Below are 249,229 nucleotides of genomic sequence, written 5' to 3' on the forward strand. Positions count from 1 at the left end.
CCTTTGTGGCGCTTCAGCAGCATACATTGGAACAATTAAAAATTACTCCTTCCTCAAACACACATTCAAGCAAAATATGAAGAGACAAAAATAATGCCAGCGCTGGGCACTCCACGCATGATAATTGTAATATATGCGGGTCTAAATAATAGATTTTGCTTGAAGCAGGGCAGTGAATACCAGATGTGTCTTAATCCATGGAAGAATCTAACTGAGCCAGCTGCTATTACTGTATTGCCAAATGACCAGACATTCTGTTTTTCCTAGTTTCCCTGCTCCAGCAGGTTTCCTCTCCCTTATATCAATAGATTGGATTCTGCAAGCAAACCAGTAAATCATCAGGTGGGGAATACTTTAATCTGTTAAATGTTAATGTTTTCCCACTTCCTTCCTATTTTAAAGTCTGCCAAAAGCATTACTTAATGCAAACAGTAAAAAATGAATTACAAGCATGACCCAGTATTTGTCTGCATAATTAGTGGATTAGATATCTTTGAGACACATGCTCCTCTAGCGCATGCAGTCTGGTGAAGAAGTCTCTCAAAATGTAACAGGAAGAGTCTTTGCATAAATAAGAAGGTATGTACAGTTACAGTCTCACAAGCAGACACATGGCCCATTCTTGGAAGGGTTTGCAAGCAATCTAAGCAGAATATATAAAGAGTAGGGGGTGGCACATAAATCTAAGCTGGCTTCAGTTGTTTTTCTGATAAAACTGTCCTTCTCATCAGTGGTCACATTCTAGTTTGGTGGCATTAGGGGCCGAATGTAACAGGTCCAAGTGCTATAGACAGTTAATACCCTTACTAGTTAAATCACATGCAGGAAGGCAGAACTAGGACCCTGGGCCTCCAGTTCCAGAAACACAGGCCCCTCAACTGGATGAGATAATATAGGACTCAATTTGATGGCAATGATCGAAGCAGCTCTCTTATCCTCCCTGTGGGCTCTCTCTCTCCCCCATGGATACACAGTGACTGTATTACATAAACTAAGGAGGGCCCATTTGCTGGTATCAGATCCAATCTCACCCCTAGTATTCAGGCCACCACATCATGTCTTTTAAACAAAGTGATGGATAGGGCTGATTTTTTAAAATCAATCTGCTCATCCTTCTCCCCACATTTGTACTAACACTGAGAGGGGAATCACTACTGGAAACCTCCCTGTTTCTTCCCTCAAGGGAAAAAGAGGAAGGGGGCTGGAGACTTCATGGAGTGGAGGAAGTGCCAATTCCTCTTTATCTCCACAGATGTTTTAGCAGTAGCTCTACACTCTCTCTGTGGGACAAAAGCAGGGAGGAGGAAGAAGAGGAAGGAGATATGGGATCGTATCTATTCACTGCTGCCCGTGTGAATCACTGGTGGCACTAGCATGATGATGAGACTAAGTCATGAGAATGGTGGCTCTGCTTCCCTGCAGCTCACTTGTTGAATACTTGCAGCACTCCCAGAGAGGTGGAACAACCACCCCTAATGAGGAACACTATCCTGAGCAGTGTTTGGGTCACAAATACCAGGGGAAACATTTACAAAGTGGAAAAAAACTACCAAGCAAGCTTTTAAAAATATGCAACAAAGCTGTAATCAGCTGGTGAGTGTGTGTTACAGGTCCCCTCTGTGCTGAAACACAAACATTTGTGGCCCAAAACATATTGACAATGTCCCTTTAAATAAGGACAAAGCCATAGGCCAATAGTTTTGGCACAAGATGGCTGATGTGCTATCTTGCTAGAAGAGGTCACACCAGCAGCGTATGTACATGGCTTTCTGAGCACTTCAGTGCAGGATGAAAGATAAAGGGAAAGATTACCGGGTCAGATCCTCAACTGGTGTAAATCAACATAGCCCCACTGATATAGTTGGTTTACGCAAACTGAAGATCTGGCCTATATCCAACCAGGAACTGTTTCATCACAGAGCCAAGGTCAAAACTAACCCTTTTTTTAAAAAAAAAGTCACTTGACAGAGATCTTCACTTTTTAAAAACTGGTCATGTAATTACAAAAATATCATTGAATCTCTATCACGTCTACTTATGGCACCATGGGTCCCAGTGCATTTCAAGGACATTGCTACCGCAGTACAAATCATAACCTAGAGAGGATATTAAGGTTCATGTTCATTTGTTGAATCACGTATCTAACTGTCTGTTCCAATTAAGTGCTGAAACAAACAACAAGGCATTTTTATTAGATGTTCTCCATCATGATATTCTAACCAGTATGCATTTAATAATATGGTGAAAAAATAGAATCCTGGGAGAGGCAAATAGCTATTGCGAAAGTAAAAATCAATACCTGCCTGCTTGTGATTATCCTTTGTTACCTCTAACTGAAAGGTGAGAAAGCATACAAAGAGACGTGTATGAATGACCACCACACTTCTGCTAGTGCTAAAAGCCCCAGTCACCTCGCAGGCGAGCTTCCTACTGACAATTTCTGCACTGCAATTGTGTTGTCAGGATCAAAAGCTGACCCTTGGGAAGCTGCCAACTTGGGAAGTGTACACTATACAGAACTTAATATAAAAATAAACAGTGGAGTTACTGAGAGAGGAAGGATGGGCCACTGGTTAGGCCACTGAACTGGGACTTAGAAGACCCCACCTTTAATTCCCTACTGTGACACAGACTCGCTCTCTCTGTGCCTGTGAGAGAGTCACTTAAGGTACGTCTACACTGTAGTCGGAGGTGAGACTGGAGCATTGGTAGGCATAGGCACAGATAGATTAAAGGCAGCATAGGTAACAGCCAAAATAGCAATGATGATATAGTGGCATGGGGACCCAGGGTACATATTCATGTTGCTAACATGCTCCGAAGTGCTTGTGACCCCATCTTTACTGCTATTGTTAGCCACGCTGGTGCAGGTAAGACTAGCATTGCTATGCCAACCTGTGCTGTAATCACCCCTGTGAGTACAAGGTAGCCATCCCCTTAATTTCTCTGGGCCTGTCTGTAACATGGAGATAATCGCACTTCCCTCTCACTTTGAGAATCAAAACACTCAAGATGGTGAGGCACATCCTATGGTTATGGGGGCCATGTATGTACTCAAGATAGGACGTACAAATTGTATTATCCGTGTTTCATTCATTAATAAGCCTCTACTGTAAAAGAGTAAATGAAGCTGCTGCTGCATTGCCAGTACTAGAGTCTACCTGAAGAGCTATTTTTCCTACCGAGCAAAACATACCCACCCACTTAGACAAATACCATCAGACACAAAATTGTTGCATATGTAGAGACTAAGCATGACTCATGGCAAGTCATAAAAATATGTTGACTACATTAAAACAGTAACTATTCCATGTCATCACAAACCACGAGCCCACAGACCAGCACAAATAATGCACGCATATGTCAAATTTCCCCAAGGAATAATGGTAAAGGCAATGGGACTATTTACTGAATACGGAACAGTAAGCTCAATCACAAACCCAGCAGTAGAGTCATGCAGAGGAATAATGGGGTGTGAGGAGCCCACTTACTTCCCTTCACAGGCCACTTGCATCACTAGACCTTGCAACGGGAAGCTGCTATTGCTGAGAGGCTACTCCCTGTCCTTTGCAGGTGGTCAGGCAGGGGCAGGAAGTGGGCCAAGGCTTGGCTCTAAGCTCCTAATGCACCCGTCCCCATAGCTGAGCCAGCACAGAGCAGAAAGTCGTGCCTGGCAAAGGACTAGCCCAGCCTAACTACGCCCTGGAGCAAGTGGAGTGGGGGGGAGGGAGGGAGGGCGCAGAGACCAAATAGCAACTGTCAGATTGACAATTCAGGCCTGGCTGTGTTCCTGGGGTGGTGCAGCTACACACAGCTCCTTTCTCAGGCTGGATTCTAAGGTGACAGTGTGAGTAAGAGTGGGCAAAATAGGTGAAAAATGGTGAAATTGGGGGGCAAGGCAGAAAGAAAAGTGACAGTTAACTTGTTCTGCCAGTAACACATAATGAGATGCATTCTGAAAAAAGTTTAGCTACAGCACTAAACCTAAAAAAAAAAAAAAAATTAAAATGTTATGACAATTTCACCTTCACATAAAAGCTATGAAAGGGAAAAGAACAAAATGTAAAAGGATATTTTCTTTAAAAAATTGCTTTACATATTTCAATTTGTGTATTTTCCTTAGGGTCTGCATATTTCAGTCACACAGTTATCCAATTAAAATTAAAACTCTGTGCATTATCCTTTAGGCAAGGATAGCTGCCAGCTGCTAAGTTTTATAAAGTCTTTAATCTTGTCCATAAATATTTAACAAGAACTGGTTAGTACACAAGCTGAAGTAAAGTAGGAAATCAAAGGCAGGAGCTCAGCAATAACCTCTATTATCTGAACGAAGACATAATACCAGAACAAGAATAGGACTTTTTATATTAAAATTATTATTAAAATATATGCAGGGCACTTGTCTGATTATTTTTTTATACCTTATGAGGAGGAGAAAATGGAAAAGTGTTCAGAGAACTAAAAAGATTTCAGAACTGAGAGAATAGTCCATCTTCTCCAAATTCAGCCAATAGTTTTTATTACAGCAAAGAACAATTATTTGCATTTATCTTTCCTATCTGCCTTCCATCTGAGAATCTGAGAGAGCTTTACAAAGGTTAATTAAATGCCTTGTAGACAGAGCTCATAGAAAAGGGCAATATGCTGCCGGAGATTCCAGGCACACAGAGATTGCATACCCAATAGAACACTCCTTTGGAAGTGGAGTTTACTCACCTGCTATTGGTGGCTAGTGCTTAAGGAATGGGGAAAAACTACAACTTCTGCCTCCTATTTGCCCTTCACCTGTTGGAGCATGGTGCACCCTGCAAAAAAGGACAGACAGCCTGCATGCACCTGAATATACAGATGCTGCTTGGTGACAGAATCTGGCCCTAAGCCTGCTAGTATTCCTTTGATACTTCATCACTGTAGTATGGCAGATGCATGAACAGAAGCACTGGAGGACAACACCAACATTTTCAAATTTAAGTGGCTAATGTTAGGCAGACTTAACTTCCTAATAAGTGGCTTGATTTCCATCAGGGCTGAGAACCAGTGGCTATCACTGAATTAAGTTAAATCAAAACAAACAAAAAGACTTCATAAAACATGTGCAAAATATAGCTGACACAAACCCAGGTGCTGAAACAATTGAGAATCCTGTTGGTCTAGTCCAGATCCTCCAGGACATGTTTAAATGTGACTTATGGACCATTGTCAGCGTAGCAGCCACACAAAATGTTGACTAATGAACCATTCTTTGCAAAGAGTGTGTGGAGATTTAAGCTATGAACATCTGTATGAGGTTGCAGTTTCCTTCTGACCAGTACATTGCTGTTGTTATACAACCATCCTATACTTATTTTCTACACAAGCGCATTGGGATCAATGTTGGATTAAGGCACTCTGGAATAAAGCAGTCTTGGCCCCGGCCTGTAGACATACCATGACATGAGGATGCTCCCAAAGAAGCAAGAGGGTGGGGATGAGGGGGGTAGCAGAAGCACAGGGACCCTGCAGTACTTTTATCAGCACCTGGGATATGGACCTACATGAGTAGGACAGTGGACATGGCCTGTTGTACTCTTCTCCAGCCACATACAGTCTTCTGCTGGGATGTTGGGGACCCCAGAGCAGTGAGTCTTGGTGTTAATATCTCATGAAGATACATGGATCAGTTCACACTGTTTCAGCTGTCTGCAGTTTCAGGTAGACACTAATGCATCAATATGTTTGGTTCATATTTTTAAGGTTTTCTTTCCTAACAGGAGGGCAAGAAACTTAATCATAGAATATCAGGGTTGGAAAGGACCTCAGGAGGTCATCTAGTCCAACCCCCTGCTCAAAGCAGGACCAGTTCCCAGAAAAAGTTTTGCCCCAAATGGCCCCCTGAAGGATTGAATTTACAATCCTGGGTTAAGCAGGGCAATGCCCAAACCACTAAGCTATCCCTTCCCCCATTATGATATCAAGAGCTGGGGCTCTAGCATCTGTGCTGTAATTCAACCCTAATTTAGATTAAAATGCCAAATATGACCCAAGATGAGAAAGTCTTCCTGCCTGGATTTAAGAGTCATCAGAATCCACAAGTCCAAAGTTCACCCTGCTTTAAAAATATGCTACTTTAAGTCAATCTGTGCATGGCTGTCAATAGGTTAGACTGTATGATCTCACAGGGGGAAAAATGAAGACACTGAGGTTTCTCCCTGTGCCTGAGTGCCTGTGATAGACCACATTGATAATGCCACACTCTGGGCAGACTGCAAGAAATAGGACAGACAGACAGACAGACAGACAGACAGACAATCTCCAAAAAACTGGAGGTCTATTCTATAATTAGATTCACCAAACCAGTTACAGAAGAGCTTCTGCTGTTCCACAGTGGTTGGTTAACCAGAAACCATACAGTGTCCTGTTAGGCATTCCAGCCATTGGCTCCCACCCAGGCAACCCAGTCTAATCTATTGAGAGGTTACTGATAACCCATTTCACTCTAAGCCCAAAGGATCAGACACACATCCCCAGGTCAATATGAATCTCAGATTTTACCCAAATATGCTGTCAGCCAATCCTTAGTAAACTAAAGATTTACTAATAAAGGAAAAGAAGAGTTATAAATGGCTAATAGATCATATACATACAAATGATTGCAAAGTCCTTCTATCAGGCTTGTAGCAGTGATAGAATAGACTGCTGGCTTGTAAACTCTCTCTAGTAACTTCCAGATTAGAAGGTCCTCAGTCCATAGTTCAAGATGGTCCTTTTTGATGTAAATCTACAGTCCAGGGAATTAAAGCAGGAAAGAGGCAACATGGAGATGTCTCTTTACACCTTCTGCCATGTGCATGGAAATTTACTGTCCCAAATAAAGCCCGTAGCCAATGTGTATGGAAATTTACTGGGCCAGGATGGTGTCCAGAGTCACATGAACCTATCACATGCCCCTATATTTTTGCTGAATCACAGGGGGTGGCCATTGGCTCCTTGCTATCTGAGGCATCTGGAAGGATGAGTTTCTTCATTGACCCCCCAACACATACCTGTCTAGCCCTAATGTAAATTCTCTCTGAGGGGTGTCACCCAGGAATACAACACATGTTTAAGATATAGGTACATAGCCAATATTCATAACTCCAGATACAGAGACAATACAGGCATATAAATAAGATAATCATACACAGCAGATCATAACTTTTCTGTCAACAGCTTACATGACACACTTTGTACAAGATTTGTTGCAATTGTCTAACCGTGGTATCAGCAACGATACAAATGATCATTTTCAATCAGACAGCATCACACCCCTCATTTGCACATAAGACTCTCCACTTTCTGATCAGTCCTGTCATATGAAAAACTTTTGGTACATTTCATTAACATGTCTGCAGAAAAGCAAATTTGAGAGACAGCACAACGAGCAGGTCACACATCAATAAACAGACGTACATTAGAAAGGGTCCCTTTTAATCCTTTCAGCCTTGACAGTGCCTCTTTAAACCTCATAGCACTCCAAAGGACAGAATATTGAACAATGTATTTATGTGTGGGCACAAGGAACAAACAGGGCAATTAGCAGGTGACCTAACAGCTCTTTTCCATCTCTATGATTCCTCAGATATAGGAACCTAGATCAGCTGAGCCCAACTCCCACAGGCTAGAGTGCTGATTCTAAAGTGGCTAAGTGTTTTCCACCAAGGAAGCCAATAAATTCAGTGTAAATAAAAATCATTTTAATTTTCAGAATGAGCATATCACTTAGAAAATTACATTCTGACACAGATGTTCATCCTGCAATTACCTTGATGTAAACAGCTAGATATGGAACTGCTCAGTAACCTAAAACTTTGTATGCCACATGTTGGTTATACAGCACACACTGCCTACATGAAGTCCACTGTGCTTCAGGGGCTTGATTCTGCTCCCATTCAAGTCAATAGAAACAGTCCAATTAACTTTAATGGACAGGAAGAAGCCCCTAGAGCTGGAGTCAGGCAGGAAGAGCACTGGAGTTGCAATCAGAAGTTATGAGTTGTGGTCAAAATTTTCCTATGTCATTAGTGATGGGGGTGGGGAGAAAAGGAAGAGGAAGAGGCTCAAGCTTTAGTGCTCAACCTGAGACACCTGGAAGGGAAGGGTTCTGATTTTCAAAAGGAAGGATGCTCAGTGTTTTCTGAAAAATCAGGCCTCTTTAAAAATGTCTCAAGTTGAGCATCCAAGACCTGAGGCACCCAAAAAATCCCTAGTCACTTAAAGTTATAACCAGTATTCCCAGTTCTGCAATTGATTTGTTAGATGATCTTTGGTAAACCACTTAGAACCTGAAGTGCAGGGAGGGGGGAAGTCAGCCCATTAACCTCCCTGTACCTCAGTTTCTCCATATTTAAAATGACAATGAGACAAGTGCATTTTTGAGAAGCACTCTGGATTTATTCATGACAAGTACTAACCATTTAAAAACTACTAAGTGAGACTCAAGAAGCAGAGCTAAAGATGCATTGCATCCAGTCTGTGGCTAAAGTGTTATTATTTGGAGTGAGAATCTAGACTGAAAAACTGTTAGTCCTTTAAAGGATTATGAATAATTGAACAAGGTGTTCACTGTTTTGGTCTATGAAAGAAGGACATGCTAAATATCTTCATGGAGGAACTCTTCCTCATAAGAAAATATTAAAACAGGAATTAATTTCTGATGTGTATTAATTATAGATGAGGGAAACGTAATGCAAAGGCAAGTTAGTCAAGAGAAGTACTAGGAGAGCTTGAGAAAACCTGTGCTTAGCCAGAAACTGCTGAGCTTCAGTTCATCTGCAAATTTGACACCATCAGCTCAGGATTGAACAAAGACTGTGAATGGCTTGCCAATTACAAAACCAGTTTCTCCTCTCTTGGTTTTCACACCTCAACTGCTAGAACAGGGCCTCATCCTCCCTGATTGAACTGACCTCGTTATCTCTAGCTTGCTTGCTAGCACACATATATATACCTGCCCCTGGATATTTCCATTACATGCATCTGAGGAAGTGGGTATTCACCCACGAAAGCTCATGCTCCAAAACGTCTGTTAGTCTATAAGGTGCCACAGGATTCTTTGCTGCTTTTACAGATCCAGACTAACAAGGCTACCCTCTGATACTAAACTCACTTTTGTTAACCAATAAGTTTCCAGGCTCACAAGCCTTTAGGACCAAGCTAGGATAGCAAAACGCGATGAGCATGAAAATTCTGGTGATGTAAGAACCAGTCCAGGACAAACTAGAGGGACCCTGATCAGATAGATCAAAAATAGGGAATGCCACATGGAAGTTAACTGTCATGAGATGATGACTGGTGTGGTGAGTAGGAGGCAGTCCCACATTTTACAGCATGCAAGTGATATTTTTTTACTTTACAGGGACTTTGCTTGTCCCTACAAGGATGATTCCAGACCAACTGATGGACTAAACATCCTCACACAAGTGATTGGTCCTTGCACCAGAACTAACTTTAGTAGCCAGAGCTGAGTCTGTTGTGGGAGAAGCTAAACTGGAATTGTGTCAGTTTAAACCAGCTGAAGATGTGGCTCATAACTGAGGGAACATTAGACCATATCCATGTAATAGATTCACTAAAATTGCAAGGTTAAAGTGGCACACAGGATGGTAAATTGAGTCCATGTAGAATGCATTGTGCTTCTCAACTCATTCAAACAAAATCATGCCTCCTTTACAGATCTATGATACTTTTAGCCAACTACGCAGTGCACACAGGGCATCACACAAGATGCCTATCGTGATCAACAGAGGCAGGACCTCCTGCTAAACTATGCTGCAGTTATTCCCTTATTCAATTCTATATGAGAAAAGATTGTTATTAAGCTAGGAGGACAAACACCACCACTCAACTGCTGTTATGCTATTACTTTAACTGATTACTTCAGCAAGTGGGGAGAAGTAGCCTTTATTTCCCAAGTTACTTCTACAACAGTAATCAAGTTCTTGTTAACAATTTTCAGTCATGAAGGAAATCTGAGAAAACTAATTTCTGACAAAGGACATCCATTTTACAGCCACAGAATCTGAAGAATTTTTGAAGGAGACACATATTAAGTTCTGAAATTCTTCCATTAATTATCCTCCTGCCAATGGGGAAATGGAGCATTTTAATCGAGTTTTGAAAAACTGTTTGCAAACTGCTGACTGAGAAGGAAAGCCCTGCAAATCATTTGTTATAGATTTCTTACAGGACTACAGAGAAACCTGACATGCAGCAAAAGCAGGGACCTGCCACAGAACAGCTCAATGGGCAGGGCATCCCGATCAAGTTAAATGATTATTTTCTCCATATCCCTAATCCTGGAGCCACATGCATTCCTTGATTCTTTAGCCACAGAATTCACAACAGAATGCACCCTATGCCACAGAATTGTCCTCCATGATTTAAGCTTTCCTTTATGAAAAGCATACCGATCAGATCCAGATCCTTCAGTTGGCCTGTTCCACACCTCTTGGTAAAGCAGACGGGTAGAAAGTCTCTTTAAACAGTGAGTTGGGGATTCCTCTGACACAGGATGAAGTTATATGTTGATAAATGCAAAGTAATGCACACTGGAAAACAATCCCTGCTATACATATAAAACGATGGGGTCCACATTAGCTGTTACCACTCAAGAATGAGATCTTGGAGTTACTGTTGATAGTTACATAAGAACATAAAAATGGCCCTACTGGGTCAGACCAAATGTCAGTCTCGCTCAGTATCCTGTCTTCCAACAGTGTCCAGTGCCAGGTGTCCTGAAGGGAATGAACAGAACATATAATCATTGAGCAGTCCATCCCATCGCTAATTCCCAGCTTCTCTGAAAACATCCACTCAATGTGCAGCGGCAGTCAAAAAAGCAAAGAGAACGTTGGGAATCATTAAGAAAGGGATAGATAAGACAGCAAATATATTGCCTCTTTATCAATCCATGGTACAGTCACATCTTGAATATTGCATGCAGATGTGGTCACCCATCTCAAAAATGATATTGGAATTGGAAAAGGTTCAGAAAAAGGCAATAAAAATGATTAGGGGCATGGAACAGCTTCTGTATGAGGAGAGATTAATAAAACTCAGACTTTTCAGCTTGGAAAAGAAAACTAAGGGAGGATATGTTTGAGGTCTATAAAATCATGACTGATGAGGAGAAAGTAAAAAGGAAGTATTATTTATTCCTTCTCAAAACACAAGAACCAAGGGGTCACCAAATGAAATTAATAGGCAGCAGGTTTAAAACAAACAAAAGGAAGTATTTCTTCACACAACAAAATCAACCTGTGGAACTACTTGCCAGAGGATGTTGTGAAGGCCAAGACTATAAAAGGGGTCAAAAAAGAACTAGATACATTCATGGAGGATAGGTCCATCAATGGCTATTATCCAGGACAGGCAGGGATGGTATGCCTAGCTAGGGCCGGCTCTAGGGTTTTTGCTGCCCCAAGAGGCAAAAAAAAAAAAAAAAAGCCACGATCAGCTGCAGCTCCACCATGCTGCTTTCTTCTTCGGCGGAAAGTCCTTCCCTCCAAGAGAGACCAAGGGACCCGCTGCCGAATTGCCAAAGATCCCAATGTGCCACCCCTTCCCTTGGTCGCCCCAAGCACCTGCTTGCTGAGCTGGTGCCTGGAGCCAGCCCTATCCCTAGCGTCTTTTTACCAGAAGCTAAGAATGGGCGACAGAGGATGGATCACTTGATGATTACCTGTTTTGTTCATTCCCTCTGGGGCACCTGGCATTGGCCACTGTTGGAAGACGGGATACTGGATTAGATGGACCGCAGCTCTGGCCCAGTATAGCTGTTCTTATGGGGAAAATGCCTAGTTATCACAGAACTCGTGTAGTGTGCACATGCTCTTGCCTAAGTGACCAAAATGATACAGCATGATTCAGCTCAATACAGCATACATGACAAAACTCAACCAAGAGAGCCTGCCTCAATACAGAAATAAAAGCCTTTCCAATTGCACGCCCCTAGTTGTTGCCTACCACCCCACGCTGGAACCTATATGGGGTATCCCCAAACAATTACAACCCATACTCAGTTTTGAACACCATTCTGAAAGAAATCTTTCCTGAACCCTCATTTCTGGCCTTCAGACAACCCCCCGACCTCTCCAAGCTCACCATCAGAAGCAAGGTTCCCACAGCCCAGCATATACCAGCTCAGGCACCAGACCCTGCCACACAGATGCAAAAGCTGCAGACATTTCTCTGCTGCTACAATGATCAACATCCCCCACAACACCTTTCGAGATTCATGGACCCTACACTTGCCTATCACAACATGAAGTGTGCCTTATCCAGTACACTAAATGCCCCAGCAACAATCGTGGGTGAAACCAGACAAACACTATGCTTGCAAATGAACTCACAGGAAAATGGTAAGATTAAAACACCCTCTTACTCATGGGTGAACACTTTCCACAAAGCAATTGCCCCATACCTGGTCTATCAGTCCTTATCCTCCAAGGAAACCTGCACAACACTTTCAAAAGACGAGCCTGGGAGCTTAAAATCATTACTGTGCTAGACACCCAAAAATCCTGGACTGAACAGAGACACTGAGGCTAAGTACACATTGGCACTTAGGTTGGTGTAATTTATGTTGCTCACGGGGGTGGCTTATACACATCTCTGAGCAACATAAATTACACCAACCTAAGCGTCAGTGTGGACAGTGCTCTGTCAGCAGGAAAGCTTCTCCCACCAACATAGCTACCGCCGCTCGCAGGGGCTGAAGTAACTAAGTTGATGGAAGAGCTCTCTCCTGTCCTCTTAGAGTGTTTGCACTGTAAGCTGCAGTAGATCGCCACTGTATGCTCTGTAGTGTAGCCTTAGCCAAAGTGTATGGCTTATCACAAGAACCGCTAATCCACTAATTTCCTCTTTGTCCTATGACTGCAGCGGAGTTAACAGGCCACTCTACCTACAATGGGTGCTTACAATATGCTACACAATCTGTTCCACCTTGCATTTTGCTGTGAGTTCCTTCCCAGCGATCTGGGGGGGGCGGGGCTCTAACAGCTTGTCTCTCTCACCAACAGAAGTTGGTGCAATAAAAGATATTACCTCCCCCACCTTGCCTCTCTAATATCCTGGATCAACACAGCTATAAACACACTGCATAAAACGCCACCCATAGATACTAGTAGGCAGTACACTGATACCTGCTGTAATGCAAAGTATCCAGAATTACCAAAACAGGGGTGGCTTTGTGTGTTTATAGAACTGAATTTCTAAAAATGGAAAGCATTAAATTTAGTGGGACTCTTTATATTGTGGAACAAGACACTCTCTACACATACCAGTTATTAGATCAAGAAAACATGGACTGCTATACCCCTTGTTCCTGCACATTCAGCCCAGAAGATTTATGCTCCTAGTTCTCTTGACCAACAGGATTGTGATGTATGTTATTCTGTTGCAAAATGCCTTTGGGCCCAATCATTGTTCCTTAAGATAAGACAGACATCTGCATGGGCGAGAGTATGTTGCATGCAGCAGTGCTCGAACAATTAGTGTAGTGGAGGTGCTGAGAGCCTCTAACCCAAACTGCGAACCCTGTATATAATGTAATCCACTTCAAGTTAGAGGGTGCGGCAGCACTCCCAGAACCCTTAATTCTAGCACCTATGGTTACAGGAGTAGAAACTAGATGTATAGAAGACTGAGGTGCTTTCCTGCACATTGTAGTTACGTGTTTTAAAGTTAGGTGCTGTTAATTTGTGGATACGCTTTTGTGTTGGACACTTCAGAGTTATCAACAGTTACTATTTCTACTATAGTAGAAATATATAATATATATAGTAGAGTATATATAATCAAGTGAGGCATCTTGGAGGTTAGCTAGACGGCTCTAGACAATATATACTAATGGACAATCCTTGGTACTGGTTGGAAGTAGCTGGAATAAGTGATTGTTTGAGCTGTATAAAGGCATTGCTCTGTCCAAATTAAATACCTTAATTAGGAACCTTATCTCCTTATTACTCCACAAACAGCTTGTATCTAACACTTACACAATTTTTGTTTAAATCTTTCAGTGCTGACTGCAGCTTCCTACAGTCCAGAGCCTGAACTCTGCCTTCCAAGACACAGGAGGGCCTTTGGTTTCTGTAGTAACACTCCACATCCTTACTCACACACAGTTGCTCCACACAAAGCACATGCTTGTGTTTGGTCAGCTGCTGCTTGACAGAAATATTTCCCCCTCTCCCCTTCAGTACCTCACTGTGTTCTTTGTACCATAGCCCCTCCATAACTAATATCTCCTTAACCAAATCAGCTGTTTGGAGTGTCTTGAGCAGCTTGCATTTCCCTGGGTGCATGCAGGAAGTCAAATCATCACCTCCATTTTAGTAGCTCTGGGTGCTTCTGTTTCCACTCACACTCTTCAGCTTTTCTGTGTAAAGTAAGCTCTGTGGAGCAGGAATTCTCTCTCCAGGGATGCAACTACAAAACAACTGGTAACTACAAAACAAGGAGATACATTAAAAAAAATAAACAGACAAACCCCATATTCTCCTCTAAGTCATGAAACTGCAGGACGTTCTGGTGTCTCTATTTGGTTTTTTTAGATGTGTGCCTGTAGCAAGCAAAGACTCACCAGCAAGGCGCCTCCTGCTGGTTATCCTGGGAATTAACTCGATTCCAGCCCAGAGTGCCTTCTGCAAGCTGGTAGCCCATCCGCCACTGGCCCCTGTGTCCCTCTTGGACCCCTGGTGCCTTTTACTCAGAGTTCTGCCCCCAGCAGTACCCCCACTCTCTGGGTCTCCCCTTCCAGAGGAACCCCAATCCATCTGTCCCCACCTTGTCTCAGTGGCCACTGCCAGTCATCATCTAGCCCCCGCTCACTGGGGCAAACTGCAGTCTGTAAAAGCCACTCATCAACTGCCTCTGCCTAACCCTGGGCTGCACCTCTGCAACCCCAGTACCTGCTTTTGCCTTTGGCAAGGCCTCAGCCTGGGGATTTGCCAGGCTGGAGCTCCCCAGCTCCTTTTGCCTTTCCCCAGCCCTGCTCTACTCCTGGTACCCTGAGCTCCCAGGCAGCCATATCTTTCTCTCTCCACAGCTAAAGAGAGACTCTTCTAGCTCCTGGTCCCAGCCCTCTTATAAGGGCCAGTTGGGCCCTGATTGAGCTGGCCACAGCTGTGGCTGCTTCCCCAATCAACCTACCTTGGCTGCTTTTAACTGCTGTTCTCCAGGAGTGGGGCAACCACCCCACTACAGCATCTTAGTCTGGGGTTCTCTGCTTGGTGTCCCCATCCGGTACCCTCTTTTTGAACCTATGATTTTTACTTCAATCCCTGTTTTTCTCATTTGTTGTACCCTGTGTTCATTTGGTCCCTGGGTCCAGTGGTCCCTCCCACTAGACTGGGGGGAGGGGCCTTTAGAAGTGGGCGGGCTTGTGTCTGCCCAGCCCCTGGGTTTTCCAATAAGACTACAGCATCTTACAGATAAAAGAATGTATTCAAACACAAGGACTATTGCTGAGGTTAACAAAGTAGCGAGGGAGAAACACAATCTAATAAGATTTGAGGGGTTTTCCCAATAAATTAAATGTCATGCCCAGCCTTCTCTGTAGATTGTCTCCCAGTCAGAACTATTAAATGCTGCTATGGTGCCAAGTTAATTGGCCAATAATGAGAGCCCGGGGTTGGATATAGTGTGGTCTCATCAGCATTCAGCAGCACTGTACCATGCTGCAGCATGAAGGACAGAGAAACACCAAAATAAGAAAAAGAGGGGAGAGAAAAGCAGAGGAGGACTAAGACAAATATCATTTTGTTACTTGCACCGTAGGCTTTCATGCTAATGAATACTCCTTTCCAGCCCTCACCAAAGTGAAGAAATCATGTGTGTTCTGAAAACATCTGATTTTGTGTGTCTGTGTGTGGGGAATTTACACAGAGTTATTGCACAGAGATACACAGAAGGACAAATAAACTCCCTCCCAGACCAACTTCATGTTAGATCCAGAGTAGCAATTTCCATCCTCTTCCCTACTAAACTCCCTACTAAACCCTAAAGCCAATGGCATTACCCAGATGAGTAAGGGGTAAAGAATCAGGTCCTCTGAAGTCATTACTACACTCTGTGATTAGAGTCTAAGCTGAAGCGAGCTAGAATAGATCCACTGAAGTCAATAGACACATTCAGCGTGGCCTACCTCTGGTCCCACTGAAATCAAAGATTAAATTCCTCATTAACTTCAATAAGAGCAGAATTAGACCAATGCTGGGCACTCTGGAAAATCCCACCTTATGAAAGTTAAGCACCAGATTGTGTCTTGTCCCTGCATGAATGCTTTTGGGAGGAAATGTTACAAGGAGCCTGATCCTTGCGACTCCCAACATGCCATCCACAATTGCAATCCTTGCACTCCCAAGCACAAGAAGTGCTCCTGGCTCTAATTTGCCAGGCTAGCATCCCCCTCCTACCATTAGACAGACACAAAAAGGAAAGCATGCTGCACTTCCCTAGAAGTGGTCTTCCCCTGGGCATCTGGAAGCTTCATGAGACATGTGCATCCTTAAAACACAATCCCTTCTTGCACTTCCATTGTGGTACTGCAGCTCTGCATCACCCCCCAAGAAGGAGTCATTGAGGCTTGAGATCCTAGTACAGCATGGCTTCTTGCTGCAAATATTTACGTGTGCAAATCCAGAGTAACTTCATTGTCTTCAGTGGAATGACTCTCCATTTATAATGCTGTAAATGAGAGCCAGATTGGGTCTCTAGACAATCTTGGTGTTTTTACACAGATGGGATAGTGTTCGGTTACTGAGGCCCTCTCTACATTAGAGAAATTTGTAATTACACTGACGTAATTAGACCAGTATAGTTAAGTGTAGTGGTGTGGTAGCCAAAAAGCTTGTCTCTCTCAGCAACAGAAGTTGATTCAATAGAAGATACAAACAAACAAAGGAAATGCAACCTAGATGGAGCTACTATAAGGTGGGTACAAAACTGGTTGGAGAACCATTCCAAGAGAAGGGGAGGGATAGCTCAGTGGTTTGAGCATTGGCCTGCTAAACCCAGGGTTATGAGTTCAGTCCTTCAGGGGGCCACTTAGGGATCTCAGCCAAAAATTGGTTCTGCTAGTGAAGGCAGGGGGCTGGACTCAATGACCTGTCAAAGTCCCTTCCAGTTCTAGGAGATTGGTATAGCTCCTATTATTATTAGAGTAGTTATCAGTGGTTCACAATCATGCTGGAAGAGTATAACATATGGGGTCCCGCAGGGATCAGATCTGGTTCTGTCCAATATCTTCATCAATGATTTAGATAATGGCATAGAGAGTACACTTATAAAGTTTGCAGTCAATACCAACCTGGAAGGGGTTGCAAGTGCTTTGGAGGATAGGATTATATTCAAAATGATCTGGATAAACTGGAGAAATTATCTGAAGTAAATAGGATTAAATTCAGTAAGGACAAATGCAAAGTACTCCATTTAGGAAGGAACAATCAGTTGCACACATACAAAATGAGAAATGACTGCCTAAGAAGTAGTACTGCGGAAAGGGATCTGGGGGTCAGAATGGACCACAAGCTAAATATGAGTCATCAGTGTAACATTGTTGCAAGAAAAGCAAACATCATTCTGGGGTGTATCACAGGAGTGTTGTAAGAAAGACATGAGAAGTAATTCTTCCATTCTACTCCGTACTGATTAGGCCTCAGCTGGAGTATTGTGTCCAGTTTTGGGTGCCACATTTCAGGAAAGATGTGGACAAATTGGAGAAAGTCCAGAGAAGAGCAACAATAATGATGAAAGGACTAGAAAACATGATCTATGAGGGAAGATTGGAAAAATTGGGTTTGTTTAGTCTGGAGAAGACTGAGAGGGGACATGATAACAGTTATCAAGTACATACAAGGTTGTTACAAGGAGAAGGGAGAAAAATTGTCCTTCTTAACCTCTGAGGTTAGGACTAGAAGCAATGGGCTTAAATTGCAGAAAGGGAGGTTTAAGTTGGACATTAGGAAAAACTTCCTAACCTTCAGGGTGGTTAAGCACTGGAATAAATTGCCTAGGGAGGTTGTGGAATCTCCATCATTGAAGATTTTTAAGAGCAGGTTAGACAAACCCATGTCAGGAATTATCTAGATAATACTTAGTCCTGCCATGCATGCAAGCATCTGGACTAGATGACCTCTTGAGGTCCCTTCCAGTCTTATTATTCTAAGATACTCTCTCACCCAACTTGTCTCCTCATGTAGTTAAACCAGTTTACTAAGGTAGATGCATGGGACTCATGTAAAGCTAATGCAACAGACTTTGGTAAGTTACCATAGTAAACCACACTGGTGTAAACCCTATTTCATATTGGTGCAGTTGCAGGGTTTAGTGGCTTGCCCCAATGTAGCTACATCAATACACCAGTGCAAATGTACCTAATGATAAAACACAGTCATTAAAAACCATTTAGCACTCTGGATAGAGAAGTAATCACCAGCTTCCAGCCTGGATACAATGCATGTTTCACTGAGCAAATGCTTTAGCTGCTGTTAATGCAGCATGTAATAATAGGTATTTAGTATGCTTGTTATTAAAATAGTTTCCAAGTGTTACAAACCTATAATCATGCTTAACACTTAGGCTACTTTTTGGTTCCCTACCTTCTCACCCTGTTTTCTTGAATCACTGCTTTCATTTTACCAGCTGGAATCCAAACACTGTGAGAGCTACCACTCCTAGTCAGCTCTCACCCAGCCTCCAGGATGTAAATTACTCTCAGCTATATTGTATGAGTGCTATAGCCAATCACACTGCAGGGCAACACCAGCAAACTACCAGTCCTAGACTTCCCCCCAGAAATGTGTGTCTTATACTGCCCAGCACCCTCCTGGACAACAGGGCCACCCAGAGGATTCAGGGGGCCTGGGGCAAAGCAATTTCAGGGGGTGTCATAAACCTAGTCCCAGATTTGGACCTTAGCATCCAAAATATGGGGGTTAGTATGAAAACCTCCAAGCTTAGTTACCAGCTTGGACCTGGTAAAGCTGCCACCACCCAAAAAATTAGAGTGTTATGGGGCACTCTGGTCCCCCCAAAAACTTTCCCTGGGGACCCCAAGACCCAAATTCCTTGAGTCTCACAACAAAGGGGAATAAACCATTTCCCTTCCCTTCTCCCTTCCAGGTATTCCCTCCCTGGGTTCCTGGAGAGATACACAGAAGCAAACTCCGTGAATCTAAACAGAGGGATTTCACCCTCCCCGTTTCCAGCCTTGGAAAACAGAAGTACCGAGAGCTAATCTCTCTTCCCCCCTCACCCAGAGGGAATGCAAAGTCAGGCTAGTAAATCTAACACACACAGATTTCCCCCTGACTTCTTCCTCCCACCAATTCCCTGGTGAGCACAGACTCAATTCCCTGGAGTTCCCCACTAAAGAAAAACTCCAACAGGTCTTAAAAAGAAAGCTTTAGGTAAAAAGAAAGAAAAATACATAAAAATGGTCTCTCTGTATTAAGGTGACAAATACAGGGTCAATTGCTTAAAAGAAATATGAATAAACAGCCTTATTCAAAAAGAATATAATTTAAAGCACTCCAGCAACTACACCATGTAAATACAAAAGAAAAAAACAATAACCCCTATTGTTTTATGATCTCTGTACTCACAACTTGGAAACAGAAGATTAAAAAGCAGGAAACAGAAATCCTCTCATAGCCGAGAGAGAGACAGGCAGAAGATCAGAACAAAGAACTCGCACACAAACTTCCCTCCACCCAGATTTGAAAAAGTCTTGTTTCCTGATTGGTCCTCTGGTCAGGTGTTTCAGGTTACTTCTTTCCAGGTGAAAGAGACATTAACCCTTAGCTATCTGTTTATGACACGCCCCCCAAATTGCAGAAAGTGGGGAAGCTCACTCGCGGCGATTTTCTCCTAGAACTTTAAAATAAACAGATTAATACAACACATGCACCTTTACATATACCACTAAGTATATAACTAACAGACTTCTACATTTTACTTTACATACATTTTACTTGGACAATAACGATCAGCAAATTATGAGTTTTCTAAAGATATTCACAAGGCATACTTTGTACAAAAATTATCATAGTCTTGTAAAAAGGGTGAACACAGGAATACAGATTGTCACAGTGGTTCATGCATTCAGGTATATTTATACTGTAAAATGAATCAATGCTAGACATAAAGAGAAGAACAATAGCCACAATGCTAAGGTGGAAGACTGGAAGCTAAGAGATGTAGGTTCTATTTCTGGCTCCCAGTCATACCATTCATCATCCTTAAAAGGAAACCTACATAACACTTTCAAAAGATGGCCCTGGGTGCTTAAATTAATTACTGTGCTAGATATAAAAAATCATGGACTGACAGAGACACTGGACTGGTGATTTATTACAACAGTCTGTAACCCACTAACCTCCATCCATTTTTGTCCTAAAACTGTAGGGGTGTTAATGGGCCACTCCACCTTGAATGGTCCCTTAGAATATGGACTAACTACCAATGCTAACCAGTGTATTACAGTGTATTTAACTGACATTCAGAGACCCTTTCCCAGACCTGAAGAAGAGCTCTCTGTAGCTCAGAAGATCTCTCTCACCAACAGATGTGAGATATTACCTCACCCACCATGTCTCTTTAATATCCAGAACAAACATGACTACAACAACATTGCATGCAGACCATGAACAAGACACCACTGAGATAAGTAGACTAAGCTTCTTAAGCATCTCATAAGATGAGCCACGTGCAGGGTTGAGGGACAGGACAAGGAGATCCTAACCTAGCTCTTTCTTTTATACTCTCAAGAGGTGAGGAGATCCTGCTCCAGAGGGAGGGAAGGATGAGCTACTGGGACTGTGTCGGCGGCACTGCTATGGGTACCCGCATGGCCCCACAGTATGCCAACATTTTTATGGCTGACTTAGAATAACACTTCCTCAGCTCTCGTCCCCTAACGCCCCTACTCTACTTGAACTACATTGATGACATCTTCATCATCTGGACCCATGGAAAAGAAGCCCTTCAGGCATTCCACCAGGATTTCAACAATTTCCATCCCACCATCAACCTCAGCCTGAACCAGTCCACACAAGATCCACTTCCAGGACACTACAGTGCTAATAAGCAATGGTAACATAAACACCACCCTATACTGGAAACCTACTGACCACTATACTTACCAACGTGCCTCCAGCTTTCATCCAGATCACATCACACGATCCATTGTCTACAGCCACACTCTGAGATACAACCGCATTTGCTCCAGTGCCTCAGACAGACAAACTCCTACAAGATCTCTATCAAGCATTCTTAAAACTACAATACCCACCAGCTGAAGTGAAGAAACAGATTGACAGAGCCAGAAGAGTACCCAGAAGTCACCTACTAAAGGACAGGCCCAACAAAGAAAGTAACAGAATGCCATTAGCCATCACCCACAGAGCCCAACTAAAACCTCTCCAGTGCACCATCAAGGATCTACAGCCTATTCTGAAGGATGATCCCTCACTCTCACAGACCTTGGGAGACAGGGCAGTCCTCTCTTACAGACATCCCCCCAACCTGAAGCAAATACTCACCAACAACCACACACCACACAACAAAAACACTAACCCAGGAACCTATCCTTGCAACAAAGCCCATTGCCAACTCTGTCCACGTATCTGTTCAAGGGACACCATCTTAGGACCTAATCACATCAGTCACACCATCAGGGGCTCGTTCACTTGCACATCTACCTATGTGATATGTGCCAGCAATGCCCCTCTGCCATGTACATTGGCCAAACCAGACAGTCTCTACACAAAAGAATAAATGGACACAAATCAGACATCAAGAATTATCACATTCAAAAACCAGTCAGAGAACACTTCAGCCTCCCTGGATACTCAATTACAGACCTAAAAGTCACAACTCTTCAACAACAACAACAAAATTAAAAACAGACTCTAATGAGAAACTGCTGAACTGGAATTAATTTGCAAACTGGACACCATTAAATTAGGCTTGAGTAAAGACTGGGAGTGGATGGGTCATTACATAACTAAAAATATTTCCCCATGCTAATTTTTCCCTCTACTGTTACTCCCACCTTGTCAACTGTTTGAAATGGGCCATCCTGATTATCACTACATTTTTTTTCTCCTGCTTATATCCCACTTTAAATTATTTATCTTGTTAGAGTTGGTATGGCAACCCCCATCTTTTCATGTTTTCTGTGTGTGTGTATATATGTCTTCCTACTCCATGCATCTGATAAAGTGGGGTTTAGCCCATGAAAGCTTGTGCCCAAATAAATTTGTTAGTCTAAGGTGCCACAAGTACTCCTTGTTCTTTTTGCTGATACAGATTAACATGGCTACCACACTGAAAACTTGTTTCCATGGGATATTATCTCTGAAGAGCTACTTCTTTTGAATCAGGGTATTTTTACCTCACTCAAGATAGAACCTTCATTTGAGTGCTGCTGAAAGAGTCATTGTCATTAGTAAACTCTTTGGATTAGGGATTGTCTTTTCATTATAGGTGTTCAATTTTTATCACCAATGTATAGAGAGGATGTAGAGAAACTGTAAAGGAGCCTGGGTATGTTTAGTTTGGAAAAGAGGAGATTAAGGGGGGATATGACAATGGTCTTTAGATACTTGAAAGGCTGCCACAAAAAAGATGGAGCAAAGTTGTTCTTTTTTGCCATAGAGGGCCGGAAAAGAAGCAATGGGTTCTAACTACAGCAGTGGTTCTCAACCTATTTAACACAGTAAGCCTCATACTCAGTTCTCTATGTGTTATGTGGGCCACACCCACACAATATATATACTAGCTGTATGGCCCTGAGGATGTCAGATGGGCCACAGCCATGTGCTGATTGAGCCACAAGTGGCCCGTGGACCACAGGTTGAGAATCACTGAACTACTGCACAGCAGATTTGGATTAAATCTCAGGAAAAACTTCCTAACTGTAAGAACAGCAGAACAAGGGAACAGACTGCCTCAGGACGTTGTGGAAGCTTCTTCACTGAAGGTTTTTAAAACAAGGCTCGACAGCCATCTGTCTTGGATGGTTTAGGCACAACAAATCCTGCATCTTGGCAAGGAAGTAGACTAGAGCCATGGTTCTCAATCTTTCCAGATTACTGTGCCCCTGAATCCCAAGCCCTGCCACTCAGGGCTGAAATGTGTAATTTAGCTTTGCAGGGGCCCCCCGTGGCATGGGGCCCCAGGTAACTGCTCTGCTTGCCAGCCCCTAATGCCAGCCCTACACTTGCAACCCCTCTAAACCCATCCCACAATCCCCAGGTTGAGAAACACTGATCTAGATGAGGTGACGTGCCCCTAGAAGATCTCTGAGTACCACGGGGATACGTGTACCCCTGGTTGAGAACCAGTGGACTAGATGACCCTTGCAGCCCTGTGTAACCCTATGATTCTACGATACTAGGTGTAGAGTGCTTGATTAGGGCCTCTAGTTACTACCATGATATCAGTAATAGTAATAACCACCAACAATGGATATGTATTCCAGCACTGGGACAAATTCCACTCAGAGTTAAAAGTCTCCCCCTAAATGGTTTCCACAAAAGGTAAAATGACTGATTCATCTTTTCATTCACAAATATGTTACTGGATACATCTGTTTTTCCCTACTAAGACAGTATGAGTGGCAGAAGGCAAATATTCCTCTTGGAAGTTAAATAATAAAAAGAAAACAATGCAATGGCTAGAAAAGTATAGGTAGAATGAGCAAAACACTGCCCTTCATCTTACAGAGCTGTGTTACAATTCCAATCTTGTCTAGTTTTACCTGTCTAGAAAACCATTATTATTTCAAGAATAAAAAAGGCATAGGAGTTTCGGGCTGCAATGTGCAATCTCATATTATGTCAAAAAACAGATACATGAACTGACGATGAACACAAGGTAAGAAAATATCACTTGCCATAATTCTAGTTCCTATACATATTACTAGTTAGCAACAAGGTTTCTCATGTTTGACCACCACACTTTAAAGTTACCTGTAAAGACAAAAAGTTAGAGCAGGTTCACACTGGGAAATAATCTAGGCATTGTCATTTTTACTAGACAGAGCACTGAAATTACCATAAATATCTTTTTCTGCACTTCTAAATTGATATTTGAAACACTACTTGAATGTGTAAGGAACTAGGTGGCCAGGAGTCCAAGGTTCTATTCCCAACTTTGCCACTTGTTCACTGTATGATCTTGGCAAGTCACTTAAAATCTCTATATCATCAACAAACTAAGGATGATAATATTTACAATCTCACAGGAGTGTATTATGACTAAAGTAACTACTTTTTGCATAATGTTTACACGTCCCCAGATGAAAACTGCTAAGTGTTATTATTTAGATTTTTGTTGCGATGAAGTCCTACAGGCAAAAAAAAGCAAGCCATGTTCTACAAACCCAAACAGCGTGGCATTATTTTTAACCCTTACTTTAAGAAGAGCTCTCTCGGGGCTATGAGGGTTATGAGACAAGATTATGGATAGCCTCTGTTTTTGGATGCCAAACTTGAGACTCCTTAAAGGGCCTGTTTTTTTGGAGGGAGGGTCTTCAGCAAAGCCAGGCACTTTTCAGATGTTATAAATCGGGCACACACAAACACTAGTCACTTTTGAAAATTCTGGCCAGTGCTTCACAAAAATGGGCCAGATCTTCTGCTGACATCATTCTGTCTATTGAATCAGGCTAGGCCAGCAGAGAATTTAGCTCAAAGCTTCATCATGTGTTTCCCTAACAAAATTCTCTTATGAAATCTCACATTGAATAACTAAAATATCACTAATGTATTATTTGTAGGACTATGGCATAGTGAGCGCATAGGCACATATGCACTGCTTTTCAGCCCTGCTGAGAAACAACGGAGACATTCCTGTTCCTTCCACACATTTGTGTGGAGCTACAGTCTGTGGTTGGGCTCAGGCTGTCCCTGCCATATCTATAGGGTCCAAACATTTTTCAGTTCTTAACATTACTTCTTCCTATAGATACAATCACATCCAACATGGGATCAACAGACTATGTATCTGAAAAACAATGTGCCATTATTCATATTTAAAGGGGAATACACACAATATATAAATATGAAGCTAAGGAGCGCTGTTTTTGTTTACAATCTGCTCGCTAAAGATGGTTTCTATGACAGCAGGAACTCTAAGGCTTCTTTTTTCAAGAAGGGCTAGTGAATTTAAGGAGATTTACTTACCCTATTAAAAATATTTGTTCTTTGACGATATGCTAAGAGTGATAAAACATCAGCCATTTGTATGGTGTAATGTGAAGCAATCCTTACCTGCAGATACGTTGAAGGAGATTTTTACTTTCCTATTGCTGTTTCGTGTGTGAAACAAAAGTATTGAAGAAGTAAAAAGGGCATCTGGTTATTGTTTTATAAACAGCTGGAAGGAGGGAATCCCAAGTTAATTAACAATATTATGCTAGGAGAGAGCGAGAGAGTGGCAAAATTTGTCAAAGTTTGCCATCAGCTCTTTAGAAGTACATAGCATTAGGTTCACAGGAATTACATTACTTTTAGGATAAACAGCTGTTCAACTGATCAAACGTAGAAGCATTTAGAAAGAACCATTGAAAGTAGAAGCATTTATTACGTCTGACAATGGGGTGTCTCCTACTCATAACTTTCTATATTTCTGCACATTCATAATGACATTGGAGCTGGGAGAAAGGTTTTTTTGGGGGGGCGGGAGTAAGGGGGAAAACCATTTTGAGTTCATCACATGAAATCCAAACATTGCAGGTACAAGTTCAAAGAACAGAAAGATTGTGATGTCTAAGTTGCACGGAGAGCTGAGCAGGAACTGGATTTTCCATTTTGCAGGAAATGCCAAAACAACAAAAATTCAAAATTCCCCATAAAAACTAAATTCTGAAAAAAATTCCTTTCAGGTCAGTCTAAATGTTTTGTTTTGATAAATCAAGTATTTCATTCCAATTTTGACCTTTAACTTCTTAAAATGTTTGTATGTAAAGAAATTAAATTTCAAAAAATCTTTTCAAGACAAAAAAATTTAAACTAATAATTCCAAATCTGTCAAAACAGGATATTTTGGAGGTCTCTAAACACATTTGTCAAAATGGATACATTTTCAAAACATTTTTATTGCAACAAAAATAGCATTTTTAACAAAAACCGTTTAGATGAAAAATGTCCAACCAGTTCTAGCTAAATGAGACATGCTGATGCAGTGTCGCATGATGATGTTGGCCTCTTGGTTTCATTATGCCACTGTGCCATCACAGAAGATACACTATTTCAGGATCACAGTTACAAAAGCATGTTGCCCTGTCCTCGCTACCATGTTTCAACATAGATGAACCCAACAGTGGAAAACCACTGTGCATTGATGCCACTATATTGTTAGCGCAACATTGTTTAAATGTTTAGGAGCCCAGAGGCTGATCCTGAAGTCAACGATAAAACTTCTATTGACTTCCATGGTGCAGGTTCGAGCCCCTCTCTCTTTGTGAACTGTTTTAAAATAAAATACCTCCCAAACTGTACACAGGTTCCTAGTCCATTTGTTCTGGGCCTCAGCTCACATGCCCAGGTGTAACTCAAGAGGACCTACTAAGGTGCGATGGAGGGAGCCCTAATCTGACATGCCACAGGAGCTCTGCAGCTGGGGAAGATGTCCAGATGGCAGAATTCCTACGATCCACCTGAGCAGGAGTTTTGATTCATTGAACATAAGCACCCCCCAAAGGCTCTTCCCAGTTTTCTCTGGAACCTCAGTCTGCCTCCAAATACACATTGGGAAATAAAGATTACATTGTATAACTTCCTCACTGTTTTCAGGAGGATTCAGTCAAACAAGAATGGCTAGGTTCTGGAGGCCTCAAACAAGGATGTCAATGTGAAAGTGATTCTAGTTCATGAAGTATACACTCTCTATTTGCAATTCTCTGGAAGGCAGTAGATCTTACAACCTTAGAGCCTGAGCCGGCAAACACTTATGCAAGTGAATAACTTCATACAAATGATAGTCCCATTTTATCCAATGTCACATACGTTGAAGTCAGTGCAACTGCTCACATCCATGAAGTTACTTACCTATAACAGTATTTGCTGGAGTGGGGCCTTAATTGGCCCACTTACATTTTAGAGTAGACAGTACTAGTTAGAGTCTATTTCTGAGCACTGCCAATGCTAGACAGAGCACTTAAAGCTTGGCTCATGCTTTTACTTCTTGAGCTGCCATTCTGCTGAAGCGTGGCTTTCATTTTGTCAAACACAACATAACTGATGATAAAGGATCTTGCATCATTCCAGTCTATGGGAATTTTTCCATTGACTTGACAGGGAGCAGGATTAAGCTCTTAGATATCATCGTAGAATAGTCGGAGTGAAAAGGTGGTTTTGTTTAGTTGTGCAGCAAGATCTCTCTTTGTTCTGTTTTTACTTAACAGGAGATTTCTACGACATAAACGGCAACTAAGCCCCTAATTCCTATTGATTTGCAATAAGAATTAGGCACCTAGCTGCCATCTGTGCCTTTAACAAGTCTCCCTCTAAATGGAAAAATGACTGATTTCTGACAGGGGGTTGAAGAAGAAAAAGAAATTGCATGAAAAGGTAGCAAGTGCTAATGATTTCCTATCTCTCCTCTTCCCAAAGAAGTTCTCCACAAATCAGAAGAAATTGAATGATATTTTAATATCATTGCAGGCTAAGTTTGACCTTTAAATATTAGTTTTTAAATATTAATGAAATTCCAGGAGGAAAGCAGACTGACAGGTGTATTACAAGTCAGACAAAATAGCATAGTAAAATTCTATGCTGCTTTGAAATTCCCATTAGTGGTAATGAGATATGCATATATAACTCCACACACTGATCTTGACAACGTACTCTGAAAAATCCAAACAGAATAAATGAACAGGAAATTGTGTTAAAAGTAATTATTCTTATTTCATAACTTTTGGGGGGTATATTTAAAGAAGCAAAAATCAGACAGCTACCTTTATGTAAGTAGATTTGGAATTATTATTTTTTTAAATTGACTCCTTTATCAAATTCATTTCCTGAAATATTTTTACCTAGAAAGCCCTCTTCCATTCCACTAATTTAGGCAAATCTTAATCTTCACATAATTCTTCTAAGCAGCTCACTACACTATTCCCTATTCATCAAAGATAACCTTCCAAGTTTATCCTGTGTACTAGCATGGTTTGACTTTGGCGCTATTGAAGTTGTCTGGGAATGGCAAAACACACACACACACACACACACACCAAAAAGCACCACCACGTACAAACAGTATAAATACTATATCATAAAGTTCAGTATTGTAAGTAAGAATCAAATTGTCCAAGTGGTCTTAACCTGCTCTTCATCTCTTCATTCAGGATCTTGTAGATACAATTTTGGACATCTGTGTATTCCAAAAAAAGGCAGAATTAGACAAATTAGGTAGAGAGATACCTAACTGGTCAGTTTGTATCCAAATAATCTAAATATTGAAGATTACAAAACATAGGCATTTAAAATTGGGCAAAGAAAACACTGAGCATGCAAATATACAGGCTGTTTTGAAAATGTGACCCAGAGAGTCTGGCTTAAACCCAGAGAAGACAAGAAATTCAACATCAAGAAGAGCTTAACTCTGTTCCCTTAGAGATATGCATTATTATGGAGCATATGTTGTTTAATGAAAAGATAATACAATGACTTGCAAATATTTTATTTACAAATCCAGCATAGTTAATTATCTGGCAGGATGTAAACATTCATATTAGGAGCCATGAAGGTGAAATGCCTTCAACCACCTGAAAAAAGAAATATCCTGCCTTAACATAGACTTCTTGTGGCGTTCTGTTTTTTAATCTAGAAATGCTTTTCATCTATAGGGCCAGATTCATTTTGAGCAGTACTTTACGCTGTCAGCAGTTAAATCAGTGGCACTACTGGTGGAACAAAGAACTAATCAATGTTAATAACAGTATCAGAATCTGACACAAGGCCAGATGGTGAACCCCTTACTCCCACTGATGAGCAGTTACTTGAACTAGCGGTCCCATTGAATTCAACAGGACTCCTTTTGCAAGTAAATGCTCACCAGGGTGCGTAACGGTTTCATGATCTGTCCCATAGTGACCATAGAATCATAGAATATTAGGGTTGGAAGAAACCTCAGGAGGTCATCTAGTCCAATCCCCTGCTCAAAGCAGGACCAACATCAACTAAATCATCCCAGCCAGGGCTTTGTCAAGCCGGGCCTTAAAAACCTCTAAGGATAGAGATTCCATTACCTCCCTAGGTAACCCATACCATTGCTTCACCACCTTCCTAGGGAAACAGTGTTTCCTAATATCCAATCTAGACCTCCCCCACTGCAACATGAGACCATTGCTTCTTGTTCTGTCATCTGCCACCACTGAGAACAGTCGAGCTCCATCTTCTGTGGTACCCCCCTTCAGGTAGTTGAAGGCTGCTATCAAATCCTCCCTCACTCTTCTCTTCTGCAGAAGAAACAATCCCAGTTCCCTCAGCCTATCCTCATAAATCATGAGCCCCAGCCCTCTAATAATTTTTGTTGCCCTCTGCTGGACTCTCTCTAATTTGTCCACATCCCTTTTTAGTGGGGTGACCAAAACTGGACACAATACTCCAGGCATGGCCTCACTAGTGTCGAATAGAGGGGAATAATCATTTCCCTTGATCTTCTGGCAATGCTCCTACTAATATAGCCCAATATGGCACTGGTCTTCTTGACAACAAGGGCACACTGCTGACTCATATCCAGCTTCTCGTCCGCTGTAATCCCCAGGTCCTTTTCTGCAGAACTGCATGGGATTCTTCCTTCCTAAGTGTAGGACTGGACACTTGTCCTTATTGAAAATCATCAGATTTCTTTTGGCCCAATCCTCCAATTTGTCTAGGTCATTCTGGACTCTATCCCTACCCTTCAGCTTAATGTCATTCCCGAACTTGTGGAGGGTGCAATTAATCCCATCATCCAGATCATTAATAAAGATGTTCAACAAAACCGGCCCCAGGACCGACGTAGGGGGCACTCCACTTGATACCAGCTGCCAGCTAGACATCGAGCTGTTGATCGCTACCAGTTGAGCCCAACAATCTAGCCAGCTTTTATCCATTTTATAGGCCATTCATCCAATCCATACTTTTTTAACTTGCTGGCAAGAGTATTGTGGGAGACCATATCAAAAGCTAAAGTCAAGATATATCACAGCCACCTCTTTCCCCATATCCACAGAGTCAATTATCTCATCATAGAAGGCAATCAGGTTAGTTAGGCATGATTTGCCTTGGTGAATCCATGTTGACTATTCCTGATCACCTTCCTCTCCTCCAAGTGCTTCAAAATGGATTCCTTGAGTACCTGCTCCATGATTTTGCCAGGGGCTGAAATGATTGGTCTGTAGTTCCCCAGGTTCTCTTTCTTCCCTTTTTAAAATATGGGCATAGGGTGACCAGACAGCAAATGTGAAAAATTGGGACAGGAGGTGAGGGTTAATAGGAGCCTATGTAAGAAAAAGACCCATAAATCAGGACTGTCCCTATAAAATCGGGACATCTGGTCACCCTATATAGGCACTATATCCACCTTTTTCCAAATGTCCGGGACCTCCCGCAATCACCACAAGTTTTCAAAGATAATGACCAATGGCTCTGATATCACATCAGCCAATTCCCTCAGCACCCTCGGGTGCATTAGATCTAGACCCATGGACTTGTGCACATCCAGCTTTTCTAAACCTGTTCTTTCACCACTGAGGGCTGCTCACCTCTTCCCCATACAGTGTTGCCCAGTGCAGCAGTCTGGAAGAAGACCTTGTCTGTGAAACCCGAGGCAAAAAAAGCATTGACTACTTCAGTTTTTTCCACATCATCTTTCACTATGTTGCCTCCCCCATTCATTAAGGGTCCCACACTTTCCCTGACCACCTTCTTGTTGCTAACATACCTGTAGAAACCCTTCTTGTATCCCTCACATGCCTTGCTAGCTGCAACTCCAATTGTACCTTGACCTTCCTGATTACACCCCTGAATGCTGTAGTGATATTTTTATTCTCCTCCATAGTCATCTGTCCAAATCTGTCCAAGATTTGACCAACAAGAGTCCATCCAAGAGCAGCCAATATAAGAGCACTGCATAGGCTATCAACTCTCAGGATAGCTGAAAATGTTACTCTTCTAATACTCCCATTTCCATGTATTGTGGGAAGTAAGTGATCTTGTGCAGGGTTAAAAGAAAACATTACTTGTCACTTCATCCATGGCCCCACCCCAGAGCCCTCACCCCCAGCTTGAGCCCTCAGCCCCCACACATACACCCCAACCCCCTACCCCTGCCTGGATCCCTATCCTGTATCCTGAACCCTTCATTTCTGGCCCCAACCAGAATCACACTCCCAGCCCAGAGCCCATACCCTCCCGCACTCTGTCCCTTGCCTGGACCCCTCTCCCACACCCCAAACCCTTCATCCCTGGCCCACTCCAGAGCTCACACCCCAAGCCAGAGCCGTCACCCGCTTCCCACAACCCAACCCCACCCCAGCCCAGTGAAAGTGAGTGAAAGTGCGGGAGAGTGAGCGATGGAGGGAGCAGGGCCAGGGCCTTGGAAAAGGGGCAGGACAGGGGTGTTCGGTTTTGTGCGATTAGAAAGTTGGCAACCCTATGGCCAACAGAACATTGAGCTTTTGCTTCACAGAAGAGAAGAAGAACCAGGTTTCTTCTGCTCTTTCTCCTAGGACTGAGAACTAAAGGGTAAAATGATCTTTTGGAGCACAAAGTTTCTGCATGCTCGCAGACCAATGTAAGTCCTCAAAATAAGAGTGAAACAAGACTCATTTAGTTCATAGGCCTTTAGCTGCTCCTCTGCAGAGTGCTGAATTTGACCTTCACTATTACCCTTTCTGCACCCACAAATATGAGACGTTGGCATAATACCATTGCAAATTTATCTATATTATCTTATTTATATTGATAACACAGGTCTAAATCCTGAAATTTGAGGTGAAAAAGACACCTTAAAGCAGAGGACCTAGTACAAGGCCTATGGCCAATTACTCCTACTTAAGCCCTAAAAATAGGGACGTATGTGGGATGTAGTGCAACATAGACCTTCTGGTGGCCTCTCTGCACAGAGGTGAATTTCACCTTTGTGCATTAACTTTCTATGGCGTTTGTTATACAGAAGTTCAGACTATCATAATAGCCATTTCCAGCCTTAAAATCTAGGAATCCACAATTCCTCATGAAATCAGTATCATAGCATCTCTCAGGATTTGCTCATACCAGTTATGGAGAGCAATATGCTGTATACATACAAATTTTGTTAGTACTTAACCTATCCTCAATGCCTTTCTCTAGCTGTGCACCTGCGTCACTGTTTTATTTTCCTTGAATCACATTAACCCTGGCTTGGGATTTTATTTTTAATTTTCACCATCTGAAAGGGTTAAGGCTCTTTTATACTTCTTGCCTCCTGCTGTGAAATGACATTTATTGCTGTGTGAGTTTTGTCATACTGGGGATGTATGTACTTTAGACTTCACATAAAAGGCTTGGCTACACTTGAGAGTTACAGCGCTGGTGCTGGCTTTACAGCGCTGTAACTTATTCCCCGTCCACACTGGCAAGGTACATACAGCGCTGGCTGCACTCCACCTCGGCTTGGGGAATAACGACTATAGCGCTGCTCTTGCAGCACTGGGGTGCCAGTGTAAACAGTGATTAACCTTATTACTCTGTAACTGACCTCTGGAATGTTCCCATAATACTTTTAAGTAAAGATTACACTCTGTTTTGTTGTGATGCCTCTCTTTGTTTTGTTTTGAACTCAGGGCTCCCGGAGTTGCTTATCTAAAAAACAAACACAGCTACTGTTTGCTCGAGCAGAGGCAGGCAGGCAGATCAATGTTCACAGCTAGCGTTTGCTTGAGGAGAGAGGAAGCCCAGAAGGGAAGCGGGGGGTCCGTTTTGGAGCAGCTGCTTATCTGGTCTGAAGGCTATTTGCATTTAGTGAATGAGAGAGGGGTGGGGGAAGGGGTAAAAACTTTTAAAATGATTGAAGGTTGGTGCTGTGTATCTTCAGATCCTTAGAACTTGCAAGGCAGGGAGCTGACAAAAATCCATTCTCTCTGTCTCCACCAGGCTCCCTGTCACACTCCACCTCACCCCCCTCTTTTGAAAAGCACGTTGCAGCCACTTGAATGCTGGGATAGCTGCCCATAATGCACCACTCCCAACACCACTGCAAATGTGGCCACACTGCAGCGCTGGTAGCTGTCAGTGTGGCCACACTGCAGCGCTTTCCCTACACAGCTGTATGAAGACAGCTTTAACTCCCAGCACTGTATAGCTGCAAGTGTAGCAAAACCCAAAGTTCTGAATCATTCTTAAAAAATACTTTTGTCAGTGCATTTGTTCTGTCTGGGACTACTCCTCTTCTTCCTCCTCCTTCCTTTTTATTTTTCATTCATTAGGGACACAAAGAGGGAAGAAATGCATTATGAAAGAGTAACACATCGTTTACTCAAAGCGTGGACATTTCTAAACAGTGCAATCTTCAGACAAAAAAAAACACTTTCCAGTCTGTTTGGTCTTGACTTCTCATTAACAAAGTTTTGTTTCACCTTGTATATTCCAGAAAAGGAATCCAGGCCTCATTGCAAAGAATGCTGGGAAGGAAGGCAGTTTTGATGAGCTCCCTTTTGTCTAGTATGGAGAGAGACCTAGAGGGAATAGGACTTGCTATGAGTTAGATTTGGAGAGTGTAGAGCTGCTGTAGCTTCTCTGCAGAAGGAGCTGAGTGGCAGCCTGAGAAGGAGCTGAAGTGACATGAGCAGAGTAGTAGGAGGACTTTGAAGAGGAATAAATGAAGGGAGCTTGTGCAGAGTAGCAGAATGGGCCTGAGAGACCTGACTACATGCTTCCTTCCAAAGGGCCAAGGCTGAAGCTTTTTGGTAGAGGAAGGGAGAGCAGATTGAACTTTCCCTTCACCTCCCCACTGTACCGAGAAAGGACTTGGACATAGAACCCAGAGACTCCTGTGAACCAGGGACACTAGCAGGAAGATTTTATGTGGACTTGAATTCAATGTTTTTGATTTAGCAGAAGGCTAATGACTGAGACAGCAAGAAAAATTAAGTAAATGGCTCCCCCAATACCCCAAAACTTGACAGAAAGATGGCTGGCAACAAGGGAAGGCACAGGGCTGCTAAAAGCAACATAGAAGAATGTCAGACCAGCTTGGGGCTGAATTTCAGCATACTATTTCCACCAGAAAAGACAGCAGAGCTGCTCCACAGATGGAGTACCTCCTCAAAATCATTAATTTCCTGAGCCCCATTACCAAACATGGGGCTTCTGTTCCTTTTCACCTAACTACACCTGGCCATGACCCACTAATAGGGCATGAGGTGAGAATTTCTCAAGGTTTAACTCATAAGTTTTGGAAAGCAGAGCTGAGGCTATTGCTGTTGTCTCATGCTTTGCTCTCACCTTAGTTGCTCGGAATTCCCATGAATGTCAGGGAGAATTCTGTGTGAGAAGTGAATGCTAACTATGCTGTAGACTCCAGTGTTATCTCAATTAAGTAAAGTAGCTCTTATTCATTTCCAGGTCCATTGGCTTTTACTCTGGGACAAACTTACCAACCCTGGAGTTTCTCCATGTTCCTTCTAGTATCTCTGTTTAGATGCATTTGTTATAAATATAGTGGTGTGAGATGCTACTGGAAAAAAAAATCAGAAAGGTTTACTTGAGTAGCTATACATATCTTGTCCAAATCTGTTTCTCCTACTCTGTTTTTTCTATGCACAGACTCTCACTACCTTTTCAGGTACCTTTGTATTTCTTCAGTCCCCATAGAGACTCCTGTAGCAGAACTTCATAACATTTACTCTGGGCTATTAATGATTCTACCCAAGTCAGGGACATTCAGTGAATTTCCATCCATTATAGTTGGAGGGAATAATGTTTGAGTGGAAGATATTTGACCATCTAAATAGACAGGCAAAGGGTGGGAGAAAAACAGTATTATCATCTCCATCTTACAGAGCACTGGAGAGCAGACTTTAAGTGACTTACTTAACTCACACAGGACCTCTCTGGCAGATCTGGGAATTTAATTCATATTCCCTGAATCCAGCCCAATGTCTGAACCCCAAGGCCAGCTTATCCCCTTAGGAAAAAATAGTGGTAGATAATTTCCAGGATCTATCTTGGGCTTTGCACTGCCCCACATCACTGGTGTTATTATTGTTAACACTTTAGTGCAGTAGTGCCTGCAGTTGCAAAAGGCTGAACCCCATTGCACTAGGCACTATACAGATAAATAGGAAATAAGAGTCTTAAACATCTGAGTGCTTTCCACATAAGATAGATTGGCAATAGTGGGGTCTGGTCGCACTTCTCAGGTTACCAACAGGTACCTCCTGCTGTGGGCACTGCAAAACACATAGAGCACCTCCAGCTGCATACACAGGAGTCTCACCAATACTCAATTGAGCAAAATAATCTGACTGCATTTGACAGGAACAGAGCTCTGGGCTCCCACTCCATGGTCTTTTCAGTAACCCAGGAGGGGTTGTTGAGCAAAGCAGTACTGACCACTTAACAGCTCACCTTGAGGCTTGTTTGCTGAACATATCATCTGCAGCTGGTATACCAGAGTCTGCTGTCTCCTTATAGGATCAGCATGCGACCTCGTTGAGGGCAAAATCCCTGAAGCTTACTTCAGATCTTTCTTTTAGAACTGCCGTCTACTCTCTCCTCCCTCAGCCCCTCTCTGACACTTGCTGCTTTTAAACCCTTACTCCACCCGACAGTATGATATGATAGTATGATAGTATGAGAAGGGATTCAGTCGGAGGGAGTGGTAACAGAATAAGGGGAGATTTGCATGTGGGGAGGCTGAAAGTGCATATGTAGAAATGGAAGGTTTGCTGACGTCACTTTGAAATTCTTCATTGACATTAATAAAATTCACCATGTCTGTAGTGAACACCTGAAGGGCAAAAAGTGGTTTCTAGCCACCTTTGTGTTCCCCTGAGCCCAGTCTCCAGGATAAGATAGACAGACTGAGCTCTTTTATGCTAGCAGCCAACAGCCCAAAGTGCCCATTCTACCAGTCAGGAAGCAGCTGGATGCACTGGAATCCCATGCACATCCCCTACACCTGGAACCTGGAAGGAGATGATGTAAGAACTGCTAATGCAGCCCTATCCCATAGAGGATTCCTCTATACAAGAGGAATCCCCCACTGCCTCAATCCACTGCATTTTGGCTTCTTTGCACCACTGACCTGGAACTAAGGAACTCTGTAGCATAGCCGAGATCTGGCCCTTCATTAATTTTATTTTTAATTCTAGCTTACTTTCATGCCCAATCCTGCAAAGCCTTACTCAGGTGAATTGTCCCATCAAGTTCAGTGGGGCTACTCACATGAGCAAAGTTGTCTGATAGGAGTGAAGGGTGTAGAATCAAGCTTTTAGTTTGTATTTCCATTTACAGTATTCGACTTTAACTCTTATCTGTTAAGAAACAGTGCCATCTCCTGGCTTTCACTAACAGTGGTCTTCCACCAAAAATCAATGTGACTCTAATTAAAGAATATGGCCGATCGTAAAGTCAAGCTTACTTTGAACTTTTACGGGAAAATGTCACTAATAATAAAGGACAGACGACTGAAAGTTGCAAAGGTTGATTTATTACAACTGCACTATAGAGGTTGTCAAAGTGTGCAGTAATTATAGCAATCACAGCTTGGTACACTTTGTAAAGGCTTGAACTGTAAAAGCTCTGAGCCTGATCGCACAAGCTGCTGAGCCCCACTTGTGAAGGCTGAGCTCCTTCAACATCCACTGAGTTTCAATAAAAAGTACAAATATCAAGTGTACAATTCAGGAATTAATTTCTAACAGCATGGTCCTGATTCTAAGGTATGCTAAGACCCCCTTCCACTGCACTGGCAGTGTAAAAGAGCTTTCAAGTGAGTATAAATGTAATTTATGCACACTTTAAGGTCCTTTTATGCTACCAGAGTGGTGTAAAGGAGCCATAGCGTAAATAGTGTAAATCTAGCCCCATAAATCTTATTATTCTCTGATACCAACATAATGTATTACTATTATTTGTGTATTAGCATTTAATGTTCCTGGGGAGTTAATTATTGTGAGGGGACTCAGAGCTTCTATACTGACTCTTTTTTACCTGTCAGTAAATCAAAATAAATTGATATTTTTAGTAGTATTATTAGTAGTAGTACCTATGGGTCCCAACTGAAATTGGGATTCCACTGTGCTAGGTCCTGTACCAACACACAGTAAGGGCTGGTCTACACTGGGGGTGGGAGGGAATCAATCTAAGTTACCCAACTTCAGCTACATGAATAATGTAGCCGAAGTTGACATACTTAGATCTACTTACCGCAGTGTCTTCATTGCGGTGTGTCCACAGGAGATGCTCTCCCATCAATTTCCCTTGCGCTTCTCGTTGAGGTGGAGTACCAGAGTCAATGCTAGAGTGATTGGTGGTCAATTTATCATGTCTATACTAGATATGATAAATCAAACCCTGCTGGATTGATCGCTGCCCATTGATCCGGCCGGTAGTGTAGACAAGCCCTAAGTGTCAGTCCCTGCCCCAAGAGCTTACAGTCTAAAGAGAGACAATGGGAGAAAGGAAATGTTATGATTCCCATTTTACAGAGGTGAAACCAAGACTCAGTGAGATTGAGTGATCGCCCAAGCTCACAGGAAGTCTGTGGCAAAGCAAGGAATTGAACTTTGATCTTGTGAATCCCAGTTTAATGCCTTCAAGTGCAAGACCCTCCTTTCTCTCTACACAATAAAGAAATAAACACTCAAGTGTATGTGTAATACTGAAAATAAGGAGTCTCTATTCTCCAGGAATACTATAATTCAAAAGATCTGCCACCATTCTATAAGAGGAAGAATGATAATCAAACCTATTATTAAATTTAATTAATACTTTATTTGATGGTAACATTTTGACTTCCTCCTTCCTGTATGGATCTATTCTCTTAGGTTGTTAGTGTTTGGATCAAGGGAAAAGATGTTAATTTTAAGATGTTAAAGGAAAACATTTTCTCTTTTGTTCAGCCCAACAGAGCGAAGTTTGGTAAGAAGCATCAGAAATAAGCTGTGTAACGTATCTGAAAGTCTTTCTCTGCAACTGGCAGTGAAACTGATAAGTGCTTGGAATAACATTGCATTCCTGTACTCAGTCTTCCATTACACCAAGACAGAGATAATCTTTGACCTCCACTTGGTGAAGCTAACATGGCTTCAAACATCAAAGAGCCTGATTTTTTACTTATTTTCCTAAACTGTATTGTACAATTGTACTGAAATTAGTATAGTTAAACCCAGTAGGAAAAATTTGCCTTTAAACAAGAATTTCCAGTAAGGGGCAAGTTTAGTGATTCAGTAAAATCTGCGTTAATTATAAATGGAGGAACAAATGTGATGAGTACCATGTTTACAAAAAAACCAAGCAACCTCAATCTTATTTTGTGTGAATTTCCCTTCCCCTCTCTTTTGACTAACATCTCTTATCCCTGTGTCACATCATCTTGTACCTAACCTATAATCCTGAGGCATCTTTGCAAAATGCCATGGACTTGACTATACCCAACTGTATATACGTTTACCTGATGTTCATGTTCAACTGCTATGCACTCAAATCTTTTTTTAGCAGATCCAACCCTACTGTTCAAGTTTAGAAAATCTGGCCTTCAAAACAGAAGTTGAAAATTTTAGCCTATACTATACTTCACTTACTTGCTGCGTCAGGTGTCTGAGCTTTTGTGAGTTTAAATCTGACTTTTCATGTTAATTAAATGCAGCTGTTGTAGATGAAGAGCTAAAAATGATAAACCAGAATAAGTGGCACCTCTCCGCAGAAAGGAGAAAGAAATACTTTTATTAGGATTCTTTAAATTGATAAGGGCAATGTAGTGTAGGAAATACCCCAGAGAAAATTATGATTTTAAGGATTATGAACCTGTCAGTCTGTAAATTATGAGCTAGCTGCTGCATCTGCAGTTTTGATTAATATATTCATCACTCACTTGACCCTACTGAAAGCCCACACAACATTTTGAAAAATCTACACTGAGTTTCTTTTAAAAAAGGAAAATATTGGAACTCAGATGCTCTGAAGTAATGAAAGAATCTCATGCTTTAAGAGACTATTCCAGTGCAAGGTACAGACTATACAAATAAAAAGTGATATTGCGCTGCGATGTGAGCAGAAGCAAAAAAAGCATAGAGCGGCCATTATTCACCATTCATTTCTGTGGAGAGGTTAAAATTAGGGCTGTTGATTAATCGCAATTAACTCACACAATTAATTCAAAAAAATTAATCATGATAAAAAATAATCACGATTAGTCACAGTTTTAATCGCACTGTTAAACAATGGAATACTTGGATATTTTTGGATGTTTTTCTACATTTTCAAATATTGATTTTAGTTACAACACAGAATACAAAGTGTTCACTGCTCACTTTACATTGTTATTTTTTTATTACAAATATTTGCACTTTAAAAATGATAAACAAAAGAAACAGTATTTTTCAATTCATCTCATACAAGTGCTGTAGTGCAATCTCTATCATGAAAGTACAACTTACACATGTAGATTTTTTTTTTTGTTTCACAACTGCTCTCAAAAACAAAACAATGTAAAACTTTAGCGCCTACAAGTCCACTCAGTCCTTCATATCCTCTGGAATGGTGGTTGAAGCATGAAGGGACATATGAATCTTTAGCGCATCTGGCATGTAAATATCTTGCAATGCTGGCTACAAGAGTGCCATGCAAATGTCTGTTCTCACTTTCAGGTGACACTGTAAACAAGAAGTGGACAGAATTATCTCCTGCAAGTGAAAACAAACTTGTTCAGCCAATCGCTCAGACAAATAAGTAGGACTGAATGGACTTGTAGGCTCTAAAGTTTTACATTTTTTGTTTTTGAAGGCAGTTTTTTTGTACATAATTCAACATTTGTAAGTTCAACTTTCATGATAAACAGATTGCACTATAGTACTTATGTTAGGTGAACTGAAAAATACTATTTATTTTGTTTTTTACAGTGTAAATATTTTTAATAAAAATAAATATAAAGAGAGCACTGTACACTTTGTATTCTGTGTCACAACTGAAATCAATATATTTGAAAATGTAGAAAACATCCAATAATATTTAAATACATGGCATTCTGTTATTGCTTAACAGCATGATTAATCGTGATTCATATTTTTAATTATGCAATTTTTTTAATAGCTTGATAGTCCTAGTTAAAATGTGATCAAAATCCTGCATCTTGACAGCTAAAATAGACGACCCTTGCGGTGACTTCTAACCCTATGTTTCTATGATTCTACGAAAACAAGACAATTGCAAACAACTCACCATGATAAACCTGTTCTCTATTTTCAGTTATTCATCCATCAAATGCAGAAATGCACTAGACTAGTACTTCAGAATTATGCCATTATGGAAGCAAATTTGTTATGCAATGTTGCAAAAACCAGGATCTCAGTGATTCTATTCTATATGGGTTTTTATACCAAGCTCATCACACATAGTAGCTAAGCACCTCCCAGTACTGCATTAAGTAATGTGACTAAACATCTGTCATGTGTTATTTAGTGTCTCATCATCTAGGGGAAGAAACATGTGCAGTGGAGTGTTTTACTGCAGTAAGGTTTTAGGTATTTTTGTTTGTTTTTAACATACAAGTTGCTATCTATGTACCTGTATTAGAGAAGGCAAGGTCAAAGAAATGTGTCTTGCAGTTGGTTGGAACACAATGTGGTGAAGTTTGTGACAGTTCTTAGTTCCTGGGGGAGTTCATTCCATAGTCTCAAACCAGCCCCTGAGGAAGTTTTGTCTCCCACACAGACAACCTTTATGCTTGTAGAGAGTGCCGTTGTGCCAGAGAAGCAGAGTTGTCAACCACAGTTTTCATCCCAGAGCTTTTGGAGGGCTTTTATATCTCCTGGGCCCAGGCCATGGAGTGCCTTTAAGATACGGACCAAAACCTTAAATTTGATTACGGCTTCTGATTTTTGGTTTTAACTGATAAACACTTATAAAACAGTATTGATTAAAATAAATCAATCAATTGGTGTTTATCCAATAAACACCAGAAATAGTTACTAAGTGCTTGTCTACACAGAGCAGTAATGCAGACTTGGGGGTGTGATTTCTAAGTCGCACTAACATGTCGTGCATCGTGTAAACTCTGCCAGTGCCACTAAAGATTTTCTAGTGCACTTTAACGTAGTGCTGTTTGAAACAGTACTGAGTTAAAGCGCACTAGGAAACGTTACAAAGAGATTACTCATTACAATATAAAGTACTGTACTGAGTAATGTATATAATATAATATTACTTATTATGTATATACAAAGAGGAAGCTCTGAAAAAACCCAATTTTTGACATCTACATAAAACTCAAAAATTGCAGTAAATAACCCCCCAAAATTGAAATTAAATAAGCACTGAAAATCAGAAGTCCTAAATTTGATCTGAAATTCTATGAAACGTCGGTATAGAGAGTGGAGAACAAGTAGAAAGTGCTCACAGCAGCCTGTGTTGTTGAGGAGACATGCTGCAGCGTTCAGTACTACTTGGAATTTCCTAAGAACTTGAGGCTTCTTGCCCAGGTATAACACATTGCTGTAATCCAGCCAAGGGGTGATGAACATGTGAATAACTGAGGCCAGGTCATCATCTTCCATGATGGGATGGAGACTCCTAGCCAACCAACCATGACAGAATCCATTACTCACAGATGTTGCTAGGTGAGAGCTTAGCTTCAGTGAGGAATCCAAGACTACTCCTAAACTATGGCCTGAATTGACCAATTGTGGATGTGTAACTTCAACCAAAGGAGAAGCACGTGGCTGCAAACTCCTCAAAATATTGTCCTCTGCTCACCAGCATCACCTCTGTCTTGCTCAGGTTAAGCTTCAACCAGCCATTATTCCTCCATAAAGTGACCTCATTCAAATTCTGGGACACCTGGGTGGTAGTGGTGTGACTATATGTGGTGAAGGACAGACAGAGCTGTGTGTCATCTGCCCATTGCTGGTACTTGAGTCCATATCATATGATCAGTTTGCCTAGTGGTTGCACATAGCTGTTGAAAAGGATCATAGACAAAATTAGTGTTTGTGGGGCTCCACAAATGAAGGATGTGATGGTTGAGGAGCACTTTACCCATCGCTATTCATTGGCTGCGTCCCGCCAGGAAGGACTCAAACCAATGTAATGCATTAGCCATGACTCCTGCCACCTCTCCCGTATCTCATGGTCAACACCGAGTGCTATAGAGAGGTCTGGGGAATGAGAATGGATGTCTGCCCTCTAACCATTGACAATGGAGATCACCCACCAATACCACTAAAGAGTTTTTAGTTCCATGTTCTGGCCTTTATTCAGATTGTGCCAGGTCTAGAATGTTGGCTTCAATTAGATGAGCTTGTAGTTGTAGCAGTGATGGATGTGATAATTAAAACTTTAAAAAGGAAGAACTTTCCCACAGCCAATAAACCTGATCCTGCAAGATGCTGAACACCTCCTCGGAGGGGCTGAGCACTCTCAGCTCCCTGGGCACTGGACACTTGCAGGCCCCCAGATGTATGGAAAAAAGAAATGGGTTGAGCTGTACAGTATAGATGTGGAATTGAACTTATTTGGAACCACCCTGAAGTTCAGATGGGTGTGGATTTGGGTTTCCAGTCCGACCACACAGATAGACCTGAGTTGTGACGTTTGGAACCTGATGTAAAATTTCCCCAAGTTCTACAGGAATTCAGTTTGAATCCATCTATATTTAAAAAACCTCCTAAGGGCTCAGAAGTTAGCAGTCTCCCCAGGAGTCAGCACTGAGCCAATACCCAGACTGATGTAAGAGGTACTATGCCACTTAAGGTGTCATCATTTGCCAGCAAGATTGTTAAAGATCTTGTGGCACTTTTTGCAAGTGTAGGTGAGTTAACCCTCATGCCCTAATCAAACTCGAATACATACCTAAAATTCCTTTTGTAGATTCAATAGGATAAGTTATTCTATACTTCCTAAACTGTTGCTGCACAGTAGTAAATAGATGTTGCATTTTACTCCAGTGATAGCTGCACGTTAGTAGTATTCCATGGAAAAAAATCCAGGGCAAAAGCTTGGCTCCATTGAAATCAATGGCAATTCTCCCAATGACTTCAAAGTAGCCAGGATTCCATCTGTTTATGCAACAATAAAGTTGGAAAGCTAAGCATTTGGAAGTCGGGATATGCAGGTGTACATGCATCCAGCTAGAGCCCTGTGTGGGACTAATGTAGAGCCCTGCAGTGGGACCAGGATCCTGTGGGTCCCACAGGACACACTGCCATAACGGGGCAGGTGCGAGTGGGCATTGCAGGGTGGGACAGGATTCTACATCCAGTCAATCTGACCTCTGCCCAATATGAATATGACTTTAAATACAATCTCCATTTTTATTGCTTTATATTCCTTGTCAGATAATGCACTATGCCATGTCCTGAGGTAGTGTAAATAGCTCCATTGACTTAAATCATTGTGCTACACTGATTTGCACCAGCTGAGTGCTACGTAATATACGACCAGATCCATTGGGCTGCACCAGTTTATACTAGTGGAGGATATGGCAACTCTGTATACAGTTCATCTTTTTAAAAGTGTGATATTTCTGAACTAAGTATGCAAATTGGTGATTTATATTAGCAAGTAACTTTGCATGTGTACCTCTTAGTTGCACACACAAATTGGAAGTTATTTTGTTTATGCAAAAGTATACATTCATTAAACAAAGTGGGTATCTGTCTATCTGATGTTCAACTTTAAACCTGCTGATTGTCCAAGACTGAATTATGTCCATCCTACAAATAGGACTGTTTAAGAGGAAAAATTACACCTTTCTGAGAAAACAAAAAACAAAAACAAAAACACATTGTTCTTGAGGGTTTGGTATTTTTAGAGTGGCAGCAGACAATAAAAGCTCTAATTTTCCATTTCAATGTTTTTAGATTTATGGCCAAGATTTTCATAAGTGACTAGTGATTTTGAGTGCCTCAGGTTTTGGATGTCAAACTTGAAACTACAAGGCCTGATTTTCAAAGGGTAGGTGCTGTGCTGAGCACTTTCTGAAAATCAGACTCCTTTAAGGTGTCTCACTTAAGCACCAAAACTTAAACCAAAATCACTATTCACTTTTGGAAAAACTTGGTCTTACATATTTGGAGTCAGATTCCTTTGCTCCAGTGCTTAATTTGTAATGAAAGTGATGCCGGGGCTCAGGCAATTTTTTTACTTTCATAACTAATGCGGCAAACCCAGAGGTGCCACAGCTATGAACTGCCAAGTCTACAGGTGCCAGGGCTCACCCTGGCACAAGTTAAGCACTGCCTTTCTCACCTTGAACAATACCTTATGCCAGGAGTAAGCCAGTTGAAATCAGTGAGATTACTCCTGCACTGTGGTACTCGTCAATGTAAGGAACATACTAGTGAACATGAATTAGGGTATCAGAATCTGGCCTTAATATTGATTTTACTCTGAGAGAGAAAATTATGAGATCAGATGCAGATGGTATCAAAAACATTGAGTTGTCCTCCGAGGATAAAAAGTTTCTTAACATGGAAACTTCCTTAGACATATATGAAACTTTTCCAGTTCAAAACATAAATTCCCTGCAAACTTTCCTGTAAGACTTTAGTGCAGAAGATTTGAGACATTTTGATGAGAACTCAATACACTCCTACCTCGATATAATGCCACCCGATATAACACAAATTCAGATATAATGTGGTAACGCAGTGCTCTGGGGGGGTAAGGCTGCACACTCCGGTAGATCAAAGCAAGTTCAATATAACATGGTTTCACCTATAACTCAGTAAGATTTTTTGGCTCCCAAGGACAGCGTTATATCAAGGTAGAGGTGCAGCTTTTGAAAACCTATGGTTAGTAACGATTGCTTGATATGAGATAAGCAATTGGGAATGAATCTGTGGGCTAGAAATGAGATATATATACCTGAAGGAATATCTATACCATCTAACAAATGCCCAACATCAGAGATAAAATATTGATATATGAACTAGGGGTTAAACCACACTCTGGACCTGTCACCAAGCAATTTTCAATACTGTTTGCTGAGTCTTCTGTTTCATGATTTTTAAAACTGCTGTTTGAAGGACAATTGAAAACAACTGAAAAAAAAAAGCAGAAAGAAAGTATCCAAAGATGGACTGGACAGCTGCAACTTTAAATCCTCTAATCAATGTCTTTAAAGCAAGCTATTGTAAAGAGCCAAACAAATTTAATGTCTACACATCATGATGTTTGGAATGTATGCAAACAACACACACATAAGCAACTACCTAGGGCATAGCAGAGGTCGTCTTTGACTAAAGGTCAAATAAGGATTCCATCTTGCAAACTTAATCAAGTTAACAATCCTTATTCATGCAAGTCATTATACTGAATACAGTCTCTAAAGTGTAGTCTGGTTAGTTGAAAGTCCATATGCAGGATTAAATTAGCTGCAATCCTTCCACATTCACGTAAAATGCAGAATCTCTCAGCAGACTATCAGGAGTAAAACCAAATTATATGTAGAGGCTTGCAACAAATGCTTATCTGTCTAACCTAGATAAAATGAAACCTGCATGAAGGATCTGCATTTCAAATAAGCAGCTCCTTAAGTGACCACTTTAATGTATCCCCAAGGTTTCCAGACTAAGATATGCATTTTGCAAACACTTACACAAATGAGTCACCTTACTTATGCAAGTAGTTCCAAACCTTCCAAAATTCAGTAGTTTTCATTTCTGGGAGTTTTGTTCTGCAAAGTTCCAATTGGATACTTTCCTCCAAATTTTTTTCATTGTTCTGCCTCATCTCAGATATATTACCACACAAATGAAGGATGGCACCACCTTTTCAATTCAAGAGATCACCGCTTATGGGAAATATCTTTCCCCAGTCATTTTTCCCATCTCTTCAGATAATTCCCATAAGCAAAATTATTTTGTACTATTGCTCGTCTTACCACTCTTTCCCTGGGTACATCTCCCTTTTCTTTCCTACTCTTTTTTATATCCCTTTCCCGCTGAAAATTCTCCAAAATATTTCTGGAGCAAGACATTTGCAGTCAAGCAAAAGAATTGGCCAGTCCATTTGTTTATCCTTAGTTAGGGATGGAAACTTGTCAAGAATTAATGACTGGATCTAACAATAGGAAATTTTAAGGTGGCAACCTTAATCTTTATATTAACCTTGTGAATATGCCAAATCAAATCCTTGTGTAGTTCCTGTCATTTGGGAGGTTAGACTAGCATTTTTAATTCTCATCCCGCTGAGCCACAGGAGCTCTTCAAAACAAAAACTGAAAAGAGCAAAAATTGAGTTTTGTTCTGCCTCCCACATCAGTAATTTTTATGAGACATTATATGTAATAATTGTTCTGAAATTAACATAGTAATAGCTCTGTATAGTGTGATTAATCCACATTATATCAAGATATTATAGGTTGAAAATTATGTTGTGTGTAGTAATTAAGGCTTTTAAGACCACGCAGCAGTTATTGGTTTATGATGGCAAAGCCACCTCCTGTATAATTCTTGTACTATTTGTGCCACCTACTGGTCAAGAGTGCTTGGAGTAATCTTAATTCCATATTGATAGAATCAATTTTTTGGAAGAGGATGGGGAGCTGAGAAGAAAGAGAACATAAGGAAAGGTCACATTGCCCATCACTTAGACTAAGGAGCAGCTGGGAAATCCAGCTGGCCAGTTGGAAAGTGCTGCCTGATAAAGATCCAGGAGCTCATGCACTGAAACTGATAGGCTCTAAAACTTGGCTGGCTGAGCAAGAACTGGTTGGCTCGTGAAGATTCAGGAGATTTGTGAGTTCTGGGAGCCTATCACTAGGGATGGACAGTACACCAGATGGTCAGTAAAGATCCAGGGCTCTAGCAGAAGATCGTATTGAAGGCACATCTATGCCCATTCTCACAATGGTCAGAGTCTAGAAGACCGGATTTCTGAAAGTTTCATGAATTTTAGCACCGTTAGTGGAAAATACCTGAGTCCTTTCTACACTACCACTTTCACAGACACTCTCATGGGCGGAGCTACACCTACCGGGAAGCTTGGGTCTAAAAAATCCTTGTGTAGCCACAATCTATGTTTATTTGTTGGCAAGAATCTGAGCCAGTGTAGCAGCAGCAGTTTTCCCAATCTCACTTCTGCCACTGTTGCTGGTCTGACTGGCCTCTCCTATGGATACAATGAAGCAGTGATATGCTGCCAGTAAGATTTCCCCAAAAATATTTTTCCCTTGCAGACCTGTGTCAAACCCCATGTAATAAGGGTGCATGGGGAAGAGAAGACTGAGTGGGGATATGATAACACAGTGTTTCTCAAACTGGGGTCACCACTTGTTCAGGGAAAGTCCCTGGTGGGCCGGGCCAGTTTGTTTACCTGCCCCGTCCGCAGGTCTGGTCGATCGCGGCTCCCACTGGCCACAGTTCGCTGCTCTGGGCCAATGGGGGCTGCTGCGAGTGGCGCAGACCGAGGGACATACTGGCCACCACTTCCAGCAGCTCCCACTGGCCTGCAGTGGTGAACCGCGGCCCGTGGGAGCTGCGATCAGCCGGACCTGCGGACGGGGCAGGTAAACAAACCGGCCTGGCCTGCCAAGGGCTTTCCCTACACGAGTGGTGACCCCAGTTTGAGAAACACTGTGATAACAGTTTTCAAGTACATAAAAGGTTGTTACGAGGAGGGAGAAAAATTGTTCTTCTTAACCTCTGAGGATAGGACAAGAAGCAATGGACTTAAATTGCAGCAAGGGTGGTTTAGGCTGGACATTAGGAAAAACTTCCGGTCAGAGTGATTAAGCATTGAAATAAATTGCCTAGGGAGGTTGTGGAATCTCCATCATTGAGGATTTCTAAGAGCAGGTTGGACAAACACCTGTCAGGGATGGTCTAGATAACACTTAGTCCAGCCTTGAGTGCAGGAGACTGGACTAGATGACCTCTTGAGGTCCCTTCCAGTTCTATGATTCCATGTGATCACAGAGGTGAATGATGAGGGACTGGAGAATATATTCATGTATTTCCCCTACTTGAATTAAACACTTTCAACCAAGGAGGCAATGCCACTTTGCAAACAAGCTTACAGTAAATGCACTTTGTGAGAGAGGTTTATATTTCATTCCTGAAAACATAATGCACCATGTTGTTCATTCTCTGTAGTCTGAAATATAGCAAGTGGGGAGGAGCACAGTTTGGATGTCTGTGCTGTTGATCACTGTGCATGGATGACAGGGATGTGTAGATATGTTTGTGGTATAGGACACTGTGTGTGGACAATGCTGTGTGTAGGTGTCTCTGTGGTGTGGTCGTTGTGCATGGATCATCGGGTGTGTGTATGGGAGGGTCCTGTAGTGTAGGTTAGAGGTGCCAATTTTGGTTGGACATATTCCTGGAGATTTCATCACAATATAATCTTTAATTAAAGATTAATCTTTAATTCTTGGAGACTCCTGGACAATCCTGGAGGGCTGGCAACCCCTGTGTGGGTCACTGTGTGAAGATAGGGTTGCCAACTCTCCAAGATTGTCCTGGAGTCTCCAGGAATTAATCTCTAATTAAAGATTACGTCATGTGATTAAATCTCCAGGAATACATCCAACCAAAACTGGCAACCCTATGCGGGGATGATGGTGTATGTGGTGTGGGTGGCTGTGCGTGATGAGGTGTGTGTAGGTGTGTCACTGTGCATATATGATGCGGTGTGTGTAGCAGTGTCTGTGTGAGGATTGCTGTGTGCGGAGGAGGATGTGTGGAGGAGTTTCTGTGGTGTGGGTCACTATGCATGGAGATGGGGGGGTGTAGGTGTGTCTGGTGTGGATCGCTGTGTGTGGAGGAGGGTGTGTGGAGGTGTTTCTGTGGTGTGGGTCACTGTGCGTGGAGGAGGGTGTGTGGAGGTGTTTCTGTGGTGTGGGTCACTGTGTGTGGAGGTGGGGGGTGTAGGTTGGTGTGAGTCACTGTGTGTGGAGGTGGGGGGTGTAGGTTGGTGTGGATCGGTGTGTGTGGAGGTGTATCTGTGGTGTGGGTCGCTGTGCGTGGAGGGTGTGTGGAAGAGTGTCTCTGGTGTGGGTCGCTGTGCGTGGAGGGTGTGTGCGGAGGTGTTTCTGTGGTGTGGGTCGCTGTGCGTGGAGGAAGGTGTGTGTGGAGGTGTGTCTGTGGTGTGGGTCACTGTGCGTGGAGGGTGTGTGTGGAGGTGTGTCTGTGGTGTGGGTCGCTGTGCGTGGAGGAAGGTGTGTGTGGAGGTGTGTCTGTGGTGTGGGTCGCTGTGCGTGGAGTAGGGTGCGTGGAAGTGTGTCTCTGGTGTGGGTCGCTGTGCGTGGAGGGTGTGTGTGGAGGTGTGTCTGTGGTGTGGGTCGCTGTGTGTGGAGGAGGGTGTGTGGAAGTGTGTCTCTGGTGTGGGTCGCTGTGCGTGGAGGAGGGTGTGTGGAGGTGTATCTGTGGTGTGGGTCGCTGTGCGTGGAGGAGGGTGTGTGGAAGTGTGTCTGTGGTGTGGGTCGCTGTGCGTGGAGGAGGGTGTGTGGAAGTGTGTCTGTGGTGTGGGTCGCTGTGCGTGGAGGAGGGTGTGTGGAAGTGTGTCTCTGGTGTGGGTCGCTGTGCGTGGAGGAGGGTGTGTGGAGGTGTGTCTGTGGTGTGGGTCGCTGTGCGTGGAGGAGGGTGTGTGGAAGTGTGTCTGTGGTGTGGGTCGCTGTGCGTGGAAGTGTGTCTGTGGTGTGGGTCGCTGTGCGTGGAGGAGGGTGTGTGGAAGTGTGTCTCTGGTGTGGGTCGCTGTGCGTGGAGGAGGGTGTGTGGAAGTGTGTCTGTGGTGTGGGTCGCTGTGCGTGGAGGAGGGTGTGTGGAGGTGTGTCTGTGGTGTGGGTCGCTGTGCGTGGAGGAGGGTGTGTGGAAGTGTGTCTGTGGTGTGGGTCGCTGTGCGTGGAAGTGTGTCTCTGGTGTGGGTCGCTGTGCGTGGAGGAGGGTGTGTGGAAGTGTGTCTCTGGTGTGGGTCGCTGTGCGTGGAGGAGGGTGTGAGTGTAGGTGTGTCTGTGGTGTGGGTCGCTGTGTGTGACTGTAGGTGTGTCTGTAGTGTGGGTCGCTGTGCGTGGAGGGTGTGAGTGTAGGTGTGTCTGTAGTGTGGGTCGCTGTGGGAGGCTGGGCCGCGCGCACACCCGTGATCGGGGGTGCGTGTTGCTGTGTGAGTACACGTATAGCCGTACACACCCCTGCCCCAGAATCTGTACTGAACACTGTATCTTACAGTCACCGGGTCCTTACGGGCGTGGATCCCACACACGAGGGCAGGGTCTCGGGGAGGAACCGCCCTTCAGCCTGGCAGCAGCTCTCGAGGGAGGCGGAGGGGCCCATCCTCCCCCGTCCCCTCACTGTGAGCTCACGCAGCCCCACCCGAGCTCAGGGCGCGGAGCGGGTCAGGGCTCCGCCTGGCAACCCCTAGGGAAGGGCGGCACGCGCCAGCCGCGGAGCCTCTCCGCCGCGCACGCGCAGTTCCCCGGCTAGCGTGGGCCTCCTGGCCTCTAGAGGCTGCTGCCGGCCGCGCGAGCAGGGGAAGGGGTTCCGGGGCGCCCCGGCGGCTCTGTTCCCGGCCGATGCCCACGTGCGGCGGCGCTACCGGAATCAGCGATCGGCGCGGGATGGCGGCGGTCGGGAACCTGCCCATGCTGCTGCTCCGCAAGAAGATCGACAGGCGCAACCTCAAGCTGCGGCAGCGCAACCAGGCGCTACAGAGGGCCAGGCCGCCAGGTACCGAGCCGGGGGGCGGGTGCGGATCCGAGCCGCCAGGTACCGAGGCCGGGGGCGGGCGCGGATCCGAGCCGCCAGGTACCGGGCCGGGCGCGGATCCGGGCCGCCAGGTACCGAGCTGGGGGGCGGGCGCGGATCCGAGCCGCCAGGTACCGGGCCGGGGGGCGGGCGCGGATCCGAGCCGCCAGGTACCGAGCCGGGGGGCGGGCGCGGATCCGAGCCGCCAGGTACCGAGGCCGGGGGCGGGCGCGGATCCGAGCCGCCAGGTACCGGGCCGGGCGCGGATCCGGGCCGCCAGGTACCGAGCTGGGGGCGGGCGCGGATCCGAGCCGCCAGGTACCGAGCCGGGGAGGGGGCGCGGATCCGGGCCGCCAGGTACCGGGGCGGGAGCGGATCTGGGCCGCCAGGTACCGAGCCGGGTGATGGTGCCGAGCTGAGCCGGACCTACTCCCGGAGAGAGCTGGGGGTGGCAGGAACTGCCCCTACCCGTCCCACTCGGGGTGTGTGTGTGTGGGAGGGTGTCTCTGGAGGCCTGGCCCAGCCTCCCACGCAAAGTATCCGGGGTACGTAGACGAACTTGCAGCGGCTGAGCCAGGAGCGCCGGGCCCAGGGCAGAGCTCAGACGGGCAGGCGGTCCCTGGGCTCTGCCCCACTTCTGTGTCTGGAGCTTGCTGGGGGCCGGGCGCTTGGGTGCCCACGGGAATTCGTGGGAGACCGGAGCGCGCGTGTGGGCGTTGCTGATCGCAGGGGGGGGGGCGATATTCTTGCTGTAGAACCGGCCTCAGCTCATTATTTGGTGGTTGTGGTAAATGGTAACACGGATCCAGGAACTGTTGCGTCCCTGACCTCACCTTTTCAAACGTGGTCCCTCCTGGTTAGCACTAGTGATTATGAATGCCCCGCAGAAACACCCCCGGCCTGCTTTTCAGAGTGCAGAGCAGGTCCCCTTGAAGTCATTTGGAGTTGTGGCACTCTGCTCCTCTGGAAATGAGGCCCTCGTGCTCTTATGCTGGACAGTCAAGAACAGAAGCTCTCTCCATCAGTGGCCACGTTTGAAAATAGAGGTGGTATTGCAGATCTAATTGTCCCTGGACTAGGAGCTGAAACAGCTACACTAGGTTCTAAACCAGAGAGAACTTTGAACTCTGTCTTCCATGAGTTTAATAAAGCACAGGCCCAACTAGTAATCATACGATCCTGGAATTGTGAGCGGTCAGAGCTTCTGGAATTCTGCAGCTCCTCGTGTATTCTCAGGCATCAAACTACTGACTGTTGTTAATACTGTGCGTATTACCACCACTGCAGAGTTCCAGATGCTATGATATTAGCTAGTGACTAATACCATTTCTCTAATCAAAATACTGGAATTGTTCAAACTGTAAATGTTTGGGATTTTTTCTAATTGCCTTCCTCTTTTCTGTTTTGGATTTGCCATTTCTGCTTCTTCTAGTGGAGACAAGATCTGTGGATACTTCCGACCAAGTTACGAACAATGTCATTTCTGAAGAATCAGTGGAGGAGCTTAAAGTGAAGAATGTAAAGCAACATCAACTAATAGCTAACAGTGAAGTAGCTGAAGAAGCAAAAAATTCTGACTCAAAGAAGAAGAAAAAGAAGAAAAGGCAGATGATTAACACAGAAGAGGGTATGTCATCTTCAGTCTTACTTAAAATGTTATCCTCTGAGTCCCCCCCGTAAGCTGGCAGTAGTGTCTTTCAATGGGCATACAAAACTCTACTAGTGTAACCAACTTCTGCCAGCATTGATCTTGCAGCTACTCCTAGGGCTGTCCTGAGAATTTATGGAAAGTTTAGTGTGATGATTCCTAGGGGTTATATCCAGATACGACCAATTTTATGTAAACCATATGCTAGAAGACTTCTAGGTGCCCCATCTCTCTGTTGCAAGAGGAGTGTTACCCAAAGGTTTGTGATGAATCTCGGAATACTTTACTGTTTTAAGAGTTTTGAAGGGACAGGTATCTAATAAACTGTATATGGTCATGTGCCTTAGAATTCATTGCAATACAAATAAAATACTAACACATGTAGTTGTAAATGTTAATTAGTCATCACAGCTCCCTCTGTGAAGTAAGATATTAAGCATTTACATTTGAAATGTATGGAAAGTAAGGAAAAGAGGTTAAGTAGTGTGACAAAGTGGTTAACTTTGTCTGACCTGGGATCAGAACACAGGGATATTTTAGTGTCCTAAGCTTAGTCTATACTGCCTCTCCTACCACTGAACTGTCCCTTACTGTGAACAGAGGTCATACTGGTGAGGCAGTAGGCTGTCGCTTCAATACTACAGTTAGCTGGAAGAAAGCTTGCATAGGGACGGTGAGGATAGCACTGAACCTGTCCTGAAAACTGTTCTGATGTCTTCTAAAGCTTTGTCTACTCTGTGAGTTAAGGGTGCGATTCCCCTGCTCATGTATACATACATGCAGTAGCTCCATGAGAGCTAGAGCAAGCGTAAATAGCAGTGTAGCCAGGGTAGCATAGGTACAGGAGACGTGGCTGGGTTGTGCCAAGTACATACCCACTGGTTTCAGGCAGGTTTGTATTCAGCACAGCTAAGTTACTGCGAATACACAACTGTTTATACTTTTGCTAGCTCTTATTGAGCTACCATGAGCATGTGTACGTGAGCAGGGGAATCACAGCCCTACCTCATAGTGTTAGACATAAGCTTTTAAAAAGGTCATGATTTTCACAGACCCCACATCAGCTTGAATAACTCATGATCTTTGCTACTGATTTTTTCCCCTGCATTTACAACCTAAGTGATCTGTTTCCTATTTTCAAGGCTACAAGTGTTAACTATTTGCAAGTGCAAAGTGCTATGAGGTTCTCAGATGAATAGAACTGCAAAGTAATACTACTCTGAGAAACTGAATTTCAGAAATGTGTTCCTGACAGCAAATGCTACTATAACAGAATATTTTCTCCAGGTTAGTTGGTGAAGCCCCACCACATGACACATTAAAAAAAATCAAGCTGGATAAAGCGTTTGAAAATATACTTAGGAATTGCACTGAAAGGCCTAATAATTTTCTCTCTCATCCTCTAAAACTCATGCAACAGAATTTGATGAATGATACCTATGGATACACTAGAAAGCTTAAAGCATGCAGCTGCGCCGCTATAAATTCTGTAGGGTAGCCACCCTAATCTGGCAGGAGAGAGCTCTCCTGTCAGCTTTTAATTAATCCACCCCCAACGAGCAGCTGTCCCTGTGTCAGCAGGAGCAGCCCACCCGCCGACATAGCGCTGTCCACAATGGCATTTAGGTCAGCGTAATTGAGGTCACTCAGTGGCTTATTCCCACCCCTGAGCGACACCGACATAAGTGGTAGTGTAGGCACAGCCTCAAATGTTTTTGCATATCGTGTATGTAGTATTTATAAGTAACAACTTCAAACACATCAAATTATTTTTAAATGAAAAACAAGTTGACTGTCATTTATTCTAGCTGCACAATCATTTAAGGGAAATAATCAAAGTAATCATTGAGCTTAAAATGTAAGTGTATATTAATAGCTAGTGATTTACATATTGTAACAGACCTGTTTTTCTCTAAATGAGAGAACTATACTGTAATGCATATTAAACAGTTGTCAGTCTACTTGTTGAACAGGGATTCTGCGTTTTCATCTGTTCTTAAATAGAGAAAACATTTTACGTTAAATACTCCATCATACAGATGTTAAAATATTTCAGTATTTCCTGTTAAGACGTGGAACTTTGCCCTGTAGTTGATTTCCATTGTTAACTGTGTACCTCATGTCTTTCTGTTCAGGAGCACCTCTTCCCAACATTTTATAGCACATTTACTGTATATAACGAGTGTACAGTGAATGTAAACTAATATTTATGTCCTATAGATATTGGTAAGCTAATGCACTTGCCTGCTTTGCAAAGGAAAGGAAGTAACTTTAAATGTTGTTTTAAATTTTTTTATCCCTTCTTGGTTGGGAGCACACCCTCTGAATATGAACTGATGCAGTGTTGCCTGCGCTAGCCTGTGGGATGACTTCCTGAAACAGTTTTTTTTTTCTTCCTGTGGGTAGATAAAAAGCATGAACTAAAATGAAATTCTTGCTATATTGAAATGTGCATGAGCGATTTACGTACTGGGGGAATAAATATCCCATTATCTCTTTTTTTTTTTTATTATAATAATGGTTGCAAAGAAAATATCTAAGTGAGACTTGTTTGATATGTTCATTCGCTCTAAAAATACATTCATTTCAGGTACAGAAACTAAAAAAGCAAAGACTGAAGAACAAGCGTTTGCAGACATGGAGGATGCAAGAGATAGTAAGGATCCTGAAGTGGAAGAAAATAGTAAGGATCCTGAAGAGAGAGAAGTAATGGATGAAGATACCGAAGAGCCCAGTTTACCTCTTGGTGTAACGGGTAACTTGTGTCAGAGTTTCCATATCTCTGTTTTTCTTTTTGCCTAGAGCCAGAAAGCAAGTTCTGAAACTCTCTTTAGAGTAAATAATTTTTTTCAAACTTAGGTACTTAAAGTTAGGTGTCTGACTCTAAACAGCCAAATAGTTTTTGCAGTAGGTTTTTCTTGTTAACATTTGGCAAATATCCAATACTTCTAAGTTGAATGTTAATTTTCATTTGGGAGGGCCTGCTCTTTAAGAGGTTTTTATGTCACTTACATGTTTGATTTGTCTTAGTTCCCCTAGGTTTCCTTTTCTTATTGACTTAATGATGAAGTACTAACCTGCATAAGATAAAACTGCTTGTAGTAATCAGATACAGTAACTTGAAACTTAACTTGTTAATTGCGAGATCAATTTAGCCAAGTAGCCAATGAGGGTGGGCAGGTTTGAAGAAACAAGGTTGAGATGATTGATGAACTTTTCTCTTCAGGTGCTTTTGAAGACACCTCATTTGCTTCACTGTCTGATCTAGTCAGTGAGAAAACGCTGAAAGGAATAACTGATATGGGCTTTACATGCATGACAGAAATTCAACATAAAAGTATTAAACCCCTTCTGGGAGGCAGGTAAGAAATACATTTTATTTTTTTTTTAAATAAAGGAGCATGTATAATTAAAATTCCACCTCAGTTTTGTCTCCATGTGAAATGCAAACACCTTAAAAGTATTGGGATTGCAATTCCGCCCTTGTACACAGACTGGCTTAGTGACATCTCTGCTATAGCATTAATGAAACTATTGAATACTTTTGAAATTTAGTATATACTAGTCCCTAATACTTATGGGTTATGTTCTCATTTATTTGTCTATTTAGTCACTTTAATAATTGATGCCCTGCATGACCATTACAGGTTCAGGGTCCCATCCCTGCCCCGCCCAAGGTTTTACCAATAATTAATATTGAATGTGTTATTTATATGGTATTTCCATCTTGTGCATGTGTTTATATATGTTTTATTTCATTATGTGTTTATATTTTATATAAAAATAAAGATTTTTAAAAGTATTGGGATACAACCTATTTGGATTGTATGAGTTTTGTAATATTTTGTAGAAAGTCATGGTTTTTTTAGTGCTCATGTGTTCTGAGTACTTATATATGGCCCTGCATTACCGAAGTGCAAGTATCTTCCACATATTTCCCCAATACTTTCACATAATTCCAAAGCAGAATTAATTTTTCATTTCATTGCTTTCTCCCAGCCTTCTGGAGAAAGTTTGTTTGGTTGATGGACACTCACACAAAGTAAACAAATAAGCCTATGTTGTGCTTGTATGGTTTGTGTGAAGAAATTGAGGGGAAAGCTCAGTAGACCTTAGATTTACGTTTAGTTTTGAAAGCGGGGAGGTATGTGATCTTTGCTCTCTCTTGTGAGTGATTTCCATAGTGTAAGTCCTACCCCTGTTAAAGTTCCATCTCTTGTTCCCATCGAACATAACTAGTGAAATGTCAGTCACAGGGTGAGGGGAGAGAGTCTCTGAGCCAATTCCATAGCAAGTTCTGACTGCTCTGGAGACCAAAGTTCTCTGCCTTGATTGGATGGTTCCAGTCACAGTTGACCAGGGCTGTTTTTGAATGGCTAAATACTTAACATTATCAAACCTTTGAGCTGTTAATTTTTTCTCTACAAAAGTAACTAAAAATTTAAATGCTGCTGACAATATGAAAAACTAAATATTTTCTTCCTAATTATGACACCTACAGAGATATTCTAGCAGCTGCAAAAACGGGCAGTGGCAAAACACTTGCATTCCTCATTCCTGCCATAGAGCTTATCTACAAGTTAAGATTCATGCCTAGGAATGGTAAGGCTCTTTCTATGCTTCTCAATTAAGTTAAAGTTATTCTTGGGGAGAGAGGGAAGGATACCTTGGTTTCATTTTTGCTGAAATGAGCAACTTCTTTTTTAGGAACAGGTGTTCTGATTCTTTCCCCTACTCGAGAGCTTGCCATGCAGACTTACGGAGTTCTGAAAGAACTGATGACTCATCATGTTCACACTTATGGCCTGATAATGGGAGGCAGTAACCGATCAGCTGAGGCACAGAAACTTGCAAAAGGGGTCAACATTATAGTGGCAACACCAGGGAGACTTCTGGATCACATGCAGGTAGGTAAAATATCAGGTAGCCATATGTATTTACAAAACAAAACAAAAAATCCCACCCATACATAGTTTCTCTGGCTGACTTGGTGTTCATTAAAATCTTGTAGAACACCCCTGAGTTTATGTTCAAGAATCTGCAGTGTCTGGTAATCGATGAAGCCGATCGCATCCTGGAGGTTGGGTTTGAGGAAGAAATGAAACAGATCATAAAACTTCTGCCAAGTAAGCAAAATTCTGTGTCATTCCTAGAAATCATGTTACCTTCTGAGCAGCATGTTGGTCAAGGAAGGAGAGAACTAGGAGAAAAGGTTTCGGGTACAGTAGTTTTAGTATTAGTCTTGGAACGATTGTCCTGCACTTTCTAATGCTTGTTCTGACTCTTTCTCTCTCTCTGTATCACACACACCCCCTTCTTAATTCAGTATACAGTAACCAGCAGAAACTTGTTTGTTATATTTTACCATCTATAGATAGATCAACTCACCACTAGAGTGCCCCCTCATGGCTGGATGTGGGCTAGCAGGCTCTCCTCCTAAAGCACCCCCTGCTGACAGTCTTTTTTGCCTGCAGTGCTGCTGCTAGCAACTCAACCTTCTGGCCAGGTCATATTTAGTCCCACCCCATCAGGGATGATAAAGTCCAGCAAAAAGAAATGTCAAATCCGTCCATCCAGTCTGCCACCCTCAATTCTGGGTCCAGCGGTCCATACATCTTTTTCTCAGGGCTCCCATTAGTCCATATCTCATTTTCAGAGGCTTTACGCTGCCTTACCAGTGGCTGGTAGGGAAACCCAGCCCCTCTCTCTAAACTGGGTTTAAATCTATGGACCCTAGGACAGGCAGTCAAGATTCACTCCACCATACTCCTTGCTGCCTCCTCCCTGGACTTCTTCTTGCTGAGCCCTACTGTGGACTTTCTCCTCACCTTACAAAATGCTTCCTTTTTCCTACAAGTCTTGTCACTCCCTACTATCAGGCCTGAGACAGCAACATTTCTCCCTGCAGCCCACTTCTGCTCCATACGTCTTCTCTTTATAGAACCTCGCTGGTTTCATCATTCATTGTGGTTGACCCATCCCCCATTTGTAACCAGCTGGGTTAAATGGTCTCAGAACCACATTAACCCTTTCATCACCTGTATGGGGTAGGCACTCCATCAGACCATCATTTATCTGAAGGACAGGCTTTTCATGGGTACTTTAAAGAAATAATATAGCCCATAGAACAAGGTTTCTCAAACTGGGGTTGCCGCTTTCGTAGGGAAAGCCCTTGGCGGGCCTGGCCTGTTTACCTGCCCCATCTGCAGGTCCCACTGATCGCAGCTCCCACTGGCCGTGGATTGCTGATCCAGGCCAATGGGAGCTGCTGGAAGCAGCAGTCACTACATCCCCTCAGCCCGCGCCGCTTCCAGCAGCTCCCATTGGCCCAGAGCAGTGATCTGTGGCCAGTGGGAGCTGTGGTCGGCTGGACCTGTGGGCGGGACAGATAAACAAAGCGGCCCAACCTGCCAGGGGTTTTCCCTACACAAGCGGTGACCCTAGTTTGAGAAACCCTGCCATAGAAGTTAACGTTAAGAGATGTATTTCATTTTTATCTAGGACATCTTTCTGCCAATGCAGGCTCGTTCCCTACAGTACAGTGTTTTCTGACACAGTTTAAATGTCGTATGCTAAAAGGTTTCCATCCCTTCACTTGGGAATCTCCTACACATATTCAGAGACTACTTCAGAAAGTTTATCCTGATCCTTACCTGATTTTTTTCCCCCTATTTCTAAATTTCATCCTATTACTCCTTGTATTGCTCTTTTATAGCATGCAGTCTTTCTCAGAACCCCTGAAGAACTCTTTCATCTTAGAAACAGGAAAACATGAAACAAGGGCATTTTTTGTAAATATGCAGGCTGATGTATTTAAGAGTAGTAGCAACTTAATATGCAGTATGTAAAACCAAACAACAAAAGATGAGTAGAGTAGCCACTCATACTGATAGCTAGAGAGACTAAAATTATAGGGAATCAATTCTCTTATTGTTCTTTGCATCATAAGTAAAAAGGATTGTGCTTGATTTCCTCCCTGACCCCCATACATTTAGACAGGAGTGAAACATTGCAGGATCAGTGCCTACGTTTGTATCAGGCAATGGGATCCAGGCAGGCCCCCCTTTGCACCTGTGCACTGTCCCAGTGAAGTCAGCAAGGCTCAGCGTAGGGGTTGTCCCACACAGCAAAAGTAATGTGTGTACACATGTAATGTATGGTGCTATGGTATCACCTCTGTACCATGAAATTAAATTAAAAGGCAAAACTGTGTAAAACTGATAAAATAAATACTTTTTTGTATAACATATTGGTTACTTTGCTGCAATGAATTTCAGAAGTTTTTTTGAGGATACAAAAAAGCATTTGATATTTATATGAATGAAAAAATATGCAGTTATACTAGCCAGAATAAAATCTGATTTGGTAGGATTGCTATTTTCTGTGTGAACAGCAGTGCATATGAATATGAACATCCCCTAAAGGGAAAGGACTGCTTAGGGTTTATAGGTATTGAATATTTTTTAAAACAAGCATTGCTTTGGAGGGCATGAGTACATAGTGTAAATTACATTGATAGTGGCTGTAGTAGAGACAGACATGATCTAGTAAAACCTACATTTGCGCACCCACTGAGGAAAACAGGCAAAACGCACACCAGGAGCCCTGCAACTGCATCTTGTGTCTGCTATTTGCATAATCCTCTGCAAAAGTGAGATTATTTTCTGTGAATTATTTCAGAGCGCAGACAGACCATGCTTTTTTCTGCTACACAAACTCGAAAGGTTGAAGACCTCGCTAAGATATCTCTGAAAAAGGAGCCACTGTATGTTGGAGTTGATGATAACAAGGAAACAGCGACAGTAGATGGTCTTGAACAGGTAAAGTTAAGCAGAAATACTAGTAAAAATAGATGTAATATGTGGACAAACTGCTTCTAAGCATCGATTGTTATGTGCATTCTATAAATGTAAAGTATAGTCTTAAAGTTAAGGTGGCCTTTGGTCATCCTGGTTGGACAACTGCTAGTAGATTGATTTAAATCTCTCTGGCATTAGCCACCTATAAGGAATTATTTGCATTTAGTAGATGTTGCAAGATAAGCAATACCAACAGCTTTGGTATTAGAGCTCCAATTCACAATCTCTTCAATACTGTGAGGTGAGGAAGGCTGCTGCAGAATTACAGGTTATTACATCATCTTTCCATAGATGTCAAAGACTTGATCAGTAGCAGAATTTCTTTTTAAATAATGTGCTTTGAAAAAAGTTCTGAATTTTAAGGACCCAGGAGTTAGATATTGTAAGGTGTGTTATTTACAGTGGTTAAAAAAAATTTGGAACATCTTTGTTGTTGTATAAATAACATAACTTCTACTCATCAATAATTCCCTAATATACGTCTCTTCGTTAGACAATTTATTAAGTGTACTATATGGATGTCAGTTCCCAAGAAGGTGAGACTGGGAAAAAGAGAACATAGGTGTCTAAAGTTTTGTTTAATATTGCTGTAGAACCAAAGACTTAAACTATATGTTTTAAAGCTCCATTTGTTTGCACTGACTTAATTGAGTTATTTGAAACAAAAGCATATTTCATACCTGTTTTAAATAACTGGCTTTGAATGATTTCCAGGGATATGTAGTGTGTCCGTCCGAAAAAAGGTTCCTTCTGCTCTTCACATTCCTCAAGAAAAATCGGAAGAAAAAGGTGATGGTGTTTTTCTCGTCATGTATGTCTGTGAAATACCACTATGAACTACTCAACTATATCGACTTGCCAGTCATGGCCATTCATGTAAGTATTTTCTTAAGTTAACCCTTTCAAACCAGCTTTCTCTTAAAGCTGGTCTTTTAAATATGTATCTGAAGAACAAGTTTTCCATCAGTGAGACGGAGTTGTGTTTTGAAAGAGCATTTTCCATCAGACATCTAGTTTAGAGATTCCAAGTTTGATCACTGAAAACGATTTCATCATGCTTCCATGTTGTGGAGGTAGTGGAGCTTTTCATTGTCTACGTGGGAATTAACGTTACTATTATTTTTAGTTTAGCATCCTTGCTTAATAGTCTCCCCTTTACTAAGCAAGCCACCTGGGTAGGTATTTATATTTGGTAGAATTTTCAAAAAGGAAACAATAATTCTTTTTTGCCACATGCTTCAGGGATCTCTTCAGTTGGTAATTTTAAATTTTGACTTCCAAGTGGGGATGCATTGGATACGTGTTTTTATTTTGTTATATTATCACAACTGCGGCCCTAAATAGTTGGGAATATGGACTAATTGTATACTTGATTTAAGGTGATAAATACCTTATGAAACAAACATAATTGAGTTGTTAACTCACCTCAGTGTGTTTTGTTTGTTTTGGAGTTTTTTGGGTCCTGCTATGGTCTTTGTACTGCATTCTGAATGGAAGTGCTAAATCGGGGGTGAGGAGGGAGGAATCTTACGTTCTTCTATTTCTCTCTAGTCTTGCAAGTGTTATTGTTTTACTCTCTGATCCTTCAAACAATTAGGCATATCCTTAACTTTAAGCTCTTGAATTAGTCCCATTGCACTGTATGTTCGGAGGATTGAGCTTTATTATTATCATTGCTTTAGAATGTACAGTGTAACCTCCTCCAAAGTAGCATTTATGTTGCTGTGTGCTGTACATCAGCCTGCTTTGTTTACGCACTATGAAAATGGTTCTGCTTTTAAAAGCCATGGATGTGTGGGTATGTATGAGTTGGTTAGATGGAAAGATGCTTTAACACACTGTTTTAAATCTTCTTAGTAACCCCACAGTGTCTGAGATATATTTCTTGTGTACACGTAAAGCTACAATTCTGAAGGCTGATTTGCAGAATTTTTTCATTGTTAACTATTTCAATCCTGAATATGTTTTCTCCTAGGGCAAGCAGAAACAAACTAAACGGACCACCACATTTTTCCAGTTCTGTAATGCAGATTCTGGAATACTGTTGTGCACTGATGTAGCTGCCAGAGGACTAGATATTCCTGAAGTTGATTGGATTGTCCAGTATGACCCTCCAGATGACCCAAAGGTATCTTGTCTCCTGCAAATGCTTCTGATGTGTCTCTAACATTCCACACTTTTGGAGAAAGCATGGACTTAATTATCCCTCTACAGAAAACTGTTAGGCTCAGGCAGGGTTTGCATCAAACAACTGACTTTCTATTGTTCCTGGAAAATGCTTGATGTTTACAGTTCATGTACTGAATGCACCACTTATTTGAAGCGTTCAGCATGCTTTTAAAATGATTGCCTGTTGGAAAAAATGATGTGCACTTAGACTTAACATTTAGTTAATTTTAAAAATGAGTCAAAAGAAGCATAAGGTTGCATGCTTGCCCTTAAGACCCCCTGACAATTTTTGTGATTTTTTTTTTTAAAGTCCCTATTTTCCAGTTAGTTTTTCTTCCTGTTACTATGTGAAAGACCCATACGAACAATTGCACAAAGTAATCAAACTGAAAAAAAAAAGCAGAAACATTAGTTACAGTAATCATAGATATTGGTTATAACAACAATAAGTAAAATATTTTCAAATGGATTTTTTTAATTGAGTGTCTCTTCATCAAACCTAGTGCTTCAGGTTTGCAGCACTTGGTCTTTTTATCAGTAGATTTCAATGTGGTGAGCAGAATTTACATCATTATGGATGAGAGACTCCATAGCTGCAGTTTTATTGAGTTGGTTTTTCTGTTAGGCTGTTCACATTTGCAAGAGTCAAAAGCAGATCTCATTGACCCAGGACCTTGAATCAGGACATGGAAATATTTATTTTGCATGGTGTTAAATGTTGAGTTTGACCATCATCTTCACTGATATTAGCATATTCTGGAGATAGTAATAGTGTTAAAGAAATTACTTGGCATAAGAATTTTTATTTCAAATTATTACTTTTTTTAACTATTCTTTTTCCCAAAAGGAATACATTCATCGTGTTGGTAGAACTGCCAGAGGTATAAATGGGAGAGGACATGCTCTACTCATTTTACGACCAGAAGAATTGGGTTTCCTTCGTTACCTAAAGCAAGCCAGGGTAAAGTCATGTGTAGCATTTTACTATGCTGCTGGAATTTTTTGATGTAGAAACTGTAATGATTAATCAAGTGTTTCAGTATTTTAACCGAAACCCATTTTATTGCTTAGAAAATGTTTAACTGAATAATTTAATAGAAATGCAAGGTGGCCACTGCAATAGAAACTAAATAATCATTTAAGTTCCAGGGTAGCTGGAATCACTTGACAATGCAGCTTAACGATGTGCTGTGAAAGAGAAAAAATGTTTCTGTGAGACCTCTACCAAAACCACTAGGTGCATGGTGCTCCAACAAAAACAAGGAAGACACAACCCTAGTAATATATTCTTAAAAGTCTCTATTTTAAGAAATGGCAGGAAAAAAATCACAAGTTTCAGTCAGTAGTATATCAAAAGGCAGCACAGCTGCTAAACTTACCAATTCCTCATTTGTTTTCTCAGCCCTGAGTCACTGCCACATTTCATTACCATAAAGGAGAAATGTCCTTTCAATGAGAAGAACATTAGTGTAAATATTGCCGCTCATGATGTGCTCTGATTAAAAACCCGGTATTTCTGTAGGAGCAGGAAAGAGGCGGAAATGCCTTCAAAATACCTATCTCAAGCCTGAATTCATATAGAAAAAGTGGTTCACTTTTTCCATCATTTTCAAATTCAGAACCTGACTCTGGAAAACCCACCATTCTCACCCTGGTGATAGAATGCTTTGCAGCAAAAAGCCCTGCAAAAATACTTACTGGAACTTTTAAAGAACATTATTTGAATAATGAAAAGAAGTCAACTATCTGCGTATTCTTAACTTGCCTTCCTTTAGGACTTGTTTACATTAGAACATTTTGCTATGTTATTTATACCAATATAGTTAAAGTAGCAAAACCACATCGTGTGGACCACAATTAAATGGATATAAAAGTGCTTATACTGGTATAAGAGATTATACTAGTGTAACTGTGTCCACACTAGGGCATATTACCAGTATTAAAGTTATAATTGCTTACCTAGCAGTCATAGTTATACCAGTATCACCTTTTCTAGTGTAGATGGGGCCTTAGTTATCATTTTCTTTAGGTGAATGCTGTAAGTTTTACTTGCACCTTCTTATATAGGCTATATAATACTGCGTAAAAGTTATCTAAACACCTTTTTTTTATTTTATTTTTTTTTTGGTAGGTACCATTAAGTGAATTTGAATTTTCCTGGTCCAAAATTTCAGACATCCAGTCTCAGGTATAAAGTTATTTCATATTAGTTCTCTGAATGTTTACATGAAAATGATTATAGCTGTAGACTAGCCTGCTCTTACAAAGCAATTGAAGGTTTAAAGAAATTGTGGAAATCTGCTTACATGATTTGAAAGATTCCTCTAGATATTTGCTCTTAAATGCTAAACCCTCATGTCATTACAGCTATCCATGACTTTATTATGATACCATGTTATAATTGCAGATACATTGTTTCACTTGAAGTATCAAATTCTGCCCTCATAACATACAGGTAACTTGTCATTGACTTCAATGAGAATGAACATATGCCTGTTTAGAAACAGGACTTTCTTCTTCGAGTGATTGCTCATGTGTATTCCACTATAGGTGTGCGTGCTCGCCGTGTGCACTGGTGCCGGAATTTTTCCCTTAGCAATATCCATAGTGGGAGAGCACCACTGCCACCCCTGGAGTGGCACTGATATACCACGCCATAAAGGGGGCTTTAATCTACCATAGTAATTTTAAGTATATCTTTGACTTTATCTACAAATATAAACCTCTATTCATAAAGTGTGTGTACCTAACACAATAAATATAGGGGTTTTTCCCCTTACTGAATAAGGTTGTGTGTTCCATTTACTTTACAGTAATGTAATACTTCATAAAAGGATTACTCTGTACCTCTGCGAACAGGAAAATTTAGAAATGACATTTGTAAAATTCTATAATGCACAGTAGTAACCTGTTTAACTGGCCTGATTTACATGCTGTCATAATCCAGTGGAAGATAAATCTGTTTAATGTTCAGCTATAATGTGATGAGCATGGAATAGGAATCTAAGTAGACTAGAATAGGCATTTTTTTGTAAATTTGGAAAGAATTCCATGTTGTACGTACATACATTAAGTAATAAAAATGACTACTTCGAATTTAATTTTAGAAAAACATTTTAAAATTTGAAGTGAGCTGTTTTTTAGTTAATGCATAAATTTTGTTTTTATGCAATTTTTCTATAAATATGATTTTCAATTGGCTTGAAATCCTGACTCAGCAAGGTCATGGTTTAACCTAGAGCATCAGAACTGATGAGCTCACCGTTCAGTTTCTGTTCTGCTTAAGCTGAGTTGAATTTCAGAAAGATGCTCTGTTTATTTTTTCAGAAGGTTGTCACTTTTGATTCTAAATGCAGAAACTAGTGAAGCAGTGTATTTGGGTATTGGTGGTGTGTCAGTCTATTATTTTTGTGGAATTTTGCAGTCTTTTCTGAATATTTGTGGTTAGTTGGTATATGCAGAACAATAAGTCTTGTCAATTCTAAATAGTAAAACCCTTCAATTTAAGGAGAAAATTCAGATATGCATCAAGGGAGAAGCTAACATTGCCTGCTTTAGTGGTAGAATCTCACAGCATATGCAGATTTTCATAGACTGATACAATTTTGACATTAGAATATCTACCAGCCACCTTTGTCCATTAATTCCAAGCTCCCTTGTTTGTACCACTTAAATATAGCTATAAAGTTAAGCTAAAGAGAATGCATTCAGACAGTGTAACTCATTATTTTTGCAATACTTTTTAAGATTACTTTGAGGCTATGTAATGTAATTCAATTCCCCTTCCCCCCTCCCCGCCCAATTTATAAAGACACATTGATAAATTTGTATTTTGCTGTAATAGTTCAATTTTTCTGAAGTGAATATTATGGTTAATGTACTAATTGCAAATTACAAGCAAAATGAGTTATTTGCTGTATAATTTATAAACTGGTTACAGCTGTAATTGGATACAACTGTCTTGCCTTTCTTTTTCCAGCTTGAAAAATTGATTGAAAAGAACTATTTCCTTCACAAGTCAGCCCAGGAAGCATACAAAGCATACATTAGAGCTTATGACTCCCATTCTCTGAAACAGATCTATAACATCAATAACTTGGATTTACCCAAAGTTTCCCTTTCATTTGGTTTCAAAGTCCCTCCGTTTGTTGATCTCAGTATCCTTTTATTGCAACATGTCAAAAGTAATTTATCTGCTTAACATTTCTAATGTGTACGTCGCTGGAGTATCTAAGTGCAAATGATAGTTTTACTATTAATTATCTAAGCAGGTCCTAACCCTAAAAGAATAGTTTTATAGAAGTTAACCAGCTATTTGCCAGTTTTAATATTTGTTCATGACTATGTATGTATGTATGGCAGGGCAAGAATAACAGCATTTTAATTTTTGCATATATAGTGGATCTGGGAATATTACATGTATATTCTTGAGAGTAATTTCCTCTTTTACTAATGTGGGGTTTGCACAATGAGATATATCCGTGTAATGGTTGTGGCATATTGTCCTGGGGAAAGACAAGTATAGGGACTGCTCAAATTGTTTCAGAACTACTGGTGGTAAAGGCTGACCCATTAGTGCAGTCCATAGTGTGAGAAGGAACAGAGTTAAACAATTTGAAAGAAGGAAAAATAAAAGACAACCATAGGAATGACAAACACTAGGTGAGTTTTTAGTTTGACAGGTTTTCTCCACCCTAGCATCCACTAAGCTTTTGCTCTGTAAAATGCCAGGCACACTATTATTCTTTTTCCCTGAAAACGTCCCACCATACTGAAAAATGTGACAGTTAAGTTGGTTTAATGTTTATTGTCTGTATTCCTTAACCAAAAATTCCCAGATGTGAACAGCAGCCAAGGTAGAAGATTGCAAAAAAGAGGCGGAGGTGGAGGATTTGGTTACCAGAAATCCAAGAATGTCCACAAATCCAAAATCTTCAAACACATTAACAAGAAAAAGTCAGACAGCCGGCAGTTTTCTCGTTGAAGCTGTCCACTGAAATGGCTTTTGTCATTAAAATAGACTCTCTGTGAAAATAATCTTAGAGATATTTCCTTTGCAAATTGCTCAGGTTTAAGCTGTGCTCTGTTTAAATTTTTAAAATTTTACATTTGGTTTCTGGGTATATCTTATAAAATTTCAAAAGCATTTAAGTAAGAAAAAAGAGACTGAGAAAACTAAGTGATTTTGGAAACTTTAGTCACAAAGGAGAGGATAGCTGTATGTAACCTTTTTTACTATAAATAAGTTAAACACATTGTTCCTGAAAATAGAAAACATTTTCAGTGTTTTTTTCTATAAGATATTCTCCCTTTTTTCCTCACTTCACCCTCTAAGCACCCATCAAAAAAAGCAATTCTGAATACAGTATGGTTGTGCATAGCAAGAGTCCTTCAGAGTATTCAGAAATTAAAGGGGATGGCAGGTCACTGAGACTATTTTTACAGCACAAAATAAACCATCCTTGTTTACTTGGGTCACTGGACTTCTTTATAAAGCTACAAAACTCATTGCTTTTTCTAGTAAATAAGATGAATATGAAAATTCTTGACAAACAGATTTCTGTGAGCATAATGTGTTTTTAAACCATGAAGGAAAACACTTTGGTCTGTGTCTCAAAAAGTACAAAGGCAAGACTACAAAAGCAAACTTAATAGTATATATTGTGTGACATTCTTGAACTGCTTTTTGATAATTGTGTTAATATGCTAATTTATCTTCCAGAGGAGCAATCTGCTTGCTTCAGCATCTTCTCTCAAATTTAGATTTAAATTTAACCATCTCTCATTTCTAAAATATATTCTGTTAAAACAAGAATATGCAAATAAAATGATACACCTTTATTTAATCTGTAGTATTCTTTATGAAGAGGGTACAACAAGAACTGTTGCAACTGTATTCTGTAACAGTGTATTACTTTTTAGTAGCCATTCCTTGGATCAGTGGTGAGTAAAGCCAAAGATACAGAATTGAGTGAATGCAACACAGTGTATGTAAGATTTAGAAAGGTGAAGTAGGGTGTAAATATAGGGAGATCTTGGAATGAGAAGTGGAAAAGAGAAAATACAGGGGAAGATATAGAATACACATTAGTGGGAAGGATGAAGTAGGGAAGGGTAAACCATTAAGATTGTAAGAGAGTGAGGGCAGAAAATTGATTTAATCTGTAGTATTCTTTATGAAGAGGGTACAACAAGAACTGTTGCAACTATATTCTGTAACAGTGTATTACTTTTTAGTAGCCATTCCTTGGATCAGTGGTGAGTAAAGCCAAAGATACAGAATTGAGTGAATGCAACACAGTGTATGTAAGATTTAGAAAGGTGAAGTAGGGTGTAAATATAGGGAGATCTTGGAATGAGAAGTGGAAAAGAGAAAATACAGGGGAAGATATAGAATACACATTATTGGGAAGGATGAAGTAGGGAAGGGTAACCCATTAAGATTATAAGAGAGTGAGGGCAGAAAATTGATTGACAGTATTACAATTAAATACTTTGCACAGTGGACAATAGACAACTGACTTAGTCCTTTAAATTGCAGAGAGTATGGCAGGGCACGTATTTTCACTGTGATCGATAGATTTAATCATTGGGCTAATCACCAGCTATTTTTCATGTTTCTCCCCAATACCACTGCCCTGGTAGATAACTAGTATTCTCGTAAGGCCACTGTGAGGTAGAGAAATAGTATTATCCCTCTTTCAAAGATGCTAAGTGACTTGCCCATGCTGCTCGGGTAAGTCAGTAAAAAAGAAAAAAATCAGACTCACAGAATCCTGATTCCATATCCCTGCAACATCTCTCTCTCTGGGTAGCAGCTCAAATTTCATTTTACCCTCCCCACAACTCCCAAAATGAGGTAGGAATTTCCCTGACACTCAGACATTCAGTTTTTCAATCTTAATACTGATGTGAACAGATTGTGAATGTGTTCGTTTGCATATAGTTAATTCACTAAAACCGCCAATACGTTTTTAAATCAGCAAGTCAGACGTAAAAGTGAAAGACTTTTTGTGTAGAACGGCTTGACTCCTTTGTTTTGTGGGGGGAACATTAGTGTTGAGAGGCGGAGCATGACCGTTCTATTGTCACTGTTAGCCTATACATAAACGCATACCTGGAGCACTATGAAGAAACATTTCCTTAATCTAGCACTTTTAAGGCTAAACTCAGCTGCAATTTTTAAAAAATAAATCTTGGTCAGTTAAGAAGTTTGGATTTTTGATACATCAAGTTGTTTGGATTTAACAACTTAAAGCTTCACTGGTTTCAATGAGGAGTAGAAGCTGTTCTTTAAATTAAAACTGCATTGATCCTATCTCTCTCTATACCTAGCACAATGGGGCACTGATCCTTGACTCCAGGTTATATCCTTATACAAATAATTGTTAAAAAGTCTCTAACGTGTTTTAGAAATACCTATGAAGTATACAACACCATAGTATGTAAGGGTTTGTATGTGAAAGTTACACCAGTTTAACTTTAGGTCTCTTTGAAACTGGTGCAAATGGCTGTGTGGACACGTATTTCAGTTTGGCTTAAATTGGCTGGGAATAGGTTTAAGCAAAACCACAAAAAGCTATTCTTAAACCAAAGTAAATATTCACTCAGTGGTCTACAGTGGTTTAACGAAGGCCATGTCTACACTACAAAATTGTCAACCTAACGTACGTCGGCATACAGCTGTCCCAGTAATTACATCGCTTGTGTGTGTTTACGCATTGCTCCTTGGGTTGCTGGTGCGTGTCCTTACCAGGAGCGCTTGTATCGCTTGTACTGTCAGTGTGGGGCATTGTGGGATAGTTCATGAAAGCCAGTAACAGTCAACATAAGCAACGCAGTGTCTACAGTGACACTGTCAATCTAATTACATCAACCTGACTCATGGAGGTGTAGTTAAGTCAGTGTAGCAGGGCAGTTATACTGACAGGAGAGAAATGTAAGTGTAGACACGTCCATAGGTCGAAGTAAGTTGCCTTGTATTGACCTAACTGTAGTGTAGACCAGACCTAAATTGATTTAAAACAGATCTAAGTTAAACTGGTGCAACTTATGTGTGTAGACAAGGTCTCTGTATTTCACAAGTAAGCAGCTTTACCTAAATAGCATGGCCTCCATCACCACAGTACCTGAGGACTTCCTATGTGCTTATGCTCACAACAGTCCTGTGGTGACATATCTCCAGTTTTGCAAATGGGAGCTGAACCCAGAACTCCTGTGTGTTAGGTACAAGACTCTTTCCTTCTAATATTTTCAGAACTGAATGCTGTCAGTGAGCAATATTTCACTCTTCCTTCATACGAAGAAAGTTGTCTTATTCAAATCTAGTTTTTAATAAAGGGAAGCAGTCTCTGAGAGTATTATCCTAAATTTTTCTTTCATTAGCTTAAAACTATTATTCCTAGTTTCATCTCCTCCTGCTTCCCTAAATAATTCCTCTCCCTCTTTGTTGAAGTCAATGGGAGTTTTGCCACAGACTTCAGTGGGACCAGGATTTCACCCTTAGTTCATAATCTTCTCAACTGTTGCATTCTCCAGGCCCATAATCAGAAAACAATAGCAAGTGATCTCTCCATATTGTCTTTCATATTTAATGAAATAAAACTTCCTTTAAAAAATTGTTACTGAATTTTCATTCTGCCATACCTAAGAGCTTCAGGAACCGGAATACACTGCTGTAGAGTTTGGGATCAGCTTGCGCTGGAAGACAACAGGCCCTTTTAGAGGACATCTTTGCCAGCAGCTTGGAATGCTCACTTTCCCTATAGAGGGACCATAGTTGGTTTTACTTAAAAATCCTATATGTATTGTACCCATGCTGTATCTATGGGAATACTTACATATTCTACTATTTCATGTTGCAGTTTCCTGACTAATCAGAAGAGTAAGTCCAGAGGTGACTATATATATGTATTGAAAGACAAGGACCACAGCTCATTGGATTGTGTAGATGCATAGATATCATTCTCCCCAGTTAATGCATCGTTAATGAAAAATACATCTTATAATGGAATATCTGCTCATTCAGATCAGGTGTCTGTTTCTACAAGGATGTTACTATAAGTTTCAAAGATCAAACTGATTGGAAATCTACAGTTTCCTTTACAGCTTCCCCTGTTATCAATCTTGTGAGCAGTTAATAGACCTCAGCCATCAGACTCTCAAGGCTTGTCTCATAAGAATGACTGATAGGTTGTAAACTAATATTGTATTCCTTGAAAAATTGCCTCCTCTCTCTTCAAGAACCTTGACAAAGAAATTGGACTTTTTAAGCTAGTTAAAGGGGTGATCAAAACTGGAAGAAATTTTTTTGACATTTTCTAGAACAAGTCCATAGAGGAATTTTCCAGTGCCTAGATACTACTCATAATTGTGAAAAAATTTGTCATGATACAATCACCTCTCTCATGAATGCTGTAATATAGTGCAGTCCTAGACAGGCATAAAAAATCCCTCACTTTCAAATCTTTCAGGGCGAAATGTCATAAGTAGACAGTGAAGATTTACTAACACAAAATAGCAAGGTTTTGTGGGAGCTGGATGCAGACTAGGACAGGTTTTTATCTATACTTGCTTTACTGTAAATAGAAAAACACTTCTTAAAAACCTCTTTCTTGCATAATTTGATGGCTTAATTTCATAATGAACAGTGACATTCTGATGATTGAATTCAAACTGGTACATTAAGGCCCTGATGCTGCAGTACCTCACGCAGTGTGCAAAAGGTGGATGTTCATCCGGCTATAAGCTAAGTGTTAAGCATAGCTCTACACATCAGAGTAAGCGTCAGGCAGCTTTGTTCTTCATGAAGGATGTTCTGGAGCCAATATGAACCATGTTGAAGGTTTATCTAGGCAGATTTTCAAAATAAAAGATCACATAATAGTCATATTCTTGTTAGTACTCCCTTAAGAAGCCACAAATTGATTGAATAGCTTGGAGGTGATTTTTTTCAGTCACTGCTTCAGCTGGTCCTCCCACATCAGGATTTGAGGCACTTTGACTAGGTCAACCAAGAGTTCTCTCTATCATTTCTTGTTTACCTATTCTTTGGACTTGCAGAGGCCTCTGTGTTCCAACCCTCTCACTCCAAACTCTCGAACCAGCATTAAAGTCACTCTAAAATATTTGTTCTTTCCAAAGCTACAAGTGGTTCAAATTTTACTAGCGGTTTCAGTTGAATCCATCTCACAGGTGTGGATGATGTTAAGAGAAATGTCTACATTTCTTTCCTACCTGAAACAGCTCCTTTAGAATCTCTCCAACCTTACTGTGGAATTGTGAAAAGATGAGGTAGGTTGGCCTTCTAATTAAGACACTAGGCAAAGATGTAAATGATCTAGGCTCAATCCCCTGTTTTGCCAGGGGTTTTTTGGGGGCAGGGAGGGGAAGCAATTTAGTCCATCTGCCTGTCTCACTTTACCATCTCTAAAATTGGGGATGAGATTATCTTTATATATATGTAAATTATTTATAGTAGAGACTATCGTACTATGTGTGTTCAGTGACTAGAGCATATCTTAATTAAGAACATAAGAATGGCCACACTGGGTCAGACCAATGGTCTATCTAGCCCAGTATCCTGTCTTCTACCAGTGGCCAATGTCAGATGCTTCAGAGGGAATAAACAGAACAGGACATTTATTGACTGATCCATGTCTTGTCATCCAGGCTCAGTTTCAGGCAGAGGTTTAGGGACACACAGCATAGGGTTGCATCCCTGATCATCTTGGCTAGTAGACCTGGATGGAGCTATGCGCCCTGAACTTACCTAGTTCTTTTTACAGCCTTCTCTCTTATCCCATGATGGCTTAGCGTGCTTAAGGACCTTTGGTGAGGGACCTTGTCAAAGGCTTTCTGAAAGTCCAAGTAGGCTATTTTGACTGGATCTCCCTTGTCCACATGCTGGCTAACATCCTCAAAGAATTCTCGGTGGTGAGGCATGATTTGTCTTTACAAATGCCCCAATATATTGTGTTTCTGTTTGATAATTCTGTTCTTTACTGTAATTTCAGACAATTTGCCTGGTACTGAAGTTATATTGACTGACCTGGAATTTCCAGGATCACCTCAGAAGCATTTTTTAAAAATCAGTGTCACATTAGCTAATGTCCAGTCATCTGGTACAGAGGCTGATTTAAGTGACAGGTTACATACTAGTTAGTAGTTCTATTGTTTCATATTTGAGTTCCTTCAGAACTCTTGGGGGAATACCAGCTGCCCCTGGTGACATTACTGTTCGATTTATCAATTTGTTCCCAAACCACCTCTTTTGACACCTCGATCTGGGACAGTTCCTCAGATTTGTCTCCTAAAAAGAATGGCTCAAGTGTGGGAATTTCCTTCACATCCTCTGCAGTGAAGACCAATGCAAAGAATTCATTTAGCTTTGGTTAGTTGGGCTCTCTCAGTGCTAGCATGACACTAATCATCACTGAAGGTAATCATTCAATTAGTACAAAATGGTGAAATCACAAATCTATCCCACTCATCCTGTAGAAAAACACCATCCCACTCAAGGATTACAGTGGCTCTATTAAACAAAACATTGAGTATTCCATAGTACTACTCCCTAACCCCAAACATTGCAGTATCACTACTAAGCTACAGTAGTAGATCATTAAAATAAAATTCTATAGTGTCTTTTGTCTGGAATCACCTTAAGAGTGCAGAGAAGCTCCCAGGCCCTGAAAAATCTTGCACTGTGGGCCCCTAATGTCCTCCGCAAACTTTCTTCCTTCTTGTAGCTGCCATTTTAAATATGCTTTGCTAAGGTGCTCTCCATGCCCCCCACGAATGAGTGCTGTTTCCTCTAGGAATGCCAAACAGTGATGCAAAAGGGTCATCATTAGAGTATCTACGTGCATGTTATATTGGCATTTAAACTGGATGTTCATTCCCAGGATATTGACAAACTCAGGGGCACAGTAATGGCTACTGAACCTTTGTCCTTTAGGTCATTATTTCAAGATTATTAGACTAAAGCATGTGATTCATTGATGCTTTCTGTAACAAAGCTTGCAGTGATCATAAGTCCTTACATCATAGAGGTCGTTTAGCAGTCCACTGCAGCTGGGATTGTGGTGGTATTTGAAGATAAAATACAGCCTGGTAAAATACTTTGGAGCTTTTGCAATGCTCCCCAACTCCACTCTCCCCCTATAGATCCTAGGACCCATGGAGCACCCTCCATAAGGAGAAAGGGGAAAAATACTGCCATGGAGACAGCAAAGCCATTCTGCACAGCTAGAATCCTGACCATGGACTGTCTCCTCTGCACATGGAGCTATGATCGGGTCCTGCATTATTATTAGTATAATAGCACTGACAGTGTAATAACAAGAGAGCACAGGCTGATTAGTGCTTGGCCTAGAACCCCTGCATGAAGGGCATGTGTGGTTCCAAAAACTGTAGTTGGCCGATTACAGACACAGGAACTAACTGAAGTTTAGATCTTAAAGAGATAAGTCATTGATTCAGACTGATAAAGAGATTTGTGCCCTGCTTTTACAAGTTATCTGTAAAGCACATAATGCAGAACATATACTTCTCTCAGGCTGAAAACTAATATCGATGGGATGTGTAGATAACTAATTTCCGTATAGGACTAAAAGGATTTGATTTTTTTCTTACAATGTGAGCTTGCAATCACTGTGTATACAATAAATGTTTCCACACACAAATGAGCAGCTATGCCTCTAACTACCTACTTTCACATGCAGATTCCGGGTTTGTGAATAGGATCAGTTCATACAAAGCAAGCATCTATGTGCCCATACTTTCACCTACCCTCACCCCGCATCAAAATCAAGGCTCTTAGTGATAATGGAATTCATACATGTAGATCAAGGGCAATACATGAGCCCCACTGTGAAATGGTCTTAGTGAGGTTTTCACTAAAAAAAGATGCTACTTCCAGCAACATTGGAACTCAGCAATGAACATTAAGGAGAGTCTCCCCATAGGTATAGAGTGAGTTAGTGGCAAAGTCTTCTAGTGGTGGAAAAACACTTTTATGTTTAGCTGTAAAGCTTTGTTGAGGTGCCAAACCTGTCTGGGTTAGATCCACAAAAGTACGTAGGCATCTGAGTCCCAGGTCTGGCTCCAATTCAATACATAAGACTCCTGCCAAACATGGTAGGTGCCTAAACTCACTTGATTGCTTACTTTTTTCAAAGTAGAAGTTCTCTAGATGTCTATGATTCACCCACTGGGCAAGCACATTGCAGCCTCCCTCTAGGCATCCAGACACTTTTCTGCCTAAACCCTAGAGTGAGCCATAAACTGGGGGAAGACAGGCATGCAGATGCTGAGTTGTATGCAGAGGCACATCCAGCAGGCATGCTCAGAGGGCAGCTGCTGGATCTGGTCCCATTCAAAATAAGGAGGAAAAGATACTGCTACTACCACTCACTTTATAACTTTTAGGCCAGCAGATAAAGCACATGCCTGGGATGTGGGAGACCTAGGTTCAATTCCCCATCCCACCCCACCGCCAGAGGGGGAGAAGAGAGATCTCTGTTCAAATCCTATCTCTTAGGAAAGAGCTATGGGACATTGTGACATGGAGCTCCCTCAGTCTGTCCAGTTAAAGGTGTTCCACTGTGGACACATAATGAAAGAGTGACTGGATCCAGGGACTCATTTCCAGGTGGGTGCCCTAACCACTGAGCTATAGAGAGTATGTCTACACACCAACGTGAGTCCAGGCTTGGGCCTGGGCTCAAGCCTAATCCTCCCTGTGTCCACACACCAATTATTTTAATTAGGGCTTGAACTTGGAGGGTCCAAGCCAATGTTAAGCTGGGACCTAGGGTCGGAGCCCTATTCCTTTCCATAGGGGCTATTTAGTTTTAACTGTGTTTCACTGACATGGATTGTTAGCATAGCCTACTCCAGCACAGAACGGAGTCCTCGGATGCCTCAGAGAATAGAGAGGCAATGAAGGAACTAGTTTAGGGAAATATAAAATGAGGACAGCTGCATCCCTGACAAAGTCAACTGTCTAAGAAGAAGTCCATGTAGGAGTGAAAAGGACTTAAGGTAGCAGGTTGCAGTGCAGAGCATATTGTAAAGAGCCTGAAGACAGAAAATGTTAATTATTTTTTAAGGATGCGACCATGCTCCATTCAAGTCAATTGAAAAACTGCCATCGATTTGAATGGCACACGATGAAGCTGTTAGTTGAGGGCACAGGCCTTGTGATGAGTTTTCTATACAGCATCTGCTATGTGGGATTTATTTGGGTGGTATTTGGTATAGGTTACAGACTGGAAAAATGTTTCGGAGCCTGGGCAATACTCCCCCCACTCCACCCCAAGTCCACTCTCATGCATCCCAAAGCCCAACAGAGCACCCTCTGCAGAGACCGGAAAAGGGGGGAAAATGGTGTCAAGGAAACAACAAAGCCTCTTTCTGCACAGCTAGAATATAGAGCATGGATGGTCTCCTCTGCACATAGATCTAGGAGCTATAATTGGGTCTTTTATTATTAGTAGTAAAATAGCATTGATAGAGTAATGACAAGCAAACACAATCTAAACAGTGCTTGACCTAAGATCCCTGCATCATATGACGTCTGAGTCCAGGATTTTTATTTGGCCTACTACTGAGATGGGAGCTAGTCAAAGTTATAAGCTTTCTCCAAAAGTTCAAGCTGGTTGGATGCTTGTTAAGGTCCATACCGTCTATAAATTATCCTTCTAACAGCATGGCACTGACCTCTCATGAGTGCCCACTGGACAAGTGTGTTTGCCTGCACTCTCTTAGTCTGCAGCAACCCTGGTTGGTGGTTTCTTGAGCAGTTTTGAATGACTCAGCCCTCCGGCCAAGTCGCACACATAGTTGGTAAGACAACTCCCACCTTTTCATGGTGTGTGTGTGTGTGTGTGTGTGTGTGTGTGTGTGTGTGTGTGTGTGTGTGTGTGTGTGTGTGTGTGTGTGTGTGTGTGTGTACACATACCTCCTAAATATATGTTCCATTCTATGCATCCCTCAATATATGTTCCATTCTATGCATCCGAAGAAGTGAGCTGTAGCCCATGAGAGCTTATGCTCAAATAAATGTGTTAGTCTCAAAGGTGCCACAAGTACTCCTGTTCTTTTTGCGGATACAGACTAACACGGCTGCTACTCTGAAACACAGTCTGTATGTGAAACAAAACAGACCCCTTCCAGGGTATACAGGCCAGTGGGGGCCTATCCCAGTACACATCTGTTGGTATCTATGTAGCCCTCCCTGGGCTCAGTCTTTAAATAGTCCTGGCCCTGGTATGGGACTGTGTCCCCAGGGCTTCCTCCCTGCAGACTCTTCACCCTTTCTGGGACTTTCTAGCTCCAGCTGTTCTTCTGTCTTCAGTCCCAGCAGCCAGCCAGGAGCTCCCTTTTGCTCCCTCCATCCCTGCCAGCAACTGATCTGTCCGTAGTCCTACTGCTCTTTCAGCCAGCTGTTAACACAGTCCTCACTCCTCCAGCTCCAGGCAGCCACTGAGTGACTCAACCCCTGCAGCTCCTTTTACGTGAGACTGCTGGGCCCTGATTGGCTGCTCCCTGTACAGTCTCTCTAGGCCACTTCGAGAACTTAGCTCCATTGCTCCTTTCTGGGATGGGGTGTAGTAGGAGCCTGAAGCCTCCTCCATGACGCCTCTGGGTCTGGTACACCCAGTCACAATCCTATTTCTGATTTGTTTGTGATTTCTATATTTATAAAAGTTTTACAAAAACAGATTCCCATCTCTTATCCTTTCTTCCCTGAGCTCATGAACCACTGTGTCCATAGAAGGAAAGATAATGCCACTTTGCATTCATGGATCATTCCCCTCACCTACTCCCAGGTCCTTTGCAATAACAAATTATAAAACAAGTAATGAAACAGTTGTTGATATCAGTTATCAAGAAAGAATGCCAAATATGCCTTTTGGAGGAGACAGGAAATTGAGTTAGAAGTTGCAGCCTTGACATAGAGTGTGGCTGCTGTAGTCATTAAAATAGCAATGAAATAATCAAAGCATTTATACCCTGCTTCAAGAAGGCAGCATTTGGCAATACCATAACTGCAAACTGAACTAAAATATGGTCTATTGCAGGGGTCGGCAACCTTTCAGAAGTGGTGTGCCGAGTCTTTATTTATTCACTCTGATTTAAGGTTTCGCGTGCTGGTAATACATTTTAACGTTTTTAGAAGGTTTCTTTCTATAAGTCTATAATATATAACTAAACCATTGTTGTATGTAAAGTAATTAAAGCTTTTAAAATGTTTAAGATGCTTCATTTAAAATTAAATTAAAATGCCGAGCCCCCCGGAATGGTGGCCAGGACCCGGGCAGTGTGAGTGCCACCGAAAATCAGCTCGCGTGCTGCCTTTGGTACACGTGCCATAGGTTGCCTATTCCTGGTCTATTGTTTATTTCCATTGTTCTACAGAAGAAACAAGACATTTATTTGTATATTTTTCCCCTTTCACTTAGCATTTCAGTTGCTTTCTCATTATTTATAATATGTGAATATCTGGAAATCTCTTCACTCTTTTTTTTTAAACCATCTCCTCCTTCTCAAATTACAGCCCGGTTCTTGAGACGCTATAATGGGTTGCCATAGCAATCTTATAAAGCACTAGGACTTTGCGTTCGTGGAATGAGAGAGCAGCCAAATGATTATCAAGGAGAAATACTCTGCTCAGACATTATGCAGTTACTGAAAAGGAAGTATTAACACAGAGCGAGGCTACCTCCTCCCAATGAAAAAAAACAAAAGCGGTGCATAGGGGGCTAGGAATCTCAAGGAGGTAGATCTCAAAGAGTTAGCAACTACTCTCAACTGAAGACGAGGCCGACCTATTCCTTCAGGTGTGATGAGTTTGAGAGACTGTGGAAGAATCTGGTGGGTGTGTCATCTGACCCCTGTAGGGGAAGGTGGATTGTGTAAGATTAGCTTCTCCACACTCCTAATAAGCCATGCTGGTATGTTGATAAAAGACAGTCTGGGGTCCAAAAAGGGAGATGAGGTTAATAAATCCCTTGTTTACAGTTATAACATTAAATAATGGTCTGGGGTTCCATATCAAGTTATTGTTGGGTTATTCCAACTGTAACAATCATTAACTGGTTTAAACCTTTTTATCAAACATAAGAAAAGAAAGAACAGTTAAAAAATGGAACCTAAAGAATCAAGTATGGCTTTTATTTTAATAATTTCCCTTAGCGGCTGTAGCTATACAGAGTCTCTTATAAGTGGAAAACCTGTGTTTGACAGTCATTTGAGATGGGATTTACAGATGGCAATAACTGTTCTCTTTGCAGGGAGAGAGAAAGTTAGATTTGGGAACCACTGATCTAATCTTTTCCACTACTTGTGCAGGGAAAGCTCCTGGCAGGCCGGGCCTGTTTGTGTACCTGCTGTGTCTGCAGGTTCGGCCGATCGCAGCTCCCAGTGGCTGCAGTTCACTGCTCTGGGCCAATGGGAGCTGCTGGAAGGGCGCCGGCCAAGCTGCTGCTTCCTGCAGCCCCCATTGACCTGGAGCAGCAAACCGTGGCCACTAGGAGCTGTGATCGGCCGAACCTGTGGACCCGGCAGGTACACAAACAGGCCAGGCCCGCCAGGGGCTTTCCCTGCACCAGTGGAACAGGGTTGGGAACCACTGGATTAGATGGTCTTAAGCTGCTGGAGAATTCAGATCTTGTTTCCTTTAAGACACATACCCAAAAAGGAGAAAGGAAGGATTGCGAAAGACAGAGCATGTGGCTTCTGTCTCTGATATTCCCTGTTGGTTGCAACCAAATTAAGGTATGTGGTTTTATCAGCCACTGTAAGACCTGGAAAACTTTTACTGGCACTAGATTATGTCAGACGTTGCTTTCGGTTTGCCTTTCTGGTCTGCATGGCAAAAGGTAGAATTGTCTTAACTTGTTAAGCCAAGCTCTCATTAGATAAAAGGCAAAAAAGAGAAAGATAGGAAAAAGAACAAAATTAGATAGGAAAGGAAAATGAAGAGGGAGACTCAGAGTTTGGATGAAGTTCAGGATTTAGTCAACACCAGTGCAAGTGATGACAGTTAGCTCTCTTTCTTTAGCTAGGTGTGTTTTTCTGTACCTAAAAGTCACCACATGGTGACTTGCCTGCCTGGTGCGAAATTCTCGAGAGATCCGCAACATCTAGATAGACTTATGTGTAGCGGTGGGGAGATTCTGGTGGTCATGGTACATGTAGGTGCCAATGACATAGGGAAGGACAGGAGAGATGTCCTGGAGGCCAAATTTAGGCTGCTAGCTAAGAAATTCAAGTCCAGGACCTCCACGGTAGCATTCTCTGAAAGGCTTCCAGTTCCACACGCAGGGTCAGTTAGACAGGCAGAACTGTAGAGTCTCACTGTGTGAATGAGACGATAGTGCAGAGAGGAGGACTTTAGATTTATTAGAAACCAGGGAAACTTTAGAGAAACAGGGAGCCTATACAGGAAGGATGGGTTCCAAAATGGAACCAGATTGCTGGCAATTAAAATTAGAAAGGTTGTAGAGCAGTTTTTAAACTAAGGTCTGGGGGAAAGCCGACAGGTACCGAGGTGCACATGGTTTGGACAGAGACATCCCTTAGGGGATGATCTATTAATGGAGATTCTCTATGTCCTAGTAAGGAGGAGAGGATGAAAGATGATAAAACTTGGGTAGGATCTGATGAGAAGCAGTCAAATGAAAGGTTTCAAAGTAGCAGCCATGTTAGTCTGTATCCGCAAAAAGAACAGGAGTACTTGTGGCACCTTAGAGACTAACAAATTTATTTCAGCATAAGCTTTCATGGGCTACAGCTATAAATTTGTTAGTCTAAGGTGCCACAAGTACTCTTAGTCAAATGAAAGACAGTCCTATTCAATTACATCATGAAATGGCAGACAGTTAAAAGGGAACAAGTTTTTAAAGTGCTAATATACAAATGCTAGAAGTCTAAATAATAGGATGGGTGAACTAGAGTGCCTCGTATTAAATGAGAATATTGATAAAATAGGCATCACAGGAACTTGGTGGATGGAGGATAATTAATGGGACACAGTAATACCAGGGTACAAAATATTTCGCAAGGACAGAACAAGTCATGCTGGTGGGGGAGTGGCATTATATGTGAAGAAGCGTAGAATCAAATGATGTAAAAATCTTAAATGAACCAAACTGTACCATAAAATCTCTATGCATAGTAATTCCATGCTCTAATAATAAGAATATAGCATTAGGGATATATTACCGACCACCTGACCCGGATGGTGATAGCAACTATGAAATGCTCAGGGAGATTAGAGAGGCTATTAAAATAAAAAATAATTATGGGGGATTCCAACTAGCCCCCTGTTGACTCGATACATGTCACCTCAGGATGGGATGCAGTGATAAAGTTTCTTGACAACTTAAGTGACTGCTTCTTGGAGCAGCTAGTCCTGGAACCCACAAGAGGAAAGACAATTCTTGATTTAGTTCTAAGTGGAGCATAGGATTTGGTCCAAAAGGTGAATATAGCTGGACTGCTTGGTAGTGGTGACCATAATATAATTAAATTTAATGTCCCTGGGGCAGGGAAAACACCACAGCAGCCCAACACTGTAGCATTTAATTTCAGAAAAGGGGGACTACACAAAAACGAGAAAGTTAAACAGAAATTAAAAAGGTACAGTGCCAAAAGTGAAATCCCTGCAAGCTGAATGGAAACTTTTTAAAGACACCATAGAGGCTCAACTTAAATGTATACCCCAAGTTAAAAAACATTGTAAGAGAACCAAAGAAGTGTCATCACTAAGCAACAAAGCAAAAGAAGCAGTGAGAGACAAAAAAGCATCCTTTAAAAAGTGGAAGTTAAATCCTAGTGAGGAAAAAAAAAAAAAGAGCATGAACCATGGCAAATGAAGTGTAAAAATGTAATTGGGAAGGCCAAAAAAGAATTTGAAGAAGAACTAGTCAAAGACTCAAAAAGTAATAGCAGAAAAATGTGTAAGTACATCAGAAGCAGGAAGCCTGCTAAACAACCAGTGGGGCCACTGGACTATCAAGATGCTAAAGGAGCATTCAAGGACAATAAGGCCGTTGTGGAGAAACTAAATTAATTCTTTGCATCGGTCTTCATGGCTGATGTGAGGGAGATTCCCAAACCTGAGATGTTCTTTTTAGGTGATAATTCTGAGGAACTGTCCCAGATTGAGGCATCATTAGAAGAGGTTTTGGAACAAATTGATAAACTAAACAGTAATAAGTCACCAGGACCAGATGGTATTCACCCAAGAGTTCTGAAGAAACTCAAATATGAAATTGAAGAACTACTAACTGTAGTTTGTAACCTATCATTTAAATCAGCTTCTGTACCAAATGTGACACCAATTTTTAAAAAGGGCTCCAGAGGTGATCCCAGCAATTACAGGTCAGTAAGCCTGACTTCAGTACTGGGCAAACCAGTTGAAACTATAGTAAGAACAAAATTGTCAGACACATAGATGAACATAATTTGTTGGGGAAGAGGAGTCAATATGGTTTTTGTAAAGGGAAATCATGTCTCACCAACCTACTAAAATTCTTTGAGGGGGGTCAAAAAGCATGTGGACAAGTGTGATCCTGTGGATATAGCTACTTAGATTTTCAGAAAGTCTTTGACAAGGTCCCTCACCAAAGGCTCTTACGCAAAGTAATTTGCCAAGGGATAAGAGGGAAGGTCCTCTCATGGATTGGTAAGTGGTTAAAAGATAGGAAACAAAGGGTAGGAATAAACAGTCAGTTTTCAGAATGGAGAGAGGTAAATACTGGTGCAAGTGGCAGGCACACACACCTACAACAGAATGGACATGAGCAAGCAGTCAAAGATGATGATTTTTTGTTTTTTTCATGAAGAAATGCGATTCTCAATTTGGTTTGCATTGAATAACTTCTCATTGCGATCATGGTTTCCAATAAAATGGGGGTTTACTAAGTTTCCAAATTATTATAAAGGAAGGTAAAGAAGAAGTCTTGCAGGATGAATTCAAAAAAATTCACAGGTTAGAAAGTGTGCTGGCAAACTATTCAAGCTGCTATTTGATACTGTCAGACAGTTATCACATCATCCATTTTAAAAAGACAAGCTTGTCTCCAAAACTACTGTCAATGTCACTCTTAATATATATAAAAGGCTTTTCAAAGGAGATTTATAATAGACCTAAATTTTCAGAAGTGCCTAGTGATTTTGCATGCTTCAATTTTTGGATGCTTATCTTCAGAGACCTGAAAGAAGCCTGATTTTTCAGAGGGTGACTGCTCGGCACTTGTGAAATCTAGAGTGCTTTAAGTTGGACATTAAAAAAACAGAGGCACCCAAATCATTAGTCACTTTTGGAAGTTCAGGCCTACAGAAATTTTGGACTGGAAAAGTTCCAGTTAAAATGATGCAAGGCAAAGAAAGCTTGCATTCTGAAACAACATGCAGAGTTGGTAAAGTTATAAAACAAAGAAACGGAAGAGCTAGGAAAATCGCTTATGACGACAACTCATTGAGGAAAGACTGCACAGACACAACATACGTAGCAGCTTCAATGCTGCAACAGAGTTTGAGTCCTCTAAATACAGTTGTCAAGACAAGCAAAGGATAGAAATAAATTCTGAAGTAATTGTAAGATGTGTGACGGGTTGGACCCCGCTTCTAGGATGCCACCTGATGTATTGGGATTTCACTGAGCCCACTTGCTTCACTAGTCTGGTCTCCCTTTCCCTCTGTGTTGCTGAATCAGGCTCTCTGGCCTCTTGCTGCGCACACACACACACGCCAGGAGCACCAGCTGTAGAGTCGCACCAAGTCTGCAAACAGCTCTGAATGGGAAATTGCCCAGCACACAAGTGCAGCTTCCCTCTGGAAAGTACACCCAAGATAATACTGTCTTGTGCTGTATAGAATGTTCTGAAGAGTGCAAGCTCATAAAAATTCGCCCTATTCCTCAATGCGAAGAGAGAGATGCACAGCTTCTTCCCTGCCTCCCCAATATGGATTGCACAAACTGGTTATGTTATGAACAAGAAATAAGTTTATTAATGACAAAGGACAGATTTTAAGTGATAAGGAATAGCAAACAGAACAAAACAGATTACTAAGCAAATAAAACAAAACACACAAACTAAGCTTGATTCACTAAAAAAACAGGAAATCAAACTGTTATTGGAATAAAACAGCAAAAATCAAGAAGGTAAGCATTGGGGCCTGTGGACTAACAGCTAGTCTACATCGTAATTCATACCGTGTTGGGTAAGCTATTTACAACATGGTTCCCCTGCCCTAAGGCAGATAAAGCACAGTTGTGCCTTGCAGTGTATATTACACCAGATTATACTCTAATCCCTGAACTATGCAACAGTTTTGGATTCTTACAGGTTACAGTAGAGTTCTCGAATACCATTAAAACAGTGCAGTCTTGTCAGCACTGCAACTCTAACCCATGTGATAAGAAAACAAACATTTTCATAGCATTTACCATATTGTAATGATGTTCATTTCATAATGTAACTAGATCGCACAACATTGCAAGAATTACAACGTGAAGATACAAAGTAGTTCTCCTACAGCACTGAAGTATGGGTTTTGATTGTAATGCCTGCTTAAGAGATACTGGATGAATTTTTAAATACCTTTTGTTTAATTAAAGGATTCAGATTGTAGATGCAGAAAGGAGGGAAAACAAGTTACATAACAGTAACAGAAAAAGGTTTTGTTTCATGAAATAAAAGATAAGGATCATTAATTTTTGAATCAACATGGAAAGCAATGCCTCTCCAAGGTGAAAACAACAATAAGATCCCCAATGTTTAACTAAGGCACATACACATTCACACAATAATATTAGTTCTTATATAGTCCTTTTCATTCCTATTTATTCTTTTCTAGCTAGGTATTTGTACAGCTCTGGTCACTGTCATATGAGGACCTCACCATTATTAATGTATTTCATCCTCACAACAACTCTGAGATAAGGAAGTATTGTCCCCATTTTAAAGATGGGGAACTGAGGCACAGGTCAGCTTAGGGCCCTGATCCTCTAAGACCGTGACCGGCAACTGTGGACTGTCAGGGTAATCCACTGGCAGGCCACGAAACAGTTTGTTTACATTGGCTGCCGCTTCCTGCAGCTCCCATTGACCATGAACAGCAAACCGCAGTCACTGGGAGCTGCGGGCGGGTGTATCTGCAGACAGTCAATATAAACAACCTGTCTCATGGCCCGCCAGCAGGTCACAGGTTGCCCACCACTGCTCTAAGGTATTTAGTTGCCTAATTCCCACTGGAGGATCCGGGCCTAAGTGATTTGTCCAAGGTCATGCAGAAGGTCTGTGGTAAAGCTAAAGAATGAACCCGAGTCTCCTGAGTCCAGTTCTAGACACTAAACCAGTGTTTCTCAGCTGGTAGGTTGTGACCCCACCTCGGGCAACAACTATTTTATGTGTTTAAAGCAAAGAAAAATCTTTCTCCCACTCCCTGTTAGGTGAACCTTATCCGTCAAGGTCAGGTATTCTCGGACACTCTCTTGAAACACACATACAAATAAATTGCATAGGCTTACCATGGGTAGGATTATGATTCCTATGGATAGAATTATGATTCTCAAAACACAATAAGGAAGGCAAAATTTATTATCCTAATTTTGTCACTGGGGAAACTAAGGCATGGAGAACTGAAGTGAGTTACCCAAAATCACAGAGCATGTAGTGACACAAAGGGTAAGGCTGTTGCTTGGCAACCCTATGGGCCTGGGTAGACATGCGGACTCACCCTTGTGGCACCTCCTGCTGGTGACTCCTGGGAATTAGCTCATTCCAGCTCCAGAGTGCCCTCTGCAGGCCAATAAGCCAACTGTCCTCTGGCCCCCATGTGCCTCCCTGGACCCAGTGGCCTTTTACATGGGGTGCTGCCCCCTGGCAGTAACCCCTTTCTCTCAGCATCTCCCCTCCCCAGGAAACCCCCACCCACTATTCCAATCTCACCTCAGTATAAGGCTACTGCCAGTCATTGTCTAGCTCCTGCACCCTGGGGCAGACTGCAGTATCAGCCTACTCATCACTGGCAAGGAGGGTTTGGACCTGCTGCCTTGGCCTACCCTTGGGCTGCCCTCTGCAACCCACAGTAGCTATTAGCCCAATGCTAGGCCGCAGCCTGGGGCTTTCCAGGCTGGAGCTCCCCAGCTCCTCTGCCTTTCCCCAGCTCTGCTCCACTCAGGTACTTTGCCTCTAGCTCCCTGCAGCCAGACCCAGCTCCCTCTGCAAACAAAGAAAGACTGTTTGCTCCTGGTTTCCCTGGCCTTCTTATAAGGCCCTGTTGCTCAGTTTGGGGCATAGCCCCAGCTGCAGCCACTTCCCCCAATCAGCCCAGCCTAAATGCTGCTTTTTCCAGCCACAGCCCCCTCCCAGGGCTGTTTTTAACCCTCCAGGGCAGGAGTAGGGGTCCACCCCGCTACAGCCTGGATTTGACACACATTGTACCTGATTTAGATAAGCTCATAGAGGATAGGTCCATCAGTGGCTATTAGCCAAGATGGTCAGGAACACAACCCTATCCTCTGGGTGTCCCTAAGGCTATGACTGACAGATACTGGGACTGGACAACAGGGGATGGATTACTTAAGGATTGTCCTGTTCTGTTAATTCTCTTTGAAGCTTCTGGCACTGGCCACTGTTGGAAGACACGACACTGGGCTAGATGGACCATTGGTCTGACCCAGGATGGCTGTTCTTATGTCAGTGGCACTACCAAAAACAGAACCTGGATCTCCTGACTCCCAGTCAAGTGCCCTAACCACTGGGGCCGCTCTATCTTCTTGACTAAAAGGACAGCAGTAATCACAGATGTGATAAATTGGTGGGATGTTGGTCAGAGACTCTGACAGACAGCACAAATTCAGACTCTACTTTTGTATAACTAAGGGGTACATCTGAAATTGTAGAGAAGGCTGTTGGTGACATGGGGTACATAAAGTTCAGCCCCAACGGGATCAGCTAATCATAAAATATGGCCTCAGCTGCACTTTACTCAGCCTCAAGAACAAAGACAGAGCAGATGACAGGAAGGTTTTATTGCTAGAGTCTTTTATTTTTATTTTTATTATTATGGGGGGAGGCAAAGTGACAGATTCTTTTAACATTAACTCCAGGTTAATGAAGTTTTCTGCCAGGAAATATTGACGTCAGTAATCAATCCTGATTTATGCTGGCTGAAGGTCTGACCCACTGTCTTCAGTTTTGGTCACCTCATCTCAAAAGGATATAGAAGAAATACAAAAGATCCCAAGAAGGGTACTGAAAAAGATTACAGGCATAGAAAGATTTCACTGTGAAAAAGATTAAAAAGACTAGAACTATTTAGTTTAGTTGGGGGATGAATAAGAGGTAACAAGGTAAAGGAATATAAAACAACAAATTGTACAAAGAAGGTAAACTGGCGGATCCTATACACCCTCCTACAGAATACAAGTACAAGAGGAAGCTCAGTGTGATTAGGAGGCGATATGTTATAATTTGATAAAGTGTATAATTAACCTCTAGAACTCACCATCACTATTAATGAGTCAAAGAGCTCAGCGTGATTTTTTGAAGTTGTTATTTATATGACTAGCAAAAATATCACATGCTTACACTAGCTGGGTTAAACATTTCTAAGAGCTATTAACCCTCTTGTTCAAGACCTTAGTCAATTCCTCAATGCTCTGGCTTGGAAAGAAATTTCACCCACAGCATGGTATTACGTAATTGCTGAGAGTGAGGGTTTTACACCTTCCTCTGAAGATTTTGATGCTGGGCACTGTGGTAAAGAGGATACTGCACTAGATGGACTGGATGGCAATCACTGTTCTCTGTTCGGGAGCTTTAAGAAACAAACCAAGGAGATTTAAGTTCCATAATAAACTTAATTTAAGAAACAAAATATCATTTCCCTCCTGTCATAGCATTCCCTCTCAGATCTGAACCTTAGAGTTCAGAAAATGAGATACTAGCACCTGAATCCTCTAAGCTTAATTACCAGCTTAGATCTGATAGCACTGCCACCACCCAAAAATATAGTGTTTTGGGGCACTCTGACCTCCCCAACCTTCCCTGGGGACCCCAAGAACCCAGATCCCTTGGGTTCCTAAAACAAGGAGAAATAAACCATTCCCCCACCTTTCCCCCTCCCAGAATTTCCCTCCCTGGGCTATCCTGAGAGATACTGATCCAACCTCTTAAATCATCATACAGAGAAGCATCTCCCTTCCCTTCCACAAAGAGGCAAACAGATTCAAGAAAAACAGAGAGAGATTCTATCTCTCCCCCCTCCTGTCTCCCCCACCTGTCCTGGTGAGTTATCCCAATCCCCTGGAATAAAACAAGGGAAACAAGAAAAAACAATCAATCAGGTTCTCTAAAAAGAAATCTTTTAATAAAAGAAAGGAAAAAGTAAAGAATTATCTCTGTAACTTCAAGATGTAAATATTACAGGGTCCTATAGCTTACAGACACCAGAAAGAGACTTTCCCCCCAGTACCAATACAAATCAAAATATTCCCAGCAACTACACATATAAATGTTAACCAGCCAGATCCACAATTGCAAATAGAGTAAAACAATCAAAAAGCCTAAACCGCCTGAGTTTACTTACTATTCGAAAAGAAACTTAGAGAGCCTGTAGTAATGTCTGGTCTCTCTCAGACCCTCTGAGAGAAGAACACACAAGGGACAAAGAACACACCCAAAAGCTTCCCTACACCCAAATTTAAAAGTATGTTGTCTTCTGATTGGTCTTCTGGTCAGGTGTCCAGTTCCCTGCTTGTAACCCTTTACAGGTAGAAGAGACATTAACCCTTAACAATCTGTTTATGACACCTCCTTTTGTCTGTCACATTCAGTTGCTGTAGCTTTAGGATTGTAGATTCAGAGCAGGGACTGCTTCTTCCTATGCCCTAGCACAATGGGACCCAACACTGACTGAGGCCTTTAGATACTACCGCAATACAAGTGATGAACAAATGAAAATATTAGTCCTGATTCTGAGGGGGAGTTAAGGAGGTGGTGTGGTGCAAGCAATTGGAGAAGGCTTCCTGGAACACTGCAGTCTCCATCTCTTATAATGTTCCCATTAGAGGCCATCATAATTTAGAACAGCCTTCAGGCTTCTGTGATTCATGCAGGGGAAGTGGCTCCATAAACAGACAGCCCCAAATTGCAGAATACATAGGTGTCTCATATCCGTGTTACATGAAGAGCTCACTCCCTGCAGTCCAGGAACAAGGGCAATGTTCTCTGACTGATACATTAACTTAAATAAACTCTTTGGATAAACTTCCAGTTAGAATTCATTGTGGATGATTCTTATACCAAGCGTGATTCACAAATACTCGCTCTCATCTCACATGAGCTGCCCCCTATCTAAGTGTAATCAATACTGTGACACAAGCTGGAAGGACTGATGTATCCCACAAACTTTAAATTTATGCTTTTTTAAAAAAAATGGGATGGATATTTCTTTTGAATGAGTTTTTTGAGTAATGTAATAACTAGTTGTTCTCTTCTTTTGCTGAATAAGGAAAGTCACCTAAGAAAAGCACAATGGCTTCATTTTCTGGAAGCAGAAAAGGATTTTTTGCTTTCAATTAATTATTCTGATTCAACAACCATGGAGGGAAACTGATTCCCAGGAATTTCAGTTATTTACTTTAAACCATGTTCTATTTCTTCTACTGATTCTTCTACTGCCTCAATAATAGTTGATTGATTAGATGCAAGTCATATGGAGAAGGTATAAATTGCTTGATTTGCAACGTTAAGAACTCACACTTCTCTCAAAATGGAGCCAGTTCCCTTCAAGTTTATTGCTCAGAATAGTACTAGTGAAGATGGTAACTGTTCTGGGCATCAGCATTCTTCCAACAACCCTTTCAGATGTTTCAAGAGTTAGTGCTGAAATTAGGGAGAAAAGTGGAAGGTATGTATTTCACCTTTTCTCTACCATCTTTTCTCTGTTTGTTTTCCCCTATCTGACAAGGGTGAAGAGCATTGGTCAACTTTCCCACTTCTATTCCACTTTAACTTTTAGCACTGATTATACCCATTGGCTTTGGATTTGGTGGGTCTAATTATCACTATGAAAGAGGCAGCGAGGAACTGTTGTGGTTGGGGACTCTCGTTATGAAGGAGGAGTGGATCGGCTATTTAGGAGTAGAGATGGGTAGGATTATGCTGTCCATCACCGAGGAGGAAGTACAATAGCTAATCAATATGGTATAATGGAAAATAGATCTCCTCAAACAAACTTGACATTGTTTATTGGTGAGATCACAAGTTAGGCTGATAAAGGTAACTAACTGAGTTGCCATAATATACATAAAATTTTGTAAGGCATTTTGTGACTGATATAGCCATTTCCTGCAATATCTTTGAAAAACTATGATTTCAGGGTGGTCAGTTGAGACTTAAAACCTGAGAGGGTTTGGGGGAAGGGAGCACACCTCACCTTTGCCTAAGAGGGTGTGATGTGAGCACAAGGACTGACCTGAAATGTTCTCATTAAACTGTATTCTTGTATGATCACTGGAATTGTTTACCAGGTGAACAAATATATGATATTTGAATTAATAAGTAATAACAGCAGATGTTCTGACTAGGAGTGGGGTGCCAAGAGGTCCTTGCGGTATTTGTCATATACCCCTGCTTTGTTCTTCTATGAAAGGGGGAGCAATGTGACAGATTGAAAAATTTCCTGTAATATCCTTGAAAAGCTTTAATGAATTGAGTTGAAGTATCTTTGGGGTCCATTATACTAAATGCAACATTTATGTATTATTGTGGGCTGCTATTGTATGTAACGTCTCTAGGGAGAAGATGTGACATAAGGCCTGGATGACCAAAGGACTACATTGAACAATGTGCCAGAAAAGCATGGACTATTGGGACAATATGTGTGAAATGGATTTCATGGGAAATACCTAGGGAGAGGTTAATGCAAATTCCACCTCTGATTATGCAACAACCCAGCCTTTTGCAACTATACTCTGAGAAGTGGGTCTTTGTCTGCTGATAACTCGTTACACGAGGCCAAGATCAAAGGCCCAAGTAAAGGTAAAATTGAACTATTTATGGTAGTTCTGGTTCTAAATCTGAGACAGTCATGAACTTGTAACCATGGGGAAAACTCAGTTGAGGGTTTTGAAGGACTGACATCTACCAAAGCCAGGGGTTGCAGTTGAGGTGACCCCTGGTAAGCTTTTTAGCATGTGTGTAGGGTCTTATTTTTTTAATAGTTTTTTTTATAATGCTTTCACCTTAAGAATAAATGCACTTGCTTATAAAGAGTTGTGTCATAACTAAAAACTTCATGCCATCATGCTGTCCATGGCCTTCGAAGAGAAAGAAAAGTGCAGATGCTGGCCTGGTTAGGCAGTCTGGCTTGCTGGGAATATTATAGTGTTGGCAGGGAATCTGTGCAGCCTGGAGAAGCTGGTCAGGAGGGAAAGAGATGCGAGTTTCTACCTAAGAAAGGAGACGCACTATACAAAATCATTGTGGCCCATGCTAAATGGATGAGACTGTTTAACTGATAGACTGCCAAAAGTAATTGTAAATGGGGAATCATCCTCCCATGGGAATGTTTCTAGAGGGTCTCACAGGGAGCTGCTCTTGCCCCAATGTTATTCTATAGCTTTGTCAACGATCTGGAGAAAAATCATTGATGGTAAAATTTGCACAAAAATTGCAGAAGTGGTAGATAATGATGATGACCAGTCAGACAGACGCTAACCTGGATATCTTGCTAAGGTGAGCTCATCTGAACAACATGCCTTTTAATTCAGCCATATGCAAGGTCATACATTTAGGAACAAAGAATTGGGTCACACTTACAAGATGGGAAATAGTATCCTGGAATGTAGTGACACTGAAAAGGACTTAGGGGTAATTACAGACAGATAATCAATTGAACAGGAGCTCCCTTTGCAATTCTATAGTTGAGGGCTAATATGAACCTTGGTTACATAAGCAGGGGAATATCAGGTAGGAGCAGGCAGCTGGTGTTACCTCTGTATACCGCCTTAATGAGATCATTACTGGAATATTGTGTGCAATTTGGTGTCCACATTTCAAAAAGAATGTTGAAATACTGGAAAGGGTTCAGAAAAGAGTTACAAGAATGGTTCACGGTCTGGAAAATGCATTACATTGAAAGACTAAAGAAGTTTATCCAAACGAAAGCTAAGAGCTGACTCGATCACAATCTACAAGTATCTCCGGGGGAAGAGATTTCTTTTTCTGTGATTCATTTTCATAAAGAAACAGACAATGGGAAAACCACAAAAAGGTAAATGACTTACATGTCCTTTGTTTCCAAATACATGTGCTTTAAAGGAGCTCCAGCAGAATTATGCAATTTTACAACCTGTCAAAACTTCAGGACCACAGAGTACTACTACATAGACAATGTTAGGATGGGGGTAACAGTAATAAAAGAGAAGACATATCTAGGTAGGAAGAAGAGGAAAAAAGAGAAGGGGTTCAGAGAAATGGAGGTCTGGCAGTTTTTCAGCCATCTCAACTTTTTTTATCCAAATGTATCTCAAAAATGAGTCCAAATTTCTTCAAGTTAATTGAATTGCTCTCTAAAGTTAAAAGAGATTATTTCCCAGACTTCTCCCTCAGTCAGGGCCAAGTACCACTGCGCTACGCTAGGCATAAGCCTACTCTTCCATTTTTGTAAAATCATGTGTTGATAGTGGATGGCTATTTAATCTACAGAAGACGACGTAACAAGATGTCATGTTTGGAAGCTGGAATTAGAGAAATTCAGTCTAGAAATAAGGTGCAAATTTTTAAACAGTCAGAGAAATTAACCATTGGAACAACTTACCTAGAGATGTGGTGGATTCTCTGTTACTTGAAGTCTTTGCATCCAGTCTTGATTTCTTTCTAAAACATCTGCAATAGCTCAAACAGGAGTTACGGGCCTGCTGCAAAAATTAATGGGTGAGGTTCTGGGGCTTGCAAATAAAAGTCAAACTAGATGATTATAACAATCCCTTCTAGCCTTAAGATCTATTAATCTGTTTAGGAGGAGTGAATGCCCTGGCTGTGATATAGGAGGAGCGGGAAGGGAGAAGGGAAGGATCAGGATGCTCTGGCTCTGACAGAGAAGGCAGTGCGTTAGTTATTTGCTAGGAACAAAGGGGTGTCCTGACTGTTAGACAGGAGGGAGGGGTAGAAGTGCTAGTACAGAGGAGGAAGCAGTGCATTGCCCACAGAGGAGGTAATGGACTGTGCTATCTGTACCCTTGCCCAACGGGGGAGCTCCCTCTGCCAAGTCCTGGTGCTCTGGGCTGGGAGGGGAGGCTGTAGCACTTCCGCCAGCCCCAAGGAGGGGATCAGCGGGAAGGGATGGCTGCAGTCCAGATGCAGGGTCTCTCTACGGGGAGTGGGGCCGCAGGGGTACACAGGAATGTACAGTACCTCCCCCTGTGCTCTCTAGACTAGGCCCTGCCCTGGCACGGGGACTTGAGTGGGGGGGGGCGCAGGAGGGCAGACGCTTCCTATGCTGGCTACAGCCCCGCAAACCTGCATGCAGCTGGCTCTGCCCTCTGCAAGCTATGCCTGAGGGTCACCCTGAGCTCTTAATTCTTCTCTGCCTCCGGACATGTGCCCTACTGGAGAGGGGTCCTTTCCCTGAGCCCCCTCCTTAGGACCTATCTGGTTGCACCTTGGTGGAGATGGGTGTTCCAACTGTTACAGAGTGTGAATTGGTTGAGGGTGGGATCTGTGACTGTAAGAGAGGAGGGGACAGGTGGGATGGTTGGAGGAGGGGTGGGTACCCTGGCTGTTACAGAGGAAGAGATAAGAGGATAGGGTGCTCTGGCTGTCACAGGAGAGAGGTAGTTTGGTTGGTTGTGATAGGGTGCTCTGGCTGCTACACAGGGGTGGGGGTGCTCTGGCTGTTATAGGAGAGGGGTCGCTGGGTTGGTTGTGGTAGGGTGCTCTGGCTGCAACAGAGGGGTTGGGGTACTCTGGCTTTTATAGGAAAGGGGTGAGTGGGTTGGTTGTGGTAGGGTGCTATGGCTGTTACAGGAGAGGGGTGGGGGCTACTCTGGCTGTTAGAGGAGACAGGTGAGTGGTGTGGTTGGTTGTAGTAGGGTGCTCTGACTGTTACTGAGGGATGGGTGGGTTGTTGTGGTAGGGTGTTCTGGCTGTTACCGAGGGGTGGGTGGGTTGGTTAGTTGTGGTAGGGTGCTCTGGCTGTTACAGGAGAGGGGTGAGGGCTACTCTGGCTGTTAGAGGAGACAGGTGGGTGGTGTGGTTGGTTGTAGTAGGGTGCTCTGACTGTTACTGAGGGATGGGTGGGTTGGTTGTGGTAGGGTGTTCTGGCTGTTACCGAGGGGTGGGTGGGTTGGTTGGTTGTGGTAGGGTGCTCCGGCTGTTACCGAGGGGTGGGTGGGTTGGTTGGTTGTGGTAGGGTGCTCTGGCTGTTAGAGGAAAGGGATGAGTGGGTTGGTTGGTTGTGGTAGGGCGCTCTGGCTGTTACAGGAGAGGGGTGGGTTGGTTGGTTGTGGTAGGGCGCTCTGGCTGTTACAGAAGAGGGGTGGGTGGGTTGGTTGTGGTAGGGTGCTCTGGCTGTTACAGGAGAGGGGTGGGTGGGTTGGTTGTGGTAGGGTGCTCTGGCTGTTACAGGAGAGGGGTGGGGGCTAGTCTGGCTGTTAGAGGAGACAGGTGGGTGGTGTGGTTGGTTGTAGTAGGGTGCTCTGACTGTTACTGAGGGATGGGTGGGTTGGTTGTGGTAGGGTGCTCTGGCTGTTAGAGGAAAGGGATGAGTGGGTTGGTTGGTTGCGGTAGGGCGCTCTGACTGTTAGAGGAAAGTGATGAGTGGGTGGGTTGGTTGTGGTAGGGTGCTCTGGCAAGGTGGGTGGGTGGGTTGGTTGGTTGTAGTAGGGTGCTCTGGCAAGGTGGGTGGGTGGGTTGGTTGGTTGTGGTAGGGTGCTCTGGCTGTTACCGAGGGGTGGGTGGGTTGGTTGGTTGGTTGTGGTAGGGTGCTCTGGCAGGGTGGGTGGGTGAGTTGGTTGTGGTAGGGTGCTCTGGCAGGGTGGGTGGGTTGGTTGTAGTAGGGTGCTCTGGCTGTTAGAGGAAAGAGATGAGTGGGTTGGTTGGTTGTGGCAGGGTGCTCTGGCTGTTACCGAGGGGTGGGTGGCTGGGTTGGTTGTGGTAGGGTGCTCTGGCAGGGTGGGTAGGGTGCTCTGGCTGTTACCGAGGGGTGGGTGGCTGGGTTGGTTGTGGTAGGGTGCTCTGGCTGTTACAGATGGGCCGGGGGATCATAGCTGAGAGCCCTGGGTTTGGCGCTCGTTGTGTCTGGAGAGCACCTGCACGGGGAGAGGGGGCAGGACAAGGGGCGGCAAAGGCTTTTCTCAGTCCCGCCGCCGCCCGATTGGTGCCCGCAGAAGCGCCGCCTGCTCCGCCCAGCGCCCGAAGTGCCCCCGCAGGCGGACCCCCGAGAGCCTCTCTTTCCCTTCGCCCTTTGGTGCAGCGGGAGCCTGGGCCACGGGACTGGGGGCGAGCGGGGAGCCGGTGTCATCGCTACAGCGGCACAGCGCCCCCCTCCCTGCCGGGCAGGCAGGCAGGCGGGAGCACATGGCAACGGCAGGGAGCAGCCGCTGACGGGAGGCAGCCCTAGCGTGGCTCTTGCCAAGACTCACTTCGCTTCCCGGCGCCCGGACTGCACGCGGCGAACCCGGGCTGCGCGCTCGGCCGCGGGGAGCGAGGGGCAGGAGGCTCCGGAGATCCCGGGAGCGCGTCTCTCCGGCGGAGCGGGCGGCTTGCACCCTGCGCCGGGAAGAACCGACCTGGGCGCGCAAACGGAGCGCGCAACCCGCCTAGCCCAGCGCTGCTCCCCGCCCGCTCCTGGGGATGGCCCAGAGCCCAGCTCCATGGGCATCCCGAATCCCCGGCCAGCCAGCCCTGGCCATCAATGCGTCCTCCGCCCCGGAGCTGGGGGGCGGCGGCTGGAGGAGCCGGGAGCCCTTCTCCATCTTCAGCATCCTCATCCTCACCCTGCTGGTCCTCCTGACCATCGCCACCTTCCTCTGGAACCTGCTGGTGCTGGTGACCATCCTGCGGGTCAAGACCTTCCACCGGGTGCCTCACAACCTGGTGGCCTCCACCGCCGTGTCCGACGTGCTGGTGGCGGCGCTGGTCATGCCCCTGAGCCTGGTGAAGGAGCTGTCGGCCGGGCGGCGCTGGCGGCTGGGCCGGGCGCTGTGCCACGTGTGGATCTCCTTCGACGTGCTGTGCTGCACCGCCAGCATCTGGAACGTGACGGCCATCGCCCTGGACCGCTACTGGTCCATCACCCGCCACCTGGAGTACACCCTGCGCGCCCGCCGCCGCGTCTCCAACGCCATGATCGGCCTCACCTGGGCGCTCTCCGCCGTCATCTCCCTGGCGCCCCTCTCCGGCTGGGGCGAGACCTACAGCCCGGCGCAGCAGCGCTGCCAGGTCAGCCAGGAGCCCTCCTACACCGTCTTCTCCACCTGCGGCGCCTTCTACCTGCCGCTCTGCGTCGTGCTCTTCGTCTACTGGAAGATCTACAAGGCGGCCCGGTTCCGGATCGGCGGGCGCCGGAGCAACGCGGTCCTGCCGCTGCCGGAGCTGGGCCCGGTAAAGAGCCGCGGCGGGCGGGCACCGCGGCGCTGGGCTGCGCGGGGGGCAGGCGGGCACAGCTGGTTTGCACGGGGCGGGTTGGGGGGGGGCAGTCAGGCACAGCACGGTTTGCACGGGGAGGTGTGCGAGGAGCGGTGCAGGGAGGCACAGTTGGGCTGGCAGTCTGCAATGACTATCTAATTCTAAACTAAAGTCATCTATCTGTCTAAACATAAAGTCCTCTCCCATTCCCCTTGTGCTTCCTGATTTAACACCCTTTAACTGAATTCTGCCTTCATGCCCAAGTACAGAGAAAATAATATAGTCATGCACATGTTTCTCTTAGACTTAGAGTGTATATAAATATAAAGCGAAGATGGTAGCCTTTTAAACCCACTGTCAATAGACCATTTACCATTGTTATGGGATAAAAGTTATTCACATTTTCCTCATTTTCTTTCAGTGTGTGTGTGTGTGTGTGTGTGTGTGTGTGTGTGTGTGTGTGTGTGTGTGTGTGTGTGTGTGTGTGGAGAGAGATTAGATAATAATTGCAATATCATGGTCTATTTAAAAAGTCCTAAATATGAATCCAGTGTTCCTGCATTTCTCTTTCAGGAAAATTGTTCAGATAAAGATAGAAATAGAGCTGTACAGTATGTACTGTTAGGGGATGTGTTTAATCTGTGCACACTCTGTTGTATGCCTCTCACTGTCTACATACATAATTTGTTCACTCCTTTCATTTTATTTTATACTTAAAATTTATGGAATCAAGCGGAACACAAAAGAGGAAAATGGGAATATAATACTTATTCCACAATACTAGTAAGTGATCCATTTATCATGTCATGATTGCCAGCTGTTTAAAAAGTTCATATTCTCTCCTTTAAGTTATCTCAAATGTTGATCCTGGTTCTGAAAACACCTACTTGGGTGAGTAGTCTCATTGATTTCAATACTACTCATGTAAATAAGAATTATTCTCCTGAGGCAGAATTTGCAGGATTAGGAGACTTGAGGTCCATTAAATCAGGAGCCTTTAAGAGGCCAGTTCTGTCCCCTTACTCACAGTAATACCATACTGCACCAATAAGCCCAAATAATTTCAGTGGGGCTGCCTGTGCAGTGAAGTACTACTCAACATGACGGAGAGAAAGAGTAGTGGACTGGGTTCTAAATTAATTCATCTATGTTCATGTGTACTTTCCTCTCTTTCTACAACCACTTAGTCTCCTGATACACACCTGTCCTCCTCCCTACTCTGAACTACAGAATAATTCCTGATGGTTTGTTTTCCCCTTTCCTGACCAAGTGTTTTAAAGTTGGTCTAACCAAATGCAGACTGATTGAACGTTACAAAATAAGTATGGCGAGGTGCTCAGCACCGTCTCCTCCACTGGGCCTGGCCCTGTCAAACCTCACTCATATACAAGCAGTAGAGCCAGTGGGAAAACTTAAACAAAACTTTTTTCCATTTAAAAATGCCATTTTGTCAAAACCAAAATGTTTTGATGGAAATTTCCTTTGAAGATTTATTGGGTCCCAGTGGGGAGAGAGCAGCCTACCCAGAACAGCCAGTATGCTGGTGGTTAGGGCACTCAGCTGGGATGTGGGAGACCCACGTTCCAGTCCTGGTTCTGATTCAGAGCCACCCTATCCCAGGTGAGTACTCTAGTCACAGGGCTACTGGCTATTCTGGGGTGGGTGGGTTGATAGTTCTCTTGTGAAAATTTTTGAAAGGTCTCGTTTTCATTCAGCATCAAAACAAAATTCAAAACCTTGAATGTTTGGTGGAATGGAATTGTTTTCTGGCCTGTCCTAGAAATAGTTGGATTGACTTTAACTTCAGATTGAAGTCAGTGGTACGTATCATGTTACAGTGGACACCTGTGAAGGTTTGCATTCACCCTAGTGATTACTGACAGCATCAGCAGCTTGTAAGAGGCACTTGGTACCTCACAGGACTGGGACCGTATGTCTTTAAATAAAGAGATGCATATGGTTTAAATTGGCTTACAGACGAAACAATCATTCCAGGGCTATTGCCTGCACTAAGTCACAAAATGTGTTGGAAAAGCTGAGTGCCTCAAGCCTTTGGAAATGCATTCCTTCCCTCCCACCCTTTTGCACCAGATTTCCTGCCAAGTTTACTTCTCTAATTACAAATATGATAAATACGTTGCTTGTGATTTATCTACAAACTTCCCAAAGACAAAAACCAACCTGAATACGTACAATGCATTTGCTCTCCCACAGACACTCATGCAGTAGAAAACTTTATGGGCTATTATTTTGGAAAACTAATTCAATTGAGACAATACTACTAAGATTCTGCAACTCTCATCTTTTTCAGTAATTTAAACAAAATTAATTCCTGGGTTTTTGTTTATTTTTAAATATATCTTGAATCCATGATAGTGATAGTATAGTAGATAGTGAGGACTTTACACTATGGCTGAAAAATATTAAGCTTCATTTGCAGGTTTAAAAAGCACCATCCTAATCCTCAGGGAGATCTTTACCACCTGGTGGAAGAGCTAAACGCCTGAGGCAATGCTCTGAGCACTTATTGCTTTAGAGACCTGGTAGGCAAAGAAGACTGCTCAGAAATTAACCTGTGGAGAAGGAAGAAAAATCATGTGTGGGTTTGTTTTTTTTTTGCATAGTTTATTCCTGATGTACGAGATCGTGATGCACTCATAAAAAGCTTGGTCCTGGTCATACTGAAGTCAATGGGAATTTTTTCATTGGCTTCAATGGGAGCAGGATCAAGTCCAAAATACCACTGGAAAAATACCAGATTGTGGAGAGTTTAGGAAAAAACAAAGGGGAAGTAGATCTGAGCCTTCTTCCCAAAACATCAGTGTCATTCCACAGGAAGAGCTGAAATGCCTAGATTTGTTTTTTTAAGTTTGCATAAAATTGGGATATAGTAGAGAATTTGTCAAAGTGGAACACAAAAAAATAGAGATCAGCATTTCTGGAATAAGGGGCATGTCTCTTTCCCCCTTAAGTCAGGTGATCCAGCTATTCCTTCTTGCTCCTTCCACATCCAGGTCCGATTGATGGTAGTTCTGTGGTTGAAGCCCATCTTGACTCTGTCTCCCATTTCTTCTGTCCTCTAACTCTCTTGTTTTCTGTCTTTTCTCCATTTCTCTTTTCACTTCTATCCCTCATTTCACTTTCTTCTTCCCCTTCCCAGTCTCCTCTTACCCCACCCTTCGACATCCAGCTTCACTCCTTAACTCTTTCTGTACACCCCTGGCTACTCTGTCCCTCAGCATTTCTCGCATTCAGTGCTGTAATGCAGCAGTTCTAATGACTAACACTAGAAATGCTATTAGCAATAGACGTCAAAGGCTGGTAGTGCTTCTCAAACTGAAGATGAGTAGTAATAGGGATGCTTGTGGGGAGAGCGTGCCATGCTGTGCCAGGAGGATTACATATTGTGACACTGGATTAGAACTGCCTGCCACGGTTGCAACGCACACCTTGAAACCCTGGTTGGCATTTTTCTAGCAACTGAGATTAAGGAGGAACAGATTTGAAGCCACAGGAGTTAAATGCCATCAAAATTGCCTGAAGAAACTGATGCTCCAGATGGAAGAATTATTATAATTATAACTTCCTTCTGTATAGTGCCTTTCAGCCACCAGAACCAGGTGTTTTACAAACTGTCAGTGTGCATATAATTATATATAGCATAAGGATAATTGTCTCCAGGCTGAGACTGGCATACCTAGGGCCAATTCCTACGCTTAGTTACAACAGTGTAAATCCAGAATAACTGAACTGATCTGAGTGTAGTTAATCCAGTGTAGTTGTGAGCAGAATTTTGGCGAAAATCTGAACCAAGGAGTTTTAAAAAACACTATTAAATCGTTTTGTGGTTTTTTAAGAGGAAGGAAAACAAAATGTCTGAGACCGTTCTGTTACATAATGAAGAATATGCAAAAATTCAGGGTTTTCTTTTTCTTTTTTTAAACACAAACACTTATTTCTTATTTCCCACTGAAACCAATGGGAGTTTTATCTGTGCAAGGACTGCAGAATCAGATCCTGAAATTAGACTGGTCTGAAGAAGTGGGCTGTAGCCCACAAAAGCTTATGCTCAAATAAATTTGTTAGTGTCTAAGGTGCCACAAGTACTCCTGTTCTTTTTACGGATACAGACTAACACGGCTGCTACTCTGAAACCTTTTGGATATAATTTCTTTTATAACAATCAAAGACTTGATTCTCTAACCTTTACTGATACGACTGGTTCTTTACTTACATGATTAATCTCATGGTTCTTGTCACACAGAGCCACAGTCTGTGACACGCTTTTTCACAGTGAGCAATACCTTATCTTTGGGAAGAGGCCTGTTGAAATAAATGAGATTACTCTCAGAGACAGATACTATTAAGAGTGCCATTAACATCAGTGGGACTCCTTGTGAAGAAAGGTATTGCTCAGGGTGAGCAAGAATGGCAGAATCTGGCCCATAAGGATTAGTTACTTGCATGAGAAAGTGTTGCAGGATCAGGCCCCAGGTTAAGCATGAAGAGCTAGACACAAGGGCCTAGATCTTCAAAGGCATTTAGGAGTCTAACTTTACTGATTTTAATGGGAGGTGGGTGACTATCTTTCAGGATCTCGGCTAGCTGCTAACACTATTTTTTATAATGTACATACAAAGCTTTCATCTTTGTACACTGCTCCAAAGCTCAAAAGGTTAATGAGTGTCTTTCCATTGACATCAATGGGCTTTGGATCAGGCCTTGCATCCAGAGCTCTCGACTCTACTCAGTTATGCAGGAAATTCTGCTTTGTTCAGCCTCCCTGTATGACATAATCAGGCAGGGCAGTGTGGGTTTTCCTCTTGGAGCTGCTCTGGGTCCTATGCCCCTCTCTTCTCTTCCCTTCTCTGAGCTTGAATAATCCTTTTACAATCATTTTGGGCTCTACTAGTTCTACTTTTTGCCAGTGTCCCCAGCAATTTAAATCTGGGAGAGGATTCCTCTAGTGTAAGGTAGCTCTGAAGCTGCTCTGAACTACTCTGGGAACTGGGATGGCACAGAATCCGCTCCAAAATTGAAGATGGGGTTGCAAACGGGATGTAGGATTTGATCTACTTTCCATTGACATCACTTCAGTGGGAGTTGGATCAGACCTGTAAGAAGGACTATAACAATTGTTAGGGCTGAAAGGAGCTAAAACGTTGTTTGGACCTGCACCCCCACCCAGACATTGCAGAAACTGTGGGAGATATAACTTCTCCCTGATCTGTTTGCAGAGGCGATGCTCCATGTCTGGATCTTCTCCTTTTAGCCATCTGTGCCACCCACGATCTCCTTATACTGCAATAATCACCTTGTGGCCAGTTACTTTGGTTTTAAAGCCTCTGTGCTCATGAAGTAGCAGAGGAGCCTCAACATAGTCAAGGCTCAAGGCCAACATTTTGTTATAACAAGTGTAAGAATGGAGTTGCTTAGGAAAACGCCCCAGGCCAGCTAGAAATCAGCTGGAAGGTATCAAGTATGTAGGGTGATAAGAGTTAGAATGATGGAAATCATTCTGGAAAGTTATCGTCCACTTTTCATGCAATTCTGTTAGGCCCCAGTTGAGAAAACCACAGGCTTAACTTCCATGTTCAAGCACTTTGCTGAATCAGGGCCTTAATTTCCTTTTTGAGAGAACGTTAAATATTCGTAGAAGGCCTATAAGTGCAAATTGCATGTGAGAAATCTCTGATTCTTAAAAAAACCCTTTTGGTGATTTGATGACATTATGGAGCAATATATTCCTCTCTCTGCTCACCTCAGGCACGTTTGAAGATGAATCTGTTGAAAAGCTGTTGAGCTAAACTGGGGCAAATCACATTTAAATACCTCCAGTCTGCTGGAGTTCATGCAAGAGTACAGAACATTCCTCAGAAATATGGACCTTTCAGACACATCGCGGCCACTGAATAAGACACAATGCTATTGTTTGTAGAAGCAGTAGATTGCAATTTGTACTTTTATTATTTAATATTCCTATTGGAAGAACAGTGCTCAGAGACCCCAAAGCAGCATTGGGTCCCAAAAAATTCATTGGTGAACCACAAACAGTAGTCATGGGAAGTATAAATTATTTAAATCCAAAGAAATATTAGAATAATTAAGCCTAAATCAACGGGAGAATTTCTGTTGATTTCAATATGATCTGGATCAGGCTCCAGATGCATACTGCATTAGCAGCAAACCATCTGAAGTATGTTGTGCTGTAGGCAAAATTTAAACAGTGGGTGAAATCCTCCTTTCTCCCACCAATGAATCTTGAGGAAGGGGGGGAAATAATCAGTTTTGGATGTGTTTCACCAGCCGTGTGCTTCTCAGAGAAAGAGATGATTCATGCGAAGTGTTACGAGTGCATTTATTCCCCGATAGACAAACATTTAAAACTTTGATTTGTGGAATGAAATTGATTGCTGCAGACTATTTTAAAAAGTGCCCCAATCTGTGTCTGTGTATTTAACTGGATGGATGTTCTAGCAATGCTTTATGTCTGCTGCATTACTCCAGCAGGTTATGCCACCCTCCTCCCCAGTCGTACAACAGTGAACTGGCTTCTGCCTCTGGCATACACACAAGGGCCTGATTCTTCTTTGCCCTACTCTTGTGTAATGAAGTATGCCTGTGCAAAGTGGGTGTAAAAGGCCACCTGTCATGCAGTGGCTGGCCCCTTTAAGAGAAATTGGGCATCGCCCCAGCTGATGCTGTGAGGCCAGGGATCAGGTGATAGCTTGAAAATTGCCTGAGGCTAGATCCACAAAGGTGACTGTAGGCATTGCAGTGTCTTTTGCTTAGGCAACGCAAAATCCATAGCCCTGAGTTAGGTGCCTAAGAAAGGGATTCACAGAAACCAGCAAATTGAGAGGGGTAAACCTTGGGCTGCCCCTCCAAGGTAATAAGGATCCCAACTCTACTCAGGATTCATCACTATGAGCCCTCTCTTGGATTTAGACACCTAAACTAGGTCGGTCATTTCTTAGAGAGGGCAAGGGTCTAACCTACCCAATTCTATCCAACAGCAGTTAGGCCAGTCTCCTAAAACGTGGGAGACCTATCTGCAAATCCCTATTCTCACTGATCTGGAGTGAGGCCTTGAACCCAGACCTCCCATAGCCCAGGTGAGTGCCCTCACTGTCAGGGTATTGGGTATTCTGTGGTTGGTGTCTCTCCATCTCTGCTGTTGCAGTGTGTATAAATAACTTTTTCATTGGGCTAGAGAGAGAGAACCTGAGCAACTATCACAGTTGTTAGGACACCCTGGGATGTGGTAGCATGAGGTTCAAATCCCTGCTCGAAGCAATGTAAATGACCACACAAGGTAGCGGAGTACCAGTGCCAGAGTTTCTGCATGCCTCATTCTATACACAGCTTCTACACTCCATGTACAAAGCTTCCAGAAACCTTAACTGTAGTATGGGAAAGAAAATGCCATGATAGACAGCTGACCTCTGGCTCTACTTCACAAGGAAAGTTTAAGTATAGTAAACAAGCAATAGATTCCCTCATCCAGCTCTTCCTAACAAGCATACGGAAGTAGTAATTGTCCAATGTCTGTACTAATTTGCATTCACATAATGTGTTTTGAGCCCTTTTTGCAGACCGTGATTAAAGATATGCAGAGCTAGCCCTCCTGCAGACAAATTATGTGACCCCTGGTATAGGAGTGCCATCCTATTTACATTTTTGGAACAAATGAGATGCATTTCATTTTCCTCTATTCCTTCCCCAGCAGCCCTAATCACCTGGTTCTTACATTCTGCAGTCATGTCTCACATCTCTGGGTGAAGGTAGGAATATCTATCTTGATGAGTGATAGTTTAGCATTTGCCAACATTTCAGTCTCTTGGCTGCTACTGTCCTCATATTAAACAGAGGGTCAATTGCTATTGTAAAGTTTACACATACAGGAGGAATACATATGTAGAACACACAGCTAATTTCTGAATGAGGGGCCATCTCCTGAGAGATGCCAAGTCCTCGCAACTCCTATTAAATTTTCACTTTTATGGGAATTTTAAGGGCATAGGCCTTAAATTGTGTGTGTTTTATTGTGCTGTCCTCAATCGTATTGCCTAGCAGAGCTGAAAACGTACGGACGCTTTAATTGTGACAGAAAAGTCACAGAAGTGTATTTCCTATGGGTAAAAGCTGGGCCCATGCTGCATCATAGTAAGGCACATATTAATTCTCATTGTCATACAAACCAATCTGCATTCCCTCTGCAAGTGAAACCATTCCTCACCCTTCCAAACAGCTCTTGGTGTTTGTCTCTTTTTTTTTCCCATTTGCTCTAGAACCGCTGAAGTTTCTACACACCTTGTGAAACTACTGAGGGGTAGAGGGCATGGATTGTGGGAATCTTGAATTGGTGTCTCCCACTAAACAAAATTGATATCGTTTGTGAGGTTGGGAGTAGAGCTGGTTGGAAAATAGTTCTTTTCCCCCTTTGTGAAGTCAACTTTGAAAATCAAAATTTTGAAATTATTTCAGAATTGTGGTGGTTCATGGGAGTTGTCGTTGGGGTGCATTATGCTCCCATTATCCTTTATGGGCTGGGCTCTTTGGCCAGACTACTTGTCCCATGATGCACCATTTCCTCCCCTCTTGGTGTGGGGAGAGGGTGCATGATAGGAGTCCCTGGACGTGATGCACAATGGGAAATGTAGTCCCACCTGAGAGCCCATGGAGGAGAATTGAAGCATAAGGCACTTGAACAACAATTCAGATGAGGCACCACAATGACTTTTTGAATAAAAATATTTCAGTTTTGTGTTGAAAATCAGAACCCCTCCAGTTTTTAGGCGTTTGGGTTTTTGATGAAATATTGAAATTTTCCACAGAAAGCAGACATTTTTCTTGTAAAAATCAAAAACCCAAATTTCCAGCAAAAACGAAGTTTGATGGGAAAATTTTCCACTTGCTGTAATGGGGAATATTGTCTTCTCCCCTTTCCCACCTGTGCCCAACCTACCATTGGGTGGTCTGGCAAGAGTGCAGTTTAAGAGGCTCATGGCCTCTGAAAGTCCCGCCCTTTGCTTGACAGATAACCAAGAGAAGATGGCTCCCTCCCAGATCTGAGGGACACAATAATCATTGGCAGTGTTATCTTCCACTCTGCCTCTGAGCAGCTGGGCTGATTTGAGTGGCCCTAGTTGTAGAAGCCATAGATTCCCCCTCACCAGTGGGTTACAATAACACTTGTGCAACTACCTCAAAAGTATTGATTGGCCCATCAGACCTGCACAGCAGCTTCATAGCATGAAATCCAGTAGGGATCCATTCCACAGATACTCCAAGGACAGGCTTTTCTCTTTGTTACACTGAGAGAGTCCCATTTTGTGACAGTACTTCCAAGTATCTACTGTATCTTTGTAACCCATGGTTACAGCACTCTCCCTCATATCAATACACCGATGAAAAGAAACAGAAAAAAACACCAGCTTCCAGAATTCCTGGGCCATTTTATTTATTTATTATTAAACTGTTTCAATCTTCTTTTCTTATAACAAACCAAACAAATTCTAGGTGCCAACCTATCCACAGAACAAGTGCCAAAGTAAAAGAGAGGAAAGACCAGTATACCTGTGCTCCTCTGTAGCACTTACCTTTCCAACATGATTAGAAGCCCAGTAGTTTTAGCACCTCATGGCATTTTCTTTTAGCATGCAAGGCCTGGTGCCTGGGCCATTTGTTGTAAGCGCACAGATGTTATGCTGTCATTTAAGAAATAATAATAATTTGACTCAAACAAACTGTTTTGGTAAGAATCCATGTTTGCTTTTGTTTTGAGGTGAAAGAAGCTTCCCATGAACCACAGATGGTGTTTACAGCTCGCCACGCGACTATCACTTTCCAGACAGATGGAGAAACATGGAGGGAACAGAAAGAGAAAAAAGCAGCTTTGATGGTTGGCATTTTAATTGGAGTTTTTGTACTTTGCTGGATACCTTTCTTTATCACGGAATTAATAAGCCCCCTCTGTTCCTGCAACATTCCACCGGTCTGGAAAAGCATCTTTCTCTGGCTTGGCTACTCCAATTCTTTCTTTAATCCTCTGATTTATACAGCATTTAACAAAAATTACAACAATGCCTTCAAAAACCTTTTTGTAAGGCAGAGATAAAAGAGGGATGGTTACATTGCCATGTAATACACTGACTTAGTGGAGGAAATATGTGCCTGTGAAATGTCTGATTGTAAGGAGCAGCCGCTATCTAAAGGGATTTTGCAGCAGTGAAGAACTACACTGAACACCTGTGTGTTGGGACATAAACCTACTTACCCTGTACAGTCTCCCACTGAAATGCATGTACACTGAGCTGTACTGAGGAAAGACGATGATAGAAGACTGAAAGGGTGAATGTTTCCTTTCTCTAGGATTTGAATCGATTTGTGCTAAATTCTGGAAGAAGTTAATTAAAAACATCTAGCATCACACTAATCCCATCTAACCAGACAACCCTATCCAGCCAACTATTGCTGCCAGGTAGTAGAATCTTCTTAATGGGCACAGGCATCAATGCAAACTCTGCCAGTGAAGCAATAGCTCTTATTGATTGGTGCACAGTCCTGATCCTAGTTTAATTTTAGGAGTGTCTTGGGGAGAAAAAAAGACATGCGCTTTGATATATTTTTTGGTAATATTTGAATAAAATAAATTGGACTAAGTTATGCAGCCCTACTAGAGCAAGAACGCAGCCCGAGATGAACCAAGGCCACAGCACTCAGGCTAGCATTGGTCTACTCCTATAAATTATAATTAAAGATGAACCCTGAGTTAACTGAAACTGAAGGTCAATTATGTCCCCTTAGGTTACAGGAGTTTTAGGGCCAGATCCCCAATTGGTGTAAATCTGCACCATTTCAATAAAGTCAATTTATACCAGCTGAGAAGTTGGCCCTGAGGTTTTATTCATGCAGCTCTCTTAAGCTCTGCAGGGCTGCCACTCCCAGTTTTCTGCACCCATGAGGAGCTCCAGGTTTGGGATGTCCCCTGGTACCTTTGTACAATTGGGGTTTACATGTATTATTTTTTTATAGCACTAGCAAGGTACATTCACTCCTGTAAACAGGCTTGGCAGAAACACGTGCGCCACTTATCTATTTTTCTGTGTCGCTGCAGTGCACCTCACAGTCTGTTCTCTGGCCATCATCAAGTTAATGAGCATATCTATCAGGGAGCTGATTGCATGGATTCTGCCGTCACACTGCATAAAGCCACAGTATTCTAGCATCAGTTTTCTAAAGGATTAGATTCCACATTTGGTTTTATTAGGAGGGATTCACCAGAGCAGCATTATTAAATGCCTGTAGAGGAGGTTCTGACAACGAAAAAATGATGCCGAATTTGTAATCAGCCACGACTTGTTTTACTTTGCCTTTAACAAAACTCATTGTAGAGTACCTGAAAAGGTTTCATAGCACTGAGGGGAAGCCAAGATGACCTCTCCCTTCTCACTGAAGACAACTTTCATAGAATTAAAACTGGAATGGGGTGCTCTGTTTTTCAGAGAATGTACAGAACTAGCGATTTGTCCTCTCTTTTATACACCACTCTTTGGGAAGGTCAGAGGAAATATTGCCCAAGCTCACAGCTCAACACTGGGTGAGTTCAGCCAGAGTGGTTATAGGGGTATTGTAGTCATCTCGCCCCCATGCAGACCATGGGCAGCTAGGATACCACCATACTCCACCCTAGTGCAGCACAGAACTTCAGAGGGACTTATATATGCCCCTCTTGAATGTGACAGAAGCACACACTCCTCATTGGAAGACTGGTGTTTCATGAAGTTCTGGGATAGCGGCTCTGGCTTGCAACACCAAACTCAGAGCGTACTAGGCAGGTCCAGGGAGAGACATCAGGATGCTAACTAGAATCCAAGTATAAACAAACCTCCAGCAGAATGCTTTCCTTATTCTCTGTAGTACTTTTAAAATCTCTTTACTGCCATAACCACTTAGGAGTTAACTCTGAGCATTAGAAGAGAAAGGAAGACACGTCTCTTGTGGCCTTTCTGCTCTAGCTGATATTTAGATCTAAAGTAAATGGGAAGAGAAGCAGAAGAATTATGCACAAGGACCACAGATGGGAGTTGAAGAGCATAAGTCCACCACCATTCTTCTCTTTCCTCTTGTGATGCCTTGGGGAGTTATGGGCTGCTGGCCCATCAATTTAAACACGAGGGGTTAATAGAACATTTTCAGGCCACGTTGCAGCTCCAAGTCTGCTGACTTCCAAGGCACACTGGAAAGTTTCTCTTTTTTACAGATTTTCTCCCCAAAGAGTGTGGAGATTTTTGGTAAGAAATTGAGATTCCGCTTTCTGCCAAGAGTGGGGGAAAAGGAGAGCTGAGGCTAGATCCTCAGCTGGTGTAAATCAATGTTGCATCACTGAAATCAGTGGAGCTGTGCCCATGTACACCAGCTGAGGCCCCCAGAGCCATGTAACTGATGTATTTTTTTAATTGTACATGCACTGAGAGTTTTCTGATCAACACATTTTATAAATAAAAAAAACAAAACAATGAAACTCTCTCTTTGTGATCATTTGCACTCTGACAGCGCCGACTAAAGGGAATTACTGGATTCTCTAATTAAAAGTCAAATATTTACACAAGGCATGTTGTTTAAAGAAAGATCTGAACAAGCGATAGCTCGCAGGAGTATTTCCTTCCCTCCTTCACTTAAAGGCAGGACAATCTTTAGGCTCCATTATCTACTAACAAGTAACTTTTCCTCATGAGCTGTAGTTGGAAGAAAGGATTGGAGACAGTTTTCAAGTGTTAGAGCAAAGGGCCAGGAGCCAGTCATGTAGGTTCTATTCCTTGCTCTGAAAGCAACTTTCTTATGACCTGAGATAGCCACCTTTTATGTGCCTCAGTTTACTGTCTTATTAAACTAATATTATATCACGAGTATTAGGAGGCTTGAAAGGGCTGTACTGCACTATACAAATCCAGAGTTGTTTTTATATAATAGTAGTGGCCTGGGGACTTCATCTTGCTGGGTGCTGTACATATACATAAGAGACAGCCCCTGCTCAGATCTTGCAATCTACATCGATAAGACTGGCAAAGGGTGGGAGAAAGGGATTATTAATCCCATTTTACAGATGGCAGTTGAGGCACAGAGGGACAAAGGGCCAGATTTTAAAAGGTATCTAGGCACTCAAGGGTGAAGATAGGTGCCTATCTCCATCTTTAGATGCTAAAATACCTTTAAAAATCTAGCCGTAAGTAACTTGCCCAGACTCACACAGGAAGTCTGTGGTGGTGCAGGGACTTGATGCTTCTGCTCTCACTGGCACCAGATTTACATTGGTGTATAACTCAGTGTAGTTCCTTTTGCTTTGGACTGTTGCAAGTGAGATCAGAATCATGTACTATAGACAGAGGAATTGTCTTAGTGCTGTGCTGCCATTTAAAAAAAGCTCTTATAAAAAAAAGTCTGGTACTTGCTTTATGTGCCTGTGTTTAGGAGGATACCACCACATGTCTGGACTTAGAGAACAGACATTTAAGACTTTTTAATTCATTTATTAAATCAGCCATCCAAAAGAATCTGAGCTGAGAGCAAAGAGGATGTGCTATACGGGGCTTATGTTAATGTATATGTTATATATGATGTAGCCCTGCTTCTCACCATCAGTTTTATAGATTTTTAAAGCCCTCATCTTCAGTTGACTTCCTGCAGAATACAGGCTACAGAGTTTCACCCAGTAATTCAAGCACTGAGCCCATAACATGATAGAACTAGAGTATCATTAGGGAGCCCTCAGCCAGGTCCACACTACAGTTAAATCAATTTAAACAGTGTTAAACCGATTTAACTCTGTACCCGTCCACACTACAAGGCACTTTAAATCGATTTTAAGGGCTCTTAAAATCAATTTCTGTACTCCTCCCCAACGAGAGGAGTAACCCTAAAATCGATATTACTATATCGATTTAGGGTTAGTGTGGACGGAAATCGAAGTTATTGGTCTCATTCCTTTAATGTAGCTACCCAGAGTGCACCGCTCTGGAAATCGATGTTAGCCTAGGACCATGGACGCACACCACCGAATTAATGTGCCATAGTGTGGACACATAAAATCGATTTTATAATATTGGTTTTATAAAACCGATTTTAGTAATTTTGATTTTATGCTGTAGTGTAGACGTAGCCCTCTAGTCTTGATTTAAAAATTCCAACTGGTGGCTAATTTACTCCATCTCTTGATCTGTTCCAGTTATTAGTTACTCACATTTGCATCTTTATTCAATTGAAAGAAAATGGAAGTAAAGCATGCAGTTGTTTCCCCTCTTGTCTACTTCAAGCATTGCATAGAATTCACGTCTTAAAAATTACTACTGTGCTGTTACCCTTAGCTCCAGGATGGATTAAAGAATGTTTAGCAGCACAGTTCACAGCATGTATATCTAAAGAGGTTAAAACAGCTACTCTAAAGCAGTGGCTCCCAAACTTTACCAACCCATGAACCCCTTTTACTAAAATGTTAAGTCTCAAAACCCCCTCCTAAAAATGAATATTTCCAGGGATTTTCTCCTTTACCTGAATATAAATTACAAAAGCAGCAATCTTGGAAATATAAAATTTGGTTTTATGACATGTTTATTACACACGTTATAATTATTTATCATTACAGTATTTTTAGTACATTATGAAAACAGCAACACTCTTCCAAGATTTCACTTTCGTAGCTCGTATCACTTTGAATAAGCCTGTTATAAGACAAATCAGGCAAACTTATTCTACAGCAACGCATATATTAGTGGGCCAAACTAATGAGGTTTACTGAATTGTGAATTAACCCCCTAGAGGAATCTACTAGTGTACAATAGATTTGCTAGGAGTTTTACTTCACAATCCAGAAACAGGTTTTTATTTTTTAAAACTGTTGAATTCATCTTCAGCATGAATGATGGGGCAAAAAGAGTTAAGAAATTGGCTCCACAATTTCCAGCAGCTAATTTAAGATCTCTCTCTTTCTCACACACACACACGCTTATACTTTTGAGAATGGAATTTTTAATTGACTTTTGCTGATGATGATGCCCAAAGTTTAGATAGGAAATATTTTACAAAGTAGAAATTGATTCTCATTCAGTGTGTTCATTACAATTCTCAAATATAGAGAAATTGGCATACTGGTCCAAGGTCCATTTAGCCCAGCATCCTGCCTTTAACAATGCCCAGAGAAAGGTCTAGGAGCTCAGCAGATGCGAGAATCTACCTCCACATCGGGGCAGATTTTACTCATCCTGGTTAACCACTTGGAAGATCTAATTCAGACTTGCATTTTGCAGAACTGCGGCTTGTAGCTTGCAACAGTCTTATCTAATCTGATTTTGAGTTTTGAAGTAATGGGTCCATTTCCCTTGGGAGTCTGCTTGACTGTTCAATTGATCTTTCGGTTCAGATCTTTTCTTTAAGATCTAATCAAACTCTGCCTTCCTTAGCTTCAAACCATTTGTCCTTTTCCTAGTTTCCAGAGACTAAAAATATTTCATCCCTTTATTTATTTTGTAACCTCTGAGGTATTTATAGACTGATCACATCTCCCCAGATCTTCTCTTTTAAAGCCTACAATATAATTTACCTCCCTTACTCTCACCACTCCTATCAGTTTGGTTGTCCTTTGTACGTTGTCTGACTTTCCAATTATCTTCCTCAACCCTGGTTCCCAGAAACACCACAGAACTGCTGCTGTTTAGTCCACCATCTTGCCCTGACACTCCAAAGAGGATTTCTCTTACATGAGTAAAGGACACACACTATGGTATATCAATAATAAAAACAGTAACTTGAGATTAGATTGCGACAAAAATGTCTTTAATTCACCTAGACAAACGGGAATGTACATCTGATACCTTACCACTGCAATTCCACCACTGGACAGTAGGTGGAGTATGTAAACCTGCACCTGGCCTCCCCACTCCGCTGGTGAAATTTAGTCACAAGTGTATGCACTTACTGAATTGGTTATTCCCTCCTGATGTAATAATTATGGGCCTGATCCTGCAGCTACTGAAGGCAGAGTTTTTTGTCTGTGTGCCCATTCCAGAAAGATGAGGATCAGCTCTCAATTTCTAGTGAATCAGGGGGAGCAAGGGGCACTTAGCCCTTTGCAGGATATCAACTATGACCATGCTCATCCTGGCATGCACTGAAACAGTTAAATCTTCTCATTGCATGTTTGCATTTTCTATTCGGTGTGTGCCTCTGCAATTACAGATTGGTGTCATGGGAATTTAGGCTAGGGTAACAAAATTTCAAGTACTCCCCAAATCATTGCACACACAACACTGAAGAGTTCTATATGGCAGCACTTCATTAGCTTACGCAGGTCCCAGTATCCAGCCTAGTGCTTTGATTTACTTTTCCTTATTCCACTGATGGAATAGTAATACATCATTGTGTAAAGTGCTTTTAACATTTTAATTTCTAGCACAGGCAAGGTCTAAATTGAAATTCATTGTTTCAAAGGAAACAGTCAACATTTATTTATGACTCTTCCTTGTTTGAAGAACCCACTTAGACTATTTCTTTACTGACATTGCCCTTCAGTTTGGCAAATGAGCTGTTGCTTTCAAGGAAGGTGAAAATAATGTGGCTGTTTAAAAACATTCTTTTCAATTATATAACACTGCATAATACCAAAGCATCTTCAGTCACAATCCTAGCTCTAAGGTGAAAGAATTTGCAGGATCAAGGCCTTAGGTTACATGTTTGCATCCTCGTTATGGCAGCAGAGCATTTAGAAGTGTGTTCCTCAGAGCCAGCAAGTGAGCACACAGTGGTGGCCTGACCCTTATTAGTCTGTCCTATGCTGAGTGCAAAAAGAAACCAAGGCTGTCAACCAAAAGTGTTTTCAAGTGCTCTGTTCTGGTCCCTTTATGGATCCATCATAGCTCCCTGTATCAGAGAAAGCTTTGGATTTCCCTAACAAATGCTCTACTTTGCCCATTGGCTATGGAAGCAAAGAATAGTTGGAACCACCACCTCCCTTCCCTACCCTCCAACATCAGGGCCTGAGAGCAGGGCTAGCGTATGGCAGCTCTAGCATCTCTATTTTAGAGAAAGCTGCTCAAAATAGGGGTTATTCCAAAGGGTCTGTTTCTGCTCTCTTGAAGGGCTCTTTTTGCAAAGGGACTGTTCAGTTCAACAAAAAACACTTTACTCAAAGGTCTACAGGCTGGGAACTTGATGCTTTGTTCAACTGGATCGCATAGAAAGTATGTGTGTGTTGGGGTGAGGGAGATGGGAACTTCCACTTACAAAACAAGAAGAATGGAGCATGGCTTCATTCCATAATACTCAGGGTAATCCAGTTAACCTTATCGTGACCACTTTACTACACCTTTACATTGCTAGATCAGAGTCTTTTCCAATATGCTTATATGTTCTCCAAAAAGAGGTTCTTACCAGAATAATGGGTTCTATTTTTTACTTTTTTATTTTTTAAAAAAAGCTCATGATTTTGGAAGTTAACAGATTTTACATATCTGTGTGTCTGAAAACTGGTTTTGTTGCTGAGCTTTCTGATTGATCAGATTTTTAATGTTAATCTGTTAAGATTCTTATGTCATTAAGAATAATGTAGAAGACACTGATTTACTGTGTATACATTTTCAAGATGGACTGATAAACCCATCCAGGAGCCTGTTGATGGGCCAATATATGGTATTGAACATAGTATCCTATGGTTTGAAAGAGCTTAAAACAATTTACCAGACAGAATTTCCATGACCTTGCTACACATAAGTTTCCACTTCTCACCCCACATTACACAGATTTCTCACTTTAAATGCAGTGCAGTGGCCTTTGATTCCAAGGTCAAATCCTGCTACTGACTTCATTGGGAGTTGGATCAGGCCTTCTATGGTGATGCCTTTATAAATATTCCTTCCAGTGACACAGATTCACAATTCTGCATCCCACACTGATGATCATGAAAGGTAATCTACCCTGATATAGGCCTTTCTTACATATACTGCGGAGTTTTATTGTTTTTATGAATTCCATAGAGAGGAAAAAAACTCAACACAAAGGTGGCAGCTCAGGTGGTTAATGTGCAGAAGAGGCACACTGGAATAATATCAGTATGCGAGATATTAAGAATAAACATTTATACAAGTCAGTGAATGCCATTATGCATTCTTAATCAAAAATCTATTAAGGCTTCTAAAGAAGAGACTCAAATATAACAGCTGCAGATCACTGGGTTCCAAACATTTTTATTTCACATTCACCTGCCATAGACAGTAATTTGTTGGCACTGTTGTCCATGTTACTGAACACAATGAAGAACCTGGGTTTTTTAGCAAAAGAGGATGTGTTGTACATTAGCAAGTCTAATCCAAACAACTTGCTGTTGTGTACAAGCTGTCCAAACTATAAAATACTGTATACAGATGTTCTATAAAAATTCACAAGGAGGTTCAACAAGTTTTTGAAGTTTTCAGGGCCAAATCCTTCTGATGTAAATTAGAGCTTCACTGACTGCAAAGGAGCTACACCAGTTTACACCAGCAGAAGATCTGGGGCTTAATCTTTCCAAATTGCAGCTGACAGAGAATGTGTGTTGACAGATGGATTTTTCAACCCAGCCAGTGATACTTGAAGATCTTAGTGATTACGATCTAATTTGTCTGGAATTAACTAGTTAATAGCAATCCCCCTCTACATAAATACTGAAGTTTCAAAGAAAGTGGTATACAACAGCTACACTTGCTGTAATAAAAATATAGAAGTCTATAATCTTACACTAGAGAATTATGCAAGTTAAGATTCCATTTGCTTGAGTCTTAACCACCAGGCTTCACATTTCTTATTGTCTGAAATCTTATCTATGGCTACAATGTAAAACTGAAGTAAAATCTGTCTTCTTAGCAGGTGAAAAAAGGTGAAAACAAATTCTCTGTTTCACTTTTGGCTAAATTTATCAAATCACTGCTTATTTACTACACTCTCGTCATGGTGTCTGGATTTATTTTTTCAAGTATGTTACAAAATTACAATACATATATATATTGTCCTGAAGTTAGAACTAGTGCAGTATTAAATCCAAAGTACAAAATAATCCTATCTTCCTCATTGTGAAAAACAAATAAATAAAAATTAGACAACATTCCTAATTTACTGTACTGCATTAACTCTTTACTGTGTAATGGAGGTGATCAGGAACAAACAGCCACTGGACAAAGTAATGCAGAACGGAATACAGATTGAAAAAAAAAGACATAGCAATATACATATATCTAGGCATTGCAGTTATCAATGTTACCACAGAAAGTATTCAATTTATGGACCGAACAATCAATTATAAAATTCACTGGCTAGAGGAGTTCCTCAGGAAGAACTGGCTTTCAGCTTAGATAGCAGCATTTCATTCTTACGGCATTCCTGTTGATAAAAGTAAATAGATTTTTAAATGTTAACTATAATAGTTATGATACCTATATTCACATCATCAAGACAAAGCCTTCTGCTGTCAGAGCTGACAAGGAGGAATGTAAAAGGAATCTCCATTTGTCTCTTTGGGGCAACTTTATGGCTCTTTCGTGCTCCTTTAGTGACACAAAAAGGTGATAACATGGGTCAGGATGGAGCCCAATGTATGGTTATGACATGACTAAGTGACAGTGACATCATCTAACTAGTGATTTAAGCCTTCTTACTTTAGTGACAAAAATGATTTTACTAGTTTTTGTGCCTGCCTGCTCTTCAATCCATGGCAACGCAGAGTGAGCTGGAGTTTTTTTGACTCATGAAATCAATGGAATTGTTAACTTGGTTCCAATGGCAGGACCATTATTACAGGCGCAGATGCACAAGGCAGAAAGAATCTAGCTTTATGGTCAGTCCCAAATTGAGTTTATGTTGCTGGTAGTTAGAAATTCATCTTTTTTCCTTATAAACTGAACTAAATTTGAAATGAAGGTCATTGATACCTGATCTGGAATCCTGCAATGCCATTTTGCACAGTCTATTTTCAGAGAACCACTACAGCAAGGTCAAGAATTAGGAACTTGTTTTCTGTTCCCAATAAGGTTACTATCATCTTCCAGGAGATAAAACAAGAGACATGCCATGGTGTGGAAATTCCCTCAGAAGACAACTGGTAAGGAGGGATTTTTTCACTCTCCATGGAAGCTTACTTGCTAGAGAGGATGGGAACTCCTACCATAGTCATAAAGTGGCTAAGCAGCTTGTCAGTCTCCCAGAGATATATGATACAAGGCAGGGGAAATAACCCAGCAAAGTACAATAGATTAGAGAAAGCAGCCTTTTCTAACATGCAAACTCCAAAGATCTTTTGCATAGCAGTGCTATTTTAGCATTCGCTCTCAAAGAGACAATAATTAACAGAATCACTGGGAAGGCTAAATCAATGAAATATTAACAGTACTTTTGCAATGTTTAAGATGACAAGACTGTGCATTTCCTCTATTATTTTACTAATGAAAAAATATAAACAGTGCAGACAGTATCACACAATTTAAGAACCTCTACAAAAACCTACTACTCTTCCCTTCTTCTTCAAAAGACAGATTCTCATGCCACAAAAGGCTATATGTTAACAATATTCCTATTCTATTAATTTAACAACTGCCATAGAAAAAGATACTACTTTTATCCATCTATTATTGTATCATTCTGTGTAGATTGTAAATTTTTTGGGTGCTTATCCTGGATGATATGCTGGAAAGACTTGTCAGATACACGGGAATGGATGCTGGGCGGTATGGCAGGAAACACAGACCAAACTTGTGCCCTTCATACAAAGATAGCTCCTTGCATACATCTTCATCACCTCCATGCTGCACTAATTATAGTCCCTTTCATGGGTTTCCAAAAAAGATTCCATTAGACAACTGCAATCTATTCGAAAGCTTTGATAAACAGCCCATAATTAAAATGTTTTGTACAGTTACCTGAACGGTTAAAGAATTGCTTAGTATTTGAAATACATTCCAACCCATCCTCTGTATTATAGATAATCAAGTATGAAAGAAATCCCCAAGTCCAAGAACATTTAGAAGGTCAGGATGCCCTATCTTTGTCAACTATGAAACACTGAACTTATCTGGTACAGATGATCATGGCATGTCCCTCTGCCAAAACGTTATGTAAACTGAGAAATCATAAATTATGACATGCAAGAGAAAGCAAATTTACATGCTGAATTGCCTCACCTTCAGTTTCCATACATTACAATTTTTACGTTAATTCCGTTATAGAGAAAATCACATTCACTGGTTACAGTAGCTTCCATGCAAGGATCTCAAAGTACAACAGCTCAGTGGACTAGCTAAATAGTATATCCATTTTACAAAAGGGTTAAGTGCTGGAGCAAACCGATACCGTAGTCCACTGTCCGCGCTACATGGAAGACTCACTAATCTACTTCCTCAAACTTGCCATACTGCCCAGCATCCATTCCCGTGTATCTGACAAGTCTTTCCAGCATATCATCCAGGATAAGCACCCAAAAAATTTACAATCAACGCATAGAACAATCTACACATAGAATGATACAATAATAGATGGATAAAAGAAGTATCTTTTTCTATGGAGGAAGACAAGATAAATAATGAAGCAATCATCATTATTTTAACAGGTATTGTTACGGTATGTTAAAAAACAAAACCTTTAACTGAGCCACTATGGACATGCACGTCTAAAAAAAAGGAGACCATTAAAACTTAACTCTTCTTGATGGGATTTTCAAAAAAAGTGAGTTGTCCTAATTCTGCTCCCATTGAAGTCAATGGCAAAGACACCATTGACTTCAAGGGGAGCAGATTAGGCCAACGAGTGCTTTTGAAAATCTCACCACCTCCAACTACCCAGGAAGGTTGCCTTTAACTTACAAACAAATCAGGCCTGTTCTAAGAACTAATTAAAATATTTTAAAATTGGAAACCAATTTGCATCCCTGTACCAGGGTTCTTCTCAATGAGATTTTAACGAGCTGAATAATAAAACTTTTTAAAAAAAATCACAATTTATAGGCCAATGAAAGATCTTTAGCTCCACCTCTACTGCAGGAGTTCCAGTAATAAAGACCAGTTCTCTACAATAATATGAAGTGAATTGGAAAGATGACTGTGGCTTTCCTGAGAGCTTAACCTCTCCTTTGATTTGACTCAAGAGATAGATAACCCAAAGGAGGCTTGTGAAAGTTATTGACGTGAAAGTACTTCTTGGCAAGCCAACACATCTAGACATTTGTCTGTTAACAACTGGAATATTTGTGATCCATCTCAAAGTGACCGTCTTTGAGCAGGATGGCTTTTAAGATTATTCTTAAACCTACTAGTTGTTTTACTGGCTCAAATTCTCTCTACCCAATACAAACAAAAAATGCTCTTACCTCTTTAAATTCTTTCACCGTTTTAAAGTAAAGCCTCTGTTTCTCTAGCAGTTCCAGGTATTCATCATTTAACTGGTCTCTTCGCATTTTGTTTTCTTGTTTCTTCTTTTCTATCTGTTTTTAATGTGCACAAAGAATGAAAGACCATGTACTGTACAAGGACCAGAAACATTAAATACATTTCCAGGTAGACATTAGAGAAAGATGCTTCACAAAAGACACATAATGGACTCTGCTGATTCCTTCAATGCAACAAATATTTAGGCCTAGATCTTGCAAAGACTTACTCTGAGTCAATGGAATTACTTACAGTGGACATGTTGAGCATGCATGTGTGTCTTTGTGAAATCAGGACCTTATTTACCGACTAGCATTCAAATATGGCGCAAAATTTATTGAAATTAAAATTACAGGTGATAAGAACACCCAAAATATTTTTACAACAAAAATCAGAGGAGTAGCTGTGTTAGTTTGGGTCTGTTAGAGGATGGAGACAGCCACCTTGGATGCCAAATCAAACCTTCGCTACTGCATCAAAAACTTTTGTTGTAAAAGCAGCAAAGAATCCCGTGGCACCTTATAGACTAACAGACGTATTGGAGCCTGAGCTTTCGTGGGCCACGAAAGCTCAGGCTCCAATACATCTGTTAGTCTATAAAGGTGCCACGCGATTCTTTGCTGCTTTTACAACAAAAGTCATTGATGCAGTAGCGAAGGCTTGATTCGGCATCCAAGGTGGCTGTTTCCATCCTCTATTAACTTTGGAAAAATCACACAGTTGAATTTTTCTACTAAATTTGCCAGATTACTCTCAATTTAAGGGTCAGGAACAAGAAGTATTCTGACATTTTTAAGGCAAGTATTTTATTACTTGATGCTTTTTGTCTCCAGCCAAACCCACACTTAAAAATATAACATTCTTCATGTTCCAGATATACCCTGTATATATTATTTCTATCTTGTCTGTTCCTGTGGGAGACACTGGGGCTGATTCTCGACTGCCTTATGTAGTCATATCCTCCTGTTCAGAGAGGGTGTGCAGTGCTGTCATTCTGATTTGGTAGCAGTTTGCACAGAGGTAAGGAATCACACAAGATTCCAGGCAGTGGACAACTGGGCCTATCTATAAATGGAGAATCCCCATTTAGAGAGAGAGGAATCACAGAGGCACTTTCTGCTGCTATAAAACGTCGATGTGAGCTGTTTGGGAAGCACCTGCAATTTGTGCTACTGTTATTCCAAACAAAGAACCACGATGCTCCCTGAAGAGAGACGCTATCAAACACACGGGTAGTTCATATTGAAAAGCTGCACTCTGAGTTTCTAGCACCTAAGGCAGAGTGAAGAGGATCAGTGCTAGTGGCCTGGCACTTGGTATACATAAACAAGAGCAGACAGGCTCTGTTGGGAGTGCTACTGAGGAAGACAAAACGCTCCTCCTGCCTTTAGCACAATGGAGCAGTCTGCTGCTTGTCTTCTGAAGTACATCTCTTAGCAAAGAGAAGGGCAAAGAATATTCAGACAAGTGAAAAACCCTGCTCCACTGACTATGTCTATCCCTCTCCTGCTCAAATCCCTTATAACCTTCCTCAATCTTGCCAGCAAGGACTTGCACTCCCCTCATCAAACCTTAAACACTTAATGTAAAATTATTTTAAAATTGTATTTATTTCATTTATTAATGAAAACAATGAGAAACGAATACAATATGGACAAAGTTAAACCTCCATCATCCCGCCTTTGCCTAATACCTCTCCTTGTGGCTGGTCATCTCAAATCTAAACTTGACTCTTCAGGGAGGGACTGTACCTGTAGGGTCTCATGATAACCCTAAGGCATTATATACAAATGCTCATTAACAAATATGTACTAATGCATGGTCTGTATAGCATGCATATTTTTGGTGATCAAAGAAATAGATGAGATTTTCATTTACATTAAGGCCCCTTTAAAACTGCACTTGGCAATGTAAAGACTCCTTAAAATAGGAATAAGATTATATTTATACCCATTTTTGCACCTGCATCTGACACTAAAGTGGCTTTGCTGTCAGCAAGAATCATGCCCAACACATTTAAGTTAAGAACCTTTTATTTCAAGGTAGAGGTGGAGAAAATCTAAGTTCAGTCTCTTGGGAAAGACTAACTGTGGATGAAGTGGTGAAAAAGTTCAGGGGCAGGAAAATCTGCTGAAACTGGTTTGAGAGAGAGAATGAACACACCCTTCCATATGAAGAGAGAGAGAGAGAGAGAGAGAGAGAGAGAGTGTGTGAACACCCTTCCATATGCAGCTAATCTGCCTGTTCAAAGGAGTAAGGTAAGAAGCTTCTTCTAGGTGAGAGATCAATATAAAAACCAAGAGGCGAAGAATATGAGTATTTTATACTAGTGTTTTGCTATCTCATAACCGCTTTAGTTTGAATTAATTCTTGTTCAAAGAGATGTTTGTTAGTTATCGACCTACAGGCTTGCTAATTCTCGGAACACCTACACAGTTATTTTATACTAGAGGAGGCCATTCAGCATGACAATCTAATGGAGTCATAAGCCAAAGACCCAATGCTGCTCTTGAGCACACACTAACATCCTAAAGCAAAAAACACTGTTCTAAAGGTATAATCCCCTTTGCAGAGGATGGATGAGATGCACCTGTTGCTGCTAATTCTTTCATGCTTTTTAAAATATGCAGAATAAGTACCACTCAGCAAAAATGGTTTCTAGATTGCTAGCCCTACATGAATCCAGTTACAAACAGACACTCTCACTGCATCTGGTGCCTCAGAGCGGCTCACATCCCGCAGAAGTGCACCTTCTGCCAGCAATTGAAGGTTAGATCCCGAATGAACCAGGAGTTAAAGCTGAAACTCCTCCTCATAGAGGGTGCTTTTAAACCAGCATCCGACTCTGGTCCTGAATCCTCTCCCTGGTGGAGATCCTCCCTACAAGTTGAAGGCTCCAGGGATGGAGAGCGGTGAGCCGACTCCCCTCACAAAGCCTCCAAAAAGAGAGCTGCAAGCCCTCAAACTGACCTCTTGACGAGCCAGAGGAGATCCCTGGCGCAACTGGTCACCTCGGCACCAGCAGCTCCAAAATACTGTATTAAGACAACAAGTTCCACCTCAGGGTCTAAAGACCTGAAGGGCACAGGCTCTGAAGCAGCAGCACTGCTGCCAAAGATGAGAGCAGTGGTACTGGTACTGACGGAGAAGTCCTCAGCACCAACCACCTCAAAGCAACTCTCTTCAGACCACGTGTCCCATAAAAGATGGTCGGTACTGACAAAACAGCACTGACAACCTCTGATGGTACCGATCACAATGATGGTACCACAGGAATTTTGCTTTTCTAGAGATCTTATGATTGCGAAGACAGCAGTTTCTGCTATTCAATACCAGGACTCTTAAGACTGACGCATCACTTCACACTCTAAAGGATTCCAGATCCACGCTATGCTCTCTAGGAATCTACACACCGGGGCAGAAAAGAAAATTTAGTTCACAACCATCTTAAAGATCCCAACCATGCCAGTTCCTCCCACAACAGTGATACTACGAGCCACAATGAAAGACTTAAGATGCAAAAGCAGAAACAGGCAGCTTCCCAATTTTCAATGGCTTCAATGGCAACCCTACCTCTGTCTTCAGTGAAGCAGGACTGAGACCTCACAGCCTTCTCTCACATAGCAGTTGCAGATGCTGTATTGTCAACAACCAATGATAGTCATCTTTTTTTCTGGATAAGTAAATGGCTGAACTTTTGTTTTCTTAAGTGGAATCAAACAGGAGAGCAGTGAGGGCTTGCCTGGTCTTAGAGGCAAGGGGTCAATTCATAATAGATGAAGGAAGGAGTACAAGAGATATCAGTAAGGCTCCTCTTCCCTCACTCCCCCACAAAATCCCTTTGATTTTCTCAGCTGTCACCAATTAAACAATTTGTAGAGTAGCAGAGGGGGAGGAGGAAGAACAACTTTGAACAACTGTTGACATTTTTAGAGTTTGCTGGGGTTGTTGCTGCAGCACTTAAGTGTCATTAAAGAGGCTGTCAGCCTTCCAGAACAAACAGGCATAAATTATAGCCATCTTCATGAGTAAAAAATATGCTGCTCTAAAATATTTCCATGATCTTAATAAGTGCCTCAATATCAAACAATCTCAATGGGCTTGCTAATGAAAAAATTGACCAAAGCAAATAATCAACTTCATTACCCTTTATGTCAGGCAGAATTTGTCCATTCTATTCAAAAACCACTGCCCAAACAATTAGACACAATTCACTGCAAATTTTCAAGTACTGAAACATCTCTCTCCTCCAGGAGAGTGGCTAATAATACATTCTCCATTTTTACAGAAGAGCTTCATGCTAAACTGAATTCCACTGTATCCATGTTCTCTATACATAGGTTTCATCATATTAATAACTGGAAGTCCTTGTGTGGCTATTTATCCCAATAATAAAGAAACAGCATGGAGAGTCGGTAACTCTCAATGTGTGACTTCTGGTCTAGTGTCTTCCCTGATACTCTGTCATGCTTGAGATTTCAAATGAAAGAAAGAATATAATTAAAGAAATCCTAATGTCACACATGATTCTTAGTTCTTAAGAATAGGGAATCTCAGTGGGTTCATCCACTAGGACCGGTTGACATGGTGTCATTAACTAAGCTAAGACTCACAAGTGTTAAAATATTATTCGGGGAAAATCAATAATACTTTTTTAGGTGAAAGGAATAAAGCAAAGAAAGTAAAATAAAAAAAACAGACATCCAATTTGCAATATTTACATTATATTTACAAAGGAACAAGCAACTTCAAAAAGGTACTCAGGACCATCCTCCGGTGCACAAGACTGCCTATGATCTCTTCAGTTTCAGCTTTGCTACTGCTGCCACTGAAGAACAACCTTAAAGGGACTGGAGAAATGTGCATGATAGCACTCCACTGAGCACCAGAGCCCACTGTCATGGACACCAAACGCCAAACTCCCAACTTCAGTGGTGCTGAATCAGGCTATGAGTCCCGATGACTGATCTATATTGTAATACCAGAATCTAACTCAAATGCTGCAACCTGTCTGGAGTGAGAGACGTGCTGGTATAAAGACACAGTTCTGGTCTATTCACTAAAATTTTAGTTACAGGCTCTTATTAGGGAATAGTACAAAATAGAAATGATGAGACTTGTCAAGTGTTTAATTAGTTTACATCTCATCACACCAATTTTTTTTAACCATCTAGACTTGTCTGAAATAATTCCAAGCTTCTGCCAAAGAAAACAAGAAGGAACAGTCTAACCTTCATTCGATTCTGTTTAATTCCTTCTACAATCTGTTCCATCTGCCGCAGAAACTGCTCACGAGCACCAGAAGAGGCCATTGCTCTGGAAGAAAAATGGATACTGATTGAGGGGGGAGGGAGTTGGACCAAAAAAGGATTTCCTCTACAATTTTTATCTATCCTGAATGTAGAACTTTCAAAATAGACCTATGCAATATGACTATTTGGGCTTAAAACTACAGCTTTTCTTTCTGCAGAGTGTAAAGAGATAAAAAGCAGATTCAGACAATCCAAGATAAAAGACAGAGGGACAGATGATCAGCTGGTGTAAACTGTCATAAGTCCACTGGGATATATCACCAACTCTATTAGGTCACCCAGTTCATCTCCCTGCCTTGTGCAGGATTGTTCCCTTTGCTAGTGTTTTGTGCAGTGGTAAGAGCTATTGATGGACCAAAAGCATGGTTTCAAAATAAGTGTTTAAAAAGAGCAGCTTATGTGAAAAGCAGGAATGGATTAGAGGACTGGCATGTCAATAAGAACTTTAAGCAGAGTTTTGTTTTAGTGGTTATAATTTACATTTTTGATTCAATAATTATGTTGGTGTAAAGTACAAACACTGCTATACTATTCCATGCCTAACTATAAAACTGTGGTAATTTTAAAGATAAAGTGGTTATCTAAGTATAAACTGCTCAAGTGAACCATTGTAGCAGGGTGCTGGTGCAAAGGCACCTAATTAGCCCCTGCTCAGCCAGCCCCAATCAGGGGAAAGAGATTGGGGCTGGGGAGAAGCCTGGTGCCTGGTCTTTAGAATTGGCTGCACCTGCGGACCTAAGGATTCAAGGGCTATAAAGGCTGGCTGACAGCGAGAAGAAGGGGGAAATGGTCAGGGGAAGGTCAGTCTCCAGGCTGAGGGCAGACTCTGGTTAGGAGAAGAGATTATCAGGCCTGCAAGCTCTGTATGTAGCATAACACTGGTGGTGGGAGAACACTGTGTAAATAAAGCCACAGGTGCTGCATAACTAGAAGCCTCTCTGAGCTTAACTGGGGCAACCAGTGGGCCCCAGGAAGAGGGGCGGGCAGAGGACTTGTCACAACCATCAATATATTTAGTTTGTTTATTACAATTAACAAGTTAAAAATGTTTCTGTTATAGTTGGGGTGGTTGCTTGTCATGGCATGAAAATTGTCAGAGTCGATAAACGACTGTACCAGGATAACAAAAGCAAAGGGCACAAATTCATAGGAAAAATTAAAAAGTTATGATGAGCAAAATATGTCATGCACTAAAATATCAAGCTATTTAATAACAGAAATAATAGTTCAAAACTATAACACCCTAGTTTCTTTCCCATTTTTCACTATACTGGACAACGACAGAAGTACATTTGCAAAAATTCACATTGGAGTATTGCTCAACAGGCTGTAAAGGCCAAGGGTGAAACCCTAGCCACACTGAAGTCAATGGCCAAGATTTCACTCCTAGACTTCTGTGATCCAACCATCACCCTTTATTAAAAAAAAAAAAAAAAGGTTTATCATAGCAACTCTAGGCTACAACATATGCTTAATTTATAGTTAAGAAACGTGTGGCGTCTGTAGTTATTTTCATATAACACAAGCTTAACTTGACAAAATATGTCAAACAAGGTTTTTAAAAATGCCGGTAAGTTAGAAATATAAAAAAAAAATGTTATCTGAGCAGTTTTAGCATAATACAACACAATACAATACCAAGAGCAAAGTATTAACATGTACATTCCACATGTGTTCTTAAGTAATTATATTATTTCATTTGTGCCAAGCTATAGCATGTGGCTATCAAAAATTACAAAACATGTACTGGATCTTACTCAGAACTGGCCATTACATTTCAGAAAGTATAAAGTTTAAATAAGAATCAAAGTTTTCCAAGCATTTTTGAACAAATTTCCACCCCAATTTTTCCAGCCAACTATAGATGTATGAGTAGATACCAAGAGCTAATGACTTAAGTTACTTACTGCTGGAAATTATCATGAATTGAGTTCAGCAGGTTAACCTGGTGAAGACAAAAACACAGTTGAAAATATGCATCCTCCTCTCCAACACCAACATAGATTTTCAGTTACTTTAAAATGTGATTCAGCTCAGAAGAAAGTCAACTGCATAAAAATGCCATCTTGTTTTTGCAGAGCATTGCATGAGGCTGTCTGCATGTACTGAGAGAGTTACAATCAGTTTACCTTAGCAACAAAAACAGTTTTACTGCTTTTCACTCCTGTTAACTAGTGCAGGGTGAAGGGCCTGATATATTTAGAAAAATCTGCACTGGTGAAGAAGCTGCACCAATGTAAAGCAGAGCTTACATCATAAATGCCGCACGCTTATGTTACAGCTTAACTATATGGATATAACGACACTAGTGAAAAATTCTGCTATATAGGCAGATTTCCCAAACCAAACCACTTGAGGGTTGTACAAATGTCAGTGAGGGCTGAATGTATAACACGATTAAGGTGAACAGGTGTAGTAAGGGGCACCATGTGGCCTGCAGAACTTCCATTATTTTCAGTAATATGATACATGAAAGGACTCTGCTTGACTCATGGACGCCAAACCGTGTTTGCAGGCCTTGAAGTGGAACAAACATCTTTAGTAGTAAACTAGGCACATTCGACAGGTAAACTATTAAATATGGGATTCCACAATGCAGTTTTCAGAGCAGATCCACACATTTCCAAAGGGCCTGAATGAAAAAAACTGAATTCGAAAGATCTGTTAAAAATTCATTTCTTTGTGGAAAAAACTTCACTTGGACATGCAAACCAGGCAACTGGTTGGCACAAATGACACTATAGACACATTAACTTTCAATCAGAGTTAGGCACTTGTAATTTGTGCCTTTGAAAACTTCCTCCATAATTACTTGATTTATTAATACACATTTAAAGGCTCTTTGCAAGCTTGTACCTAACAGCATACGGAAAGACTCTTTTATACAAAAGGAAAATTGAGACTTGCTTGGGAATCTTAGTATTCTCTCCAACACATTTAGAGAAAAAGAAAAAAAATCAGAGAAATTGTTGATGGGATGCTTTATCATAGCTTTGAATAGTTCATTCATATTAGTCTCCAGTGGAGAAGTAGTGAGGTTTTCCAAGGTACAATTTTGCCTTTTGACGACGAATGTTTGAAAATGTGCAATCTATACTGCAAGAATCCAATACTGCAAATACTATACTTAGTGTTTACTAATGTGCGTATTCCCAGTGGGAATACGATAAGCACACTGCATGTTACAGTTTGCTGAATCAAGTCCCAACCCTAACAGAGTTAAATCAATGATTTCAAAAGAGTATTATAAGCATGCAGAAATCCACTTCTTACTACTTAGAGGTTAAGATTACTACTAGAGGTCCGAAAATTTTTGACAAAATTTTTGTTTTGACCCACGGACGTTTTCTGACAAACAACAAAAACACCAAAACACAAAAACAACAACTTTCTGCAGGAATATGCCAGTTTCAACTAAACTTTTGTTGGGAAAGGTTTCTCAGGTCCAAGACAGAATTTCTGGTCAAAACCAGACCAAGAGACCACCCTAAAATAGCAAATAGCCTGGTGGTTAGGGCAATCACCTGGTATGTGGGAGATGCCCGTTCAAATCTCCCACATGAATGCCTTAATAACCAGGCTTTTAAGAAAGATTCTGTGCGTCTCATCTTTTTGTTCAAAAACTTCAAAATATCTAATTTTTCTCCCAGTGTAGAACAGGAGAAAAAAGCCACTTCCCACCCAATTCTACTTCATTTTCATTGTGTACATTTTCTCCCCATTTTCTCCCTGTCTGATACGATAACTAAAATAGTATATTCTATCCAACTTTGGGAAAAAAGCTAAAAAGTCAACCTTTGCTTATTTCTGTCAATACTGATGAACAGGACATCCTTAAGGATGGGTGATGCTGTTCCATACCTTACATTAATGTATCCTGCAAAATATCTAACAAGTGAAAAAGCACTATTTTGTGACCATGTCAGAGCTATAGGGTTACATTTCATATCTACAATGTGACAATTTGAAAGTGGGTTCCCAACAGTCACATCATTTTAAAAGCAGAAAAGAATCCTGTGGCACCTTATAGACTAACAGACGTTCTGGAGCATGAGCTTTCGTGGGTGAATACCCACTTCCTCAGATGCATGTCATCTGAGGAAGTGGGTATTCACCCACGAAAGCTCATGCTCCAAAACGTCTGTTAGTCTATAAGGTGCCACAGGATTCTTTGCTGCTTTTACAGATCCAGACTAACACGGCTACTCCTCTGATACTTGAGATCATTTTAAAAAGTAATGCTTTGCAAATTTTGTAAAAATCAAGTGTATGAGCATAGATACCTTTGATGTCACAATTCCACCCCTAGCAATGAGTTATTCATGACTATTTTGAAAATCACTCTATACACAGAATACTTGTTTTATTTTTTGTAATAAGAAATACCTCCCAAAGAATCTTAAGAAAACCAAGACCCAAAAGGGTAAAGGAACATTTGGTTTATATCAGGGGTGGCCAACCTATGGCTCCAGAGCCGCATGCGGCTCTTTGGAAATCAATATGTGGCTCCTTGCATAGGTGCCGACTCTGGGGCTAGAGCTACAGGTGCAAACTTTTCAATGTGTCAGGGTGCTCACTGCTCAACCCCGGCTCTGTCCTAGGCCCCTTCCCCCAGGCCTGCTGTGCCATCGCTCTTCCCCCTTTCCCCGCCAGAGCCTCCTGCACTGTGAAACAGCTGATTGTGGTAGCAGGAGGCATGGGGAGGAGGCGCTGATCGGTGGGAAGCGCTGGGGGCGGGAGGGAGAGCGCGGATGGCAGGGCTGCTCTTTGGCAATGTACATTGGTAAATTCTGGATCCTTCTCAGGCTCAGGTTGGCCATCCATGAGTTTATATGATATTAGTACAAAATATTTGTTCACTGAAGCCTTTTTTCTACAGTTAAATCAATAAGAAAACTGAAACCATATCGTACATTCTTGACATCAAAAACCACTCAGACATCTCTTGAGATTAGCATAATCCACTGGAAACCTTTGATATATGTTATGGCTGCCTTTTTAAATTGCATTCATAAGTATACAGTTAGGTAAAAGTAAAACTCTTCTCACAGTTTGTACTTAAGTATTGCGTTACCTTTGGGCAAAACTACTCCAGGTTTCTTTTCAATATATTTACAAAAGAAAAGAGACTATTAGCCTTGATAGACATTATTTAACAATCAAGCACTTCTGGTCTAAAATCTGTCACCTCTGTCTTTAATAAGTTCATTTCTATTTCAGAAGCAATCAGTGAAAAGAGATTAGTTTGTACGCCTGTACCCTCAGTAAATGTTATAAAAATCTGCAGTAAAGGCTAATCCACAGAAGACATTAAAGCAATATCATGAGTTCCATAGTTGCTACTTAATGTGCCATGCAAAATAAAGAATATGTGATCTGCAAATTGTCTGTTCATTTACAATAGTGCACAACACAATAATCATTCTGGCAAATAAAATGGATATAATGCAAACAGATAAAGCAAGGCATCTGGTAATATCTTTCTAGAATTTATTAGATAAATATTTATAGCCCAGCATTACTGGTGTAATATTATTTCCCTCTCTCCCCCGACCCCCTTTACACAGATTAAATCTCTCACAGTTAACACTAGTCTCATAATTCTCATATCATGGGATCTATCTTCAGATGTTTTGCCAATAAAGTCCACATGTAATATATAAACACAGATTTAATTGTAAACCTGAATATATTACAGCTGACTCAATTCTTTGTCTAGTAAAATTCAGCATCAGATCTCACCAGGAGATAATTTTTAAAAGCTTTTGAGGAAGACAAAACATTAATGACAATTTTATCAGACCAAGAGGTAAGCTACATCTATGCTGCAGTGATAATTTTGTCTTGCTGATCTTATATAAATGACGTTGAATACATTTGAGAAGAACAGAAAAATATTTAATGATAAATGGACTGTAGATATCTTCCATAAAATGACATTCCTAGATCATGTCCTAATTATTAATACAGGTAAGTTAGAAAACAGCAGGATGTCCTATTCTGATTATCATTGGCCTAATTAAAAAAAGAAAACAAAACAAAAAACCCAAACAAACAAACAAACAAACATTCTCAGCTGTATTGCTTGATTCAGCAAGTATTTAGGCATACTTCCTTATGTGCTCTGCTGAACTGGAACTTCACAGAAGTTATTCCAATGTCAGAATCTAAGTTACAATAGTTGCATTACAACAGAACACTCTTCATAGTGCCATGGGCAGGGCATAGCTGCAGTACTGTAGCTATCTCTTAAACAAAGGTAAATGTGTAGAGAGTCTTAATGCATTGTAGCACCATCAGAAGGTTGTTTTGGTGGCTTTCCCCACACTGACTGAAACAAAGAACTTCAGTAAATCTGTGTAAAGCCCAGGGTATGGCTACACTCAAAACTTCAAAGCGCTGCCGCGGCAGCACTTTGAAGTGTGATCAGTGTAGTCGCAGCACCAGCGCTGGGAGAGAGCTCTCCCAGCGCTGCACGTACTCCACATCCTCATGGGGTTTAGCTTGCAGCACTGGGAGCCGCGCTCCCAGCGCTGCGGCACTGTTTACACTGGCGCTTTACAGCACTGTATCTTGCAGCGCTCAGGGGGGTGTTTTTTCACAACCCTGAGTGAGAAAGTTGCAGCGCTGTAAAGCACCAGTGTAGCCATGGACCCAGGTCTTGCAAGATTGCCAGTGTTGGTAGTGTTGATAAGGCTTGTTGATAAGGAAGTGTTGATAAGGCTTGATGAATTTTGCATATAGCAAAATCCTGGCCTTACTGAAGTCAGTGAGTTTTGCTATTGACTTCAACAGAATGATGATTTCACTTCTGAACTTTGGATGCTTATCAGAAACCAAAACTTCCAGACCTTTAGACACTTATCCATTACTAACTGATAACTCATTCTTTCCTACTGAGTAACTTTCCAGGGCTGTCATGGGCAGGTCTTAGGTCACTGTACACTAACTAAAAGGAACTGTGAAAGGACAAAATAGGTCTTGCATTTTGGAACATGTTACGTGCATAATATACACACACATATATCTGAGTTCTTGACTTTTTATTCAGATGATTTTCATGGCAAAAGCCTGCCAGAATCAACTGTTTCCTCAAAGGGAAACTGAATTCCCTGATTCTCTCACCTGATTCAAATACTCATATCTAGTATATTTGTCAGAATCTACTATTCAGGAAAAAGATGATGGATTTTTAGATTGCAGCTGTCTATGCCACCGCTACTCTTAGAGGGCAGAAACTGTGCTCACTTAATAGTACTGTATAGGTACCATCTAGTACTCAAAGCAATTAATGGCTGCCTTTGTAAAGGTGTTTAAACAATGTTCTGTTCTTGTTTCATTAAAATACAATGAGAAGCATGCAGTCAGACTCTATTTTTACCAGCTAATGCAATTCTTATTGTGCTATCATGTATTTTACTGAAGAAAGAAATGTATATTTTCATCTGACCCATAACATCATTAGAACTGCTTACAAAAACCCATGTGAACTGTTAAAACAATCTTTACTGATTAAGATGTTGTTCTATTTACTGATGTTGGATTCATCACACCAAAGCATCTTCTAATTACTTAAAAGTAACCAGTAAAGCATTACTGATATTTTACAAACTCTGAAATGCCAGTAAATCCTTTATTATGAAAAAACAGTCATGTGGAGTCAAAATCTTTATCAGAAATGTATTTGCTGCTCCTGCTTATTCCTCCAGTCCTCACTGAAGTCTAGTCTATCCATAACATCACAGAAGGGTAAAATTCATTGTTGGCGTAAGTCCACTGACTTCAATTGTGTGCTACCCTAGAGAGGAATTTGGCTTTAACTTCTGGATGGTGGAAGGAGGTGAAATAGGCAGGAGCAGAAGAAGAACTCTTCAAAGAAGATCCTGTTTTCATGGTAAGTAAGGGCTTGGTCTTGCCCCCTTGAAGTCAATGAAGGTTCTGTCACTGAATTCAAGGGGAACAGAAACAGACCCTAAGAACCTGACTTTGCTGCCACTTATGTCAATTTACTTTGGTAACTGAAGTCACTGGCTGTAGCACTGGTCCCTAAACTAATGCAGATCCTGGATAGCTAACCCTCAGGTTAATCCAATTTTGTGAGGCCAAAATGCAAGTGGTGTGTGTCAGAATACTAATTTTATTGGCCTTTTGAGCCTAAATTGAAAAATTCAGATATCTGTTTCTGGTGTTGGCCCTTCTGTTAAAAACAATACACACATATGCACACAAAATACATAAGCAGAAATTTTCCTAACAGAATTAAACCAAACAAAGATTTCCACAAACATTCTGTAAACAGAGTTTTAGACCCAAGTCAATTTCTTCTCAGTTCTGACCTTTTGCGATAATTACCGGTACCTTGCATAGATAAGGCCTAGTCCAGTGTCTATTACACAGAAACTCAGCAGTATCCTATTTTCCTATCATGGGCTAAACATTTAAAAACACGTTCTTACTTCTTTTTCCAAATATATCTTCTTATCATCCAATGTATTATAGAGAGTAAAGAACTGCTTGGTTTCTTTGTGAGTTGCTGACACTAAAAGCAAAAGAAAAACAGAGCAATGAAAGAGCATATGAGGCACTGCCCCCTCCAATATGTTTAGGGGGATTTATTATTGTTTACATAACCTAGTATTAACACAAATGTTTTCATGAAATTTTTAAATCCTCAGTGCAACGGTCTTTCTGCATTTCAGTATTCCCCTACAGTGCTAACAACCCAAATACTGTTGTATCATGGGATTTCATGAAAATCAGAGTGCAGAACTGAACAGCCTTTTTTATAATATTCTCAAAAAAGGGTTGGGAGGAGTTGGAATTAATGCCAGTGCTGAAGGGGTACAGCATTCAGCCTGATTAGCTGTTTTAAGAAGACAAAGAACTTGTCTACATAGGGAAGTTAATGTGCAGTAAGTTAGGATGTGAATTTAAGACACACTATCTATTCCACACTAATTCCCTGTATGCATTCTTACTGTGCATGAAGAGAACCCTCTGACCATTTAGTGAACTTCACAGCTTAATTCCCCAAAGATTCCATCCACAATGATCATGCTCCAGCCCAGATTTGAACATATTGTGTACTATAGAATGACATGCATTCTGACAATTCAGGTTTTGGGGGTCTCAAATTGTGCACCCAAAATTAGTGGATACTTCTGACTCTAATATCTCTGTGCCTCAGCACCCATCCGTAAAACAGGGATAATACCTTCTCATTTCACAGGGTTGTTGTGAAAATAAATTCAGGAATATTTGTCAAGCTCTCAGACACCACAAAGATGAGCACCTTTGAAAATCCCATAAGGAAATTAATAGTCTCTGTCTATAGAGCAGGATTTGAATAGTGTGCAGCAAATAGGTCCTGGGGCCACACACTGAACAATGAAGCAAAAACAAAATATTGAATAGCTGCTAACTAAATGAGCATTGTCCATTCTGTGCACTGAATGAGGCTGGGTTGCTGTGCAAACAAAACAAAACAAACAAACAAGAGTATGTGATCACGTAATTAAAGACTATTACACTGCATATGCACAAGCGAACCAATTAAAATTGCACAGGCAACCTTAATTGCGGCATTTCCTAATTTTTGGGTTCTTGACAAAGAAACTTTAATGTTCTTTTAAAATAGTTTGTATGTGTGTAACATATACTCTGTGTATACGTCTGACTATGCACTGTTCACAGCTGTACATACAACACACACACACACGAAGTACATATAGTATATACATACCAACAGATGCATAATATGCATTCCTCCTTTCCTGACATCATGATTATAGGAATAAATTTAGAAGCATATACACAGAATGGTCAATTTGCATACCTAATTTTATTATCTGGGGGCACACGTACTTCTAAAAATTTGGGCCATAATATCTGAATTAAAGATTGGTAGGGAAGAAATTGAGAGACAAGGTTCACACTCTTCTTCTGCCCAGATATTGCGGCACATTTGTAAAACCTGACAATCTTCTGTTTTAACTCCTCTAACCTGCAGCAATAAATGGGACATGAAGTGTTTAAGAGAGCCAGCCTTAACTACAGATTTCTTGACATTGTTTGTCAGAACCACATACTCATAAAGAAAACACACACAGGTCATACAAAAATGGTAAACCAATGTTAACTGTGATTAATGAAACATGAATTAGATGTAGACACTTTCCCTGTAAACGGTGGATTAAGGGCTTTCTAATCATTGATGCAAGAGTCTGAACCTACTGCAAACAAAAGAACAATTACTCCAGAGATCATGTGCATCAAGTTTCAGTCTCAAGGGAATTTTTATAGCCAGTTTTTAAAACCTTGAAAAAGGAGGGGTATACAATGTGAATGTCCAATGACCCTTAAATAGAACAGAATTAGCAGGTGCTGTTGTCATGCACCATAAGCCTATAATGTGATTATGCTCCTTTCACTGGTTAGCCTTCAGGAGTACATTTCTGTTTGATATACGTACCCTGACCATAAAGTTCGATAAATCTCTTCTGATACTGAGTTAACTCTGCTCTGCTGGGTACCTCATCAATCTTGCGTTGTAAAATAGCTATCTCTCTATTTCTTCGGGCCTGAGTGAAAGGTAGGGAGAAAAAAATGGATCGTTTTATCATTTTAAATGGACAAAAGATAGCAAGATTCAGAAATAACCTGCTAAATAAGCTAATAAAAAATACCTGCACAAAGGAGAGTTAATATATCCGGTAAGTTTTGTTAAGCCTCAAAATTTATTTCATAACACCAATTATAAAAGGTACTTGCTTACACTTACAAATGTTGAAGAAATATACAGAAATACATTTAAGTGCTTAGCTAAGAAAACTTCAAAAATTCTGCTCTAGTAAGTTTGAAACTAACTAACTAACTAACTAACTAACTAACTAACTAACTAACTAACTAACTAACTAACTAACTAACTAACTAACTAACTAACTAACTAACTAACTAACTAACTAACTTACTTACTTTGTACTCACCAGTAATAGTCTGATCTTTTGAAGCTTATCTTTTTCAGTTTTGTATTGCTGGTCTATAATCTTATTAGGTTCCTAAAATTTGAGAAACCAAAGATAATCTCTGATTAACAGGCAAACCAACAGAATTTAAGCATTGTCTTAAAAAAGAGAGGCTTTTGGTCAGCAATTATAAAAAACACAGATTGAATTCTTTATTTTGTTCACCTTTAAGGATATCCAAAATATTGCCAACATTTTTATATTATTTTAAGGAGAGTGGGTCAATGAAGTTGAATGAAAAAATTTAAGTTCTGAATGTCATTTACACTACATCAATAACTGCATATTTTACTAGCTTTTAGGCCTGAGAGAGAGAGAGAGAGAGATTTGAGATTGCTAAGTAGCCTTTTCACTGAGAACACCACCTCCAAAGAGACAATTGCTAAGTACAGTAACATGCAATTAAAACATAAAAGTTGTAAATCAGATTATATTCTCAGTTACTACAAGTGTAAAACTGGAGTAAGTCCATTGACATCAATACATTTGTGATCAAGGACTTCTATGAGACTACTCATCTGTGTTAAGTGAAGCACATGCATTGTTCTATACAGGATGGGGGCTCCAAGTTATCACCATCTTCCTTTGATTCTCCCATTGTGTTCTGTTCATCTTTCGGCTTTGTAGGCCAGGGACTATCTAGGGCCTGTACGGTACCAAGTGCACAAGTAGGCACTTAAGCAGTGATCACCACCATCACCACAATAAATAGTGACCATGACACCAATAATCGTAACAATGATAGCTACATCAATCAATCATATCTAGGTGCAATTCACCCGCTGGCACAGGGCCTGTACAAGATTCCCCCATGCCATGTTAGCCCTATAAATCCATGCATAAGATCCTCTTTATTCTCCCTCCCTCGTCTCACTCCACCCTAGTGCTCTCACAGCACCAGTTGCTGCAAACCCCACACAAGGGTTTGTTCAGGCTTTGGGTGGGGTAGATGGGAAGTTTTTTGTTCTTAAACTGTTTCAAATCCTAAAATGACTAGTTATAAAGCATTTCTTTTCTGTTAATTTTTAATATCTTCTGCAATATTGAGGTACAGCACACGCACCAGCCATTTAAGATCATTCTGTTCTCATCTCCTTAAACCATTTACTTTAATTTCATTGAATAAGCGACATTACACAGATAAATTTGGTGAAGGCTGGTATTTGTTCTGCATTTCCCTGCTTTTGTGGATTTCCAAATCAGATCTTTCATGTGGAACTTTAACCTAGAAGTCTAAAGTCTCATTTCCTCTCCATGCATGTTGTGTTCTGGAGGTGGAGGATAAAGTTATGCGAGCTGCCACCCACTCGATTCTGGAAGAAGCATATAAAGGCCACTCTAGTCATCTCAAGGTATACAAAATAACTAAACCCGAGCCTCCATTTTTCTCCACTATAACTCCCTGCCCTCCTATTAGTAAAGATTAGGGTGACCAGATGTCCCAATTTTTTAGGACAGTCCCGATTTTTGGGTCTTTTTCTTGTATAGGCTCCTATTACCCCACACCCCATCCCGATTTTTCACATTTGCTGTCTGGTCACCCTAGCAAAGATGCATGGTAGCAAAGTTTCACGGTGACTGTTGCTGGTTAAACTAATAAGTGTTTCACTATAATGTCATGCTCCACTGTTTGTTGTGTACACCTGTTTATTATTTTTTTTTTACTTAGATTTGCTCCTTGTGGTGGGACTATCTTTTTTCATTATATGTGTACAGCAGCTAGTTTGATTGGGGACACTAGGTACCTCAATATCTATCTACTTTCTTTCAATGTTTGCTAGTTAGCAGATCAAGAGTTCAGGCTATTCCTGAACCCTAGTAACCTGCATGATAGTCAATTTGTTATGCATGGTTGGTGGCTGTATGTCTCAAATTCCAATTGGTGGTAGATTTTTTTTAATACAACACAGGTGTAAAAAGGAAGAAAATTACCCAATGAATATTTTTAAATACTAATGAAAAGTTAGCCTTTTGACATTTGCTGTTTACCTTTTCTTCCCCATTTTCCTCTGCTTCGGCTTTCAAACTCTCAATGTTTTGCTGTAGGCGGGCCATCTCTTCCTTTAAAAGCAACAAAAATATTATAGTTACCTTCAAGAGAAAAAAGCCCAAATCTGTATTTTAATAACTTCTGCATTAGATAGTACTCCATGATGTACATGTACTGGGAACATTACATAGCACTCTGCGCTAAGGGGAAAAGGAGGCAAATGTTCTTCATTATGTTAAACTGCATGCCTTGTTTTTCAAGTAGAAATAGCCATATTTCTTTCTTGTGGAATATATAGTTGCTTAAGATGCATCCTAAGTAACACATAATATGGAAAGCAGGACTGGAGAAATGTAGGAATGTTAAAATACCAGCATTCTGACACTGGTCTGCCATATGTAGACACAACCAGCACAACTGCACCCAAGACAAGTTAAAGGCTGCAAAATTATTTCCATTATAACCTTCTGTTTTCATAACTTTTCAAATGATTCATCTTTGGGGCTAAAATGTTCCATGCTTAGTCTCTGCTGAGGGATGACATTTCTTCTTTTTCGTTATGTTTAAACAAAATCTCTTTAGCTGTTGTTGAAATAGGAACTAGAGAAGGAAAACAATTCTCTCTCTGATCTTTATCGTGCATCACCATAGCAGCAAACCGAGCAGAAAACACATTAATTATGCACTGAAATTGAAACATACTTTGAAAGTAGGAAGGCTTGATCTTGGGCTTCTCTCTTCTAGTGGGTTTTCCAAAGCCAGTGGCCCTTGACCAAGAGGTAGGTCCTGGGCACTGTTAGCTGTGCTGTCCAAGAGGAGACCAAGCTGTCTCAGTGAATAAGATAGATGGGTATCTAGTGTAGCTAGGCCCAACACTGAATAGGCTTTTCAGTAGTGTTATTTGTAGCATGGTTCATGGAGTAAGACGACACGTAACTGTGCATCAACGTACTGATGACACTATTACCTACATTTAGAAATGATCCTTCTAAGGGGCCTCTTCCGTACTATGCAAGCTGAATGACATGTAACACAAGACAGAACCTTGAGGGATGCCACAGTTCAGATACAAATGAATAGGTGGTTGATTTTGTGTCCTTGCAAAGGGTGTCTAAAGACCAATGGCGAGCACTTCTGGCTAATCCAGAACTGGACCTGCAGGGTTGTCTAGCCTAGTTTCAGAGATACATTAGGTGACAGATCTAGGTGATTCTCCACAATTCTGTATGGACTGGGTTGGCATTATTCAAAATGGATCTGACATTACCAGTAAATACCAACAAACAAACCTAGTACAGGGCAGGTGGAGGTGGACAATTCCATTTACCAATTTTGATCAATCTTCATGTAGCAAGATAGAGAAGCAGAGAGACACACTTACTCTACAATGAGCTCTGAACTCTTGCTCTTGACTTTTGAGATTTTCGTTCATAGCCACCAGTGCTCGTAGGTTCTGCAATATGCTAAATTAGAAAGCACAGCAAACTACATTAATTCTTTCAGTTTCTCAATTTACACACAAGGAAAAGTAAGTTATTAGAACAAAGTTATTTTAAACAAGTTTTCCTACTACTGAGCTAAAAACTAAAAAACACAAAACAAACAAACATCATTATGGTGCCATGGAAAATAATTAAGATTTGGTACTGCACAGATCATGATGCTTCCTTCCAGTTCTCTGTTACCTATAAAAAATTCTGGGAGGGTCTCCCATCTGATACATAGTGTAGTTTTTTCAAGACATGGGCTTTAAGTAGGGGGGAAATGGATAGAGGGCTTTATCCTCTTGTCAAATCGGCCTTGGGCCCCTCTGGTTGCAGTACATATCTAAACTTCTCCAATAAAGGAAGAGTTTCATTTTTAATTGCTGATTATGGTCATGTTGGGTGAAATTTTAAAGGCTCAAATAGGAGTTTCTTACTTCTACTAACTTTCTATTGGAGCTGGAGTCTTAACTTCTATTTATGCCTTGGAAAAGAAAATCTTCTCCCCCCTCTTGTGGCACTCTAAATTCCTTTATATCATTAATACATATGAAGTTACGAATCATGTGGTATGGTTGTCATTAAAATATGCTGTAAGTTGGGGAATCAGCCAGATATCAGCTCCCTAGCGGCAACAGCAAGGAAAGTAACCAAAGTACAACCCATCAACAGCTACTGTCCAGCAAGGGAGTTACAATTCAATGACTCAGCTGCATGAGGCGAGGCCACACCAGGGGAATTGCTCAACTTTGCCTGGAGATTCAGCAATGCCCACCAGATATGCTTGGACTTGTGTTCCCCAAGCACATGGGACAGAGTATAAAACAGAACACAGGGACCCCATGCTTAGCCTTTCTCCTACCCCCACCTATGCTGCAAGCAACCAAGACATTCAGAGGAAGACTGAAGCAGAGGAGGCTGGCCTAGGTTTAAAGGGACAAACTTGTATATTAAGGACCGCAATATCCAGTGGTGTGAAAAAACTGCTTAATTTAGATGCTCAGTCTAAGGGGGTTGAGAGTTGAGACTGTGCGCTTATCTTTTATTTTCTTTTGGTAACTAACTCTGACTTTTTATAATCACTTAAATCTATCTTTTTGTAGTCAATAAATCTGTTTAACTATTCACCTTTACCAGTGAGTTTGCCTGAGGTGTGTGGAAAATCTGCTCAGGTTTGCAAAAGCTAATGTATATCCACTTTCCATTGATGGAAGTGGTGAACCGATGACTAAATTTGCACTGCTCATCTTGAGCAGTGCAAAATGGTATATTCCTGAGGTACAGTGCTGGGTGGATTTGGCTCTGACGCCTTTCTCTGTGGGATTCACGAGAGCCTCTGGGAGCATTCATGCAATCCAGCTGGGTGTGGGCCTCCACATGCGGTTGTGCTGAGTGCTAACAGCACCTGAAGTGGTTTGCTGCTGGTCACTAGCATGGCACTGTGAGAGATGGCCCAGGCTGGAGAGAGATAAGGGGAACAGCGGTCCCACAGTACAGGCTGCACCCCGAGGGTCCCGTCACACTGCTGTCCGCTAAGCTAAAAACAGACTCCCTCACAGCTATATGTTAATTATACATTTAGGCTGAATAAGAAATAAGCACTGAATGCTACATTGCCAAAGCCAGCAGTTTCCAATGATCATAAGTCACATAAATGAAGAAAATATACCTTGAATCTGCTTGGGATTCCACCGTTTCTAAGGCTGCCAGCTCCTTGTCCAATTTATCACTGTAACTCTTAACCTAAGGGATGCAATTAATAAAACATGTAAATACATTTGCACACTAGAATGATTCATGTTTCTCTGCCTTCCCACACAATGAAGCCAAGGAGATGAGCTTTCTCCAAATAAAAGCTTTAGAGAATTCTCTAGAATCTTTGGCTTTATTTCTTAGCCATCATTAACAAGTAAGATTTCTTTCCAAGGTTAGCAGAATTCCCTTACCAGGTACGAGTACAGTAAATTCATCATGTTTGCAGACCACTGCACTTGCCCTCCCAAATCAATATGTAGAATCTCTGTTCCACAGCAAGATGGACAAATGAATTCTACATTGCACAAGACTATACCAAATGCTCCTGTCTCTCTTAATTCAGGAACCTATCTATATATGAGCAGAACTGTCATATTTCATTTTTTTCAGGTCTGTATGAGTCAGTCATAAAAACCTTGCCTTGGAACAAAATGTGAAAGGTCAACAGATCATGTTTAAAAAAAAACTTATCTAAAATTAAAATCAGATTGGGGTTATAGAAAAGAAATATTCTAACTGACTAATTCAAGACTTCTGTGCTCTTTCTTCTTCCAATGAACTTTTGTAGCCCACCATCTAAGCATAAAACTGTGACTCAGACTATATATCTACACAGGGGAACCAGAATCTGCCTTACCTACCTATATGGGCTGCTTGGACCTCCAGTGCAGGGACATAGGCCTAAGCAGAGCTAATAATGTGCTTACTCCCTCCTTACAGTGTGTGGACAGGGAGGAGCAGAGGAATGGGGGGGTGTCTTTGCTACACTTCCTGTTCTTATTGGTCCAAGAAGTTGAACCAATGTGGGAGAGTTGTACTTCGCTGCTAGCAGAGGCCAGCAGTAAACTACTATCCCCAGGTAGCAAAGAGAAAGGAGGGGGATGTATGACCACTGGTACAAACTACACTGATCAGCTTAAAGCTCAGAAAGTAGGCAAGGCTTTAGCTCAACCAAGCTGAGCACAGGCTGAAGCACAACAGCTTGGTCTGGACTAGAGCACTGGAAGGTATTAATTAGAATGGACTAATTAACAACAATGTACACGTGCCAGCTTTAATATCTAACCTAGAGAAGGCCTTAGAGAGGTCTCTCTGACTCTCAGCACCTCCCAGGGCTACTTGTGAGTGGTGCAGTTTATTTGCTACCCCTTGTGCGTGTGAAGAGTTGTACTTCAAGACAACAATCTAGTTGTAAATATGCTACATTCTTGTACAGTGATGAGAAAGACAAAGGGACTGGATGTTAAATATTAAAGATTTTCTGCTGTTAATATGAATTTTACATGCATGGTTTATGGACATATTCCCCCCTATTGTGTAATTTTACAGTACAGTTCTATTTCTCCTGGGAACAGAAACTGAAGAGGAAAAAGATTATGCGTATGTTATCTTTATCACTATATGTTTTAGCAACATAGATAGGCTTACAAACTATAAAGAAAGATCATTTTGTCTCTGCTAAGGTGGTGAAAGCCTCAAGATCAAGGAAACCTATAACGACGATGTACTAGGGATGGATTCTCCATGGCACTGGCAGGGATTCATGCACGAAATGTGGTGCAGTTTCAAAGAACAGCTTGAGTAGAGACGAACCTTAAAAGTGAACCACAAAGCTTTTGTTAAAAGTAAACAACTCCTAAGATTCCAAGATGCAGTTTTATGGACAGACAGTGAAATTATCTTCTGCTGCAGCAAGTGTTCAGGCTTTCTCTGAGAATATAACTGCTCAGATTCAGATGCTAATGTCTGAAAGTGACAAATACCTCTTATTGAGTTCTGTCCATTTCCATTCATTGAGGTTCTATAGGTGCTGGGAGGTGTTGATCACTACTGGCACTCTAAGGGAGGGTGAATATTCCAGAGTCCCTCAAACCTGAGAATGAGGATATTAGTAGTATTCCAGTAGTGCCTAAAGACCCAGCATACCACCAATGATTGTAGCAAGAGCTGAATTCTAGGAAGTCTTGAAAATATGCAAACCGTTAAACAAAAGGACACAAGTGCACTTAGAGATTCTGTACTCCACAAGTGGCAAAAAGGAAGGAACACAAACTTACATATCAAATCACACAAGTGACATACCTAGTTCAATAACCTGTTTCTGGTTACATATTCAAAACCCTTAGCTAAAACTGTAATCTCTTCTACTGAAATGAACCCCATTAGCTTTGATACTACAGTCACAGGTGGTATAGAAAACCTCATTACTCTGACATCATGACCTTCAATTAGGTCACTACAATGCTCCAAGACTTCAACATAAAACTAAGTTTCCTAACATTTTAAACGTAACCATACTTTAAAGTCAGAATTAACTACATGTAGAAAGGTTCTGGAAAGACATTAAAAAAAAACTTTACAGTTAACATCTAATCACATTTTTACTGTGTTTCCATGGCATCACAGACTATTTCTCTTTGTTCCCTACATTTAATATGGTGTTGCAATTACATTTCTGTTCATTTCCTTGGTAACCTGATGTTGATATGTATGAATTTATATACAAAATGAATAGGCTCCCTATAGTACAGCAAACATATACCAGATTATGAAACCAAAACTACAGAGCCAAATGCCAACTGTTAAATAGTGACCATTTCTAAAGCAGCACTGCATGTCAATCTTAAAAATCAGATAGCTCATCCCGTACTTTGCTGCTTTTGTTCTTCTGATTTAATGACCTTCTACAGAGATTTATTCACAACAGTTCTCTTTCCTCTCCCTATTAGCGAATCTAACTTTCACAGAAGATGTCAAATGGGTATGTATACCCTGCACACGATGCCTGGGCTCTAACTCAGCTTTGAGCCTGAGCCCCACTTTATGTCCACACAGAAATCACCCAGACTCGGGTCAGTAATACTCAGGACCAGGTTTTAGGACCCTGCTACTAAGGTGGGTCAAAGCCCAAGTCCTACTGAGATTCAGGACCAAACACTATTACTTTGCAAAGTGGATGTAGCACAAGCTGCATACCCAAATCAGAAGGTCTGCGTAGTGCAGCATGAACATATCAGCATGGCTGAGACACCTTGGTCCACCAACTGTAAACCTAAGTGTACAATTCAGTATGCTCAAGCACGGGCTTGGATTCAGAGTCCCACAGACCTGGGGCTTAGTGTGGAGTGCAGACATACTCACTGACTGTCATGGAGGGAGGAGTCCCTACAGATGAGATTAGGAGTACTTATATATGCATAGCATCTTCTGTCCCGAAAGGGCACAATATTTCATATAGTATCTATATCTCTTTCTATTTATATGAAAAAGCACTGAAAAGCAGTAATCCCAAGGGTGAAGGGTGAAAGCCAATTAGCCTACATATGATGGGGAGGACGGTCAGTGCCACGGGGCCAGCCATTTATCATACAGAACATACTATGGAATCTTTAATGAACAGACAAGACCTCTGTTTTAGGGATCCTATCCAAAACACCTATGCCCAGTAAACTGCATGCTATTCACAGAGCTGTCGAGAGGATGATGACACCACCATTTTGCGGCAGGTTTTAGAATTTGTTTTTGTTCCACATGGGAATGAAACCAAAGCCTTTTGAACGTAGGCTGTCAAGAGATGAAAGCCTCAGGTTACCAGAGCCCCTGAATCAAGAAATCCACCCCAATGGAAACTTCATCAAAACGTTCTGGATTCAACATAACAGTATATTTTGACAAAATGAAATTTCATTGAAAAATGTTCTGACCAGCTCTAGTATTTAGACTAAACAGCACTGGATTAAGTGCCTAGCTGAGCCAGCATGGTCCTGTATTAGCAGTTCTATCAAATCTAAGTATTCCAAATCCAGTGCACTGGTTGCAAAACCACCCCGCAAAAATACCAGTTTTCCTCTCCACCAATATGCTTCAAAGCAGCTGGGGAAGAATCATCTCTATGATAACAGTTAATTACTTTACCCATTTAATTATTAGTTTTACTACTGAGTTACCCATTGGAGATGGGGATGTGGCTACCCATTTATTTGGAATGCATGTCAAATTAGATATCAAACAGCTATCAGATGGAAATAATCTTTAGTCTTGACCAAACTGGGCTAAAATTCAAAATGATGACCAAGAGATGGAAGAATCTGTATATTCTATTACTAATCCAGAGAGGCAACCAGCCCAGCAAAATTAATTTTTAAAAAAATAACGTATTTATTTTTGATGGAACTGAGAGATTACAATCTCACCTGAATTTATGACCATCCACTGTTTTATCTCCCCAAAATCATGGAGAGAACCAATAGACTGGCATCAGCAAATTAGCTACACCCACAGTTTCAATAGAATGAGATGAGTTAGTTTCATCAGCCACAACTCCAGTAGTTTCTGTACATTCTGCCTATATCCTGGTCCCACTTCACACTCCACCAGAAGTACTCTCCTCAGTGTCCCAAATATGATCAGGAAAAAAAAAATCCCCTTTATACTATTAGGACTCTCATTTGATTTTCAAAATATTTCTCAGTGGGAGCAGAGTTAGGCCAATGCTGGAAGCTTTTCAAAATCCCACCTTTCATGTATATTTTGTCTATGGAGCAATAAAAAAGTAGGGATCTAGCTGGCCAACACCAGTTTCAAAGAAATACAACTTGTGTCTAATATTACATGTTAACTTCATAAAACAAAGGATGAGAAAAGTAGTGTTATAGTTTGATATTACCACTACTATCACAAATGCACACATTCTAAATTTTTTCTTTTCATCCTTCTATATGCATGAGATGTTCCCTGAAGAGGGAAACAGAAGAAATGTTACATTTTACAGAAGACGAAGAAAAAGATTACCTCAGTTAATGTCTTCTTTGCTTCACTACAGCCTGCTTGCAGGTCAGCACATTTAGCTTGCAACTATTATCAAAGAAAAAGAAGAGTTTGATTCCACATTCACATTAATTACACCTGTAATGGACAATGGCAATATTTGAGTTACTGAATTATTTGTTACATTGGAGGTTCACAATGGTTGTCTTCTACACAATAGGAAAGCTGTCAGAATCACAGTCTTTCCCTGTTAGATTCTTCGTGTACATTCTATTACATGAATTTTGGCTGAAAAATTCCAACAAACATGTCAGACGTTTACTGATGAACTCTCCAGAGGCATTAGCCTTAGAACAAACAATTGTCAATGGACTGGTGACTTGCGAGATGGAATCTTTGTGCTGTGGAACTCCAAAGAGATTTTAACCATAATCTAGACCAGTTACCTTATATTTCACAGCTAGACTGCAACGAGGGCCATGTTAACAAGATACCTCTACTCTTCCAGACAATCTGGTACATTTGGGAGACACTGTGCTGTACATTATTGTTCTGATCATTGTCACGGATTTTTTTCAAGTAACAGTCAGAAGTAAAGAAAATTTTAGCAGCAGCAGGGTATTTTCTTAATATGCATCAACCTATTATGTCATTGTTAACAGTAAACATATGGCAAAAAGTCTAAGATGACAGCAGCAAGGAAAACTGACTACTTCACCTTGTCACACAGAATTTACAGGCTCCTCTGATAACATATGAAACAGAGACATAGTACTTTACAGGTAAATAATAATAAGGCCCTTGACTTTAGACCCAGTTTTTTAGAGGAATTCAGATGCCTAAGTCCCACTGATTTCAATGGGAGTTAAGTGCTCAAATACCTTTAAAAAACAAAAAAAAAACTGTTACATAAAATTTCTGTTTACACATAACACTACAAATAATGACAGCAGAAATGGAATTGGGGTCAGAAGACGGGAGGACAAATGATGCAAAAATTACAAGTTGAGTTAATGGAGTGTGTAGATCCACAACTATGTGATCTATTTGTTGCAAGACTTCATATAGAATTTATAATAGAATCATAGATTATTAGGATTGGAAGGGACCTCAGGAGATCATCTAGTCCAACCCCCTGCTCAAAGCAGGACCAATCCCAAAATCCCTAAATGGCCCACTCAAGGATTGAATTCACAACCCTGGGTTTAGCAGACCAATGCTCAAACCACAGAGCTATTCCTCCCCGCACATTAGTGAAGTCTTTCATGGTGTTCCTGAGGATTTAGAATTAAGAGTTCCAAAAACTCCAAAAATTAGAATTTAACCTTTAATCATGTTTGCCAGTTCTCACTAAGGATTAACATATAAAACAAAATTTACATATTTTTTAAACTAAGCAGTTTTTGATCTATGAACCAGGCTTACTGCAGTATTGGGATTTAAGACTTCAAAAACTTGAAACCTAAAAACCATCTCTCAAAAACACTGCAACCAATTAACTTTAAACCCTCTTCCCACTCAAACCTCCCAAAGAAAAAACAAAATTCTCCTCTGGCCATAGGTAACAAAAAAAATTAAGAAAAGAGTTTTACTGTAAAGTTGAAGAAGGGACTATATTTGGGCTTATAAAGGAAACTCTCTTACAAACTAGAGAGTCAATAGTATTACTCGATACTATGCAAAAGCGTAACATTAGAGATAAAGTTCTGCAAAGTGGCATTACTTGTTTCACAAGCACATTTTCATATTTTTTAAAATGGTTTTTCCTCTTCCCTGTTGTTGTTTGTGTAGGACTTTCACACAACCAGGGGAACGGTTCAGAAACAAAAGTAAAGGGAGAAAAAGTCAACACATTTAATATACACCAGATGAAGGAACTATTTTTGTACTACTGGTCCAATGCTCACAAGCATTTAGTACTGTGGAAGAAATGGACCATCTGTTCCAGCAGGATTCTTCTGAATACTGTACTCATGCTTACTGGCACAGGAACAAGTGACAGACACACATTTAACACAAACATTTAATTAACAAAAAAAAAAATTTTTTTTTTTAAAGGGCAGGAGGAGGGAGAAGAAAAATATAGGGCCAGACTCTCCTGCTTTCCAGTCCATGTGCCACTGGCACAGCACAGTGGCTGAAAAGCTACCAAATCTATCCAGCTGAGAATTCCCTTAGCATAGGCTGTGCACAGCTGGCACAGATCCAGCACCTGTGGCAGCTTCCCCTTTGCTCAGCTATACCTAGAAGAGAGAGGGCAGAGAAGCAGCAGGGCTAGAGCATAGTGTGCTCCAGCAGTCACACAGCGTCTTGGGCCAGTGTCAGCAGAAGTAGGTTAGAGAAGTCCCAAGACCACTTCAACTTATGCTGGAGCACGACTCATCCTTTCCCCTCGCCTCCACAAAAATCAGCTTGAGATGATCCTCTCCCCTAATCCACAGGTTAGGGCAAGGGGCCTGGTGTTCTGATCTCTCTCTGCCTTTGAAACTGCAGCTCTCCTTATCTCACTCTTCATTTTGCATGCATGTGGGTCAGTGGAAGCAAGTGTACCACAAGCTGATATGTTCATGTATGTTCAACACACTGTGGCACAATCAAATAGCTTTAGCACATGACTGGCAGCAAGGATCCATTGAATTCTAACACTGGAGGACACATTCCCTCCATGCCTGAGTACAAAAACGCCTGTCTGCCTCACATCCTTCTGCCTTACCCTGGGTCTCCAGAATGAGGTCATTTATTTACTTGATCCGTAAGGATTGGTTGTTTGTAAGGCACACTGAAGAATATGCATTACATACATACGGTTGATAGCAGTCATGATTTTTGGTGTATTACTTAAAGCTCTATCTGGGATCAAGAGACTGCATGAGAATCTGAGTTTTCTTTCTAAAAAAAATAAAGTAAAAAAGAGGAAGTTTCTAGCTCATATTTTTGGAGAAGAGAAACTCGAAGTGAGTGTATCCTGATGGCAATTTTTTTTTTTGGTTAAGATTTTATGATTTTTAAGCCAATCTCATGATTTTTTGGGCCTTACTTTTGAATTTTGAGCCTTGGAGGTTAGTAATACTATATTCGCACTACTTATTATTGATATAACACTCACATTTTGCTACACACTTTAAAAGCATTTCATCTGTTTGGTTTTCCCTACTTTGAGAACAAAGTACAGACAAAATTAATGGCTTTTTCATGCTACAATATGAATTATACACACAAAAAGACAGACAAAACCCACATATCACAGACACACTTGATCCATTAAATGTTAGAATAGCATAAGAATATCCAGAAAGTATGAGGAAAATAAATGATAGGACTTTTATAGTGGAGATACAGTGCTAGTTTTAAATAAACTGGGATATCTATTAAAGTGCTAACAGTTTATGACAGATAGGGTAGGCCAGAAGGCAATAAAGATGTGGAATTGCATTAGCTTTGACAGAAAAAGTAATTAATCCAGTTCCATTATGAGATCCAATCTAACGTTTACTAGCATTTTTAATTAGCTGTCATATTAAAGTTTAAGTAAAATAACCCAACTTTCTTTACAAAAATTTGTAAGTTAGCCAAAAAGCTTAAAATCTAACTTTTTTTTGATTGGGAAGGGGAAGTAGGAAGCAGGAAAAAAGAAAATTTAATTTAAGATAAATGTAATTAATACTTCAAATTGTCAATGCATACATATACACATGTATGGGTTTCATTCCATAACTTAGTCCTAACCTTGTGTTTGTTTAATGTCAGATTCAGATAACTGAGCTACGTTCAAAAAACTATGCTCCACTGATAACTTTACCATAGATTTACCCATAAAAAAAATGCTGAATTCCCTACACAAGGGTCTTCAAGATGAACAAGCAACCATGAGATTTTACTGAGCCAGACTGTGTATGACCCTTATATGGGTGTACAGATGTGGACTGGGAAAAGTAGACACACGAGAAGCTGAGCATTCACCAAGCATCTCTGAATGACCATTACAACTACTACGTGAACATACTGGTTTGTCACCATTTCAACACCACACTCCAACAGTGGAGGCGGAGAAAAAAAAGAACTGGAAAGTATTTCTTTTAGAGGTTTGCAGTTTAGATATGAAAGGAACTTTTGTACGCAGCATCACATTCACAAGAGTATCCTATTCTTTAGCATAACAGTCGCATAATTGTCTTAGTAAAAAATGTGCAAGACAGACATTAAAAGATACTTAAACTAATGTTCAGCATGACAAGTTACTGGTACAGAGTGTAGTTTTCAAATATCTGCTGAATGGCAAAAGCACTGTGGTCAAATACATTTACCGACGCTTTTTGTTTGTTACCCACACAAACCTACCTCTTCCAAAAGTTTGGTTTTCTGCGAAATTTGCTTGCTTAGTGATGCCACTTTCCTTTGGTGCTGCTGGGCAGCTCCGAGTCTTTCTGGACGCTCCTCAGAAGAAAGCTCAGATTGCTGAAAATAAATAAAAGAAGTCAACAAAACATAGAGGGTTGAATTGCACATAGCCAGTATTTGCTTTACAGGGACATAGGAACACAGGAACAGACACAGTGGATAGGAATTATGGTCCATCTAGTCCAGTATTCTGTCTCTAAGAGTAACCAACACCAGCTACCTCATAGGAAAGTGTAAAAACCCCACAGCAAGCAGATGCGGGGTAATTTACTCCTACTATGCTGGCTTCATCATTGCATGTGGCTTCCACTGAGGTCAGCAGGCAACTGTACAGATGAATTATATAATGGATGCAGGGATGTGCATATATTTTAAGAGTTGGAAGAAAGTGGATTAAGTCTTCTTGAAAAGCCCTTCTAAAACACTACAGTATTCTATAGTAATGAGCTAAAACAACATCTCTTCTGTTAAGCTGTATTAACATTTGCAGTGTACTGTAAAGGGACGAGCCTGTTACAGCAGTACAACTGTTCTTAACAGCAGTTCAAGGGTGGTGTGGCTGAAACAAAAAAGTCTGTAAAAAAGATGCAGGGAAAAAATGGGAACAATTTTCAAACAGCTCTCACTGTTAGGAATGGGATAGTTTCCCAATGTAGTCTTGCTTTATGCACCCTATTTTGAAGCAGATATGGTCCCAAAGCCTCAGTGTTTGATCCTGAAGATGAACAGACAAGCTTTAGGATGTTCTGATTTGGAATATTGGTTCAGGTGTATCCCTATATTGAAACCACATCCTCGATCAGTTAATTTTCTTCTCAAAGCCTCTCCATTCCTGTGAATCTAGAGCCATGGTTATTTACTCAATTGAGACTGTATTTCCAATAGTCTTCTATAGAGATAAAGACTATAGCAACTTGGATCCAGATTCCTGCTGCCTATAGACTAAGAGATAGATTGACTGAAAAATTCTTTACCAGCAGTATTATTTATAATGGGAGAGTATATCAATAGATCAAGAGGAGTTTTTCAAAGGCAAAAAATGGCAATTAGGCACCTCACTGAGTGTTATGCATCTAATGACCATTGGTGCCTTTGAAAATCTCCCCTTATCTATTTCATAACAAAGATTTTTAATTGCTTCATCTACTTCAGGCTCCCTTCTCATTCCAATTAACTTTTGACATTTCATCAGCAAAAAACCCCCACTATCCACTCATTTAGGTGCTAATTTATGAAATCTGTCAAAGGTATGTGGACTTTATCATAGACCATTCCCAATAACCACCTTATTTTGGTAGCTACTATATATATATATTAGGTAAAATATTATTGGGAGAACTCTATACTCCTTTTGTTATCTACTTGCTTCTGAAATCTGCCCTTAACAGATCACAGACAAGTCTCTGTTAACAGCTTAATTTAGACAAAGCAGAGATGGAAGTTTCCTTCCCCCCTGCCTTTTTTTCTTTTCTAAAGGCCATATTTCTACATAATTTACATAGAAAAGCAGTTTTGTGATTTGATATATTTATGTCTCTTTTGAAAGAAGAGGTTAATCTCAGGCATCTCATTCTAACAACTCATACTTAAAGCCACATATCGTACATTTCTTCTACATGAGAAAATGCTGTGAAACAACAAAAGATGAGTACAGTTCAACATGACACTTCTCAGTTTGGCCAATAACATTCCCTTGCCAACTGTAAATGTAATGCATTCCAAAATACCGGTTTAATTTCTATGCAGAATGAAAGACAAATAGACAAGTAATGCATGAGGAAAAGTTACATCAACAAATAGTAGATTAAACTTTGGAAGAGTATTATGATCCATGAAATGCAATGAATAGTTCAAGCATCGTGATTAAGACCTCAACTCAGCAAAGCATTTAAGCACACTCATAAGTCCCAATGACTTCTTCTATATCAATATATTGAATTTAATGGGGTCGCTTGACTGAGCTGGAGCCTAAGATCCGAGGACTGCGATAAGAAGTGCAGATGTCACACAGTTAATGACTAACAAAACAATTTTTTTAAAATATCACTATTGAATTGAAATGCAAACCAGAACCTGCAGAGGAATAATTGAAAAATCCTAAGCATTCTCCATAGATACACCTCTACCAAGATATAACGCGACCCGATATAACACGAATTTGGATATAACACGGTAAAGCAGTGCTCCGGAGAGGGGGGCGAGGCCGCGCACTCTGGTGGATCAAAGCAAGTTCGATATAAACATGGTTTCACCTATAATGCTGTAAGATTTTTTGGCTCCCAAGGACAGCGTTATATCGAAGTAGAAGTGTACTAAAAATATCAACTATATTTAAAAACCATATATGATTTTCCTGAGGTAAAGAGCAGATCTATACTGCTAGGGAAAGAATTATTGTCCTAATTTATTTAATCAGAAGGAACTTTGTTCAGAATTCTTTAATGCGACAAAACTCCAATAAGACTAAATGTGGAACACAAATGTTTTTCTCTCACCCTACTTTCTATGGGCTCTGTGCACTTAAGTTGCAAACTCTCATGGACAGTAAGTATGGCAATACCTAATTTTTTGACCACAAGCCAAAAATCTGCTATCATTTGTAAACCCACAGCCACCAGAAACTGCAGCAGGGATTAGGGTCTCAGGGTACTAGATGCAGTGCTAGTACAGAGTCCACAGAAAGCAGGATAAGAGAACATTTGCCTCCCAAATTTACTCTTGTAGGAGTTTTGTGTCATTAAAGAAATCTGAAAGAACTTCCTTCTGCTTAAGGAAATTAGGGCAATAATTCTTAATTATAAATAGGGGGGTCTGAATCTCATATGATAAGCAGTTGAATCAAGTGATTGAATACAATATTACTGTATTATAAAAGTGTATCGAGTAAGGTCTTATGAAAGCCTGAGAGACACTGGTGATTAATAGCCTTGTGAAATGTATGCATTAATGCTATATGAGAAATTATGGATACTCACTGGATTATGCTTTAAAGTCTCTGACTAACCAGACAAAAACAGAAGCTACCCACCTGTCTCCAATGTAAATTAACCATTACGAATCAAAATAATAGAAATCCCATTTGCACACAAGTCAGAAAAGGGATGGGAAGTCCCCTGGAAGGGAAAAACAGCAGGAAGACTTCCTGCCTCTTCTAACAGAGACAATGAACTACAGGGTGACATGGGGGTAGGGGGCTGCAAAAAGACATTTGAGTTATCCATCACTTGAGGAATTAAAGGGGCCAGAGCTCTTTAATAATAGAAAATCAAGAAGTCACAGAAAGTTGGATCCTTTAACCATGGGGATTGAAGACTCTGGGAACTACGTTTAGAGAACCTGCTTTGGCAAAAGACTAACTTGCTGAAAATAAGTTCTAGTCTTGGAAGGATATTTTTACTTTTGTTTGCTTATAACCCTTTCTATCTTTTCTCTTTATAGTTGGTATCACTTAATCCTCTCTCCTTTTGTTAAATAAACTTGTTTTACTTTTACTATAAACCATTTCTGGGCTGTGACTGAAATCAGAGTTACTGTTAACCTCACTTAAATTAACAGGCTACAGCATACCGTCTATCTAAAGGAAATTTAGGATTGGGGAGTTGTTGGGGGTCACTTTGCAAAAAGTAACTGGGCAGTGGAAGTCAGGGTGTGATCTACAGTAAGCTTCTCACTGAACATTTTAGTTATGTTCCTGAAAAATGTAACTTTAAGTGGAATGATGTTAAGCGAATCCAATTTCCCCATAAGAATGAACGTAAATTGGGGTGGGGAGGGGAGACGTGTTAGGTTCCAGGGAATTTTTTTTTGCCACACAGTACAGTACTATAGTTGGGATGTGCCCTCACCTTACCCCACAGAGGCACGGCCCACTGGCACTGGAGACAATCAGGCAGACAAGGAGGCTGAAGGTGCTGTAGGCTAGAAGAAGCACATTGCACAGAAGCAGCGGCAGCTTTTCCTACTCTGCAAGCACCAGGGGAGGGGGCTCAACCCTCGGCCTGCTCACGCCACCCCTTCCCGCAAGCCCTTACCCTTAACTTGCCTCTTCTTCCCCCATTACTCCATACTCCCTTCCTCCTGCCTGCGGCAATCAGCTGGCTTGCAAAATTCAGGGAGCAGGAGGAGCAAGGACTCAGTGTGCAGGCTCCCCGCTTCCCCCTCTGCCTCCTGCCCGTGGCAATCAGCTGGTTTGCAGTGTTCAGAAGGCAGGGGGAGCCTGCACGCCTAGTCCTCGCTCCTCTCCCCCACCCTCCTGAACACCGCAAGCCAGCAAGAGGTGAGGGGAGAAGGCTAATCCACAGGGTCTGCCAGCAGATGGGAGGCGCTTGGGGGGGGGGGCACAGAGGACCTGACAGGGGGCTGCCAGCTGTGGACAAAGCAGGCAGCCAAAACAATGTTATAGCAAAGCATTGCACAACTTTAAATGGAGCATGTTCTGTAACTGAGAAGGGATGCGAGATCGAAACAACGTTAAGCGAGAGGACGTTAAGTCGGGAGTTTCTGTACTTCCTGTATGCTGGTTGTTGGTGTCAGGGCTGCATGCCGTAGCAACATGGCATCAAAAGCACCCAGAACTGTAGGGCAGGTGGTAACAACCCCTTTACCAGTCTGAGTTGAACCCAAAGAGTCATAGTGCACCTCTACCATCTTCCCAATCTTGCCACCTTTTCCCCTTGCATAGGATTTCACCAAGTGTCATTGCTGCTTCTGTCACAATTTACTAGAAATCCAACTTTCCTGTTCTGACAGCACTTGCTTGATGCCCTGGTCACCTGTAATCTTTGTGTCTTAGCTGGACATGCCCTTCTGACAAATGATCAGTACAAATTTATATAATATAAATATAAATAAAAGTTTCATTCTACTCAATAGGGGGTCTCACTGATTAGGACTGCATTTTTTGTGTGAAAATAAAAACAAGTTTCGGTAACTATGTCTGTGAAAACTAATTTGAAGCTATAAAGTTTGCTGTGGTTTCATCTAACTAGATATTAGAATTAGGAAACGAACAGAGACATTATTTGACTTGGTCAACAGCTTTATAACCGGCATGTTTATCACAGTTTTACATAAAACTTGTGTATAACTCAGATTATGTTACATCTTGTGATGGTGAAAGCCTAATATAAAAAAACAAACCTATAATCGGTTTGTCTCTCAATTACCAAAAATGAACAATGGTTCTGAATAAGATATTTACAATCAAATGTATAAGCTTTGTTCCACAAAGACTGACTTAATAAAACATTTTTCATCTAAGAACTAAGGAAAAATATGCCTTTAGCATCAGTCACATCGATTCCCAGTTTTAAGACTTCAAAAGAAACAGATGAATTGAGTTCCTCAACTCGGCTGTTTGAATTTATGGCTTATTCCTGTTCAATATACATTTATAACAGCTTTTTTAGCTTTCAGTTTTAGCATCTTGTTTATGTTGATCTATTCAGGCTTTTGATATCTTGCCAGCATATGATCTGTGCAAGACTAGACTTTTATCAACTCTATACAACCATAATTCATTACTACTTTAGACAGAGCCCTTAACTTATTCCTCTACAGAATCTGCAACATTCATAAAGCCAGTAACTATCAAAGTTACTCTTTCATGCAGCCTTCAGTTAGGATGCAGCTATGAATAATGCACAGTGAAAATCTAGATTGGAGCTTTTGTGCACCTGAATACAAATAGCTAAAGCTGAACTTCATTTTAACCAATGACTTTGTGTCAGCAATACCAGTGTTGATTATAATCCCCTTTAGTGGCTCAGCTGCAGAACACCAATGATCATTTATGACAGTGCAGTTACCAGAGAGAACAATCTACATTATTCTGCTGAATATCCTCTCTACTAATTATCAGAATCTCTTCAGTCTTTTAAAGTAAGATACTGCATGCTGTGGCATTTACTGATCATATACCAGCTGAAGTCTAAAGTTAAATCAAGCTTAAAAAAATTATTTGAGTATCAAAAACTGAGTAGCACTGAGTTCAATCCACAATTTATTCATTCTGTCCAGATTCTCGCTTTCCATGGTGAATTAAGTGACTTTGAAAGGTTATGGGAGTTGTTAACCCCAGGATCTAAAGACCCCTTCCCAAAAAGAAGACATGCAGCACAAGAAGCAACAGTGCAAGTTTCCCAAAACTGTGTTACCAAAGGGAGTCAAACCTTACCCATAAGGACCATTCCTAAATAGCTCAGTCATATAATCAGATAATGGAGAAAAGAAACAAACCAATTATGGGCTATCAAGTCCATTCCCCCCCTCCACCCTCCAATGTCCCTCAAGTACAGTATTATTCCTTATGTTCGACACTCAAAACTGAAGAGGACCAGGTGGTACAGACAAATTATATTACAGAACAGAATCTACCAGTGCCTTGGCTTTTGCCTGAAACCAAGTCCAATGTGAAAGGTATCTTATAAAGCAACTTATTAAAAACACTAGCTTTCCAGTGGATTCAAACACCCAAGGCACTCTAACCTACTCTACATCAGTATTAAATGTTACAGACATTTATCAAACACTAGAAAATTGTCCAGTCTCTGGAGAGGAGTAGCACACAACAGATGAAGACTTTTTGTAACTTTAACTTTCTTTTCTCTGGCAATCTAAAATGAAACTGTTCTTAAAACATACAATTAAAGTGTGCTAGTCTTGCTAGAACACCCACGACATGTAACTTTCACAATACCATGTTGATGACAATATTGTAAATTTCTGTATATTTAGTTCATGACAAATCTGATACCCCTCCCCCCAAAAAAAAGTTGATCAAGAAGGTTTTTGATTCAAGAACGTTTTGTTGCCGTAGATGCAAAAGGACTAAATTGAACAAAGCTGGCAAACATGCATGTGGAGTATGAGTCCAACTTATATGCTGGGCCAAGAAAGCAGTGCCTAAGGAGGGCAGGCAATACTGCAGTTTCTGCCCTGTCCGGAGTTTCGACAGGGACGGTAGACTGAATGCGTAACATGGCTCCAAAGGAGATCTGTTTGATGAGAGAAATCTTTGTAGGCAGCCCTGAATCCCTGTTAGTTCTGACTGACTATGCCATGCTCCTGGGCATCAGTACTCCCAGTTAGATGTGGTGTCAAACTCTTATGTTTGTCCCTTATAGTGTGGAAATATGTCCAGTTTACACCACAGGAATGTGGGGGCCAAAAGGTTTTCATGACCCTGTATCTACTAAGACAGAGCTAGCAACAAAATGGGTGAAACATGCTCTAGATGGTCCCAGTATACACTGATGAGCTATTAATTTCAGAGAGAATTCAGAGTTCTGTATCCCACATATTGTCAATCATTTTTCTTTCCATTTTTTTCTAGTTCTAGAATAAACTGGCACCAGTCTTTAGCCATCAAAACATGCTTTCTTCCTCCCACTTCATCTGGAAGCCAACTGGTATCAAATACGCACTGGGGATATACATAGCTAACCTGCAAGAAAAAAGTTTCAATTTGGAAGTTATGAAGAATTCAAAAGACCAAACTGGTTCCTCCCACCCACCCAAGTAGGGAAGAGTAACAAATAAAACACCAAGATGACTATTGCTCCCCAGTTTAATTACATCCTGAGCACACTGCCAACTGAGTTTTTTTTACTTACACATTTTAATATTCTCTGGCTCTTTTCCTTTGGAAGTTGTCACTGAGCCTCAGTGGGTCACAGCTGAGAACACCAAATTCAGGACAAACTGCTGAGAAATAGGGTAGACTCACCCCAAACTGGAGGCTGTTCTAGCATGAGATTACACCAACCGAAAAATTACACCAACCGAAAAACAAAAGTAAACTCTCTCACCAGACTGCTTAACAGGAAGTCAAAGATGCAGCTCTAGTCTCACTGCCCAGACACTGGACTCTATGATGACTAGTTACTGAAAACCAATTTCATCAAACATAGGGTCCGTCTAACCTCAAGAGATACACAGTCCTGGTTATGTGGCTGATAACTCAGATCTTATTCAATAATCATGCTGAGGCCAATCCTTTAGTAATTAGAAATTAACAGTTACTATTAAGAGGAAGAATAAGAGAATATATAATGGTTAATAATTGAAAAGTTCTTATATGAAGTTTGTAGGAGTCATGGTATAAACTGCTAGCTTATAAAGTCTCTCTGGTAACTTCTAAAAGATTGGAAGGTCCTCAGTCCATAGTTCAATATGCTCCTTTTAGTAGTAAATCCATAGTCCAGAGAACTAGGGAATGAAAAAGGCAAAATGGAAATTGCATGGGGGGTCATGTATATCCTTTGCCACATGCCTGGAAATTTACCGTCTCAAACAAATTTCACAACCTAGTTTGTGGAAAGTTACTGGCATAAGACGGAGCCCAGGGTCACATGAGCCTATCACATGTCCTTATATGGCTTGATGACTCACAGGGGATAGCTCCTTGGAGGCTGAGGCATTGGCAGGAAGAGTTCTGGTCAGAATGAATTTCTTCTATGGCCCACTGTGTGTGAGAGAAGTGTTTTTGGCCATTAATGCAAAGCTATCTAGCCTTGACGTAAATCTTATCTGCTGGGTGTTACCAAGGAATACCACATGTATAAGATACAAGTCCATGGCCAAAATTCATAACTTCAGATACTGAGATGATACATGGATTTAACCAGGATAATCATATTTGATAGACTAACTTCTCCATTGACACCTTACATGCACATTGTACTAAATTTTAGTAATTGTTTATGCTGGGTAGATTATTACTCTTTATATCATTGTGATGAGGAGAGGAAATTAGGTTTTGTTTCAGAGTTACTAGTAAAGTTTCATGGCAGTTTCAAGGTTGGCCAAACATATTTAATACCTAATATTCTTAAGTTTTTGAAAGGAACACGTTTCTCAAAATGAAACTGTCCTATGGAACATGACTAGGCAAATGGATGACCAGGTGGTAAAGACCAAGGAAGTGAGTACTAAAAGACAGTCCCAGTTTTATTACTCTCTCCTCAGACGGAAGCCATTCCATACCCCTATTCATTTTTGTTACCCTTTTCTGAACGTTTTTTAAGATGGGACAACCACCTCTGCAGGCAGTATTCAAGATCCTCTCCTACACAAGTCTAAGATTTTGGAGTTAATCCTAGCTGGAAATCTAGCATCTCAGGCTCTATCCATTCAGCTGTCAAAAGTTCTCTCATACAAGCACCACTCTTTTCTGCTCACATCTGTCAAGACAAGCTGCTGAAATTCTCATTAACCCCTAACTTCATGAAAAGATTCTTAAAATTCTGTATTACCAGATAAGGCAGTGTCCAAAATTCAGTAACTTACATTTTAACAGTAAGAGAAGGCAGCATCCTAGAAGCTTATTTTTAAATATTCAGCGGGGCTGAGTGCCTATAGATGCTCACCAACTTCACCTAGGAGCTGGAGATGCTCAGCACTTATGGAAGATCAGGCAACTGCAGAACTGACCCACATACATTGTCTATTTCTACACTATTTTTACAAATCTATTTAAATTGATTCACACCCCTTGTCTGGCAGAGCTTTATACAATATACGCCACCTTGACAACTTTGGTCTTCAAATACTTTCTCCTGAGTTATGTATCAGAGGGGTAGCCATGTTAGTCCGGATCTGTAAAAGCAGCAAAGAGTCCTGTGGCACCTTATAGACTAACAGACGTATTAGAGCATGAGCTTTCGTGGGTGAATACCCACTTCGTCGGATGCATGTAGTGGAAATTTCCAGAGGCAAGTATATATATGCAAGCAAGAATTAGGCTAGAGATAAAAAGGTTAGTTCAATCAGGGAGGATGAGGCCCTCTTCTAGCAGTTGAGGTGTGAAAACCAAGGGAGGAGAAGGTGCTTTTGTAGTTGGCTAGTCATTCACAGTCTTTGTTTAATCCTGAGCTAACGTATTTGATGTGAGAACAAATATTATATATATATAAAAATTAAATAAATATTTCCTCGATCATACTGGTTAAATACGACTAGTACTATAGTAAATAAAACAATGAATTCATGCTACTGTGGCTCTTTTGGGTAATGTTGATCATTAATTTAGCTCCTGAACCAATGATGTCTGAGTATCACTGCTCTACTCTTTAAAAAGGAAGTTTGTGTTTGCTATAACTGAGTTGTGATGCCCAGTTTTTAGGGTGATCAGCAACACAGATATACTTATAAATAAACTGATATGCAAGAGTTTAGAAAGTCTGACAGGTGATCATTAATGAATTATAAAATTTATTGTTATTAAACGTGTAAATCTTAAAGGAATTAGAAGAGCTTGCACATTCTTCCCTGGTTTTATTCCCTTTTGTTTATTACACACAAGTTTCATTCCCCCCCCCCCGCGTCTCCACACCAGCTGTCCAATCACAAAAGGTTTTCTTTATTCACAAGTATTCAGGCTCTTGCCTGAACCTTACACCTTGATTGTCATCAGCCACTACTACTTTCCAATCCAGAAACACCCCTTATTACCTCTTGGCTCCTTCCCCATCAGACTTCACACTTCATTTGGAGTGTTCTCTCCAAAAAGCCATTTCTCTGTAGCTTCCCACAGATTATTTAATATTTGTCCCACTACCTCAGACATGCCACCTTTTGGGTGAGATGTGAAGGAAATGCCTTCTGTTCATCATCATCCAACTGACAACTGGAGATCATATGGGTGTGTTTAAAAAGTATGAGAGAACCTCAGTGCTAATGCCAAAGTCCCAAGCAAAATGTGTTCTGACCTCGAAGCTGTGTGTGAGGTATCCACCATCACAAAAGTTGCATCATTGTATTTATTTAAAATGTACGAAATGCCCATTCAGAGGCCTGGGAACTGTGCAATCACCAGACGAAGATCACCCCCCGCCACCTACAAACTGGTAGAACAAACTGATCCTGTTCTATTCACCCCAAAACTCTCCTCAGCTCTTCCACTCCCTCCACACATACCAGCCTGTGCGCCTGAAGAAACCAGGGAAAATGGTAAGCTGTGTAATGAGTCTGTTAGGTTGCCAAATGCAGATTAATAGATTGAACATGAGTATCAGAATCAAGGACTCCTCACTAAAGAATGTCTACACTGCTGCTGGGACAGGCACAGCCAGCTGCAGTGTAAGTTTATAGTAAGAAACTGAGTCCCCTGTGGCACCTTTAAGATTAACAGATGTATTGGAGCATAGCTTTCATGGGTGAATATCCACTTTGTCAGTAAGCATCTGGCTTCAAGACTAAACTTGATAAGTTTTTGGAGGGGATGGTATGATGGGATAGCCTAACTTTGGCAATCAATTTGGCAACTGATCTTTGATTATCAGCAGGTAAGTATGCCCAGTGGTCTGTGATGGGACGTTAGATGAGTGGGATCTGAGTTACTACAAAGAATTCTTTCCTGGGTGCTAGCTGGTGAGTCTTGTCCACATGCTCAAGGTTTAACTGATCGTCATATTTGGGATCGGGAAGGAATTTTCCTCCAGGGCAGATTGGCAGAGGCCCTGGAGGTTTTCTGCCTTCCCCTGCAGCATGGGGCACGGGTCACTTGCTGGAGGATTCTCTGCAGCTTGAGGTCTTCAAACCATGATTTGAAGACTTCAATAACTCAGACATAGGTTAGGGGTTTGTTACAGAAGTGGGTGGGTGAGATTCTGTGGTCTGCATTGTGCAGGAGGTCAGACTAGATGATCATAATGGTCCCTTCTGACCTTAAAGTCTATAATACATGTAGCAACTTAGTGGTATGAAGGGGACACATCGTCAGCTTTTTACTGTCATGTGTATGTCCCACTCCATGCAGATGTAGGACCAATGCATTCTCACTCCTGCATCCCCTCTCCACATCTTTTGTGATTGTACCATTGCCCCAAATGGATTTGTTATGAAAATACTGAGACTGGCCTGAATTTGCAATACAGTACTTGAAGCATGAACAAAAAAATCCATAGTTAAAAAACATATGTTTGTAAAATACAGTAAGTAAATAATGATCAAGAATCCATTGTAACTTGAAACCTGAATCCCAGGGAAAAAAAATCTGCTACTTATAGATTTTATGAACCCGTCTCCCCTTTTTTAAAGAAAAAGGATTGTGTGGAAAAGAGGATAGAAATGGAGGCAATGAGTCCTCTCCTTCATAATGAGGTACTTGCTCTTTCACACAGCTATATTACTACTGTAAACCCTCCAAGGGTAGAAGAAATAGAATTGAATCATTATACTGAGCAGTTTCTTAGGGAGGAAAAAACCAAAGAATTCACACCCTGCTTCTCTGTAGAAGATTCAGGCTTAGCAGCAGTTAGGTATCTTTGTTCTTATAACCAATAGTTGGAGAACACTCCGGATATGCCCCATGTGGGTGGAAAATAATGGTTTGCTAAAATACATATAATTATGAAAATAAGCTGAATGGTTTCTATCAGAAGAAAATAAATCCCTGAGTGGTATAAAATATGCAATTCTGTCTTATTAAAATATATGCACAATGGATCTTGCTCTTAAAGCTCTGGAAAATGAATGCGCTGCAGAGATCAGACTTTCTGGAACATATTTCTATGGAGAGGAAACTGGCAGTGAATGGCATCTATCTTCCCTGGGACTGGTGCACACTAACACCTCAGTATTAGTGGCCACTATGCACACACTTTTGGAGGATGAATCCAAGGAGAATCAATGCAGCATACAGTTCTATAAATGGTGCCTTTGTTTGACTTATAGTTTGCCAACCTTTGTTGTGATAACCACAGCTGCTGTTTCAGTACTTTGAAGCTGCTAGTAAACGAGGTAGGAAAGAGCAGCCCTCACGCTGCTCTAAATTTCAGCCAAGTATTGACTCCGGAAACAGCAGCATCAGTATCAGGAGACAACAGAGATCTCAACACAATGAGCCTAATTCACCACTGTGCAACTCTAGTTTTACACCAGTATAACTACACTGAAAAAAAAAAATCAATGAGGATACACTGGTGAATCAGCCATCAGTTTGCAAACTGTGCCCCAGGTATTAAGGATTATGCAGTTCTCCTTACATTTCAGTCTAGTACTCAAAATGTATCTCTATACTTAGACAGGATTTTGATCTATCTTTCTGTAAAATTCATGATGTCCAAGCTTCAGTCTTTTTTTGATGCAACTATGGAAATACTGGGTGTGCATGATAAAACAATCACAGTTTCAACTGTCAAAGAGTCCTGTGGCACCTTATAGACTAACAGATGTATGGGAGCATGAGCTTTCGTGAGTGAATACCCACTTTGTCGGATGCAGCTCATGCTCCAATACGTCTGTTAGTCTATAAGGTGCCAGAGAACTCTCTGCTGCTTTTACAAATCCAGACTAACACAGCTACCTCTCTGATAGTTTCAACTGGTGCTACCTGTATTCAGAACACTATAGGCCTGACAGCTTATTTTGGTTTCACACAGACTGTTGTAATGGATTTAAAAGGAAGCTGTTCTCAATGTGCAGTTTTGATGTATAAAACAAAGCTATAAAAAGAACACGAAGGAAGAGTGCACTGGGGTTAAAGCTCTAAGGTCCTGAAAGAAAATAAATTGGGGAAACTGGTCAACGTTCACCTGTGACTGCTTATGTTTCATTCAGCTTAACTGGACCACAACTAATACTAGGAGTTAACATCCTTAATAAATTTCTCTCTTGATTTATACAAAAAGATTAAACAAAGTCCTGTCAACTTCAAGGAAAAATATATTGGGCATGATTGTGTAACTCAGGCTACCATAGTGTCACTGTCTCCTCTAGAGGAGAGACCACACAGAGATATGAGTCAGCTACTGACTCCCAACTATGGCAGCTAGGGTGAAATCCTGCACTCTCTGAAGTCAATAATACAACTCTCAGACTTTCGTGAAACCAGGATTTCATCCTGGTACTTCAGCTTAAGTAGCAGAGGCTGATGTTTTCATATCCAGAGCTGCCCAAGTTCAGTCCTTACAGATGACGTTAAAATCAGATATATAGCAACTCTGAGTTATGGGGAGGGAGAATTACTGTATATACTCATTCATAAGCCGAATACTTTTGGTTAAAAAAAAAAAAAGACGCATCAAAGAGCAGGGGTCAATTTATAAACTGATCTATACCAAAATTTGATGATTTTAAACTCTATGGAATCATTGAAATGAATATCTAATACATTGCTCCAGGTAAACAAAATGACATTCACAAGCACAGAGCCCCTCAGCTTCCTGTGGAAGTGGTTCGCCGTTCCCAGCCAATGGGAGCCGCGGGAAGTGGTGCCACTTCAGGCAGCTCCCATTGTCTGGGAACGGTAAACTGCAGCCACTGGGAGCTGAGGAGCTCCATGCCTGTGAACGCTCCAGGTAAACAAAACGTCCCAACCCGCCAGCGGCTTACCCTGACGGGCCGGGAGCCAAAGTTTTCCAACCCCTGAAATATAGGGTCTGCTTATGAAAGGGTCATACAGTTTTTGCTATTTTTACCTATCCATTTTGAGGGGTTGATATATACTCTTTCATTAGGCCGTTTGTTTATAAATGGGAAACACAAAATAGCATGATTACCCACCAAAAAAGCATATCCCACTACCAGCATTCATGATAATTTTGTCCTTGTTGACAACTACTTGTAAGCCTCAGAGCTGCTCTAACTTAAGTTGGCTGCCACAGCCCTCAGGAGTTCTTTATCCCAGATGAGGCTTACCAAGAGCATGAGCACTGTTGCCATGCTGCCTCCCCTAGCCTGAAAAGCACACATCTAGGTAACAAGTCCCTTGCAGGAGAAACCAAGCTCTTAGTTTCTCTCAGTTTTACAGTTGCTAATATGAATGGATGCAATCTCAGGTCCTTGTTTGCCAGAGAACATGTAGCTTAGGTCACTGTTTCTCTTAGTAGCGAGAAGAAAGCCTTCAGAAAAGTTTTGCATCATGCACTAAAGGTGGCTGTAGCTCAATCTGATCTCCAGTAGCAGCATGTCCTATAACTGAAGGAGCAGGGATCTGAAAAGCAAGAATTAAATCCCTTTAGCAGGACTCTTCTCCTACAAAATCCTGTAAGTGATCAGCCAGCAGCATTTCATAACTAAGTGCGTTCAAAGGACATTTGAAACAAACTACCAAGAGAAGTGATGGATTCTCCACTTACTGAAATCTTCAAATCACGACTGGCTGCCTTTCTGGAAAATATGCTTTAGTCAAGCAAGCACTGGTTACTGGGTTCAATACAGGAAAAATAACTAGATGAAAGATGATGTAATAATCCCTTCCACCCTCAATCAAATGAATATATGAATCTTTGTCCCTAGACCATAGGAAATCAGGCATCAGGAGGAGGAACACCACCCCCATGCATTACCTAGGTTGCAGCCCCACACTGTAAGGAGATTAACACATAGTAAGGTAGTAAAGTACACTACCATTGGCGCACTGTCTCTTTTATAGCAACTGTAGTTTAGGAAGGAGCAACTGAAGAGATTGTTTACATCAGGTGATTGATCCATTCTGTGCTCAGGAAGTTGTATGTCCTTTAGGATAGATAGTAGACAGGCTTGGAAAGATTACATTTTTAATTGGTAATTGTCATGATACACTGATTTCACACACACACACACACACACACACACACACACACACACACACACTCTTCCATCAATAACTTAAATTTACAGATAGAGTAAGAAAAATGCTGCTTGAAACATCTGATTTATGGATATTTACTTTGAAAATTTTGGCATTTGTTGACAATTGGTGTTTTAAAGGTTATAATGCTAACTTTTTGAATCTCAATATCTGTCAACTATTGTTTGTCACACCCCTCAATTTCTTATAACTGAGAAAATTTAAATAAAAATCTATTAAAATGCTTAAAAATGAACATTGATATTAAATCTAATTCTGCCAAGCCTATAGATAGTTTATACTGCCCATAAGAAGGTCTCTCTCAAAGGAGTGGCCCTAATTATTACCAAGCATTTTTCACTAATCAGAGAGGTAATGGTTTCAGTTGTAAATGGTAACAGATTGCCACCACAGCTTTCAGAGCCTGCAGGTGAGAGAGTGACCCATCCAGCTCAGCTTTGGCTGATTGCAGTACTATTATCTCCTCCTCTCTGGTACTGTGTCCATTGAGCTGGAAAAAATAGTTTAACTCCTGGTTTCATGAGGTGGGGAATTTGAGTCAGAAATCATGCTAGGAAGTGGTGCTCTGTGAGCTGCCACCATAGTTTGTCAAGTAGGGTGTTCAAGCAAGGACCACAGCTCTTTAAATTTCCTCCCACGCATGGGTCCCAGAGAGCTTGAATTCAGTGACTTTTAGAGCAAAGGTTTATCTCATTTCTAGGCTTTCACAAGTGACTGTGCTGTTTTTAGTTTGTCTCAGCTTATCCAGAAAAAGGCAGTTGGGTCTGATTAACTGGCTCACTACCATGAAAGTTCTGCAAGTCTGTGGAAGCTTTGGTGAATGAGGGCTACAATGACTTTAGAATCTCCAACTACTCCAGCACAAGAACTTGCAAATTCCTTCTGCTGATGACTGGATTCAGATAGGGACTTTGGTCATCATTGCCACAATCTACTATTCCCTTTTCATTCATTGATCATCATTTACGATGCACGGTGACCTAAGATCGTGAAAGGCAGTGAGAGCTCAGTTAATGGCTTTGGATAGCAGATAGTGGTCATGTCCACCTAGCTGCAATCTGGTATAAACACTGACCTCAGGGGAAGGGAGTTCTAGAAGTCTGTCATATATTTGCATCTACTGGACAGCATCAGAGCCAAGAAAGTCTGTTTTATTTAAAGCCTTATACTTGGCTGCAACTTGACAAGGGCCGTAATTTATTTTCTCCCAAGAGGAGGAACAGCCAGAGGTACAATCTGACCAAGTACTCACAGTAAGTGCATCCTCATTAGAGCTTCTCATGAAGGTTAAGAGCTGAAAAGTTCTTTTCCCTTAAGAGCTTTTGTTGTACAGGAGTAGTGGCTGTGGTTAAGAAAGTAGTTAGCATAATTCCATTTTTTGTCCACACAAATGGTACTGATTCTGAGAGCTGCTGAGCACTTATAAATCCCATCTAACGTTCTTGAAAACAAGGTAACAGGAATTAGAGAATAGGTTTGTCAAATATAAACATGGTCTGCACAGAGAAGTTTAAAGACTGAGATGTTACTAGGTTACTAGGGCTTCAGGAACAGAACTTTGTTCTTTGGCATAAATAAAATCCATCCTTTGGGACTAAACATCCATATAGATGCATTTTCAGTGGAGGGTTCCCTTTGATTTCATTTTCTCAGGACGTCTTCATTATCTCTTCAGGACTATAAAGGGCAAAGGGTTTGACATAAGACTTTTTTTTATTTGCTATTTGAATACACAAGTGCAAGAAGCTAGGAGGGTTTAAAAATGTAATTTGTTGGTTTTGTTAGGACTCTGCATGAATTTAATATTGATAAAAAGTACCAGATCGACTGCTCTGTAGACAGAAATCTATTTGTCCACAATTAGTCACAGCATAGCTAGTGGCAATGAAAGATTCCTTCCAACATGATAGCCTCACTCCTCCCCAAACATTTCATGTTTCCACCCTGACTCAAAAGGGACAAAAATCACAGGCTGAGATGTATGTTTGTGACCAGTTGCCTTTTGGAGTTAACCTGAGACCTACATACAACTCATTACATGCAGACTGTTGAATGACCACTTTGAATTGATGTTTAAATCGTAACCTCTTCACAACACATAGGTCATCTTCAAATCAGCACTTAACACACTCTTTGGATCATACAAATAATCAACAAATCAATTTTTGTTCACAATCAATAGAAACCAATGCACTACAAGTGGAAAGCTTTGTATTCTATTTAGGGCTGTTGATTAATCGTAGTTAACTCCCGCGATTAACTTAAAAAAGTTAATCATGATTACAGTTAATTGCACTGTTAAATTTCGATTGGTATTCCGTTTATAAAATATTTTTCCACATTTTCAAATATATTTATTTTAACTACAACACAGAATACAAAGTGTACACCGCTCACTTTATATTTTTATTACAAATATTTGCACTGTAAAAATGGGATAAAGAAATAGTAGTTTTCAATTCACCTCATAAGTACTATAGTGCAATCTCTATTATTAAAATGCAGCTTACATAACAAAAAAAAAAATCTACATTTTGTAACTGCACTCAAAAACAAAACAATGCAAAACTTTAGAGCCTAGAAGTGCACTCAGTCCTACTTCTTGTTCAGCCGATCATAAGACAAACAAGTTTGTTTACATTTACTGGAAATAAAATATTACCTCACTTCTTATTTACAGTGTCACTAGAAAGTGAAAACAGAAGTCTGCATGGGACTTTTGTGGCCAGCATTGCAAGGTGTTAACATGCCAGATATTCTAAACATTCATATGCCCCTTCATGCTTCGGCCACCATTCCAGAGAACATGCTTCCATGCTGATAACGCTCGTTTAAAAAAGGAAAAAGAAAGCGTTAATTAAATTTGTGACTGAACTCCTTGAGAGAGAATTGTATGTCTCCGGCTCTGTTTTACTCACATTCTGCCATGTATGTCATGTTACAGCAGTCTCAGATGATGACTCAGCACATGTTGTTCATTTTAAGAACACTTTCGCTGCAGATTCGACAAAAAGCAAAGAAGGTACCAATATAAGATGTCTACAGGTAACTACAGAACTCGACCCAAGGTTTAGGAATCTGAAGTGCCTTCCAAAATCTGAGAGGGATGAGGTGTGGAACATGCTTTCAAAGTCTTAAAAGAGCAACACTCCAATGCAGAAACTACAAAACCTGAACCATCAAAAAAGAAAAATCAACCTTCTGCTGGTGGCATCTAACTCAGATGATGAAAATGAACATGCGTCGGTCTGCGCTGCCTTGGACTGTTATCAAGTAGAACCCGTCATCAGCATGGACACATGTCTTCTGAAATGATGGCTGATGCATGAAGGGACATATAAATCTTTAGTGCATCTAGCATGTAAATATCTTGCAACGCCAGCTACAATAGTGCCATGTGAATGCCTGTTCTCACTTTCAGGTGACAATGTAAACAAGAAGCAGGCAGCATTATCTCCTGCAAATGTAAACAAACTTGTTTGTCTGAGCTATTAGCTGAACAGGAAATAGGACTGGGTGGACTTCTGGGCTCTTAAATTTTACATTGTTTTGGTTTTGAGTGCAGTTATTTTTTGTACATAATTCTACATTTGAAAGTTCAACTTTCATGATAAAGTGATTGCACTATGGTACTTGTATTAGGCGAATTAAAAATACGATCTCGTTTCTTTCCAGTGCAAGTACTTGTAATAAAAAATAAATATAAAGTGAACTACTGTACACTTTGTATTCTATGTTGTAATTGAAATCAAGATATTTGAAAATGTAGAAAACACCCAAAATATTTAAATAAATGGTATTCTATTATTTAACAGTGCAATTGAGATTATTTTTTTTTAATTGCACGAGTAATCACGATTAATTTTTAGTGATTGACAGCCCTAATTCTATTAATGATCCTTGAGGGACAAGGCATGATGCAGAGATGTGTGGCAGTACGTTCGCCTAGGAGCTGACGGATGTTGCTGCTTCCAGCGAGACATGGAGCCAAGTAGGGAGCCTGCCAGCCCCGCCAATCACCCCCTAGCATCAGCGGGAGTCCCATGTTGCACACCGCCGCCTGCCCCCTCCCCCCCCCAGCATCTGCGCGCGCCCTCCTCCAGATAACCTCCCCAGTGCTCCCCTGGGCCGCCCCCATCTCCAAGGTTTAGTACAAGTCATGGACAGGTCACAAGCCATGAATTTTTGTTGACTGCCTGTGACCTGTCCATGACTTTACACGAAAAATACCTGTGACTAAAAACAGAGCCTTACAAATAACCCATTCGTAATAAACTAAATCAAGTGAAGCATTCAAGACAGGTTCAATCAGAAGAACTCTAACAGTAGTGCTGGTGTGTTTTGCACTTTCACTACAGTTCAATATAATCTGCGATAATTTTATCTTAAAGTTTTTCATACACAGGAAGGCAATGCTAGTACATTGCATTTCTTCTTGCCTTCATACATTTCAGGTTCCAGTATTAAAAAATACCAAACAAAACCAAAACACACATACAGTCTGTCAGTGACACAGTTATTAATCACACTGAACTATTAATATGCTTATTTTATGATATTCCAACTGAATTTATATGGTACACGTTAGCTTCTAATAGGAGAGTGTAGACATGGACACATTTTTACCCACACAAGCCTTGACCAATATTCTGACTTAACTCTTTCACCATGTAATCACTTTGCAGACAGCAGTCACTGCTGGCACTGATAAGAACAATCCTTTACATATTTTTTTAAAAGGAGGCATTTTTGACACTACACACATCCAATTCTTTTAATTCTGTCACTTGTAAAAATTTCCTTCCTGGTTAAGAAACAGCAAAGAAGCTTTCCTAATGCAAACAATATTTATGTGTATTGAAGTGAGCACCATCTGGCATACCCACATTAGAGGAATCTCTCACACCTTAGTAAGAGCAAACCTAATTTGGTACAAACAGCCCTTTAAAAAGGCGGTGGAAAAACATAAGCTTCATAGCAACATTCTGTCAAGATTTTAAAAAAGGAGGCTCCCCCAACCTTGTGATAAACCCACTCTTTCAGGAGAGGTGCAGGACTGCAGAATCCAGCCATTTATTTTTTTAAAGAAAAACACCATCTTATAGCAATGAAAGGAGGAAACCCTGCATGGCAAACAAACTTATAAGTCTAACTTCACTGGGAATGTGCAGCAACTACACTGAGAGTACACGACCTGTATTCTTTGAAACAGTGGGAGGAATTCAAAGTAAAGAATGGTAGAGGGAGGCCTTGTAGATGCAACCACCTTTTGAAATTATTATTTAAACACCTATCTTGACACAACATAGTACATGCAAAAGGCAAAAACCAGTTCTCAGAATCTCCTTCTGGGCTTTTGGACACGTCACACCTGGCAAGAATGATCAAGATTAACAAAGCTGGTGGAAGAACAGCAACTCCATCAAGGGCAGGGATGTCACTGCAAATTACCCTTTAATTTGGGATTTAAATAGAGGTTTCTGGAAATTGGGAAGTTGTTAATGCTTCAATGAACTGTGTTTGATAATACCCTCAGCTTCCTCTTCTATTACATGCACATGAGGAAGGATCCTGTTATGTAATATCTAGTAAATTCAATTTTACATGTGATTCAAGTCAGACCAAAATGTATCAGTTCTTATTTTCTAGATTATTAATCATTGTTCTACTGTAATAGTCAAGGTCCTGCTGCCTTCTTTCAGAACAGAAGAAATGTAACATTGAAATATGACCCTATAGCTTCTGTTCTTCCATTCCTTTATAATAGAGAAAGGCAGGGAATTTGCCATAGCCTCTGTTGAGTTATAGGGTTTATCTCATAAGTGGGAAAGCTCCATACCTCATAAGTGTCAACAAAAAGGAAGAAATATGAGAAGACTATTGGACATAAGAACGACCTATAACTCATATCTGGCAGTGATGTATTATACGTATTAATTGCTCAAAGAGCCAGATTTTCTTTTCACAGTACTGTAAAAAACAATCCCAGTAGAATACAATAAATTGAGCTAACAAACAAAACTAATTGCCTTGATTAATGAAGCAGCGAGGATTTGGTTTTGACAATGCTAGTTACTAAATCAGCATCCAGTCATATGACTGGTAATGGGGTCCCAATGAGAGTAATGTCCCAGTTCCACAAACACTTATGCTTGTGCTTATCTTTATTCACATAAGCAGTCCCACTGAAGCCCCGGGGACTATGTGTGTGCTTAAAGCCAATCAGGTAAGCAGGTATCAGCAGGATCAGGGCCTTTGTTCCATGGCTGTTCTCAGTCACAGAATAGGGTGCGGATTCAGGCCCCAACTCAGCAAAGAACTTAAGCACATGCTTAAGCTCATCCCTATTCAGGAAGCTATTAAGCACACAATTCGTATTGACTTCCAAGTTCCAACATGACCTAAGCACCTTAAACACTTTCCTGCTTAGGGATATTTTCCTGAATCGTGTCTTCACTACTTAACACTGTCAGAAACGCTGCTTTATAGAAGCCACTGCAAACTAATTGTCTTACCAGGGCCAAAATGATCAAATATGATTTGATAAAATGTAACCAGAAAAGAAACATACCTTTTCAGCATACTCCGACACTATCTGCTTGATCTCATCAGATTGGAGTCCAACAATCTGACCTACTGTGCTAGCTGTTAACCTGCCCTGCAATTAAACCAAGAAGCATTTATTGAAACTTTGGGACAATCTAGTAATAAATTGTAGGTTTGTTTGTAAAGTACTTCCCCCGGAACTATATAACTACAATACTATTTTAAATGTAATCAAATTTGTTTATAAAAGAATGATGCATGTAATGAATTTCATCTTCCCCAGAACTCAGTAAACAAATGAAGCTTCTTATATGCCCTCCAGGAAGAAATGTAACTACTGAGGCTTCCTTCACAGCGCCAATAATTCAACTAAATTTGAAGTCACCTTTGCAGACTGTCAAAGTGCTTTAGCTCTTGGGCAATACATATTTTTGCATTGTGCATAAAATAGCATTCTGTAACAGGAATTAATTTGGATCACCAACTTTTGAGCCAAATTATTGCCACTTAGGTGTGTGAAATAGTGTTAATCCTAAATCAAGTGTTTAGGGAAGCCAAATCTCTCTCCTAAAATGAAGAATTCAAGGAGACATCTCATCACAAGGCAAATCTGTCATGTCTACCATTTATCAAATGAATTTGTCCATTTGGTACATCAGAAAATGTGAAAGGTATAAAGATTTTCAAAATAGTACAGACAATGTTTACTGTGTTTACTGATACAGCCGGAATCACTACGCAATTGCAGGGAAAGGATAATAATGCAAACAAGCAACATTTAGATGTTATATCAAAGCTATCAAATCCCAGATGTGATGTGTTGAATGCAATGAAATGCACACAGTATTTTTTCGAGTAAGAGAAATATCCCATCAGATCCCTACCGTAGCTTTATAAGTAAAAATGTGAGAAAGTCTAGGTTACACAAAGGCGTCATATGTTTAAATGCCATTTCAAGGGCAGTTGCATTATAGTATGTTTATTTATGCAGAAACCACTTAATAAGCAGCACTAGGATTATGCAAAGGCCACAATCATTATTTTAGGGTGAAGGATTTCAAGTCAGAAGTCTTATGAAAAGTACTGTCTCATGCTCAATCATCTTTCCCTGCATCTATTTTTAATATATAATTTCAGTACCTCATGCAGACATACAACTGTTAACCATATTTCAGGAACAATGACAGCTTTCAAAGCCAGTGGCAGATATAGAGAGGAAATTCAGGGGCACAAGTAATTTAAGTGGTGTTAACCGTGTTGAACTGATTTATTATACAAGAAAAAAACAGACTTCTGGGATTGGAGCACTCTATTTTAATCTCTGTAATGACACAACAGTCCTTTTATCTGACTATCAAAGTCTCAATGCACTTTGGGCCCAACCCCAAATCCCAAAAAAGTCAATGGGATTCTCTATGCTGATAAATTTGGTTTGAATTCTGATGGCTAAGATATATCAATGCACATAAATGTTGAAATTGCTGCTTTGCTTTAAGTATTGCTTACCTCTTCTGTTGCCATTGCTGCCATTCCAGTCATCAGTGTTTTAATGCGAAGCTAATGAGAAAAAGGTATCATTGCAAGATAAGAGATACCATGTGAACAAAACAGTTAGCATTAGAGGCCTTTAAATACTTAGTATACTTCTGTTCTATGAGCATTCTCATCAGCCAATCAATCCAATTTGCATTCTATTTGAATGCTCCTAACAGAAGAGAAAATTTAGCAGTTGCTAAAATTACTCCACCCAGAAAGTTCTGATTACAGTAAGGACTCAGTTCATGTGGCGCCTATGACACTCAGTTCCCATCATCGTCAATGCGAGATGAGGCCACTGAGCTACTCCTTTCCCAAAACAGCATTAACAGGATCAGGTCCTAAGTATGAATGACTCCATGGTTGCAAAACAAAATGTTGGCCAGGTTTTTACATGGAAAATCCTAAGTAAACATTTACTTTTTGTGCATCTGTTTATTATCCCATATTTCCCTATCTGAAAGGAACTCATTGCTCTGCTAAGCTATTGAACTCTTCCTCTTTGCAGAGAGGAAAGAGAACATGCTGTGCTTTTTACATTGTCCTCAAGCTATTAATATCTAAGCCCTCTGCGTGTGTGTGTGTGTATGTGTGTATTATATATATATGTGTGTGTGTGTATATATATAGCACACCTCTTCAGCAGCTTGAAGGTCGTCATCATCATAGGCATCAGCCTTTCCTGCTGCTGCAAGTCCTGTAGGTAGTACCATTTTCTTGTCTTCAGCCTTAAGGAAAATAAATACACCACATAGCTACATGATAAGATAATACAAGCAATCAAAGGGTTATGAAAGTAAAACAAGGAGGAAACTGTAATTCAGCTGTTATATTTAAATAACTGAAATATATTGTTCTATACTGCCTAGTGTCCAAGTTCAGGCCCTGGCCGAGCAAATGCAACTCACTTTGAGTTTAATGGGAATCCAGCCTGTGTAAAACTGATGGCTATTTAGTCCCCCCCCCCTCCATCTCTGTGTATGGTATAGTAGGTCAAATATCAGAAAGTAGCATTTTTTACAAGTGTATTTTAGTATACATAAAGTCTAAATCTAGGTCAAAGGAGTGGTTTAAAAATCTGTGCACCTGAAAACACATTTTAAATATAAAGATATAAACATATGTGAGGACTGTCCACTTTCAGAAGAATTAATTCTGTTAAGGTAAGTAGCATTCCCCAGAGATTTATACTGTATTTCTTGACACCACGTCATCACTCTACTCAAACATTTAAGTCCTCTCTCTTGCAGTGGCTTAATTCAGACGACAAATGGTGACACTCTGACATATTGGCTAACAAAGCCAATAGGACTTTGTGAAGGGACTTGGTCATATTTTATGGACTGCACCTCAGTCAGTTGCAGATGGGTTTATTTTATCACTCGTAGCCACAGAGTTAGAAATATCTTATTTTATATTAACTGAATATTAAATTTATAAGTTAAACATTGGTGTGCTGCTGGTTCTTCACATATCCCACCGCTAACCATATTATGCTTTCCTACCAACCTGCAATAGGATATGCTCACAATTTGATGCATTATCTATATCGGCAAGGACATCTTGTTATTGAAACAAAGTAATATTGTGCTGCAGCATGTTCTATTTCTACGGGTGTATTAAATTATACAATTTTAGGGCTGTCAAGCGATTTAAAAGAGTATTCATGATTAATCACACTGTTAAGCAATAATCCATAAATATTTGTGTATGTTTTCTGTATTTTCCAATATTTTCCTACTTCTTGTTCAGCCAATTGCTCAAACAAGTTTGTTTATATTTGCAGATAATGCTGCCCACTTCTTGTTTACAATGTCTCCTGAAAGTGAGAACAGGGGCTCACATGGCACTGTTGTAGCTAGTGTCGCAGGATATTTACATGCCAGATGCTCTAAAGATTCATATGTTACTTCATGTTTCAACCACCATTCCAGAGGGCATGCGTCCATGCTGATGACTGGTTCTGCTCGATAGCTATCCAAAGACAGTGCAGACAGAAGCATGTTCATTTTCATCATGTGAGCCAGATGCCACCAGCAGAACGCTGATTTTCTTTTTTAGTGGTTCAGGTTTTGCAGTTTCTGCATCAGAATGTTGCTCTTTTAAGACATGCTCCACACCTTGTCCCTTTTGGTTTTGGAAGGCACTTCAGATTCTTAAACCTTGGGTCAAGTGCTGTAGCGATCTTTAGAAATCTCACATTGGTACCCTCTTTGCATTTTGTCAAATCTGCAGCGAATGTGTTCTTAAAATGAATGACATGTGCTGAGTCATCATCATCTGAGACTATTAAAACATGAAATACATGGTAGAATGCAGATAAAACACAGCCAGAGACATAATTCTCCCCCAAAGAGTTCAGTCACAAATTCAACTAACACTTTTTTTTTTTAAAACGAGTGTCATCAGCATAAAAGCACGTCCTCTGGAATGGTGGCCGAAGCTTGAAGAGGCATATGAATGTTTAGCATATCTGGCACATAAATACCTTGCAACGCTGGCTACAAAAGTCCCATGCAGACGCCTGGTCTCACTTTCAGGTGACATTGTAAATAAAAAGCAGCAGCATTATCTCCCATAAATGTAAACAGACTTGTTTGTTTTAGCAATTGGCTGAACAAGATTGAGTAGACTTGTAGGCTCTAAAGTTTTGCATTGTTTTGTTTTTGAGTGCAGTTATGTAACAAAAAAAATTCTACATTTTGTAAATTGTACCTTCACAATAAAGAAATCATACTACAGTACTTGTATGAGGTGAACTGAAAAGTACTATTTCATTTATCATTTTTACAGTGCAAATATTTGTAATATAAATAATAATAAAGTGAGCACTCTACACTTCGTATTCTGTGTTGTAATTGAAATCAATATATTTGAAAATGTAGAAAAACGTCCAAAAATATTAATTTCAATTGGCACTCCATTGTCTAACAATGCGATTAAAACTGATTAATCATAATTAATTTAATTAATTGTCAGTGAACTGCGATTAAATTGACAGCCCTAAAAATTGTATATGCACAGTACTAGTAAGAGCATTATTTCATTGAAAACAAACACAAATTATGGTCACATTAGCTATAATAAGGGACAATCCTACAATGTTTTGTTCATGGCACAGCATAATACATTTGTATCACAGCATACTACCCTTTGCATAATCATTGCTTGAAAACATTTTTATCTGATCAAATGACTTAGCAATCTGTTACTGGATTTGTGTCAAACAGATTGTGAAAGCAGCCTGACATGACCTTTTAAGGAATATTTTCAATGTTGGGAGATAATTTAAAAAAGAGAGGCAGAAATCAATTATATCTTTCATGGGCTGCAGAGCTTTAGTTTCATTTAGCAATTTAAAAAAAAAAGCAACAACACACACAAGCCTGCTGACTTCCTAGCCTTCCTTCAAGATTTTCCAGAACTGAGGTTTCTTTAGAGGAAAAAATACGATTCCTTCCTCCTTGACCACACTGTTTCTTAATTTATATCAGTAATCAATATTACCCCTTACCTTCTCCATTTTGCCTGCTTGTCTGCTAAATCCATACCTCCTAAAATACACATGAAAAAAGTCAAAGAAATGTGTTGCTGGAACAACCAACATTCTCAATTTCAGAAATACACTTTTTCTGTACCTAAGAAATGCACTAAGAGGTAAATTCTGTAACACAATAAAAAAAGCCAGTTTTGGGTTTGTTACTGAATGCCCCAATAAAATAGACTTTATGGCATATTTTCAATTTAAATTTTTGTTTCCCCACCAATCTTTCTATACTGTAATTCCACAGAGCTGCAATCAACATTCTACAGTGCTTATGTCTGGTGAGCAACATGCTCTTACTTTGGGAAGGCTTAAGCATTGGTGGAGGAAAGTAAATCTTAGCAATTATTTATATATGCCTGATTCAGGAAAGCACTTAAGTTCCACTAAAGTCAATGAATGGGACTCGTGCAATGCTTAAACGCGTCTCTGAATCGCAATTTTTTTTCCTATATCAAGGCCTTAAGTCCTTACAGCACTAAATACTGTGATAGACCCTGGCCAGTTGAGAACAGCAGAGTAGTAGAAGGGAGATATATTGGCCACTAGAGAAGCAGTTTTCTGTTCCCTGAGTGACCAGAGCAGGGGCTGCTCCAGGCTAATGAGAATATCCGACTCCAATTAACCTGCTAAGAGTCAGGTGAGGCTGTTAAGCACCTTACCCTAATTAAGACCCCTCTGATGCTATAAAAGGGTTCACTCCAGTCAAGCCAGAGGAGAGGAAGTGCGTGCGAAGAACAGAGTGGGTAGGCATATTGCTGGAGGACTGAGAAGTACAAGCATTATCAGACATCAAGAGGAAGGCCCGGTGACGAGGATAAAGAAGGTGCTGGGAGGAGGCCATGGGGAAGTAGCCCAGGAAGTTGTAGCTGTCACGCAGCTGTTCCAGGAGGCACTCTAGACAGCTGCAGTCCACAGGGCCCTGGGCTGGAACCCTGAGTAGAAGGCAGGCCTGGGTTCCCCCCAAACCTTCCAACTCCTGATCCAACACAGGAAGAATTGACTTGGACTGTGGCTTCTACCAGAGGGAAGGTCTCTGGGCTGTTTCCTGACCCACAGTATGAATCTGTGAGGCGAGCAAATCCACCAATAAGCACAGGACCTACCAAGGTAGAGGAGGAACTTTGTCACAATACATACACACAAGTGGGCTTTTGGTTTAATTTTTTCCTCAAAGAAAAAAAAAATACTTATCCCCTGCTAAGCCACAGTTTTAAACAGTGTATTTTGTTATTATGCACAACTTTTCACAAGTAACCAAATGTTATTAGGTCAGAAATGAGAGTAACCAAACTCAGCATTACAAAGACACATACACACACAAAAAAAATAAGGACAAGCTTGATATTCCTAGAAAAATTATTTGGAGATAAGACTGTTTAAAGTGGTGTTTGCTGTAGAAAGAGTTTCTAACATCTTGTGAATAAAAGTAGTAAAAATTTAAACAAAGGCTCTCAGTGATATCATGGTTGTTTCCCCACTAACTGCCCACTTATCTCCTTCAACCTTTGTATTTTCAGGGTCAAATTCAGCCTTTGATTATGCCAATACAACTCCAAGCCTTAAGAACCTTATCTACACTAGAAATTTGTACCACTAACTGTGATGGTATAGTTAAAGCAGTACAATCCTCCTCTTCTGGACGCAGTGATATCAGTTTAAAGGTGCTTTATACTGGCATAGCTGTTCCCATATGGGAAGGGGAATTAGCTATAAAAGTCCTCTATATAATTGCATCCACACCAGGGGTTATACCAGTATAATTATTTCAGCAATAAATAAATAACTATATAAATCACAATCCTAACAGGTACAGTTACACTGGTACAAAACTTATGCATATACCATGCCTTATAGCATCAACTGTACTACAAACTGATATATAAGAACCTTTGCCCCCAAATTATTTTGTGATATGTAAATAAGAGGTGGTGATATAAGCCCTGAACCAAAGCCCACAGAACTCAGATTTCTAGGCTTCAGATTAGGGTTTTGGCCAACCTATGAGCTTTAAACATAGAAAGACTAGCAGAAGAAGAGACAACTGAGAATATGGCAGCAGATATTCAGTGTCTATAGCCATATTACGCCACACGCCATAACTGTATATAGTAATGCCCATCTGTTTCTCCAGGCATTTGGAAGGAATGGAGTAGAAGGCTAAATGGGCTTTATATAATTAGTGTGTCTGCAGTGAAGGAGTCTTAGGGCTAGTGCACATGATAAATGTAGTCTTGTTTCAAACTGGATTATATTAACATGTACTAAGGAACTTTTAGGCCTGGTCTATGCTACATCGAATTTATATCGAATTTAGCAGCGTTAAACCGATTTAACCCTGCACCCATCCACACAGAGGCCCTTTATATCAATATAAAGGGCTCTTTAAACTGGTTTCTGTACTCCTCCCAGACGAGAGGAGTAGCGCTGAAATCGGTATTGCCATGTCGGATGAGGGTTAGTGTGGCCGCAAATCGATGGTAATGGCCTCCGGGCGGTATCCCACAGTGCACCATTGTGACCACTCTGGAAAGTCATCTGAACTCTGATGCACTGGCCAGGTAGACAGGAAAAGCCCCGTGAACTTTTGAATTTCATTTCCTGTTTGGCCAGCGTGGAGAGCTCACCAGTACAGGTGACCACGCAGAGCTCATCAGCACAGGTAACAATGCAGTCTCCTGAGAATCGAAAGAGAGCTCCAGCATGGACCACGTGTGAGGTACTGGATCTGATCGCTATATGGGGAGAGGATTCCATGCTAATAGAACTCTGTTCCAAAAGACAAAATGAAAAAACATTTGAAAAAATTTCCAAGGCCATGATGCAGAGAGACCACAGCAGGGACTCAGTACAGTGCCGTGTGAAAGTTAAGGAGCTCAGACAAGTCTACCAGAAAACCAAAGAAAAAAATGGAAGGTCCGGGGCAGGGCCGAAAACATGCCGCTTCTACGCTGAGCTGTATGCAATTCTAGGGGGGTCCGCCACCAGTTCCCCACCCGTCCGTGGATTCCGAGGTGGGGTTGGTAATCTCACCCATGCCTGAGGATTCTGCGGATGGGGAAGATGAGTAGGAGGAAGAGGAGGACGAGCTTGCAGAGAGCACACAGCACTCCGTTCTCCCCAACAGCCAGGAGCTTTTTTTCACCCAGATGGAATTACCCTCCCGGCCCTCCCAAGCCACTATCCCACACAATGAAGCCGTGGAAGTGACCTCTGCTGAGTGTAACTTTGTAAATATAAAACATGGTTTAAAAGCAAGCATTTAATGATTAACTTGCCCTGAGGGCTTTGGATGCATTTGCGGCCAGTACAGTTATTGGAAAAGTCTGTTAACATGTCTGGGGATGGAGCAGAAATCCTCCAGGGACATCTCCATGAAGCTCTCCTGGAGGTACTCCAAAAGCCTTAGCAGAAGTTTTCTGGGCAGGGCAGCCTTATTCCGTCCTCCATGGTAGGACACTTGACCACGGCATGCAAGTAGCAAGTAATCTGGTATCACTGCATGACAAAGCCTAGCTGTATATGGTCCCGGTGATTGCTAGCATTCAAGCAACATCCGTTCTTTATCTCGCTGTGTTATCCTCAGGAGAGTGATGTTGTTCATGGTAACCTGGTTGAAATTCAGGAATTTAATTAAAGGGACAGACATGGCCATTCCTACTGAGCTGTTTGCCTGTTGCTTAAAAGAAATCCTTCCTTGCAGGTAGCCAAGCAGTGGGAGGAGGGGGGGGATTGGCACTGAGCTTTTTCGCGTTTGGCTAGCAGTGATCTTTCATGATACCAGCCATGCAGTGGGGGGGGGGAAGGGTAAAGCGATCATCCCAGAGAATTGGATGGGGGCGTGGTTTCTGCTGCTGCATGTTAACAGGAAAGAAGCAGCCCTGAATGGGATTTGCTTGGTATTTGGGAAAGGAGGGCACTGTGTATATGAAGGCTGCAGAAGCTGAAAGACAATGGCTAACCATGGATGCATGCAAACTGAATTCTGCTGCCCAGACCTGCGTCTGTGAGATCTCTAACACCAGAGCCGCAGGCACTCAATATTAAGATGCAAAATGTGACCTTGTAGTGAAATCACATGAGCTATGTAAAGTGAATAGTGTTGTTCACTGTGAAAGGGTATAAGCATTGTTCTGTAAAATGTATCTTTTTAAATACTTTTCTCCCTTTTTTCCCCTCCCTCATGCAGCTGCAAATTTTTCAAGCCTCCCTACTCCATCCCAAAAGCTATCTCAGATAAGGCAGCGGAATAAAAAAAGATGCGAGACGAAATGTTCTCGGAAATCATGGAAGTGACCTGCAATGAAAGAGCTCATGTGAACGAGTGGAAGGACGTGGTATCAAATTACAGGAAAGATGCCAGTGAACGTGAGGACAGGAGGGACCAACGTGAGGACAGGAGGGATGCTCGAGATGAGAGGTGACGGCAGGAAGATCAGAGGTGTAGGCTAGAAGATCAGTGGTGGCGGGATGCAACGCTGGGGCTGCTGCCTGATCAAACTGACATCCTCCGATGTCTGGTGGACCTTCAGGAACAGCAGCAGGATTACAGAGTGCCACTGCAGCCCCTGTGTAACCACCCTCACCATGTTCCATATCCTCCTCACCCAGACGTGTAAGAATGCGTGGGGGAAGGCTTCGTTCACCCGCCCACTCCACCCCCGTGGACAGCCCAACCAAAAGGCTGTCATTACTTTGAAGTTTTTTTAGTGGCCTTTTCCTTCCATCCTATTCTCCTCCCAAACCACACCTGGGCTACCTTGTCAGTTCTCTCCCTCTTTTTATAATGAATTAATCAAAAGAATACATGATTTTTAAATGATAGTGACTTTATTTCCTTAGAAAGCAAGCTGTAATCGAAGCGGGAAGGTGAGTTGCTTACAGGGAATGAGTCAATCAAGGGGCGGGGTTCATCAAGGGGAAACAAACCCAGCAGTTAGACTGTACCCTGGCCCGTGATGAAACTCGTTTTCAAAGCTTCTCTGATGCACACCGCTTCGTGGTGTGCTCTTCTAATCGCCCTGGTGTCTGGCTGTGCGTAATCAGCAGCCAGTGATTTGCCTCAGCCTCCCACCCCGCCATAAAGGTCTTCCCCTTACTCTCACACAAATTGTGGAGCACACAGCAAGCAGCAATAACAATGGGGACATTGATTTGGCTGAGGTCAGAGCAAGTCAGTAATGTGCGCCAGAGCGCCTTTAAACGGCCAAATGCACATTCTACCACCATTCTGCACTTGCTCAGCCTGTAGTTTAACAACTCCTGACTACTGTCCAGGCTGCCTGTGTATGGCTTCATGAGCCATGGCATCAAGGGGTAGGCTGGGTCCCCCAGGATAACTACAGGCATTTCAACATCCCCAACTGTTATTTTCTGGTCTGGGAAGTAACTCCCTTGCTGGAGCCGTTTAAACTGAGTAGTGTTCCTGAAGACGCAAGCATCATGAACCCTTCCCGGCCATCCCACGTGGATGTTGGTGAAACGTCCCTTAAGGTCCACCAGTGCTTGCAGCACCATTGAAAAGTACCCCCTGTGGTTTACGTACTGGGTGCCCTGGTGCCAAGATAGGGATATGGGTTCCATCTATCGCCCCACCACAGTTAGGGAATCCCACTGCAGCAAAGCCATCCACTATGACCTGCACATTTCCCAGAGTCACTACCTTTCATAGCTGCAGCTTAATGATAACTTTGCCTACTTGCATCACAGCAGCCCCCACAGATTTGCCCACTCCAAACTGATTCCCGACTGACCGGTAGCTGTCTGGCGTTGCAAACTTCCAAAGGGCTATTGCCACTCGCTTCTCAACTGTGAGGGCTGCTCTCATCTTGGTATTCTGGTGTTTCAGAGCAGGGGAAAGCAAGTCAAAGTTCCATGAAAGTGCCCTTACGCATGCAAAAGTTTTGCAGCCACTGGGAGTTGTCCCAAACCTGCAAAACTACGCGGTCCCACAAGTCTGTGCTTGTTTCCCGGGCCCAAAATCGGTATTCAATGGCTAGAACCTGCCCCATTACCAGCAGGATCTCCAAAGTGCAGGGGCCCACGGTTTGAGATAATTCTGTGTCCATGTCCTCATCGCTCTCGTCGCCGCGCTGCCGTAGCCACCGCCTCCTCGCCTGGTTTTGCAGGTCCTGGTTCAGCATAAACTGCACGAGAATCCGCGAGGTGTTTACAACATCCACAATTGGGGTCTTGAGCTAAGCAGGATACATGCTTGCTGTGCTATGGCATTTGCACAGTTCACCCAGGAAAAAAGGCGTGAAATGGTTGTCTGCTGCTTTCACGGAGGGAGGGGTGAGGCTGTACCCAGAACCACCTGCGACAATGTTTTTTTGCCCCATCAGGCACTGGGATCTCAACCCAGAATTCCAAGGGGCGGGGGAGATTGTGGGAACTATAGGATAGCTATGGGATAGCTACCTACAGTGCAACGCTCCGGAAAATCGACACTAGCATCGGCACATGGACACACACCGCCGAATTAATGTGCTTACTGTGGCCGCGTGCACTTGACTTTATACAATCTGTTTTAAAAAACCAGTTTCTGTAAAATTGGAATAATCCCGTAGTGCAGACATACCCTTAATGTGCTTCAGCAGGGTCCAAGGGCCACTTAGTGTGCAAGATGCTGGTGGGAACTAGAATTTACACCCAAATTAGTTTGGACTCAGGTATTGCATGCGAAAGCCTGATCCAATTACTGTACTATGTCTGATATGTATTTGTTGGAATGGGATCAATGGTCCATTCCAATACTATACTATTATGGCAGTTACAACATTTAAGGTTACCACTTTGTAGAATGTGTCTCATTCCTTAAGTACGGCTGTTTATTTTATTTTACTTTACATCATCCTACATTATACCTAATAATACCAGTCTAAACTTTATAATGTTTGCTCCTTCACTAGCACTTAAGTTTTGGAATCATCCTTAGTCTATTAAACTCTGATTTCTGCTTTCTACTTTCCTCACCTTTTATTATATATTTAATCTTTCTCCTCTCTCTGACTACCACCACTTTTGGCTGGCAGGTTCAATGCAGACTTATGATCACACAAACTTTCTTCTCTGATCAAATGCAACGCAGTTTATGCCAGAATTTCAGATTTTCTCTGTAATCATAATTCTGTACATATCACATGTCCTCATTTGTTGCTTATTGTGCCATATCAAAAATGGTTCTCTCCAGTCAGGAGTCTCATAACATATTCCTGTTATGTGTTATGCAAGATATCCATACTTAATCCATTACAACTCTGCAATATTCCTAGTTTTCTTCAAGTTCCCTTCATTTTTTATAAATCAGACTAAATTTCCTCAGTTCCTAACAGCATGCTATACATACTGTAATAATTAAGGGGGCTAATATCAGCTCAAATGATCAGTCTAACAAATTTCCAGTCATGCCCACTACCCTGCAAACTTCATGCCTCTAGTCTCCTTTAATTTCCTACTGAAGCTCAGTGAACGTGTACATGAGCTTTTTTAACAAACCTTGTATTTTAAGCACATCGTTTCATGAGTTCTCAATTCACGACTGAATCTAACAAAAACCTCATTTTCACTACAAGACCTTTTTATCCTTCAACACCTGTCCATCTCTATTTTTATTTGCTCTCTCAGTACTTGCCCTTTTATCTCAAGTCCTAGTTTAAACCTCCTTGTGCTGCAGCTTTCTGTTCTTTCCATCAGTTTGGTTCCTCTTTCTTTAGGTGTATCCTGATCATGCCTCCAAATGTTCTGCAACATTTAAGCCAAAATCATTACTGATCATCCACAAGATTAAAGTTTCCTTGGTTTACTCCATCTTTCAAACTGTCCATTCAGATTCTTAAATGTAGTGGGCTTGGAAGAACACCAAAACCTTCCTTTAATTTGAAAAAGGAAGGCCACTACCCAGAATTTTATGTTCCTCAAATTTTTTTACTCTTGCCTGCTGGAGTCAAATCTGCTGATCTAAACCAGAACTATCTCAGGATTTAAATGGGCAGTCCTAACAGCAGGGTGGGGGGGGGGGGGAGGAGAGGAGAGGAACAATCTACTAGCACACAAGTCAAAATCATTCCCAGCAGAGTGCCACCAACTGGTGCAGAAACTAGTATTTCATTAAAAAGAAGTCTAGCTTAGATCATTGCAAAGAATATTTTCCAATAGTAAATTGGAGTGTAGCAGAGACAGATGTTTAATGGAATGCAATAGAACCACTCCCAACTGTAACATTTTTCTTTAGAAAAGTAAAAACAAAATTCATTATGAAGTGGCTACAAGTCACAAGTAATTAAAAACTAATAATTAATTCCACCCAAAAACTAAATAAAAAAAATTGCCCTTTTAAAATACGAAGTTTTCCAAAGGAACAAAAACTTCAGGGAGAAGCCAGCAATTTTATTCATTAAAGAAGGTATTTTTTAAAATGGTAGCTTCATGGGAATATTTCAATTAGATATCAGCAAAATTCTGCAGCCTTTGGACAAACTCCCACTGACTTGTTGTTTCAAAGCATATTGCAAGATTTCTCAACACAGTAGCTAAGGAACATTTACTCATTTTCAGTCACAAATGTGCAGCTGTGTCATTTCAAGATTATGGTGCACAGTTTCTGTAAATGTTAGATTTGTTACAGAATTATTAGCTACTATATACAGGAACTCCTCACTTAACGTTGTAGTTATGTTCCTGAAAAATGCGACTAAGTGAAACTATGTTAAGCGAATCCAACTTCCCCATAAGAATTAATGAAGGGGTTAGGCGCCAGAGAATTTTTTCCCACCAGACAAAAGACTATATATACACACATACATATACACACACGCACAGTGTAAGTTTTAAACAAACTATTAAATACTGGAACATAGTGATGATGATTGCGAAGCTTCGTTGAGGTGGAGGAGTCAGAGGGTGGGATATTTCCCAGGGAATGCCTTACTGCTAAATGAACTAGCAATTGACTGAGCCCTCAAGGGTTAACACTCTACAAGGCAGCAGGAAAGGAGGGAGGGCAGACAGAGAGAGACACCCCGTGTGAGAGAGAAAATGGGTATTTCCCCTTTAAGAAGCTGACTTCAGGCTTAAGTACACTACCTTGTTAATCAGTTTGCCGAGACCAGAGATGGCAGCTACTGCCTAGAACCTCCCTCCATCCATGGTCTGTTCCCCCTGCTCTATGGAAGATGGGGTAAGCAGGGTGCAGGAAGAGACACCTTGACATTAGCCTCCCCCTTTCCCCTGTACAGCAAGCGTCTATGGGAGCAGCTCCAAGGCAAAGGGCAGGAGCAGCACATAGTGGTGGGAGGGACAGCTGCTGCACAGGGAACTTAGGGAGTGGGGAGCTGATGGGGGGCTGTTGGTCCACCCTGGTTCCAACCACCCACCAGCTAGCTGCAACAGGCTGCTCTTCCTGCAAGCAGTGGACAAAACAGGCAGCTGCTAAAGGACGTTAGAAGGAAGCAGCAAAGAGTCCTGTGGCATTTCACAACTTTAAACAATCATGTTCCCTAATTGATCAGCAACTTAACCTTGAAACAAAGAGTTAACCAGCATGACTTTAAGTGAGGAGTTCCTGTACACAACAGGCATCTTCTTATTTCTTGAAGCACCAGAGAGATTGTGATGTTAGAGTAGAGTAGTGCTCTGAACAGATCCAGAGATCCCATTAGAATTACTTACACTCAACGGCAAATACTTATTTTTCCACGCCAACCTCCTTATATCTATATTGAAATCCATTGAAAAATAATGTTCTTTGGTTAGCTTATGTATAGCATTCAAAGGTGCAAGCATGTGTGCTGAGTGAAAGGAGAGTCTTCTCATATTTGCATTCCAAATATACCTCAAAACTTGTGTTAAGAACATACTGCAGTTTTTATTCCACTCTTATTGTCAATGAGCAGGAAAGAAAATGTTATTAGTTAGTCCATGCTGCCATTGTGAAATACACAGAATGAGAGGAAACGCTACAAAGCATGCTCCAACTCAGGGCACCGTTGCTGCCTTAAAATAAAAGTCAAAAGGAACAAAAAGGAAAATACTCACAGTAAAGAGTCAGTAAATCTAAGGTAGGGGAGAAGGGATGAAAAAAGATACAAGGAAGGAAGATATAAGATATAAAACTCAATACTAGCTGAAGAACTTAGAAAGAGATCACAGTGGAAAAGTCAACTAGTAAGGGAGGCTTAAGTATTATTAAGCTAAGAAAATATTAGAAATAGAAGTTGGAAACAAAGTATTAGTAACCCCAGTTCCTTCTTCCAAAATACTGAACACGTTTCTCCCCCTACTCCACCTCCAATTTATTTCATAAGAAACTGGAAAGATTTCAAAAAGGCAACAGATATTTGCAAATTTTTATTTTCAGTTAGCTTTGTGTCTCTTCATCTGGAAGTTTGTTCGCATAGCACAGGCAGCATCAGTGCTATAGCCACAATTCAGTCTCCTGAGGTACTAACCATATCCTCACCATTTCAAAACAAACCATAACCCCACCGCACTTCAATCCCCTTTCTTTCAGACTTCCAGAAATCACTTCCTGAAAGCCAACACTGGTTAAAGATCACAGCTGAAAGTCTCAACCCAGTCAGAAGCGTCAGGAATCTAGACCATTCTTTTTACATGCAGAGATCAACCATGTACAATAAACTATCATTATTTATATGGTAGTGGTGCTAACAGACCTCACTCAGGGAATGAATCTCCACTGTGTTAGGCACTGTACATATCAACAAGACAGCCCTTGCCCCAAAGTGTTTATAGTTTAAGTAAACTTAAAAATGTGAAACCAAACATCTCTTTAAACCTGAGCAGTCTGCATGAAAATAAAAGGGTTCCAAACCAAAAAAAAAAACCTAGGTTGCTAGGCTTATACAAAATAAAGTATTTGAACCACATCAGGATAAGTGAACAGTTAAGACTGATGAGACCCACTAACCTGCCATATTCCAAAAGTGTGGCGTGAACCTTAGACTCCTCATCCAGCAGCTCTTCTGCTCCAGCTTGACGTTTGTATTTTCTCTGGGGTTTATAAACCTCCTGCAAGATAGTAAACGAATTCAGAGATTGTCAAGAACTTCCCCTAAATAAATGGTTTTATTTTCTAAATGGATAATGAGCAATCTCACGTTCAACAGCCCACCTCCTCCATCCATGCAATGTAGCTTTGAATTCTGTTTCTGCAATTAGGTTTGTACACCCTGACCAAGTTAGACCTAAAAGGCTTCCTAGAGCACCTCTTTTCTTTCTCCCTCTTCTTTCTTTTTTCTAATATTACACATGAATATTTCACAAAAGGCATAATTTGTTCAATTTGCCATTTTAAGGACATTTGAAAAGATGGCCAAAACCAAAACAGATGCCTGTTTAAATGAAAAAAACCTATAATTAAACAGACAGCTTCAGTGACCGGGAATTATGTCTTAACTGGATAATTAAATTTAATTACTATCTACTTAATTATTGCTCCTTTAGCCAGTCACATAGGAGGGGGAAACAGATTCTATTTTAAGAAAAAAAGCATGCAGGAAAAAATTTCCCAGCATTCTATCAACCAGAATTAATCAATGCCATATTGTAGCTAAGTTAAAGAATGTTTCATACAATTAAATACTAGTTGGAGAGAAGTGCACTAAATACAGTAGAATCTCAGAGTTACAGAGTTATTAACTGACCAGTCAACCACACCCCTCATTTAGAACCTGAGGTATGCAATCATCAGCAGAAGAGACCAATAAAAGCAAATACTGTACAGTACAGCACTGTGTTAAACTACTAAAACAAATAAAGGGAAAGTTTAAAAAAAGATTTAACGAGGTAAGGAAACTGTCCTTGTTTCATATAAATTCATATGGTTAAAAGCAGCATTTTTCTTCTGCACGGTAAAGTTTCAAAGCTGTATTAAGTCAATGTTCAGTTGTAACCTTTTGAAAGAAACATAACCTTTTGTTCAGAGTTACAAACAACCTCCATTCCCAAGGTGTTCATAACTGAGGTTCTACTGCACCATGCAGGATCACTGAGGCCACGTCTATAAAGCTTTGTAGCAGTGTAACTATTAGGTGGGGTGATTTTTTTAAATGATATAGTTATACCTGTACAACCCCTAGTGTGGATGTAGTTATACCAATACAAAGACGCATTATATCAGAATAGCTTATTCTCCTTTCTGTGTGGGAACAGTTATACCGGTATAAGCACAAATATACTACACTGTGGGGCTATACTAAAACTATATTCGTATAATGAAGCAGTACAACTTTTATGTATAACAAAGACCTAAGAGTACTTCAGAGAAGTGACAAAAGAACTACTGGAACCAGGATATGAAGCACTTTTAATGGGGCTATTTTTGTCATTTGTTTGCTGCAGGGAGAGGCAAATCCAGTTGCAGAATGTCTCATGTAACAGTAGTTTTTAAAAAGTGATTTATAAATCTTTTAAAACATTAAAAATGAAGATCCACAAGTACTACGGGCAGTGAAAATACAGGAAAAACAGATCAAAAGATGTATTGTCAACGCTTCTGATTTTACTGCCAGGTTTGTAATGTTTGGTGTTTTTCTTAAAGCCCCAGCATTCAGAGTCAGTTGACTATGTGCGAGTCAGCTCTCTCTCTCAAAAATGCACATTTTTAGCCCTAGCCCTCATGGTTGCAGAGAAGCTTGAAAACATGAACCTTAAAGGCTCCAAGACCAGAAAGGTAATACCCTACCCCATTGGCTTAAAATTCGTGACATTTTTAAAAAAATCTCATGTTCTGGAGGGGCCTGATTCATGATGTTTGAATGCTTGAGGCTGGTAATGCAACTAAATGTTAAACACAGGGAAAAGCAAGCTTAGTATTTTTCCATACTTAGCCAGTATCAGGAAAAAAGACGGTTACTCACCTTTGTAACTGTTGTTCTTCGAGATGTGTTGCTCACATCCATTCCAGGTAGGTGTGCGCGCCGCGCGTGCACGTTCGTCGGAAACTTTTTTACCCTAGCAACTCCAGTGGGCCGGCAGGTCGCCCCCTAGAGTGGCGCCGCCATGGCGCTCTATATATACCCCTGCCGGCCCGCCCGCTCCTCAGTTCCTTCTTGCCGGCTACTCCGACAGTGGGGAAGGAGGGCGGGTGTGGAATGGATGTGAGCAACACATCTCGAAGAACAACAGTTACAAAGGTGAGTAACCGTCTTTTCTTCTTCGAGTGATTGCTCACATCCATTCCAGGTAGGTGACTCCCAAGCCATACCTAGGCGGTGGGGTCGGAGTGAGAAGTCGCGGCACGGAGCACTGCAGTTCCGAAGGCCGCATCCTCCCTCGACTGCTGGACCAGGGCGTAGTGGGAAGCAAAGGTGTGGACCGATGACCAGGTCGCTGCCCGACAGATTTCCTGGATGGGCACACGGGCGAGGAAGGCTAGCGACGACGCCTGCGCCCTGGTAGAATGCGCAGTCACACGGCCCGTAGGGACATGGGCCAAGTCATAACAGGTCCTGATACAGGACGTAACCCAAGAGGATACCCTCTGGGAGGAGATAGGAAGCCCTTTCATACGGTCCGCTACCGCCACGAAAAGCTGGGGGGATTTTCGGAAGGGCTTAGTCCTCTCTATGTAGAACGCGAGAGCCCTACGGACATCCAGCGAGTGGAGCTGCTGCTCCCTGCCTGAGGAGTGAGGTTTTGGGAAAAAAACCGGAAGGAAAATCTCTTGGTTGACGTGGAAGGCTGAGACCACCTTGGGCAGAAAAGCAGGGTGTGGTCTCAGCTGCACCTTGTCCTTGTGGAAGACCGTATATGGGGGGTCTACCACAAGAGCTCGGAGCTCCGACACCCGTCTAGCTGAGGTGATAGCCACTAGAAAGGCAGTTTTCCAAGAGAGGTAGAGCAGGGAGCAAGTAGCTAACGGCTCAAAGGGGGGCCCCATGAGCCGGGACAACACCAGGTTAAGATCCCAGGTTGGAGCAGGGGGACGGACGTTAGGGAATAAACGTTCCAGCCCTTTAAGGAATCTCGACACCGTCGGGTGAGAAAAAACGGAGCGACCGTCCGCACCCGGGTGAAAGGTGGAGATAGCTGCTAGGTGGACTCGCAACGACGATAAGGCCAGACCTTGCCCTTTGAGGGACCAAACGTAGTCTAAGATTTCGGTTACCGAAACTTCCATAGGGCGGAGATTTCTCTCTACGCACCAACAGGAGAAGCGCTTCCATTTCGCCGAATATGTGGCTCTTGTGGACGGTTTCCTGCTGCTCAAGAGCACCTCTCTCACAGGCGTGGAGCAGCGCAGCTCGGAACCAGTCAGCCACGCAGGAGCCACGCCGCTAGGTGCAGCGACCGCAGGTCTGGGTGACAGAGGGTCCCGTGGTCCTGGGTAATCAGGTCCGGATGAAGGGGCAGGGGAACTGGGTCGGCTATGGCCAAGTCCAGCAGCATGGTGTACCAGTGCTGCCTGGGCCATGCCGGGGCCACCATGATCACGAGAGCCCTGTCCCTGCGCACCTTCAGGAGGACCTTGTGGACCAGAGGGAACGGGGGAAATGCATAGTACAGGTGGGTTGACCACTGGATGAGGAAGGCATCCGCTATCGACCCCGGCTCCCTGCCCTGAAAGGAGCAGAACGCTTGGCACTTCCTGTTCCCTTTGGACGCGAAGAGGTCCACCCGGGGATAACCCCACCTCCGGAAAATGGAGAGAGCGACGTCCGGGCGAAGGGACCACTCGTGTGACAGGAAGGATCTGCTCAATTGATCTGCCAGAGTGTTCCGTACTCCAGGGAGGAAGGAAGCCCTGAGGTGAATGGAGTGGGCTACGCAAAAGTCCCAGAGTCGTATCGCCTCGTGGCACAGGGAGGAGGACCTAGTGCCTCCCTGCTTGTTGATATAGTACATGGTCGTCGTGTTGTCCGTGAACACGGCGACACAACGACCCTGAAGCTGATGACAAAACGCTTGACAAGCAAGGCGGACCGCTCTCAACTCCCGCATGTTGATGTGGAGCCCCACCTCCTCCTGGGACCACAGGCCCTGTGTCCGCAGGGTCCCTAGGTGGGCCCCCCAGCCTAGATCTGAGGCATCCGTTGTCAGGGATACCGAGGGCTGAGAGGGGTGAAAGGGAAGACCCGCACATAATACGGACTGGTCTAACCACCAGCCGAGAGAATCTAAGACCTTCTGGGGGATTGTGACTAACATGTCTAAAGGTTGCCTTGCCGGCCTGTAATGACTGATAAGCCACAGCTGGAGAGGCCTCATGTGGAGCCGAGCGTAGTCGGTCACAAAAGTGCACGCCGCCATGTGGCCTAACAGGGTTAGACATGTCCTCACTGACGTCAATGGAGCTGACCGCAAACGTTGAACGATCGCCGCCATGGTCTGGAACCGTTGCAGAGGCAGCGAGGCCCTGCCCACAGTGGCATCCAGGACGGCCCCGATAAATTCCACCTTCTGCGTGGGCCTCATAGTGGACTTGTCTGTGTTTATCAAGAGGCCCAGACTTGCAAATATGGCGGTGATCATGCGGACATGGCTGTTGACCTGCTGTTCCGACGTGCCCCGAATCAACCAGTCGTCCAGATAAGGGAACACGTGGACACGGTTGCGCCGAAGATGCGCCACGACAACTGCCATGCATTTTGTAAACACCCTCGGGGCCGTGGACAGGCCGAATGGGAGGACTGCAAATTGATAATGAAGAGCCCCCACAACGAAGCGGAGAAAGCGTCTGTGGCGCGGCCAAATGGCAATGTGGAAATACGCGTCCTGCATGTCGAGGGCGGCGTACCAGTCTCCCGGATCCAGGGATGGAATAATGGTCCCCAGGGATACCATGCGGAACTTCAACTTCACGAGGTATTTGTTGAGTTCTCGCAGGTCGAGGATAGGCCTGAGGCCCCCCTTGGCCTTGGGGATCAGAAAGTAGCGGGAATAAAACCCCTTGCCTTTCTCGTTTTCCGGAACCGCCTCTATAGCTCCTTTGCTGAGGAGCGTCTGCACCTCCTGCCGAAGGAATTGCTCGTGAGAGGGGTCCCTGAAGAGGGACGAAGAAGGAGGGCGGGAAGGAGGGAATGAAACAAACTGCAGGCGGTATCCCGTCTGCACCATGCTTAAGACCCAGCGGTCCGATGTTATTTGGGACCACGCCAGGAGGAAAAACAAAAGGCGGTTGGAAAATGGGGGGGAAGGATCCATAGGGGAAACTGTTACCGCGCCCTCGGGCGCACCTTCAAAATGAAGGCTTAGGACCAGGCGGGGGTTTTGAGGAGCCTTGGTTCTGCCCCCCTTGGTTCCCAGACTGCCTGCGCCTGCCGTTCCTGCCGCGGCGCCTGTAAAGGTCCTGCCGCTGGCGGAACTGGGAAAACGGCCTACGTTGTTGCTGTTGTTGCGACCTAAAGGGTCTACGCTGCGTCACGGGGGTGTGCATCCCGAGGGACCGCATAATGACCCGGTTGTCTTTTAGACTCTTGAGTCTGGGGTCTGTCTTATCAGAAAACAGGCCCTGGCCTTCGAAAGGAAGGTCCTGTATAGTATGCTGGAGCTCCGGCGGAAGGCCGGAAACCTGCAGCCAGGAGATGCGACGCATCGTAACTCCTGACGCGAGGGTACGGGCAGCCGAGTCCGCAGCGTCCAAGGAGGCTTGTAAGGCCGTGCGTGCGACCTTCTTGCCTTCGTCCAAGATGGCCGTAAACTCTTGGCGAGCATCCTGTGGCAGCAGCTCCTTAAATTTGTCCACTGCCACCCAGGAGTTAAAGGCGTATCTGCTCAGCAGGGCCTGTTGGTTAGAGACCCTGAGCTGCAGCGCCCCAGCCGAATACACCTTACGGCCAAGGAGGTCCATCCGCCTGGCTTCTCTGGATTTGGGGGCCGGAGCCTCCTGGCCGTGACGCTCCCTATCGTTCACCGATTGCACCACCAGTGAACCGGGAGTCGGGTGAACATGTAGATATTCGTATCCCCTAGAAGGGGCCATGTACTTTCTCTTGACTCCTTTCGCTGTCGGAGGGATGGAGGCCGGGGACTGCCAGATAGTATTGGCGTTGGCCTGGATGGTCCGTATGAAGGGCAGGGCGACCCTGTTGGGAGCATCAGAAGAGAGGATGGTGACAATTGGATCCTCTATCTCCGAGACCTCCTCTGCCTGCAGACTCAGATTTTGAGCCAATCGCCTGAGGAGGTCCTGGTGCGCCCTGAGATCCAGCGGGGGGGGACTGTTGGAGGAGGTACCCGCCACCGCCTCATCCGGGGAGGAGGATGATGAGACCCCAGGCACGAGAGTGTCTAACTGAGGGTCTTCCTCAGCCCTCGCCTCTGCCTCCGGAGCCGCAGCGGAGTCCTGCTGTTTGGACCCTTCGTCCCCTTCCGGGGAGGGAGGGGGGCGAGACAAGGAGGCTTCAGGGGCCCTACGCTCCGCAGTCGCCGGTCTAGCAGGGAGCTGCTGGGGGCCCTGGGCCTGATGGTATGCCCAGGGTGTCCAGAATCCCCACTGTTGTGGGCCTTGGTCTTGCAGCGACGGATCACCGAACAGCGCTGCCTGCCGGTCGGTGCCCAGCGCATACCCGCTGTCCGTCTGGGAGGATACGGACGGCTGTCTCGAGGGCTACGGTGGGGCCGACCCCGGATGGTAAGGGTCTGCGCGGGCCGGCACGGAGGATCGTCTCGGTGCCGGGGACCGGTGCCGGGAGTCATATCGGTGCCGGGACCGGGATCTGTCACGGTGCCGGGATCCTGATCGGTACCGGGCGCCGCTTCGGTACCGGGACCTGCCACCAGCTCGGTGCCGGGAGGTCGAACGGGACCTACCACCAGCTCGGCGCCGGGAGGTCGACCGGGACCTACCACCAGCTCGGCGCCGGGAGGTCGACCGAGACCGGGACCTGCCACCAGCTCGGTGCCGGGAGGTCGACCGGTGCGGTGAGTAGCGTCGGGACCTGCTCCTGGAGTCGCGGTGCCGGTGTCGCCGACTGGAGCCTGACCGCGACCGCCTCGATGCCGACCGTTGCCGCGAGTGCGACCGGTACCGCTGAGGGGAGCGGTGCCGGGACTGCGAGCGGCGTCGGGATCTGGAGCGCCCAAGACGTCGGGACCTGGATGGCGAACGACTGTCTCTGGGCGGCGCCGACATCATGGGCTTGCCTCTGGACACAACCCGCACCGGAGGTACCGGGGGTGGCAGCCGAGTGGGCTCAGTCAGGGCAATAAGGTCCCGAGCCGAGGCGAAGGTCTCCGGTGTGGATGGGACCACTACCTCAACCCCAGATCTCATGGGGGAGCTCGGCGGCACCGGACTCAACGGACCCGCCGGGCCCGGAGTCAACGGTGCTGACGGTGCCGGCGGCGCCGCGGCCGATGTCGAGGCCGGGCGCTCAAGCCGGGTCTGCCTGGCCGGAGTATCAGACTTCGACGGCCTTGGCTCTGATTCCAGTGCCGGAGAGGGTCGGTGCCGAGGAGTCTTCTCGGTGCCGGAGCGATCCGGTGCCGGTGCCGATACCACGGCCTGCGAAGCCGACGGGTCAAGTGCCGCCTCCATTAGGAGAGTTCGGAGCCTCTGATCCCTCTCCTTCTTTGTCCTCGGCTTAAAAGCCTTACAGATGCGGCACTTGTCGGATCTGTGCGATTCCCCGAGGCACTTCAGGCACGCTTCGTGGGGATCGCTGGTAGGCATGGGCTTCTTGCAGGCCGCACACTGCTTGAAGCCCGGCGAAACAGGCATGAGCCTGGCGCCGGGTGCCGGGAAGGGCTAAGCCCCCGGCGAAGAACTACTTAACAACTATTTAACTAAACTATCTACTTAAACTAATTAACAACTATAATGGAACTAGAGATGAACGATAGATAAACGATAGAGAACTAGGAGAGCTAGGGACGTGGAGGACAGCTAAGCCGCGCTCCACAGTTCCAACGACCGACACGGCGGTAAGAAGGAACTGAGGAGCGGGCGGGCCGGCAGGGGTATATATAGAGCGCCATGGCGGCGCCACTCTAGGGGGCGACCTGCCGGCCCACTGGAGTTGCTAGGGTAAAAAAGTTTCCGACGAACGTGCACGCGCGGCGCGCACACCTACCTGGAATGGATGTGAGCAATCACTCGAAGAAGAACTAGTGGATGTGGTATTTTATCATGTGGGATGATGGCTTCAAACATTTTAAAAAGCCAGAAGAGACAATAGTGATTTTCTTGTCTGACCTCCTGTGTAACACAGACCAAGATTTTCACCCAGTAACTCTTGCATCAAGCCCATAACTTCTTGATAAAGTAAAACATATCTTTTTATAAATCAGAATTTCTAGACTTCAAGTGAGCAAGAACCAACCAAGTCTGTTAGTAAGTTGCCAATTACTCTCACTTTTATCTACACCTTATTTCTAGTCTGAATTTGTCTAACTTCTCCTTCCAGCCACTGGATCTGGACTTTGAGAGCTTTTACTATCAGGTGTCTCCCTGTCTCGACCTATGCTAAGGACTGGAATTCATCATAGCAATTATAGCATGCACAAATACACCATAAATATTAGTCTAAGCATCAGATAATTGTGTAGATGAACGTAAAACTACTTACTGAGAATCTCAATTTCACAGCACATTCATCTTTCATCAGTAGCAGCTCTAGTTCCATTGAAAAGATTATTCGGTCATCTGGATTAATTATTAAAACTATGGACTAAAGATCTACCCGCTGTACTCCAGGGGAATATTAAATGAAATTTATGGTTATGGCCAGGACTGAAGGCTGGCAAAGGGAATATTAAGAATTAGTAATAGTGACTACATTTATTTGATCCTCTTTTAGAGGATACGATCTCTTCCCACAAATTCCAGTGCAAGGACATAAGGATGACCTGCAAAGGTGACTTTTCCCCCCCACTACTTAATCATGTAGAATGAAGGTTTGGGAGGCTCTCTTCCCTGCAAGAAAAGTTATTCTGCTCATTTTCTGCATTAGAAACTCAAGTTGTCTGGCCTGCAAGATTCCATGGCCTTGTCTCCATAAGACGCCTACCAGCAATACTGATGGCAGTAACAGTGGAGGCTAGAGTGAAGACAGAGCATAGGTATTTTTTATTTTTTTACCTGTGTGTTCTTTAATGATACTTTGAGCAGGAGGGGAAAAAAACCCAAGAGTGACAGACCCTCAACCTCTGAAGTTGCAAAGATGGAAAATTACAGGTCCCAATTTTCTTTAGCCTTATCTACACTGGGAATGCACCTCCATTTCAACTATCTAAAGAGCTTAGCATAGACCAGGAAAACTACAGTTTGCTCTGGTGGGAATTACTACTGTAAGCTTCGCTTTTCTGGCTCTCCTTGTCTATGTCAAGAGGCAGCTACATACTTGGCCACTAATGGCTGGAAGCAGGACAGTTTCCAATATAAACAAGGCAATACTGCAGACTCAGCCTATGATAACTGGAGAACCAATTAAATGTCTTAAGCAGCAGGATGATTAAAAAAACCAACAACTGATAGAGAAAAGGTTTTTAAACCAGTTTGCTTAAGATGCTTGTAAGCTGCCAACATTCCTCACCAGCCTCAAGAATTATCAATCATGCCTAAATCAGTCTTTAGCCCTTGCCTCCAGGCTTTGCTTGCTGTCCAAAACGACTAATAAACTCACAAAAGAAAAAAAACTTCCAATAGGGTCTCTCTATCCAGCCACAACTTACAGGCTTCTCACTTGGGGTCTCCTTTCTCCAGTGACCACTACAGGAAACGGTCCCTTCTTTTGCAACCTCCCTTCCACCGCACCTCCGCCCCCTTCCTGCAACTCTTTACAGGGATCACTTGTCTTATTCTCAGCTGGACCCAGGCCTCCGGCCCTTAGAGGAGCAGGCTATCCAGTAGCAATGCTGTTTGTTAACAGTAATTTAATCACCAACTGACAGTTTGCACAGTAAGTTTCTGTTAAAGATTAAATACACATCTTAAAAAAAAAAAAGATAAGAGCTGATATTTCCAAAGTTAAAAAAAACCTGATTTAATTTGTTTTTTAAAGAGAGGAGAGGGTAAAAACCACCTTTCAAGCATTTATACATCATAAAGGATCAAAAAAGGCAAATCCAATTTTAAAAGAAATAATTTCATAGGCCACCTTTAGAAGCCATTCTATAGAAGGAATGTTGTGAAGAAAGCACAGGATGGTAATTTATGCAGTAAGGAACATACTGATGTATGAAGCAAGCAACTCAGGAGCTATAAAGTACATTTTTAAAGGGTTATAATTCCACAGTAGAAACACTAGTTTAAGTTGTGGAAGCATCTTCTTCTATAAAGCTCCTACTTTCAGGCACTGATAACTTGTTGAAAAACTTACCTTTGGGATTAGTTTTTCCAATGACTGCTCTTAGCTGAAGAGAGTTTTTTGACTAATTTGGTAAAATTCCACTTAGACCTCTGAGTTCGGTATAATAAAATGGTGTTTTTCAGATACACCGCTACCTTGATATAACGCCACCCGATATAAAACGAATTTGGATATAATGCAGTAAAGCAATGCTCTGGGGGGAGGGCGGGGCTGCACACTCCGGTGGATCAAAGCAAGTTCAATATAACACAGCTTCACCTATAACACGGTAAGATTTTTTGGCTCAAAAGGACAGCATTATATCGAGGTAGAGGTGTATTGAGAAGCGTACCAGGCATTGTTTCTGTACATGCCTGGTACACTTCTGTACATATTCCCAAATAGTTTACGTTAAAAGACCTCCATATGCGACATGTACTTAATACTTATATTCTCTTCCCAGTTTCACTGGTGCAAACTCTTTATCATCCATGGAATTCCAATAGTACAACTAAGAAGAATTTGGCCCAGAAGTCTCAATCAAATGCCTGTGTCTGAAAAGAAGTGTAGAAATGCCGAAGTTGTGTGTTTGAAAGGAGATGATTAAAAATGTAGTGTAGGTGATTTTTTCAAGTATAAAGGTGCAGAGCTCATTATTCTAAAAAAAGATTAAAAATGGGTCTTACAGCAATAATGAATTTCATATATATTGAGTTATAAAATTTAACAGTGCACTACAAAATACTGCAAATGTGTAAACGGATCCAGTTAACACAGCAACTATAACCTCAAATTTCTTACTTGTGTGTCAAATTAGCACAGGGTTTTTTATTAATTTTTTTAAAGCTGTAACTTCATTTCTTTACTTCTCATTATTTGTTCTACTCTTAGTTCCAGTCCTGCAGACGGCACTCATGTTCTTAAAGTTTGCTGGACTGGGGCCATAGAATCTTGAAAACTGGCCTAATGTTGTGTAAGTAGGTGCCACTTCAGACTTCCACTGACAAAGCAACACTCATTTGCGTCCATCTGAATTTGACTTAAACATCTCTATGCCTGCTACTTTTCTGCCCTTCTCCTTATGCCCAATGCTAAATTTCCCTCACCTTTTTCCCTTAAGCACAAGCCAACACACTATTTACATCATCTGTCATCAATGGAAGCAGCACAGTAATGAGATTAGGGTTTGTTAACTAATTTGATCCAAGTGTCCTCCTAGCAGAGGGCTTTCCCCATCAAAGAATATCAGTATCATGTATAAACACAGCTGTTACAAGCACAAAGTTTCCTGACAGACTAATGGGCATGTTAGAAACTAAATGCTATTGTCCTCTGGAGAGAGTTTTCAAGCAAATCTAGTTTTGGGCTCAAAGTATTTGACAGGGTCCCTTTAAGACTGCTACTGTCTAAAACAAAACTGTTTCAGGTCAGCTGAAGCCTGGTAAAATGATTAATCCTGGAGTGATCATACTGCCTAGGAGAGAGAGTAAGCGTGTGGGAGGGAAAATGAGAAACCACTGTACATTTCTTGCCTGTTGCTGTAACAGCAGAAGAGGATCTGGATTCAAATACAGAGGCAGACTTGTTTGAGGCTGCACAACGCACAACTGGCCCAATCCAAGTCACTTAAGATCATACACAACTATTGGGACAAGAGCAGATGCACAATGAAAACCTGACTGTGTTCTGTGAGCTGAGTTCTAAAGAAACACATTGCAAAAACAGACCCAAAGAACAAACCAGAAGAAAACAGGGAGTTCCCACTCCCCACCCAGATTATAAAGTGGCTTGTGGTATAAGAGAACACAGGGGGCCAGATTCTGGCTCAGTTACACCAGTGTAAATCCAGCATAACTCAAAGCCAATGGACCTATTCCAAATTTACTCCTGTGTAACAGAGAGAAGTTTGTCCCAGTAAGTGAAAAACAATGACAGAAGCTATACATTACTGCTATCAACAGTTCTTTAATACATAGCCACAAGACCACATTTTGGCGTATTACAGTCCCACATCCCTTAACCCAAACAGTTTACAATTTATGAACTGGAAGGACATAAAATACCATGCATACATTACTGCTTGAGAAGTGCAATGTAAATAAATAAAGTAATATACATTCAGGATAATTTGCAACTGCAAAACTGCATACTTGTGCTGTTACAACAGTTTGAAGGCACTATGACCAAAACAGGGTATTAGCAAACTAAATCAAACTAAGCAGCATTCCCTCCTTTCTTAAGGCTTGGCTACACTTGTGAGTTATAGCATAACAGAGGAGCCACGGGCACGCTAGCTCACTACCCATTCACACTGGCAAGGCACGCTGAGCACTCTGACTCCGCAGCAACAGCGCTGCTGGTACTCCACCTTGGCAAGTGGAATAATGTTTGCTGCACCTCTGCTGAAGTGCCCTAGCACCAGTGTGGATGAGGTGCTGCATTACTGTGCTCTGATCAGCCATAATCCCCTTAAGTCAACTGGCCACTCTTGCCATTGTTTTGTAATCACTGCAGGAATGTGGATATGCCCTTTGAAAGATGCATTTCTGACAGCCGGCATGCTTATCTACTCCAAGGCAAAGTAACCATTACTATGGAATGCTGAGTGTGTGTGTGTGAGGGGAGAGAGAGAGAGGGGGGGGGTGGGGGGGGGTGAGGGGGTCTGTTGCTGTCTGAATTTACAAGACAGCATGCTGACATGCTCTAAGCCCCCCTAAAACCAACTCTTTCTCCCCACATACATACAACACACTCCACCCCATGCCCCCCATTTGAAAAGCACATTGCAGCCACTTGCATGCTGGGATGGCTACCACAATGCACTGCTCTCTGTGGCCTTTGCAAGAGCTGCTAACGTAGCCACACCAGTGCGCTTGCAGCTGTCAGTGTAAACAGATTGTAGCGCTTTCCCTACTGCGCTCTACGAAGGCTGGTTTAACTCAAAGCGCTCTAAATCTGCAAGTGTAGCCAGGCCCTTAATCTTCTAGAGATAGAGGAGCAGACCTTGACACTTTCAACATAAGAAAAAAAAAATCAGCCTGCCGCAAAGAGCTCAGTTTAATTGTCCTGGTTGCCTAGAAGAGTGTCTTTTCAGAGTTGGTTCTATGCAAGGAAATGCAGTTGAAGCTGAGCTCACCTAACCTTGGTTTCTGAAATGTGGAGATTTTCACAGGAACCAACAGGAACTGCAGAGGTGCAAATGGAAGTTTGCAGAATCTCCATTATAAAAAAGTTATCTCCTACAGGAGTAGACTGCACCCCCTTCAGCTGCTACAAACTAACCTTGGTTTCAAATGCACTCAAATCTAACCTGATACCATGAATTGCATTTAGTCTCTAAAATGGGGAAACCTCAAGCAGTACTTTGCAAGCCAAACTGTCTTAGCTTCAGCCTTTTATTACAATGGCACTGTTTATGAGAAACACACACACACACAATCAAACCCTCTGAAAAATCTTTCAGAATTAGGTGAGGTAACAAAATTCCTTTTTTAAAATACAATGTAGTGCTATGATTCAGTCCTTAATCCTAATACATTATTCACAGTCTTGCCATCATATTTACAAGATCTAGAAGTAATATCCATACTTTCCAAATATGTCAGGTCAGACATAAAACCAAAGCCCTGGAACATTTGCAATCACTAAAGAACCCATGTCTCTTTTTATTAATTCAGGGAAGGTAACCCAGTGCCCTGGCCAATTTCATTTCTGGCAGCTCTGTTTTGCCTCCCCTACACAGTTTCAATTGGATACAGCACTCTTCATGACATGCTGTCCTAAATGGTTGTTTTACATACATCACTTGTGCTCTGTTCAACGACTACTGCTTTTCACACCACAGAAGGCTGCATTTCAGTAAGGGATAATGGGAGCCCTGTGTAGAGCACATATAGATGTTTTTTCAACTTGTAAAGCATTTCTGCATCTGCTAAGATCAAAAGTATGGCTTTAAAGGAAGAAACCACACCAAATTTAACACCTAGCAACTTCTGCATTACTTCATATTAAGAGCAGGGTGGATAAAATAAAAATCATTTTTATTGGAATTTTTTTATTTAAATCTGATTATTTTTATAAAATGCTTTGAGGAAAAAACCTTTGAGCTATAATGTAACTTAATTAAAACTCTCATCATGGAATAGGGATTATACATTTTAATTCTATAGTATGAGACAATATAATCACATAATGTTTAAGAAAGGTTTTGTAAATGAGTTCCAATAGTTCAGGGATTAGGGACCTAATTTTATGGGGTTCCAGGGGCTTCAGTATAGACTATTTAGGTGAATCTTTCTATCTACCCAATATGACTCAGTGCTCAGTCTAGAACATACCATCAGGGATGCTTAGTTTTGCAGTTTTCAAATTGCGGATGTCTCTCTCCAGAGACACCATGCTTGTTAATAGCAAAAATGTTTTGAAATAAATATATAGAGGTGAAAACTAACAGACCTCAACCCTACTGTCCCTCTGCAAATTTGTGTAAACAGAGTCAATCCCTTACCTCTCTCTAAAAGTGAAAAGTTCCAAAACATTCAATGAATAGATCTGGACAAGTAGAAGTAGTATGGAGATAAATGTGAAAAGGGAGGGACAGGCAGTAGAAACAAAAACAGCATATTCCAGAAGTCTTGAGGTCTTTCTGAGTGTAGCCTTCATTGATTTGAGATCTATCATACCATTCTCTCATTAGGAGGCAAAACCTACAATGGCAGCAGGTCGTAAGAGATCCAGTTTGGAAATAATTTTAATTAAGTTTCTCTACCTGTGGGTAAGGCAGGCATGCGTGCAAAATGCAAACAGTGCAACAAAGAAACGCAAGGGCCTGGTTGCCCGAATGAAACATCATGAAAATTGTTCCTACTCAGGAAGAAGTTGCATTGAAGATGAAAGGAACATGCAGGATTTTCAGGTTGGTTAACTTTTTTAGGTCATACTTCCTTCTTAAGGACTGCCTGTCTTCCTTCTGGATTATTCTTGAATTCTCATGTTTGATTAAAAAAATATAGCTGTTACTCTATGGTACTATCATTTTAGATGCAGTTGTGATAAAAAATAAATAGCTGAAATAGGCAGATCTTCCTTTTACAACTTCACCTTTAAAGTAGTACTCAGTGTCAGGGAATGCAATGAGCAATACTAAATGAGCAGTATGGTAATAATTAAATAACTGCATTGACTTATTTTGTTTAGGAGAATCCATCCTCAACATGGAAGATTCTGAAGTCTATCCACCTTCAAGATCACCATCGTTTTCTATAGTTTTGGCATTATCTTACAATGATAGGGTTTCAGTCGCATCATGTATGTCACATAGCCACAGTATATCACTGTAGCAAAAAGAAAAAAAATCTCCATCATCCAGAAACAATCATAGATAAGAACCAGCAGATTACAAAATGAGGTAATTGATAAAAACTTGCCTGGTTTGTTTATGCAACAAACTCTCCTTTCCGTATGATTGAGAACCCACTCTTCATTAACATGGTTCAGTCATTAAGACCAGGACACAGTCTCCCAACAGAGTAGATGTCGCAGGCAAATTGCTGGATAAAGTGTATGAAAGAGAAACTGAGCAGTGTGCAAAAGGTCTAGAGGGAGAAATTGTTAACCTGAGTCTTGATGGGTGGAGCAATATCCACGATGATCCTATTTTATGTACTTGTGTGACAACAGAAGGGAATGTCTTCCTACAGAAACAATTGATACATCAGGAAATGCACACACAGCAGAATACTTTCAAGAAGTAGTAGTAAAAGCTATAACTGAAAAAAAATTCAAATGTCTAATATGCAGCTTGGTCACAGACAATGCTGCAAATGTATTCAAGACGAGAAGAGAGTCCCAAGCTAATAACATGTGGTTGGAAAGCTCATTTGATACACCTCCTAGCCAACGACATCAGTGTTCCAGAAATAAAGGCTAATGTTGCTGAAATTGCAAAATTTTTCCGTAACAACCACTTTGCAGCAGCTGCTCTGAAAAAAGTGGGAGGAACCAAGCTAACTCTTCCACAAGATGTGTGATGAAACTCTGTAGTGGACTGTTTTGAGCACTATATCAAGAACTGGCCTAATATGATGGCAGTTTGTGAACAAAATTGTGAAAAAATAGATGGCACTGTCACAGCCAAAGTTCTCAACATTGGGCTTAAAAGAAACGAACACATGCTGAGTTACCCTGAAGCCTATTTCTGGAGCCTTGAACAAAATGCAGGGAAATAGCTGTTTTATTGCTGACACTGATGAAATATGGAAGGAACTGAGTAAGATCTTTAAAAGAGAAATCTTGCAGTGACAGAGTTAAATTACAAGCATTAAAAAAAACAAATGGGACAACCACAGTCTCCAGCTCGTTTTCTTGCAAATATTCTCAATACTCTGTATCAGGGTCAAACTTTAACTGCTTAAGAAAAGGCATTGTCTATGACATGGACATCTAGCAATCATCCTTCCAGAATGCCAACTATAATAGAACTTCAGAGCTAAGGGTGAACCATTCAAGAAATATATGTTTGCTGATGATGTTTTAAAAAAAGTCACACCAGTGAACTGGTGGAAATCACTTAAGCACTTGTATTCAGAGACTGTTGAAGTGATAATCTCACTTTTAAACAGCAGGAGCTGCTTCTGTTGGTGTAGAAAAAATATTTTCTTCCTTTGGACTAATTCATTCCAAATCGAGAAATTGTTTGGGATCTGAAAAAAGAAGGAAAGCTTATTTTTCTTTTCTAGATTATGAACAAATAGGAAAATGAAAGTGAAGACGACTGTTAGCTGCAGAAGCCAATATTTTAAGTTTCTCATGTTGACTGGGCCAACAATTGATTTATTTTTAATTTCATTTCACTATTTTAGATAAAAACAATTTTAATAAAAGCAAACCTGATTTTAAACTTGAATGTTTAACTACATTCAAAAATTCATATGCTTGTTTTGTTAAAATATTATATGTTTGCTGTTGAAGGAAAAAAACCAGAATACGCAATGTTGTTGTTTTAGTTAAATAAAACAATTTAAATGTCTGTCTGGTGATGTTCTCCTCCTAATACAGCATGGCAAGAAAATCCTCCAAATATTAATGGATTAACTTGCTGAACTGGAAATAGTTCACCTCCTAATGACTTCATAAATATCTACTTCAATTATCTTTGGTAAATGAAATAACCAATCATTCATTTTCTGATATAGATGTAAAACTAATCTGAAAAGTTTTCAAAATAAATCACTTTAAAAATGTATAGTGTGTACCTTCTAAAAAGGAAATCTATATCCATCTCTGAGTTGTGAACAGTGTGTGTTAAGGTTATAACAACCAAGAATGCCCTTTTATGTAGAGATCCACGATTAAATAGAGCAGGGGTCAGCAACCTTTCAGAAGTGGTGTGCTGAGTCTTCATTTATTCACTTTAATTTAAGGTCTGGCGTGCCAGTAATATATTTTAAGGTTTTTTAGAAGGTCTCTCTAAGTCTATATATTATATAATTAAACTATTGTTGTATTGTAAAATAAACAAGGTTTTCAAAATCTTTAAGAAGCTTCATTTAAAATTAAATTAAAACACTGATCTTATACTGCTGGTCTGGGATTCTGCTCACCTAGGCCAGCAACGGGCTGAGCGGGGCCTGCAGTCGGGACCCCAGCGGGCAAGGGTCCAGCAGCCCAAACCCCAGACTGGCAGCCCACTGCCGCTCAGGTATTCCATCTGCCGGCTCCTGCCAGCCTGGATCCCGGCTGCTGGACCCACTCAGCCCCCTACCGGTCTGGGGTCCTGGCCTTGTCCACATACAGTGGGTACCTACCTTCTTCCTAGTTCTGGCCCATTCTCCTCCTCTCTCTGCACTGAGCTGAGGGTGGGAGTGCACCGAGCACAGGGCTGCGGGTGAAGGGTCCGGCCAGGAGCTAGAATGAGGGAGGGGGCTCAGGGTTGGGGCAGGAGGTTTGGGTGTGGGGCACTTACCTGGGCAGCTCCCATTTGGTGCAAGAGGTGCAGCTGGGAATGTAGGCGTGGGGTGCAGGCACTCCCGTTTGGTGCTCAGGGTGGGGGGGACTGGGGATATGTGCGGGGGTGCCAGAGTCAGGGCTGGGGTCATGAAGGACTCAAGCAGAGGGCTGGGTGTGTATGAGGGGGGTACAGGGTTCAGGGCAGGGGCCTGGGGTGTGTGCAGGGCTGGGGGGCTGAGGAAAGAGGGCTGGGGGGGTGGGTCAGTGAAGGGGACTGGAGGGAATATGCCCCTATTCCACCATCCCCCTTCCCCAAGGCCCTGCCCCTGCTTCTTCTCTGTCTTTGCAGGGAGCAGCGAGCATGCTGACTCTGCTCCTTCCCGACCCCCTCCCTCGCAAGGGCCATCAGCTGATCATCCATCCCTCTCTCCCTGCCTGCCAGAGAGGTAGAGGAGGGGCAGGAACCCAGCATACTATGGGAAGAGGTAGGGGAGCTGGCAGGACCAAGCTTCTGCCCCCTGCCCCTGTGGGGAGAGGGGGGAAGCGGAGGGCAGAGAAGAGAGCCGGGCAGGATTTTTAATGGCACGCTGCTGCCTGCTGGACTCCTGCAGGCAGCAGTGTGCCATAACAAAAAAAGGCTCATGTGCAGTCTTTGGCATGCATGCCATAGGTAGCTGACCCCTGAAATAGAGAATCTTCCTGACTAGTGATTTTAATCATGATCGAAATCAATCAAATCCACTCTGATTAAGAGAACAAAACTCCAGACCTATTAAACAAAAGAACAAACAAAAATCATCTATCAGTACAGAACAGGAGCATCCGAGCTGCTTTACACTTCTCTAGACACACTGTCAAAACAGTTTTTACCCTTTTACAGATACACTGACGAAGAAGACTGGCGTTCCCAGAATCTGCTCTCTAGCTTTGCTCACTAAGTATAATGAAAATACATCAGAGTCTCCTCTTTTCCCCTGGCGTTTTTATGTGTTTTGAGGAGTTTTGGCAGCTTTACAGCAGGAAACACTTTTTTTTTTTATTAAAGCTATTGCGTATCAATGCAAGTGCATTGAAGCCATTTAAATTCATGCCAGTTGTCCAAATGCAGAAGTATAATATTGTTCTTTAAGATTTTTAACTGGCTTACATATACACACACACACACACACCCCTACCTTAAAAAAAAAAGAGCTGAAGTAAAAATGTAAATTAGCCATCTCCCAATGCAACTGTATTCCAATTCCCCTGCCACCCACCTAGCCACTATGTCTCCTGCTTTAACGTTAAGAGACTGCAAAAATTACTTGGGTATTAGTTAATGCAGCCAAATGTCCTTGTTTTAGTGCCAAAAAGCATTGAAACGTCAATATTTAGATCTCAAGATGAGAGGTTATAACTCAGAAATCCACTTTACAGCTATACGTCACAGGAAAAATATACATAATAAAAACACAGTCAGGGTCTAATCTCAAAACAACAGTATTTTACATATGGAAGAGAAGGAAGGACAAATGTGTAGACAGGACCATAATAGTACTGTGTGTTTTAAACACTTTATCCCCTGGTTTAAACAAAGCAGATACGGAGGTTCAAAGAACAGCTATTGTGCATAGTCTAGAGCTACCTTCCTTACTGATAAGAATGCTAAAAATCAACATTCTCCTATTTAATTCTCAAGAACTTACCATAGCAACCTCAGCACATCACACATCATCAGTACAAAAGCATCCATGGCCCATGAAACCTCTCACTACACCCGCGCCAGCACAAAACCCTTTTTCACCTGACAGTTCTTTTCACATATCTGTGAGTTAGAAATACACACACACACACACCACTATAGTCATAGCATCTACATATACAAAATAACTACAAGTTCTACTGCAAAGGGCCCCTGAGCTCTTCAAAACCTCCCCTTCTTCCAATATCACCCACCTCCAACTACAAACACATCTCTGACGATACTTTCCAAGCTCATGAGGACTTGAGGTCTTCCTGCTCTCTGGTGGTAAGGAGCTCCACACTCTAGGACTTTCCACTGAGAGCTCTCTGCCCATGATACCCAGAAATTTCACCCTGGAGAACAGGGAGGGGAAGAGCAGATGCAGTGACCTTGTTAATCACAGCTGCCATGGAGGGCAGTAGGAGAGGCGGTCACTGAGATGGGTCCAAGTGAAGGGATTTGGGAATCAAGAGCAGCATCTCAGGCTGGGTCTGGAACTGTAGAGGCAGTCAGTGCAGACTGAAGTACCAGTATGATGTACTCTCTCCATCTAAGTTCATTCCATTTAAGGGGCAGAGTGGCCCATTGTAGCTCCATGTGGCCTATACAGTCAGCCACAGGTAAGCATATTGCAGGAGTCGAGTCTGAGAGTGACTAAAGCATTGATCAGCCTACTTTGTCTCAGAGATTATGGGGCTTCGAAATTTGGAAGAAGGCATTTCTCTATACTGTGGTTCTTTAGGTGTCCAAAAGCAGCAATTACTTCAATAGGACCATAACTGCCTTGACTCTCAGACAAGGACTTTAAAAAACTTTAAGTCTAACAATGTGTTGGGAGAGTCCTACACAGAGCAGGTGAAAAAGAGGAGAGCTCTTTGAACCATCTATGTCAGACATGGTCAGTTTGACAACAGAAAAAAGAACACAGACCTGTAAAGATAAAGGGGCCTTTCACCATCACTGTCACAGGTGGCAAGAAGCAGAGGAAAAGGCATGCCTGGAAATCCTAGAGGAAAACAGCACTTTATACCTAGTCCTAATAAAATTTCTGCAATGCACTTAAATACTACACAATGATAAGAGCAACAGAAAACCAAGATATAAAATGAGCCCCAGGGCTTCAGATCAGCTACTATGTAAATCAGAGTCTCAGGAGCAGGTAGATTTTCTAGCTCATGTTATACAAGGAATTGAAATAATAGTTCAGATAATTATGAGATGACTGATATATGCTACATTATTTTAAGATTAAACAAAAAGTGTTTACTTTAGGATAATCTGAAGTCTAATTTTTTCTTCTAGTTGCAGCTCACCTTGGTCTACTCTGATTAAAAATTATGCAAATTTAAAGATAAATATGGAGCTGAGAGTCAAATGCATAGAATATATTCTTAATGGCTCTTACCTGGTGATCTGAGGTTTTGTTAAATATCACCAAGGTTTTTTTGTTTGAAGTTCTCCCTACGCAGAGATACAGCATTATAAATTCTAATGCCAAAGTAAACTGGTGATTTCTTTCCTCCGAAGGATTTCTGCTAGGTATTCAGCATTATGGACCCACAACTCCTATAAACCAGTATTGTCTTATGTTCTACTAGTAAGAATCCATATTGCATCCAAGGTAAAGCCTATGGAAACATGCAGGTTTTTTCCTTAGAGACTAGTTTGAAATCCAAAGTCCACCCATGTTTGAGCCAAGACTGATTTCAACATTCCCAGTAAGAGAATTAAACTTTCTGTGTGCAATCTGACCACCAGTTGGGTGGCATAAACCTTGGGCAAGCTAAGAAACTCAGAAAACGCTGATGGGCAGTCAACAAGTGCAGGACAGGTACCAGAGGTGGTCTGATGTATTTATACTGGGTAAACAGTATTGGTGGAGGCTGGGAGCAGGAGAGAAAAAAAAGAGGGGAGAAAAAACAAAAACAAAAACAAACCAAACAAACAAGGCAAGCCATATCTTCCTTTTGAGAAGATGCTCAAGTTGAGCAGCTTCAGCACTTCATTTGGGTCTTTTCTAAAGCTATTAACAAGATCATAAGCTTCCTTAACATGTGTCCATGATATCCGTAGGAAGATTCATCCTCGAACAAATATGGGGGGGAGGGGGGAAAGTAATACAGGCCATCTACATAAAAAACATTTGTCCAACTATTTTTTTTTTTTATAAAATGTTTCAGCAATTATAATACATGGTTGACTAAGACCCCTTCCTCCTCCTGTTCTTGAATATTTTTAGATAAGAAGAAATTAAAGTCTTCCAACTTATTCAAGTTAGTGTGAGAAAGTGGAGAACCAATACAAGATCTAACAATTGAATTTTATCTACATAAATAAGGCTTGGCAGAATTTGATTTTTGTTTTTAATAATTTTGATGGATATCAATGTTTATTTTTATGCTTTAAGATTTTTATTGATTTAAATTTTCAGAGTGCAGGATATGATGTGAGGTCAAACAATAATTATGGAATGATAGTACATATTGAGAGTCAAAAGTTAAAGCTTTACAACTGTTGACAGTTGTGTTTTAGCATCACGTCAAAAACCACAAAAAAAAAATCCTTAAATCGAACTATTAAGTTCTAAAGTAGCATTTTTCTTACTTTGTCTATTTGTTTCTATCATCATTGATGGAAATATTTTTTTGTGAGTGTGTATTGGGTGAAGTCAACGTTTATTGACATTTGAAAATAAAAATCTATTCCTTCCAAGCCTATATATTAGGAATACTCAGCCTTAGGAGAAAGGGGGGGATGACTTGGATTTGCCTCTTTCCACAAATCAACATTCCCTGAAATCTACAAAAAACAGAGATGCATGGTCAAGTTCCATCCTGCCTGTGAATTCTGCAGACTGAGAAGGAGAAGTGGGACAAAGTGTGCATCACCACCACAGTTGCTGCCATCACATCAAGGTATCCTATGACCACTGAGGACATTCCAAGTTTTGGGGCAAAAAACTCATTCTGCAATCCCAGTTGCTGGGATTTCAGTTCAGGCAGGAGTCTAGTCTTCAGTCCGAATGTGGAGGGGGAAAGGAATGGAATTTGTTGGGATGGAGGATCCTGAACCTGATGTACTATGTAGATGTATGACAATGAAATCAAGATAGTATGAGTGGGAACCTCAAGATCAACCTCATGAGGGGTGTTCTGTTGATCTTCTGTGATAAATTAGGATGACCAGAAGGGAGAAAAAGTATAAGGGATGATGTCTGGCTGTTATTTCACCTGAACATAGGTATTCATGGCCTGGACTATGCCCATGCAGCTGTGCCTCTGTTGCTGATGGGCATATATAAAAGCAGGAAGCTTCTCTGAGGAGACTGAACAGCAGGCAATGTAACCACTAAAACCCAGCTGCTTCATCAGCATCAATCCTTTTTTTTGTTTGTTTGTTTTGTGTTTTTAAGATCACCACTTCTTTGTACTGGTGACCAAAATCATACATCCAGCAGTCTTCAATGAAATCATAAACAAGAGCAAACTATGGCTGAGATTGGACAAAATCTTCTAATAAGTATTTTTAACTTAGAACAACTTTGAAAAACAGGTGAAAGTTCAATGGATTTAGAGGGGTAAGTGATGTGTGACACATTACGAGTTTGCCTCTCAGCATGACAGCACCTCTTTAATTTACATGATGCGGCTGATAAACAACAGAATTGCATTCCTTATGCAACAGAAGCAATGTTATCAGAGTATGCGAATGGAAAAGGGCAAACCTAGAATGGAAAGATAGTTAATTTCCAGCTTCACATGAAATATGGACTACTGAAGTGGAGTTACTCAAAGGGTCATCATAACAGCCAGTAGTTCAAAGAAAGATGAGGGGTCAATTACAGCAGAATGTAATTAACATTTTTAACAGGGAGGGTAATTAACCATGGAACAGACTGTCAAGGGAAGTGATACACTGACCATCACTCTAAGACTCTTAATCTAGATTGGATCGCTCCCTAAAACATATGCTCTAGTTTAACCTCAGTCTTATTTTCCTCAAAAACGTTGACTTATGAAGCATGGAAGAATAATTCCCATCAATGCAGCAGGAATTACTGTGTGAAGTTCTTTGGTCTGTTTTATTTAGGCAGTCAACTAGATGTTCACAGTGGCCTTAAAATCGACAGACAAGAATTTCAAGGCTGACTGTCATTTTGGGGGGCATAAATTTCTGGGTACCCAGCTTCACCCACATTAATTGGGAATATTCCCCCCCCCCCAAGAGGGCAGGTACTTACCATTTTCTGAAGATCAGGCCTCTCTGCAGGGTTTATTTGAATACCCCAAAATTGAGACCACCAAAATCACTAGTCACTTTTCAAAGTTTGGCCTTTGAATGTACAGAGAGCATCAAGGACAAGTGAAGCAAATTGTTGATGTTGAAAGTAAATGGATAGTCAGATTGCTGAACAATTTGTATCTCTAAACAAGAGCACAGAGATGTCTACCTGCTATCTAGACATTTTAATTCAGGTAAGACAGAATGACAGTTAAAGTACACATGATATACTAACCCTTGGTGGCATTATCTGATTCATAACATTATTTGCAATAACATGGTTTCTGACAGCAGCAGCTTCTTTTTCAGTTTTGACATTTGAAGGTTTAGAAGCTATATGTTTAAAGAAGGAGAAAAATAAAAGACTATAACTCTCCAGAGTTTGAATGCCTTGAGAAAAAAACATTGCCAAGTAGGCATAACTAGCAAGGAGTGCTCATATTTTGGTTATTAGTTATAGCAAGTAGTTACAATGAAAACAAGTTTTGAGATTTAAATACATTTAATTTCCAGGCCTTGTTTCCATTTTAATATATTTTAAGGGTAAATTATTCCTGTTTCTGACAGTTTCAAATGAATGTTTTAGTCTCCTAGAGTTTTAATGATGTATGCACCATCCTGTGACTTTTGTTTGATGGCATGGAAAGAGACACTCCCTGCAATGGCAACTGACGAGCTCTATGCCGGTGGTGCATAATACACCTAAGGGCTTGTAATGGGAAATGGTGGCATCTATGACCCTTTCTGAGAAAGGGATTGACATGCAGCACCTAATTGGGACCTCCTCATGAGAAAACTCAGTAGCAGTTGCATTAATTAAAATTAAATATCACATTCTATTACTCACAAAAAGGTCTTTAAACATCTAGGTTTTGAAGTTTGATCATAAAAGCTCAATATATTGTACTTACAAAGATATTGGTAACTGTTTTGATAGCCTTCTCTTTCCTTTGCATAAACTCATCATCCTGCAAGACAATTAATTGACAATTAAAAACCAAGAAAATTGAGCTTAAGCCTCAACACTACTAATGCATTTAGCAAGCAGATTTGTCAGCTGGTTCCTAAATGAGCTGTTCAATTATTCAGTTAAGTACACTTAACTCTACAACTGCATCAACAGTCTGTCTGTTCTCTGTTTGTACAGCACTGTACAATAGTGTCCTACTCAAGACTGAGGATCCTTGGTGAAATCGCAAAGCAAATTAAAATGGACTTATTGCAGAGGAAAATAAGTGTCTCAGTGTACAGTAACTCCTCACTTAATATTGTAGTTATGTTCCTGAAAAATGCAACTTTAAGGGAAACAATGTTAAACGAATACAGTTTTCCCATAAAATTATGTAAATGCGGGGGATTATGTTTCAAGACAATTGGGGGGGGGCAGACAAAAGGTATTATGCACTGTACAGTACTGCACTGTACTGTGGTTTGGAAGTGCCCCTGGCTTACCCCACACAGGCACAGCCTGCTGCAGGCAAGGATGCTAGGAAGCACCTTCACAGTAGCAGCTTCCCCAGAGAAGAACAGGCACTGACTTTGCCAGGGGATGCTCCAGGCCCACCTCTTCCTGTCCCCGCTCCACTCTAGGCCCACCTCTTCCCACCCCCACTCCACCTCCTCTTCGAGGCAGCTGCATCCACGCTCCTTTTCCCCCAAAGTCCTAAGCGCCGCCAAACAGCTGTTTGGCAGTGGCGGAAGCACTGTGAGGGAGGGGGAGGAGATGGAGAAGAGGAACTTGTGCAATGTTCCCTTGTAAAGTCACTGCTCTTCTACAGAATCTTACAAGCAGTGGACAGAGCAGGCAGCCAAATGACATTATAAGGGAGCATTGCACGAGCATGTTCTCTAATTGAGCAGCAACATAACTTTGAAACAATGTTAAGCAGGAGGATGTTAAGCGAGCAGTTACAGTAATGGTTACTTAGATTTCAGTTTGGGTAGGACGATTGTTAGCATTATTATTTCCATTTTAATGAGGATACTGAGGCAGAGAGAGGCTCAATGACTTGCCCAGCGTCACATAGGAAGTCTGTATCTGTTACAGAGTGGGGAATTGAAACCAGGTGCCCCCAGTTGCGGCCTATCACCCTAGCCACTGGGCCATCCTTCCTCTCACAATTCTGTATTCAAAATAGATCCACTTCATAAAAAAGCTGTATTATTATAGTTTAGACATTTGAGATTTTTAAATCTCTCTTTTGGTACCACTCATCCAGCATTATCAAAGGGACCTATGGGGTTTAGGAGTCCAACTCTGAATGATCATCAAGGGGATCTGTGCACCTAACTCCCTCAGTGGCATTTGAAAATATCAGACATACACACCAGTCTGCATCAGCAATCTCACTGGTTAACCAAACCAAACCTGAAATAGCAACTGCACCTCCCCAAAACGGAAAAAGAGGTCTAACTCTAGATGTCCATAGTATTTCTAGCACAAATGGTCCATGGAAAGACAACACAAACAGTAACCTCAGACAACCAATTACAATGAGCAAGTGAAAGATGTACCTAGATGTTTGTAAACTCATACTTCCTTAAAGACAATGCAACTGAATACCACAATTTCAGCTGAAGAATGGGGGAAGATGGGCAAGAGGGTATAATGTTTTCAGTTACATATTCAGAGATGTAGTTTCACAACCTCAAGGGGAAAATAAAGGATTGCACAGCAAATCAGCCCATCACACTAGAATTCTGCTCCACACAGTTTAAGCAAAAGTAGTCTGCTAAGCAACTGTAAACTCCTTAGATATTTCATTTCTATAAGCCATTGTGAAGATAACTAATGTACCTACAGAGAACTAGTCCCAAGGGATTAGTTCAAAAAAGGACATATTATATATCTCAACCTTCAGGCTAATATGACTAGTGTTATCAGAGATACTTTGCCCACAGCTGTTGCAACTGTTAACAATTTGTTATTGTCACTTTCTGAGCTGAAACAGGGGGTCTAAGCCAGGCCTGCAACACATATGGCCTGCGGGCTGCATGCGGCCCGCAGAGGCTCACTGTGCGGCCTGCGGGGGGAAACACCACACTCTGCGGGCAGCCCAGAGCCCTTTGAATCCCGGCCGGTGGCTGGAATTTAAATGGCTCAGGGCTCCTTGAGGCTGCCGGCAGCCCAGAGCCCTTTGAATCCCGGCCGTGGCTCTGGCAGCCGGGCTGGGGCCAGGATTTAAAGGGCTCAGGCTCCCCTCAGCGGCAGGAGCTCTGGGCCCTGTAAATCCCTACCCCAGCGCCGCAAAACTCCCGGTTCCACCGGCCGGGCCCTTTAATTTGCCCCTGAGGTTCTCCCAGCCACCTCTTCAGCTCGGAGCCCCTGGCTGATTTAAAATAAAGTATCACCTCCCCACCCTCAACCTTCCCATTTGACCCACAGCTGTTTTGGTGGGGCAGGGCTGGGAAAGGAGAGTTTGTTTCTGCAGGGCTGGGCGGCACTGGGGTGGGGTGTTTCCGTGGGCCGGGAGGTGCTGGGGGAGGGTGTTTCCGTTGAGCGGGGGGGGGAGGGGTTGGCCCTCAGCTATTTTATTTGGGGTAATGTGGCTTTACGAGTTGTGCAGGCCTGCTCTAAGCAAAGGCTGATAATATCATACTTATGAACTATTTGGGGTCAGCAAGAATTCATTTCCCCGATATATGCAAATGGACCTTCAATTTGGATTCTGGTGTTTACTTGCTTTTCTAACAGTAATCCTTATAGTTAGACCCATCCAGTTATAGACTAAAAAAAAAATCATGGCCAGATCCTCAGCTAAATCAGCAGAGTATTATCAACTCCAATGCAGTTACACAGATTTACAGCAACTGAGGAGACAGCCCCATGTACGTACAGACATATTTTGAGAGAAAACAAAAAGATTTAGCTAGGTCTTACCTCTGGTAGACTACGAGTTTTCTGAAACTGGGATATGGAGTAGGAGCGGATATAGTCTCCCATTTCTTCTCTAGTTTCTATTGCACGTTTCACCAGCCACTAAAGAGAACATTGATACTATTATGCAACAACTTATTTCTAAGTATTTTGTATGCAAAAAAAGAAAAAAAACCAAATATTTCAAAACCCAAAGTTTTTATGGATGTGTGACACCTCAGTGATTTACTCCATAAATAGCTCTATAACACTAGCTATTTTATTATCTTCATCTTCCCTATTTTTGTACGTACCAACAGAACCAAAAAAAAGAGGTCATAAACTAAGTAGCATACATACTGTGTCTGTAACCCAGGCCTTCCCATACATCATAGAGTCAGACTTAAAGGCTAGAAGGGACCATCATGATCATCTAGTCTGACCTCCTGCACATCGCAGGCCACAGAACCTCAGTCACCCACTCCTGTAATAGGTCCATAACCTCTGTCTGAGTCACTGAAGTCCTCAAATACTGATTCAAAGACTTCAAGCTACAGAAAATTCTCCATTTACTCTAGCTCAAACCAGCAAGTGACCTGTTCCCTACACTACACAGGAAGGTAGAACACCCCCACTCTCCCCATCTCTGCAAATCTGATCTGGGAGAAAATTCCTTCCCAACCCCAAATATGGTGATCAGATAGACTCTGATATGTGGGCAAGACCCACCTGGGAAAGAATTCTCTGTAGTAACACAGAGAGCCTTCCCCATCCAGTGTCCCATTTCTGGCTGTTGGAAATATTTGCTAATAGCAGTCACATGCACTCCCTAGAGACAAGCATGACTGAAGGAGTAGGGACAGAGTGAGTGTCCTAATCCTACACTGTGAACCACATGGGTCATTGACTTTAACAGGTCTCTGTGTAGGTGCAGTAGTTCACCATATAAATCCCAATGCAGAACCAGAGTCTTAGTTTGTAAGTTCCTTTAGGCAAGGACTGTCTCTTTCTAGGTTTTTTGGAGTCACCTAGCACATTCTAAGTTACATTATTTCTAGAATAATGCATTTCAGAACTAGATATATTCACATATGGTTTGTCCCATATAGTCATGTCTCCTATTTTATTAAGAACTTTTTAAATTCTGTAAATTTATTCTCATGGATTTTCCAAATCAGTGACAATTACTGAAAAATGCTGAGTTCCACATCAAATTCCCATTGCCTCTCCCACCCAAGTTGAAAAACCAATTGTCAAAGTTGATTTTGAAAGAGCCAACGAAGTCACAATTACTAGGAATATTCATTGGAATTTTGCCTGGATTGACTGATTTTAATCCAAAGATTTAGATTTCCCTCAATCTCTGTCCAAAAAGCAAAATACACAATAAAACCTAAGAAAACGATGCGGGATAGTTTAACCTGAAAGCATCAAGCTAGTTTCTGGAATGTTTTAGCTTTTTCCCTTGCTGTTCATCTTTAAAGAATTTCTGAGTAGAAGCAAGCTGATTCTTCCCACCCCTCCATTTTTAATTCTTTCCTTTCTTTCTCTTTACACTCCTCTGATCCCCACCACTCAAAAAAAAAAACCTGAGTGTCTTTTAATCTCTTTTATACCCTGTGTTTTGAGCCACTTTCCTTGTAACTTACTCCCTGCAAAGTGTAATAAATATATAGAATATCTTAGTGAACCAGGACCCTACATAGGCTCAAAGAAAAAAAAACCCACACAGCCCACACTAACAGATCCCAAAGCAAGATTTCTTCCAACTGGCAGGCATTACTGCATGCAGAATCCAGCCCAGTGTTGTAGGTAATCCAGACAGTTTTGTTTTTTATGTGGGTCAGAGTGTGCTTCAGAATTCCATTTTATATAAAGACATCCCAGTGTTTTAAAATATTTACCCTTAAAAAAAGTTTTTAACCTGATATTTCATTTCAAAGCAGATCAAACTTGCAGAAGATATAAAGTTCAGCAGTCACACTGGAATTAAAAGTCCTAGATTAAGTTTTAAGGCTTTTGCTTTCTTTTAAAAAAAAAAAAGTGTGATGCACAACAAAGCTATTACCTGTACAACAGGGAATATGTGAATGAAATCCAGTCCCTGGATCTGATGCGGCTCCAAACGATGGGGGCACTTCATTTTTGGTAAGACAGACACAATTTTCTCTGTTAAGGCACTATTTTAAAAGAAAAATATCAAAGTGTATACAATAATATTGTTTAAATTTTAAAGAATGACCTTTCCAAAATATGCAATGTTGTTGTAGCCATGTCGGTCCTAGGATACTGATTTCCAAATTACGGAGTAGTTTGAAAGTGCCCTCTATTGGCTGAAACTGGATAATACAATCTGGAAAAAAAACCTCTTGTTTTATGAACACAGTTGTGAAGTCGTATTTTTTTAAAATTAATAAGCTTATTGCTTGTTTCTTAATTTCCATTACTCAACAACAAATTTAAAATATCTTAGGCTGATCAGATGCAATGCATGCATGAACTATTTTATACATATGTTTGTTACCATGCACATGCATTTAACTGCTCAAAGATAGAGAGACTAATTTTAAAACATATATTTTAATCAAAGAAAGTTCAATTTCAGGATGAAAATCTGGAACTTAAAACTGAGTGGATCTCTGCTGTTGTTACTAATTAAGCACCCTCTCCTACAAAAACCATAAAATAGCTAAGTATCAGAGGGGTAGCCGTGTTAGTCTGGATCTGTAAAAGCAGCAAAGAATCCTGTGGCATCTTATAGACTAACATAGTCTATACGGTGCCACAGGATTCTTTTCTGCTTTTACATGAAATAGCTAGAATATTGTAAAAGTGAAATAGCTACCAAGAATGCTGCTTACATGTATAAAGTCCAATCAGCTGGAGTATATATAATCCAGTTTGCTGAGGAAAAAAAGTGTCTTTCTGCAGCTCATAAAAGTGCTATTAAAGTGAAAGGTAAGCTTAACAGGGGGATAACTCTACTGGGGTTCAATCTTGCACCAATGAATTAACAGTTTTGTCACGGATTTCAGAGAAAGCATTCTTTCCTGACCACAAAGAATTAAGCTGACGTACAACGAATTGGTGCTCATACTCAGGAAGTCAATCTTTATAAACAACAACTTAAGAGTCACTGATGTGATATTTTCCACAAAGGAGAAAAAAAAAAAAAGAAGAAAAAAAAAAAAAAAGGTATCCAGATACTGACATCAATGGCAGAGACTATCATCCTAAAGAGCTGCTGATGTTTTGAAGGAAAATTGCCCAGAAGGATGGGAGAGAGAGAGATGGAAAAGAGAAAAGATCCAGAAACTGGGGATAGTGCCTGAAGAGCCAATGTTGATTAGAAGAGAAATAGCTGAATGTGAATTTTGTAATTCATCTTATAGATGACTCACCCTGTGATGTAATTTCCACTATGTCAATGTGTTAATGAGATGCAATAGTGTTCTTTCTTTGTACAACCAAGAGTATATGCAATCCGTTTAAAATATTTTTGTCCCAAAGGGACAAGAAATCATGTAACAAACATAATTTATGCTTCCATACTTCTTTTGATTACATTTATAATAGCTGACCCAATATTTTTATTATTAGAACATTGTCTAATAAGAGCTAGCAAAATGTGCACCAACATCAACAGAATATTTGCTAATTAATCTCTATTATCATCACCTTGAGAGCTGCATGGAAACATTGAGACACTAACAGTTATATATTTTAAAAAACAAAATATCCTTATTTATACTACTAACACTTAGATTATTAAACATCCAAATAGTATTCCGTTATAACAATTTCTGCTATTTTCTCACTGTTTACATTTTGCATTTTCTTCAGCTAGAACAATTCAAATAGACTATAAAGTTCCACTTTGATTCTTGTAGACTAACACTGTCCTTTATTTTTTGAGTTCCAAATAATCCATGGGAATGTTTAAATTCTAACTTCCCTGTATTAACAAAAAAAAAAAAAAAAAAAACAACTAAAATGTTCTCATTAAAGTAACAGTATCAAGGGTGAATCTTTTTTTAAGGACAAACTGATTTTTTTGTCCTGCTACGATTAAAACTAACACCTAAGATTTTTATAAGAGATAAAAATACATTCATCTCTATTTTCTGTTTCTTTGTGCATTTAGAGTACTTTGCGTACAGCTCATTTCCTCTGGTGATGTGGATGTCTCTCAAAGCAACAGAGGAGAAAAACAGAACTTTTTAAAAATAACATGATTGTAAACATCACTGAAAATCAAGAGGGGAACACAGATGCAGATATAGTAGCTGAAACTATATTTCACTTATCTGAAGTGGAAAAATGGGCTTTTAATGCAACTTGCAGGAAGTAATTAAGGAAGGACAGTGCCAGGCAAATTTAATTGTGGTCTACAACAGTGGTTCTCAAAGCCGGTTTGCCACCTGTTATGGGAAAGCCCCTGGCCAGCCGGGCCAGGTTGTTTACCTGCTGCGTCTGCAGGTTCGGCCCATCGCGGCTCCCACTGGCCGCGGTTCGCTGCTCCAGGCCAAAACAGAAAATTTCTCAGTAAAACTGATCCCCTGTACAGGTTTCACATGTATAAACATGATGGTGATTTGTATCACATTTTTTACAATATGAAAAGCTAAACCATAGTTCCCACCTCATCAACTTACATTTTCTGACCAATTGTAGAGTTTTCCTGAAACAACAGATCAACATCAATGTCAAAGCTGCAAGTAGTGATGCACCAGGTCATGCCACCAACTACCTAAAAATGAACAAAAGTATGTTCGAGGGGAAATTTTGAAACAAATATGATTTAAACCCAACCAATATGGTTCACGTTTTTAGTCTCCTTCCCCACCTCCAATACAGCATGATTAAAATGCCATCTAATATCTCATCAAAATATAGTGAAGAGAAGAGAAATAGAGGACCACCGTTTGTGATGTTTCTTTTTTTTTTTTTTTAAACTTGATTTCCTAGTCTTCTGGAGACACTGAGTTCTCTGACATGCAGGTAGATGAAAATCCAAGTACACTGTCAAACATGAAGAATGGAATAAAGATTTTTAAAAAGTGATGAAGTGACTGTTTTAGAGATTGTGAGCTATACAAACTCAATAAACAACGACTGGAACATGTGTTCTCATTTACCTAATCCAAGTTTTTCCACAGTTATTATTTGCATTAGAAGTAGCACACAAACCCCCCACAAAATGTTAGGCACTATACAAACAGTGACGGAAAGCCCCTGACCTTAAGAGGTCTCTATCTTAGGCCCCAACCCTTCAAATATTTATTAACATGCTCAATTCAAAACACCAGAGCAGTCTCATTGATTTCAAAGGGTCTACTCACTCATTTAACCATATGTACATATTTGCAAAACCTAAATACACAACAGACAAATAACAGAAGAGGTAACAGGCACAGAGGGGTGAAGTGACTTACCTAAGCTCTCACAGCAGGTCTGTGGCAGAATCTAAATAGAACCCAAGTTTCCTGACTTTCAGTCCAGTACCCTTTCCACTACACCACACTGCCTTTCCAATATAAAACACTAAGCATAGTTATGAAATAATCCTTGTATATTAGTGTCTAGTTTGTTTCTCATACTTGACTATCTAGTGAGACAGTCGTAGAAGGGAAGGTATTTTTATTATAACAATATTTGTTAATCAAACAATTAACGAAAAGTCCTATAAAAAAATTCTATACCATAACAGCCTTCAGAGTTTCACTACAAACACTTATGTAAATAATGCCATAGCAGGATCAGGATACAAGGTGCCAGTCCCACAACTGGATGTGTGTGAGTACCACTGAAGTGTTCATTTCCACAGATCCAGTTACAGAATCAGGGCCTTAGATAGTCTTCCTTAGGCATACTTATATTTGTGCTTGTAAAGTGCTGTGACTTCCTATGGCTCTATCAATATAATAGCTTGCAGTTTTAACAAGCAAAAAAGTTTATAGGACAGCACGACTATTCTATGTACAAGCAAACTATTGAAAGAAATGAAAGAGCCCATTTTCAAAGGCTCTGCCATAGCTACAAGGGATGTATTTTCGAAACAAGGTTCAGGGATTTATCATCAAGTCAAATGTTAAACCAACAAAGGTACCCCTCTAAGCATATACTCTGTACAGCATGACTTACTTCCTGTATTTGAGAATGAAGGTCCCTGTAACTGCCTTTCCACAGAATTACCCAACCCCTCCCAAAAGATTTCCAGTAACAGTCCAAAAACAGCTTCATTAGGTAAGTTGTTCCATTCTTCCATGAAATTCCACACCTAATAACTTCCTTAACCTTCTTTCAACTTGCCCCTACTACTCCTCATTTTCAGTATGAATAGTAGCTTTTAGAATGACCATGCCACAATGCAAACAAGTTTTCATATTCAACAAATTTAGGTCCTTGTTTGTTTAGCCATGAAACTAGTTCCAGCTAAATTCCCCAAACACCCACGTCAGAATTTTAGGCCCTGATTCTGCAAATAGATATGTATGTGCTTAGCTTTATGCATGTGAATAGTCCCATTGAAAAATCAATAGGACCACTCAGAAGAGTAACTGCAGAATGGGTGCCTTAGTTCCCCGAGACAGGGACACAGTTTTGTGCATATCTTCACTACATTAGAGGCACTATATAAATAATAAAAATAACTTTATTTACTGCTCATCTCCCCTCCTCCTTTCTATCTGGAACTATTAAGCGGCATTTGAAAACCATATTTAGTAAATACAGTAAACTGTATCTAATTAATCATCCTGGATTATAATCTCACCTTGTCAAAGGGTGATAACCCTTTGATTCTTGCCCTGAAATACCCAGCTGCCACCAGCAACTCCAAAATTTCAGTCAATTTGATGTTTTGTTCTTCATCTTCTCTGGTTTCAATCTAACAAACATAAAATTAACCTTAATTTTAAAACAGTGTATTCACTCTACTCCTCCAACAACCCAACATTACGACTCAAAATTAATTTTCCCAATTTTTCCTTAATATAGACCAGATGTATGTTAATAGAGATTTTCCTCACACACTTCCCTTCCATTTGCAATCTGATAACATCTTTATGGCAATTACAACAATTGCACACATGGAAAAACATCAGGCAAGTATTTGTTTCTAGGTGGCTTTAACATGAAATGTTTTGTCCTGTTTGAGAAAACCTATGCATTATTGACCAATCACTCTTGCCCTTCTATTTCAATCAGTCTGCATCTCTTCTCTAAATGTGGTGTTTTCTCCCTCTTGTAAATAAACAATTCAGCTGTTGCATTCAAATTGATTCCATGTCAGTTCCTTCTCTTCATTAGATCTCCCTGTCCCAAGTATTCTTCAAGTAAATCCAAACAATCTGGGCACCAACTGCCACAGCACAGGTAACATACTTGTGATTCTGCAGTTTTCTGTCAACTCTGTAGGGCTTATACAATACAACATCTTAAATGCAATGTTTTCACAAATGTTGTATGAAGATAGTAAGAGAAATTGTTGTGGGATTCAACTGTTTCCTTTAAACCAAACAAATCATTTTCAGCAGCCCTAATATTGAGCACCTATATGAAGCTTTTTTTCTTACTATTGCTAAAGTATTGTGCAAACATCAACTAATTAATTTCACACAACACTCCTGTGTAATAAGTGTTGTTACCCCCATTTTACAGGTAGGAAATGTGGGGAAAGGAGAATTTCCATGACACTCCAAACCCTTGAAGAAGAGTCAGCTGTAGAGCTAGGAATAAAATTCACAAGTTCCGGGCTCCAGGCCAAATGCTCAATCGGCTAGAAACAGCCTGTCTCTTTTAACCCCAAAGTCAATTCAGGAAAAAGGAAGCAAGGCTGGGAAGTTGCTGCCTTTGCAGGATTAATAAAGTAAGACAACCCCCAGCCCAAACTGTCTTCGCTGTTTACGTTCGTAGAAACGTTAGTCTCCAACCTTTTGACAATCTGGGAGTCTCCTCGTATCTGACGTTGATGTGGGAGCGTTCACACTGGGCAGGGACCCACCACTCACAGGTACAACACTGCCGAGATGAGCAGAGGGCTGCAGCCAGGGCGACAACCGCAACCCCCTGGCCCGGGCAGCCCCCTTCCCCCAGGGAGCCGAGCCCCTCACCCCGAGCGCCCCAGGATCTGGGCCTGATGCCAAAGCCCAAGGCCCGTCACCGGGCAGGCCACGCCGGGCTCAGACCCTCCAGCCGGGGGAGCCGCCAGGCCTGGCAGCCCCCGGGATACGGGAGAGGCAGAAGCCGCCCTCGGAGGGGCGAGCAGCACATAGCGGGGGGCGGTGCCCTGCGCCTGTCGCCCGTAAGGACCCGGCCCCGCAGCCGGGCGCAAGGCGGGGGCTGGGCCAGGGGTCCCGCTGCACCCCGGGGGCGGCCCGGAGGGAGTCAGCGCACGGGGCAGCTCGGTGTCCCCGGGGGGGCCGTACCTCCTGCGGGGCCTGGTTCCCGTGTCCCTTGGGGGCGCCCATCGCCCCCGCTCTCCAGCCTGCCTGCGCCGCGCAGCCGCCGCTGTCACCCGCGCTGCCCCCGCCCACCAACGGCCACGGGGGCGTCACCCCCGACGCGCGCCCGGCTCCGCTATGTCCCTGCGCCTGCGCCCCCGCCCTCCGTGCTTGTAGGCACATTCGAGCCGGGCCATTCGCTGCGAAAGGGGGCGGGCATTGAAGAGTGACGGGCGGGTCACGTGACCTCTTGGAACGCAGAGCGTCGGGAGCTGGGGGTAGCCGGTTCGAGGCCTGCCCTTGGCGGTGGGGCTGCAGGTGTCCGTTGGCAGCAGGCAGAGGGTTAATTGTAGGGAGGGCCGGGGCAGCCTCCCTGCCAGGCCAGGGCATTTGTCCACAGCGTCTTTGCGTGCGTTAGCCCCCAGCATCCAGGGAATCCGGGATTTCCCTCCGCTCTGCGTTTCACGGAGGGTTGCGAGGCGATTTAAAAGCGTTTGTGGGCACGTGCGTAAGCCCTGCAAAATGCATCTTTTGTAAACGCAACTACTTATCCCGATTTTCTTCTCTCTATTGCAAAAGTTTCCTCGATCCCCTATGGGTGTCTCGCCGTTGGTGCTAGTGCTATGCAGTAGTATTCATTGCGAGTACTGTAGGCTTGTTAGTTGCTAAACTATCAGTGGGAGTTTTAAAGCATGCCCCTAATTGTCTCCCCCAAATATAAGCGCCATGCTAGCAAACCCACTGCACCTGGTAGATCAAGGGTTCTCAGGACAAATTATTTGGTGGCCTCAGAGTGCGGCCACCAACTCTTGCTAGTGGCTGCTCTCACACATTTCCCTAAAATACTACTTGATTAGCTTTAAGAAAAATAAATATGCACATATGCACGTCCATGTATTTATTGCTAGCTAGTAAGTCTGTTGTGAAAAGTGATATTAATAAATGTACAAGTATCACTTTTCACAGCAGACTTACTCAGCCCCAGCAAACCTGGGGACAAATTAAGCGCTGGATGGGGTGTTGGGGGAGGCAGCAGGTGGCCGGATCCTGGTGCCCCTGGGCAGGGGGATGGGGCCCAAGAATGGAGTCTGAAGCTGCATGGCTGGAGCCTAGGGCCCAGCCTTAACAGCTGGAACGTGGTGCTGGAGCGCAACACCCCACTGCCGGAGTCAGCCACCCTGCCACCTCAGAGCTACAGCCTAAAGCCTGAGCTTCACCGCCCCTGGGAAAGTGGGGAACTCACTGGCTCCCTGCTCCTCCAATGTTGTGCCTAAGGTGTCCCCAGAGGCAGGCAGGGCCCAGCCCCTGCTGGTGGCTCCAGCAACCAACACCAAGGCAGTGCATCCAGGAGCAACAGGGAGGAGGAGGGGCCACTGCTGCACCCCCTCCCTCTGCAGTCACATCACTCAGGAGGCTGTGGCCTCAAGAAAAGCCCCTGGTGGCCCCATGCAGCCATGGAAACGCGGTATTAGATTCATTGCAGGTTGGGACTTCTGGTCCAGATGCAGCAAAGTACTTGTTTAAGTCCAATTCTATTCAACAAAGCACTTAAGCACATGCTTCAACCCCACTGAAGTTAACACAGGTTTAGGTGATTTTTTACAAAGGGATGGGGCTACTCGTGCTTAAATTTACTTTTGAGTGCTATGCTGAATAAGAGCCTTAGAGTCTGATCCTGCAAACACTTATTCATAAGGTGATAGGGAAGAGCCAGCATGGATTTGTAAAAAACAAATCGTGTCAAATCAATCTGATAGCTTTCTTTGATAGGATAACGAGTCTTGTGGATACGGGAGAAGTGGTGGATGTCGTATACCTAGACTTTAGTGAGGCATTTGATACGGTCTCACGTGATATCCTTATCAATAAACTAGGCAAATACAATTTAGATGGGGCTACTATATGGTGGGTGTATAACTGGCTGGATAACCGTATTCAGAGAGTAGTTATTAATGGCTCTCAATCCTGCTGGAAAGGTATAACAAGTGGGGTTCCGCAGGGGTCTGTTTTGGGACCGGCTCTATTCAATATCTTCATCAACGACCTAGATGTTGGCATAGAAAGTACGCTTATTAAGTTTGCAGACGGTACCAAACTGGGAGGGATTGCAACTGCTTTGGAGGACAGGGTCAAAATTCAAAATGATCTGGACAAATTGGAGAAATGGTCTGAGGTAAACCGGATGAAGTTCAGTAAAGACAAATGCAAAGTGCTCCACTTAGGAAGGAACAATCAGTTTCACATATACAGAATGGGAAGAGACTGTCTAGGAAGGAGTATGGCAGAAAGAGATCTAGGGGTCATAGTGGACCACAAGCTAAATATGAGTCAATAGTGTGATACTGTTGCAAAAAAAGCAAACATGATTCTGGGATGCATTAGCAGGTGTGTTGTAAACAAGACATGAGAAGTCATTCTTCCGCTCTATTCTGCGCTGGTTAGGCCTGAACTGGAGTATTGTGTCCAGTTCTGGGCACCGCATTTCAAGAAAGATGTGGAGAAATTGGAGAGGGTCCAGAGAAGAGCAACGAGAATGATTAAAGGTCTTGAGAACATGACCTATGAAGGAAGGCTGAAAGAATTGGGTTTATTTAGTTTGGAAAAGAGAAGACTGAGAGGGGACATGATAGCAATTTTCAGGTATCTAAAAGGGTGTCATCAGGAGGAGGGAGAAAACTTGTTCACCTTAGCCTCTAATGATAGAACAAGAAGCAATGGGCTTATATTGCAGCAAGGGAGATTTAGGTTGGACATTAGGAAAAAGTTCCTAACTGTCAGGGTGGTTAAACACTGGAATAAATTGCCTAGGGAGGTTGTGGAATCTCCATCTCTGGAGATATTTAAGAGTAGGTTAGATAAATGTCTATCAGGGATGGTCTAGACAGTATTTGGTCCTGCCATGAGGGCAGGGGACTGGACTCGATGACCTCTCGAGGTCCCTTCCAGTCCTAGAGTCTATGAATCTATGAGTCTATAGAGTCCTTCTGTGCGGATACAAAAATGTGGATCCTCGTCTGTGATAAATGAAGGCCCTCTTAGTAGCTGTTCTTTAATTGCTCTGCCAGTAAAGGGTTAAAAAGTCTCACTGCTATGCAGAGGTAAAAGGAAGTAAGTGGGCACCTGGTCAAAAGAGCAAATGGGAAGGCTAGAACTTTTTAAAATTGAAACAAGATCCCCCTTTTGTCTGTCTGGGGTTGTTCTCTGGGGAGAGACAGACAGGGCTGCAACTATACTGTAAAAACAACCAGAAGTCCAGTGGCACCTTAAAGACTAACAGATTTATTTGGGCATAAGCTTTCGTGGGTGAAAAAACCCCACTTCTTCAGAAGTGCATCTCTCATTGTTTTTGTGGATACAGACTAATACAGCTACCCCTCTGATACTTTTATGCTGTAAAAGTTTGGGGCTCATTGGTATCATACCTATAAACTAATCATTTGAAACCCCAGTTATGTAAGTAGATCAGGAAATCTCTAGGAAGGCATGATTAGGTTTCTCTCTTTTTATTTCTTTATGGCTTGTGGAGTCCTCTTTGCTTATAACCTTTAAGCTGGACCCCTGAGAGCTATTCTTGATGTTTAATCCTTGTGGTTGTTTTTTTTAATCTAGCAAAAGCCTAAATTCCCAGATGTATTTTCTTCTTTTTTTAATTAATAAAATTTACCTTTTTTAAGAACAGAATTGGATTTTTATGTCTTAAGAGGTTTGTGCACACGTTATTTAATTAGCTGGTAGCAACAGCTGATTTCCTTTTTTTTCTTTCTCAGCTCTTCCTTGGAGGTGAGGTGAAAGGGCTTGAGGGTACCCCACAGGAAGGAATTCCCAAGTGCTCCTTCATGGGTTCTCAAAAGGGTTTTGCACTTGGGTGGTGGCAGTATCTACCAATCCAAGGTGAGAAAAAAGCTGTATCCGTGGGAGTTTAATACAAGCCTGGAGTGGCCAGTATTAATTTTTAGAGTCCTTTCAGGCACCCACCTTCTGCATTCGAAGTCCCAGAGTGGGGAATCGGCCTTGACAGTATCCATGACTTGCATCTGACCCATGATATGCACTCCACCTTCTCTATGTATCCACGTCCGCACCAGCACCCTATCTCACTGTTAGAGCCCTGTGCAGATACAAACATTTGGATCTGCATCTGATCCTCGGGTTGCAAAGATGGTAAAGAATACAGACGGGGATCAGATGCGGATCCAAATTGTTGTATCTGCTCAGATGTATATTTTCACCTTTTTAAATAACAGACCTGGGTTTAGACTGTACCTAGGTTCATCCTTTCCTTCACTCACTCATGTTTTAATTTCTTTGAAGATAATATTAACATTTATATATTGTTTGTCTGACTCCAGTCCTATATTCTGACACCAGTGTCACTCCTCCAGAGCACCTAGGGCCTTGAAGGTTGGCTTCTCAATGAAGGAGCATTGTGGAATTTTTGTTCATGCCGAAGAATGAATGGGCATGCAAATGTTTAGCATATCTGACACGAAATACCTTGCAATGCTGGCTACAAAAGTGCCATGCGAACGCCTGTTCTCACTTTCAGGTGCCATTGTAAACAAGGAGTGGGCAACATTATCTCTTGCAAATTTTAACCAATCTTGTTTGTCTGAGCGATTGGCTGAATTAGGATTGAATGGACCTGTAGGCTCTAAAGTTTTACACTTTTATTTTTGAATGCAGTTATATTTTTATACATACTTCTACATTTATAAGTTCAACGTTCATGATAAATAGATTGCATTACAGTACTTGTATGAGGTGGAATGAAAAATACTATTTGTTTTGTTTTTTACAGTGCAAATATTTGTAATCAAAATAAATATAAAGTGAGCACTGTATATTTTGTATTTTGTGTTGAAATTGAAATCAATATATTTGAAAATGTAGAAAACATCCAAAAATATTTAATACATTTCAGTTGTTATTCTATTGTTTAACAGTGCAATTAAACACAATTAATTTTTTGAGTTAATCGCGTGAGTTAACTGAGATTAATTGACAGCCCTAAAATATCTAAATTGAGGTTGGCTTTACCTCATCCCTTCCCTGTAATCACTGGGGAAATCCTGGACAATGCTTCTTATCATTTTGATTCAAATGTTCTCTGAACTGTTGTAGACCATTTTTTTGGAGACAATGGAACAGATTTTATGGTCTCCATGAAATGAAGTCCAGGTTTTATTATATTGGACATAACAAGAATTTTCTGTCTGTGATCCAAGCCTTTCCTTTGATTTTTGAAAAGCTTGATATAATGTTCTTTGCAAAGATTCTCATATTCCCCAGAAGCAATTACTAAGAAAAACAAATTAACTTTCATCACTCTGTCTATTCAGACTTTGGAAATAAGGACAGATGCTGAACTGACAATTATTTGCAAATCATAGTCAGTTAATTTCAGCATGAATTGAACCTGAGTATCGATGACAAATAAAATACATTACTTTCCTGAAAAGGTTCTTGTTTCACTATGACACTGCAGCCCATTCCATTAATGTTCAACACCAAACTAACTTGAGTTTAATTGAGAATCAATGGAAGAGTTATCTAACTATTCTTATTAGTTAAGAAAATATTTCGTGGAATTTTGGTTCATGCAAAGGAATGCTTTTCACAATGATCATGGGTTCTCATTTGTGGGGAGTAATTGGCTCACTTTGAAAGCTTTGTCAAGTCTTTTGACCTCAGTAAATCCAGCCAAAAATCGGGTACAAATTAGGAATAGGTGGACAGAGAAAGTTCCTTATCTGGATGTTAACCAGAGCTCCATGTATAATGTGACCAAACATGCATAAAAATTGCCCCATAATTTCTAAGGTTTTTTTAACGTTACCACGTGATATTGGTCCAGAATGTAAATTTTAATTTAATAAAATAAGTCAATACTCCACATGATTGTCACCTAGTCTAAGACTGTACCGTGATGTCTGAGTCTACAGAAAATATAAAACCATTGCGCTGAAAGAGGTGTGAACTGCTCCTCTTCTTCTCAGTGGGCAATAACTGAGAGGCCAAGTGACGTCAATTAAAATATCATCAACTATTTCACTGCTGATTATTTTAGCACAAATAGCCAAGCGATATGTTTGCTTATTATTGTTTAATGTAGTGATAGGTAGTGGGGAAGGCTGCAGGGGGAAAGATGGAACAGACAAGAGTTCAACCATCTACTCCAACCTCCAAATTTGAGGTCACCTCTATCTTTGTCCAAAATGGAGGGAGAGAGGAGATGTATCTTTCCATCCCCAGCTTATCTCCCACACTTCCCTTGGTGGCAAAAAGCCACAACTGGCTTATCAAATGCCTGTAACCTAAGAGCTAGTGTAAAAGGCTTGTAGTTTTTGATCCAGAGGTCCTGGTTCGATCCCTGTTGGTGACAACCCACCCAGGCACATTGCATTGCAGGTGCTGGCCCATCCAGGGATTTGAGCTGGGTGGCTCTCTGAAGCTTGGAACAACCATCCCTCAGCTGGAAGGAGAAATACCCTCATGTGGTTTTGTCCCTGTCTTACAGTAAAAAGGAAGGCAGCTGTAAGTGATTGTTTGCTACCCAACTGGCTGAAAGGGAAGGCACCAGTGTCTAATTGGCTACTGCTGACTGGTTGAAAGAAAAGTCAGGGAAGAGGAACTAGGAAAGAGAGAGAAGTAGAGAGTTTCCTTTCAGAACCTGCACTAGAGGGCTGCTGGAGGCAAGAGAGGAGCAGCTGAGGGCAAGCTCTTGATAGGATTCCTGAGGGAAGCAGTTGGGGAAGCTCTTCTGGAGACCTGCCGTGGGGATTCAGAGAGCACCAGCCTGAGGGACCTGAGTACCTGGAGGACTCTGAAAGGAACGAGATTAAGGTGTCATAGACTGTGAAGTAGGTGGTCTAACCTAATGGTCAGAGCAGTGGTGATCAGGCCTGTTGATCAGAATCAGAGTGAGGAATCAAGCCAAGCTTCAGAGCTGGAGTGGGATGTAGAAACAAGGATCGGGAACAAGACAGGCTCAGGAGTCAGTCAAGAAACAGGGTCCGATGTAGCAACCAGACAAGGATTCACGTAGTTGCTCATACAATTTCCCATGCCTCCTTCTGGCTTAAATAGTGAGCCAGTCAGAGATGCTGGATGTTTCCTTTACCCAGGAGCTTTGTGGTTGGTGGGAGTGACAGTTGCCTCCCTCGCCTTATGGTATGCCTGCCTCAGCTCCTTTAACTTCACTCTGCACTGCAGCATGTCCCGATCATTGCCCTTTTTGCACAAGCCTCAAGAGATCAACTCACTTATAATATCTATATCCCATGTTCTAAGGTAATATTTAGGTGTTTGCTCTGAAACTGTAAACCCCCACAGTCAGGAGAGAAGCATTACTAAATGTGAAATACTAGTTTACCACAGGAGTTGTCTCCCACCTAACAAAAGAAGGTCCGTAGAACCAGACAAACTATTGCATAACATCAGAGGACAAAAGACTTTGTTGATTGCTCCCCTCATGTTCAGGGCTTAATTTGTACCTGGGGCAGGGCTGGCTCCAGAGTTTTTGCTGCCCCAAGTGAAAAAAAACAAAAAAGGCTGAAGTGCCCTGCCGAAATTAAAAAAAAAGGGCCAGAGTGCCACACCAAAGAGTCAGAGGGCTGCCCCTTGACCTGAGGCTTTCCAGGGCTGAGTCCCAGCGTCTTTGGGCTCAGCAGCACCTGGAAATGCTTAATTTGTTCCAGGGTTTGCTGGGGCTGAGCCATGGCATCTCTGGGCTCGCTCCAGCAGTTACTGGTCCTGGCACGGGTAGAAGGAGGCTCATGTTGGCCACAGAGCACCCTTTCTGTGTTGGAGCAGCAGCTACATTGCCAACAGGCTCCAGCACTGCCATGTTGCGTGCACGCCAGCACAAGACCAGCAGCACGTTGAGCCAGCCTGATGCTTCGCAGGTGCAGGTGCAGCTAAATTGGCGTAAGCTGAGCTCCCATGTCCTGGGCAGCGATTCTTTTGGGACTGCAGATGCCAGTCCCCAGCAGCGCTTCCACCAGCACCCCCTTCCAGCTTCCTAGGGATGAGGCTCCTGCAAGGAGACCACTGCCCCCTGGGAGGCCCAGGAGAGGCAGAGATTCCCCAGGGCTGGCAGCAAGGAAAAAGGTGAGGTGTCAGGAACTAACTGGTGAAGTGACCATGCAGCTGGGGCACAGTGCAGGGCAGGGGGAGCTGAGCAGCAGGGAAACTCCTGGAGGTTGCCCTGCCAATGTTGGCAGGGCCCCACCAGTGGAGGCAGAGCAGGCACCCAGAGAAGTTGGAGTGGGGGTGCACAAGATGCATGAGGCCGGGAGGAGGTTTTGCACTCCAGCCAGAGGGCACTGACCCCATGGTGCCTACGATCCTAGCTGCTGCAGCCCCTAGTAGCAGGATGCTGCTCTACCGGTTCCCTCCCTCACGAACCCCCCTACAGCGGACCCTTACCAGGAGGAGGTGAGAGCTGGGCCCGACCCTGGACTCCCTTATGTGAGGTGCAGGGTGCTCTTCCCCTTCCAGGGGATTCCAGCTGGGCAGGTGCCCCGATCCAGGCCAAGAGCAGAGCAATCTAGGTTCAGGTAATGAGAACCACAGCCCCATTGTACAGGAGTGATGGATGGGGTGGAAAAATAATATGCCCCACATTGAGAGAACCATGAGAATGGGGAAAGTTGTAGGGCCAGTGCTGCTCTCCTATGACCCCTGCCCCATTTGGAAATCAAAGTACCATCCCTCCAGGACAAACATGCAGGGCAGGGGGGGTATATTTGGGGTGGGTGTTTGTAATGGGGTGTAGTTTGGGGGGCCCATAGGGGACAGACTGTGATGGGTGTGTGTGCGGGATGAGAGAGAGGCAGGTTGGGGTGAATGGGGTATGTGGGATAGGGGTTGCATCATGCTTAATTTGTGCCAGGGCTTGCCAGGGCTAAGCCCCAGCACCTCTTTCATTACAATTTAAGCACTGTCCACATCCGTGAAGAGGAGACATTTAAGGGGACTCATCCTATCAGCTTGAACTATGAAAGAACCTGCATCTTTATGCTGCTTGGACTCCGAGAGGCAAGGATTACTAAGGGTACGGCTACACTTGCAGTTGTACAGTGCTGGGAGTTACAGCTGTCTTCGTACAGCTGTGTAGGGAAAGCACTGCAGTGTGGCCACACTGACAGCTACCAGCACTTTAGTGTGGCCACATTTGCAGCATTTGCAGTGCTGTTGGGAGTGGCTGAACAGGCATTCTGGGATACCTCCGAATACCTCTGGAGGCTAATTACAGCGCTTTTGGTGGCCACACTGCGGAGCAGCGCTGCATCACCAGCGCTGCAATTGTTATACCCCAGGCAGAGCAGGAGTACAGCCAGCGCTGCAGCCAGGGAGATGCAGCGCTGTATGTACCTTGCATGTGTGGATGGTAAGTTGCAGCACTGTAAACCCACCACCAGGGCTGCAACTCTCCAGTGTAGCCAAGCCCTAAGCATGAACAAAAGGTCCCTAGTGCTAAGCCTGGGTTAGCCCTAAAGGACATATAGAGCTTGCTTATTACAAAAGCTTCTATTACCTTTTGGAACCTTAGACTGTGACTCATTTGTGTGTAAATGTTTGCCTGCTTTAACCCTGTAAATAACTATTTCTTTTTCTTAGTTACTAAATCTTCAGTTAATTCATTGTAGCACTGGCTACAAGCTATGTCTCTGATGTAGGATCTACGGTGGAACTGACCTAGGGTAAGTGACTGGTCCTTTGGGATGAGGAGTAACCTGAATGTTGTGATTTTTGGTGTAAGGGACCATCTGTCTCAAAGGCAAGCTTGTCTAGGTGGCAAGATAAACCGGAATATCCAAGGGGACTGTCTGTGACTCCATGTTAAGGCTGGTATAGTACCTAAAGAGTTCACACTTCACGTTGGGTTGGTGAAATCTAATTATAGAACTCAAAACCACTTTGGGGTTTGTACCCTGGTTTGTAATAGTCTGCCCTGAGGTACTCAATCTCTCGAGCTACTCCAGACAGCTTGACAGCTACCATATACATATGTTGCTTTTCTTCATCAGATTGTCCATAAAGGAAAATGACATCCATATCAACTTCTGCTGCCTGCAAGGACGCTTAGCAGAATTTCACTCCTTTTCATTTTGAAGGATTCTGGTGGGTTTGGGAAGCCAGAGGATAGGCAAGGAAATAATGTCCTCCAATGGCATTATATAAATTGTCAGCTTGGCACAGTCAGCATGGAGTAGAACTAGCTAGAATCCAGTATTTTCTTCTAGTGAGGAAAATATAGTGAGTTGTGCTAGTTAATTTGCAGGTTATACCTTTCACCGTGAGATAAATATGCTTTTGTCCTCCTTACTACTCTATCAAGTTTAAAGATACTCTTGCTCTCTCTCTGCTTCTCTGTAGAGATTCTGGCTACAACCTTGCTCTGACCCCTTCCTGCTACAGTGCATATATTCTCACAGGTATGTCCTTTTCCTGATGTGCTTCTCCCAGGACTGGTAAGAGAATGCCAGGGCAGGGCCATCTACACTGGCTTTGCATTTGGGAAGCAAGACAGAGCAGGCTGTACCTGATGCTTCCAGTGGGTGTGTCAGGAGGGCTGAGAATCTGGCCCAGGAACCATTTTAGGAGGTGTATGGGAAGTGAGGGAGAAGAGCAAACCTAAAAGCCAGAAGGCAGCCTGAGAAGGCATGGAGGTATGTGTAGTGGGGGAAAACTGATGCAGCTATACCGAGAGTAAGAAGTCAAAGATCTCAGTTGTTCAGTGAGAAGAGGCCTGTGCCATGTACAAGAGAGAAAGATAGCATCTGCCTGCAGCAGTGGGGCAAATGAAGAGGACTAGAAGGCTCCAAAATGAAGAGGCCAGTACAGGCATAAGTAGGTAGGGATAAAGACTGTTATGTCATGAAGGGAAGAAGAAGCTTTGGGGCTACCCATAAACTTGTCAGCAGAGGCAGAACTTCTGGGGTCAGGTACCAGACTGGTCACTGCTGTGTAGACTGCCTGCATAAATGCTGGGCAGATACCCCAGAAGAGGTGGATTTCTAGATATGCACTCACAAGAAACTCTGGGCAAAGAAGAAAGTAACTGACTTGCCCAATGTCCTGGAGGAAGTGGAACTGGAACTACAATTCTAAATTGTAAACCAAATTAGAAAATAAGAAGGCGGGGATGGGACAGGGAGAGAAACGGAAAAGACTTATGCTCGCACCTCTAGGGCAAACCTTTCTCATTTAACATATCTAAGATATGTATTTGGTTTTGTAAATTACCTGTATCATGGTGTAAAGGTGTTTTTAGGGGATCCAAACAGGAGTATGATCTCTAATAAACCTCTTGAAGCTAGCCAATCAGAACATAACTTAGGGCAAAGGAGGAACCAAAATCATGTTTTAATTTCCCATAAATGGCTGCTTGCTCTTAAAAGGTCACTCTACTAGGAAATATGACGTTAGGTGTCTTTGCTGACTTCTATATAAAATTTTCACCATTTACAAGGCAAAACAATTTTTCCTACCAGCACTGTGGCTCACATAGTATCTGAAAATCAAGCTATGTTCTTTCCACCTCATAGCTCATTACTTACCATCAATGGTGATACAGATTCTGATATCAGGAATGAGCTGGTAATTTTGTTACTGGTGCATGAGGCAGGATAGAGTATATCTTGCTTTTTTTTGCAACGTTATTGACTATTAATCTTTTCAGAATCTAAAATTTCTCAGTAAACTAAACAGACAATAGGAGTTACCACATGAGTTCAGTTTGGATCATTTAGTCTAGTAACTTGCTTCTGGTAGCATCCCATACCTGGTGCTTCAGAGGAAGACTAAAATGTCCATAAGGACTGTAAATAATTGTGTAATGCTATCATTTAAGGGAGAGGGGGTGGGAAACCTTCAGTACCTTGCAGATTAATCCCCCAAGCTTGAAACTTGGTTAGTCTTATAGCATTATTTCAGCTAGCACATCAACACTATTTCTTTGGGTGTGATCCAAAGCCTATTGAACTCAGTGGAAACAGTTCTATTGACTTCAGTGGGTTTTGGATCAGGCCCTTAATATGGTCAAAGAATATATAAACATATCAGATGAGACTGGTGAATGTACACATGAAGCAGGGTCACTTTTATAGCCTCTTTCCTGTCTCTAACAGCATCTGAAGGTGACAGAATACTTTTAACCTTTAGAGCCTCTTTCATATTCTTGGTTGCAAATCAGATTGTTTGAATTTCTGTTTAGATGCAACAAGGTTTCTCATTTAACCTAAGCTGTTGTCCATACTGCATATCCTTCTACTTGTTTGAGGCAATGGAAATAATAATATATTTTTTATTTTTCAAGACAATGAAATTTACTTGGATGCCTCAAAATAAATAAATAAAATAAAAACAGTAGACACATAGTCTCAGTGACACTATCAGCAATTTGGAGCAGACCAAGCCCCACATAACATACAGTCAAAGCCAGCAAGCAAGGACCATGAACAAATGAACTTAGGATATGATTTCAGAACAGTATTTTAGTATGTGCATAAATTGAAGCACCTGAGTAAATCTCCTTGATTTCACTGTAATATAAAAACATGTTTAAAGTTAAGCATGGGCTCAAGTGGTGTCCTAAATAAAAAATGGACTTACACAGATGTTTAAATTATTTCCTGAATCAGGGCCATGTCAGGGAAGAGGAGAGAAAGCAAAAGGATTAGAGACATAAGATCACATGGCTACTCTACAAGGTGTGTGCACATCTTCATGATTCCTGATAATTTCCTTAAACTCCAGTTACATTCCTTCTCCTCCCACTTCCAACTCTTCCTCTTCCCTTTCAGTGCTCCTAGGTGAGATGGAAGAAGAGGGGTTTTAGGAGGGATTTGAAAGAAGCAAGAGAAGTGGTTCAGCCAACAGGCTTGGGGAGGGCATTCCATCTATAGGGGAACTATGTGAGAGATAGGAGTGGGTGAAGGGAACAATGGGGTTATTAAGGTTGGCATCGCTGGTGGATTGGTGAAGATGTGATTGGGTTAGGAGTTAACATGCACAGGACTGCATATAATAAGGCAGTAATCTTTATTAAGGGCCCAGTCTTACTGCCATTGAAATCAGTGGGCGTTTTACCACTGATTTCAATGGGAGCTGGACCAATTTCTTAATGTCTCTGGAGCTATTTTAAAAATATCTAATAATGGTTGCAGTTGCACAGTGCACCTTGGGACAAATGCCTATGGAGAGAGAGATTCCATCCTATCTCTTACAACGACTTTAAATATGGGAAGCTTCAAAATAATTTAGTAATATCTTGTGTATGTATGCCATGGCTTTTTCTAAGATTCTGCAGAATCATTTCTCTGTGTCAACAACAGATGGCGCCGCAGTTAAGCAAATGGATGAAAATAAAAAGCAAACGTATTTCCCCTTCTAAATTGGACTGCTGCCTACTCTGAATAGATCTTGATGCATATTCATAAAGTAAAAAGTGTGTGTCCGGTGTATTGATCATCACTGGGATGAACTAGGCATGTTTTAGTATCAGCAAGTATTGCTTAATGGAAAGTCAAAGTCATATTATGCTGCTAATGTCAGAACATTTCTGACTGGGATGCTGTTAATGGTCTGTCAATATTTCCATTTTAAACCCATATCTGACCATGTGAGGCTGAAACTCAATTTCAAGTCAGTGCATTTTCAATTCATTTTTTCAAATAATGTGCACTATCAGAGTATTTAAAAATATAAGTTTATTGGCCTGGGATGCTTTAAAACTATTTTAAAATGCCAAATAAGAATGGAGGTAAAGCCAAAATAGCTGCATGAGAGTGGTACGGACAAGTTGATTTCAAACAATAAGCGCAACAAGATTATTCTTAATCTTTTAAAATCCAAATTGACACTTTAACTTTATCTCACACCTGAGGAGTTTTTTTTAACTTCCAAAGGGGGAAAAGGATCAAGATGTCAACACAGAAATCTATCTTCACCTTTGATATTCCTTCCCTGAGAAGAAGAACAGGGTGAAGGGAAAACTGAAAGTCAGATTGTCTTCCCTTTAATGTAGTTTGTTTGATTGATCACTATGCTGAAAGGCTGCTTGATTTTCTTAGCATGTTAGTTACAAATTGGTACAATTTTATATATATATATATATATATACACACACACACACACACATATACACACACACCTCTACCTTGACATAACGCTGTCCTTGGGAGCCAAAAAATCTTACTGTGTTATAAGTGAAACTGTGTTATATTGAACTTGCTTTGCTCCACAGAGTGCACAGTCCCCCGCCCGCAATTTGTAACTAACACACTAATGCAATCAAGCAGGCTTTCAGCATAGTCATATGTATAAAGCACCATTTTAGATCAGAACACTGGCCCATCAAGTTCAGCATCCTATATATGTTCATGTCCAGTACTTAATAATTAAGAGGAAAGTGAACACTATCCTACCCCCCAATGCACCTAGCTAATTATGCAGTACTGCAGCAGAGAGACTCAGATACTCTGGAGATCGGGCACTGAGGACCTCTTTCAAAAGCCCATTCAAAAGCCCAATGAAAAGACTCCTATTGACTTCAATGGGCTATGATCAGGGCCTCCGATATTATGGTGATGAAAATAGTGTAAATTCCTAGAGTGGACAGAAAAATTCCTTCTTGACCCATCTGTGAATCAGTTTATTCCCTGAAGTCTGAGGGGTTGATTCTGTAGCATTACTCCTGAGTGAAGTCCCAGGCCAATGGGACTGCTTGCAAGAGCTTCAGCATCACTCTCAAGATTTGATTGCCCTTATCATAGCATGCATAACTACATATTTTCTTTTCAAGTTCGTATCTATACACATCATGTTTAGAATATGCTTTTAATCTTGCTGTAATATTAGAATTTTGCTTTAAAAATGTGCATGACATGCTGCTAGACATATTTATAACAAGCAGCACATCCAGTTTCAATCATTTGTGAAGGAGCGGCTCTTCTTAATCTGTCAATCAGTCCATGCACAAAATGTGCAGCGCATCAATTGCATTTTAGGTTATTTACTGTGACTTTTGTATCTGCCAATAAATCTAAAATCCAGGTCAAAGAATATGTAGCTCAAATAAATCCATAAATGTAGCAGAAAAGCTTCACTAACTACCTGAGATTGCCAAAAGCTGAGTTCATTCCTTATTGCGAAAAATATTGAGGTCCATAAATTATTTTTATCACCTCCAGAGCAATGCAAACAGTTTCCCACAGATGCTGACAGTGATAGAATTTTTATTGAATATCAAAATATCACATTTGTACACTTCCAAATATAAGGTGAAAGTTTATACTTAAACATTAAGGCCTCAGTTTAGCAAAGCACTTAAGTACTTGCTTAAGGTCAAACCCTTTAAGTGCTTTGCTGAACAGGGATGGATTGTTGAACTGCAGCGTAAAAGCTGGATCCTGATCCCATTAAAGTCAGTGGTAACATTTTCATTTCATTCAGATGGGATTGGGCCTGAAAACATTTCTGTTTATTGAATCCTTAAATAAATACAGTAAAAAAATGGACACATGTTTTGGGGCCTATGGAGTGAAAGTAACATAAGCGCAGGAGTTAAACCTTGTGTTTGACTAGATTTCACATTCCTTGCTTTGGTTTAGTTGCTCTTTAGTTAGGATTTAGTTGACACTTTCCTTAAACTAAAAACTATGTTGGGCATGTAAAGAATATAAAAATAATGAATGGTGAACATTCTGCAGAGAACTTTGTAGAAAACACCACTGAATTAACTTGCAGTACATTTGTTAAACATGAGCAGCTCTAATAATGACATTTCATTTAACAATGCCCTTTGTCTTTTCAGTTCATCAGTTACCTATTTCAGTAATGAACTGCAGTCATACCATTCTGATTTTCTCCTAATGTAAAGGCTGAGATCACTTCACTTGCACTGAAGCATGATGCTATTATTCAGTTTGTGGCTTAGGAAAAAAGCTATAGAATATATCACAATTCTAATTGGCTAACAAATATTAAAGTCTATGATTGTTAAGGGTAGCCAATAATTCGGTTTAGTTTTTGATGGGAACAAGTAAAATTTTAAAAAATGGTTTGAAAATGCTCAGTATATATACTTTATGAGCAGTGTATTAAGTATTCATTGGGAAAAATGAGCCATGCATTAAATATTATTTTAATTCTTTATCAACAATCCATGCACATAACTTAATAGCAGCATCTTTAGTTAGGGATATTAAGCTCAACTGCAGAAGCAAAATTGAGTTACCTGCAATTTTGATGAAAATTTTTCCAAAGAACTACAGGAGGCCAGATTTTGTGGGTGATATCCCACATTGCACTATGTAAACGCAAGACAGATAAAAGAAATCATATGTCTGCTTGATATGATCCGTAAGTCTTACAAAAGGTAATGAAGCCTGTGTTCAAACTCATTTGTTGGTCCCTTTAAGGTTTCTTAAATTTCAAAAAACTCTCTGTATTGCCTTCTCAGCTATGAAAGATACATTTTCACTTTCTATCCACCAGGATCCATTCAAAATATTTTCAGAGCTCACCAAAACATTTAATTAACGAAGACTGATGTTCAGCACTTCATAATCTTTTCCCAACTGAACCAAATCTACACAATTTACAATAGATCTTTGGAAAACTGCTTTATACCAAGTGCTGCATCTATAGATCTCTCTCAATTACCCACAGTAAATTTAGGCATTGTACAAGAGCAAATTTTACAGTCCATGAAGAGATGAAGTGAAATCTAGATGAAATTCATTGTGACAGATTCTCAGTTAGTGCCCTGATGTGTCTGTATTACAGAAGATAGACATTCTATTAGCATGGAAGCTCCCATAATGGACTGTGAATCATTTCAGGTAATAGAGATGCCAAGTAGAATGACTGAAAAGCACTATTGAATTCCATTAGCGCTCTTTGTTTTTAAATCAGTCATTTCTTTGTGAATATCCAACTATATACTTCTTGACCCTATCTGAGAGTAGTAATTGTGAACTAATATTACAAAACATTAATCTGAGTTACTGTTCAATTAATGTTTCTGTTCAAGGGTTATTTTTATACTCCAAATGTGAAGGAGATTGTGGCTTGTATTACAAATATGTATTTTGTACTTGTGCTGGTGCAGAATGCCATTTTCAGTTACATTGGAGCATCTACTGTATTCAGTCTCATTTCATTAGTATAAAAAAAACAAGGTATAGGGTATTCTTTTTTGCAAAAAGTCATATAGCCAGGACAAAATAACTATAATCAACAAATCTATAAACATAAACATTTTTAGAAAGGATGCCACAACTAGGCTTTTTTCATTTATATTCTTGGTTAATTATTAGCAAAATAACTAACACCATATCCTGCTACCCAAACAGCCCCAGCTTATCTATCAATCATGTATGATTTATCAGACTTAATAGTTGCTTGGATAATTAGTACAGGATTTAGGTTTATTTAGTGTGCTGAAACCTCAGGAATGCCTGCATAATTGCCATTTACCAGTGGATCAAGTTATGAATTACTCTTTTCCAGATAAACATCAAGGTTAGAACCTAAGCAGTACATATTTCTTCATCCACTGCCTTTAATACAATTATCAGTTTACATATCATGTCACACAAATGGTATTTCACAATGTCAGATATCCTCCAGTTTATTTATTTATAGGTAATTTAAAAACAAAAAGCCCTTCTCCTCTTGCATGTAAGTGTTTGTACCTAGCTTAGAAGGAATAATAGAAGTAATATTGAATACACTGGCAACATGATTTGAATCTTTTCTGTATTCTCACATAAATCCTTTGGGATGACTTTAAAAAGAGTAGCCTCTACATCTTCTGTCTACAATCATCTACTTTTGAATCAGAATGAGCAATATTATCCTTGTATACTTAGAGTATCTGTGTCTACAGCTTGAAAATGAGATTCTCCTTAATGTTGTAATGACAGGTGTAAGATTAACTTTGTTAGGTATCTAGCCACTCATGCAAACTAAATTAAATTAATGGAACAAATTTCTCTCATAATTAAGATAAAAATTCATGTCAGCTGTAACCTTGCTGTACACTAATTATATACAAATGATTTATCATCTGTTTCACCCAGAATATTAATCCTCACCTCATTGATAACTGCAGCCAGTGTTAAGAGATGAGAGTTGATTAACTATGACAGATTGGGCAACCACAGTACTAAGTGCCTGAACAACCAGTGAAACCAATAATATTCAAATAACGCTTCTTATTTAAAAATGCATTCCCATGAAAACAGATGCATGTTTAATGAAGGATATGGTGATTATTTCAATAATGTCTGATATTGGAACAGTGGGCAGAGCTAATCAATAACAATTAACCACTTAGTCTGCTAAAGATATGGTTCTATAAAGCAGGTCATATAATATTAGTGGGACCCCCATTCAAGACATTTTATGCATATTGTCTTCATGCTGTATAGTTACTTATTTACTTTTCTGATTGCAGAAGGCTTTTGATTGCTTATGCATGCTAAAAAGCCAAATAATCTATTGTCGGCTTCTCCTGGCTGTAATAAAAATAAAAACAACAACAAGGGATTGGTACTGTCCACAGTCCTTTGAATAGTCCATATGTAGAGTCCAAAGGTAATTATGACTGGGAAACCTATATCTCTTTGTGAGAATGTTGCTTTACAGAAAAATTAGCTCAAGAGGCATCATTCTGTGAGACAGAAAACATTCTTTGATCTTCCATCATATGTCAAGGTTGCTTTTAATTACATGAAAATGATCAAAATTAACTTGTATAAGCCTTTAAGGAAAAGTGATTCGGTCTTTTTTTCTTTTTAAACGACAACTGTGTACTTTTGGGAAGATTGTTTAATGAATAATTTAAAGCATGTAACCTTCCAAGCATTTTGAAGATTTGTACTTTTTGTTTTGTGTTAATGCTGTCACCCCTTGAACTCTTTTCATGCTTATTGCTCATAGAGACTCTCAGAATCCCCTTACTAGCAGTCAGAATGAAGAAAACTCAATTTCCTGTACCTAGGCATTAAGAAAGAATGATTAGAAAGAGGGCAGGCGGGGCAGGGGGGGGGGAAATAATGCTGTTATAAGTGAATTATTTTCCTCGAAAGTTTGGTTGTCTGAAGCAGAATTATACCTACAGGAAAAGTAAAAACTAAAGTTTGATTTCAAGCAATTCTGAACCTGAACCAGCTTGTGAACCTCTTACTCACACTGGTGAGCAATAGGACTACTTTTGTGAGAATCAACTCACCAGTGTGGGTTCATAGACCAGTCTTCAGTGAATTTAGTGCTGGTGAAAGCTGAAGGAGACAAGCCACCTCAGCTATCTATATTACAGGTACAGAGCAGGCAGTGGCAATGCAAGCTTCCATATTCACCAACATACCCCATCTGGGACATAAAGGAACACTCTAGTTAAGACGGTAGTTTGCATTCTCTATCTATTCAGGGAATGGCTTCTGCTGAGCTCACCACTTCTTCAAATGGTGGTGTTTCTTGTAATGTGGATATCCATTCCCTCTGATCTGCACTGAAACTCATTTCAGCTGGGCCACCAATACAAAGCAACCACTTACCAATCTGATCTTTGACCCATGAGTCTAGGAGGTAAATATTCTATTTCCCAGTAATAGTACCCTGAGCCATCTGATCCCACTATTCTATTTACCTTCGCCTTCAAAACACAGAGTTAAACTCAAACTAAGAAGGAAATAGGATCTTCTAACTTTGTTCATATTTCTTGCAATTTCAGGGCTAACTGCCTCTGAATCTGTAAATGCAGATAATTAGAAGAATCATATGTATAAAGTATTAGAATATATGCAGAACAAGTCAAGCACTTGATAACCAATTTAATGTTGAGTCTAATATCAACTTTAAATAAGGAAAGAGGCCATAAGATTTTGATAAAATGGAGGATACATATCTGCTATGAACCTAATCAGCCACAGTGCATCACCATGCTCTACACAAATGCCAATGAAAGAAAGTTTATATGATAGAACGAAAATGGATCATAAACACTGCAAGTCTGATGTTACACCTAGAAATTACCCTACATGTTTCTACCAAGATTCAGTGTGTCAAGCCTGCATGTGGCATTGTGCAATCTAGATTACAGTTCTTTGTCCCCATGAATAGAAAATGAGAAAATGTGAGAAATCCTACATAGACCATCAAAAGGAAATCACAAAAACAGCGTCCCTACTAAACAAGTTTTCTAATGGCAGTTTAGCACTCTTTATATTCAAAGCGCTTTACAAAACCTTCACTTATTAATCCTAACAACAACCAGGAATTTGGTAAGATAGGTCTTCTTTGTACTGGTGTTTTTAGCCATTGGTGTAGTTGCCTCAGTGCAAACACCCAGCATAGAGATGGTACACCAGTCCAACATGTGCATCTTAAGTAGTACAAGTCACAGTTGACACCAGTGCAGCATGTCCGCCGTAGGGGTCTGCATGGATAGAGATTAGTTGGTGTAGCTACTCTGAGGGCTAAAATGCTCCATTGTAAACAAGTCCTTAGCATTGCTCCTTTTTAATAAGGAAATTCAGACACAGCAATAGTTAAATGCCTTTCGAAAGCACATAGGAGTTATTGGGGCCATTTCAGCTCAGGTTTCCCCAATGTGGAAAGTGAAAGCTTACCTTTATTTTGAAGAAGGACCAGGGAGCCAACGTATGTAAGGAACATTAGTCAGAGAGAACGCATGTGCTAATTCATCACACCACATCTCCTAGCATAAATCCAGTGGGATGTTTGGCAGCAGTACCATTTCTATCCAGCCCTCTCTTGGGGAGAATTCCCTCTGGGGCACAATTGATGCAGAGAGTTGTACATTATATGTGACTGCACCTTTTTGGCTGAATCTGTCCCAAAGTGAAACAGGGGCTTAGAACTCAGCAGTTCCTGGCTCCACTAGACCTATGCCCATTAGGTCTGATTCTCATCTCACTCATATCAGTCTAACACAGGTGAAAATGCATTGACTTCAGTGGAGTTACTCCAGATTTATTCTGGTATAAGCAAGAAGGAGAAGCAGATACCAAATATGGTACTGCCCCGGTCCTGTATCTGCCACCCTGTTGCACAGTTAATACTTATTACCTCAAGCATCTACCTCTACACAGGGCCGGCGCTTCCATTTAGGTGACCTAGGCAGTTGCCTAGGGCACCAGGATTTTGGAGGGCGGCATTTTGCCACCCTTGGTGGCAATTCGGCGGCGGAGGGGGTCCTTCCGCGCTCTGGGTCGGCGGTGGCAATTCTGTGGCGGGTCCTTCACTCACTCCGGGACCCGCTGCCGAAGTGCCCCAAAGACCGGGAGCGCGGAAAGACCCTCCCCACTGCAGAATTGCCGCCAACGACTGGGAGTGCGGAAGGACCCCCAACTAGAGTGCCAAAAACCCTGGCACCACTCCTGCCTCTACATCCTCTCAGAATAAGAAATGAGATTATACATCTTCCTGCAAACCTCTAACAGTGACAATTCCATGAGTCAGACAGTGCAAACATCCCAATTATTTCAGAGGGGAACAAGCTGAGCCTTGCTTTTGCTATTTACAATTATTACTGAGGAGCATCAACTAAACAACCATTTTCCTGCAGCCCTCTTTAAAAGATGAAATGAGCCCAATATGCTGCTAACCTAATGAGGACTGTGTGACAGAGTCATAGATACATTTTCTCACTAGCCTAATGAGGAAAGTGACAGACAGTGAAACAGTTCACACTTGAGTAATTTTCTAGTCATGAGCAACTGCAGCGCTCATAGTAGCAGAAGCCAGAGAAGGAGCAAAGAGATATACAATAAATATACACTGGCTCCATTGGCCAGAATAAGTTATCACTAAAATAGAGGTCTTGGGGCAAACTCTCCTAGGAAATTTAAACAAAAAGAGTCAATTTAAGGCATCTGTAGCAGTGCATTCAATTAAAATTAAATTTTTAAAAAAGAGGCTCAGCTGCTATGCTGCTAGGCCACCTGCGCAAAGGAAAAAAAATTAGAGATGCAATGACCCTGCACTACCAGTGTCTGCAAGCTGCTCACAAATAGCTGAATAATATCTGCTTTTCACAAACGTCCATGGCCATTTAGTCCTAGGAAAGAAAGGAACTAGCATCAAGTAACTCATTATCCATATTGACAGCAAGTGTTCACCATGAAAAATGCTTTCCCTCTTACTTTTTTAATATGCTGGCACCCTCCTACAGTGAAATCACTATTTTCACAGAAAAAATATCACCATGAGCCAAGTCTGGGTGCATCCATTGGCATGGATTCCACTGGACCTGCAAGATCCATTTGGGGAATGGTACTATGAGGAACTGCCCTTTGTGGTAGCCTGGTAGTGCCAATCATTGTGGGCAGACTCCATCCCCACACTTTCAGCTGCCATGGCACTGAGGGTGCTGGGGATGTGGTTAGGAGACAAAGTCCAAGTCTAGGGCGTGGAGACTTTTCCCAGCTGAATGACAGCCAGAGAAACCAATTGGGCTGAGTGTCCCAAAGAGAGATGTTCCATCCACAGCTTGGAAATTGAGTCTTCAGCCATGGGGATGAGATGCGGGAGAGAGAGACTGAGTACAACCCCCACTGCCTTCTACGCCAAGAGCTTGTTGTTTTTACCAAAGAGGGCGGCCATGCCTGTTCACATCTCTGTCACACCAGCCCAGGAGATTCTTGGACTGCTGTGAACATCTGTCCCCACCTCAAAGCTGCAGCAGGGGGGAAAGAGACCCAAGCCTGCAGACAGATGCTTGGGAAAAGCTCATTTGCATCCAATGGTAGAGGCACCCTCTCTTGTGAACTGGTCTAGTTCTCTTCAGGATTGCATCACGGTAAAGGGCTGCCAGGTAAAGGAGAAGGATTACACAGCAGCAACGTTCCCCTTCTAGGAACTTTGCACCTTCCTGGTTCCAGGGTGCTCTGGGAGATGAAATGACTCTCAGTGTAACTTAAGCTGGACTGCCCAGTTAAGACTGCCTCCCTTGGCTTCCCTATGGGTGCTGGTGGTACAGAGGATGTCTGTAGTAATGCACTTGCCCCCTTCCTGGCTCTAGTCTCACCTCTGGCATGCCACCTGCATCAGAGTTTTAGGAGTGTGAGTTCTCCAAGTACAGTGGCTGTAGCATGGGTTAAAACACCACCCAAGGACCATAGCAGAGAGAGAAAAGTGTTGTTGTGTTACTAATGGCACCCCCTGCAAGGGCAGGCTATACCTTCCTGATAGACAATGTGTCACATTCTACTTCACTAAATATATAGCAGCCTTCCTTGTCAACGCTCTTGTCAAACATTAAACAATTAAACCTCTCAGCCCTATTATTATCATCCCTATTTTACAGATAAGGAAGCTGAGATAGAAAATTAAATTATTTGTCAAAGGCCATAAATGAAGTTAGGAAAACAGCCAGAAATAGAATTCAGAAAGTCTTGGCTTCTGGGCCTACATTCAGGCTACTAGAGCCCAACATATTTATCCAAGCTTGCTATGAACAGGTTCCTTTGTACCCACCTTTTTTGCTCCTTAACAACTGTGGTGAAAATATCTCTTTGGCTTAGTTTATGAGATATTTGATTTACGAGGGAAGCAGTTTGATCTGGCTATGAGTCAGAAGACATCTGTTCTATTCTCACCTCTGCCACTGACTACAGTATGATATTGAGCAAATCATTGGACCTTTCTGTCCCTTACTGTCCCCATCAGTAAAATGGAGACAATCATTCTTACTTGCCTCCGCGTAACCCTTCTGCCAGGTGCTGATGGCAGCAAAAAGGACTGGGTTCAATTTTCTAGGGGGTTCTTTAAAGATTTAACTAATGCCAACTCAAGCCCCCAGCAAGAAGCCTGGGGAACTGTATACACCACCTTGATGGGCAATACTTCCCCACTTGCAAGCACTCAGTGAAAAAAAAAAAAAAAAGAAGAGAGAGAACTTTATTTGGGAGGAAGATGGGAGGGGGACACAACAGAATGAAATTGAGAAAACTAGCAATTAATAAATCTACAAATTCTATGAGGTAAAACTCCTCCCCTTCCCCCACCAGGTGCCTTAACCCTAGTCCCAGCCCTCAGTTTTCCTGGCAATTGTGAGTAGCTCATGCATTCCAGCCACTTGCCTCCTCCCCAGA

The 249,229-nt window shown here is 41.6% G+C and overlaps 3 protein-coding genes across 4 annotated transcripts; 2 read left to right on the plus strand and 1 right to left on the minus strand.

Annotated features, from left to right (window-relative positions):
* Window positions 1-50,686: 50,686 nt before the first annotated feature.
* On the plus strand, window positions 50,687-68,421 carry DDX18 (DEAD-box helicase 18). Its single transcript, XM_030580378.1, has 14 exons — window positions 50,687-50,881; window positions 52,332-52,526; window positions 55,138-55,302; window positions 55,774-55,909; window positions 57,049-57,149; window positions 57,255-57,454; window positions 57,559-57,673; window positions 60,228-60,367; window positions 61,121-61,282; window positions 62,382-62,534; window positions 63,423-63,536; window positions 64,707-64,763; window positions 66,555-66,732; window positions 67,414-68,421. Exons 1-14 carry the CDS (start codon window positions 50,728-50,730, stop codon window positions 67,557-67,559), a joined length of 2,016 nt encoding a protein of 671 aa, XP_030436238.1. The 5' UTR covers window positions 50,687-50,727; the 3' UTR covers window positions 67,560-68,421.
* Window positions 68,422-96,456: 28,035 nt separating this feature from the next.
* Window positions 96,457-109,568, plus strand: LOC115659384 (5-hydroxytryptamine receptor 5A-like). Its single transcript, XM_030579393.1, has 2 exons — window positions 96,457-97,206; window positions 107,018-109,568. Exons 1-2 carry the CDS (start codon window positions 96,457-96,459, stop codon window positions 107,348-107,350), a joined length of 1,083 nt encoding a protein of 360 aa, XP_030435253.1. The 3' UTR covers window positions 107,351-109,568.
* A 5,125-nt stretch (window positions 109,569-114,693) lies between these two features.
* On the minus strand, window positions 114,694-225,181 carry CCDC93 (coiled-coil domain containing 93). Of its 2 annotated transcripts, XM_030579391.1 has the most exons (24): window positions 225,084-225,181; window positions 223,430-223,543; window positions 221,310-221,404; window positions 218,723-218,834; window positions 216,679-216,777; window positions 213,710-213,766; window positions 188,524-188,624; window positions 187,632-187,649; window positions 177,567-177,606; window positions 174,688-174,780; window positions 174,023-174,073; window positions 172,542-172,628; window positions 150,337-150,453; window positions 146,023-146,085; window positions 141,146-141,219; window positions 139,374-139,455; window positions 137,992-138,063; window positions 135,964-136,035; window positions 135,450-135,558; window positions 133,435-133,517; window positions 126,886-126,923; window positions 124,898-124,982; window positions 119,609-119,722; window positions 114,694-116,634 (listed from the first exon to the last, which is right to left on the minus strand). In XM_030579391.1, exons 1-24 carry the CDS (start codon window positions 225,123-225,125, stop codon window positions 116,581-116,583), a joined length of 1,872 nt encoding a protein of 623 aa, XP_030435251.1. In that variant the 5' UTR covers window positions 225,126-225,181; the 3' UTR covers window positions 114,694-116,580. The 2 variants fall into 2 exon arrangements, with proteins under 2 accessions (XP_030435251.1, XP_030435252.1); XM_030579392.1 differs by lacking the exon at window positions 187,632-187,649.
* Window positions 225,182-249,229: the final 24,048 nt, after the last annotated feature.

The sequence above is a fragment of the Gopherus evgoodei genome, chromosome 11, assembly GCF_007399415.2.
Source record: "Gopherus evgoodei ecotype Sinaloan lineage chromosome 11, rGopEvg1_v1.p, whole genome shotgun sequence".
NCBI lineage: Eukaryota > Metazoa > Chordata > Testudines > Testudinidae > Gopherus > Gopherus evgoodei.

Coding starts and splice junctions, on each gene's coding strand:
- DDX18 (XM_030580378.1), top strand. CDS start 50,728: ATGCCCACGTGCGGCGGCGCTACCGGAATCAGCGATCGGCGCGGGATG. Junction 55,303..55,773: donor TTTACCTCTTGGTGTAACGG/GTAACTTGTGTC, acceptor TTTTCTCTTCAG/GTGCTTTTGAAGACACCTCA. Junction 60,368..61,120: donor CAGTAGATGGTCTTGAACAG/GTAAAGTTAAGC, acceptor AATGATTTCCAG/GGATATGTAGTGTGTCCGTC.
- CCDC93 (XM_030579391.1), bottom strand. CDS start 225,125: ATGGGCGCCCCCAAGGGACACGGGAACCAGGCCCCGCAGGAG. Junction 138,064..139,373: donor AGTTCAGAGCTCATTGTAGA/GTAAGTGTGTCT, acceptor TTGCTTTTAAAG/GAAGAGATGGCCCGCCTACA. Junction 135,559..135,963: donor AAAAGATCAGACTATTACTG/GTGAGTACAAAG, acceptor CCTTTCACTCAG/GCCCGAAGAAATAGAGAGAT.
- LOC115659384 (XM_030579393.1), top strand. CDS start 96,457: ATGGCCCAGAGCCCAGCTCCATGGGCATCCCGAATCCCCGGCCAGCCA. Junction 97,207..107,017: donor CGCTGCCGGAGCTGGGCCCG/GTAAAGAGCCGC, acceptor TTTTGTTTTGAG/GTGAAAGAAGCTTCCCATGA.